Source organism: Marmota monax, unplaced genomic scaffold, assembly GCF_021218885.2.
Source record: "Marmota monax isolate L192 unplaced genomic scaffold, Marmota_monax_Labrador192_F-V1.1 WCK01_AAM20220418_F8-fsc00035, whole genome shotgun sequence".
In the NCBI taxonomy this organism is placed as follows: domain Eukaryota; kingdom Metazoa; phylum Chordata; class Mammalia; order Rodentia; family Sciuridae; genus Marmota; species Marmota monax.
The window spans coordinates 5,298,366-5,585,259 of NW_026691961.1; the positions used below are offsets into that span (position 1 = coordinate 5,298,366).

General features: G+C 45.3%; 3 protein-coding genes, 5 long non-coding RNA genes, 1 other non-coding gene and 1 pseudogene across 11 annotated transcripts; 4 read left to right on the forward strand and 6 right to left on the reverse strand.

Moving 5' to 3' along the window:
• Nucleotides 1-489: 489 nt before the first annotated feature.
• Nucleotides 490-5,651, forward strand: LOC131424028 (protein Tob2-like; annotated as a pseudogene).
• A 4,395-nt stretch (nucleotides 5,652-10,046) lies between these two features.
• LOC124090097 (group 10 secretory phospholipase A2) lies at nucleotides 10,047-25,891 on the forward strand. The gene is made up of 4 exons (XM_046440484.2): nucleotides 10,047-10,134; nucleotides 12,750-12,900; nucleotides 14,478-14,584; nucleotides 25,403-25,891. The coding sequence occupies exons 1-4, from the start codon at nucleotides 10,047-10,049 to the stop codon at nucleotides 25,543-25,545; spliced, it is 489 nt and encodes a 162-aa protein (XP_046296440.1). The 3' UTR covers nucleotides 25,546-25,891.
• A 1,695-nt stretch (nucleotides 25,892-27,586) lies between these two features.
• Bfar (bifunctional apoptosis regulator) lies at nucleotides 27,587-55,225 on the reverse strand. Its single transcript, XM_046440507.2, has 8 exons — nucleotides 55,039-55,225; nucleotides 42,070-42,403; nucleotides 39,971-40,175; nucleotides 39,140-39,309; nucleotides 36,418-36,562; nucleotides 33,026-33,199; nucleotides 31,130-31,332; nucleotides 27,587-28,918 (listed from the first exon to the last, which is right to left on the reverse strand). Exons 2-8 carry the CDS (start codon nucleotides 42,327-42,329, stop codon nucleotides 28,726-28,728), a joined length of 1,350 nt encoding a protein of 449 aa, XP_046296463.1. The 5' UTR covers nucleotides 42,330-42,403; nucleotides 55,039-55,225; the 3' UTR covers nucleotides 27,587-28,725.
• A 1,820-nt stretch (nucleotides 55,226-57,045) lies between these two features.
• On the forward strand, nucleotides 57,046-206,446 carry Parn (poly(A)-specific ribonuclease). Of its 2 annotated transcripts, XM_046440497.2 has the most exons (24): nucleotides 57,046-57,219; nucleotides 57,695-57,772; nucleotides 60,104-60,183; nucleotides 60,679-60,746; nucleotides 60,833-60,914; nucleotides 67,925-67,985; nucleotides 70,992-71,157; nucleotides 71,869-71,934; nucleotides 72,669-72,707; nucleotides 73,800-73,842; nucleotides 74,857-74,937; nucleotides 77,388-77,444; nucleotides 83,268-83,345; nucleotides 95,479-95,522; nucleotides 96,768-96,810; nucleotides 97,984-98,059; nucleotides 100,075-100,185; nucleotides 100,830-100,899; nucleotides 118,459-118,514; nucleotides 119,922-120,008; nucleotides 124,608-124,682; nucleotides 178,125-178,314; nucleotides 196,882-197,063; nucleotides 205,470-206,446. In XM_046440497.2, the coding sequence occupies exons 1-24, from the start codon at nucleotides 57,201-57,203 to the stop codon at nucleotides 205,520-205,522; spliced, it is 1,905 nt and encodes a 634-aa protein (XP_046296453.1). In that variant the 5' UTR covers nucleotides 57,046-57,200; the 3' UTR covers nucleotides 205,523-206,446. The 2 variants fall into 2 exon arrangements, with proteins under 2 accessions (XP_046296453.1, XP_058433935.1); XM_058577952.1 differs by lacking the exon at nucleotides 83,268-83,345.
• On the reverse strand, nucleotides 129,603-129,675 carry Trnaa-ugc (transfer RNA alanine (anticodon UGC)). Its single transcript has one exon. It is a non-coding gene; the product is annotated as a tRNA-Ala (tRNA).
• On the reverse strand, nucleotides 161,092-168,071 carry LOC131424039 (uncharacterized). The gene is made up of 3 exons (XR_009226421.1): nucleotides 167,876-168,071; nucleotides 167,698-167,790; nucleotides 161,092-163,656 (listed from the first exon to the last, which is right to left on the reverse strand). It is a non-coding gene; the product is annotated as an uncharacterized LOC131424039 (long non-coding RNA).
• A 44,848-nt stretch (nucleotides 206,447-251,294) lies between the features above and the next one.
• On the reverse strand, nucleotides 251,295-257,108 carry LOC124090139 (uncharacterized). Of its 2 annotated transcripts, XR_006850973.2 has the most exons (4): nucleotides 256,777-257,108; nucleotides 253,346-254,156; nucleotides 252,401-252,500; nucleotides 251,295-251,993 (listed from the first exon to the last, which is right to left on the reverse strand). It is a non-coding gene; the product is annotated as an uncharacterized LOC124090139 (long non-coding RNA). The 2 variants fall into 2 exon arrangements; XR_006850981.2 differs by lacking the exons at nucleotides 251,295-251,993; nucleotides 252,401-252,500 and having other exon boundaries at nucleotides 253,316-254,156.
• LOC124090132 (uncharacterized) lies at nucleotides 256,952-264,939 on the forward strand. Its single transcript, XR_006850968.2, has 2 exons — nucleotides 256,952-257,942; nucleotides 262,686-264,939. It is a non-coding gene; the product is annotated as an uncharacterized LOC124090132 (long non-coding RNA).
• Nucleotides 258,579-276,915, reverse strand: LOC124090149 (uncharacterized). The gene is made up of 2 exons (XR_009226425.1): nucleotides 264,492-276,915; nucleotides 258,579-263,481 (listed from the first exon to the last, which is right to left on the reverse strand). It is a non-coding gene; the product is annotated as an uncharacterized LOC124090149 (long non-coding RNA).
• A 4,081-nt stretch (nucleotides 276,916-280,996) lies between these two features.
• Nucleotides 280,997-282,614, reverse strand: LOC131423404 (uncharacterized). Its single transcript, XR_009224896.1, has 2 exons — nucleotides 282,466-282,614; nucleotides 280,997-282,260 (listed from the first exon to the last, which is right to left on the reverse strand). It is a non-coding gene; the product is annotated as an uncharacterized LOC131423404 (long non-coding RNA).
• Nucleotides 282,615-286,894: the final 4,280 nt, after the last annotated feature.

The window sequence follows — 286,894 nt, forward strand, 5'->3', positions numbered from 1 at the left end:
CCAGGCTTTCACTGAGAATCAGGTCTCCCTGCAGCAGTGACAGACAGTCACGATGCCTTGCTCACCCTCCTGGGTTGAGTTGGGATGTGTCGGTCAGCCTGATGCTGGCACATTGCAGTGAAATGGGTGTTCACCAGCTCAGGTGTCAAGTAGATGCTATTGTATATCAAATGACTTGTTTCCTGGTGAGCAGAAATACAGAGCTGAGAGGAAAGGCTTGAAGTGGCAGAGGACCTGCCAGCAACCTAGGGTGACTTGTGTTTCTCCCCCAATGGGAGGCTTCCTCTCCACTGATTGTGTCTGTGGGTCTGTGCATTTACAGGAAAGCTGGGAGGAGGGACCTTCCAGTTATGGCCTTAGAATTCATGCTTGGTGGGAAGGTAATACTTTTTTTTTTTTTTTTGGTACTGGGGATTGAACTCAGGAGCACTCAACCACTGAACCACATCCCCAGCCCTTTTTTGTATTTTATTTAGAATCAAGGTCTCACTGAATTGCTTAGGGACTCACTAAATTGCTGAGGCTCGCTTTCAACTCTTAATCCTCCTGCCTCAGCCTCCCAAACTGCTGGGATTACAGGTTCCAAGTTGCTTGGATTACAGGTGTGTGTCACCACGCCTGACCGGTAATACATTAATTTTCAGGGGCCGTTGGGTCATTTGTATTTGTTTCCATCCCAGGAAGCTGAAAATGAAGGAACATAAGTAGGTGGAATCCCCAAAGCAACTAACTCTCAGAGGCAGAGCAGAAACTGGGGTTGACTACTAAGGAAATAGGGAGCTATGAGTGAATTTCGAGACTGAACACCAGCCTCATGGGAAACCCCTGACACAGGTTTTCTGGTAAACCTTTGTGCAGTCTTTAGACCCAATTATGGAAGATATGGGAACAAAAGTTTGGAGGAAATATATACAGAGAGAGAATTCACACAAGACTAGACAACCTTCATTTATGTTTACAAATCTGAAAGTTACTGCACATTTCTTGATCATTGTGGTGGGCAGACTGGGAGGAGCCTCGGATCACAAACATTTCTGGGAACCGTGCAAACAGTGACCATGATTAGGAAAGCTGTTTAGTGGAAGATGAATCACATGCACAAAAAGGAGGATGCTGTTTTTATATTTTTTATGTTAAGATAACGTGTGTGTCAGTTGTGAGGATGAGGGGACCATGGGAAGATGCTTTAAAATGGTGTCAAGGATCCGTGTGCAGAGTTGCTAAGGGTGAAACTTTCCATTGACTTTGCTCACTTCTGGCCGGGGCGCGGGAGGGTGCGGGTCGTGGGCGGAGAAAAGCTAGCGGCTCGGGCGACGGGGGGCCAGGAGGGCCAGGTCATCAGTCCGCAGACTATAGCCAGTCGGTCCTCCGCCCCGCGACGTGAGCCGCCCTCTGGGCCGCCATCCTAGTGTTGTCGCCGCCGGCCGGCCTGCCCGCGGTCCATCCATCCCCTGCCGCAGAGTCCGACCTCCAAAAAAGCCGAAAGAATTATATTAGGAGTTACAGCCCGTAATCTCCTTCTTGCTCCCAGCCCTCAACGACGAAAAGGACACACTGGCGACTGGCAGCCCATCCCGCCACCGCGGAGACCCAAAACCATCTAGAGCCCAAGTCTGCCCATCTTACATCTGCAGCCACTTCCCTTGACCTGTGCACATGCCCTGCACTGATTCTCTGCCTAGGAAAGGACCATGCAGCTAGAGATTAAAGTGGCCCTGACTTCATCATCTCCTATGTATACAACAAGCTGCCTCCTCCCTGGGCAGACCTGTTTGGAGAGGAGATCTAGCGACTTTTGAAAAATCTGAAGGTCAGTGGGACCCTGATAAGCCACTCAAGGGCTCTGGCTTCCCCTGCGTCCACATTGGGGAGATGGTGGACCCTGGGGTAGAGCTGGCTGCTAAGCGGAGCCAGCTGGCAGTGGAGGATGTGCGGGCCAATGTGCCTGAGGAACTGAGTGTCTGGATTGACCCTTTCAGGGTGTCCTACCAGACTGGTGAGAAGGGGGCTGTGAAAGTGCTGTACCTGGATGACAGTGAGGACAGTGGTGACCCAGAGCTGGACAAGGAGACAAGAGCAGCTTCAACCCTGATGCTCAGGTATTTGTGCCCATTGGCAGCCAGGACAGCTCTCTGTCCAACTCCCCCTCCCTGACCTTCGGCCAGTCACCCAGCCCTACTTTCATCCCTCGTTGTGCCCAGCCCATCACTTTCACCATTGCCTCTTTTGCTGCCACCAAATTTGGCTCTACAAAGATGAAGAAGGGTGGAGGGGCATCTAGTGTTGGGGGCGTGGCCAGCAGTGGGGCAAGTGGCCAGCAGCCACCACAGCAACAGCCTCACATGGTCTCTCACCCACCAACAACCTGCTGAAGCACAAGAGCCTCTCTTTGGCAGTGTGTTCACTGAACTTCATCACAGCCACCTCGGCCCCTCAGTCCCAGCTCTCACCCAATGCCAAGGAGTTCATGTACAATGGTAGTGGCTCACCCAGCCTCTTCTTTGATGCGGCTGATGGCCAGCGCAGTGGCACCTCAGCACCCTTTGCGGGTGGCGGGGCCAGCACCTGTAACAGCAGCAGCTTCCATATGGCCCAGGTATTTGGAGGTGGCACCAACAGCCTTTTCCTGGAGAAGACACCCTTTGTGGAAGGCCTGAGCTACAACCTGAACACCATGCAACACCCCAGCCAGCCGTTCCAGCCTGTTGTGTTGGCCAACTGACCACTCCTCCACCCAGAGGGCCAAGAGCACCCACGACCACAGATAAGAAAAAGGAAAGGAGAGGAAGGACCAAAAAAAGAGGAAAAGAAAACTGTACAAAAATATTTCCAATCTTCTCACTCTCACTTCTAGAAAAAAGATCCAGCCCAGGCATGGAGTGGGAGGGGGCTCCTGAAGCACCGAATCCTGGTTAACTCAACCCCCCCACCCCTACCATTTTCCTGCCTGCCTCTGATTTATTTGGTTGGTTTGGGTTCTTTCTTTCTTTCTTTCTCTCTCTCTCTCTCTCTCTCTCTCTCTCTTTCTTTCTTATGTGGTTTTCTATATAACATCTTTAATTAGTGGCTTTCTGTGCTAAGAATGGTCCAGGTGTGAATTGCTGCTCCCTGTTCCCTCCTCCCTCCTTCACACTCCTTTATGATTGGTGTGTCCAAGCTCACAGGGAAGGAAGAGCTGCAGCTGGGGCCAAATCCTCCCAAGTAGGGAGACTGGCCCATTTCACTGCCTGTCCCCCAGCTATCCTCTCACTCAAAGCCACCCCAACCTCAGCAGGACTTCTTGGGCCCTGCCACCCAAATAGGTCTGACCCCAGCCCACACTCCCTCTCAGGCTGGGCCACAGGGAGTTTCTGGCTACCCACTTGACACCCTCCCCCAAGAGCTAATGTCTGTGACTACAGGGAGGTTTGCACTTTGTTTTGTTGAAATCCTTTCATCTCTGTGCTGTGGCCCCATCCACCCACCGACCCCAACAGGCCTAGGCGATTATCATGGCTCTGGACACCCAGCATCCTTCATAAGCATGGCCTCTTTCTCTAATGCAGCCCTTCTTCCCTGGGCCTGAGGCTGCGGGCTAGGAGGTGGGAATAAGTTGTGTGTGTGTGTGTGTGTGTGTACGCGTATACGTATGTGTACATGTACACCCCTGTGAGTGTATGGGGTTTGCTGTCCTGTTCTGAAGGATTCCGAGCCATGTGAAACTTCCCTCTGGATGTGATTCTGGGTTGCAGCAAGTGCTTATTTATGTATGAGGTTGGAGAATGGGTGGGGGTGGGTTGTCAGTTTTTTGTAAGGCAGTATGGAGGGGGTGACATTGGCTGAGCCTAAGGGACTCCCAGGGGAAAGCACTGCAGAAGGAACTGGTTTCCAGACTGCAGAGGGATCTGCACTTTTGTTTTTGATCAAAAAGGAAAAAAAAAAATGAAAGAAAAAAATTTATACACACACATACATACACATATATATAGGAAAAAAATATATGTATACACACACAATATACATATGTGTGTGTGTATATACACACACACACACACACACACATAAGCTCTGAAGGGTAGAAGGAATATCCAAGCCTCTGTTGTCTAAGAGAGTCCCTAAACTTTAGTGACCCTTTTGTGCCACCTTACCCAGGATGGGAGCTGCTTACCTGAGTTCCATTGGTGGGAGTTGGGGGTGGGGAGACAGGACCCGCATTTGGAGTCAGTCAGTGCCTATTGCGGGCAGTCCTGAGCCTTGCATTGTGACTTTTTCGTCTTCTGGTTGTGTTATTTCACTCCATCTGTGTCCCTACCTGATAGTTTCTCGGTACCTCTCTCTTGTCATCCCCCTCACTGCCCTTACCCTGCCTACCCTGGACCTTGATGCTATGAGGCATGGTCTCCTGGGTAGGCCAGGCTGGACAGGCATGTGGTCCTCCCAGCCATTGTACTTGTGATACAGAAGGATATTGGCTCCCCTTCCTCTGCAGAAGAAAGGGTTTTTTTCCCAATCCATGGCATAGCTTCTGAGCCACAGTGCTTTGGTAATGGGGCAATTGGCATCAGGGCTCCGTCACCAGAAAGCACCGAAGTCCTGGCATGCCACCCCACTCCATTCTTCCCGGGACCCCAAGTGGGTCCTGCTGTGGCAGTGAGTCTGGCCCAGACAGACACTGTCGGCCTCCCCTCCCTATAATGGGCACCAGCTCTACCTCCCCATCAGGGCAAGGCCCTGGCTTCTCAGACCAGCACCATCTGTTCCTCTAGACCTTTTGGGCCAGCCCAGTCTGGGTCACCCTGTCCCTCATCCTCAGCTCCCATGCAGGTGACAGGCCCAGGCAGACAGCTCCTCTCTGGGAAAGGTTAGATGCTGCCTTATCCTCCTTCTGGCCCCTCCTGTGCACACCCACACTGGTACCACCCGCACCCAGGCCAGCTCATTTTTCACCACAGGCAGGGAGGGGGGAGACCAATCCCTTCCTGTCTCTTGAAATACAAAGAATAATGTGTGTTCAGGAGCATGGCCCAGTGGCTTTTGGGCCTGGTTCAGTCTGTCTCGTCCAAAATCTAGGCATTTTTGCTTCAAATTTATTTTTTTTTTAAGAAAACAAACAAAAATCTGCACTAATTTACCTGGTTTTCGTAGGAATTTTTTATTTTTTACATTTTTTGGTGTCCGTTTGTATTGAATAATTTGCTACATTTGTAAAATGTAAGAGGTATGTATAATATAAGTATATTTTTAACATCAGAATTGTAATTTTATTTTCAAGGTTTTTTCTTAAAAAGAGGAGAGAAATTGATTTTTTTCAGGAAAAACAAACTTTAAAATAAAAAAGAGGAGAATAAACCTTTTTCTCCCCTTTCCCCATCCTCTCTCTATCTATCCCTCTTTCCCAGGAACAAATCAAAAGATGGATTATCTTGTGAAGAATGTAAACTGTCAATCCAGAATGATGTCTTTTTCTCAATGCAGGGAGCTATAGATTCTCAAATTACCTCCCTAAGAGTGGGAGGGGGCATTGGAGCAACTGGAGAGGAGCCAGGGGAGCAGGGTAATGACTTTTTTTTTCTTTAGTGAAGGAGGAATACAGTCAAATGTTTTGTATTCAGAATGTTGTGCCATATTTTGGAATGGGACATTGGTGTGTTAGAGATTTAGTTTAAAAACAAGATTGATCAACTCTGTACGGTTTATATTGTTCCAGATTTTTTAAAGTTTGTATTAAAAACATGATATATAATAAAAATAAATAAATAAATAAAATTGTGTCAAGTTGGTGCCTTGTCGGATGAAAGCAAGTCTAAATCATGGGGGGAAATGAAGAAATGGATAATCTGCAGAAGCAAGTCAAGTCCACCTGCAGATTCCAGGTAACCTTGGTTCTGCGGGACATGTGTAGCATCCTTCTTCAGTGCCTCACAGAGTGACATGATGGCCCCTAGATTTGCTAAACATATGGTTTTTGATGTATTGGCTTTTTCAGATCGCCATTTTTTTTTTCAAACTGGGGATTGAACCCAGGGACCATATCACATCCCCATCCCTTTTAAAAATTTTGTTTAGACACAGGTCTCAGCCAAGTTGCTTAGGGTGTCAATGAATTGCTGAGGTTGGGTCTGAACTTGTGATCCTCCTACCTCAGCTTTCTGAGCTGCTGGGGATTACAGGCATGTGCCACCATGGCCGGCTGAATTATTCTCATTTATGAACCTGGATGGTCAACTAGTTTTCCACAGGGCACCAAGAGGACACAATGGGGAATAGACAGTCTCTTAAATAAATGCCACTGAGAAACTGTATTTCCACAAGGAAGGAAGGAAAGTGAACCCTTGTCTTACACCATCCACAATAACCAAACCAAAAAGGACAAGAGCCTGAAGTGTAACATCTGAAGCATAAAATACCTACAAGAGAACATGGGAGAGACCTCCTTGACATTGACCTTCGTTATTGAGTTTTTGGTTTTCACACCAAAAATTCACACTATAAAAAGTAAATTTGTGAGGCTAGGATTGTAGCTCTATGGTAGAGCACTCGCCTAGCACATGTGAGGCACTGGGTTTGATCCTCAGCACAGGGTAAACAAGTAAATAAATAAATAAAGGTATTGTGTCCACCTATGACTAAAAAAATAAAAATAAACACACTAAATATCTAAATGTGATATCTTTACTGTGTGATTAATGTGCAAAAAGGCAAATCTCCCCCAGGATTCTCCAGGCTTGTCTTTTCCCAGCTCAGGAATGTGATGTGGCTCCTGTCAGGAGACTTTGTCTGCCTGAGTTTCTGACGCCCCAAGGAGACTCAGAGAGTGAGGTGGACTCCAGAGAGGGGTTGAGGCTGCAGGTGAGCTGCCCAGCTGGGCGCCTCCCGCACCTCCCAGCATTCTGTACTCACCAGCCACCTGCTCATGCTTCCCTTGGTCCCTGTAGCCCCAGCTCTGACAGCAAGTCCCTGTGGGGCCACCTCTGGGCCTCAGATCTGTTCTGTGTGAGGATATCATGAGGATGAAGAGACTGACAGATGCATGTCTGATACACACTGCGCACTCGCCCTTCTCACTCTAAAATGAAAATGTTTTCACACTGATCATCAAAAGATGTTCATTGAGCTGGGTGCAGTGGCACATGCCTATAATTCCAGTGGCTGGAGAGGCTGAGGCAGGAGGATTTCAAGTTCGAGGCCAGCCTCAGCAACTTAACGAGGCCTTAAGCAACTCAGGGAGACCCTGTCTGTAAATAAAAAATAAATAAAAAGGGCTGAGGATGTGGCTCAGTGGTTAAGCACCCCTGTACTCAATCTCCAGTACCCCCCAAAACAACAAAAAACAAAAAGCCTTGCAAAAACAACAAACAAACACAAGATGTTCATTGAAGTTGATTAAATTAAACTAAGATTATGCATAGCTTGGGCCAAAAGATTTGTGATCTTCATCTCAAAAGACTGTTCTAAAAAAAGAGGACTCTGTTCTATTAAAATCCAGCCTCCACCAGATACAGAAAGAAGATGGTTATGAAAAAGTGTCTGCTGTTTCATCATGTGTACACACACATATACACAGATGCAAGCACACACTGACGTTCATCAGGGTCCACAGAATGTCGTAGAAGACAAAATGTGCTCAGGAAAACATGAGATCTCACCAAAATAAATCTGTCATGGGAAGAGGACCCTCAAAGATAGTCAACAGGCTATGGTCCAAACGGGTGTCAGACCTGCTTTACGGTGTGAACTTTCTTCCTAACCAATCCTCCCCCTCTCACACTCTCCCTCTCCTTCCACTCCTACAAATATTCCTTCCATTCATTTCCTGGCTGATCTTGGTGCCCAGACTGTCCACCAGGTGGAGGCCTGCACCCTCTTCCCCTGCCTCCGCCCCTCCCCGCATTCGAGGAATCTCCACGTGCACCCAGCGGGGCAGGTTCCTCTCCCTATGGTGCTTTCTCTTATTTTCTCATAATTTTCCATCCCCTCTGGAAGGTTTTGCTCAGACATCTGGCTGGAGAGTTTTCTTTGACTCTAGTGCCACTGCTAACCCGGCTGGGAGAGGGGCCGGACAATGGCTCACCTCCACCTCACATCCTCTCCCCTCAGCTCAGATTCCAGGCAGGACTCTTGCAAACAGTCCGTGTGGTCTTTGACCAGATTCAGGAACCTCTGGCTTCCTGCCCCCACTCCCCCTGGGGGCTGCCCTCAACCAATAGGAGAAAGGAGTGGTGGTGGGGGGAGGGCAGGAAATGCTTCTCCCATTTATCCCTTTTGGCAGACAATTGAGATGCAACAGATGAACCCCTAAGAGATCCTTTTGAGACTAAACTTTAGTGACCCTTCTTGTGGTCACCTCTAGAACCCACCCATGTTCCAGCTTTTATCTCTTCACTTTTCCAAGTCCCTCTGCTCCATGGATACACTTTCCAAATAATCCACTGGTCCAGAATCCTGCTTTCAGGGGTATCAGGGGACACCCAGACTGAGACGAAGAGGCCCACAGCCCTGTGCTGCCCTCTATGGCTGCTTAGTCACATCTTCTGGTCCCTTGGTGTTTTCATAGGTGTGCCTTCAGCCCACAGAGATCTTCTGGATGTGGGAATTGGTCTGATCTCCCTGTGCTCCTTCACAGTATAGGGGTCAGTCCCTGCTGGGGACTAAGCGAATGAATGAATGAATGAATGAGGAAGTGAGGTAGGTTTCAGGATTACCTTTCTCTTCTTCATGTTAACTGATTTCTCATCCTGTCCCTCCACTTCAGTTTTAAGGCACTTAGTTGTCTGCAGGGGTCCACCCTGAGCAGGGGGGCTGAGTGCCAAAGTATAGGAATCTTGGCTCATTTCCTGATGATTGTAGCACACTGAGGTTTGTCACTCAAGTTCTCTCCAACCCCAAGTCCTGGGCCATCTGAAACCCATATTGTATATGGGAAAGCCTTTACTGAGCACCTACCATGAGCCAGGCAGAGAAGGGCTGAACACACAAGATGAAGGAAACCTGGATTTTGCCCAAAGAGCTCACACTCCAGTGGGGAAAGTGTTCCTCCAGGTGGCAGGCTAGGAATCAAAGCTTGGATTTTCATAGAAGGAGGCAGAGAGGTTTGGCACCATGTAAAAATGAGGTCGAGTCTGGGTTCCTGTACTTCACTTGGCTTCTCTGATCCTTAGTGCTTTCCGGTGAAAGGGGACTCAGGTTGTGTTAAGGTCACCCATCTGTGCTGCCGGTGTTGAAATAGCCAGAGAGTGGCAGTTTTACCTACTGCATCATTGTTCCTAGAGTCTGGCCATGGAGATAGAAGGTGGTATGCAGGGTTCCATTGGCAGTTTACTTATCAGGTAAAAGCAACAGAAATTGGTGACAAATTGGGTAGTGCTAGCTAGAGCATCAGAGTCAAAAAGCAACAGATACCGCACACAATAGTCGCTTCTTTTCTGTATCGGGCACCTATTGTGTACGCTTTTCTTGGCTCATGCGGCCTCTTGGAGGAAGCGGCATGACCCTTGGACAGAAGAGAAACGGGAGGCACGAGGGTGTGGGAAGATGTGGTTGTGGTCTTCCTGCCCTCCCCCATCTCAGTCCAGTCTTTTACCAGAAGGCACTGTGTGACCTTGGGCAAAACTTTGGTCACCTGTTCCTGCACTATGGTGGCAGCAGTAGCAGGGACACTGTAGAGTGTTGATTTTGAGAGGTAACAGGAGCGCAAAGGGTCCTGTATCTTAAAATGGTGAGATGAATTCAGTGCTATCCTCTCCCCCGAGCCTCTACTCCTTTTGGAAGCCCAGGTGAGCAGCGCAGAGGCGCTTCAGGTAATAATATCAACGAATGTTATTTAATTCTTGGTACTCGGGAGCAAGACTCTCCCTCCTGGCCCCAGGAACCTGATTGGCCTCCCAGCCCACTGGGGGACCTACACGCAGAGGTCCGGACGGAGGCTCCGCGCAGTCCCTGGTACCCGCCCCTGCCTGGCTCCGCCCAGACCGCGGGAAGGTGAGGCCGGGGGCGGGGCCAGAGGTGGGGGTCGGCCAGGCTTGAAGACTGCACTGCCCGCCAGACTGGCCCACACCTGTCACCCTCCCATGGGTCTGCTACCTCCGTGCCCCCCAATAATGCTGCTACTCTTGCTGCTGCTGCTGCTGCTGGGACCTGGCCTCGGACCCAGCTTGGGTAAGTGATGACCCGACCTCCTCCAGCCCTCCCTAGGGACTTAGGAGCTCCGCATCCCAACTCCTCCACAGGGACTCCAACTCACCAGCCTGCCCCAGGTCCCCAGGAGCTGCACAACCCCCAGCCCTCTCTTCTGATATCCACCCACTCATCCATCCTAGGGACGCAGTAACCCTGTCTCCTACTTCTGTCCAGGGCCTCCCACATAGCACACTCTACCTAAGGACTCAGAACCAGCCCTGACCTTCCCCAGAGGTTTAGAGTCCTCCCCTCAAATAGCCTCCAGAGCCACTCAAAGCCCCTACCCCTGCCGTCCTGATCCCCATTCTTGTGAGGCGACCATCACTCTGTCTGCGGGTCCGAGGTTGGATCTCAGACCTCATGGGGGTGGCGAGCAGGGGCAGAGGGGCTGGGCTTGCTGGTGGGTGAAGAACGTATAGTCTCCTTCTCATCTATCCCTGGGGTCACCCTCAGAGAGGTCCTCTTGGTGGCTGCCCATTTCTGGAGCCCACAGTTGAGCAGCACACTTAGGGAACATACAGGCACCCTAAGACAGCCACACAGGAACAGCACCCCCCTCACCTGGGCACTGGGGTGCACAACTCCTCAGACCCAGGCTGCAGATTCAGCAAAATGCTTGGAGAGGAGTAGCTGCATGCACAACCCAGCGACCCCTGAGACAGCCCCAGGGAAAACTCACATGAACCCTGGACACACTGCGAAGTACAGATGCATGGACCCGGGGCTCACAGGATACCCTGCCAGCCCAAGCACTCCCAAAGGAGGCTGCCCGCAGGCAGACAGAGCAAACAGACCCCAGCCTGACCTGCCCCACCTATGTTGGCACAAAGGGAGTGTTTTCTTCGGTTTCAAACCCGCCCCATGCCTGAGCCCTTCTTAGGTCTGTTCCTAGACCTCAGGATGCCAGAGAGTGGTCAGATGGTGGTGTCGGTGGTGGGAACTCTGCAGAAAGCTTCAAAATATGGTTCTGAGGCTGGGACCTTGTCTGGGGGTGCTTAGGGTGGATGTGTTCCAGGGAGCTTAGCGGATCCAGAGGTCAAGGGACCTTTTCTGGAAGCCTATCAAGTGCCAGGGCATTCAGAGCTGCCTGTCAGAGATTTGCTCTGTAATATCACCCAGGTTGGAGGGTCATCCTCTTAAGCAGACAGCAGCTCAGTCCAACAAGGGTCCCTGGGGCCACCTGGGGGGGTGAGTTAGTTGTGGAGGGAGGTGGTCTGTGAGCCTGGTGAGGTTGGTAAGAGCATTTGCAGCAGAGTGTGGATGTGCTGGGTATGACTGGAGAGAGCACAGGATTCCTGGTGCAGGAGAGGGGGCCCTGGAGGAGTGGGAGGACTTGACCCCCCACTGGGCCTTGGGGTGCAGTGGGGCCCCTGAGCTTTATCCAGAGCCCGTAGGAGCCATGGAAGGTTTGAGGCAGCTGTGTAGGTTGCTGGGAGTGAGGACAGGTAAACTTTTGAACTCTAAACTCATTTTTTGCCTTTTCCTCTTTTTTGACACAAAGGGAGCTCTGGCCCCCACCACCACTAATATGCTACTTTTTTCCCACTGTGAACAATACAGCGTCATTTGGATTTGGCCTGGACTCCTCCAAAGAGCCATTGTAGAGAGACAGGTCCTAATTAAGAGAAAGGTGATGTCTACATGCTAGGCTTTCACCTGCATTGACCTCAGGCCTGGTGTGTTGGGGAGCAGATGCCCAGGACACAAGCCCGGGCATGAGTTTCTGCTCCGCTGCTGCTGTCCCTCAGCCCTGTCACTGGCGTTTCTGGACCAGGAGGAAGGAACACTGGTTCATGGGTCAGAAGCTTGGGTCAGAGCCTCAGCTCAGGGGCTATGGACTGTGTGAGTGTGAGGGCCACCTTTCCCAGATGACCTCTTCTTTCTCAGTTGTCAACTGCAAGGGTTCCATCACAGCGAATGGGTACTGTTATGTGTCAGGACTGTGCCAGGATCCAGACAAATGGCCAGGCCCATGTCAGGGGAGCCTCCCAAACTAGGAGAACGCTGCTCCCAGGCAGTGAACATAAGGAGATCCAAAGGCCCTGAGCCAGAGTCTGGGTGAGAACTGTGGAGCCCAGGGACTGGTAAGCCCCCAGAGGAGTGCTCCTCGGTGACAGGAGCACTTGGTGACGCCATCTCTGATGCTCAGTGCCCCACACAAGCAGCTGAACTAGCATTTACCGCAGAAATTGCAAAGAGACTGTGTCTAGAGTTGACAGGGGCAGGGGGTCAGGAATCAGAGTGTTCCAGGAAGGGGGACCAGCCAGCACCAAGGCCCATGGCATCACCTTTTACTTGGTGTAGTCTGCGACTCATTTTCCTTTCATAGCTGCCTGGAGGGTGTTGACTGTAGGCGTTAGAGGCTGCACGCTTCGTCTCATTTTATTCTGCTAGGGGACCTTACGTTTTCCTCCATTTCCCAAATCAGGAAACCAAGGTACACAGCGGTACCTAATTTGTCCAAGGTCACACAGGTAGGAAACAGGATTTGAACCCAGACAGGCTGCAACATCCAGGCCCTTCGCAGTCTAATGTCCCTCCCTAGGGCCAGGGAAGTCCTGACCTGAAGCCTCTGACCTTTGTTTACGGCTCAGCATCTAAGAGGTCACATGTGCACCGGCGTGGGATCCTGGAACTGGCAGGGACTTTGAACTGTGTCGGCACCCGAACCCCCATGGCCTACATGAACTACGGCTGCTACTGTGGCCTGGGTGGCCACGGCCAGCCCCAGGATGCCATCGACTGGTGAGTGTACATTTGGGTCCAGGCTAGAAGTTGCTCCTGCCCCCTGAGGCCCACGAGGAAGTACCCAAAGCTGAAGTTGGGGGTTCGTGCAAGAAGATCCCAGCATGTGGTGCTGCCTCCTGGGTTATGTGGCCAGAGAGGACACATCTTGGTGACAGCTGCCTCTTACCCTGACCATGGGCTAACTGTGCTGCCTAGAAGGTAATATAACTAGAACCAGGCTTATAACACACCAGAACTGCTCTGAGCATCCCTTTGAATCCTCACATCAACCCCATTTCATGGACAAGGAGACCGAGGCGCTTAAAGGTTAAGTTACCTGTCTGGGCTGCATAGAGTAAGGCGTGGGACCTGGTATTTGAACTCGGGCAGTCTGACTGCATTCACGCCCCAACCCCTGCCCTCTGCAACCGTGTGAGAAGGGTCTGCTCCTGGAAGGCTGAGCTCTTCCTGTGACTTCCTCATTTACTCTCATGGCCCCGCTTGGAGACAGTCATGGTGCTTGTCCCCATTTTACAGATGAAGGCCCTGAGGCTCCAAGGGGTGCAACTACTAACCCTTCCCTTTCAGGAAGCTAGTAGGTACACTGTGCCAAGTTCAGCTGCCTCTTTCCTAGTTGGAGGTCCTGGTTGTCCCTGAGAGGTCTTGACTAACCCTTGAGCCACAGATGCTCCAGCCACCGGCAGTGACCTCCCCGACTCTGGCTGGCTGGTTCCTGCGTGTCCTTCAGAGGCAGCTCAGCCACAGTGTCTCCAGGGAACCTTCTCTGGAGCCTCCCTGGGTCTGCCATCTCCTCTGGACTCTCAGTGTCCCTCTGTTTAACGTGTTCCCCTTCCTGTGTCTGGTGGCTTATCTGTCTCCCTCCCTGGACTGGGGGCTTCCTAAGAGCAGAGCAGGGACTGGCTGACCTCCTGGGCCAGACCCTTGAGGGCTCAGACAAGTGCAGAGAATACCAGTGGATGAATGAGTGGGTAGGTGAATGAATGACAGGTCTGACGGCATTTGTGGGTGTTCCCGGGGTCACTGTTCAACAGTGAATGTTCATCGAGGCCGGGAGGGCCTGGGACAGAGGTGCCGTCCTCACAGAACTTTGGTCATCCCAGAAAGACGGATGTTAACGAGGTTTATAATGAGGGTTTCTTTACATACCTGCCCGGAAGGGAGGGATCCTGGGTTTTATGAAAGGGTGTGACAGGAGACAGTATGGCTTGGGGAGACAGGAGGAGGCCATGACATCCCAAGGGGAGGTGCCCAGGCAGAGGGTGCCACATGGACAGAGTGGGGATAAAAAGGGGCTTGGCTTGCTGGAGGGACAGAAAGGAGGCTGGGATGGCTGGAGCACAGAGGCTCAGAGCAAGGCAAGGAGGCTGCCTGGGGATGGCCAGGGATGGAGGCTGTGCAGGGCTCATGGAACCAGTGGGATTTTTCCCTAGCATTGAGCTTACCAGGGATAAAGCTTCCACCGGAAGGCACTGTCTCCGTAGGGGTCTGCACTCACCCGTAGCCCCAGCAAGGGAGGTTGCAAGAGAGTTCCCTGCAGGCACCCACCTGCTGGCCTGTCTGTGTGACACCTGCAGGTGCTGCTACCACCATGACTGCTGCTACACTCGCGCAGAGGAGGCTGGCTGCAGTCCCAAGTTGGAGCGCTACTCCTGGCAGTGTGACAACCAGCGCATCCTGTGTGGTGAGTCACAGCATGGTACACATCAGTGTCCCCAAGAGTCCCCTGGGCATCCTGGAAGAGCCAGGTGATTCCTGTGCTCTTCTTGTAATAACACAGGGTTGTTCTTAACTCTCCAGAGACCATCCCTTAGGTTTATGTACAAGAGATTTTTTACACTGCGTATATGAAACACACACACACACACACACACGCACACATACACAGAAACCTATTTATTTAGTGTCTGGACAAAAAGGAAAAATAGATAGTGGGGCTGTGGTTGTAGCTCAGTGATATAGTACTTGCCTAGCATGTGTGAGGCACTGGATTCAATCCTCAGCACCACATATAAATAAATAAATAAATGTATTTGTTTACCTATACCTAAAAATCTTTTTTTTTAATTTATTTTTTTAAGAGAGAGAGAGAGAGGGAGAGAGAGAGAGAGAGAGAGAACTTTTTAAAATATTTATTTATTAGTTATCGACGGACACAACATCTTTGTTTGTATGTGGTGCTGAGGATCGAACCCGGGCCGCACGCATGCCAGGCGAACACGCAACCGCTTGAGCCACATCCCTAGCCCCCCTAAAAATCTTTAAAAAGAAGAAAAAAGAAAAGGATAGAAATGACACCAGGTATAAACAACCATCAGAAGGATTCTGGGTTAAAAACCCACAGTGTTTCCACACTGTGGAATACTCTGCAACCAAAGACAGAATAAGATAGAAATATATGCTGACATAGAAAGATATTGACTGAAAAACCAACTGCAGAATGACTTTGAAGTACAGCCTTATTTGTGTTTGAAAAAAAAGAAAAAAGGATAAAAGAATCTTGCAGAATAGTACCATACTACCTTCCCCAGCTTGATGTAGGCATATAGAAAGCTCAGAAAAAGATGTGTAAGGATAGACTCCAAATTGAGGGTGGCCATGATTGACTCTAGGGTAGAGGGCAACTTCATATTCTCTGTATGCTTCCATGTTTTACAAAGAGAATGTCTTCATGAGTTAAAGTTAAGCTGAGGGGCCAGAGTTGTGGCTCAATGGTAGAGTGCTTGCCTCGCACTCATGAGGCAGTGGGTTCGATCCTTAGCACCACATAAAAATAAATAAAATAAAGATATTGTGTTTTCTACAACTAAAAAAATACATTAAAAAAAAAAAAGTGGAGTGCGGTGGCACAAGCCTGTAAGTCTAGCATCTCTGGAGGCTGAAGCAGGGGGATCGGAAGTTTAAAGCCATCTCAGCAATTTAGTGAGGCCCAAGGCAGTTTAGCAAGATGCTGCCTCAAAGTAAAAAATAAAAAGGGGGGCTGCGGACGTGGCTCAAGCGGTAGCGCGCTCGCCTGGCATGCGTGCGGCCCGAGTTCGATCCTCAGCACCACATACAAAAAAAAAAGATGTTGTGACTGCTGAAAACTAAAAAATAAATAAATAAATAAATAAAATGAAATAAAAGGGGCTGGGGATGTGGTTCAATGGTTAAGTAAGGGTTCCTGAGTTCAATCTCCAATACCAAAAAAAAAGAAAAGACAAATGTTGAAAGGGAAAGGAATACGTGGCCTGAAGTATTTTAGGTTAAAGTGCACAGATGTCAGCAATTTATTGGAAACGTGTCAAAACCAAACAAAGCTGGGCATGGTGGCACATGCCTGTCACGTAGGAATGACATCAGTCTGGTGATCGGCAGATGGTTTATGGTGGTCCTGGTCATTCTCAGGATCTTTAGGCTGACCTTGTCTCCATTATCTGATCAGTAGATAGTACTGTAAAGTTCCCTAAATGATAGGTTTCTTAAAATGTCCTATCTCTTTTTTACTTAACCTATTTATTGGTGGGCTAATTAACAGTGCACAGGTAGATTTATGGGTTTCCCAGAAATTTGGGAGGGACAGGCCTCAGAGAGACTGGCCTGGGGAAGCATGTGGAACTTCGTGGGGAGCCAGCCTGGATGAATGCGCCTTTAGGTCCTGATGCCCCGGGGTCCTGAACAATTATTGCATTCCGCAGTAACTTGGGCATTACCCCAGTGTGGCTCCAAGAGCAGGCACCCCTGGGGTTGAGTTACACTCACCTGTTCCTTTGTAATCCCACCCCTTCTGCCTTTTTCGGATAGAATGTCCTAAGAAACAGTGTCCTCCAAACAAAAGCCCACTTCCAAATGCTCTCCCTCTCTCTCATCAGCCTCTGGTGACCTTCTCTTGCCCCCCCCCCCCCATTTGGGGGAACTTGAGGCCGGGAGACTGGGAAGCTGTCCTGAAGCTTATAAAAGGTATTCTGTGTGTGGTATTTTGCGTCACCCCAAATTCACACAGGTGACTTTGGTTCAGCTGCCCGCGCTGGTCAGGGGCGCCACTAGTCCTTCCTTGACGTCTGTTTTCTACCTGTTTCTTCTGTCCTGTCTCAGGGGAATGGGTGGGTAATGGTGAAGCGAAATGTTAAAAGAAAAAAATTCCTGTGCCGGTTCATTTCCAGTTCATTTCACTGGCCAAGCCCTGGTCTCCCAGTGTCTGTTTCCTAGTCTGTACACTGCGGGTGGAATTGGAGCCTGTCTGGTATGAGGTTGAAGTGACAGGACACTGTGCCTCATGCATAGCAGGGGCCATGGAATAAGTGACCCAACAGAGAACCTGCCTTGAGAGTGACCCAGCGACACCCCACTGAGGGCAGGACTGGGCAAGTGCAGGGCAGCAGCTTTAGCTCACCCTGAGCCCCCCAAAGAGGAAGCTGTTTCTCCTTCAATTCTCTTTTAATTGTGTGGAGGGGAGGAGAAAGTCTCAGTTCATCGCTGCTTAACTTTCACATCTCTCTAATATTTGCTGATTCTTTTTTTTGTTTAGTTTGGCTTTTCTGGTTCCAGGAATGGAACCCCAGGGGTGCACTACCTAACTGAGCTACATCCCCAGCCCTCTTTTTACTTTTTGAGATAAGAGCTCACTAAGTTACCTAGGCTGGTCTCGAACTTGTGATCCTTCTGCCTCAGCTGCCTAAATTGCTGGGATTACAGTCTTGTTTACTTAGTTGTTTAATTGATTGATTGATTCTGAGGTATGGAGGGTTGAACCCAGGGACTTGCACATGCTAAGGCAACTGTACCACTGAGCTAGGCCACAAGCTTGATTCCTTCGTAAACAGAGAAAACCGCTCTGGCTGATAACTGTATCCAAGAGTTCTACACTGAACTCTGGTTTGGCTTTGTAACTGTCTATCTACTAATGGTTTATTAATTTTTTTTTTTGGTTTCCACACTGTATTAGTTTATCTTGAACCACAAGCAACATGAGAATGATTATTATCATACTGCATCCTAACATCTCAGTGTTCATTGTACCTGACTAATGTCTCCTAACATCAAGAGAAAAACTACAATTAAAAATGTTAGGTGTCTCCAAGGCAACCTTTCTTATTTTATTTGTTTGTTTGTTTATTCATTCATTCATTCTGGTACTGGAGATGGAACCTAGGACCTCACATACTAGGCAAATGCTTTAACAATGAGCCACACCTCAGCCCAACCTTACTGATTTTTAAACAAAACAATGAAAAAAAAATAGTGAGACATTTATTTTTAAGACTCAGTCACACATGGTGGTGTTCACCTATAATCCCCGTGACTCAGTAGGCTAAGGCAGGAGGATTGCAAGTTCAAGGACAGCTTGGGCAATTTAGGGAGAACCTGTCTCCAAATGAAAAGGGCTGGGAGTGAAGTTCAGTGGTGAGTGCCCCTGGGTTCAATCTCCAGAGAGAGAAAGGGAGCTGGGGGAGGAAGAGAGAGAGAGACAGACAGACTGACTCAGTGGTGCTTTCCACTTACAGTTTCCTTTCAATTAAATTTAAAATCAGAATTAATTTAAAGTTCAGTCAGTGAGACTCAGACTTATCTGAAGAGTTAGAAATGAACCAGAAAACTGCTTCTATCACTTTTTTGCTTTTAATTGAGAATAAACATAATGCAAAATTCATCATTTTAAAGCATACAACTCAGTTATAATATAGTCACAATGTCACCCAACCATCATCAAAATATTTTCAATGCCTCCCCTCAAAAAATATACCCAATAGGGACTGGGGATGTGGCTGTACAACAGAATGCTTGCCTAGCATGCATAAGGTCCTGGGTTCAATCCCCAGCACTGCAACACACACACACACACAAACAAGCAAAAAAAAAAAAAAAACTTATACCCACAGCCAGTCCCCAGTCTCCCACCCTCCCATTTCTCCTTATCACCAGCACCTGATGCAGAAAGAGATAGACTGGGTCTACCTAGAAAAGCAAATGCAGGAAAGCAAAGAAAGCTAGCCCAAGTCCTTAGCCTGTGCCCTTGCCCTAGCCCTTGGACCTAGCCCTTGACCCACACTCTTCCCTGCAAAAGATAATTGAGGGCAACTGGAAAACTTGGTGCAAAATTGTGTGACTCCACCCTGGCTCCACCTCTAGTCCAGCCCCCAACTGCCCCTCTATGAGTATTAACACCCCACACCCAGGGGCTGTTCACCCAGGGGCTGCTCTCTCCCTCTGAAGATGGCTGGCATTCTCCCTTTACTGTGTGTCTGTTCTCCGAAATAAATCTCTCTCTACCCTAACGGCCAGGCCGAGTGCTGACATTCTTTCCTGCACGTGTGGCAGAGACCCCACTTGTGCAGAGTTGAGGCCCCCCCCCATCTTGGGAACACCTTGGACCTCAAGGAGAAGCCTGTCAATGTGATTTCTACCTCTATGCACGTACCAGGATACTTGGTATCTTAGACTAGGTACGTGCATAGAGGCAGAAATGAGTGTGAGTGGTATGAGTGGAATTGCACGGTATGTGGATCTCCACCCCGGCTTCTTTCACTTGGTGCCCTATTTTGGAAGTTCACCCACATCGTAGGGTATTTTGGTGCTTCATTCCTTTTATGACCAAATTGTGTTCTACTGTATGGCTCTGCCACCTTTCATTCTGCGGTGGTTCCAAGGATGGCCATTTAAATTGTTTCTACCTTCTGGCTATTGTGAATAGTGCCGCTGTGAACATCCACAAAAAAGCATTTATTTTAGTACCTGTTTTTAGTTAAAGTATATACACACACACACACACACACACACACATACCCCACACAAACACATTACACACATATATAGACTGTGCTGGGTCATATGGTAATTCTGTGTTTTTTTTTGGTGGGGGGGCGTTGGGGAGTACCAGGAATTGAACTCAGTGGCACTCGACCACTGAGCCACATCCCCAGCCCTTTTTTGTATTTTATTTAGAGACCGGGTCTCACTGAGTTGCTCAGCGCCTCGATTTTGCTGAGTCTGGCTTCGACCTTGTGATCCTCCTGCCTCAGCCTCTGGAGCTTCTGAGGCTATAGGCATGCATCATTATGCCTGGCTCTTTTTCTTGATAATGTCCTCAATACACCAAAGTTTTTAATTTTGGTGAAATCCAGTTCACCTACTTTGTCTGTTGTGGCTCATATTTTTGATGTCTTAAGAATCCATTGCCAAATTCAAGGTCAGAAATGCTTACCTGTTTTCTCTTAACAGTTTTATTTTATTTTATTTTGTACTGGGGATTGAACCCAGGAATGCTTTACCACTGAGCCATATCCCAGCCCTTTTTATGTTTTACTTTGAGACAGGGTCTTACTACGTTGCTGAGGCTGGCCTCAAGTTTGTGATCCTGCCTGAGTTTCTAGAATTACAGGTGGGTGCCATCACACCCAGCCTAGTTTTTATAGTTTAAACTCTTAGATTTATTAATTTATTTTTGAGTTAATTTTTATACGTAGAGTGAGTGGAAAGGGCCCAATTAGTTTTTTGGCATGATGTTATCCAGTTTTTGGCATGATGTTATCCTGCATCCTTTATTGAAGGGACTTTTCTTTCTCTTTTGGATATTCTTGGCATTTCTGTGTTGAAAATGGCTTGTCCCTAGAGGGATGACGGTTCCATCACTTTGCTCAAGCCTCAGTTCGCCGACCTGCGAGTTACGTGTTGCAGGGTTTGTAACACGATAAGCAGATTGAATGGGAGTTCTTCTTCTCTCCCTCCCCTTCTCCTCCCCCTGTCTTCTCTCTGTGTGACTGTCCACTAAAACCCCAGCTTCGGGTGACAGGTCTGCTCTGCAGGCCAGAAGGTGATCATGATGGTTACTGGAGGGTGATTTTAGATATGCAGGGACTCTCAGCCATATCTCCATAGTATGAGTTGAAGAACTGGCATAAGAACAAAGCTGAATTCATATGGAGACACAGTAATCCTAGAAATTCAGGCAGGATCACAAATTTGAGGCCAGCCTCAGCAACGTAGTAAGACCCTGTCTCAAAATAAAACATAAAAAGGGCTTGGGATATGGCTCAGTGGTAGAGCATTCCTGGGTTCAATCCCCAGTACAAAACACACAGTAGGACTTGAGTATGACCCAGCACCATCTTATGCAATCTGTCATTTAAAGTTAGGAAAACTGAGGCCGGGGGCCGGGGGAGGCGACATGGCCCTAAACAGCCCTTTTGCAGCACAAGCAGGGAGCTGAAACATGGCTCAATGGTGAGATCTGCTGAAGATCTTTTCCTTTTCTCTTCAATTTGCATGTTCTGCTTGCTCCTACCCATGCGAAAAGGATGTTTATGAAATATTTATTGGTGTGTTCGCCGGTGGAATTCTGTACCCGTTTGCAGAACTGTCCTCCCTAAACCCAATGAAAAGAACCAAAGTATCTATTATGCATTTTTTGGATAAAAATATTCTCTTATTCTGTTTGGAGATATTCTGAACATAGTTGTTTATTTAATTATAGGTTTGGCTCATTTTCCATTTATGGGCTTGACAAATATATTAAAAAATTTAAGCCTGCAATAATATTTACTAGCAGGTTTTAATTATTTTAAGGTTTTAATTTTAAGCTTAACCAGTGGTAGCTATTTTTCTCTTATAGTTTTATTTTTCTTGAACAGCATGGTTCCTTTGGATTCCTGAAGCCATGAGGCTTTTTTTTTTTTTTTTTGTACCAGAGATTGAATCCAGGAGTGCTTAGCCATAGAGCCATATCCCCAGCCTGTTTTTTCTGTTTCTGTTTGTGAGATAGGGTCTCCCTAGTTGCTCAGGGCTTCACTGAATTGTTGAGGCTGGCCTGGAACTTGCAATCCTTCTGCCTCAGGCTTTCCAGTCACTAGGATTACAGGCACACACCACATGCCCCACAGTGCTGCAGGCTTACATCTTGTTTTTAAAAGAAACTTTTTTTTTTTGTTCAGGGAGAAGGTGGGAGGTACACCCTCCTGGTCCACCCCTTCCCAGCTCTGTGACCCTGGTTGAGTTTCCGACTCCTTCTGAGTCTCACTTTACTCCTCTGTAAAATGGGAATAATAAAACATAGTCGTCATCCTGTCGTGGTGGTGCATGCCTGTAATCCTAGCAGCTTGGAAGGCTGAAGCAGGAGGATGCCTGGGTGGTCCATCGGAGCTTGAGGATGGTGTAGGCTGGAGTATAGTGCCCAGGGTAAGAGTGGTAGTGATGGTATTGGAAAATGAGCGAGGACATTGAATGTTTTCTTTTTGGGGGAAGAACCAGAGAGGGTTTTTAAAAAATATTTTTATTAGTTATTGATGGACCTTTATTTACTTATTTGTTTATATGCGGTGCTGAGAATAGAACCCAGTGCCTCACACCTGCTAGGCAAGTGCTCTTCCACTGAGCCACAACCTCAGCTCCCAGGGAGGGTTTTTTATGTTTTTATTTTGCTGGGCTGATTATTGAACCCAAGGTTGCTGTACCCTAGAACTACATCCCTGGCCCTTTAAAAAATTTTGAGACAGGATCTCTTTGGCTATGAATTTACAATCCTCCAGCCTCAGCCTCCAGAGTAGCTGGGATTATAGGTGTGCTCCACCATACCTGGATGATGTTACTTCTCTAAAGCTAGATATAACTTGTGGCAGGGCTTTTCACCCTTGACACTATTGACATATTGGGCCACATAATTCTCTGTTGCCAGGGGCTGTCCTGTGCACTGTGAGATGTTTAGCAGCATCTTTAGTTCTACCCACTAGATGGTAGCACCCCCCTCCCCCATTGTGACAAACTAAAATGTCTGTAGATGTTGCCAGATGCCCCCCTGGAGGCTCAGCTGCCCATGGTTGAGAATGGCTGGTCCATGTCATCAATGTACTTTATTTTGACCATGTCCCCATCAACTGCTCCACAAGGTTGCAGAGACCAGGGGTGTTTGTAAATATTTGTGCCTTTATTTGAGGATTTTTGTGGGCAGCATCAAGTCTAGAATTGCTGGGTCCAATATTGTATTGGGGGCTCCTCTACAGCGTAGAAAGGGCTGGGGGGCAATCTAAAGAGACAGGCAGAGAGCTTGTCACGAGGTACATTTACATAGTAAGGACATTTAAAGAAGATTTAAATTGTGTTTATTTATATAGGCTAAGGGGGAGAGTATCAAAATATCACACTGTGCCTCATAAATATGTGCAGCTATTATATATCAATTATAGTAAAAAAAATATAAAAGTTGGGGAAGAGGAGGGTCACCAAAGCTCCCAGAAGCCTCTTCCTTTCTTTCTTTTTCTTTTTTTTTTTTTTTTTGGTACTGGGGATTGAACCAGGGGTGCTTAACCACTGAGCCCCATCCGCAGCCCTTTTCATTTTGAGACAGGGTCTTGCTAAGTTGCTCAGGGTCTCACTAAGTTGCTGAGATCTTCCTGCCTTAGCCTCCTGAGTTGCTAGGATTATAGGCGTGAGCCGCTGCACCTGGCTCCTAGCAACCACTTTCTTTGGGTGCAGCTGCTGAATGACAGGTAGACATTCTGATCTAACAGATACTGTACATTTGTGTTTGTGTGTGCGATGCTGGGGATGGAAACAGGGCCTTGAACATGCTAGGCAAACACTCTACCACTGAACTGCATCCCCCACTTTGTACATTAATCCATGAAATAGCTACTCTTCAAATCCTTTTAATAAAATGGATTTTCTTTCCATGATGAAAGCATCATATGGCCCAAAGTAGAAATGTTTGAAATGACAAGGTATAAAAGTGGAGGAAATTAAACTCCCAATGATGTTACCCCAGACAACTCCCCATTCTGGTGTTTTTCCTGTTTTCCTTTATGAAGATGTAATTAAAAAATATAATGGTGGGACTGGGGATGTGGCTCAAGCGGTAACGCGCTCGCCAGGCATGCGCGGGGCGCTGCGTCCAATCCTCAGCACCACATAAAAATAAAATAAAAATGTTGTGTCCACTGAAAACTGAAAAGTAAATATTAAATAATTATTTATTTAAAAAAATATATAGTATGTTTTGCACCCTTTATTTTTCTCTTACCTATAAGCTGTTTCTCATGCCAGTAAAACTCTTAAATAATCCTGTTATAACTTGGACTTTAAAGGTCCGAGTCAATACCCCATCCCGTCTCTGGAGTTGGATGCCGGAGGCTTGAGTTGGGCAGAGCTGGGTGGGGGTACTGGTCTCCCCATGCCTTCCTGGGTTTCTTCTCTGCAAAGTGGAGTGCTGATGACTCTGCCTTTGGAGACTGTTCAGGTCGGGGACCAGAGACTTGTTCTTCTGGGTGCCTTGCTCTACACAGAAGCTTAACAAATGAATTAGAGTGAGATTTTTCCCTTCCAATCTTCTATTTTCCAAGTAGACAAGAGGAAGTGTCTCTGTGTTAAGTGATAGTTTGACTACCAAATCTTGCTAATTTCTTTTTTATAAAACCCGCACACCCAGTTGAAGCCTCACAGCCTGCAGGCAGGCAGGCATCATCATCTAACTAGACTAATTCTAGAACTTTATCTCCATAGGTGTGTTTTTTTTTTTGAGTCGGGGGAGGGTACTAGAAATTGAACCCAGGGGCGCTTAACCAACTGAGCCACATCTCCAGCCCTTTTTGAGACAGGGCCTCACTTAGTTGCTTAAATTGGCCTTGAATTTGAGATTCTCTTGCCTTAGCCTCTGGAGTTGCTGGGATTACAGGCAAGTACCACGGCTCCTGGCCCAGGTTTGATTTTTCTAGTTTCTCATGCATGTGTTTAAAGGCACAGAGCTTCTAAAACCATGGCTGAGCTAGCCATTTTCCAAGCTCCCACTTCTTCACCACGCCTTTTGAAGGAGATTAGAAGAATTTGATAGTGAATGTTGTTCATTATGTCAAAAATTAAAAGTGCACACTAAAAGACAGTGGGTGTATCCATGGCTGTCAAAAGAGTGACATCATCTAGATTAATAACATATGACTTTTAGACTACAAAGTCTTCCCAAGCCAATTAATGAGTTAAGTGGAATTCCCCAGCTAGAGGGATTTATCTTTGCATGTCCTCAAAAGGTAAGCCCTGGAGGGAGGGGTGATAGGGATCATGTGATTGCTACCTACAGTCAGGGCGTTTCTTTTCTTGAGGGCTGGGGATGGACCTTGTGTATGGTAGGCCAGTGCTCTCTACCCCTGGGCTGCCTCTCCAGCACTGCTCCTGTTTTAAATGAAAGTTTAGGTAAGTCACATGGCCTGAAGGAGGGTCAAACCAGGCCTGGATGGCTGCCAGGCCCCTACTGTCTTATCTAAGCAGATCCCCAAGTGAAACAGTAATAATGTTGACACAGAAGAGAAGCCAGAATTGTGTGGACATCAGACTGTCTATCTGAAATTTTAAGTTCCTTTTCACAGGGGCTGACATGCCCTCCTTCCTGGAGGGGACAAGCTGATGGAGAGCACCTGGTGAGATGTCCCGTTCCACACACACACACATGCCACACCTGACCCGTTCTGCCCAGCTGTGCTGGTTTCCCTGGCATTGACCCTGGAGTTTCTGCAGGGTCTAACCCCAGTCTCTCCACTCCTTCCAGGATCCACGGATGATGAATGCCAGAAGCTCCTGTGTAAGTGTGACAAGGAGATTGCTTACTGCCTAGCCGGTACCAAGTACAACTTTAAGTACCTCTTCTATCCCCAGTCTTTATGTGAGAAGGACTCACCCAAGTGTGACTGACTCAGTGTTCGTTTGCAAAAGGAAATAAAGCTCCCTTTCATTAATGAACAACAGAATTCAGTTTCTGGAGGAGGCAACTGAGGCCAAGTGATAAAGCCACGTGAGCCTTGTGTTTGCCTTCCGGCCTGGAACTCAGATTGAGTGTTCGGCTTCCAGTTTGATGAAGGTCAAAAGTCCCATTCCTATTTTATAAAACCATGACTGTGTTGAGCTTGGTATCGTTTTCTGTGGTTAGTTCGACTTTTTTGAAAAGGTGGGTTTTGTCTTCTCACTTGCTGCTGATGGCTGGTGGTCAAATGAGCGCCGATACCTGCTAGGCACTTGGCCATGTTGTAGGCTTTGTGTCGGCAATAAACAAGACACACAGGGGACACTCCCCCTTGTGAAGTTCAAGTCTCATAGCTGTTTGCTTAACAGAGTATTCCCCATCCCACTCCACCCTGAACAGTTTCCTGGGGAGGACAAACCCCAGGAGTTTGAGGCCAGCCTGGGAAACATAGTGGGACCCCATCTCTAAAATAAAATAAACATTATTTCCTGGGCTGGGGATTTAGTTCAGTTATAGTAGAATGTTTGCCTAACAAGCATAAGGCCCTAGGTTTGGTCCCCAGCATCACACACACACATACATACATTTAAAAAAGTTGTTTACTGATTTCCAAGGTAGTACATGCTCATTTATTTGGGGCAGGGAAAGTAAAAGAAAAGAAAATACAGAACAACAGAAAAAAAAAAAAAAACCCAAATCACTCCAATCCCCACATGGGGAATACACTTTCAAGTATTTTAGTGTGCTGTTCACTGGTCTTTTCTATAGTTTTTAAAAAAGTAGTTGACACACTATGATTTTTTCATAAGGTTTGTGCCATGTCATTAAAACAAAAAGCCTTTTGGAAACCTCCTCTTGTATTAGACAAAATTTTCCCCCCAATACTGGGGATTGAACCCAGGACCTCCAGCATGCTAGGCAAGGGCTCTACCAGTGAGCCACACCCCAGTCCATTTTATTTTTCATTTTTTTTTTTAAAGAGAGAGTGAGAGAGAGTGTGAGAATTTATGTTTTTTAGTTCTCGGCAGACACAACATCTTAGTTTGTATGTGGTGCTGAGGATCGAACCTGGGCTTCACGCATGCCAGGCGAGCGCGCTACCGCTTGAGCCACATCCCCAGTCCCTTTATTTTTCATTTTGAGAGAGGATTTTGGGATGTTACTCAGGCTGGTCTGGAACTTCCAATCCTCCTGCCTCAGCCTCTTGGGTAGCCAGGATTACAACTGTGCACCATTATACCTGAACAGATGCCACTGTGTAGATTGCCAACTTTTGGATTTTGGAGTATTTCCTGTTTCAATCAATCCTTGTGATGGGATGCCAAAGAATAAATATTCCTCCCAACACTTCTTAATTTTTCTTTGGCTGGATTTGGAGAAATCCAATCACAAGGTCTAAATATTTCACATGGAAACCCATTATGATCCTCCTAAGCCACCTTGATTGACAGCAGGGAGGAGATGTGAGAGGAGCCCTGATCTTAGCATGTCTATCTCTGCTGGCACTAAGAAGCAAGTGCCCAGTCTACCTGTTTGTTTGGCCAAATCTTCTTTGTCCTCCCTCCCAGAGATCTGGTATTAACTCATCTTAGAAGGGGGTTTGGGCAGTGTGGGAGGCCAAGAGGTGGGGGTTGGGGGTACAGGTCTGGGATTCTGGCAACCTGTGGTCTAAACTGGGGCCAGCTGTACCCATGCCAAATAGCTCCCACTTTTTCACTGAGAAAGAATACCAGTAACCCCATAGGGCCAGGGATGTACACACTGTGGGTCCCCTAGTGTCTCTGGCATTCAGAGTGTGAAAAGGTAAAGTTAGGCAGTCCTGGAGCCTGATGAGCAAACAAGGAAGAACATTCTCCCTCTTTCTACAGAAGACGCCTTGGCTCAATGTGGGTCTGCATGAAGCCTGAGACTTTAGTAGGACCAACAGATTATATTGGGCAATGTGAATTTGTGTTTCCTAAACAACCAGTTTTTTTTCCCCCATACAGAGCATTTATCTGTATAAAAATCTTTATTTTTATTTCAAGTAATTTCTCCAAACTTTAAGATGAAAAGTTTGAGTGAAATCTTCACTTAAGTGTGGAAGGGGTTAATGAATGGTTCATGGAGCTCCCCCACACTGTGGATGCGGGTTTTCCTCTCCAGGCAGTCCATAGCTCACACTTCACACTTGCAGTTTTCACACTGAGGAAAACAAAGGCAGCCCTTCCTCCCACTCTGTGTGCACAATTACAGCACTTGGTATAATTATGCCAGCTGCTCACATACCACAAGAGGTCAATAAAGATTACACATTATACAGTGTGAGGTCAATTTATAAAATGTTTCCTTCAATGCATGAATGCAGAGTCTACCCTGGATATTACAGATTAAATTCTGAAAAACAAAACAAAACAAAACCCCAAAGCAATGCCTTTAAGCAGCCTGATGCAGCTTAGCCTGAGGGGAGCTCTGGGTGCTGCCTGACAGCCACTCAAGCCCCAGCTCAGAGAAAGGGAGCCCCACCCCAAACAGAAAACAAACAAACCAACAATAACAATGACAAAAAAACAGTGAGGAAAAGCCGACCATCATTCTAATCTCAAACTGAATCATTTTAGAGGTTTCCTCTGAAACCCAGCAACTACCCAACCAGACAGAATTGTTGATTGGATTCTGGGTCCCCCCCCCCCCGCCCCTTTTTTTTTAATGTGTAACTTTTTATGCCTATGACAAAAACCCTATCTCTGTCTTCCTAAACTTGACATACAGGACAGGCCTGGCCCAAACAAGCCTGGTCTTGGCTCTAGGAACCTGTCATTAACTGAGGCAGGGAGGGAGATGCCGATGTGGTGGCCTTCTGACGTCACCCACACTGTGTCCTCTGAGGACCCTGAGTCCTGCCAGTCAGGTCCCTGTGAGGCGATGGCTGTGTGGGCCACAGACAGTCCTCCATGTACTGGGGTGTTAGCTTGCTGCCATGGTGTGCCACAGGCAGAGAAGAGAGGACCTGGTTGAAGCCTTTGTCATACAAAGCAGCACCTTGTTTACCATGGGTAGAAACAGGAAGTCTCCTCTTCCCTCACCCTCCAAAGCATCAGCTCAGGCACTGGGGAGACTGGAGGACCCACTCAGAGCCCGGACAGTGCCAGTCACAACACTTGCGTTTCCAGTCTTCGAACTTCCTTGACCACGAGATCAATGTTAATGATTGGGTTGAAATACAGGGCCCAGTAAAACAAACAGTTGCACACAAACTGGGGGATGAGGGGCCAGAACATGGCCACAAAAAGCCCCTGTGTTGACACTTTCCAAAAATGGCTCCACATCCTCTGAGGAAGTGTCCTGAAAAGAGAAGAGAAATGGTTCAGGGCAGTTCAGGTGCTCAAGGGCTCAGATCTGGGTTGCGCTCTCCACGTCCCTGGCCCACAGAGACCTTGTCTTCTGTCCCCAGGGCCTGAGACACACCTTTGCACAACCAACTCCTTTTTGGCTCCCAGGAACAGACTATGGGTGCTTCCTCAGGGCACTGCTGCCTGGTCCTCGCACCACACACCTGGAACCTGAGCTGTTCCATCGCCATCCCACTTCTATGTGTTTCTTTCTTTTTATTTATTTATTTTTAGATTTTTTTTTAGTTGTAGATGGACACAATACCTTTATTTATTTAATTTATTTTTGTGTGGTGCTGAGGATCGAACCCAGCGCCTCACACATTTGAGGCAAGTGCTGTACCACTGAGCCCAACCCCAGCCCTTCTATGAGTTTCTTAACATACATACTTTCTTTGCGAGGCTGTAGGTTCTTAGTATAGACTGTTGTATTTTTACCAAAAGATATGCAGGGTCCCACAGAGAGCCAGGGGTATAGCAGGGTCATGAATATGCATACTCTCTGCATGAATAAATGAGTTTGCTGAATAAAAATCCACGAGGGATTCCTGGCAGATTCCCAGAGCCATTTATTTGGCTGCTTCTGACTGATGATGTTGAGAATCCTGCAAGTCATGGATGTCGGGATGAAAGGAAGTAGCAGATATATTACTTCTGTCTACTCAGTATTTGTCCCCTTCTGGGAAAATCTTCTGAGTTTTGCTTTGGGGATATCTCCCTCCCCTAGTCTTCCTATTCTGGGTGGGCAGGGGGTACTGGAGATTGCCTGAAGCATGCCACACACTCTGCCACACCTCAGCCCTCCTTCCTCTATTCTTTCCATGTGGAATGATGGGTCAGAGTGGAACCAGCTACTAGCTGTGGGGTAAACACATGTCTGAGCCTGAACAAGGAAAGTCCTACACATGGGATCCAGGCTGGGCCAACCAGAGCAAAGGCACATGGGCTCTGAGACTTGTTACAAGTGTCACAGGGAAAGAAGGGCTTCCATCCCACCAGGGGGAGGCTGGTAAGGTGGTCCAACCAAAGTCTGGAGCAGCAGAAGGCTCTCATGTGAGAAGAGCCAATGACAGGCTAAATTACGGGAAAGAATAGCACCAGGAGAGGGAGACAGTCAGCCTGAGGACAGCACCTGGGTCTCTGGGGCCAATCCCACCTGCTGCCCTGAATGGGCACTTCCTTTTTAGGAAAGCCAATTTGGACTAGTTTTTGTCACTTGCAACCAGAGACTGTCTTGTCTAATGCTCTCATTTCCTGAATCAATCTAGAAGCTATTCTTGTCCCAGTTGGTGGCAGAGCATGGTCAGATGCATGCCTACAGAATTCCCTAACAGGTCTATGTTCTAACATACTACTGTTTTCCACAAAGGACCCTCTTCTTCTCACTTGCTTATTCCTTAATTAGTAAAATCCTTCACATATACACACACCCCATGGGAATTGTTGTTTGGATCTGGAATAGAATTAGAGACTCACAGGTTGAAGGCTTGGTTTCAGTGCAGCAATATTCAGAGGTGAGGCTTTTGGGAAGTGATTGAATCATGAGCTCATCAACAGATTAATCCATTGATGGATTCAGAGCTATTGGAGGTGGCAGAAATTATAGGAGATGGGACATGGTTGAAGGGTGAGTCCTTGGTAGCATGCCCTTGGGGTCTACATCTTGGCCTGGGTCCCTCTTGTCCTTGCCTCTCTCACTCTGCTTCCTGGCTACCATATGTGAGCAGCTTTTCTCAGCCACACCCTTCTACCATGTTGTTTCTGCCTCACCATGGGCCTGAGAGCAATGAAGCCAGCTGACTATGGCCTGAAACCATGATCCAAAATAAATCTTTCTTCCTTTAAGTTGTTTTTCTCCCTTAGGTATTTTGTCATAGCCACAGAAAGTTAAATAACAACATGATTTGTTATTATGTGGGAATAAGATATATAGGAAAACACTTTAATAACAATGAACACAAAGAACCCCCACCTCCTAAACAGGTGATTTTCCTATTCACTGCACATGCAGTATTTCTCAAACCAGAGTCTAAAGAGTCTTGGTAGAAGAAGGAATTTTTTTCCCTTTTCAACTATGTGAAATGCTTTGAAGACCTTTCTCCTACTTGTTGTTTCTTTCCCAGCCCTGTTGCTTCATCCCTCTTCTACATAGAAACACACTTACTTCAGCTCACTTCTTGACCAGATCCTCCAAAAAGAAAATAACTCCAAAACCGAGAGTAGCATAGCGTTAACAATGAGAAACCGTGATGTCCAGTAGTGGACCTCCAGCCAGTCCCAGGCAAATTCAGCAATCAGCTGGTATGGGAGGAAGGAGTATTTGACGAGGAATTCCCTCCACTGTTTCCAAGTGGGCTCTCTCAGATCCTCAAAAAAGAACACACCCAGTCACAAAAATCATGTGGACTGATTTTGACACGAGATTAATCAAGGAGCGTCACGTTTGTTAAAACACACACATACATAAGAACCTAACAATCTAAAATAATAATTTCAGCCATCAAATTCTCTTATAATAATGAACCTTAAAGAAGTTAATTGTTACCAAAAAGGTTGATCTGGGGTGCTTGTTACATAACGTGGAAGCTCAGAAGTTATATCTAGACAGGCATGTGTTATGAGCAATAGAGTAGAAATGACTTTAAATTAACCAGCGTTTTACTCTTTTGTCACTGTGTGGACAACTCAAAACACTTCCTAAATTTGACATCTTAGCTGTGGTAGAATGATAACAGAGCAGGGAAATTAAAAACAGACATCCACATACCTTAAGAAAGTAATTTTTTGGATTTGTGTGTGTGTTTTGCAATACTGGGGATTAAACTTGGGAACGCCTTATCATAGAGCTGTATCCCAGCCCTTTTTATTTTGAGAGAGGGTTTGGTTAAGTTGCTGGAATTACAGGCGTGTGCCACTGCACCTGGCTAAGTTTTCAATTATAAACATTTGCAAATAAAAAAGATAGCTTGTTGGGCTGGGGTTGTAGCTCAGTGATAGAGCACTGGCCTACAACATGTGATGCACTGGGTTCAATTCTCAGCACCACATAAAAATAAATAAAGGTATTGTGTCTATCTACAACTAAAAATATTAATAAAAAAATAGCTTGCTGACCAAGTATGGATTGATACAAATTGTTAAAAGGGAAACATTTTACAATTTCTGTGCTCCAAGTTGAGAGATAACAGCTGGAAACTGAGTATAGAGGAAATACTGTGTAAATTCATTACTCAGGTTTTAAACTACATTTAAGGACTGGGGGGTAGCTCAGTGGTAGAGTGACTGTGTAGCATGTGCAAGACCCTGGGCTAAATCCCTAGCACTGTAAAAAAACCTTTTAAAAACAAAACCTAAAAATTGCCTTCAAGGCTGAAGTCACTTGGGTGAAGTTAGTGTTTAAAAAGGTTCTTTGGAGATTTTGAAATTGTTTCAATATTGGACAGGTATGGATTATACATAACAATTCCTATACCCATGACACTTTTTAATACAAACAGATCAGAAGGATTAGCCCTATGGGAAGCAAAGCAAAGGACTACTCTCAAATGACCAACTAAACAGGGAGAAATCACCCTAGTGGAAGGAGTTCTCCAACAACTCTGAAAAGTCCTGTGGGCAAAACAGAAGAAATGGTTGCCTACTGTGGGTAGCCATCCTCAGGAGAGCCCTGAGGCCAGCAGATGTGACTAAGGTCAGCTGATGTGAGGACTCCCACCAGCCCACTGGGTGATGGCTTACTGTTCTGAGGCCATCAGAACAGTAAGGCACATATGAATCCTGTCTTGTGCAAGGACGGGTAACCATCCTTTTGGGGTCCTGTCAGCAGACAAGAAATTGCTTTTTTTTTTTTTTAAAGGAATATTTTAAGTCCAGAGGGTTACCCCTCTGGCTATGCAATGGAAAAAACTAAATGGGTTTCTGGGTGTGGGGAAAGTCTTACTTTACTTTCTTTGGCAGGGGCTCTCCCTGCAAAATTCTCTGAAGGCTAGTTATCGGTTGCTCTTCCTTGACAGCCTACAGCCACAGCTCCGATTCCACTCCAGGCACTCTGCAGACCTACCAGAAGCTTGGTGACGATGTCCTCCCCGGAGCTGTCTTCCTGCAGAGGGCAGATGGTGTGGATGAAGGGCAGGAAGGTATCTGTGTAGTCAAACAGGTACAGGTACAGCAGACCAAGTCTCGGGGAGCTCTTGAGGGCATACAGCAGGAACAGGGACCTGCCTGGGTTCACGGCCTGCAGAGGACAAGGCAGGCACAGGGCCATTACAACCACAGTGGCCAGCTCCCCACCTGTGCTCCTTCAGTGGTCTTGTGTCCTTTGCCATCAGCCTTTCTGCATGGTGTGCACAAACAATGGGTGAATGAATGGCAGGAAGAGGCCAAGTAATCCATCTGTTGGGCTACTCGGTAGAAAAATCCAATCTCTATTTGGGGCTGTTGAGAAGCTTAGAACACCTTTTGGGAAAGCAGTTTGGCAAAATATATCAGTCTTAAATGTTTAAGTTAACCAATCTGTAAGTGGGCACCACTTAATGAAAATAATCTTTTAACTAGAGAAGGCTTCACATTTCATGTTGCACTGTGTGTTAACAGTGAAAACCACGGATATCTGAGCCCTAAGCAAAGCACATGAGATATTATGCATGGAATTCAAATGTTCATTAAAATGTGAGTATGAGCCATTCACGGTGGCACATGCCTGTAATCCTAGGGATTTGGGATTGGCAGGAGTATCCAAGTGCAAGGCCAGCCTCAGCAATTCAGCAATAAAAAATAAAAAGAGTATGAGATGCTTTAGATAATGCTAACAAAGTTAGGTGAAAAAAGACTCATGGATATGTAGCAAAATGATCTTGCTGGTGTTAGCACCAGGACAGCAGGGTCTTACTAAGGTCTGTAGTCCCTTGCTGAGGAGCACCTGGCTTTCAACACACAGTCAATACATGTTTGTTGCATGAATCAACAAACAAAAGGGCTTTTTAAACTAGTCAGACTAGGAGAAAAGAGAACAAACTGCAGTGCTAATTGTGTTTGATTATGGGCAATTTCTTCACTTCTGTAAATCTTTCAAAATTTTATTATAGTGAATAAACATTTATTTTTTCCTGATTAAAAAACTTTAGAAATGATTCAACTTATTTGACTCTTAGTAGCATCAAATAAAATGGAGACTTAAGGGTGGGAGTTGTGGCTCAGTGGTAGAGTGCTTGCCTAGCATGTGCAAGGCCCTGGGTTCGATCCTCAGCACCACATAAAAATAAATAAAATAAAGGTATTGTGTCCAACTACAATTAAAAAATAAATGTTTTTTAAAAAATGCGACACTTCACCAAAGAAGATATAAGTATGGCAAGTAAGAGGTGAAAGATGGTTAATGTCATTGGTTTAATGCGTATTAAAATGACAGTAGAGACAACTGTACACCTATTAGAATGGAGAGTAGTGGGAGGGAAGATTTTCAAAGGGTCAGGAGGAAACTTCTGGGAGTGACGGACATATTGTATCTTTTTTTCTAGTCTTTCACTTGCCAGATACAGTGGCAGATGCCTGTGCCAAAATAAATTTCCCATTTGTTCTGGTTAATATTAAGAGCAGGTGTACATATTTTAATTAGGTGGTCACTGTGTGTTCATATTTAGAGGGTCAGAAATGTCATGTCAGTATTAAAAGCCATGCTAGGACCAATATTGGCTACATAAAGTCTATGGTTTAACTATATTAGCTGAATTAATAGTTTATGATAAAAAAGAAGTAGGGTTTTTTAAATTAAAAATAAACAATACAAAACAAACTTTCTACTTCAGGAACTCCATACCTGTTCTTTAAAAAGTTTGAAATAAGTTTTTTAAAAAGGCAATAAATGCACACAGTAAAAGTATTTTTTTTTTTTTCCTCAAATGATGCAGAGCTGATTAGCTGACAGAATTTCCCCTCCCATCTGATTTTATTCTCCAGACAAAGCCACTTTCAATAGTTGGGGGCTGGGAATGTAGCTCAGTGGGAGATGGCTTGCTTGGCATGCATGAAGCCTTATGTTCCATTCTTAGCATCAAAAACAGAAAAACAAAGTTTGGATATCTTTCTAGATTTTTCTATTATGTGCAAACGTATGTGTAGATACACATGCAGATATTTTCTAATGTGCTTTTCTTTTAGTTAGCAATACAAGTTGAACATCCTCTTCCTTCTTCATTTTTGCATTGTGGGTAGAACCTAGGGCCTCATGCATGCTAGACTCTACTCCCAAGCCACACCCCAGTTCTCCTCCCTCATTAGCACAGTCACCTCCTCCTTTATGAATGGGAGCTTGAATATCTGTGACTCATTTATTTAACCTATCCCTAATGATAGGGACTTGGGCTATTTTCTAAGTGCTGCCAACCAATGATGCTGCAATGAACAATTGCTGAGGTCATTTTACTGAGGAAGAAAGAGGCACAAAGAGTTGTGCGGGTACTTGCTTGTGTTCCTGCAGTCAGTGTGTCCTTGGGGAGCCTATAAGCCTCAGCAAGTGGCCCCAGAGTCTTGCTACATTCCAAATTCAGAGAAATGAAATGACAGATCAAGACCAGGTGCAGTTTAAATTGTAATGTTAATGATAAAATCCCCCCAGAGAATTGCAACTGTTCATGATCAACAGAACTCAGAGTGCCTCTTTCTTCGTATGAAATGTTCTCAACCTTGATAATGGCATAAGGGAAAAAAAGCCCAAGTCTTCTGACTAGTTTGTACTCTGTTCAACTTTGAGTGAGCATTTCCCCTCTAAGTTCATTGGCTGTTAGATATTTTTCTCCAAGATGTCTTTTTTAGGGTATGAGCTGGTACATTCCAGATATACTGTACTATACTCCCTTTACAGTACAGTAGTCACTAAATCCTGTCTGTGAAGAACCAGTTGGTACAGTTATGTTGAAGATCTATTTCTCAATGTCTAATAAGGCTGAAGATGGGCATTACTTGTGACCTAATAATTCTGCTCCTCAACATATATCATAAACTCCTGTACATAAGCCTAAGAACTTCCTAGGAGTGTCAGAGCAGAACTGCTTCTAATAGCAAAAACGGAAATTCTTGCAGTGTCCACGCACAAATCACCACACGTGTCCAATGGAAGACTGAACAAAAGAGAAAAAGAGCGGGAACTAGAGTCACAGAGACGGAAGCTACTTGCAGAAGGGTCTGCTCAAAATTCATACCTCTTGCATTAAGGTTCAAGCATGTAAAACAATGCTCCTGCTGCTTGTGGACACCACCATAGTAGACAGAAAGAAAACAAGCTCTGGAAGGATCCATGGCACCCACTGCAAGAGCACAGTTGCTTCTAGAGAGGGTGGGGTGCTAGGGACTTCAACTGTGCCTTTGCCATTTTCTTTCTTAAGTTAAGCATTGGGTATATACATGATTGCTATGTTGTACTCTATACTTTTTCTATTAAAAGAATAAATAGTTTACCTTATATTCCCAGAGATTCTGGGGGGGCTTCACACCTAGTGCCTTGACACGCTCCAGCTCCATGAGGATGGCTCTTCTGTGGCTGCTGTTTTCTATAGTATATGGTGCCCTTGAAAATTCTTCCTCTGTCAAAGTTAAAAGCAATCTGTGGAGGGGTGAGGTAGATTTCTCTTGAGATCACATACTGGAAGCAAATTTTCCACACTGAGTCCCAGTTTATCAATGACAACACTTTAAGCTTACATAGATGTAGTAGCGTTAATAACAGCAAATAACTGAATGACTACTATTTGCCAGTTACTATATAAAAATATATTTAAAAATTTCATAAATCATTACTGATACAATTTTGGGGGATCTCTTTTTTTTTTTTTTTTTTTTTGGTGCTAGGTATGAACCCAGGGGCACTTAGCCACTGAGCCACCTCCCAAGCCCCTTTTTATAAGAGACAGAGTCTTGCTAAATTGCTTAGGGCTTCACCAAGTTGCGGAGGCTGGCTTTGAATCTGTGATCCTCCTGCCTCAGCCTCCCCAGCCACTGGGATTACAGGTGTGTGCCATCATGCCCAGTGGGAAAAGAATTCTTTTTTTTTTTTTAAATATCTTTATTTTATTTATTTATTTTTATGTGGTGCTGAGGATTGAACCCAAGGCCTTGCATGTGCATGCTCTACCACTGAGCCACAACCCCAGCCCCAAGGGAAACTAATTCTTTTTTTTTTAGTTGTAGATGGACACAATATCTTTATTTTATTTTTTAATTTATTTATACATGGTGCTGAGAATCGAACCCAGTTCCTCACATATGTGAGGCAAGTGGTTCACCACTGAGCCACAACCCCAGCCTAGGAAACAAATTCTTTCTTTTCTTTTTTTTTTTTTTTAATGTTTTCATTTTTAGTTGTAAATGGACATAATATCTTTACTTTATATTTATGGTGCTGAGGATCGAAGCCAGTACTCCATGCATGCAAAGCAAGCATTCTACCACTGAGTCACAACCCCATCCTGGGAAATGAATTCTTAAAAATCAAATTAAAATGACTCCAAAGAGAGTCAAGTGTTAAAAACTCAGTGATGGGGAATGACTAAGGTGGGAGGTGGAGCAACAGGGCAATCTGGCAGCCTGGCAGACGCCACTCCTGACAGTGGCTAGTACCATCAACACCTGGTATTTACATAACCCCATACAGACACATGTATGTAAATAAATGAATGCACAAACATAAACATAGGTCTATTTAGTACAATTGTATTTTTAGTTTATGTAAAAAATTATATATATAATGGACACAATACCTTTATTTTATTTTTTAAAAAGTATGCTAGTTTTATAATCAGATTTTTTTCAGTGTTTATATCTATATAAACACTGAAAAAAATCTGAGGGTGGGGTGGAGCTTGTGGCAGAGTACAATGCTTAGCATGTGCAAGGCTCTGGGTTCAATCCCTATCACCCCTCACCCTCCAAAAATATTTTGGTCAGATATCTAGCAATATAATAACAGTAGTTTTCTCTGAAGAACAGGATTAAAGGATATTTTATTTTCAATATCATATAATCCAGGCTGGGGTTATGGATCAGTGGTAGAGTGCTTGCCTAGCATGTGTGAGGCACTGGGTTCAATTCTCAGCATCGCATACAAATAAATAAAAACAAAGGTCCATTGACACCTGAAAAAATAATTAAAAAAATCATATAACCCTATATTATTTTTTTTAAATGTATGCTACTTTTATAATCAGGAAGCAACAAAAAAATTAAAATGTCACTGACATAAAATAATATAGCCTCTGTGAAAAATAGTTAAAAACAGAGTTAGTCTATGACCCAGACATTCCACTTAGGGTATGGAAAATATATGTCCCCACAAAAACTTGCACATGAATCATCATGGCAGCAGTATTCATGATAGCCCAAAACAGAGTCAACCCAAATGTGCATTGACTGAAGAACAGATGAAGAAAATTTGGTCTATCCATACAATAAAGCATTTATTAGTCATGAAAAGGAATAAAGCACTAATATGTGCTACATCAGGGTGATCCTTGAAAACATCATGCTAAGTGAAAAGCCAAACACAAAAGGCCACATATTCTATGACTTCATTTACATGAAAAGTTCAGAAAAGATAAATCCATTTTTGGAGACAGAACATTGAACAGTGTTTTCCAGGGGATTAGAGAGGGAGAAATAAGGAGTCACTAAAGGATAGGAGCTTTCTTTTTGGGGTCAGGAAAATGTTCTAAAACTATACTGTGGTGATAGTTAAACCTATCTATGAATACATGGAAAAACTACCAACTGTATTGTATTCATTATAAATGGGTAAATTTGAGCTGGGGATAGAGTGGTTGCCTTGCACGCATAAGGTCCTGGGTTCAATCCCAGCACCACCACCCCCCCAAAAAAAAGAGGGGTGAAATTTATGACATGTATATTCTATCTCAATGAGGCCTTTTCTTTTTCTTTTGGTACTGGGCATTGAACTCAGGGTCACTCAACCACTGAGCCACATCCCCAGCCCTATTTTATTTTATTTAAAAACAGGGTCTCACTGAGTTGTTCAGGGTCTTGCTGTTGCTGAGGCTGGCTTTGAACTGGCGATCCTCCTGCCTCAGCCTCCCAAGTTGCTGGGATTATAGGCAGATGCCACTGTACCTGACTTCAAAGAAGCTTTTGCCAAAAATATCCATGGCATGTCAGAAAATATGCTCCTCACCTTCCATTCACTCTTTCAGACAAAAACCTGTCTCTGTAGAGAGAGGCCCATGGGCCCAGCTGCTCCAGCCAGAGGACAACTTCTTCCGCCGTCCATTTGGCCACAGTCTTATGGACCAGGAGGTCATGCTCAGATTCCCTGCTGCTCCAGTGATACACAAGCAGGACCACCTAGGGAAAGAGACAGGGACTTTAGAACAGGAGAGGCCAGTTTCTGAGTGTAGGAGCCTAGGACAGGGCTGGCAGGTGAGCCTGAAGGAATGATGCCAGCTGTGTACAGGGAGGAGGGACAATGCCACCACCATGGAGAACCGGAGGGCAAAACTGTCCTTGGACTCATGTCTCTGCTCACTGTGGAGCAGTGAGGGAACAGGGGTCAGAAGAGAACTGAGTGCAGGGTGCTTAGAAGCAGATGCATCCTTGACTCACCAGCAAAACTGACTTGTGCCTTTTCTATAGGAAAAACATTTAGGTCTTTGCAACATGGAACTTAAAAATACCTAATGAAGTGGTGTGTTCTTACAACTGCTTCAGCCTGCCAGACGTGGTCTCAAACTCCAGTTCTGCCACCTTTTTGCCCTGTGCCCTCAGTTGTTGCAGAGGTCATGAGGAGTACTGGACAGCACAGAGCTAACATTTACTGGGCACTATTATGTGGCCTACTTGAGTAAGCCACATTCCTGAAGAAATCACATGGCCCAGCAGGTTTCAATGTACACAGTGTGTTACACACGGTCACGTACGTCATCAGTCATCAATGGTTTACGAGAAATCAGAACTGACTGCAGTGGAAATGGGGGTGGGGAGCACAGAGGAACAGAGACAGACTTACTGCCACTCCAGTTAAAGCTGTGAGCACTCCGGAAAAGAACCCCCCTCCTCTCTGCTGATTCACTCGGCCCGTGTTGGGAGTTAAAGGGATCTGATCATTCCCATATTTTTGAAAGGCTGCGAGACTTTGGACTATGTCATTGTTCTGTTGAATGTCTTCAAATCTCATCCTAATAGCATCAGGAAATAACTTTTCAATGGCATCCCTACGGAGAAGAGAGGAAAATCACAAGACAAGTGTTTGATGAAATTAAATATAATGATGAAATTAAATATAAGGCCAAAATAAAACCAATAGCCAATATTTAATAATGATCAGATGCCTAGGAGAAGGACAAAAATACCTGCTATAGATCTGATGGTAAAACACTAGAAACAATTGCTAAATGGCCAGATGAGGTGGCACATGCCTGTAATCCCAGGGACTCAGGAGGCTCAGGCAGGATGATCACCAAGTTCAAGGCCAGCCTGGGCAACTCAGTGAGACACTGGCTCAAAAAATTTAAAAAAGAAATGGAAATCTAGCTCAGTGGTAAAGCCCTCCTGGGTTCAATTACCAATACCCTCCAAAACACAAAGACAAACAAAGCAAAACAGTGCTTGCCTCACATGCCACAAGCCCTGGGTTCAGTCCCCAGCCCAATAACAACAACAAAAAAATACTTTTAAACACATATGTGCTAATAGAAAATACAAATGTTTTCTCACTTCAGTGGCATACTATCTGGGTGGTTCTTCAATATACTGTTTTTATTCAATGTTATGTATGTCTCAAATTTATCTACCTTACAACTGAGCTGTATCCCCATACCCAAAAGTATTTTTAAAAATATGAAAGAAACAACAACTAAGTCATAAATAAAATTACTCTGGGGAAAAAGAAGAAAAGGTCTAAAATGGGGGAGAAAAGGCCAAAGGGGTCTTTGGCTTGATCGATAATATTCCAGTATTTCTCTGCTTAAAAGAATGAAAATAATGAATGTACATATGCATTACTTATGTCATTAAAGATTAGTTTGTGAGGAGGGAAAAAAGCAAAGTTCAGTAGGAAGAGAAGGCCCACACCAGGTTTTACGGGAGAGCTGGCTCTTTTCATTTTCTTTTTTGGTACTGGGGATTGAACTCAGGGGCACGTGACCACTGAGCCACATCCACAGCCCTATTTTATATTTTATTTAGAGACAGGGTCTCACTGAGTTGCTTAGCACCTTGCTTTTGAACTAGAGATCCTCCCGTCTCAGCCTCTTGAGCCACTGGGATTACAGGCATGCACCATGGCGGTCTGCTTCTTTTCATTTTTAATCACACAAAATCAGAGACCCATCCTTCTATTTAAGATTAACCTTTAGGTAAAGCAAAGTTGACAGGAACAGAAAAAAAAAGAGGATGCGGGGTTAATGATTTCATGAAGCATTCTGTTACTCTGTTGATATCAAGACAGCTGGACACACTGTTAAGGCTTCAGAAGAGGGGAATCCTGAGGAAGCCAGACAGGCCTGGAATGCCTCCCAGGACTTTATCACTGTAGAGAAGGAGGAGAGAACCAGCTACCTGAAAGGTCCTCCAATTGGCCATGTGTGAGAAACTCAATGTGATGATGGGCACAGAGTTTATTTAAAGATTCTGAAAATCAATATCAGTTAATCATAACTGTATAGTGTCACCATTTTGTCTATTAGGGTGTTCTCGGTAATAAAAAAAAAATCAGTAAGTATTATATAACATAGGACTATAAAGCAATGGTGTGACAACCGAATTTATTTCGTTTCTTCATTCAGAATAAATATAAACCAAGCTAGGCAGTGACTCTGGAAGGCCAGCCTCGGCAATTTAGTAAAACCCTGTCTCAAAACTAAAGATAAATAAATAGATAGACAGACAGGAGGGCAGTTTGGAATGTGGAATAAAGGATAGACCAATGACAGTCAGCTGTGTGGAAGGGAACTTGGATTTTCAGGTCCTGAGCTCCCTGACTCTCAGTCTAGCAGATCCAGAATGACCACCATGGACAGCTCCAAGCCTGCGGGCTTTACAAACATGCCCACTGCCACTAAGAAGCCACACTGCAGCAGCTGCGCTACCCAGGCAATCCCGACATACCTGAGGAGAATGTTGACTTTGGGGAAACCTTCCCATTTTTCTCTGCATTCTGGACACTCTGTTTTCTTTGAAGACACCCACCATAAAGCGAGGCAGTGCCGGCAGAAGCTGTGCCCACAGTTCAAGGTGGTCGGGTTAACCAGGATATCATAACAGCAATGGCAGGAAAATTCACTAACAGAAATCTGAGGGCCCATGCTTTTGAGAGGGTCATCTTCCAGGCCCACTGTGGTGGCATCGTTTTTCTGAGGCTCTTCCATCTTTCAGCAAATTCTGGGACCCACAGACACAGAAAACTTCAGACTTCGGAGATGGCAGCAAGGCATTATCAAATCTAGGGGAAAAAAGCAGTAAAAACACAACAAACAGTAGTTGTTGGAGGTTACTGTCACTATATTAAAGCTCTAACTTCTGCTTTTATTTTACTTATGTTTTGCAGTGGTGGGGCTTCATTGAACCCTGGGCCTTGCTCATGATAGACAAATGATCTATCATTGACCTATACTCTAGCCCAAAGCTCCAAATTTTATATTTTTGGGGATGCTGGGAATTGAACACAGGGCCTTTCACATGTTAGGCAAGTACTCTACCAGGGAACTACATTTTCTGTTTTATTCATCATAAGTTTCAACGTGTGATGAAGTATAGTTGTGGGTAGACCACAGAACTCAGGATCTTTTACTAATGTCCTTTCAAAATGTAGGGTGTTTTTTTGCCTCAGCATTCTCAGCTCCTCCATCATCCCATCCAATACTCACTCTCTTTTTTGGGGAGGGTGCTGAGGATTGAATCCAGGGGAGCTTGACCGCTGAGCTACATCCCAGTTCTTTTTATTTGGAGACAGGGTCTCAAGAAGTTGCCCACATACAACCTGTATGCGCTAGGATTACCTCAGGATTCCAATTACATTTCGAAAGTCCTTTCTAGGGTATGATTTTCAGTAACTAGCTTCTTGGTCCAATAAAATGTCTGGAGCTGGGAACAACACATCTACATCAAGTAAATGAAATACTTTGTCTACAACAACTTGCCTTTTTATGAGGCAATTATTATTTCATAAATTACTTGATTCCAGGGGCTCTAATTAGAGCAATTCCAGGGAGTAAGGGAAGCCCTGTTTTCAGGTGCCCTAGCCAGGCCAACTTCCCATGATTTGATATCCCCTCTTTCCCCAAATTAACCAGAACATGTGTACTCTGCCCTCTGGATTTGTCAGTTTGGTGCCACAGAAACACTCTAATGTTGCAAAATACGCAAACGTCAATGGAGCATTCTCTTTTCATGCTCATCTGGAGATCCCACGCAGCACGAAAGCAAAGGCCTTGGAGTTAGAACCTCAACTCCCCAGTTCTGTCTCTGCACAAGTGACCAAGGTCTCTGAGCCGTTTTCTCAACTGTGGAACGTGGCTAACAGTTCATGGACCTTCAAGCCTTCTTATGAGGACTAGACAGTAAAGAAAAGAGGCTAGGATGGCATACGGTAGAAACTGAGGCTAAAGAAATGATTGTTCTTACTCTTTCTGGTGTTGTGGTAAGAGTTTCTCCCTCTCATTATTGTGGCTTAAATTATTATTTTTAATGATTTTTAGTTATAAAATGACTGTGGAATCCATTTTGATAAAATAACACATGCATAGATTATATCTTATTTTAATTCGAACCCCATTTTGTGGATGTATACAATAGTGGGATTCACTTATTTTCATATATACATAGGAAAATTATGTCAGATTCATTCCACTGACTTTCCTATTCCTATCTCCCTTGCCTTCCCTTCATTCCCCTTTGTTTAATCTATTCTGTTCAATCTCATTATTGTGAAGAATAGACATCACTCTCCACCATCCACACTGGCCACTCCAAGCTTTGGAGTTACAGTGGTTAAGAACACAGGCCTTAGCTGGGTACAATGGTGTACACCTGCAGTCCCAGGAGGCTGAGGCAGGAGGATCAAGAGTTCAAAGCCAGCCTCAGCAACTTAGTGAGGCCCTAAGCAACTCAGCCAGACTCCGTTTCTAAATAAAGAAAATCTAAAAAAGGCCTGGGGATGTTGCTCAGTGGTTAAGCACCTCTGGCTTCAATCCTCAGTACCAAAAAACAAACGAATGAACAAAAAAAACCTTTGCAATTCTCCTGCCTCAGCCTCCTAGGTTGCTGGGATTTTAGTGGCTGTACCACTGTGCCCAGCTACTGAACTATTTTAAATTATAATGTGTGACTTTCATAATAATCACAATAATATTATACAAAGCATGTTATATGGCTTTAGGTCAAACACTAATGGGAGATTTCAACTCAGAGAATAAAACAAATACATTTTAAACTCAGTATTAGAAATGGGATAGAAGTCTCTCATCCAGTACTAAAAAGGTAAGTACCTAAGGTACTTATAAATTTCATAAATAATAAATAAATTTACTCAGTAAATGACGATAGTAAAAAGGGGCCCAGCCTTCTGTACAGACTCATTAAAAACTGTTCTTTTTGGAAGAGAGTCTTAAAAAATAAACATTTTTAACAAATTCTAGACTTACACACACACACACACACACACATCAGGTAAACTGTTGCCATTTATGGCATACTTACCATATGCCGGACAATCATATTATCTCATTATTCATGTTTAGGAACATTTAAAATTTTTCTAAGTGCTTCCCTTTGGGCAGCCTCTTCAAACTGCTAAGGAAGTGGAAGATATCTCATAAAGGTTTTAAAAAAGAGAATTACTTTGATACAGTAGTTCCTTTATTGTGTTAATATTGGTGAAAGAACTACCACATGGAGAGCATTATCATAGGAGATAATAAAGAGAACACACTATTCCTTGGGCTGGGTCCTGGGCCAGTCCTTGAGATATATGTAGGGGCATGTGTGGATTTGTGTCAGAGGGATGGTAGAGACTTCTGTGCAAGGGCTGGGCCTGCTTAGGGCACCGACTGTGTCTTCACTGAAAGCACGAGAGACACAGCTGAGCTCCAGTGCTGCTGCAGGGTCTCCTGTGCCAGGTTAACTAGAGGTGGGCACATAGGAGAGCGATCAGTGAGGCTGCACTTCAGGAGGATAAATCTCATTGAAAAGGGAAGAGGGTCTGGAAACAAGAACAATAATTAGGGAAAGTTAGAAATGAGGTGTTACCGCTTCTGGGACAAGGCAGCAAAAAAGAAAGCCTGGGGGCTCGGGATGTAGCCCACGGGTAGAACATTTGTGCAGCATGTACAAGGCCCTGGGTTCTATCCCCAGTTCCAACAAAAGCCCAAACCCAAAGGAAAAGAAAGAAAAAAGAAAGAGATGAATCTATTCAAGAAAATAGTTTATGGGCTTTAGTGACTAGAGAAAGAATGATCAAAGATGGTGGCAAGGTTTCAGAATGAGGGAGGAAAAACTGTACTTCTGATAGAAATTCAGTTAATGTAAACAAATTGGTGTCAGTCTTGGAAATATAACTTGAATTTTAGAAAAGTTGAGAGTTTGAGGTAATTACAAGACCCCAGGTAGAAATGTCTAGTGAGTAGCTAGAGATAAAAAACTGCAACTGGGAATGAGAATGAGACTAAATCTATGGATGTCAGCTACTTGCAGGGAATTATAAACAATGTATATTGAAATTCATTTCTCATGAAGTACCCTTTTAAAAACTAGAATACACTAGCAGTTCCTCACCTACCAGATCCGAAAGTTTATTTTTCGTGGGGGAAAACAAATCCCACACTGACATCAAAGGTGTACTTCATAAATTTTATTTTGCAAAGCTGGGAGTGGCCATTAACTATTTTTTTAAGTGCAAATGAGAAGCTGCACCGACTTTGAGCTCTTCTGAGTTCTGCTAGTTTCATTTTACTAAAAACACAAAAACTAAAAGCTAACAGAGAAAGAGTACACATCCTTTGTCAAATTCAGTTGTTCTTTCCCACTCCTTCTGTTTGGATGTATTGGAGTCATTTCTACTAATGAAAGAAAGTAGTACTTTCAAGAGGAGGAGCAAGCAGGCCTCTTAGTGATAAAACCTAGCTTGGACACTAGAGTTACAAGCTATTGTGTTCTGACTTGGGTAAACACACCCTAGTTCCTTGGCAGTGCTTAACAGTCTCTTTGAGGAGAAGGTCCATTCATCCTGAGGATGTTTACAGCTGTTCTCTGCAAATGTGAGCAGCATGGCAGCAGCTCTTCCTGAGTTATTTCAGAAGAAGCATGTTTTAAAATGCTACTCTCTGCTGCTATTCTTCTCCCCTGTCTTCCCTTTGTCTCAAAGGCTTTGGAGAAGACTGGGGAGACTTTGGTAGGACTGGGAGAAAGAGAATCATTCCATTCCCACCCTGGTGCCCTGTTCACATGGATACACTGCTGTTTATGAAATCAGCAGCATTCACCACCTAGGGCAAAACTAATGTGTAGGATTCCTGAGTTTGGGAAAGTCTACAAAACAAGAAACTGAAGCAAGTTTCACATGCTAGGCTGAACACCACAGGACTGCAGCAAAAGCACAGTTGCTATGAGGCTGAGCCACTCAAAAGGTTTCTGATTTTATGGTGGGTCCTTATCTGCCCAAGAGCTCTTTAGGTTTGACTTCCATGCCCTGCCTAAATGCAAGGCATTTCCTTGGCTGGAAATCTGGAGATTTTACTAGATTCTTAGAAGGGACCATGACACAGATTAAGTTAAGAACTACTGACATTCCCTGTGATAAAAGGTTCCTAATGAACTACCCTCTCCTGCCTCCTGAAGTGGTTACAACGGACCAGGTGAGTCTTTCACAGTGATACAACACCTGCCAGGGGCACCCATCCTCTGGGTCCCGGACAGTCTCCCACCAGTAGCCACCACCAGCCTGGGACAGTGTTCAGCCTGTAAGCAGCCTTTGTTTATTGGGGTGTTCTCTCTTTCTTTCTTTTTTGAAGACTGGGTCTCATTATGGTGCCCAGGATGGCCTCCATGGGTTTAAGTGATTCTCCCACCTCAACCTCCTAAGTACTGGAACTACAGGTGTGTGCCACCACATCTGGCTTCTTATTTTTTAATTGATTTTGGTACTAACATTAAAAAAAAAAAAAAGCCTGGGTTCATATGTCAGAAGATTGACAATGCTGGGGTCTAGTTCTGCATGATGGAATCAGTCAGAGCGGAGAAACTCTGGTCCCTCTATCAGGGCACGCCAGATGCAGTGGCTCCACTCCTCTCCTCTCTACCTCGGCTCTGTCACTTCCCTGACCTTCCCTCGAAGGGACCATGACACAGATTAAGTTAATGTGAAATTCACACAGTGTGCTGCCTTCAGAGTCGATGGATGGTACACGACTGTTTCTGGGCTATCTGGCTTTAGGCCAGTCAGCTTTTGGAGTTGTCAGTTCATAGATTTTCCTGTCTTCATCTGTTGCCTGCTTGTGATTTATGTCTGAGACAATGGCTGCCAATGACGTCTTTCATGCCTTTTTCTAAATTACCACTTTGATTCCATTTTGGAGCCAGAGGCCAGAAAAACCTGCTCTGTAGTAGATGGTGTGTGAAAGGCGCTGAATGAAGCCCCAGAGAACAGTCTCTAATGACTTGGGCCCTTCCAAGCTGTCTATCAACATGACCTTTTCTATGTTTTCCCAAAGACATACCTGACAAGGTACAACTACCTGAACATCTGTGAAAGAAAAGGCTAGGACACACACGGTCTCCCAGTAATGCTATGTCACCAGGGAACTGGGACCAAGTTGGCTGTTCCCTCCTTGGAAGGAAAGTTGTTTTCCTGGCTTGCTCGAATGCTCATCCACAGGTTTATCTGGAAGGCTCCTATCCCAAAGGAGGTGGTGGCACTGCTGTTACCTATTTGCTTCTTTAGTCACCCATTAAGGAAAGTCATTACCATTTTGGAAAATCAATTAGCAGAATAATTTTTATTGTACTTATCAAAAAAGAATGCATCTGAGTTTAAGTCAAGAATTTTTTTATACCTAAATTTATAAAGATTGCATTAAGTAACAAATGTTAATTCTTTAGAAATTATAATCTTCACACCACTTGGTTTGGCAGATTATAGTTCTACCCTTTCATTCGACATACATTTATTGTGACTATAGTACACGACTAATATTTAGGAATAACCCTTTTTTAAAAATAATTTTTTATCTTTATTTTATTTATTTTTATGTGGTGCTGAGGATCGAACCTAGGGCGTCGCACGAGTTAGGCAAGTGCTCTACCACTGAGCCACAACCTCAACCCTAGGAATAATCCTTTTAAGAGCTAACTTTTAGGATTCTGGTCTGAACAATATAATCTCAAACATTTTTTTACAAAGATGTTTAGTGCATAAATAAAAAGATCTTGTTCTGGGGATGTGGCTCAGCAGCAGAGCATGCTCAGAGTCCTGGGTTCAATCTCCAGCACCACACATAAAACAAAACAGAAAAAAAAAATTGGCTTCTGTGGGCTTCTAGTTACATATTACCTAACAACCAGAGAATAATGTCAATTGTTAATATTATTAAGCCCCATAACTTGAAAGGCATAATCCTACAGGATAAGTACCACTACCATTTCCATTTTTCAGAGACAACTGAAGCCTAATTAGTAATGGGGCAAAGTCAGCTTTAGATCATGGTCTGACTTAAATCCTTCATTAGCCAATGAAGTATTATTAATACTTATGTGTTCAAGGGACTCATTTATTCCTTTTTCATCTAGGCCCTATCAGAGAGCTGCTACTACACAGTTGAGAAAAACAAACTAGAGAAAACAAACTAGGATTTGACAAAATTGTGGCTGTTCGGGTTAGCAGGCTGTTGTATGCAGAAACATTTACAATAGGAACAGGAGGAGGATGGGTGGGGGAACTACTATTTCTGGCACTCTAGGTCCATTTCTGGGGACACCACTATAAACAGGGGTGGAATACGTCAGACATTATTAACTGTCCAAAGAGTGCTAACCCTTTGCTAGTGACTATGAAATAAAAAGTAAAATAATCGTGCCCAAATGTAAGTAAGGTAAGGGTCAGCAATGGCAATAAGAAGGCCGGATGTGGGGGCGCACACTTGTAATCCCAGGACTGGGAAGGCTAAGGCAGGATAACCAAAAGTTCAAGGTCAGCCTCAGAAACTTAGTGAGACCCTGTATTAAAACAGAAACAAAAGGTCTAGAGATGTGGCTCAGGGGTTAAGCACCCTTTGATTCAATCCCCAGTACCAAGGAGAAAAATGAAAGGGAAAAAAAAGAAGGGAAGAAAGAAATGAAGGAGTGGCAATACGAAGAGAATATTACTATGTGTATTTCCTGCAGCCAGCAAAATTGGTTCTTCCACTAATTCAAGAGTTGCATGAAATCTTGTATATTTTTAATTCCAAAAAGATTTTCTTTCTGGACGGGGTCAGAAATCACTAGGCCAAAGGGAGCTAGCTCCTTTGGATGTTGACTTGCTGCCTGAACTTTGAAGCCCTGTGATTTATTACCTTGAATGGGGTTGGGCAAGATGAGGGCAGACTGAGAAGGGAATCTTGGCTCTCTCTGTGCCTGTCTTCTTGAGTTTGTTAGGTGGCATATAATCAAGGAACTCTCCAGTAACAAAATCCTGTGGATGGTCAACAACTCCGAAAGGTATGAAAACTACTGTGGCTACCAAGTAACACATACCTTAACTCTAGGTTTAAAAATATTCTGTTACAACTAACATAAACACGCAACCTTTAAAAAACAATATGTAACCTTTTCACATTCAGCTCACTGCTACACTGTTTTTAGGATCCCATCTTGTGGTTGTATACAATGTAGAGTTTCACCAGTACTGCTACAATTTTTGCATAGTACTATTTTAGCCCTGTTTTTGCCTCCTCATCCAAACCCTGGCTCCTTGAGGTCAGGAACAAAACCACAGAATTCTATCAATACACCTGACAGCAGGTGGCACAAAGCTGGACTCTAGTTATTTGCAGCTGAAAATCAAATCAACAAATATTTGGCGGTTGAGGGTGTAGCTCATGGTTAGATTGCTTGCCTAGCACGCACCAGGTCATGGGTTCGATTTTCAGCATTCCAACACATAAAGAAACTAAAGAGAAGGCCTAGCTCACAGTGGTGCCAATAAATATATATATATATAAAAAAATCTACTCCTTATAATGGTAGCTCTTAAAATCCCATCAGAATCACTTGGGAATTTTGGTGAACTAAAACTAGAGTAACTTAGGAGCAAGGCAGAAGAAAGGGGAGCAAGGCAAAGGAATTCATAATTATCCTTTGCTGTCCTAGGAGACTGGATCTGTGGACACTCAAGTCCCTTTTATAAAATGGCATCGTATTTGCAAATAACCGATGCACATCCTGCTGTATTCCTTAAATCATCTCTAGAGTACTTGGAAAACCTATTACAATGTAAATGCTATGCAGATAGTTATTATACTGTATTTTTTTTGGTACTGGGGATTGAACCCAGGGCTCTTTAAACACTGAACAGCATCTCCAGCCCTATTTTATATTTTATTTAGAGATAGGGTCTTGCTAAGTTGCTTAGGGCCTCGCTAAGTTGCTAAGGTTGTCTCTCAACTCTTGATCCACCTGCCTCAGCCTCCCAAACTGCTCGGATTACAAGTATGTGCCACTGTGCCTGGGTGTTATGCTGTATTTTTTTTTTAAAGTTATACATGGACACAATATCTTTATTTTGTTTATTTATTTTTATGTGGTGCTGAGGTTCGAACCTAGTGCCTCACATATGCTAGGTAAGTGCTCTGCCACTGAGCCACAACCCCAGGGCTATACTGTATTCTTTAGGGAAAAACAAACGTATATACATGCTGAGTACAGATATAACCACCATAAGCCTAACTACACTGATGCATGAACAATATAAGAGACAGACAATGCTTCCAAGGGGCACTGGAAAGAAATTACAGATCTGTGAAATGCAAGGGGCTACGGCAGGGTCTGCCTGCACATCACTTCATTCACAGGGATTCAGCACAGTGCTTGGCATATGGCAAATTCAAGTTTTACTTTTTGGAACTTTCTGAAATTTTATTTTTCTGATTTTTTTTTTTTTTTTTTTTTAACTAGGAATTGAACTCAGGGGCACTTGACCACTGAGCTACATCCCCAACCCTAATTTTTTTTTTCCTCAAAATTTTTTGATCTATGGTTGGCTGAATCCGTGGAGGTAGAATCCATGGTTATGGAGGGTTGATCATTTCATTTCACTGTATTGGGGATTGAACACAGGGACTTGTTCACCACTGGGCTACATCACAAACCCCCCACCTCTTTTTAAAAATTTTTTTCTTTTTTTTTTTTTTGAAGTTGTAGATGGACAGCATGCCTTTATTTTATTTATTTTTAAGTGGTGCTTAGGATCGAACCCAGTGCCTCGCACGTGCAAGGCAAGCGCTCTGCCACTGAGTTACAGCCCCAGCCCCCCAAGCACTTTTTGAACTTTATTTTGAGATAGGATCTTTCTCAGTTGTCCAAGTGGGTCTTCAGCTTGCAACACTCCTGCCTCACCTGACCAAGCAGCTGGGATTACAGGCATGCGCCACTTTGCCTGATTATACATTTTAAACAAGTCCTTCTGGAGATTATTATAGGCATTAAAGTTTGGAAATTAGAGAGCTGTTTCAAAGAACCACTTATATGCTTACATATGTTTCTGACAAGATATGAACAAAATAAAGTTTGAATAACACTTCCAATGTCTCTCCTTGCTAACTACTCCTCTCTCTTCTTCCTGGAGCAAACTCCCAAAACAACATTCCCAGGAAGCCCTTACTGTGTGCAAAATCTTCCCTACTACAGGAAATAAAAACTCATAGTTGTAAGCTGGTTATTGAAGAATCTTTATGGTCAGCTAGCAATCAACATAAGTTTTCAAATTTTGGTTCTGAGGATTGAACCAAGGACCTTGAGCATGTGAAGCACGTACTCTATACCTGCAGCTCCAATCAATATAACTCTTCAACTGAACAGCCCAAACTCTGGAGCCAAAAAGCTGAGTTAAAAATGCCAGCTCAAAGAGCCCACAGGATGGGAGAAATCTTTGCTAGCTACTCTTCTGATAGGGTATTAACATCTAGAATATATAAAGAGCTCACCCCCCAATCAAATAATCTAATTAATAAATGTGGAAATGAATTAAACAGACACTTCTTAAAGAAAAGAGATACAAATGGCTAACAAATATATAAAAAAAAATGTTCAACATCATTTGCAATTAGGAAAGGGCAAATCAAAACTACGCTGAGGGGCTGGGGTTGTAGTTCAGTGGTAGAGTGTTCACCTCACATGTGGAGGGCACTGGGTTCCATCCTTAGCACCACATAAAAAATAAAATAAAGGCATTGTGTACATCTACAACTGAAAAAATATTTAATAAAACTACACTGAGATTTTATCTGAACCAGTCAGAATGGCAGTCATCAAGAATACAAATAATAAAAAATGCTGGAAAGGATGTGGACAAAAAGGAACACTTTTACAGTGTTGGTAGACTGTAAATTAGTACAATTGCAATGGAAATCAGTATGGAGGCTCCTTAAAAGACTAGGCCTGAAACCACCACATGACCCAGTTACGCCACTTCTCAGTATTGACCCCAAAGAATTAAAGTCATCTTACTACTGTGATACATGCACACCCATGTTTATAGCAGCACAATTTACAATAGCCAAACTATGGAACCAACCCAGGGGTCCATCAATGGATGAATAAAATAAAGAAAATGTGGAATATAAGCTGGCGTAGTGCCACAGGCTTGTAATCCTAGCAGCTTAGGAGGCTGAGGTAGGAGGATTACAAATTCAAAGCCAGTCTCAGCAACTTAGTGAGACTCTGTCTCTTAAAACAAACAAACAAACAAACAAACAACAGCAAAAAAAACTGGGGATGTGGCTCAGTGGTTAAGCAATCCTGGGTTCAATGCCTAGTACCACCCCCAATTCCTGCCCCCAAATGTGGTATATACACACAGTGGAGTTTTATTCAGCCATTTAAAAAAAATGAAATGGCATTTACAGGAAAATGGATGGAAATAGAGACCATCACATTATAGGAACCAAGTCAAACCAGAAGATTAAGGGTCCTATGTTTTCTCTCATATGCAGAAGCTAGAGAGGAAAAAGGAAAACAAAGGTGGGGGTAGATCTCCTAAAAATCAAAGAGAGATTAGTAAGAGAAAGGGACCTAGGGGTGGAAGATGGGGAGGGAGAAGGAAATGCTGGAAAGTGATATTGGCCAAATTATATTGCTATTATGTGCCTGTACGAATAAGTAACAAGTCCCATGAATATGTACAACTATAATGCACCAATAAAAATTGTGAGAAAAAAGTCCTGGCTTAACCAATTATTAGATGCATGACTGGAAGCAAATAACTTCACCTCTTCTATCTCATATGCCTCATCTATAAAATGGGGATATTAATGGTACCTGCATGAAGGGGCTGTAAAAAGGATTAAAATGATCAATATATGCACAGCACTCAGAATAGTGCCTGGCATATAGAAGTGTCATGTAAGTGTTAGTTATTACTATTACTGTAATTATCCTTTACTACTTCCCTGTTCACACATTGCACTGTGGGCTCACCTATTAATTCCTGCTTCTTGGGCATTTTTCTATACTTTCATGTTCTTCCCAGAATCTGTAACACAGCTCCACACCATGTCTGGGGTCAAAGGTATCCGATAACAAAACCTAAATGAAGTCTTTAATGACTAACTCCTCCAATATCCAAATTAATCTTTCCTGCCTCTGAGCATTAGTGAAAATGTGTGTGTGTGTGTGTGTGTGTGTGTGTGTGTGTGAGAGAGAGAGAGAGAGAGAGAGAGAGAGACTTCTCTCATCTCTTGGACTATAATTTCCCTAGAAGGGTGGTAAAATCTAAACAGTGTGCTTTCAGGAGTGAGATCTATCTGGATTCCAAATCTGGTCACCATTTATTCTCCCCGAGCCTCATCTCCCATTTATCAGTTCAGGATAACATCAATTTTGAAAGGTCGTTGGTAAGATTAGATGTCAAGTTGTACCCAAGATATTTAAAAGGGCACAAGCATCCTGGATAAGTAGTTTTTCTAAACAAGTTTACTAACATGCCAAGAGAAACAAAGCACAGCAGTCAGGACACATGCAGGCTGGCTATTTACAAAACAGCAGTGACAAGAAGAAAAATCTCATTGGCACGTGCAGTCTGCACATGCTCTGGATTGTGCCTGAGGATGAGAGCAAATCTTCTTCGTATTGGCCTTACAGGGAGTGACGTTAGGGCCACCCAAAGGACCGACCAATGGGCTTTGGCGGGCAGGACCCAACGGCGACAGTTGAGGGCATGATAGCTTTTGGCTCTCACTTTCTCTTTTCCACCAAAGTTGGGGGCTGTTTCTTAACCCGCCAAAGATCCCCAATTAGACAACAACCGGACTCATTTGTGCCTTCTTTCTCCCCTCTACCGTTTAAAAAATTTTTTAGAGGAAACTGCCTTTTGCACAAGTTCATATTTCTGAGTCGTGAGGCTGGGGAATCAGGAGCTAGCCCAGGTCCGGTATGATTCTGGGGTTTCATTTTCTCCTTTCTGGCACTTAGGTTACTCAATTTTAAAAGAGGGAAACACCTCTCCGTGTCGGGGCAGTAAAGTGCCTGGCAACCAGACCCGTCTAGCGGGCGGTCGCAGGCTGTGGCTCGCGCTGTTGGCGGCCAGGCGTGCAGAGGAGTGGAGGCGACGCCCCCGTCCTCTTACCCGCGGAGCCCGAGGGGACGCGGGCGAGGCCCAGCGACCCGCGTGCCCACGGACGAGATGAGAAAGTCGGCCAAGCGGGGGTCTGCCGCCCGGTAGCCCGGACACAGGCTGCCGGGGGGCCCGGCCTGGGTGAGGAAAGGCCCGCGTGCCTCTTCCGACCCACCAGGGCAGCTCGGCCGACGAGGTCCCGGTCCATCCTCCACACCACGCCCCGAAGACCAGCACCGGGCCGCCCCCTCGCTGTTCCCAGCGCTGCGGCAGCTTACCATTCTATTCGCCCCGGGACCGATCCGGCCATCGCCCCCCGCACCGACCCCCGCAGAAAAGGAGGAGGAGCTGGACGCTTCACTTCCGGAAGCCACCGAGGACCGACTGCGGAGGGTACCCCTGGCCCGCGACCATAGAGGAGAGGCCGCACTCATTTCCCAGCCCCCTCAACCCCGCGACCTCCCCGCTGCCTAGAGCGGCCACTCCCGGGTGAGGACGTGGACGCATGCGTACTCCTGCCAACCCCGCCCCTTCCTCTTCACTGACTGACCTCGGGCCAGGGCAGAGTTACAACCCGAGTGGGAAGGAGGGTGTGTCCCTGTGACTAACTTCTCCTTTAGGGCTGCTGTTTCTGTGTAGTGAGGAAACAAACTTGCTCAGAAATTAGAGTAGTATTAGAAGACCGCTATATGCTTTTCCCAATAATTTTTGCCTTCACATTTTATGCAGAAAAACCACAGGACGTATTTGACTCATTATGTATGTATGTATGTATTTATTTTTTTGGTACTGGGGATCCAACGGAGGGGCGCTTTACCACTGAGCCCTTTTCATTTCTTAATTTTGAGACGGATTCTCACTAAGTTGCTAAGACTGGCCTGGAACTTTCCATCCTCCCGTTCTCAGCCTCCTGAGCTGCCTGAACTATAGGCGCGCACCACCACGTCTGGCAATTTTGAGAATATTTGGAATTAAAATGGCCTGGGTTGGGGATGTGTCTCAGTGAGAACTCATGCTGATTATCTGTTTTAAAACACGTAGAGATTATTAAGTTGCTGTTTTGAGATGACATCCCCCCCCCCCATGAAATTGGCAAAGAGTTAAAGGATCAGTAATGTTATGTGCTAGTGCAAGGAAGGTGTGAACTGAGTTTCTGGAGGATAATCTGGGAATAGGTACGCAGTAAACAATTTATACAGTACTTCACTATTAACAGCCTTTATCACTAATTAATTATCACTAGTTAATTATCACTAACTGTATTGAGGAATACAGTGTCCCCGGGAAATTGAGGTTTTAGGAATGGGTGAATGCTTTCTAGACCTAATAAAGATGCCTTGATAACATTTGAAAACAGGTGTAACCAACTTCATAGAAGGTTTTATGAAACCTAGGAGAATTCATTCACTCAAACCATGTTTATTGGATGCAATGACTAGGCTTTGGGGGATCAACAGCAACCTCAAACAAAGAAACAGGGTAAGCTCACTTCTCTATGGCTAGTATAACAAATAAAGGTCTTTGCTTTCTCTGAGACCTCTGTGTAAACCACACTACCCAGTCGCGGTTATTCTCTATTGCAGTACCCTGCATTTTCTTCATAGTGATTATCTTAGGTTTATCAAATGACAAGTTTTTTTTTTTAAATTTAATTTAGTATTTTGTTTTAGTTGTAGTTGGACACAATACCTTCATTTATTTTTTAATTTTTACGTGGTGCTGAGAATCGAACCCAGGCTAGCGCTCTACCGCTGAGCCATAACCTTAGCCCCACAAATGACAAGTTCGATTTCTGCTTTACTTTTTCCTTCGAACCCCGAGTTTAATGGGGGCAAGGACCATACTTTCATGTTCATCATCATATTCCCCATGCCCTTCAGGATGGCATATAATAGGAACCCAATAAATATATGTATATATATTATCATTATTATTATGATTATTTTGGTACCCGAGATTGAACTCAGGGACACTCCGACCACTGAGCCACATCCCCAGCCCTATTTTGTATTTTATTTAGAGATAGAGTCTCACTGAGTTGCTCAGCACCTTCCTTTACTACGGCTGGCTTTGAACTTGCGGTCCTCCTGCCTTAGCCTCCCGAGCCGCAGGGATTGCAGGAGTGCTCCACTGTGCCTGGCCGGTAAATATTGGTTGATCAACTAGAATTTAAGACCTGACTCTCGCAAAGCCGAGGCCTCCACGGAGGAGGCCACGCCCCCACTCTTTCCCCAGAGGATCTCCCCTGGCCACGCCCCCGCAGTGACGCAGACGCTGACGCAAGCGCAGCAGGCGCGCGCTGTTTCCGGAAGTCGCCGCCACGGTGTGTTCTGTTGCTGCTGCCGCTGCCTCGGCTACCGCCGCCGTCTCTGTGGAACTCGGCGAGTAGAACGGCTGAGCCGCGGCCCGGGCGGGGCCAGGGTTCCGGCCACTCTACAGAATGGAGATAATCAGGAGCAGTGCGTGTCCGCCGTGCACTACCCGCGTGCCCACCCTCACCCTCACCCAGCCTGCTAGGCCCTGCTGCGGCCAGCCTGTTTGGCTGGGCTCGGGGCTGAGTCAGTCAACCCCTCAGGCTCTGCCCCCGTTAAGCCTGTGCGCTTCTTGGGGCCTTATCCGTGTGCGGAACATGCATTCCTGTGTCCCTTGCCTTGCTCTGCTCGGCCACCCGCTGGGGCCCTGTCTTTTTCCGCCTCCTGCACCCTTCGAGACTTTTCTCCCTCAGGCCCAACTACCCCTCGGGGAGTTTACCTCGCGTGGCCCATGCACCCCTGGGGGACTAGATGATCTCCTGTCCTAGCGCACCTCTGGGACTTGTCCCCATCCAGCTCGCAGCCTCGTACATACCAGGGCACTTCTTCCTTTTCCACTTAGGGGTCTGTGGGCAGGAAGCCAGGCCATCGGGTTCTGAGCCTTTTCTCGGTTTCTCCGCAGATTTTAAGAGTAATCTTCAGAAAGTGTACCAGGCCATAGAGGAGGCGGACTTCTTTGCCATCGATGGGGAGTTTTCAGGTATCCCTCCCTTGAAAACTTGGGGCTCAGGGTCCTTCAGCCGTTCCCACCAGCCTGGGGCTCCCTAATTTCTCATGCCTGCTTGCTAGCTGCGCCTGGCTCTTGGTAGCTTTGGGCGGGTTGCAGAAGTCTCAGTGTTGCACCTTGAACGTTTCAAAGGCATTGAACAGTTGTAGTGGTTTTGTGATGGTAGGCTGTGAGGGTTGCAGACTGAACAGAGATTATGGTGTCGGTGCTACTTAAAACACTTTGGTGCATACATAGTAGAAAGCTTGAAGATTAGGGTCAGGCTTTTTGAGTGTGGTAAATATACACAAAATAAAATTTACCATTTTAACTTTTTTAAGTGTTTTACTGTTAAGTGACATTGAGTACATTCTCATTTCTCTGCAGCTATCACCATTCACCTCTGGAATATTTTCATCTTCCCAAACTTATACTCTGTACACATCGAAATCTCCTTTTCTCATTTTCCCTGCCATTTGACAACCACCATTTACTTCTATAAATCTGACTAATTTAGACACAATCATACAATATTGTCCTTTAGTGACTGTCCAGGGCCAGGCTTTTGCAGATAAAAGGATATTCCTTTATATATTCGTAGAAGTGTTCATTGCCTATATATAAAGGTATGTTTGTGTAATACTTCACCAACCCTTTAAAAAATTTTTTTTGTAGTTGTAGATGGACAGAATGCCTTTATTTGTTTATTTTTATGTGGTGCTAAGGCTTGAACCCAATGCCTCACGCAAACTAGGCAAGCGCTTTGCCACTGAGCTATAGCCCCATCTCTTCACCAAAACTTTTTATAGTTGCCGTGTTGTATTATTTTGGGGGTGATACTTATTTTTAAGTTGTTTATGTCAGTCCAAAGAGTTTTATCCTTTTGGTATAAATACCCATTTTTGCTGCTTAGTTTACATGTTTAAAAACCTATAGCTCTTTCTAAAGGAATCCATGAAGAGGTAACCATGATCCTTAGTGTGAATTTTTTAGTTGGAGTCAATATGCTCAAAGTTTCCACCAGAAATAACTTTATCTTGACCCTGAAAATGCCTTTGTTGTATAGATGTTACTCCAAACTCTGTTGACCAGTACTGGTCCTCTGAAATCTTCTAGTCCTGAATGCTTAAGATTTGTTGTTGATGTCTGATATGTGTTAATCCTTTACAAAGCAGCAGCAAAACTTATTCAAACATAGAGTGGTTTTTTTTTATGCTTACTGTATTTTGAAATCCATTTTAGAACTGCCTATTCACAAATTGAAACTTACATCTCAATTTTTTTTTTTTTTTTTTATAATATTGGGTATTGAACCCAGGGCCTTCTGCATGCTTGGCAAGTGCTCCAGCACTGAGCTGCATCCCTAGTCTGAAACATTTATGTTTCTTAAGTTTATTGTTACAGAATTTGGCTTGGTGGACAAATAAATGCTTTCTTTCTTTCTTTCTATTGGTGCTAAGAATCAAACCCAGGGCCTTGTGCATGCTAAATAAGAGGTCTTATCACTGAGTTACACCAGTAGCCCCAAATTAAAGTTAATTTTGAAAAAGTAAGGTAGGAGCACTTCTAATTAATCTTGGTTCATTAGAATATGAAAGTACAGGGCTGGGGCCTTTTGTGAGGCACTGGGTTCAATCCTTAGCACTGCATAAAAATAAATAAAATAAATGCATACTGTCCACAACTACAGAAAAAAATATGAAGTTACAGAGGCATTGAATTGTTGACTTTTTATTTTGGGCACTGGGAATCTAACCCAGGGTGCTAGGGTGCTTTATCCCTATGCAATATCCCCAATTTTCTTTTATTTATTTATTTATTTTCTGTTTCATTTCATTTCATTTTATTTTTTTTATTTATTTATGGTTGTCAATAAACATTTTATTTATCTATATGCGGTGCTGAGAATCGAACTTAGCCTCACACATGCTAAGCAAGTACTCCAACAATGAGCTACAACCCCAGCCCCTCTCTTTTATTTTTTATTTTGAGACGGGGACTTGATAAGTTGCTGAGGGGGTCACTAACTAACTAAGTTTGAGGCTGAACTCAAACTTGTGATCCTCCTCCCTTTGCCTTTCTAGTTGCTGGGATTACAGGTATGTACCCCTGCCCCTGACTTCACTAATTTTAAAAAAAGTTTTAGTTGTAGATGGATGTAATACCTTTATTTTATTTATTTGTCTTTATGTGGTGCTGAGGATCAAACCCACTGCCTCACACATGCTAGGCAAGTGCTCTACCACTGAACCACAACCCCAGCCCCTTCACTGATACTTTTATACTAGCATTTATTAAAATAAAAACTTATTTCTTAAAATCTAGGAATCAGCGATGGACCTTCAGTCACTGCATTAACAAATGGTTTTGATACTCCAGAAGAGAGGTATCAGAAGCTTAAAAAGGCAAGTAGATAGGCTGGAGAATCTATCTCTTTCTCGTGTGGATCCTCCATCTGTTGAATTATAAAGGACTATAATCATTAAATCTACATATCAAAGTTTTCTAAATGTAGCACTTTTTCTCAGCTCCAGTCACATATTGATATTTTAAGGATGTTTAAAGCAACAGCAAAAATAATTGTTTGCTGGAAAACATTTTGGGGAAAGATTAGTGTTTGCCAATTTGATTTATAGGAACTATGATGTGGTTATTCTAATAATCGGGAAATAGGCCTAATGTTACTCTGGATGAAGGATGATAAGTGCTTAATTGGGGAAAAATTAAAGTGTATATAAACTTAAAATGCTTCTCATACATAGTTTGTATAATCTGTTCTAATTGGAAGTATTTTGCCAAAGTCTAATTGTTTGATTCAGAAAGCCATGTGATTGAGAGTATTATTGCTCATGTCAAATATGTAGCCCTAATGTGACAGATGTTTTATTTCCCTTTTCCAGCATTCCATGGACTTTTTGCTGTTTCAGTTTGGCCTTTGCACTTTTAAGTATGACTACACAGACTCAAAGTAGGTTGTTTTAACAAGTAGTGGGAATTCTTTTGTGTGGCATAAGGTCACCCCCTAAGCCTTGTTTTGTTTTTTTCCCCCCCCAGGTATGTGACGAAGTCATTTAACTTCTATGTTTTCCCAAAACCCTTCAGTAGATCCTCACCAGATGTAAAATTTGTTTGTCAGGTTAGTAGCTTAAGATTTTTTCCTTTTATGAATTGCTTATGTGGTGTTGTGGAAAAGTAGAATCAGAATTCTATTTAAAATTTGATTCTGTTAACTTTGGTCTTTCACAAAATATTTCCCCTCTCTGACCCTCAGTTTTAGGTTTGTAAATTAACAGCACCATTATTTCCCCTCTTTGCTTCAGAATGAATTAAGGAATAAGATGCAAAGACAGGCAGATGAAAATCAGAATGTGAACTTTGTTATTAATAAAGCTGAATTTGAGATCATAGCTTTGTACTGTGACTCCATTTGGGATTTTTTACTGTTTTCTCCTTGAATTGAAAGTACATATGAGGTCTTACTTGCTTTTCCCTGTCTCACTCTCTGTATCTTTTTATTTTTATTTTTTTTTTATTTTTAACTTTTTTTTAAAGAGAGAGAGGGAGAGGGAGAGAATTTTAATATTTATTTTTTAGTTTTCGGCAGATACAACATCTTTCTTTGTATATGGTGCTGAGGATCGAACCCGGGCCTTACGCATGCCAGGCGAGTGCGCTACCGCTTGAGCCACATCCCCAGACCTCTCTCTCTCTGTATCTTTTTAGAAGTTAGAGCTTTATTTTCTGGAAGATCAATATGTGTATGGCCTATCTAAAACCAGAAGCCCAGAGGAGACTAAGCTACTTGTGCTCAGGCTCTCTTCCCAAGCTCACCAGTTTAGGAAAAAGAAGGTAGAAAAAGACTACTGTTTCTCTTGAGGAGGAGAGGACTTATTTTTATGGGTCAAGGTAAGGATGTAAGGAGGCTCCACCTTGGAGTAGTCCCTTGAGGATCAGGGTAGCTAACCTGGAAGACACTTTGTGATTAACAGTCGCCCCCTTCTGCCTTCTTGATTATCTGTTGTCATGGATAAGGGAAGTGTGTGGTTGAGAGAAATGCAATTCTTCCTTTTTATCATGCCTCTTGAATTCTCTTCCCATAGCAACATTAGTTCATTTGAGTCTTGCCATCTTCCCCTTCATTGGCATGGAGTGGTAAAGCAATTGTGAAGGTCTGGAGGGTAGGCTTCTGAGCATCTTCTTCCTGAAATAAACTAATGAAATCAAGAGTTGATTGCTGGGGGCAAAAGAGAAAAAGTTAAGGTAACTTAGATCTTGTAGCCAGTTTCCTAAAATTGTGAAGTAAACCGTATTTCCTTTTTCCTGCAGTCAGTTAACAGCTGTTTATTAATCTCCTTGGTATAGAATATTTAATTAAACAGTGTAGATGTTTACTGAGAGAAAATAGGCTCCGTTGGAAAGGTGTGTGGATATAGTTTTCTATCATTACCACAGTAGAGAATTACTTAAAATTCTGTGAGTTCCATGGCTTTGGCCAGGGGCCAATGAAATAAAAGCAGAGGGTGGTAGTGAGACACCTTAGGGATGGTGCTTTATACTAACAGAGCAACACAAGTACAGTTATTCTGGGAAATGTTTTGGACACAGAACAGTGGAGCTCCACCCTCTGCACAAGCCACGGGGCGGCAACATCTGGTGTGCTTAACAGTTCTTGTTTCCAGTTACTCCTTAAAAAGAAAGATAATATTCTTGAAGATAGTCCAGAGGTTGATGTTGAAAATGGACAAAGGAGTTAGAAGTGCTGGAATTCTCTAGTCTGCAAGAGTAAAGGAACAGTCTCAGGAAAGTTTTAGACATTGTGATAGATGCCTCTAATTGTCCTGCAGTAGCTATGCCTGTCTTGAGTCTTGCATAAACTTGTGAATTCTATCTGTAAGATAAATGTGTTTTTGGATTTCCGTTTGTCCCTGATTTAAAGTGGTTTTTCTTTTCTTTTTTCCCCCACATTTAAAAAATTGGTGCATTATAATTGTACATAATGATTTTTATTTTGTATAAAATTCTGTGATTGCAGCAGAGTTGTATGTTATCGGGAGTTAGGCTCTGAAGTTGGTGAGCAGATAAAGATTATGTCAGAATCACTCAAAGAGCTCTTCACACCCTTAAAGCATAGAGGATTTGAGGGTAAAACAACTTACTGTATTCTTTGAAAAATAAGTATCTGTACACATACAGTGACATGCTCATGAGACTGGCAGAATGTGAAAGAAGGGGACCCACAGCCACACACACCCAGGGGAGTTCAAATGTGGGGTGGAGTGGCAGACGGAATGGCATGGTATTTATGTGGCTTCTGTCTCCTCCTCCATTTTCTTCTCTTCCTTTTTTTCTGGCCGAACATACATAGTTGAATTTGTACAAGATAATACATGCATGGTTGTGAAAAATTGCAATAAAACCACTGTATATAGAGTATGTCCTTTTCTAAGTCCTTTTTTCAACATCTCTTCCATTTTACTCCTCGTTTTCTAGCTTTTATGCACATATATACGTATACCAACATCTACACACACACACCCCCAATATAATAAAATACTAATATTTGCATTTTATATAACTTGCATTTCCCTTCAACAGAATGTCTTTATGTTTCATGGTATGGATATGTGTAATTTAATCATTTCCTTTATCAGAATTTAGAGAATATCTATTGTTTATAAATAATACCATATTCAGCATATGTGTGTAGCATATTTTTTGTATATGTAGGAATTTTTCTATAGAATAGATTTCCTCGCCAAATGCCCTTTCTGTTCCCCAAGGTACAGGTACATTCGTAGTAAGGGAACTTCAAACAGGGAGAGAAAAAGTCTATCCTGCAAAACTAAGAGTGAGAAGATCAGGAATGTAGATCATGGTCCAGAAATGGAGTTTCTTAGTGGAAAGTAGAAGCTTTATTAAGGACAGCAGAAAAGACTTCTTCCTGGAGGAAGAAAGGGACCCAAGAGGTGGAATCCCTTAAGACTGCTTTTGATAGCTTAAATATTTTTGTATTTTTATCCATTGGGTTACATTTTACTACTGTTCATTTTCACTTGAACAGATGTAGTCTTCTATTATCCTGATCCATTCTTTTAAACTACCACCCTGTTTAAAATCTGTGGCGGGCTGGGGATGTGGCTCAAGCGCTAGCGCGCTCGCCTGGCATGCGTGCGGCCCAGGTTCGATCCTCAGCACCACATACAAAGATGCCGTGTCCACCGAGAACTAAAAAAAAGATATATATATATATATATATATATATATATATAAATTCTCTCTCTCACTCTTTCTTTAAAAAAATAAAATAAAATCTGTGGCATTCAGTAAAAAAAAAAAAAAAAAAAGAATAGATTTCCTAAGATTTGTGAAGTCATAGGACATTTGCATTTAAAATTTTGATAGATGCCTCACATTGTCCACTAAATAGCTACACTCATCTCTTAAATTTTGAAAAAGGTACATTTAATATAAATCTAAGGTAGGGGATGGTAAGTCACAAATAGTTTTTTTAGAAAAAGTTGTAAAATATAGTGACAAAATTTACCATATTCTCTTTTTTGTCACTGTTGTTTTTTCCAACTCATGTAAGGGATGTGATTGGTAAAGTACAATTTTATTGTAAAACATTAATGCATTTAGGGTAGTTCTCCTTAAGAGACATTTATTCTCTCAGGAAAGGATGGGGTAGGCATCCTGATTGCTTCTCTAACCATGCACCCCTCCCACTATGAGTGGCAGCTACTTGAAGTTGAATTGGTGGAATTCAGTGGTTCACAAACCTGGCTACACACTATGATCACTTGGGAACTTTTTTGTTGTTGTTGTTACAAGGGGTGAACCCAGGAGAGTTTAACTACTAAATCACATCCCCAGCCCGTTTTTTGTTTGTTTTTTATTTTGAGACAGGGTCCTGCTGAGTTGCTTAGGGCCTTGCTATGTTGCTGAGGTTGGCACTGAACTTGTGATCTTCCTGCTTCAGCTTCCTGAGTCTTTGGGATTACAGGTGTGTGCAACTATGTCTGCCACACCTGGGAACTTTAAAACCCACAGGGCTGGGGTTGTAGCTCAGTGGTTGAGTGCTTGCCTCACATGTGTGAGGCACTGGGTTCGATCCTCAACACCACATTAAAAAATAAAAGATATTGCTTCTTTCTAACCGCCCCACCCCACAAACCCCACCCCAACAAACCAAACTCTTCTGTCCAGATACTACTATATCTACTGAATCAGAATCTCTGGAGTGAGAGGTGATGCTAGTGGCAGGGTGGAGAACTAATTGACCATTCATGAGAGGACTCCCACCCACGTGACACAATGATTGGCTCAAAGATGGACCTAGTCTGAGGCCTGAGCTAGTCAACATATTGGTGAAATGGCAGGGAGGCCACATTGGAAAACAAAAAAGAAGCAAAAACACAGAAGTGTGAAAGGCACCGTGTGTTGAAATAGTAAGATGTTTCAAGAGCCAGAGACAGAGGTATGTTACAGAAGGTGGCAGATGAGCAGACTGGAAGACAGGCTTAAGAGTTTATAATTAAGAATCCTAACTGGCACAGCATATGACTCATCTTTTAGGGGGAAATTAAAGCAAGAGTAATTTGAAACCTAAAACTGACTTAAGATTTGATTTTTTTGGAAGGTAATTTTGGTATGCTACTGTAGAGAATGGATCTAAATGGGGAGAGATGAGGGCCAGAAACTGATTAGGGCTTGAATGCGTTGTGTTTAGGGGCCAAATTTTGTAGCACTGGGCAGTTACAGGAAATTTCAGAAACTTAAGGGGCTGCCATGACAATTAGACAAATGTGGTCTTGGATAAATTCTTCTTACTTTAGCTTGTTCATAGAAGCTGGTAAGATTGATTTCAGAGGTCTTAGACCATAGATAGCTGATTCTATGGCTCTGGGCCCAAGGTAAGGCAGGACCTCCTGGTGGAAGGGTATGGCAGAGGAGGAAAGCAGCTCAAAATGTGACAGCTAGAAAGTCCATTCTAACTATTTTCAAGTGTCTATTTCATTGGTATTAAGTACATCTATATGATTGTGCAATTGTGTATGGGTTTTGTTTTTGTACTTTAGTTTTTGTTTTGCAACAGGGTCCTGTTAAATTGCTTAGGGTTTTGCTGAGTTGCCCAGGATGGCCTCAAACTTGAGATCCTCCTGCTTCAGATTCTCTAGTTGCTGTGATTATAGGCATGTGCCTTTGTGTCTGGCTCCAAAATGTGTTGTTTTGATTGGAAAATAAATAGCTTAGAAAAAGAAATAGGTGAATCTTCAACTCTGGATTTAAGGAACTAAAGGAAAACAGGACAGTGTGGAGTCTAGTACTGTCAGGACGGAAATGCCTTTCCATAGTCATCATTTGGTACCTCTTTCGTAGATGGCATTTTTAGGTGGACAGAATTATGAGAATACTCAGGCATGGCAAACAGAAAGGAGGTTAGTGGGCCAAGGCAAAGACTTCATGTCTTGGTTCATTCAGAGTAAGAAATAAGTGGGGGTGGAGAGAATGTCGCTGTTGTATCCTCAGTGGATGGAAAATGATTGCATGTGAGCCCACGTGTTATGTGTGTTCCTCTGTGATAAGATTGTCCTTTTAGATCCTGCCATGTTTTTAAAAGGATTTGTGTTGATGTATGAAATATACATTTGGTATTTATGTTTTAACATAAGATTTTCTAAAAAATAAATGAAAAATTGGAAGAAAAAAATGGATTACTAGGAAATAATTAGAATGTAGATTCTGTGCCAAGAGAGACTGTTGTGTTTCCTAATGGCTGAGAAAAGAAGGAAGCACATACTTCATTTCGGTGGTCCATAGGAGCAAAACAGTTCAGGACTTGGAGAATTAAAGCTTTTCCCAGCAAATCTACCCTTGAATCATAAAGAAATGATTAATGTTGAAAACCTTGCCACTTCTCTAAAGTGAGTACTGTGATGAGCTCAGTGGGCTGTTTGGTACAATGCCCTTCAATCCATCTAGACAGAGGGTGTAATAGCCAAGTCTGGTTCAGTAAAGGTAATTCTACGGGGGACTAGATTAAAATGATTCAGGTTTACAGCCTGCCAATGTTCTGACTTCACATGAGAATAAAAATTGAGTCACTACAATGTTGTTTTCTTCTATTCAGTCAATTTGAGTAAGAACTTGATGATTTTGCTGCATTTGTGTATCATCTGTAGTATTATTAATTTTTTAATTTAAATTTACTCGCATATTTCCACTCGATCTTAGATTTCTTTTTTTAAGAAAGCCATTTCTTTTTTAAAAAATATTTATTTCTTTAGTTTTAGGTAGACACAGTATCTTTATTTCACATTTATGTCGTGCTGAGAATCGAACCCAGTGCCTCACGCATGCCAGGTGAGCGCGCTACCACTTGAGCCACATCCCCAGCCCTCGATCTTAGATTTAAAATGTATTTTCTTAGTTCGGTGTGGTGGTGTACATCTATAATCCCAGTGGCTTGGGAGGCTGAGACAGGAGGATGGAGAGTTCAAAGCCAGCCTCAGCAAAAAAGTGAGGTGCTAAGCAACTCAGTGAGACCCTGTCTCTGAATAAAATAGAAAATAGGGCTGGGGATGTGGCTTGGTGGTTGAGTGCCCCGAGTTCAATACCTGGTACCAAAAAAAAAAAAAAAAAAAAAAGTGTTCACTTGGTAAGGCTGTTTGCCAGGAACTTCTCTGTCTTTGATCTTGAACTTTAAGACATCCAGTTAAGATTTGACGTTTTCAATATCTGATTTGGAGTGGGTGTTGGTGTTTTGTAACCTGCACATATGAGCTTCCTTAGACTTCTATCTAGGGTAAGGTTGTATAAATGCATTTTATTTCTATTTATAGTCTTCTAAGTGCAGCAGTCAAGAGGTCAGGAGCTTTCTGCCCACCGGGAGAATATCTGTTCATTCAGTGTATTTAAAAAAAAAAAATCTATAAATAAAAGGGTGTTTATTTTATAAGTTATCAAGAAGAACCCAAATATTTGAAGTAAATGAAAATGGATCACTTGGCTGCTGTGGATGAGAAATCCACTGTCATTTGATCTTTAACATGCCACTTCCTTGCCTGCCTGTCTGCTGAGCTGTTGCTCTGCTTTCGTTGCATATGTACTCCTAACATCACCAAAATGTGTGTTTTTATGTTTCAGAGCTCCAGCATTGACTTTCTGGCAAGCCAAGGATTTGATTTTAATAAAGTCTTTCGGAATGGTAAGATTGTGACTTATCTTTAGAGTTTATAAATGTCCATGGAAAGTAAATCTGGATTTGCTTGGGAATTACCATTTTGTACTTTCTGTGTGCAACAAAAATTTCAAGAGTCCAGTTCACCATATATAATGTTAGAAATTTTTTCAATTTTCTTGTTATGATTTTATTTTTAAACCTAGTTAACCGTGAACTGAGCAGGAGAATAGATGCTACTTTGTGGAGTTCTAGTGAGACCTCTCAAGCTTTGATTTTATTGAGAGTCATTTATTCCACCACTATGTGACTTAATGGCCTAACTGACCACCTGTGGGGAATGTGTCCTTATTTTCTTGTTGTGTGACAAGTGGTATAGTACTTGAAAAAGCAGCTGTATTGCTGGCTATAGTGGTGCCCATCTATAATTTCAGTGACTTGGGAGGCTGAGGCAGGAGGATGGCAAGTTTGAGGCCAGTCTTAGCCATTTAATGAGACTCTGTCTCAAAATAAAAATCAAAAAGGTAGAATTTGGTAGAATTTGACCCTGTTGATTGCTCTCTCTTGCCCCCAGCACTGTCCTCCCGGCCTCAGACCCTTCGTTCTTCTGGCTTGGTTCCTGCTCACTCTTGGCTCCTCACTCTTGGTATTAGCTTTTTCTTGCTCACCGACTTCTGAATATACTTTCCCTAGTTGTTTGTAGGTTCCTTGGCCTCGTGGCTTCATTTTTAAAACTGATGCATTTTACGTTCATAGGAGTGTGTGGCGGTGGGGATCAGATCCAGAGCCTGGCACATGCTAGGCTAGAGCTCTCCCACTGAGTCACACCCCAACTTTCTAGTCTTTTTTTAAATTTTTTTTATTTTTTCCAGTACTGGGAGTTGAACCCAGGGCTCTCTACCAATGAGTTACATCCCCAGCCCTTTTTATTTTATTTTGTTTCAAGACAGGGTCTTGCTAAATTGCCCAGGCTGGCCTTGAACTTGGGATCCTTTCTCCTCAGCCTCCTGAGTCACTGGGATTAAGGCACGCGCTACAGTACCTGGTGGGTTCTCTCTACTCTTAAAATCCAGAACCACCTCTCAGTTTGGTTTTGTCTTGTCGTACCTTTAGAATTTTTAATATTGGTGGTTACTTATTTTGTATAATGTCCATCTCTTTGGACTTGTCTGAGTTTTCTTATATCTATCCAAATGCATTAATTCATTTTTGGTAGGAGTACATCGTATGTGTCCTCAGTGCCCTGTTATCAGGTGGCTCCTGATGACAATTGGTCTCAGTCTTGGTGAGGTTAACTTGGATCACCTTTCTTGCCAGTTAGTTTTACCATCCGTCAGTGATTCTTGCTTCAGGCAATTATTATTTTTGGTAAATGGTGTTTTTCTAATTCCATCATTCTTTCTACAAAGTTTGTTAGTATCCCATATCTTTTTTTCTTCCTCCCCTACTTGGAGTTTAACCCAGGCCCTAGCACACGCTAGGCAAGTGCTCTATCAGTGAGCTGCACACCTCCCCACCCAGCCCTTTTTATTTTTATTTTGAGATAGGGTCTTTCTGGCCTTGAAGTTGTGATCCTCCTGCCTTATCTCTAGGTAGCTGGGATTATAGGTGTGGGCTACTGTACCTAGCAGTACTACTTATATCCTGTTGGTAACTAAATTTATGTCACAACACCTTTTTCTTGAGCTTTTATATCTGCAACTCTTAATTTATATACCTTCAGATAATTTTTTTAAAATTTTATTTATTTATTGGTATGTGATGCTGAGAATCGAACCCAGTGCCTCACACATGCTAGGCAAGTGCTCTACCACTGAGCCACAATCCCAGCCCACCTCAGATGATTTTTTTATGCCCAGAAGGTAGCTTTTGATTTCTACCTCTTGGACTCCAAAACTCCAGTTTCCCCTGCTTCTTTCCAACAGCTTCACCAGATAGCTAGGTGTCAGTCTCAGTTTTGCCTTTCACTTTACCCTTCACCTATGAGCGTATCAGCAAGTTCTTTTTTTACCATCTCAAAAAAGCACTGTCTCCATCTACTATGCTGTCTCCATGGTCTAAGCCAGGTCACAGATGACCTGTAAATAACATCTTAGTGGAACATAGTATGCTCTCAGATGTGCATGTTGTGTTGGCTGCTTCTGTGCTGCAATGGTAGGATTGAGTATGCGACAGAGATGCTCCCTAAGGCTTACAAGCCTGAAATATGTAATGTGTGTCCCTTTAAGATGAAGTTTGCTGATCTCAGCTCTGAGCTGTCATTTCTTGCCTGGACAGTTGCTCCTAACCAGTTTCCCTGATTCCACACTCATAGTAATTCACATGATCTTTTAAACATGAAGCAGACAATGTCCTTATTTTGCTTACATTTTCTGTTGATGTCTCTTTCTTCTTAGAATAAAAATTTCTTACCAAGCTCTATAAGGAACTATATAATCTTGCTCTATCCCATCTCCATCCCCTTTTGCTCACCATGTCCTGGCCGTACTCACTTTCTTTGAGTTTCTAGAAAAATTCAAACCATTTCCATCCTCTGGACATTTAGGCTCATTTCCTCTGCCTGAAATACTCTTCCCCTGGCTCTTTGCATATCTGACTCATTCTCATCCTTTGGGTTTTCTCTCTCAGTGGCCTTTTTTGATAATCTGGTCAGAAATAGTTCCCTTACTACAGAGCAGGATGTATCTGCTTGTTAGTTCCTCAGCGCCTGTTACAATGCTTGACATAGCATGAGTGCCAGATAAATATTTGTTAAGAATGAAGGGGCTGGGGATATAGCTCTGTTGGTAGGGTGCCCTGGGTTCAATCCCCAGCACCACAAAATAAACAAACAAATAAATAAATAAAATAAAAAAATAAAAAGAATGAATAAATGAATGAAAGGATGAACAAACATTTCAAAATCACTTGTGTTTACTGTTAGATGTAGTTAAATATGTCTTTCCTGAGTAGTATAAGCTCTTTTAGTTTGTTAAAAAATTTTATGTGAAACAATTACTTCTGCTAATGCATTCTTTTAAAAATTATGTTTAGGAATTCCATATTTAAATCAGGAAGAAGAAAGACAGTTGAGAGAGCAGTATGATGAAAAACGCTCTCAGGCCAATGGTGCCGGATCTCTGGCATATGTATCTCCTAATGCCTCAAAATGTCCAGTGACGATTCCTGAGGATCAGAAGAAGTTTATTGACCAAGTGGTGTAAGTTCCCAAACTGAAACCATGTGTGCATCAAGGCCATCTGTGTCACACTTTTGTTGTACACAGAGTACACATGTGGGTGTATGTAGTGTTGTGAGTGGCATGATCTAATTGTGGCATATCTGAATTTGTGCAACAGGAGAAAATTGCAAATAGAGTCCTGTGTATCATACTTACACTGGCTCCATGTTAGTTGGCAAGACACCTCAGCAAGTGAGCAGACCTATATTGATCAAGGCCTGACAGGCCATGTCCAGTTTTCCTGAAGGCAAAGGAGTGGATCAGGCCCATCCATGCTGCAGCACATTTGTGGTTTTCCTGTGGCAGTGAGGTTTCTGATGAACAGTTGTGCCACTGGAGAAGAATCTGGTCTTGCTTAGTTTAGATAACGGTATAACTGCTTTACTAGAAAAGTCAAAAATTAAATCACTGGTATTGATGAATTGTTGAGAAGTTGTCACTAATTCATCAGTGACAATAAATCTGCCCAAAGCATATGCCAAAATAAAACATTTTCTTTACCTTTTGAACTAAAAAGTCACTACATAATTTGATAAAATTACTCTGTTCTGCATGTACAAATGTAAGAACTATATGCATAAGAAATATATGTTCTTATGTTTAGACTGCTTTTGAGTATGATTATTCTTTTGGTTGATAAGTTCATTTCTTCAAGGTTCTGATGTTCTTGGTCTTATTCTAACTCCTCAGAGAGAAAATAGAAGATTTATTACAAAGTGAAGAAAACAAGAACTTGGATTTAGAGCCATGTACTGGGTTAGTTGTCCTTCATAGTTTCACATGTTCTTTTTATGGAAAAGTAGATGATTTCTGACATTTGGTGCATTTGGTCTTCTTAAAACTTCTTTATAAATACCCTTCTTATTATAGGTATGTTTCCAAGGTTTAAGTACAAGTTTTAGCATTTACATAGTGGGACAGTTGTCTGTGGAGACACTGAATGAGGACTTTGTCCTGACACTGGAGGGGAGAAAACTGTTGTGCAGGTTGACTTTAACTATGCTCACAAGTGGCGTGATGGCTTTGGCCTGGAGGAGTGCTTAGCACTTGAAGGCTGCAGCAGAGAATTCCTCTCAGGCTGCTTCTCTCCTTCTAACTTCTCTCTGCGGTGGGAAACGTGTACATTTCAAAGACAGTAGCTTAAACATCTTCTTTCCCTTTTACTTTAAGACAAGCTTTACCAAAGTGTTTTAATGTAGCTGGTTACTTTAAATTCTCCTTATGGAGCTGCAGGAAGTAATATTTTGATTAGATAAGAACTTTACCTCTTTGCTAAAAGTAGTATAATAATATTAAATAAAATGTCAATTAAGACAAGTGAGGAGGAATCTTCCCACCTCAAAGCTCTTGCCTTTGTTTGTTTGCATATCACCTGTCTATTCTGATGAAGACTCATTTCAGAATTAAATCTTTCCCAATCAACGCCTGCTCAGTTAGGGTTTACTTTTGGTGGACCTCAGCCAATACTGTTTTTTTTTTTCTTTTTATAGGTTTCAGAGAAAACTAATTTATCAGACTTTGAGCTGGAAGTAAGTGTTTGTATTGTATATGAGAGCTTTGTGAAGGACCCTGAATTTAAAAACTAAATATAATCCTGTTACTCTTATTTCATTTTTTAATTCTGCAGTTTCTGATGTTTTAACCATGCAGAATTCCCCATTCTTTCTGAAGTGAATACCCACTTAGTTAATTTTCTGTGTTATTACTCTGGATGCTTTAAGACCTTTTTCTTTTTGGTTTTATCCATTAAGCTTTGGAGATATATCTACAATATATTTTTGTTGTTTTTTGTTTTGAAGGTATGTGATAAAGATTTGATTCTTAAACCTAGGAAATACTCAAATGAGTCCTTTTTCTAAAGCAGGGCTTTCTGACTTGGGGTTACATTTTGAGTGGGCTTTAGAGGTCTATAAATCTGAAATCACAGCCAACATTTTGTGCATGTGTTTTTCTGAGGATGTTTCCCTTGGTTTCTCTAACTCAAAAACTGAGCAATGATACTAAAAACTGAGCAATGGTACTAGACAGATGAGCATTTGCATTTGATTTTGGAGTCCTTGATCTTCTGTTAGACTCTGCCACTGAGATTATACTGGGAATATACTTTGAACAAAATGGGAGCGATTTCCTGTCGAGTTATTGTTGCATCTTACTCATTGTGTGTTCCAGATCCCTCTCCTTGGCTGATGCAAACTGCCATGCCAAACTACGGCAGATCGGGCCATCTCAAACCTTCCCTTTGTTGCTGTGCAATCTAAAGAGACCTTCACATTTTCAGTTAGGAAATAGGCATAATTATATTTGGAGGCAAGATTTGACTGTGTGGTAGTTGACTGTATTAAGATGCAAGAAATTTAGAAAATACATGTTCCCCCAAATTAATTTGAAATTGATACCTTCCTTTGCCAATGTTTTAAGAGCAGGGACAGGGAAATATTATGCAGCTGAGATGTTATGGATAGATTTATTATAAAGTCTTCATTGTAAGGATAATTATTCCATCTTAACCAAACTTGTTTTATTTACTTTAAGCTATGTAGTGGCTTTTAAAATACTTTGGGTTTCAGCTGTCATTGATTCATCTACTGATATCCTGTTTTCCTTTTTTTTTGTTCTTTTAGGTATCCCAAAGGCATTCATGTTGAGACTTTAGAAACTGAAAAGGTAACCCCAGGATTATTCAGGGCTAACATTAGACATACTTGGTGATTCTTGGGTGTGTTGAAAGTCAGGAGTTATGCTTGGGCTCTTCCCACTTCTGAGCGGGCAACCTGGGCGAGTTGTTGTGCCTTTCTGAGCCTCATTTTCCTCATTTGTATATTTGGCTGAGCATGACAGTGAGGATACCTATACCTGTCTCGGGATGTTTGTGGTGATCCAGTGGATAAATGGATGTGAACATGCCTTGTAAACTTGATGGTATATAAATGTTATTTCATGTTCTTACTGTGGCAGAAAGCTGTGGTACATGTGAACAGAACAACTTTGTGTTATGTTGACAGGTAAAATTAAATTTTAGAACCTGAGTCGTAAGCATAGCACTGATAGAACTGTGATGGGTGCTAGTGATAGTTTTTTTTGTTTTGTTTTGTTTTTTTGAAAAATTTTAGGACTTTTGAATTTGCTTGTTGTTTTAAGTCAAATATCAAATTATGGATTACATACGTAAAAGACAGTCTTTGTTAGAAGATAAACCTCAAACTCTGACATGGAAGATTTGGTGGTATGATTAATGGACACAAAATGCAGTATATGAGAAGGAAGGAACTAGTTTTCTGGCTTATAACCAGAAAATCCAGGTTGTTTCCTCATGTTCATAAAATATAATGAATAACTTTCACGTTAAAACTAATTGTTTAGGAATTCATATTCAAAGGCCATGTAACTTTTTAGTGTTCAATTATGGAAAATGTTTTCTTCTTGTAGTCTGTTGATATTTTAAACTGATGTCTGTCTTTTTTAACTAATAAACCATGGTAAAATGTCATGGAAAGATAGGAAATTTTTGTTTTTTAGTGCATTATTTCAATTTTTGGTGGCATGTTGAGGCACTTTTTGTTCTTTTTGGCCCATGAAAGTTGGCACAGTGATAAAAATGGTAACTTCTAATGGTAGCAGAGTTCGGACTTTTTGGGTCAAGTTACATCCAGAAAATTATATATCTGCTTTGTCTTTTAGAAGGAGCGATATATAGTTATCAGCAAAGTAGATGAAGAAGAGCGGAAAAAAAGAGAACAGCAAAAACACGCTAAAGAACAGGTAATAGGACTGTATTTCCTTTGGGTGGGAAGTAGCAACGTACATACCAACTATTCCCTTTTGTGTATAGCAAAATTTAATGAACAGTGTTCTACCACAGAAGAATTGTGAGTTTGTGATTGGATGTGGCTGGTGAAAGAGGAAGGTAGAAGGAAGATGCTCTAGCTCTAAATTTGAGTGACCAGATGGGTTGTAGTCCATTCACTTAGATGGTGTGGGCTGGAGTGGTGTTGGTCGGGGGTGCAGGTAGAGGAGACCAGAAGTGATTTTGGGTGTGGCAGATGTCAGGTATGTGCACGTTTAGAACATGTTAAGACACGAGTAAAAACAGAGTGATCCACTTTCACAATTACATTATACCTGCAAGAGAAATAAAGGTTAGCCAAATGTGCCTCCTGTCTGTTCTGTGGTCCTTGACCTCCACAGCAAAAAGAACAGCACCAAAACCAAAGGGGTCAGATGACTATGGTGTGGGCTGTGGAACTCTCCTTTGCTGAGAAACTGGTTCTAGACTGTAGTGCAGTGCTTTTGTTTTCTGTTGCTCTGTTCTGAGGGGCTGGGCAGAAAGGCCCATACCTGCTGTGTGGCAAGGAACAAGTCCCAGCTCCTTGGGAGGCTGAGGCAGAAGTATTGTGAATTCCAGGCCAGCGTGGGCAACATAGTGAGGCCCCATTCGAACAAATCAGCAATCAAAAAAGACCTCGCCAGACATGGTGGTGCACGCCTGTAATCCCAGGGGCTTGAGAGGCTGAGGCAGGAGGATCATAAGTTCACAGCCAGCCTCAGCAACTTAGCCAGGCCCTAAGCAACTTAGCAATAAAATAAAAAATAAAGGTCTGGGGTTATGGCTTGGTGGAAGAGTGCTTGCCTTGAATGTGTGAGGCCCTGGATTTGATCCTCAGCACCACATAAAAATAAAATAAATAAAATAAAGGTATACATCCATTTATAACTAGAAATATTTAAAAGAAAATTTAAGAGGGCTAAGAATGTGGCTTGGGCACTGCACCACTGAGCTCTGTCCCCAGCCCCTGTTTTTGATATATTTTTAAAATTATTTATTCATCATCATTATTATTATTTGATACTAGAGATTGAACCTGGGGCCTTGCACATGCTAGACAAGTTCTATGTCTCCAACCCCCAATTATTTTATTTTTAATTTTGTTAAAAATACAACACAGAATTTCCCATCTTAACTGTTTTCAAATGTACAGTTCAGTGGCAGTAAGTATATCCACATTATTGTGCAGCCATCACCATCAGCCATCTCCAGATCTATTTTCGTGATGCAAAACTGAAATTCTGTACCTATTAAACAAAATTCTCCATGCCCTTCCTCCGCCTGCCCTGGCAACCATCATCTACTTTCTGTTTCTGTGAATTTGACCATTCTAAGTACCTCACGTAATTGCAGTCTTATAGTATCTGTCCTTTTGTGACAGGCTTACTCTCTTGGCATAATGGCCTCAAGGAAGGCTTCATCCATGTTACAGCATGGTCTGAATTTCCTTCCTTTTTAAGACTGAGATTCTATTTTATAGATATACCACATTTTCTGTATCTATTCATTTGGATACTTGGGTTGCTTGCTTTTGGCTCTTGTATACGATGCTGCTTTGAACATGAGTATGCAAATATTTGTATGCTTTTTTTTTTTTTTTTTTTTTAAAGAAATTCAACACTTTTTTTCCATAGCAATGGTGCTATTTTATGTTCCCACCAACAGTGCACAAGGGTTCCATTTTCTCTACATCCTTGAAAACACTTGTTAGCCTTGGGACTCATTTTAAGTTGATGAGCAATTTCAGTGAGATTGAAGCCAGAGAGCAGAGGGTTGGGAGCACCTAGAAGTTAGCTGGAACTGAGTGGAGAGGTTAATTAAGCAAGTTAGCTGTGATGAGACAAAAAGGGCAGTTAAGGGCTGAGGTCAAGGTAGGAGAGACACGGAGCCTCTGTAAACACTGTTGGGAAGAAAATTGGAGAGGAGAAAGTGAGGGTGGGAACAGGTCCAAAGTTGTGCTCTAAAAGTTTGTAAAACTGCTGTTTGTCAAGAAAAAAATCAGGAATTCTGGATCAGTTTGCTGGATGGGTTTCCTCAGAAAGTGATGTATTATTGAGTTTAACCAGCAGGTGGCCACTTTAAAAAAGATTTTTTTTTTCTTCAAGACACTTGATTGCCTTGGAAATTTCAACAAATTATGTGAAGTGTTGAGAAAATTCTAGGCACTTTTATTTAAGTAACTAGTGAATAATTTGGCACTTGCTTTTTCTGACTTCTAAAACAGAAGAAAGATATATACATAAATCATTTTAGATATTTTAGATATAGTTATTTGAAATGATGATGCTATATGAAGTTTTTTTTTCCCCTTTTTTGGCTAGGGTTTTTAGGTCATTCAAATAAGAAATATAGTGCACATCAATAATTTTGTTTGTTTTTTAATTAGGAGGAACTGAATGATGCTGTGGGATTTTCAAGAGTCATTCATGCCATTGCTAATTCGGTAAGCAAACCAGGCTTCTTTTCTTTCTGGCTAGACTGCTGAATATAATATTAGGTGGCCTGCCAAATTACCATTGCAAAGTAGTCAGTTTGGTCATTTAGAATGTTTACCTGGTGTGGAGGAAGGAGTTAGAATGACAAGGATAGACTGTTACGTGATGTGCCTGGTGAGATCATAACTGCTGATTCACATACAAAGCATTTTTCAGAAAGTCTTTCTTGTAAGGATGCATGGGATTGTACAATGATGATGTTTTATGGCTATACGAAACTAAGGTTTTTATTCTCAAAATCATAAGAAGTAGAATAAGAAAGCAAGGAATAAAGGAAGAAACATTCAGATATTTGATTGATTAATTCCCTAAGTGGAAGACTCTAGAGGATAAAAATAATGGTGTCTATGTCAGGGTCTCCTGCTTAACTGTAATTGATTCTTATATCCAGTAGCCTTAACAGTATTTGATACATTTAAAAAATGCTTTGGTTGTTGGTGTAAATTTGCTAGAGGGGTCTGTGGTAGATATTTTTCCTTACTTCCTTTTTGAAAAGAAACATTGCTATTTTGCAAAGATAAACAAGGTTGTTGTGCTGGTTGTTCTAGTTAATCTGCTTTCTTGGATGCTAAATTGTCTGGAATCTAAGGCTTCTTTTCCTTTAGCAGTTGGCTGTTGAGAAAGAATCACCTTGTCTCTTAGATGCTGAGGTTTGTATCAGGGAAGCATGCAAAGCACAAAGGTCATTGAAACCCTCTCAGTTCTACAGCTGTCTCACTACCAGGTGCAGGCCTGTAAACACAGGGACACTGGGGGGGGTGGGGGGGTGGGGAAGCACACCATTGTCCTTATTTGAGGATAAACACAAGTACAGGACCTTGTAAAAGAAGAGGGTTGGCCTACTAGGAGCTCTCTTCCTAAATAAGTGAGGTAATCTGAACAGAACAGAAAGTTGTATGAGTCTGGAGAGAAGCAGAGTGTGAATCTCTTTGTAGTAGCTGAGGTCATAGGTGTCCAGAGAAGCAGCGGTGAGACCACATTTGCTCTTATCATACACTCAACCAGCTCCCTTCAGATTTGTGGTTGGTTTGATTGTGGCTGGGCTCTAAGATACAGAGCTTAGGACATCAGTTGATTTTGAGCTCTTGTGTAGTTCTCATGATATTTAGTTAACTTTTCCAAAATTGAGTCATTTGTTCACCTTGTACATGTTCAAATACCTTAGGTTGCTCTATCTGTGTTTGCTCTTCTCTGATATCTTTCTTGTATGGAATAATTCATAACACATTGCTAATAGTTGGTAGCATCAAAGTTTGCAAAGCGAAGAAGCCCTATTTACTGGTGATTTAATGTTTTAAAGTTTATAAGCAACACACTTTAAAAATATTAACATAATTAAGTTCTATAAACCCAGTAGACATCAAACATATATTTATATCACCAAATTGTTTTCTAGTCACTATTAGTAAATCTCTTTTTTCTACAGTTTTCAAAAAGTTTTAATTTTGCAAGATAAGTTCCAAAAATAGTGCAGAAATTCTGTACCCCTTTGCACAGTTTTCCCCAGTGCTAACATCTGCCATTGCTACTGTGCAGTTATCTGAACTAGGATAGTAACATCAGCACAATAACATGAGCTAAACTAAAGCCTTTATTAGAATGTCATCAGTTTGTTTATTAAGTCCATTTTCTCTTCAGAATTCTGTCCAGAATCCTGCATTGTGTTTACTTGTTATTTCTCCTTGGTTTTCTGCAGATTTCAGTAGTCTTTCTCTGCCTTTCATAACCTTGATGCTTTTGATGAGTATTGGCCATTTTGTCCAGGGTTCGTCGTTTGTGATTTGTTTTCTTTGGTCTGAGGGTATTCAGTGTTGATAAGAACACCTCAGAAACAGTATTCATGATGTTGACCTTGGTCACCAGGTTAAGGTAGTGTCTGCTGGACTTTGTTCTGTGAAGTTACTGTTTTTCCTCTGAGGTTAACATGTTGGGGGAGATATCTTGGGACTATGAAAATCCTCAAACCTTTGCCCACTAATGTTAGCGTTTGTCAGTGGGTCTTATCTGCAACATTTATTGCTGTGGAGATCTAAGGCAAGTTTATATTTCCCTCTTTCTTTCTACATTTGTTTTTAAAATTATTCTATAAGGAAAAGCTGTTCATTCCATGTTATTTAATCATTTTTATGTATGTGAGTAGGGACTCGGATATTTATTTTATTCAACTAGAATATAGCCTAATTTTCTGTTGTTTACTTTGTTGCTCACAGTGTACTGCCTTTGGCCATGGTGATCTTTCAGCTTGACTCCTATGTACTTCCTTTTGAGCACTTCCTTACTTTTGGATGTCCCAGGAGGTTCCAGCCTCATCTTGTTTTCTTCCCCTGGCCTAGCTCAGGGATCCATGACTTCTCCCATGAGCCGTGGTTCCTTTGACTGAGAGTGGTGTTTTGGAAGCACAATCTGGTCCTGTGTTACAGCTGTGTTAGTGGTTCTAGGCCCTGCCTACGGACAGAGCTAAGAACAGTATGTCTGCATATCCATGCATATGTACACTTCTGGTTCTTCGTGTATCTGTAGGTGTATGTGTGTATGGTTGGCTTTCCATATCCTTGAGTTCTACACCCTCAGATTCAACCGACTACAGATTAAAAATATTCAAGAAACAAATTGTGTCTTTATTGAACGTGAACAGATTTTTTTTTTTGCCATTATTCCCTAAACAGTATAATACAACAACTATTTACATGGCATTTGCATTGCATGAGGTATTATAGGTAATCTAGAGATGATTTAAAGTATGGGAGGATGTGCATAGGTTATATGCAAGTAATATGCCATTTTATGTAAGGGACCTAAGCATTTTGGTGTCCATGGGAGATCCTGGAACCTATCTGCAATAGTCACTTTGTATTTTGTGTGTGCACAGTTACGTTTTGGTCAGTGATGGACTTCATATACTAGGGTGGTCCTCTGCCGGGTTTCTGTTCTCACGACTAAAAGGCTCAGGGGTCACTCTAGTTAAACTGGGCTAACTGGGCTGCACGAAATAACCACACAAGAGACACAAATACCTTTTTCTTTGGGGTTGCTGTGACGGCTCCTCTGACTTTAAGGGTCCGCAGAAAGAGAGAGAGAGAGAGAGCACCCGCGCTGACCCCTTTTATTGAGGAGAAGCTATTCAAATGAGGCAAGGGGTCAGGTTTCAGGGGGCTGAGTCTATCTTCATGATGTCCACTGTCAGCAGGTTGACTGACACCTGGGTAGGCCACACCCAAGGGCACAGTAAGAGGAGGGGACACACACAAGGCACTTCCATGGAAGATTCTACCCTAAACAGGGCAAGGGGTTATATTACAAAGGAACAGGTGAGCATAGCTTCACCCATGGGGCTGTAGCAAGACACACCCATTTCTGTGACTGAGCGCCTCAGCACCCAGCTGGGGAGTGTAACTCAGTCACCCATAAGGTTGGCCTCCCACAGTCCTCTAAGATTATAATGGAGCTAAAAAATTTATGTCACTTAGTGTTTTCACTGTACCTTTTCTATATTTAGGCACACAAATACCACTGTCTTAAATTTGCCTACAGTATGTAGCACAGTAACATGCCTTATTGGCTTATAGCCTGGAATAGGAGCAGTCGGCTAGACCGTATAGTCTAAGTGTATAGTAGGCCATGCGATCCAGGTTTGTGTAAGTATATTCTGTCATTTCACCCAATAGTGAGATTGCCTGATGAATTTTTCAGGACATGTCCCTGTTACATTATGCATGAGGTGATTGTGTGTGTACAGAGGTGCTTACACATACATACACATCCACAAGTGTGGATCTCCCTACCCATTCCTTTATACTGATACCTCAGATTCCAGTCCAATACCACAGGGCTTGTTTTTGGCCTACTCTCTTTTCTCTTGCAACTTCTTTCTCTGACAGTGAGAAATCCAGTTCTTAACTTGCATTACATATATTTGCTTCAACTTGGGGCACACATAAAGTAGTACCAGACTGCTAACTCATACCTGTGAGAAGTTCAATATTTATGTGCAGTTCTTCCTGTCTTTGGCCTCATGGTATCTTCTGATCAAGATATTGTTTTCCATTTCTCAACCTCCTGATTTATCAGTATTTATGTTGCATTTGAGAGTTTCCTACATAACCACTTCTATCCTGGAATCAATCCTTTGTATTTTAGCATTGTATAGGGACTCTGAATGTGCCCAAATATTGAGCCAAAAGCTTAGCTTGTTAGATTTGGGAGATTTTATGTAGGATATTTACTTTGAAAAAAATATGTTTAGCCCTATGAATCCATCAGTGTTATATGGAAGGCCCATTGGGACTTATTATGGAGCTCCACTGTAGTGACCGATGCTTTTGTTAAAAACGGTGTCACCAGCTGCGTGCAGTGGTGCACGCCTGTAATCCCAGCTGCTCAGGAGGCTGAGACAGGAGGATTGCAAGTTCAAAGCCAGCCTCAGCAAAAGTGAGATGTTCAGTAACTCAGTGAGACCCTGTCTCTAAATAAAATTGGGCTGGGGATGTTGTTCAGTGGTCAAGCGCTCCTGAGTTCATTCCCTGGTGCCAACCCCGACAAAAAAGAATATGGTATCACCAGGCCAACTAAATCTAAGTTGACATTCCATTTTGTGGTTTATTTTTTACACAAATGGAGTAATTTAATTTACCTACAGTTATTTCAGTTGATTGAAAAAACAGTGAAATGTTATTGGAATGGAATTCACAGAACATGTTCTGAATTTTGAAGCAGTTAATCTAGGAAAAAATTTATTGTGTTAATTATAATAAGAATCTAGTTATTTTAACCTTTTAACATTGTTATGAACTTATCTTTTAAAATAATTGGGTTCTTTTAAGAAGTATATATATATATATTTTTTTTCTTTTTTTAACATAATACCTATTTATATATTAAATCATTCATTCGGTATTTTTTTAATATTTATTTATTTTTTTAGTTGTAGGTGGCGGACACATATCTTTATTTCATTTTTATGTGGTGCTGAGGATTGAACCCAGTGCCTCACAAGTGCTAGGCGAGCACTCTATCACTGAGCCACAAGCCCAGCCCCAAGAAGTATATATATTTTTTAACTATTTATTTTGTAGTTGTAGTTGGACACAATACCTTCATTTTAATGTGGTGCTGAGAATTGAACCCAGGGCCTCACACGTGCCAGGCGAGCACTCCACCACTGAGCACAACCTCAGCCCCAAGAAGAAGTATAATTTTTAAAATATTTGTATAGACAAAAGCATATACATATGTTTTTGGAGTTTTGTTCACAAATTATTTGACATTCAAGGGACTCAGGGTTTTCATATTTTACCTTTAAAAAGCTCTTCAATTAAAATTTTACAATTTCCTGCTGGTGTGCCAGTTCACTTCTGTAGTCCCAGCTACTTGGGAGGCTGAGGCAGGGAGGTCACTTTAGCCCAGGAGTTCAAGGCCATCCTGGGTAACATAGAGCCTTGGAAAAAAAAGAAAAGAAAAGGAAAAAAAGAAAAGTTTTTTTTTTTTTTTTTTTTTTTACTACTTCTGATTCTTAAGGGTGACAAGATTGATAAAAATCAGAGAAAAAGATCAGTGAAGTAAAAAATTATTTGAAACTTTTACTTTGCCTTGTGGATTTAATACTCCCAAATTGCAGAGAAATAAAAATGGCTTATATTGTTATGTATTTACATATACTCATAACTTTTTAATGTGGAAAAAGTAAGTTCAGTAAAAAGTCCTCATGGAATCTGAAGCATACATTTTATTCTCAAACCCTAGTTAATTTTTTTCTTAACCTTGATTTTCTTTAGGGGAAACTTGTCATTGGACACAATATGCTCTTGGATGTCATGCACACAGTTCATCAGTTCTACAGCCCTCTGCCTGCGGTAAGTGACTTGTCTGCCTGCCTTCACCAAGCACTATGCAGTGTTCTCTGCTTTTCTGCATGCAGCATGTTCCCAGAGACAATCTTATGCATGCACTTGGTTGTATATTTTTGATGAGATGTACATATAAGCTATTTTAAGGGGTTTTCTGTCATCTGCCATTGTCAGAGCAGGGTTCCATATTTGTTTCATTGTCTTGGTCCTTGTGGTTTGGCTATTGTGAATTGTGTTGCTATAAACATGGGTATGTATGTGTTGCTATAGTTTTTTTAAAAATATTTTTTAGTTGTTGATGGACCATTATTTTATTTATTCATTTACATATGGTGCTGTGAACCCAGTGCCTCATGTGTGCTAGGCAAGCATTCTACCACTGAGCCACAACCCCAGCCCACTTTAATTCTTTAATAAATACTGAGGATTGGTGTAGCTAGGTCATATATGTTGGTTCTATTCCTATCTTTTGAAGGACTACCATACTGATTTCCATAGTGATTGTACTAATTTACAATCCCACCAATAGTGCTAAAGTGTTCTTTTTTCTCTACATCCTCTCCAGTGTTTATTATTATTTGTGTTCTTGATATGGCTGCAATTCTAACTGGAGTGAGATGAAATCTCCATGTAGTTTTGATTTTTATTTCCTTAATTGCTAACAGTGTTGAACACCTTATCATATATTTGTTAACCATTTGTATTTCTTCTTTTGAAAAGTGTCTATTTAGTTCACTTGTCCATTTATTAATTGGGTTGTTTATTGTTTGAATTCTTTATATATTCTGGATATTAATCCTGTGTCAGAAGAGTAGCTAGCAAAAAATTTCTCCCATTCTGTAGATTCTCTCTTCACATTTGTAATTATTTGCTTTGCTGTATAGAAGCTTTTAAATTTGATACCATCCTATTTATTAACTCTTGAGATTATTTCCTGAGTGTCAGGGATCCTTTTGACAAAGTTGTTTGAGCCTACATGTTGGAGTTTAACTCTATGTTTTTCTCTAGGTGTTGCCTAGTTTCTGGTCTAATTACTGGGTCTTTGACTTATTTTGAGTTGACTTTTTTTTTTTTAAATATTTTTTTAGTTGTTGATGGACCTTTATTTTATCTATTTATTTATATGCAGTTCTGAGAATTAAACCCAGTGCCTCACACATGTGAGGCAAGCGCTGTACCACTGAGCCACAACCCCATCCCCTTGAGCTGACTTTTGTGCAAGGTGAGAGATAAGGATTTAGTCTCATTATTCTACATAGGGATAGCCAGTTTTCCCACAACCATTTGTTAAAAAGGCTGTCTTTTAGTCAGTGTTTGCTTTTGGCATCTTTGTCGAAGATAAGATGATTACATCGGTGTAGGTTTCTGTTCTGTGTCTTCATTGGCCTGAATGTCTGTTTTTATGCCCGTACCATGCATTTGTTACTCTAGCTCTGTAGTGTAATTTGAAGTCAGGTATTGTGATGCCTCCAGTATGACATTTTTGGCTAAAAATTGCTTCGGCTATTCTGGGTCTTTTATTCTTCAAAGGCATTTTTAAAACTGTGTTTTTGTTTTTTTTTTCTTGTTCTGTGATGACTGTCATTGGTATTTTGATGGGGATTGCACTGAATCTGTATATAGCTTTTAGTATTATGTTCATTTTTAATAGCATTACTTCTGCTCATTCATGAATATGGGAAATCTTTCATCTTCTTATATCTTCAGTTTTTTTCTTAAGTGTTCTATAGTTTGCATTGTAGAGGTATTTCACTTCCTTATTTAGATTTATTTGTAGGGTTTTTTTTGTGTGTGTTTTGTTTTTTTGTACCAGGGATTGAACCCAGGGGTGCTTAACCACCCAGCCTCCTCCCCAGCCTTTTTTTTTTTTTTTAATATATATATTTTATTAGAGGCAGGGTCTTGCTGAGTTGCTCAGGGCCTTGCTAAGTTGCTGAGGCTGGGTTTAAACTTACGATCCTCCTGCCTCAACCTCCTGAGTCGCCGGGATTACAGGTGTGCACCACCATGCCTGGCTTATTCATAGGTATTTTATTTATCTATATTTTTGTGGACTTTGAGAATGGGATTGTTTTTCTGATTTCTTTCTCAGCACATCATTATTGATGTATAGGAAAGCTATTAATTTTTGTATGTTGATTTTGTGACTGGCTACTTTGCTGAATTTGTTATTGGTTCTATATTCTTTCTGGAACTTTTTGGATCTTCTAAGTGTAGGATGTTACCATCTGCAAACAGTTATAGTTTGACTTCTTCCGTTTGTATTTTTACCCCTTTTATTTCTTTCTTCTGCCTAATTGCTCTGCCTGGAATTTTTAGTCTATAACGAATAGGAGTGGTATAATGAATATCCTTCTCTTTTTCCAGATTTTGAAGAAAACACTTTCAGTTTCCATATTTTAGCTAAGGGCTTATCAATCTTGTTTAACTTTTCAAAAAACTAACTCTTTATATTATTGATCCTCTGTTTTATTTTTTAATTTCATTTTCAATATTATTCATTTCAGGTCTGATCTGTTATTTCTTCTGTCAGTTTTAGAATTGGTTTGCTCTTGTTTTTCAAGGGCCCTGAGATACATCATTAGGTTGTTTGTTGGAATCTTCCTGATTTTCTTAGGTAGGCACTCATGGCTTTCAGTGTTCCTCTTAGAGCTTCCTTCATAGTGTCCTAGAGGTTTTGTATGTTGTGTCCTTACTCTTGTTAGCATCTAAGAATCTTTAAATTTCTCCCTTATTTCTTCTGTCATGCATTCATCATTCAAAGGTGTATTATTTAATCTCCATGTGTTTATATAGTTTCTATAGAGTTTTTGCCAATTTCATTCCATTTTGATAAGAGAAGGTGGAAGGGATTATATCAGTTTTTTTGATGTCAAGAATCAAATTTGTGGACTTAATAACCAATTCAATTTTGTGGACTAAAATGTGGTCTGTTTTGGAGAAGGTTCCCTGATTTACTGAGAAGAAAGCATATTCTTTTTTTTTTGATACTGGGGATTGAACCCAGAGGTGCTCAACCACTGAGCTATATCCCCAACCCCCCTTTAAAAAAAAAAAAAAAAAAAAAAAAATATATATATATATATATATATATATATATATTTAGTTATACACAGACACAATATCTTTATTTTGTTTATTTATTTTTATGTGGTGCTGAGGATTGAACCCAGGGTCTCACACATGCAAGGTGAATGCTGTACCGCTGAGCCACAACCCCAGTTCCTATCCCCAACCCCTTTTTATATTTTATTTTGAGACAGGATCTTGCCAAGTTGCTGAGGTTGACTTTGAGTTTGCAATTCTCCTGCCTCAGCCTCCTGAGCTGCTGGGATTACAGTTGTGCTCCACCACATCTGGCAGAAGAAAGCATATTCTGATTTTGTTGGATGAAATATCTGTAGATGTCTGTTAATTCCATTTGATATATAATATTTTTTAGGCTTGAAGAGTCTTTGCTGAGTTTATGTGTAAATGACCTATCTATTGATAAGGTGTATTGAAATCATACAGTATTATTTTATTGGGGTCTGAGTTTTTAATTCAAATAGTGTCTGTCTTATGTAATTAGCTGCATCAATGTTTGGGACATAAATATTTACTATTGTTACTTCTTCTTGTTGAATTGTTCCCTTTACCAGTATAAAATGACCTTTGGTCTCTTCTTATTAATTTTGGATTGAAGTCTGTTTCCTCGGATATGAGAGTAGATTCTCCTGCTTTTGTGTGAGGGTTGTAGGCTCCTTTTATATGGAATGTCAATTTCCATCTTTTCACTCTCAGCCTGTGGCTGTCTTTGCCTGTTAGGTGAGTCTCTTCTGCCAGCCTATGTCATTTAATTGGGGAGTTGAGACCATTTACATTCCATGTTATTATAGAGAGATGTTTATTAATTCTTTTCATTTTCATTTATTTCTAATGTTTAGTTTAGTTCTGTTTCTTGTTTGCTTAGCTACCCTTCAAATGAGATGTGTCCATTTGTGAGCTTGGGTTGGTTTTGGTTTCTTCTGTGTGAAGTATTTCTTTAACTATTTTCTGTAGTGCAGACTTAGTGGTCATGAATTCTACTAGTTTCTATTTATCTTGGAAGGCTTTTATCTATGCAATTCTGAGGTATAGCTTTGCTGGATATGGCAGTCTTTGTTGACAGTTATTTTTTTCAGGACTTGGAATACATCATTCTAAGCCCCCCTGGATTTAGAGTCCATGCTGAGAAATTGGAAGTGATTCTGATTGACTTGCCTCTAAATGTGACCTGATGTTTTTCTCTTGAGGCTTTTAAATTTCTGTCCTTGTTCTGTATGTTAGGCATTTTAAAATGGAGAGGTGCTTTTTTGATCTTGTCTACTGGAGTTCTGAATGCATCCTGTATCTGGATATTTATCTCATTTTCAAGATTTGAAATTTTTTCTGTTTTATCCCTGCAGAGATTCTCCATGCCATTAGCCTGTCTTTCACAACCCTTCATGATTCCAGTGATTCTTTTTTTAATAGACTATTGACTTTTTTTTTAAGGTAGTAACTTTTTTCTTTTAGTTTTATTCATTTATTTTTATGTGGTGCTGAGGATTGAACGCTGTTCCTCACACATGCTAGGCAAGCCTTGCTTTACCACTGAGCTACAATTGCAGCCCCTCCAGTGATTCTCAAATTTGGTCTCTTAAAGTTGTTCCAGAGTTCTTGTATATTCTGGTCATGGATACTTATTTTCTTTATTTTAACAGTATCTGAATGTTCAAGAATGGCTACTTATTCTGTATGTTAGGCATTTTAAAAATAATGTATCATGTCTTCCAGCTCTGAGATTTAGTCTTCAACATGGTGTATTCTAGAGAGACTTCCACTGAACATTTTATTTGATTATATCTTTCATTTCTAAAACTTCTGTTGGTTCTTTTTCTTTTCTTTTCTTTTTTTTTTTTTGGTACCAGGGATTGAACTCAGGGGCACTTGACCACTGAGCTACACCCCCAGCCCTGTTTTATATTTTATTTAGAGACACTGGTCTCACTGACTTGCACCTTGCTTTTGCTGAGGCTGGCTTTGAACTCTTGATCCTCTGGTCTCAGCCTCCTCAGCTGCTGGGATGACAGGCATGCACCACTGTGCCTGGCTGTTAGTTCTTTTTCAGTACCTCATCTACTCACTGAATTTCTCATTCATTTCCTGACTGACTCCCTTTACTCATTCAATTGTTTTTCTGTGTTCTCTTGAAATTCATTGATCATTTTTATAATCATTTTTTTGAGTTCTTTATCTGGTATTTCATCCACTTTAATATTTTTGGAGTCAGTTTCTGTTGAATTATGAACTTTAAGAGTCTTTGTGTGACCTTGTTTTTTCATATTTCTTTTCTTTTTTTTTTTTTTTAAAGAGAGAGAGAATTTTTTAATATTTATTTTTTAGTTTTGGGCGGACACAACATCTTTGTTTGTATGTGGTGCTGAGGATCGAACCCGGGCCGCACGCGAGCGCGCTACCGCTTGAGCGACATCCCCAGCACGTTTTTTCATATTTCTTGTGTTGGTTTTTGTCTAGATGTTGTTGTGCTGCTCACTTCCACTCTTAGGAGTAGGCCTTTTCCAGTCACAGCCTTCTCTTGCCAGTGTGCCTTGAGTGGCCTAGGAGAGACCCCCTGTATGTGTGGTGTCTGCAACCTTTGTGTTAATTCTTTATGATTTTGCTGTAGGAGTGGATGTCCATGAGTGGGACCTGAGGGCCATCCCCCAGCCATTCCTGCTTGGAATCTGGTCATTAATTTGGGGTTGTATTAAAGTATCCGTGAGGTTTGAGGATGGTTAATGTGTGTGTGGAGCACGTGTGCTGCCTCTTGGCTGGGTTTAGTTCAATAGCCAAGTCTTTCTCCTGTGAACTTGTAGTATCCTTATAGATTCCCAGTGCCTCACAGAAAAGGGGGAAGCAAATAATAGCAACAGCTGAAGCTAACCTTAGAGCAGTATAATGGATCCTGATGCCTATGACATCTGCAACACCAGTTACCACAAAAACAGGATTGGTGGGCCAGCCCTTGCCAACAGCAAAAGCAGTGAATAGCTGTGAACTAGATATGGCATTAAAGTAAACAGAGGGTGTCAACTGTGCCATCCATGACACTAATAACTGCAGCAACATGAATGGTGGGGGCAGGAATTGTGTAAACCAAATAGTTCTAAAAAAATGGTAAAAATAGAGTTCATTAAGAGAAAAGAAAATGTGGTGGGAGGATAAAAGAAAGTTTAGAAAGTTCAAAATGTAAACAGGCTGAAGAAGGGTAGTAAGTGATGACTACAAAGGAGGAGAAGGGAAAAATGGGAAAAAAAAGTAAAGGGAGAGAAAGAGAATAAAAAAAATTGTTGGAGAAGAAAGGAGAGAAAGAGAAACGAGTAAAAATAAAGCAAAACCAAAGAAACAAAAAGCCCTAACTCTCAAAAGACAAGACAAGGAAATAACCATCGTAAAAATATGCTAAAATGAGAAAAAAAGAAAGTTGTCTGTGTGTGTGTCCACAAACCAGTCTGCGCAGCAAGAGCACACGCATGCACACACACACGGAAAAAGACTTGAAATGAAACAGAAACAGTGAAGAATTGTCCCCACTGAGGTAGCCAGCAGTGCTGATGAGGATGGATGGTCACTGCCTGTGCATGACTGTCCTGCTTGTCATTTCTTCCTGGACTATGTTTTGAGTTGGGGAGGGTCGGGGTCGGGGCTGGAGAGAGAGAGGACTGGGGGTTGTTAACATCTTCTTCTTTTTGTGTTGCTCACCCAGCTGCCAGCTGGAGTGACCTAAAACTGACGCTGTTTGAAATCATCGTCAGCTTCCCCTAACCAGTGGGATGTAGGATGGAGTGGGAAATACTGTCAGTTTCTGTCTGGACAGTCCTGCTTGACAGACCAGGATAGGACTGCTGCACAGTTCTGAGAGGGCACTTCTGGGAGGCCAGGGCTTAAGTCTGATCAGCCTTAGGGATTTTGCTTGGTGACATCTGCTCTGGAGAGATTTGGTTAGCACACTCTGTGGGCCAGGCAGATGCCATTTTTGGCTGTGAGTCTGGATCTCAGGAGCCTCCCAGGAACTCTCCTGTGTGGCAGGAGAATCAGCCCTCCCCACGTCCCACATACTCAGCTGCCGGTCTTGTCCTTGAGTGCATTCACGCCTGCATATGCAGTTTCTCCATCCTTATCAGCTGTCCCATGAGCCACCAGGCTCAAAGAGAAAGCAAGTCACACTCCCTTCTGTATTTCTGATTGAATCTCCTTGGGTACAATCTTTTCTGTGTCTTTTTCAGTCACTTTCTGCTAGGTACACCCTAGGCCACCGGGTAGGCGCTTGCCAGGACAGTATGCAGTGTTCGCTGTGGTCTCCTGGGCTTCTGGCAGCAGCGAGCTGCAATGTGGCCTCCTCAGCATGGCTCCTGGCCTTAGTTCTTTGCCAGTTGAAAAATACAGAGCACTTATTAGATAGCAGTTTGCTGTGCAGCCTCTGGATAGCTAAATTCAGGCTGCTTTTTTTCATCTACAGGTTTTTTTGTGCCAAATTTGTCCATTGTGTTTCTGTGTGTTTATCCCTCCCCTCCCTGGGGAACCACACTGCTGCCGCCGCTGCTGCTATCTGGCTCCGGTGTACTCTCTCTTCTTCTTTTTTTGATGCACTCAAATTTCTGAGACCTTAAGAGATGCTGACTGTCTGATATGGAGTTTCAGTGTACTCCCTCCCTCACCCACCTCACTGAGAAGCAGTAGTCCTGGTGCTTGAATCCCAAACCACAGAGCAACTGGAAGTGTAGCGTTCATCAAATTCATCACCTTTAATCTCTGGTTTTATGAAATTCTTGGTTGCCTCCTGCTCAGGGCTTCCCTCATCTCCTCTACTGCCCTGACTTTGAGCCAGGTAAGCTCACCAGGCATGAACTCCTCTGGCTCCCTGTCAGGCTCTTGCACTCCTGCTCCTAACTGCATGACATCTCCCTTGCCCCCACCTTCACACAAGGAGTCCTTCATACTCCTTTCTCTCCATGTTCCCTGTCCTTTAGTGATATTGCCTACTTTTTTTGTTCTTTCTAGATATACATGACAGTAAAGTGTATTTTAACATATTATAATACATGTAGTATAACTTATTCTAAATAGGATCCCATTCTTGTGGTTGTACATGATGTGGAGTTTCACTGTGGTGTATTCATCTATGAACATAAGAAAGTTCTGATTCATTCCACTGTCTTTCTTATTCCCGTCCCCCTCCCTTCCCTTCATTCTTCTTTGTCTAGTCCACTGAATTTCTGCCCCCCTTATTGTGTGTTAGAATCTTCATATCAAAGAGAACCTTTTGTTTTTTGGAATTGGCTTATTTCATTTAGCATGATAATCTCCAGATCCATCCATTTACTGGCAAAAGTCATAAAATTATCCTTTTTCTATGGCTGAGTAATATTCCATTGTGTAGATATATCACATTTTCTTTATTCACTTATCTGTTGAAGGGCACCTAGGTTGGTAACATTTCTTAGCTGTTGTGAATTGAGCTTCTGTAAACATTGATGTGGTTATGTCACTCTAGTATGCTAATTTTAAGTCCTTTGGGTATATATGGAGATGTAGTATAACCAGGTCAATGGTGGTTCCATTCCAAGTTTTTTGAGCAATCTCCATATTGCTTTCCAGGGTGGTTGCACCAATTTGCAGTCCCAGATATTGGCCATTTTTGTAACTCAACTGTAGACACCAACATTTATCTCTAGCCATGCTCTCTCCCAGATTTGTGTGTGCATTTCATGCTGGACTCTGGGATTCTCCTGCTGGCTTGCTCTCAGATGGGTTGTTCATGTGTCTACATGAGATATTTAATTTTCACTACCTTTCTTTCCTTATACTGTCTCCCAACCATTTTTCTCTTGATTCCATTAGTATAGGTGATTCTGAGTATCCAATCCTTTTTTTTTAAATTTTTAAAAAAATATTTATTTTTAGTTTTCGGCGGACACAACATCTTTGTTTGTATGTGGTGCTGAGGATTGAACCCGGGCCGCACGCATGCCAGGCTAGCGCGCTACCGCTTGAGCCCCAGCCCTCCAATCCTGTTTTTGATATCAGTTTTGACTCTTCCTCTGTCCCCAGATCTGTTCCATTACAAAATATTAATGATCCTATCCCCATGCTGTTTCTCATGACTGGGGTCTTTCCGTTTTTGCCGCAGATAGCCTCATTTCTTACCTGCAGTTCAGCAAACTCCAGGCTGAATTTTTTTTTTTTTTCTTTCGGTATTCAGCCCATTCTTGAAATCAGAGGTTGGCAGTCTTTTTCTGTAAAGGTCCAGATAGTGAAATATTTTGGGCTTTCCAGCCTGTATGGTCTCTCTGGCAGCTCTCTGTTATTTTGTAGCTCCCAAATTATCATGAATGTATAAATAAATGGGTGTGGCTGTGTTGCAATAAAATTTTATTTAAAAAAATAAATGATAAGCCAGATTTGGCCTGAAGACTATGGTTTGCCAATTCTTGCTTTAAAATGCCATCAGATGAGGTTAGTCTTTTGTTAGTTCTGCATTGGAAGACCCTGGGGAGTTTAGTCTTGTTTACTGCCCATTTCTTAGGTCATGTTTCCCCATTAGCAAACAGAACACTCTTCAGAAGAGTGCAGCCCAGCCCGCTGGGTGTTGTGGATCTGTTGCTCCCCTTGTCCTAGTTCTTAGCCTTCAGGTTGCCACCACTCTTCACGATGACTTTATCACCCTTTGGAATACAAAAGCTCCATAGCTGTAACTCTCAAAACAAGTATGATGGGAATAGATTTTCATTTTACCTTTAAAGACCCAACATTTGTTTTAGATCAGCCACTTCTTACTGGCCAAATAGACCAAAGTAGCAGTTCTTCTCCTGATTTGTTGACCTTTAAAGCAATGAAGTTATCAGTAAGGAAAGAGGGGAGTATATATAATATTGTGCCAGGTGTTTTGAATACCAAACAGAGCTTGTCACGTAGGAGGCAGTAATATTGATTTAACAAAAGAGAATATTTTGACTGTGCTAGTGTTTTCAATCTTCTGATGTATGACTCTGTCCATATCATTGACTCTGATTAAAATTTTCAAACACTCTCACCTTGTTTTTCTATATAGTTGACTCTTTAGCCAGGCGTGTCAGACCATCTCTGATTGAGCCCAACTTTCCTGTAGTCTGAGCACTTGTCGTTGTTCTCCTTCTTTCCAGCCACATGGGCTCATTTCTCCTCTAAGAAGTGCTTTGGGTCATTCCGTATCTGTGATCTTGGTATGATTTCCACCAACTTGAATTTTCCCTAGCTTTCCTCAGTGTTTGTAGTCCATGATTTCACCTTTTTTTCCCCCAAGGCCCAGCTCATGCCTCCTGCATGAACATTCCCCTGCTTGTTGCCTTCATGCCCATGAAGGGATTGTTTCCTTCTCAGAGGAAGAGGTGCAGAACTTGGCACCTCTCTGGTCCGTAAATTCTGTCTTGTGTTGTACAGCGTAACCCCTTCTTCTTGGTGGTTATCTCCATGGGCAAGGAGTAACCTTGTCATTGTCCAAGTGTCTGGCAGAGTACTTTGTATGTGAGAATTAACAAGTGTTAACTTGAATCAAGTTCTAGTAGAATGAAGGTGATTTGGTGTGCCACAGGAGGTGGGATAGGATAAGCAGTTCTAGCCCTTGCTTTATTACTATGGCAGTTTTTTTAAAAAATATTTTTTTTAGTTGTCGATGTACCTTTATTTTTTCTTTCTTTCTTTCTTTCTTTCTTTCTTTCTTTCTTTCTTTCTTTCTTTCTTTCTTTCTTTCTTTCTTTCTTTCTATCAATCATCTATCTACCTATTTATTTATATGCTGCTCTGAGAATTGAACCCAAGGCCTCACACATGCTAGGCAAGATTGCCATAGGGACTGGGGTTGTAGCTCAGTGGTATCTTGGTAATTTGCTTATTTGTGTTCTGTCATTGTCAAGGGGAGAAAATGTTTTTTCTCTATTTACCTTTGGAAGAAATCACGATAATAAATGAGGATGGTAGGACTCTTGGACTAACACCAAAGTTTGCATTTAAAGTGTACTAAAGAATTCATATTTTGGAGCTTTTAGGTCAGGAGAGTTTCTTCTTAGGAGACTTCTTGGTACCTCAGAGTGATCTTTTAGCAAGTGTCAGTTTAGAATTCTGCTGTATGTTATTCCTGAATTTTACTTTTCTCTGGCTTGTAAAACTTTGCAGTGGTATTGAGAGTTGACAGTGACGGACATTTTTGTTTGCCTTAGCATTGAAACCACTTGTTCATGTATTGTCCATTAATTTAACAATAGCCATTGAAAGGCTGGTAAATATTTCAAGCTAGCTAAATACAGTCTGTACTTACAGGCTTGAAAAGCTAATTGGAAATGGCAGTTTCCTATGAAGCATGAATAACTTTGAAGAGAAGTGTTGTTTATAAAGGGTCAGCAGTGTGACTATCCAGTCTAGCATGGCAATTATGTATGTAAATGAGTTAATTCAAAATTGGAGCACTCTCCTGTCTGCCGCAGACTTCCTGATCAAAATAAACTTGGGAAATTAATTTTCTGACTTAGACACTTGGTATTAGTGACACTTTAGCAATTTTCTTGTACTTAAAGAAGGAGTCATACATAATGAAAAGTCTGTATTTTAATTGTGATTTTAACTAACAAAGATTGTCTCAGTGTAGGTGTAAGCTAGTTTACAATATATCCATTTTCTGTATAAACCACTTAATGTAAATGACAGTGCTAGTCTACTATTATGATAAATTTGTGTAATGGAATACAGCCTGTTGGCTATTACTGGAACTTCCCAAGCAGTTTCACAGGCCTCTCAGATCTACAGCTTTCTACATATAGTAGAACCCTCCTCTTTTCTTTCAGTCATATAATCCTTATATTTGACTGTTTTGTTACGCCAAGGTTAGTCCCCAGATCATGTGATTCCCAATCAATGAGGAAACTGGAAGGTTTTTAAGATGTAATTATTACCTGGAGATGGGTTTTACCGTTTAGCTTAAAGCCTCTAGGAGGTATAATGGTTTGTTTGAGAGGAAAGCTATGCACCTGAGATGCTTAAGTCTATTTTTAATACCATGGGTGTATTTGGAAAATGGTAACAAGTCATTCTCTGTATTTTTTAGGACTTAAATGAGTTTAAGGAGCTGACAACATGTGTTTTCCCCAGGTAGGCTTTCTTTAAGTCTCATCGTTCATTCAAAATAGTCACTGTTGGTTGGGTGTTGGGGGGTTTGTGAACTGAAATCAAATTCCATGTATGTATGAGTTTGTGAAATGAACCCAACTGCTGTTTTCAATAAAAAATAAATAAAACAGTCATTGTGACATACATAATACAAACAGATACATGCTAATTTATGAAAATCAATGGACCCTGATTAGAATCCAGTTCATAAAAGCTGGGAAATGATTTAGTCTCTCTAACTTTGGAGGAGTTGACTTTTTAAATTTATGATTGGTTTTGTTGTCCCATTAAATCAGAGTCTGAGCTAGGTGGGAAGGCAGCCTATGACTCCTCTTCTGTTATCTCACACCTTTCCCTCTGAAGGGCTGGTGAGGCTTTCCTAAAGTGGCTGTGGTCCCTCACATCCCTGGCACACACCTTGTCTGTTGAAGTACCCTGTTGGGCGTCTGCTCTGTCCATTCAGACTAGGGAGAAATTTTTTCTCCACTTTAAGTCGGTGCCTTTGCTGCTGGTGTTCTCCACAGTTGGTAATTGCATCCTAGTTCTGATGTGTCACATGTCTGATAGATCACATGCCCACCCATTTGAATAGGGATTATTTCTGTCTTACTATTTAGTGTTCACCTTTGTGTGAAAAGAAATAGAGAAATATAGCTTTCATATTGGTCAGAGAGTCTCTTTCTCTGTTTAGTATTTTTGATTTTTGAAACAGAATAGTAAGAAATAACAACAGCATGAAATTACTGAATGTAGAGTTGGGCTCCCTAAGAACTTATTTCATACCAATCTGGGTAAGTAGCAGTAGATAGTAATGATTTAGGAAGGTTAGACCTACACCAGTATTTGAACCATGCGGAAACAGGGGGATGTTTGACTTGCCTTTAAGGTTGATAGAGACCACACACAGGGTGCAGACGAACCTGGAACTGATTCTCTTAGTGTGTCAGAGCAGGGACTGACCTGCAGCTGTCTGATGAAGTCACTGGTGATAGGACTTGACCCCAGGTTAATGTAGCAGTGATTTCACTGGTAGCCTCAACGGCTACTGTGCTTGGTTCTTCTCTCCATGTTAAGTGTATTATATGTTAAGTATTTCATGTATTAGGTGTATGTTAAGCATGTTAAATATGTACTGTATGTATGAAATTATTTTAAATATTTGAGTAAAATACATTTTGAACATTGATACAAATTATGTTTACCTTATTAAAAATATTTTGTTTTCAGACTCTTGGATACTAAATTGATGGCCAGCACACAACCTTTTAAGGTAGTGTTTAAATTTGAACTATCACTAATGAGCTATACTTTGAAATTTTTTGAATTGCTATTATTATCTTTGGAATTCTGGTCTATCTAAATGCTATTCCAAATATATAGAAGAAAAAAGAAGAAGAAATAAAGGAATAAAGAGAAAATGGAAAAAACCCCACCCAAATATGTAAAAATGTGAACAGGGGTTGACTTTGGCTAGTGGGATTATGTGAGTTTTTTTCTTTTTTCTTCAAATATAATTTTTAATATTAAATATATTATTTACTTTTGAGTATGTTGCACATGTGCACAGTTTTTTTTTCTTCATTTCCTTTTTTGTACATATTTGGGATAAATTTTCTAATCAAGGAAATTTAGATCATGGCATAATCTTTTGCTACTTTATGAAGAACTATTTTATATAATTGATATGAACACCAGAACAGCATAGCTTTCTGATGAAAGGTCTGTAGATGTTTAATGCATCTGTAAAAACCTTCCATTTGGTTTGCTTTTTTTTTTTTTTTTCCTGGTAGTGGGGATTGAACCTTGGGCCTTGCATATATGAGGCAAATGCTGTACCTCTGAGCCACGTCTCCAGACCTTTTTATTTCATTTTGTTGCAGAGTCTTACCAGATTGCCCAGGCTGGCCTCTAACTTGAGATGCCCTTGCTTCAACCTCCTAAGTTGCTGGGATTATAGGCATGAACCACTGTAACCTGATGGTTGTACTTTTCATAGAGTGAAATTAAACTTGCTTCTCTTTTGCATTTAGTGAAAGATGACTTGTTCTTTAAAGAACACCAGGGGGCAGCACCAGATGCCATTTGTATGCATGTCCCAAAAGTGGATTTTTTTTTAATCTTTTTCTTTTTAGTTATAGATGGACACAATACCTTTATTTTATCTATCTATTTTTATGTGTGCTGAAGGTTGAACCCAGTGTCTCACACGAGCCAGGCAAGTGCTCTACCACTGAGTTACAACCTCAACCCAGAAACACTTTGTGTGTGTGTGTGTGTGTGTGTGTGTGTGTGTGTGTGTGTGGTGCTAGGGATTGAACCCAAGGCCTTGTGCATGCAGGGCAAGCACTGTACCAACTGAGCTATATCCCCAGCCCTAGATCTCTTTACTGTATGTTGCCTGTTGATGATGAAGTGCTGTGCCTCTCTACTTCCTCATTTGCAGGATATCATTAACAACACATCCCTTGCAGAACTGGAAAAGCGGGTAAAAGAAACACCTTTTAACCCTCCTAAAGTTGGTAAGAATACGAAACAAACCTGAAAACCATCCAACTCTTTGTGATAGTTATGATGCATACTGTAGAAGAAAGGTGAATGGCGCTAGAACTATACTGCATGTTTAGATTTTGGCCAAGTTAGCCCACTCGTGCCCTGTGTTGAATTACTGTTTTCTGAAGAAGAATGGTCTTTAATTTTACATGTGTCTTATGTTAAAAGAGTTGGGTAGGCATTCATTGAGAAATTTGGCAACTAAAGCTTCAAGGCTTTTATTTCCTAATGCTTGGAGTTCTCCCAGAACTTGATGTGACCTTTTATATGGTACATTGTTTAAGCAGAGGCAGAGTTGGTGTTTAATTGCCAGGAGTAGAATGAAAATATATTTTCTGTCTCAGAAAAACCCAAGAACTGAGTTTACTGATGAGATTAAAGGAGAGCTCTTGTCCCTGTTTCCTTTTAAGCCAAATTAGGAAGTGGAAATAGCATCGAGGGAAATCAAAAGTCAGGGGGAATGTTCCTTGTGGGATGGAGGTGTTTAGCCATGTCCAATACCACCAAGGTATTTGGTGATTCTTCTGGGTGCTACTTACGTGTTCCTTTTAGCCTAATTATGTATGCTGCAGACACTGTAGTTCTCTTTCCTTTAGCTGTGGCCCGAAAACTTCTCAATACATAATAGGACTAATGGTTCAAAACTGATAATGGCAGGTATTAAAGCAGCCAAGATTACAGATATTTGCTTTCCCTTCTGGGTTAGAGTCCAAGAAAGAAATTAAGAAAAGGGGTGGGGAGGGGGAAATAAAACCTAGACCTTGTCTGTAATAATATAGTAATTGATCCGGAAAATAATGTGTTTCAGCTTGTGGTAGTATTGGAAAATATTAGGTGGCTACTATGTTAAAGGCTTTAAAAAAAAACTTTTTAAGCCTCATATTTAATACGTGGTTAAAGAATTCTTCTTAAGGAGCATCATATTGACATGAAAACAGTTGCATTCTTTTCATTGTTCATTCATGTTTTTATTCTGTCTCTTTCACTCTCATTTCTGAATGATTCTAGGAAATAATATAAATTTATGAGTGATAGTTTTATCCTGTTATTTCCATATATAATTCTGGTATTGGGAAGAGAATTTAGTCTAAAGCAGGTGGCTCTTCCCAGACTTTATCTTCTCAGCTTCTGTGTATGTCAGTGTGACAAAAGAATCATGTTATAAAATGGTCTTTGCTATGAAGCGGCCCCATGATCTAAGGGCCATGTTACAGCAAATTCTGATCTATTTTTGGAGTTGTTGTGCTATTGTCTTTAGATCTCCAAGCTTGGACACATAGTGGAGGACATTGTTGACTTTGAGTTACCAATACTGAACTGGAGTCTTTCATTTTGGGGGAAGAGTGTTAACAGGCTACTTATAGAGAGTATTTACTATGCATTTACCACACCCTAGGTAAGATCTTTCCTTGCATTGTGTTGAGGAGGTTTGGTTGTCATCTCCATTTTACAAATCTGGAGCCAGGGGTGAAGTGACTTGCCTAGGGTCACACAGCAAATTGTGGAGCAGAGATTCAAGCTGAGACAATGTGACTCCTGAGTCCTGCTGTTACTCTTTGCTGTGTCCTGATGTTATGATCTTATATAGGGAAGAAATTCCTTTTCTTGACCTTAGAAAGCAATCAGAAGAGGAATAATTGTCATTGGGTGAGTTATGCATGATTGTGAGCAGCTCCCACCAGTGTGGGATAAGGAGGCCTCTAGTGGGGTCTTTGGAAATGTATTGAGGCATTTCTGTTGTCTGCACCAAAACCCTCATTTTCAGTCACTCAATAGTCTCTCTCTGTGTGTGTGTGTGTGTGTGTGTGTGTGTTAAGGTCTTGTATACAGAGAGTTAAAACATAGAAATTTTTCTCCTGCTTATTGAGGGTATTTTGCAGCACATGTTAATGAAGTCAGGATTTGGCTGGGCATTATGTCTAAACTAGTCTTTGTGTTTCATGATGACCTGGGGAAAATGATTTTTTTCCTTTTTTCTCTTCAGAAAGTGCAGAAGGTTTTCCAAGTTATGACACAGCTTCTGAACAGCTCCACGAGGCAGGCTATGATGCTTATATCACAGGACTGTGCTTCATCTCCATGGCAAATTACCTAGGTACTTGTTAAAAAGGGTTCTGTCATATGCGTTTCTGTCAGATACACAGTGGGCTCGAGTGGATCAGCGCAAGCTGCTGGGGCAGACTACCATAGACTGGGGGTTTAAGCAACACGTTTGTTTCTTGGGTTCTGAGGCTGGGAAGCCCAAGATCAAGGTGCCAGCTGAGCATATTTTGCTGGTCTGGTGAGAGCCCACTCCTGGTTTATAAATGGCTGTCTGCTCAGACCCAGACACCCTGTGGTAGAGAGCTGGGGGAAGAAACTCTGTGTCTCTTCTGATCAAGTCACCAGTCCCCCTAACTACCTCCAAATACTGTCTCACTTCCAAATACCGTCATGCTGTGGAAAAAGCTTCCACATGTGAATTTGAGGTGAACACAGACATTCAGTCTGTAACTCTGCCATTTTCCAAGGATCCACTTGCCCAGTTAGAAGTGGGAGGGTCTGAGGTAGGAGTTGGAGGAGATGGGAGGGAGTAGGCAGGGAGGAGCCACTGACATGCACCTATTGTCAGGTGCCTGGTCAGTGAGAGTACCTTTTACCCTTGTAGAACCATACTGTTGATTTACATGTGTTTTTGTCTGAACTTTCAGACTTTGTCCATATGACTGTGTATAAAACCCTGCTTCTTTTCTTCATTAGGTTCTTTTCTCAGTCCTCCAAAAATTCATGTATCTGCCAGATCAAAACTCATTGAACCTTTTTTTAACAAGTAAGTAATTAGAGGGACTCAATCCCCTAGTTCTCTCACCGCTCTTGGAATGACTGGGAACAGTAGTGTATTTTTAGATCAAATATTTCTCATCTCAAGTAACATATGTTTCTAGAAAACAGAAGTTGACCTTTTGGGAAACAATTAGTTAAATATATTGGCTAAAACAAAAAGAGAAAAGGAAAAAATATTGGAAACCTTGCCAAAGGTAGTATGTCTCTTTCAAGAAAAAGAACATGTGGATTTTGGCATTTAAATTTTCTATCAGGGACACATGTATACAGTTGGTCCTAACCCTTAGCAAATTTTGCATGTGGGATTATTATTTATGCTTGCATTATTATCCACTCATATAATATTCTTTCTAAGATGATATTAGTTAGGCAAATGACTTTAGGGGTAATTAGTGAAGTTTTGATTGTCACTGCATCCTGATTCCTCATCTGAGTGGGCCCAGAGAAGTAAAGGCTTGCTCATACATCTTCATTGTTGTAAGAAGTTATTGTGGGACTGGGGTTGTGGCGCAGTGGTAGAGTGTTTGCCTAGCACACGCAAGGCCCTGGTTTGATTCTCAGCACCACATAAAACAAAATAAATAAATAAATAAAATAAAGGTATTGTATCCAACTACAACTGAAGAGTAAAAATATAAAACAAAAAAGAAGTCATTGTGATTTAGGGAGAAGTCTTATATTTGGAGCATTTAGAAAAATCTCAAGGTTATTACTTGAAGGTGTAGTTTGTGCTCGATTGGCAAAGCTGAGACTGAAGTTACAGATGTGCTCCTCAGGCAGGCTGCAGCTTGGCTCTGTGTCAGACCCCTGAACTTTGTCTTTGCCTCAGCTCTCTAACAGGGCTGGTATTAGATTCTGTGTGAGCCAGGCAGAGCAGGCAGCCCACTCCATCACCACTGGAAGAAATAACTATTTCCATGTTGGGTTGGTTACATCCTTTTCTTACACTGTATGTAGTAGTTATAGCCCTGTCATTGCTTTACTGACTAGCAATACCAGTTCCTTAAGATATCTGTAAGAATGCTAGTACTATAGTGCTGGGCTTCGGTGGCACACTGCAGAGACAGATGTTAACTCCAAACACCTGGATTCCACAGACTCTGAGTTAGTGAATTTCATCATACTGTAGCTGCTGCTGCTCTTTTTTTGGGGATGGGACGGTTTGAGATGAGGTACCCAAACTGACTTTGAACTCCCAATTCTCCTGCCTCAGCCCTCTAAATAGCTGGGATTTCAGACATGCACTACCAAACCTGGCTTATGATTATGATTATGATTTTTGTAGATGGACAGAATACTTTTATTTATTTATTTTATGTGGTGCTGAGGGTCAAACCCAGTGCTTCACACATGCTAGGCAAGTGCTCTGCCACTGAGCTACAGCCTCAGCTCCATGATTATTATTTTAAAAATCTTTGTTATTCTTTTCTATAGACATAGAGAGATAATGTGTATGATTGTCAACATCTTTCAAAGCAGATTGGGTAACAATGTGGTTTCACCTCTATCTACTTCCAAGTGGGGATTGGGCTTCCACATATGAATTTTGGTATGGGTACCAACATTTAGTCTGTAACACTATCCTTTCCATAGGATCCACTCATCCACTAAAACTGGGAGTGTTCTAAGGTGGGAGTTAGAGGATATAGTCGGGGAGCAGGCAGGGAGGAGCGTCTGACACCTGTTGTTAGGTGCCTCTTGTATATGGGAAGTTGATTGTGCTAACCACTGAGTCCTTGCTCTCTGTCCATTTCCTTAAAGGATTTTTTAAAAAGCTTTCTTAGAGCTCTTAGGGGCAGTATTTGTCTTTGTAAACTTCTGGAAGTGTAGCTTATGCTGTAGACTGTGGAAGCCACAGGTGACATCAAATGTGATTCAGGTCATGGCCATTCCTTACATGTTAGGTACGTGATGTTAAATTTATTGTTCTACAGTGTTTTTCAAATGGAAAATGTTTTCTCACTTGTAAATATTTGAAACAACAAGGGTGCTGTTCCATTAAATTCAAGTCCTTATAAGTCAGGTGATGGATATAAACTGGGTGAGATACAGGCTAACATCTGATTTGTCAGTTATGTGACCATTGTGCAGATTGAATGTTGATAAGAAGCTTTGTTATGACTTTATATGTTGATTGATCAATCTAATTGCTAATACTGTACAGTGCTATTTTTCAGAAGAGTTGGACACTAAATATATTTTTTTATTTCACTTTTCAGATACTTTTATCTTTTTTGGGGTGGTTGGGCTGAACCCAGCACTTCTTAAATATTAAGCAAGCACTGTACCACTGAGTTACACCTTCTGCCATATATATATATATATATATATATATATAACTTCATTTTAAAGTGGGACAACTCTATTCAGTTTTTTTTTTTTTTTTTTTAAGATACATATCCAAAATCATTGAATACAGGATAAGATTCAGGAGTCCTCCTGTGATTTTGCACTAAAAGTTCCTGCCAAACTTGATTATTTTTAAAGTTTTATTTTTCTTATCTATAAAAAAAGAATACTTTCTTTATCTTTGAAGGGAAAAAATTCCAGCAGGATTTGAAATGAAAAACAATTTTACTATTTTGTCTTGGAATAACTTAGTAAAGTGCCATGATCCATTCTTAATACACTTAGAAAGTGGAGAAAGCTGTTGCTTCTTTTGATATCTCTAGTTACTTAGTGCTGACCTCATTTTATTTACTTGCAGGTACAGCTTATGACATTAAATATGGATTTTTACCATTTGTCAAGATTACCTCTTTATAAAAACATTCAGCATTGGTCCCCAGCATATCTCAAGCTGATAATTTTAGGGAAAAAAATGCAAATTTTTTTCCCAGAAGGTTAATCTGTTTCAACACCAGGCCTTTCTAAATATAAAATTAGAAAAAATACCAAAACATGCATAATCCTAACATAAATTTAGATGACTATTAAATGCCTGTGTATGTATTTTGTTTTGTTCTGATCAGATTTATGTGTTAAAAGTAAACCATGAGGGGAAATAAACTCTAGCTATTTTTTTTTTTTTTAAGCTGGGGGGAGGGTGTGCTGGGACTTAAACCTAGGGCTTGCATATGCTGAGCGTGTGCTCTCTATTAAGCTACACTCCCAGCCTGTATGGTGTTATCCCCCGCCCCCCATGAAGTCTCACTGTGTTGCCCAGACTGGCCTCAAACTCAAGTGATTCTCCTGCCTCAGCCTCCCAGGTATGTGGGACTGCAGGAACGTTCCATTCTGCCTGCCTCTACATTATTCCAAAATTAGCACTTAGGGCATCAGTTATGCCTTTTGGGGAAGCTGAATTGAGTCAACTATTGAGAAAATCCCAAGACAGCTGTATGCAGTATGCGAACATCAAATGTAACATAAGGCGGTGTTTTGTTTTGTACTGAGAATGGTACCCAGGCTTTTTGTGCTGTTGGTAAGCCCCAGTCCAATATAAGCGTTTTCCTTTTAATATTTTTGATGTTGATGGACCTTTTATTTTATTCATTTATTTATATGTGGTGCTGAGGATTGAACCCAGTACCTCACACATGTGAGGCAAGCACTGTACCACTGAGCCACTACCCCAGCCCAATATAAGTGTTTTCTAAGGCACACTTGCTAGAATAATGTCCCACAAGGAATTTTGCATGGTGCCATTGTGTCCTTTCTTGGCCTAGGTACCTCTCATGTGTCTCCTTGCTTTGTTGGCATCAGGGTGAGAATTGGAGGATGGCTGTGTCCTCCCCACTGCTAATGACCAGCTCATGGAGTGCCTTATTTGTTTATATTGCAGACTCTCTGATGGATACATGATTTTATAACCTTCTTTTATAACCTTGGTCAGTTTCAATTGAAGCATGGAAAACCAGCTTTGGAGAAGATCCTTTGGTCAAATCCTTTTAGGCTGAAAAGTTAAAAATATTCTCTGCTTTTACTTTTTGTTGTACCACAAAAAGCACAAAGTCCGACTTTAGCCTTATGTTTTATTAACAGTCATCTGTACAAGACACTTTGAACTCCCTTGTAGATAATCTTTTATGAAGGTTTTTGGGAAGGCTGCTTTCCATCTACCTCAGTTTTTATAAAGAAGAAGGAAATGAGCACATCTTTTTATTTTGGCTATTTGCTGTGAGAGAGGGAATTTTAAAGAAAAAGGTGCATGCCTGCAGTTTCTTCTAGAGGGTTTCACCTGTTCTGGAAGCAGGAGTCCACGTGGGGTCTCGGTCTCTCTGGGATGACACTGTTTTATCTTCTTTCTTGCTGTGGAGGAGACATAGCCAGAAGCAGCATTCTCTTAGATAAATTGCTTCTTCCTTTGTAAAAGAAAGATAAAACTATTCACCTTCCATGGAGGCTGCAGGATTGCATGAGACATGAAAGGACTTGATATTCTAGAACTCAGTTGATGTCCAGTGTTTTCTTTTCTGAAAATATGGGGGGTGAGGAGAGGGCAAGGAGGACTGGGAAGATAAGATGTTGGTCAAAGGATATAGAATTTCATCAAGTAAGTCAAGAGTTCTGTTGTTCATCACTGTGACTGTAATTAATAGCCATGTATTGTCAACTTGAAAATTGCTGAAAGAGTAGATTTTAAGGGTTCTCACCACAAGAAAAATGTATGTGAAATAATGCATGTGTAATTAGCTTGCTCTAGCTCTTCCACAGTGTAAACATATTTCAGAACATCATGTTGTACATCATAAATGTATGCGATTTTTATGTGTTAGTTAAAAAATAATTATAAATAGAAGAGGATCTAACATTCTAGGGGATTGAAAAAAGTAGTTGTACTCAGGGCTGGAGTGTAGCACAGTAGTAGGGCACTTGCCTAGCATGTGTGAGGCCCTGGCTGGATTGTTAGCACTGAAAAAACTGTGTGACATGGGCATGTGTTTTTAGTTTAATGATATAGAAGAAAAGGTTGTAACCAGTATGGTCATAAACTTGGAGCTCAGCAGCAACAAATAACAACATTTATTTAAACTGTCTAATTTTGCTTGTTCTTGCTCTTGAATGTTTGCTTATGAAATTCAGATGAAGATTGGTTCAGATTAATGTATAATGAAAGCAGGAGTGCTTTGATGTGGAGCATTCAGAAAAGTTCTGTTATTCCAATGACTCCAATGCAGAAGTTTGTGGGAGGTTGTGGATGTGCATACAGAGCACTTGCTGGAGAGGGAGAGGAACCCCATGATACCTGAAGTAACGCCTGCTGGAAAGCAGTCAAATTTGGCAGCAAATTGGGATTTTCTTTTCTTTTCTTCTTCTTTTTTTTTTTTTTTTTTTTGATACAGAGAGTTGAACTCAAGGGCACTTAATCATTGATCCACATCCCCAGCCCTTTTTATATATTTTTTGAGACAGTCTTGTTGAATTGCTCAGGACCTCATTAAGTTGCTGAGGCAGATTTTGAACTCATAATCCTCCTGCCTCAGACACCCAAGCCACTGGGATTACAGGTATGTACCACCATGCCCAGCAGAGGAAAGCATATTCTGATTTTGTTGGATTAAATATTCTCTAGATATCTGTTAAGTCCATGGTGAACTTCAGGAAAATGCTGTGAATCTAGTCTTTCCTTATATTATGGGCAGTGTGGGAAACCAGGTGGGTGGTATGTACTTAGTGGAGTACCGTCAGAGGGCAGTCCCTCCACGTGGACAGGAGCAAGTGGTGCCAGTATATGATGCCAATAAAATGCCTTTTATAAGGAATGGCAGCTTAGAAGTTCTCTTAAAATATTTCATAATTGTCTTTTTATCTTGCTTTTTTGTTGTTATTTATTTTTTTTGGTGCAGGGGGTTGCACCCAGGGCCTCACTCACGCTAAGCACACACTCTACCGCCGAGCTATATCTTGAGCTCCCTAATTTATTTTAATTTAAAAGAATTTGTTGCAGAATTGGGCTGTGAATGAGAAGACACCTGCCCTGTGTGCCAGGCGCACTCACAAGGTTAAGCCTGTTGTTGGTGAGGCCCTGTGAGTTGGGGGGCTGTACAGGGAAGTAGGTGGCTGTTTGCAGCCCTTCCAGGAACCCCTGGTGATGCCAGACCCCTGCTGGGCAGGCAGGATGGGCCGATTAACAGAAGTGGGGCCCTTCTGCCTACTGGCAGCTCTCCCAAGAGCTTGGAAGTCATTACTCTTCAATTTTATATTGACGATGCTTGAATAAAGGGGGTAACACTTTTTTCTTCTTTTTGAGATAAAGGAAAAAGAAGGTTTATTACTTTGCTAGCAAAGGAGAAACAGAGGAGACTCCTGTCCCAAAGGCTGTGATTCTGCTCATCAAGGGCAATAGGGGGCTTTTAAAGAGGTGACTCAAAGGCTACATTCCATGTGTTCTTACTTGTTAATTTTGGTAGATAGTGATTTCTGAGATCTTCTGGTGCCATCTCCAAAGTCTGGATTACTTCGTTCCTGTGGTGGGTGTGTGCTCAGGGACAGATAAATTTGCCTAGGATGGGGAAGAAAGGGAGTCTTATTTCCCCTGAGATTAGGGAAGGAGCAGGGAGAGAGGAAGAGAAAGAAACACGTTCATTTAAAAATCAGTTGTAGTGGCCAAACAGCAAGGGTTAATAATACTCAAAGCATAAAATGGACACTGTTGCATTTCCCCACTGTCCATTTCTACATTCCATTTCTGTGGAAAAATGGGTGATGACATCTCCAAACTGCTTCCTGCTGAAAGGGGGCAAAGTTGTGGGAAGTGACCCAAAGTCTTTGTTCTCTGTCAGGTGGAGCATGACAGCTCAGGACATTCAGCATCAAAGCAGTCCAGAGGTCCACAGTGGCAGACGGCAGGTGACTGGACAAGGCACACAAAGGGCAGGGATCATACAGATAACTAAAGTTATCATGACTTTCCTGAGTTCAGTTTCCTTTTTCTCAAGGTGGACCATGATAGAGCAACCGTACTATTTGGGGAGAGAAGGCGGGAGTTCCCAGAAGCAAAAGGGAGTTTCAGCAGCTGCTGGGATGGTCCCTCAGTCCCTCCCTTTACTCACAGGAACAGCTCCTTTGGTTCAACCTGAGGCAAACTCACCCGCCTCCTAACTCTCCTGCAGTTGACTCTCAACAATTTCGCTACCACCATAAATCCTCAGCATGGAAGTGGGGTTCCTTGGAAAACCAGGCCTGCCCAAGAAAGCTGGAGTGGGCGCTGCTCTTGGGTCCCATCTGGGGTGCCAAATTTGTTGCCAAAAGTTTGGTACTTGTCCTGATACCAACCCAACAACAAGGACACAGTTTTGAGAAAAAGGAAAAAGGAGGTTTATTGCTTTGCTAGCACAGGAGGAACACAGGGGACTCCTGTCCTAGCCTTTTAAAATCTGATGACCTCCGCCCCCAGCTTTCATCTCAAGTGGATCTGGAACCTGCCGGAGGGAGCATGGCTAACTGTGAGCTACTGGACATAGGCCTGGGGCCGCTGAGGTACTTTTTCATCATAAGGAGCTTGGGACTTTTTAATAAAAATGAAGGCTGTTTTGAGCCTTTCCAGATTGTGCAAATTTTGGAGTTAGGTGGCACAGCACAGATGCTGACAGTAGCCCTAGGTCCAGAAGGCCTGAAGCCAGTTTCTCTCTAGTTCACCAAATGCATTTTCCTCTAGTACACAGGTGTGTTTTATCCTTGCGTACCTGAACCAAAGCCTTGCCTTTTGCCTCAGTCATGTTCATGTCACTTCCCATTCCCCAGTCTACTCAGATAAAAAGAATATTTAAGAATAGACTTGATTTGGTTGCCGTGGAAGTTGTTAGTACTCTGATTTTCATAAAGGGAAAAACTCAGGGAATGTTGGGACAGTGAATTCTTGTGCCTTAGATCAGGTTTTCAAGACTGGACTCTGGTACTTGTTCTGGGACTTTTTAGGGAAGGGATTGCTTACCTCAGGTCTACAACCCCATATCTCATTTCTGCCTTGTAGTCTTTTGTGTGTGTGTGGTGCTAGGATCGACTGCAGGGCCTCACACATGCCAAGCGAGTACTTTACCCCTGTGCTGTGCACCCTGGCCCCTCTCTTGCACTATCTTGACTGCTGAAAGATTTACCAGGTAAGCACCTTCTGTGACTTCATCGAAAGACTGCTTTCCTAAGAAACCTTCGGGGCACCCCCAGCATCCTCCATTTGATAAGCTAGTCCTGCGGGCACTCTGGGGCTGTCCTTTTCTGGAGCTCTTATAGTCCAATATTTGTTCTGTCTACTTTAAAATGAATTTCCCTCTGGCTTACCTTGTTTATCATTATACTAAAAAAGTCATTTGTTGAGATGGCAAGAAATTAGTCTACCCCTGAATGTATTTAAGCAGCTTGCCTTTTCCATAGTAGGGTGTTATGTAGTGTCCTGTGGCCAGTGTAACAAATTACTGCAAACTCAGTGGCTTAAAACAGAATAGGTTTATTCTCTCACAATCTGGAGACCAGAGCTCCAAATTAAGCTATCAGCAGAGCTGCTCTCCCCACCCCCAAGGCCCCCTCTCACTTCTGGTGGATGCTGGCTTTCCTCGGTGCTCCTCTACTTGGGGTTGCACTGCCACCTTCTCCTGTGTGTGTCCTGTCTTCTTTTGTTTCTCTTAAAAGGACACTTGTGATGGTATTTAATGTTCATTTAATTTAATAACATCTACTAAGACTCCTCTTCCAAATAAGACTATGTTCATAGGTTCAGAGGATTGGAACATGGGTGTGTGTTTTTGGAGGCCACCTTTCAGCCCACTGTAGGCATATTAATGGTGAGGTTGGCATTCTTAGGCATTCCTAGCCTTGCATTGGTCCTGACCAGGAGAAGTTGGGCCATGGTTATTTTCAAGGTTCTTTAGCTTTTAATTTGTAACAGTCAAGCATTAGTGATGTACTCTTAAGAAATTTAGTAGCTTAGCCATTGCTCACCTTCCACTACGCAGAATCTGTCACCTGCACTGACTGTAATTTCTGACACAGCCTTCACAAGGAGGGGATGCTGCCTGCATTTCAAAGCAGAGACATCTTCCTAGGGCCCCACGAGTGGCAGAGTCAGGGATAACCCAGGTCTGTCCTTGCTGAGACTGTGTTCTTCTGCCACATCACACAGGCTCTGGAAGAGGCAGTGTTACCATTGGTTATGTCCTTTCTTATAAGACAGTATTAATCTTTCTGGAAGATTTCCTTTTCTTCTGTCTTTGGTTTCATTGGCAATTCTAAAAGGTGTTGAATTTGACCATCGGGTTGTGTGGGGCTGGTCTCCTCTATCTGATATTTAACAGTTTGTGGTTTACAGGCCCTGTAGATGCTACCTTTATATACTGCTTCATTTAACATTTTTATTTGATGTAATTTGATATGGCTCATTTGATGGAGACGGTTCCAGTGAGCTATTTGTTAGTTTTCTTTCTTTTCTTTTTTTTCCTACCCTTATCCTAGTGCTGATTCTGTTTAAGAAAGGATGCAGGCTGGCTTCTGGACAAATGTTGGGTAACGCTCTGTTTGTCAAAACAGCAAGTGGCTGGGTTGAAAATTGTATCCCCTCCACCTGAGTGAAATTAAAATAAGTGATGCTACAGTGATTCTCTTCTGGCCAGTGGTTACCCTTACTCTGCACAGGAGTTCCAGTGAGCAAAATAAATGAGCTTATTTTATAAGAGGTGTTTGCATGCTTCCTACCCTGAAGGTAAAATTAGTTTTTTATAGCACATAAATATGTATAATGATGAGCCCTCGCATACGAGTTTCTTATGAAGTACTTTTACTGCTGTGTCCTGGAAGAAACACCAAGACTGTTTGCAAGTATAGTAGAGCCAGTAGCCAGGCAAGGTTTCTATTCTCTATTGGAAGGTTTGGGATTAGGGTGAGCAGCATATTGATTCATTGCTCAAATTGTGTTGGGATTAGAGTGCCTTCAGCATTTCTATATACCAGTCTTCAGTGGTATGAGAGGGCACAGTTTTACTTGGAGATCTCTTTATTTTTAAGATAAAACAGGAGTATAGTCTTGATAGAAGTAGAAAGTGGATGAATAAAATCAAGAAAAACCTTTTTTTCCTGTCACTCAGAATTGAATCCAGGGCCTCGTGCATTCTAGGCAGGTGCTTTGCCACTGAGCTATTTACCAGTCCTTTTTACTTTTTTCTTTTTATATAAAGATTTTGAGATAGGGTCTTGCTAAGTTGCCCAAGCTGGGCTCAAATTTGTGAACCTCCTGCCTCAGACTCCCACAGAGCTGGGATCACAGGCATGCATCACTATACCTGATGACAAAAGCAAGTTTTTACTTGGGGAGTGAAATACTGTTTTTACGAGGAAGAAAAAAGAAATTGGGAACTTCAGGGTCTTGCCTTTGGTATGGAGAAAGACCAGAAGAAGTACTGTGCTTTATTAAGACATGTCATGACATTAGAAGTGTTTCTGAATTATTCAGACCTGTGATCATGTGATCATGATACATAAAATAAGACTGTGTCGAGAGACCCCCTGAGTCTCTCTCACCCCTTAGCTGCACTGATTCCCTAGTTTTCCCGATGGTGACCCTGGTGTGGGGGCAGTTGTGATGGAGAAGCCCAGTGCCCAGCCAGCACCTCTTTTGCACTGCAGATAGGACAAGGTTGTCCTTTAATATGTGACCACGTGGCTCTCTGCACAACCTGTTGTTCCCATTGCCTTGAAAATTCACTCTACCCACATCCCTTTCCCAGACTGCAGCCTCCTCTCTTCCGTCTGGGCTCTGTGCCATCACATGAAGCTGTAATTTAATGAGTCCTTAGAACATTAAAAAAAGAATGTTTCTGAGATCTTCGCTTTTGTCCTGAGCTCTTGCTTCATTTGTACACCCTAGGAGTGTGGGTGGTTATTCAGATGAGCATTCTTGTCCCTGCCACTCCTGCTAGACTCGGGGCTCATCATTTTACCTGGAGGCTTTGGAAAACAGTTCAGATTAAAAGCTAGAGGTATGGGGAGTTCCTAGTAAAGAGAAGGGAGAAGGCAGCACCCACTTGCATAGGGCTAGGGTGGGAGCTGGGGTCTGCATCCTATTCCATCCCCCTTGTCCCCCATCCTGGTGGCCAAGGGCAGGCCACTGAACATGGAAAAACCTGCCACTGTATTCCTCGTGTAAAGGGACCCCTGCTTCCCTGCCTGTCCTCCAGACCTCAGAGGGTCACATAAGGCAGAACAGGCAGTGGTAAGTATTATCATTTTAGTCATGAAGTTGGTACTTAAAAAAATTATTTTCCACATTAAAACACAAAATGTCCACTCAATTCCTCAGCCAAAAAGAAAAAAAATGTTGTCATTTTAGTGTATATCCTACTATTCTCGGTGTCTATTTCATTTGAGATCAGTGTTCCTCATTTGCCTTATATTTCATTTATTTTGAGATTGTTTTTGCTGTGTTGCCTGGGCTGGTCTCAAATGCATAATCTCAAGTGATCCTCCTGCCTCAGCCTCCTGAGTAGCTGGGACTACAGCCATTTACCACCAAGCCCAGCTAGTGTTCCTCATTTACCAATTAAGATTATACTAGTTATGTAAATTTGTAATTTAAAAATATATAATGAGGGCTGGGGTTGTGGCTCAGTGGTAGAGCACTTGCCTAGTATGTGTGAGGCACTGGGTTTGATTCTCAGCACTGTATCCAAATAAGTAAAATAAAGGTGCATCGACAACTAAAAAAAAATATTTTAAAAGTATATGTATGTATATATACATATATAAAATGAGGAGTTCAAAGGACATTAAAACTAGTGGTCAGTATCATTCAGACAGCTGTCCCTGCCCTGTCAGGTGGATCTGCATGGTTTCCTCACACTTGTCCCTGGGCAGTTGGGCCTCTTGTCAGTTTGCCCTTCCACGCGTGGCATTCTCTCCAGTGCTTGGCAGGACTCGTTTTTGTTTTTGAAGAGATAGAGCCTTGCTGTGTTGCCCTGGCTGGCCTTGAACGCCTGGGCTCAAGCAGATCCTCCTGCCTCAACCTCCCACGTAGCTGGGACCACATACAGGTGCTTGTCGCTGTGCCCAGCTTGTGAACTACTTTTTAATGTGGCCATCAGCACACCTCTTTCATTCATAGTCTTCCTCTGCCTTCAGTTACTGTACTGGAAAGTCTGCTGCTTCAAGAGGACATTAAATATTTTCCTTCATTTCTGAATAGAATCAGTGATTTAGAGTGTAGATTTGGTAATGCAGCATTTTGAACAACCTATAGTGCTCTTCAGCTCCCAGAGATTTAATTCTGCATGCAGAGTGTTTGTGAGTGACCTTCAGGACTTCTTGCATGCATTTCTGAATATCACATTCATGGTTTTGTTTTTTTTTTTGAGCATGGCTGCATAAAATGGGTTAATTCTGATATTATTTTGCAATCTTTTTTGTATTCACTGGACAACTAGGGAATGGTTCAGATAAGCCATAGTCCAAGGCAAGCTCTTGTGTCATCAGAGAATAACTTTTGATCTGAGTATACTCCTTAGAGCAGTCTAGTGTGTTGTGCGGTTTCCGTGTGTTGAAGCTTGTTGGGAAGGTTGGAGAATTATGTCAAGGGTCACAAGTATTTGATTCTTTGTATTACATGTGTTGGTTTGCCACTTTTCATTGCTGCTGCATTGGTGGCTAAATCTTAATTCGTAGCCAATTCACAGAAGGAAGTTCTAATTTTGCTAATGAGATGTTAGGAGTCATTTGAGTTTTATTTATTTATTTATTTATTTATTTATTTTGCTTCTTCAAAACGAGAATGACAGCTGTCAGCAATAATTTCCCCCAGATTATCTCTTGCAGAGAATCTAATTGCTTGTCACCGTGTGACATCCTGGTTTCAGGGAGTGGTAGAGCCTTGTGTTACTGCTTCCTGGATTTTGAGGTTGTCCTTGTTATTTGTTTTAATTGTTTTTTTTTTTTGCTTTTCTAAGACAAAATCATTTAATATAAACAAACTATTAAGGCAAATTTTTTGGAGAAGTCAGTACAAGTCATTATGCAGCTGTCTGCAGAATCCAATCGTAATTAACAGCACAGCATTGAACATAGTTTTCATGTTAAATAGTAGTTCTCAGACCAGAGTTTGAGTCAGTAACTCTTGAATAAGTGTCCAGGTGATGCTGTTGCGGAACCACATTTTAATAATGGTTCAAGCTTATCCTGAGAAGTTCTATATCTGAATTGAAAATTTTCAGTGCCTAGTGAGCATTCTTAGATAGTCTGAGACACAGTGTCATACTGCTCTGGTTGCAAAAGAGTTTGGAGGGTCACTTTCTGTGAGTGCCATGTAGCATATCGGTAACAGAGATGAGGTGATTCTTTGGAAGTAATGGTATTGTGTAACCTACTAAGAGACAGAGCTGAAGTTATCCAGCATGCTAAGCAAGAGCCCCTGAAGTATGCGATGCTTTACCCTTGAATCTTTTTAGACTCATCTGCAAACCATAATATCTAGTATTGCCAGTAGTACACTCTTAGAATGTTTTTTAAAAATGACAAATTTGAGTCAGACCATGGTGCATGCCTGTAATCTCAGTGATTTGGGAGGCTGAGGCAGGACGAACACAAGTTTGAGGCTAACCTGGACAATTCAGCAAGATCATGTCAAAAAATAAAAAGGGCTGGGGTGTAGCTTAGTGGTAGAGTGCCTTCCTAGCATGCCCAAGGTCAGGAGTTTAATCCGCAGTACTGCAGAGAAAACCTGACAGATTCCACAGTGTTTGCTTTCTGGCATCTAGAATGTAAGCTTTGTTGCATGGTGTCTGAGGATAGAATTCTGATGTAAAATTGGCCTCTATATCAAATGGGAATTTTAATTTTAGTCTTCAGTGGAGTCAAATAACCTTTAGAGGTTAGGCAGGAAAATGGTATTTCATCAGCAAGCTTTCAGGAATGTAGCAGTACTCCCTCACACTCTTGATTGAGTGTCATGACTGTATTATAGCCATCTTGAATCTGCAGGAAAATAGAAATAGTGTTTCCTGCACATGTTGGTGTGAGGATCTTTTTGATGTCTGCACATGAACGGCCTTCCAGGAAAGTGTTCTCGGTATGGTTCACTGTGAAGGAGCACCCTACTGTGTGTTTTCAGCCTTTCTGCTTGCCCAGTGCATCTCCTCTTACATTAAGATGAAAACTGTTGAGTTCCCATTCCATGTTTGATAAAATACTTGTATCAAATCATTCCAGAGTCAGTGCAGGCTCTTTGGCAGCAGTTTGGATGAGGGATGCTTGCTTGAAAGGTTTTAATGTTCCTTCCAAAGGGCAGTGATGGCACCACAGCGATGCTTGCTTGCAGCATGGCAGGAGGAGGTGGGAGGGTGCTGGGGAAGTTTACTTTGGTTGAGTTCCGCAGACGCCCAGCTACAGTTTTAGAGTCAGTTTCACAATTGCATGGCTCTTTCCAGAGCTGCAGTCTGCCAAGTCACACTAAGAGTTGGTTTCTGTGTTATTCCAGGGGCTGGGGCTGTGCAAAATTCTCCCCGAAGCCCAGACATGAAGTTGGAGTCACGGGGGAGACTGAGAAGTGCTATTAATAATTCACTGGAAAGGGGTTTCTGTCTAAAGTATCGAGAAAATAAACACCACAGGGTAGGATTAACTAAACTTTTTGAAAAGATATTTTGGTTATGTTACCTGAGAGTGAATTTTTATTTAAATCAGAGGTCCTATTTAACATTTATATGAACTATTACAGGACAAATAGCCTACATGTATATTGCTTGACAAAAGATATCACTCAGAAAAATTTTTTAAGCATTTTCACGGTGAGAGAAACTAGAGAAGCCCCCTTTCAAGGGTAGTCCGTAGTTGTATTTGTAGGAAAGTAGGTTTTTAGAACTCATTATTGAGGTCTCATGAACTTTAGAAGTAAAATAAACAAAAAGCAAGGCATGGTGATGCATTCCTGTGACCCCCAGTGACTTGGGAGTCTGAGGCAAGAGGATCTCAAGATTGAGGCCAGCCTCAGTAATTTAGCAAGACCTTGTCTCAAAAAGAAAAATAAAAAGGACTGGGGATGTAGCTCAGTGGTAAAGAACCCCTGGTTGCAGTTGCCAGTACAAAAAAAAATATATATGTATAATTGCAGACTCAAGCTTGTGGTTTAACTTTGTATTATTCTCTCTTAAAACCAGGTGAGATAGTGCACAGGATACACAGGATTAATTCAAATGGCATTTTCAGTACGCTTTTTCTGAGAACATCTGTAGTAACTTCCTCAGTTCTGGTAGCCTTAATTTTCTTTAAAAAATCAATAGTAGCAAATGAGTTGGGAAGTGGTGCACTCATGTAATCCCCACTACCCAGGAGGCTGGGGCAGTAGGGTTTTAAGTTCAAGGCCAGCCTGGTCAACTTAGCAAGACCCTGTCTCAAAAAAACAAAAAATGCTGGGGATGTAGTTCAGTGGTGGAGCACCCCTGGATTCAATCCCTATAAAGAAAAAAGAACAAAAAGTAGTAAATGAAATTTGTGTGTGTGTGTGTGTGTGTGTGTTGTTTTCTTTTTCTTCCTTTTAGTTTTGTGCTTTAAAATTATTTTTGAAATGTTGATGAACTTTTATTCATTTGTATGTGGTGCTGAGAAGTGAACCCAGTGCCTCACACATGCCAGGCAAGTGCTCTACCACTGAGACATAACCCAGCCCCTAGTTTTGTGCTTTTTAAAAACTTTAAATTGTACCCTGAGTTATTTGTGTGTTGTTGAGGTTTTCATAGTTGTTTTCCTTTTTTCATAGTTTTTTGATTATTTATTATGTTGAAAATTTAAACTGCACCTTACCGACCTTTTATATTATGGAAGTTGATTTTGATTATTTGTGTATTGAATAGCGTAACAATGAATACCTTGTTGGTTAAACATTTATTCTTCTCTTGAAATCAGGGTAAATTTAAAAAATTATTTTTAGGTGCTAGATAAGTTTCATTAACTTTGTGTGTATGTGGTGCTGGGGACCAGACCAGGGCCTCACACATGCTGTGGAAGTGCCCTACCACTGAGCCTTCATTATATGATGTTTAAAATAAATTTTTTAAATTTATTTTTTCTTTGTTTTTAGTTTTAGAATTTGGGAACTATCTCTAAATTTGCTAATTGAAGAATTGGAAATTATATGAAGCATAAAATTATTGAGCCTCCTAACTTAGGCATAACTTCCCAGGTCCTGGTGGGCTGTAATAATGACAGCTGCATATCTCATTGAGAACCTTCTCTGTTAGGTACTTTATGAATCTTATTGTTTTCTGACATTGTAAATAGTGTTGATTAAATTGGACAAAACAGCTTACAAAAGCAGAATAGTACACTTTAGCTTAAATTAGTGAACTAAAAATAAATTTGGTTTCTTGGCCATGGGATTTGGTTTATTAAATTATAGGCCATAGAAGCTCTCAAACCACGAACTACTATGACAGTTTTTTTTTCTGATATCAACAGAAGAGTGTTGTTCATGCTGATGGTTCCATTTGTAAACTAGATCATACCCTGCTTGGCTTTTGAATGCCTGGTATAATGTGCCTTAATTGCAGCGCAGTGAAGCCAGACTAATTGCTGTTGGGCACTTGGGTTGCCTTTTTAATTTGCTGTATAATGTAGTCTCTACCAGAAACACACAATGTATGGTTATTCAAGTAAAACTTGTGAAAATCATCTCACATACAACCAAATGTCCATAATCTTGCAAATAGAGAAATTGAATGATATTATAGAAAGTTGTAATTAACAAGTATTCTTTTTAAAGTGCCTTTGTATCCATTTTGGAAGATATACATAAACAGACTGCTATGGTTTGTATTACTATGATAGTTTTCTTTACAAGAATTGTTTTGCTTTGAACTTTTATTATGTTTTAAATGATAATAATGATGTGGGCTTTTGAGACGTTCACTTACTTCAGACTCTGCGGTTTACCCAGAGAAGATTAATATGTATCCAATGACTTTTGCATTTCATTAAAAGAGAAAAAGAAAAGAAATTGATGCTATCATTCTGTTCTCAGCTCACAAACACCATTTATGAATGTTGCCTTTATAATTTGTAGGAACAGGTATTCATGAGTTGGTAAGATGTTTTATATTTGTTTTCTTGCTGTTTCTCTGAACTAACAAGGCAGCTCTGTACAGAGCTTTCTTTTAGCCTTTTGTTGACTAATTTCACTCATTTAAACTGATACTTACTGAGCAACAACAGAGGGCCAGAAACTGTTGTAGGTTTGGGATACTGCAGTTCATTGGTGTTTTTCCTACTTATTTATTTTTAGCACTGGGAATTGAACCTAGGGGTGCCTTACCGCTGAGCTGCATGCCAAGCCCTTTTTATTTTTTACTTTAGACAGGGTCTCGCTAAGTTGCTGAGGCTGCCCTGCAACTTGAGATCTCTCTGCCTCAGCCTCTCGGGTCAGTGGGATTACAGGCATGCCCCACTGCACCTGGCTTGTTTGTCCTATTTATGATAAATGGTAAGAGAGCATCTCTGAATTGAATTTTAAGGTTCTAAAAATTATTTTAGAAATAGAACAATATATTCAAGGGCTTCTACTAAGACATTTAATAGATGCCTCTATGCTTTTTCTTAAGAAATTAGTTCATTATCTATTTTTATCTTCTCTTTATAGATTGTTTCTTATGAGGGTCATGGATATCCCCTATCTAAACCTGGAAGGACCAGACTGTGAGTTAATTTTAATTTTCTCATTGTTTCTGTGCACTTACGTGTGTGGTCTGAAGGAGGAACAGGAAATATATTACTGAAGGAAGAGCTTTTTTTGCTTAAACATGGGCAGTGATTTTGTGGTTGATATGAATAGTATGCTTAAGTTAATGGGACCCTGGGGGTCATCTCTTATTTACATTTTCTAGTTTATGCATGAGTTGATTTTTTTTAAAAAAAATCTTTGCTTCATTATTTCATTTTCCCTTAGAATTCTAGTTTTGTCATTTCTTATAAATATTTATAATAGATTTTAAGTTATGCTATCTGTGTCAGTAACTTTTAAAATTTCTGTTTTCCAATTACTTGAGTAGGTATATGTTTAAATGTAGTGGGTTAATGGGGTAGGTGGCCTATTAAAAGCTGTTATAAAGACTTGAGGGTGTAGCTTAGTGTGTGTGACACCCTGGGTTCCATCCCCTGCACCAGGAAAAAAAAAAAAAAAGAAATTAAAAAAAAACACCTCAAAAATCCAATCTGGTTGAAGGGGTAATTGCTGCTACTTTTCTTCTGCTTTTCTCTTTTATTCTATTTGCCCTTTTTTTTTTTTTTTTGAACCTAAGAGCATTTTACCACCAACCTACATCTCCAGTCCTTTTTTTTTTTTTTTTTTTTTAATTTTCAATTTTGAGACAGGACCCTCTAAGTTGCTGAGTGTCTCACTAAGTTGCTGAAGCTGGCTTTGAACTTTAGATTCTTCTGCGTCAAAATCATTGGGGTTATAGGTGCATGCCACTGTACCAGCCCATTGCTTTTTTTCCTAGTCTTTATTTGCTTCAATTCATGGATGAATGTACTTGGTGCTAATATTGTTGTGATGATATTTCATCACTCTGCCATTGTGCTGACCTCCACGTTAGCCTGCTAGTCTCACAGCAGTTCTGTAAGCTAAATTTCATCACCCTGGTTCATAGCCAGGAGTGGCCAGAGTGCACAGGTGAAGTGATGGGTCTGGGATGAGAACAGAGTGTCCTGTCTCAACACTGCCTCTGCTTAAAAGTGATCAGTTCATTTAGTTGGGACAGTACATTATTATTTTTAAAAAACTAAATGAACATGTGGACAGCTAGATTAAAAGGAGGAAGTTAAAAGTATGGGGAAACTTCTAGAACAGAGTTGCCTTTCCTCCCCTTTCCAATATCTCCACAAGAACTTCTTGAAAAAAGGAGATAGTTCTGCATAGAGTTGGTCATCAAATTGTAGTGGGCTGTATTGGTCTAGCTTGTGACAGCAGAGTCCTGCCAAAGCTAAGCATACTTTAGGAGTTATTTGGAAATCATGAGGCATCATGATTTCTTCATCAGAGAATCCCTGGTTTACTTGATCACTTTTCAACTATCAATCTTTAATCATGTATTTGTCTTGTAGTACAACCTAAACGCGATCATGTTCTCCATGTGACGTTCCCCAAAGAATGGAAAACCAGTGACCTTTACCAGCTTTTCAGTGCCTTTGGTAAGTGAAACACAGTGCAGATGCACGTCTTAGGATCTTGCTATTCTTTCGGTGTAGGTGGTCAGAGGTAGATAGATAGTTTTGTCTTGGGCATGAAAGAATGTAAATTCACAAGGTTTTAATTTCACTCATGGAAATTTTTTTGGGCTAATATGATCTGAGGAGCTAATATGTTGTGCTGATATTAATCTGATATGATATGAGAGATTAATATGTGCAGATATGATTGTGGATTAATAGGATTCACTTTCCAGTAGGATCCAGTAGGATCTACAAGACACCATTTTTATGACTGCCAGTACTACTGACCAGCGAACACAAATATAGGTAGAGAGTAAATAATTCTGAAGATTAAATTCAGAGAGAATGTTTGTTTCATAAGGTCAGGCAGTCTCTGTTTGAAATTATAATTAAAGCAACCAAATCAGAAAGATGCCTTTCACATATTTTTCAAAAATAAGGTATGTAGAGTTTTAAGGTTTTCTTATTTGTTTTTACTTATAAGAGGTAATATATGCTTGCTTTAGAAAGTACAGAAAAACATAGAAGGAAAAATAAAGCATTCAGTGATGATCACATGGTGGTATCAAGATTTCCATACATAGTTTTTTAAAAATAGTGTCAGCTGTACAGGAATTCTAATTTGGTTGCCTGAGCTGACCAAGATATGGGTTATCTATGAAGGAGGGCAGGTCTTTCCTTTTTACCAGGTCATGTGATTAAGTTAATTCGAGTAGTCTTCTGGTTAGAGTTTGTAAAGACTGTTCTGATTGTAAGCCATGCCTCTTTATCTTAAGAAGTTAAGTTATTTAAGCTATCATCCTCTATGGAAATCGTAGATAAGGGCTGGGGTTGTGGCTCAGTGGTAGAGTGCTCGCCTACCATGCACAAGGCACTGGGTTCAATCCTCAGCCACATAAATGTAAAATAAAGATATGGTGTCCACCTAAAACTAAAAAAATAAATAAATATTTAGAAAAAAAATCTTAGATAAAATGAGAGCTGCAAAAAGCTAAAGTAAGTAAGACTGGTAACTGTTGATGCATTTCCTCCAGGATAGTATGCAGACATTTAAAAAATATTTTTCAAATATTAAAGACGGTAAGTTGTTTACATTTTAATCCTTAGAGTAAAAAGCTATACAAAATAGAATTCCTGTATAGCTGACACTATTTTTAAAAAAAACTGTGTATAGAAATCTTTTTTTTTTTTTAAAGAGAGAGAGTGAGAGACAGAGAGAGAGAGAGAGAGAGTGTAAAGAGAGAATTTTTAAAATATTTATTTATTTATTTTTTTAGTTATCAGCGGGCACAACATCTTTGTTTGTATGTGGTGCTGAGGATCGAACCCGGGCCGCACGCATGCCAGGCGAGCGCGCCACCGCTTGAGCCACATCCCCAGCCCTAGAAATCTTGATAACACCATGTGATCACCACTGAACACTTTATTTTTCCTTCTATGCTTTTCTGTATTTTCTAAAGCAAGCATATATTACCTCTCTCTCTCTCTCTTTTTTTTTTTTTTTTTTTTAGTTGTAGTTGCACACAATACCTTTATTTGTATGTAGTGCTGAGGATTGAACCCAGGGCCTTGCACATGTTAGGTGAGCGCTCTACCACTGAGCCACAATCCCAGCCCCATATTACCTCTCATAAGTAAAAACAAATAAGAAAACTTTAAAACTTTACATACTTTATTTTTTGAAAAATATGTGAAAGCATCTTTTCTGGAAAATTATCCTGCTCTTTGAAGGTAGTCTAGATATTCTCTGAAATCCTAGTTGCCTTTTAATTTAAATACAGATTAAAAGTGCAGTTGAATTTCAAGGCTCATTTATTTTGGAAGCTTTTGTTGATTCACATCTCAAGTTCTTATTTCTATGTTGTGAAACTTTAATTGACTAAATTAAGTAAAATGCTCCAAGTAGGATTTTTTTCAGTTTAATTAAAAAAAAAAAATTTGCTGTGTGACTTTGGACAAGTACTCTTTGTTTTCTCATTGGAGATGATGATGATGATGAAATAATAATAATAATAATAATAATAATAATAATAATAGGGGCTGGGGTTGTGGCTCAGTGGTAGAGAGCTCGCCTCACACGTGAGAGACCCTGGGTTCGATCCTCAGCACCACATAAAAATAAATAAAACAAAATAAAGATAAAAAAATTGTTTAAAAAAATAATAATAATGCCTTTTTCATTGGCATGTCACTGGGATCAAATGAGCTAATCATTAGAAGGCATTTACAACAGGTGTGGCATATAGTAACTACTGTGTTAGTCAGCCTTGCATCACTGTGACCAAAATACCCAACAAAGAACAACTGAGAAATAGAAAAGTTTACTTGGGGTTCATGGATTCAGAGATCTCAGTCCATAGTTGGCTGACTCCATGGTTCTGTGCCCAGGGTGAGGCAGCAGATCATGGAGGAAGTACAGGAAAGCTGCTCAGCTCATGTGGGATCAGGAAACAGAGAGAGGAGGAGGCAGGGGCTCAGGGAAGAATAACCCTTCCAGGGCACCCCACCAGCGACCCACCTCCTCTGGCCATGTCCAGCCTGCAGTCCATTCAGACTAGGATGGACTCATTAAGTTGCAGCTGTCACAATCCAGTCACTTTACCTCCGGACATTCCTTCATTAACACAGAGGAGCTTTGGGGCAACACCTCACATCCAAACCATGTGACTTCACTCAATAGCAGTTCACTATTGTTACCAGTGTAAAGATAACACACACACACACGGTAGAGAGTAACCAAATAACAACACCTGTTTCTTTCTTTTTTTTTTTTTTCTTCTAATTGCTCAAGTCAGTGTTGTGCCTTACTCTTTGGCTAAAAGTGAGGTTTTGGGGTTTTTTGTTTTCTTTCTTTTGGTGGTTAAAACAAAACACTTTTTAAGAGTTCCTAGCTGTCAGAAAAAAAAATTTTTGCCTTAATTTAATTTATTTATTTGTTTCTGGTGCTGAAGATCGATCCGATCCCAGTGCCTCACATATGCTAGGCAAGTGCTCTGCCACTGAGCTATAACCTCAGCCCCTATCAGAAATTTTAGTAGGAATGAAAACATGTTTCCATTGCTAGAGTTTGGTGACTTCACCCATTTTGTAAAGTCCAGTCCTCTGCATTTTTTTCAAGAGCACTGTATGGAGCCGTCAGGTCTCTGCCTTTTCCTTCTATTTTCTCCAGCCGCCTGGACCCTGCTCTTCTGCTCCCCTCTCCTCCATTCTGTCCTGTTGTGTGTGGCCTTTTTTATTTGCCTCTCAGCCTGTATGTAGCTCTTTGCTTCTGCTTTTCCCTCTGTTGGTCTGACTTAGCTTTTTCTCTTAGGCTCCTTATTTATTTTGGCCTCCATTCTGTCTCTTATTCTTTTCAATATTGATTTTTTTCTTATTACTGTGATGTGTTTTGACTCATTTTTATGTTTCCTGTTCTTCAGTTTCAAAGTTTATGTCTACATTAGTCTGTTTTCTGTTTGCCAGTAACACAGTAGACAGGTGAGTTTTAAATAAAGAAGGTTTGTTTTGGTCAGGGTGTTGGAGTTACAAGGTCAAGGGCCCACATCTGGTGATGGCCTTCTTACTGACAGAATTCTGAAGCATTGTAGGGCGTCACAGGCAAGGGACAGGTGAGTATGTGTGTGTGTGTCTTCCTCTGATCATGAAGCCACTGAATTCCTTCATGGGGGCTTCATCCTTAATGGCTGCATCTAATTCTAATCACTTCTCAAAGTCCCCATCTAAACACCAAAGTCAGATTATGTTTCAACCCCTCTCTTTTCTCTCTCTTTTTTTTTTTTTTTTTTTTTTTTTGTGGTGCTGGGGCTATAACCCCGGACCTCACGCATGCTAGGCAAGCAATCTACTAATGTACTAATGAACTATAGCGCCCCCTCCCCCATTTTTTTTTTTTTTTAATTTTAGACTATTTCACAGAATTGCTCAGACTGGCCTCAAATTGTGATCCTCCTGTTTCAGCTTCCCAAATCACTGGGATTACAAATTTCCACCCTCTTAATAGTGGGGATTAAACTTGAGCATGAGTTTAGCGAGGAGGACACCCACAGTGTTCAAACCATAGCAATCTCGAGAAAGAAACAGATGTGGTTTTGAACATGGATTATCTATGAGTTCTGTTAGTGATCTTGAGAGGGAAAAAGGCTTCCAACCCTGGACTAAATGATGACGTGTCCTAGGAGTCAATCCAGACGGATCTTTCTTTTCCTTTTAAAAGAAATTTCTAAAAGCTGCTTATTTCTCTTAAAATTTTAACAGAAAACTACTGTAGTGGATTGATGTTTTAAGCAGGCTAACTCTGTAGTGCTGAGATTTTTAAAAACAATCTTTTTAAAATTTATTTTTATTCATTTATTTTTATGTGGGGCTGAGGATCAAACCCAGGTGAACCCAGGGCCTCACACGTGTGAGGCAGGTGCTCTACCACTGAGCTACAACCCCAGCCCCCTGGAATTTTTGATGAAAGTTTTTTTTAAATCTAGTTTTAACAACATCTCTCTATAAACATCAGATCTACAAAGTATATCTGAGAGTTCTCTAAATGGTGAAGTTCTCACTTTACTTTCAATTTAATGTTAACAGGTAGCATTCAGATCTCCTGGATTGATGACACATCAGCTTTCGTCTCTCTCAGTCAGCCTGAACAGGTGCCCATTGGTGAGTGTTTGGGCATCTGTTTTGTGTACGAAGTAAAGTGTGAGTGCACCCTCAATTGAAAAGCTATTGAGTAAGATGTTGAAAAAATATTTGTCATTCAGCTACGTGGTCAAATAGATTTCAAGCTTCGTAATTTAAAAGGTGTGAAAATTTTAAGTGATATTTCTTTATTTAACAAAGTGTTTAATAATCTAAAAGGTGAGTACGTTTTTAAGTGAGATGCCTGTTTCTTTTCTTTAACAAAGAGCCATACATTAAGATTATATAATTTTGATAATGTAGCTCTTGAGTAGTTATGTATGAACACTTCTATGAACATACAAATTTGGATGAGAATATTTTTGTTTGACTATTGACCATCTCATGAGCACAGCCTGTGTTGTAGAGGTGAGAAGCATATGCTCTGGAATCACACTGCTTCACCACCTCTAATTGTGTGACCTTGGGCATGTTACTTAACCTTGATAAACTTGTGCTTATTTCTGTGAACTGAGGTCAATAGTATAGTCTTGTTAGAGTCATTATGAGGATTACATGAGATTATTTGTATAAAGCTTGGCACAGTTTTGAGGCTTTATTATAGTTTTTTATTTTTATTTATTTATTTTTTATTATTATAGTTTTTAAGTAGCAGATTTCATGGTGAGATTTATTTCAGGAACACATGGCACCTGAAGATAGTGTTGGATGCAGGGTGTGAATAGTGTTACTTGTTAAATGTTTTGATTTTTTGCTTAGATGTGTTTCTGTGATTTGTGCCGCCACTGTCTTTAGAAAGATGGTTTAGAGAGAACCCAGTGCAAAGGGATCAACTTATTAGAAAGCTAAAGATGCCTTCAAATGATGGGCAGATACCCCAAGACAAGGGTTGTAGTGAGCTTCAGGGTGGTTGAAAGAGAACTGAGCTTGGACTCCTGGACCTGAAGCCTGTTCCCACCTCCTTTGCTCAGTGTCTGTGCTCCAGCTCCCTTGCTGGTCACACTCCGGTGACACTGAAGCCATGCAGTAGGGAGGGAAGGAGATGTGTAGACTTTGGGATCTGACCTGGGGACCAGTTGCTTGTCTGTATGTAATCTGGTGGAAGTTACGGAAATCCCTAAGCCTTAGATTCTGTACCTGTAAGTGCTGCGGGGGGCGGGGGGGCGGGCGGAGTAGTTCCTTTGCAGGATAGGTGTGAGGGTGAAATGAGATCATGATGTTAAGTTCCTGGCAAAGAGCCTGGTATTCCACCTTAGTGCCTGACAAATGGTGGGTGATTATTAGAATATCTGCTTGGCTTTCCTTCTGTGAACAGTAAAGATGAGACTGCAAAAATACTTTGGAATCTGTATTTATTTGAAAATCTAAGCATGATTCCTTATTTAGGTGTTAGAATGTCAGGGTTCCTTTTCATTTTCCTGTTATACCATATTTACTGAATAATGGTGGCTCCCTTACTTATTATTGGAAAAGTCTTCGAACAGTAGTTTTTAAGCTAAGTATTTTATTCAGTGATAACTTATGTCAGGGAGCTACACATCAGAATCATGCAAGCCACCGGAGCACTCTGTTGTATTTGACTGTTTGCTTGGTTGTGTGTTGCCTCTCTGCAGACAGCATAGCGTCCTTCTTGTTCAAGCTGTGGCACAAGTAATAAACGTGTTTAAATGTGCAGTGTCGAGAATGGGCCCAGATGAAATTGGGACCTTTTACCTCTTTTATTACTAGATTAAGAAGTGGATGACTGTTATCTTTTGCTATATTCAGATTGCTATCGAAGTTTAATTTTCTACTACGTCTCTTTTCCTGCACAAAAGACAACTCTTAACAGAGTGCCTGGCAATTTGCACATGCTGTGCCGTAGACCATAGTTTGCTTTGACAGAGACATCTTTTACTCAGTCCTGGCTTCCTACAGCACAGGACTGTGCCCTGTTTCCTGCACTTGTCTCAAGTTAAATATCATTTCTTCTGGATGTTTTCTCTGTGCCTTTGTAGGGGTCAGACCCCATTCCATCTGCTTGCATAGCATTCTTTCTACCTTATTTCATCATTTTTAACAGATGGAGCAGGGACCATATCTCTTAGATTATCTCACCATTGTGTTTGCAGTGCTTAAAGCAATTATATCTCGCATTAGTAAGTAAATATGCAATATTTATTGATACAAATAAGTGATATTTGTGGAATTATGACTTAGAAATGCTTTTTTGCACTCGAGGGATAAATCTAATGTCCCTGGTGTTTTGCTATGATTTTTGAAACTATGCAGATATTTTATTGAAAGTGTGAAATTTGTTTTTCATAGTGATAATTCTGATGATGAGAGGGACCCAGGGTACCTAATATGCTGCAAATCCTATTAATGTTATCTTAAACAAATTACTTACTCATTTCAATGGAAACCGAGGACTGTTAGATCAATAATGGAACATTGAAAAAAATCATTAAGTGCCTATTTATAAAGCAGTTCATAATGGCTTCTTTGGCTCTGATACAAACTATTTTTTATTTGTATTCAAGGAGTTCCTTTGTAACTGACACCTGTCTTTTTTTCTTGGCATTACTAATTCTAATCAAGACTTCTAACGCCATTTTCCAACTTCTTGAATATGAAAGGTCTCTTCTTATAGGAAACCTTACTATTGAACTATTTAAAACCCTTCTGTTGAACACCGTTTGGTTTGATTCCTGTTGCTTTTTTGTTTGCTGCAGCTGGGAGATAAAGATTCCTGGCTTTGGGGTGTTCAGATAAATGATGCCCCACACACAAGCCTTGTGCTGAGCTTTCTTTCCCTTTGGCTGATCAGATGGTGCTGCAGTGTGTGGCCAGTGTGGGACTCAGTACACGGAGAAGATCTCTGATCCTCACCATTTGAGAATTGCTCTCAAAGTCATCAAGAAATCACCCATAATGGCTGAAAGCTTGTTCATATAGGATTTTTATATTTCTAATGTAATTTGTTCAGTGAGAGAAGAGCCCAGTGGTATTTCAAATATCATACCTTCTTATCTTACTCAGTATTTGGACATAGTTTTGAGTGCCCTTTAGAGGACATTACCTCTCCCTATAATTTTTATAGGAATGGCTTGAGAAAAATAAGGCTTTTGGTTCATTTTGAGATTAGAGCACACTGTGAATACTACGTGAAATTTTTTTAAAAACAGAAATAGATAAAGGCACTTTAGAAGAGGTAGGAATTCAACAGTTATTTTGTAAAGCATGCCCAAATTGAGATAGCTGTGTAAATTCCCAATGTGCTGACTTAGGAGTGCATTGAGGTTGATTTGCTGTGGTAGGGGAAGATCTCAGCTTCACATCAGTTCTAAGTATGAGTGCGCTTATATTAAATCAGACTTTCAAAAGCATAGCTTTTGATTGTGCCAAATAGATAACTATCAGAGTTGTGGATACAACTCTTTCAAGGTGATCATTCAGCACTGAATTTGTGAAAAGGCTGCTTATAACCTTAAACTTTACCTGTGCATTTACTTATTCTTGTAATGTTTGCAAAATCTGCAGTCATAAATGCTTTTCATTTGTGATATTGGTAATTTGTGTTTCGTTTTTCCTGGATTATTCTAGCTAGGGACCAATTTCGTTGATCTTTTCAAAGAGCCAGTTTTGGCTCAGTTTGCTTTGGGCAATTTTGTTGGTTTCTGCTCTTTTGAAGATTTCCTTCTTTTTCTTCCTTTGGGTTTACTTGGCTTTCTTTTTCCAATTTCTTGAGTTAGAGCCGTATGTGACTGTTTTCTTTCTTTCTTTCTTTCTTTTTTTTTTGTTGTTGTTCTTTTTCCTGAATTCTTCTGACATATTTTAAGCCTGACTTCCTACAGGTTATCCTTAAGTCAGAAAAGTTTAGTGGTTAGCTAATAGTTTCTCAGGAGTTACACTTAAACACTGAGACAGTAAGGCTTTCACCATCTGCTAGGTGGGTGAGGAAACATGAAATGTGCAAGCAGTTCACAGATCAGCCCCAGTTTTTCCTTTTGGCCCTGTCTTCTCTGGGTGCATAGAGCCTCACACTCAGACAGTAGTGTGCACATAGCTGAGACTCTTTGTCATTGACTTGACCTTTTTTTTTCCATAATGAAAATATTTAAAGCTATAAATTGTCTTCTGAGTGCTGCTTTGGCTGTATCCCACAAATTATATTTGTCTTTTCATTATCATTAGGTTAAAAAAAGTTTTCTAATTTTCATTTGACCTTTGATAAGTAATCAAATATATGGTTTAATTTCCAAATGATTAGGATGTCCTTGATTTCTTATTGCTACTAATGTATAATTTAATTCTGTTTTGATTAGAAATTGCAGTGATTTCAGCCTTCTTGAGTTTTATAGCCAAGTGTAGCCAAGTATAAGGTATAACTTGCTGAAAATACTTCGGTGTACCAGGAAAGAATGAATTCTCTAGTATGTGGTTTGATCCCTACACCTCAATTAGTGTTGTTTCTATATTCTATGTCCTTACTAATTTTATACTTAACTATTCTATCAAGTTTTGAGATGGAGTGTTAAAATCTCCTGTGATTATAGAATTCTCTATTTTCCTTTTAATTTTTTTCAGTTTTCATACAGTATATTTTGAAGCTGTTACCAAGTGCATGCATCCTGTTGTTTTATCTTGGTGATGAATTGACCCTTTTATCGTTATGAAACGTCCCTTTGTCTTTGGTAATACTACTAATTTTAAGTGGTCCTTATCAGATATTAATATAATCATTCCATATTTTAAATACTTTTTGTGTTTGCCTAATATAGCCTTTCTTCACATACTGTCTGACCTCTGTGTGTGTTTTCATTATAAAGTGTATAGTTTAGTCTTCCTTTTTTATCCTTTCTGATAATTCTGATTTGTAATTGTTGTGTTTAGTCTAATTTAATGTCATTATTGATCTAGTTAAACCTGTTTTTTTGTTGTTGTTGTTGTTGTTTTTCTTGGTGATGCTGGGGATTGAACCCAGGGCCTTGTGCATGCAAGGCAAGCACTCTACCAACTGAGCTATATCCCCAGCCCTAGACCTATTATTTTTAAATCTGTTTTTTGGTTTATTTCCACTTTGTTTTGTTCCTTTGTTTATCCCTTTTCTGTTTCTTTTGTGTTACTTGAATTTTTAAAAAAGAATTCGTTTTTAGTTTTCCATTGACTTTTTGGTTTTATCCCTTTGCATTGATTTAGTGGTGATGCTTTAAAAATTTCAGTATCTGTGGCTTTTCACTGTTCATTTATAGTTTATATTGAACCATTTCTCATAGACTCCACCTAGAGCCTGGAATATGCTCAGCATACTCCACCCTTGGCTTATCCTCTGAGTCCTGTTGGGATTGTCAGAGATTTTATCAGATATGGAAGTTTTTAGACATTTAGAATTTTTTTTCTGTTCTATATTCTCTTGCCTCTCCTTCAGGGATTCCAACTACCCATATGTAAGAGACCCTTTGTTGTTATTCTAATAGTTCCTGATGCTCTGTTCATTTTTTTTCCTAGCTTCTTTTTGTTGTTTGAATTAGATAATTTCTGTCTCTGAATTCACATACATTTTACTCTCTCATCCTTATTCTGTTTGCTATTAAGCCTACATAGTAAATTTTTTTGGTAATATTTATTTTTATAATATTTATTTATTTAATGTGGTGCTGAGACTTGAACCCAATATCTCACACATGCTAGGCAAGTGCTCTACCACTGAGCCACACCCCAGCCTCCATATTTTTTTTTTATCATATACAAATCCTCCTTGACTTAAAGTGAGATTTAATCCCGATAAGCACATTGTAAATTGAAAATATCACCAAGTTGAAGCTGAAGTGCTAAATATCTCATAAAATTTATTGAATACTAAAAGTGAAAAACAGAATGTTATAAGGGTGTGCTTTTATACCCAGAGAGTAAAAAAAAAAAAAAAAAAAAACTGTCAAGTTGAACTATTGAATCAGAGACCCGTCCATGTTGAGTTTCTCAGTTCCTTATTTCCATTCAGTTTATTTTTATTCTTTCTCTTTCTTTCTTTTGTTCTGAACCCTATGTTCCTTAACCTCCTTAAGCATAGTTAGAATAGGTTATTTAAAGTCCTTGTCTGGTAATTCCATCATCTGTATCACCTGGGTGTTGGTACTAGTTTGAAAACACTTTCCCTGAAAATAGGTTGTGTTTTCCTGAGCTTCATATGTTAGGGCATTTGGTATTGTTTCCTGGACATGGTAAATATTCTCTTGTCGACTCTGGATTTGGTTATATGTCTCAGAAGGGTATTGACACTTTTCTTTTAGTTTTACTTATTTAGTCTCAAACTATGAGCTCGTTCACACCTGTGTGTGTGTGTGTGGCAGCGGGTGGGGGTAGCTCAGACCTTGGCTCAGACTGCTTTCAATTTGTCACATCCAAGATTAAGAGTCAGCCAGAGACTACTCTGAGGCTATACACCAAATCTGGGTTCCCCTTCCCTGGTTTCCCTTTTTCTAGAATTCCCTTTTTATCCTCTATTGCCTCTGGATACCCTAAGCCTCTTCTTTGTACCAGAAAGAGGGGACTTTAGTCTTAGGTGGCCTCGTGCCCCTTTAGCCAGAGTTACCCTCTGGGGCAATCACACATACAACCCAGAAAATCCACTCTGAGACAGTTTGCTTCCTCCAACTTTTTGATTCCCCTCCAAAACCTTTCAGTTTTTGTTCATGTTCCTGAGTACCCAGATGACATGATGGCATTTTTCTGGAGCTTATAGTTGTTAACTTATGGGACTTGTTAACTTATGGCACTCCCTTACCTGTGCTTTTAGGTACTGTTGCCCTTCCAGCATCTGCTCTTTGCTTCACATCTTCCTGCTGTACATCTATACTATGCTTACACGACTTTTTAAATAATACTTTAAGAAAATCTTAAAACATAAACAAAATGGAATTTATCTCCTTTGACTAACTTAAAGTGACTTAGTTCATTTGATTTCACACATACATCAATACACAGTGTTAGAATAATTGATGTCTTTGCTTCTATTTGTGGTGTTTTAGTTGGCTAGCATGTCATTGTATTTTTTCTGTCAAAGAGAAAATACACAGAATATTCAAGAAAGAACCAAATAGTGATGTTTTTCCTTGCACATTCATTTTCCCAGTCCTAAGATGCATCTGGAATTGGCTTACAACAGGCACCTTGAATTATTAATGTAGCAAATGGAAAAATGAGTATAAGTAGGACTTGGCATTTTAGAGTAAAATTTCTATTCAATAAGCTTATTTTAGAGGGAGGGGGCTGATAATTTACTTTGTGGATTTTAATGACATAGGATTTTCCCCTCTAAGCACTGGGTCCTGGAAACAAATATGTTTTTTTCTGTGCAGGCAAGATTTTTACTGGTGGTTTATAAAATAGCTAAAGGAAAAGTATTAGGAAGATAAGAGTGAATGTATGCTTTGTGCAGCTGCCTTCTACACTTTTTTGGGGGAGGGGGCATTAAACCCAGGGATACCCCCAGCCCATTTTATTTTTTATTTTGAGACAGGGTCTCATGAAGTTGCGGAGGCTGGCCTCAAATTTATGATCCTCCTGCCTCAGCCTCCTGAATTGCTGGGATTACAGATACCACCACACCTGTTTGTGAGTGGTATTCTCTGATTTGAAAACTTGGAATAACAACTGACTGGATTTTTTCTCTCTAAATTACTAAATCACTTAATTCATCAAAACCACCATGGAAAATTTTCATAACATTTATTAAGATCCTTTTTGTTTTCCTATTCCCCTAGTGTGTTTAATCTTGAGAATTTGCAGTCTTTGCTGTGAAATCTGCATCGGGCAGAGTTAAGAGTGTAACAATAACTTGGATTCTGACTAACTAGCATTTTTTAGGGCATTAACTGGTATGAGAATAGAGCTGGAAACTTCCTCACTGCCAGAAAAGGATCCCTAAGTCCTTGACACAATTACCAGTGTTAGGGTGGGCGCAGTGTTGCTCACCTGAAATCCCACTACTTGGGAAGCTGAGGCAGGAAGATTGTGAATTTTATGTTTAGCCTAGGCAATGTAGCAAAACCTCATATCAGGAAAAAAAAACAACAATCACCAGCATTCAAGTGGCAGTGAGCTCAGTGTGTCAGGGACATGATAAGTAGGTGGAGTTGTGCTGGAGAGGCCCTGGATTTCCATGTTCTGTCACATTGTTTCTTATCCAAACCACTGGCCTATGATGTTTGTTTTAGGGCCTGTTATCTGGATCTAAGAATGTTTACTTTTTGATACACTATCAGAGTATTTGGTAAATCTGTCAAGTTGCACTGTCACTTGTCTAAAAAAAAAGCTTGTTTTGCCCTTCTGGTTCCAATTTTAGAAGTAAATCAAATTCATTGTTGACAATGTGAAAAATATTTTAAAGTAGAAGGGAGAAAACAATTCAGCCGTGGTCTCACAACCTAGATATGAATGCTAGTAGTATTTTGATTAGTTTTTCCTTTTAGATGTTTGACTTTTTAGGTCAGTATTTACATCACACTGTCAGTGGTTGCATTCTCTTTCATTGTACAGAGAGGCATAACTTATTTACCTGGATCTCTTTTTTGGATGTCCCAGTTATATCCAGATTTTTACTTTAAATTAAAACTTAATGAACTTCAGTCCTTATCTATATCTGATTATTTTCTTAAATTCTGAAAAAGTGAAATCACTAGGTCTATGATAATAATCTTTTATTTTTATTTTTATTTTTTTAGTTGTTGATAGACCTTTCTTTATTTATACGTGGTGCTGAGAATCTAATCCAGTGCCTCACACATGCCAGGCAAATGTGTTACTGCTGAACCACAGTCCCAGCCCCTATGATAATAATCTTAAACAACTAAAAGCAACTAATTTTTCCACAATAATGATTGTTTTGTGGTGCTGGGGATGGAACCGAGGGCCTTTCACATGCTGAGCATGTTCTGTACCACTGAGAAGCACTCCCACATCCCCCTTTTTTATTAATAAGCAAATGATAATTTATTTTTACTCATAGAAAAAGGAACACAGCAAAGGGAAACATCTTGCTTTTATAACTCTTGGTATAGCTAACAGTCCTTTCTTGTGATTGACTGTAGTTATTTTAGGGCATCATTTTTCAAATCCTGAAATTTGTGTGATTAGTTTCTCTGAATTTTCCTCCAATCTATACTCTGAAAAGGTAAATATTGAACATTTTTTATTTGTGATGATCACTGATATTTCACTGTTGAGCGTGTTTGCAACGTGTCTTTTCTTAGGAAAGATGTACTTGTTTATCTTGGAAAGAAGACATCACGTAGGTAGAGGGTGAATGTCACTTCCTTATGTGTGACAGAAATGCCAACAAATGCTAGATTAGTGTCATATGGTCACTGATGGCGGTGGCAATCTGAGCTCTCAAGCCAGAGTTTCACCTGAACTTCTGTACCCTATATTAGTGTCTCTGGTTTCAATGAGTGTTGTTCAGGTGGTCTGATTGTAAAAACCAAACATGACCTAGAAAACTGTTGAGCAATAAAGGTTTATATTGCATCATCCAGCTGGCAGGGATGTCCCTTACCCTTTCTGCATGTGAGTTGTAGTGATATGTATGGGAGCTTCATAGAGCCTCTTTTGCAGATTGTATCAGAGGTCAGGGAGGCAGACACTTCAGTAGTCGGAAAAAGGATGGAGAAAACACACTGATACCTTAATATAAAACTTTGAATTTCCCCACTATAAATTCCTTATTGTTATTATGTTGTTAGTTTAGAGAGAAAGAAAACAGATTTTCATAGCATATTGTGTCATTTTAAAAAGGAGCTAGTTGGGCCAGGCGTGGTGATGCACGCCTGTGATCCCAGCAGCCTAGGAGGCTGAGGCAAGAGGATGGAGAGTTCAAAGCCAGACTCAGGAACCACGAAATGCTAAGCAACTCAGTGAGACCCTGTCTCTAAATAAAATACAAAGTAGGCTGGGGATGTGGCTCAGAGGTCAAGTGTCCCTGAGTTCAATCCTCAGTACACTCCCCACCAAATGATCTAGTTGTAGGATATCACTAATTTTAATTATCTATTGACCTCCAAAATAAGTTTTTATCACTTTATATTGTGAGCAGGGTCATATTTAGGCATGCATTTTTTTTTAAATTAAATTAATTATTTATTTTAGTTATATATGATGGCAGAATACAATTCAATTCATATTACACATATAGAACACAATTTTTCATGTCTCTGGTTTTACACAAAGTAAATTCATACCGTTCATGTCTTTATATGTGTACTTAGCGTGATGGTGACCATCTCATTCCTCCGTCTTAAGCATGCCTTTTTTTGTAATTATATTTTCACATGGAGTGTAAACCTGTTTTTTTTCTTATACCTTATGGTTTTCATGTTTACTATTCTTTACAGTGACAACAGAGAAGAGATTAATTAAGAAGGTACTTTTAAAGGTTTTTGAAGGATGGGTTTCACTTGAACCTCCAGGGTTACTCTTTGCATAAATCGTTGCCTCCTCTTGAAGGACTGAGGATTTGAATTTAGCTGGGGAAAGGAGATGCAGGAGTCTTCTTCAGATACCAGACAGAGGACTAGCGTATCCCCAGGCGCCCAGTGCGGTGATGGAGAGCAAAATGGCCGGCACAGGCTGCATGGAAGTGCAGAGGAGGGGAGCAGGGAAAGCTTCCTGGAGTCAGTGAAGCCTGTGCTCAGGAATGAGCTGGAGGTGTCCTTGGTGAGGGGTTGGCCCATGTGCCCTTTGGTGTGGCCTGAGCAGAGGATGGGTATGGGGGAGTGATAGGAGGGAGAGTTAGAAGATGGAAACATAGATTTTGTGTGTTAAAAATAGAAGTGAGCTGGGCTTGTGGTGCATACCTGTAATTCTAGCTCCAGAGGAGGCTGAGGCAGGAGGATTTCAAGTTTAAGGCCAAACTCAGCAACTTTGAAGACCCTGTCTCAAAATAAAAATAACAAATGGACTAGGGTATAGCTCAATGGTAGAGCAGTTGCCTACCATGAAAGAAGCCCTGGGTTCAGTCCTCAGAGCTACATGAAAAGAAAAAAGGAAAAAACAAAACAAAAACAAAAAACTCCAAGAAGGGTTTGTGGGTATGAAGTACCAAATTGATCAAACAGGGAGCTGCCCTCACAGAGCTCAGTCACTGTCAGAGGAGGCATCCTGATGGCACTTTTTTCCATGTGTGTAGGTTGCACTTTAACAGTGAAAAATAGCTGCACTAGGTGGACATATTCAAGCTGATCCTGTTTATTTTTAAATGTCTGAAAGGTTGGTCTTTGTGTTTACTCTGGTTCATAGCCTTCTCTAAGAGACTGAGGCCAAATAGAATTTATCTGGGAACCTGCCACATCTATAAATGCTACATAGAGTAATAAATGGGCCATGGCTTCCAAGAATTGGTGACAGTGCACTTCAGTTCCTAATTTAGAGAGTACATGAAAACTATGCCTTGACAAACAAGATTGCAAAAAAAGAAACCCTGCTAGATGGAGTCATCTTTGACACAGTTAAATGCTGTTTATGCAGACAGTGCTGGAGCAAGTTAAAGGCAGGGGGTGAATGACCCAAAGAATAAGTAGAAGAGTACAGAGAGCGATGCTCCTGGATTCAGAGGAGGGGATGCCCGAGCTAAAGCACGACATGTTAACATGTCCCACCAGAGTCTAACATGTCCCACCAGAGCCATTGCCACTTGAAATGGGGACCATGCCTCAAACTTTATTTGCATCCTTCGTCTGTGGGACAGTGCTGGGCAGGGAGTTGTGGAAGGCTTTGAGGAGAAGCCTTGATTTGCTGCTGGTAAAAGGGTCAGCTCTGGATTAGCAGCGAGAAAAGAGAAGGGGACACCACCATGGCAGAGGGGGGCATGACAGTGGATGTTTATGATCATGTTTTTCAAACTGTGTGTCATACTTCCTCAGTGGGTCATGAGAAATCATCTAAGAGAGTGATGACCAGCATTTAAAAAGGAAGAAGTTAGAAAATGTCAGTCTTCCCAGTAACCAAGGTAGATTTGGTGTTTTTAATTTTTTTTTTAGTTGTGGATGGACACAGTACCTCTATTCTATTTGTTGATTTGAATGTGGAGCTGAAGATCGATCCCAGTGCCTCATGCATGCTAGGCAAGTGCTCTACTACTGAGCCTCAACCCCAACCCCAAAGAGTTGTTTTTTTAATGTGACATTTTTTCAGTGTTCAGTCTACACATACAGATTACATGTGGGTTGTAATAAAAACGTATCTGGTTGTGGGTCATGGTCAAAAATGTTTGAACTCAGGTGGTTTAGGAGACAAGTGAAGACTTCATTTAATGAAGAACTTTTTCATGTGTGTGAGACATAGTGACAGTTGTTAGTGGTCAGGAGAGGAAGCAAAAGTCACTGGTAAAGCGCTTACTCCTTGGTGCTTCTTAGCTCCAGACTAGTCAGGATTCATGCAGACACAGCTGGGGGAATTGCTCATTCCTTCATCCTTACGTCCCCATGTGCAGGAGATGTCGGTGCTTCTTACCGAGAGGAACATTGCCATGGAAGTATCTGGCCCCTCTCCATTCCTCCTTGCCTGGTGTTCCCCAAAGGAGGAGGATGTGGAGCTCAACTGATGAGCACAGTCAGGGAGTCTCACACCCAAGGGCCTTTTGATCAGTGGGTGGGGCTACTACTGCCTTGAAGAGAAAAGACCTGGAAACCAGTTGTTGGGGTCTTCTGTGAGCTCCCACTGATGGGTCTCATGGGGTGGGTTCTTGTAGTGGGTGGCAGAAGATATAGGAGGAAGCCCCACTGGGACTTTAGGCTGGAGTATTTCATCACCAAGATCTACCATGGAGTTTTGTACTTTGGAGGGATATAAAAGGCACTGCTGAGCGCTCAGGAGTTGGTCCCATCTGTTCCTTAGCTTGCTAGAGCCATAAGAAAGGAGGATATATATGTTCAGGTGTGTGGGCCCAACTACAATATCATCTTCCCTTATGGCTCTAGCAACTCCTAGCAACTTGAGGGGCTAAAGCAGGATTGCAAGTTCAAAGCCAGCCTCAGCAACTTAGAGCCTATCTAAAAAAATTTAAAAAAAAATAGTGGTAGTGGGGGCTGGAACTGTGGCTCAGTGGTAAAGTGACCCTGGGTTCAATTTCCGGTACTAAAAGTAATAAAATAATTAAAAGTAAAATTTCATATACATTAAAGAGAGCACACAAGCACAAGTGAGCATGATGCTCCTGGATGCTGATCAGTCTCGGGGGGATTGAGTTGAAAGGGCAGGATTCCAGTTCTGGGTTGCTACCTGCCCTAAATTTGAACTCTGTATGTGAGCAGCAAAGAACCTTTTTGCATGCCCAGGGCATGGCTTCAATGACATGGTAAGGACTTCTCTTCACAGGATGAAGAGCACAGGATGGCTGAGAGGTGGGGAGTGGCCATTGTGGAGTGGACGACTAGTCCACTGTGCTACATCCCCAGCCCTTTTTATTTTGTGACAGGGTCTCACTAAGTTGCTGAGGCTGGCTTTAAACTTGTGATCCTCCTGCCTCAGCCTCCTGAGTTGCTGGGATTACAGGTATGTGCCACTGTGCTTGTCTGAAACTACTTTTTTTAGTTTGCCTCCCTCTGGGTTCCAAAACCTGAAACGCTTTTTAACTCCAGATGTGACTTTAGACACCCTAATTGCATTTCACCAACCAGAAGATGGTGCTGTTGTTCTGACAACCAATCTACTTTTCCAAGTTCAAGGAAAACTTGTCCCTTAAATGCTTAATCATGCTCAGTAATGTGGACTGATTAGCAACAGCTTCAACAGCACAGCCCTCCTCTGCATGGCTGCAGACAGGCAGCATGGCACATAGGATGGAACCTTTGGAGCCTGGAGCCAGAGAAGCCTGGTCTGGGGGCCTTGGTTTAGTTTTCTCCCAGGACCACCTTTGCACTGGGGTAAAGTGACACTTTGGTACCTTTTGACCAAAATTAAAAAACTGCTTGCCAAAATGATTTTTAGATGTCTTTTCTATGGCTTCCTACAGCTGGATTACCGCTTTAATTAATCTTTTATCAATGCAGTAAGGAGTCTGTCTTGGAGCCTCTCAGGTCCCAGTTCCTTGGGGAATCTAGCAGCTTTCTGTTGTAGAGGTTCTCTTTGGAGTGAGTTCAGAAGTAATACAAGATGCATGCCACAGACAGGAATGTTTGCTGGAAGCCGAGGCTGGACAGGGGTTTATTCTGAGGCTCCGTCAGGGAAACTAGTTGGGGCCTGGTGTGAAGAGCGCAGCCAGCCCTCATTATTCACATATTCTGTCCTCGTGGATTCACTGTCTTGCTAAGCTTTCTTTGTAACTTCAAACACAGTGCTCAGAGTGCTTTCATGGTCCCTCTCAGACAGGCAGAGCGGGAGACTTGAGCTGCCCAAGGCACTCCTTCCCAGCTGAAGCCAAACCAGGCCCTGAGCTGCCTGTGAGTTTCAGCTCTCAGACTGTGAGCAAGTGTCCTTTCCCTATCTAATTAGTGCCATGCTTTTTGAATTTTTATGCTTCTTCTTGGTGATTTTGCTATTTAAGATGGTCCCAAAATATAGCGTTTAAATGCGAGAAGGCTGTGACCTGCCTCACAGAGAAAATGCGTTAGATGAGCTCCGCTCCAGTGGGAGTTAGTGCTGTTGGCCTCGAGTGCAGGGTTAGTAAGCCAACATTAGATAGTAAATGGGGTGTCTTTAGACAGGGACAACATGAAACAAGGTTACATATTGAGCAGTTGATAGAAATGTGACCAGGGGCTCATAGGAACGTCACTCACTCTGTTTTTCCCCAGGAACAGTGGTTCCATGAGCACAGTGCAGCATTCAGGGAGACAAGGAACGTGACTCTGAGAGACTGGTCTATGAGTTGTTTTCCACCTTCATTTCTCCTCCAGGATATGCGGCAGCCTAAAGTGCTTAGGGCAAAGGAATTCTGGGCTGCCTGCTTCCTATCTGTTTTTAAAGAAACACCTCTGGCAGGACTGCAGGAGTCATTCTTGTTTTTGACCCATAGGATCAATGCTGCAAAAATGGACTTCCTGCAGCCTCTCCTGGCCCAGCAGGTAGCTTAGCCCAGCATAGACTGTAACTCCAAGTGCAGGTTCATGAGGCAAATGGAGGCTCAGGGTGCAACTGTTGAGTTTGACTTTAATTGAAAATGGTACTATTTCTTTTCTTTCTAATAGTGCCAGGGATCTAACCCAGGGCCTCAGGCTTGCCAGGCAAGTATTCTACTCTGAGCCATACCCCAGCCCTATTTCTTCTTTTCCTTGGTACCTTGTTCTGCAATTGCATCCTCTTCTTGAGTGTTTCTGCCTTCACTTTTGTTTTGGGTAATGAGCTTTGAGAAAATCTGGATGTGTAGTTTACTTATCAGTCTGTTCATTTCAGCTGCTTTCTTTGTACCTTGGCCCCTTAAGATGGGAGAATTAGTGAAAAGCAGTGGACGATTCATTTAATTCTTTTGACAGCACTAGGAAAAAGTAACATGTAGCAAATTTGGTTCAAATCAAAATGAGAACGCTCATTGTCCTTATGTAGTCTTCCTTTTCACCTCTGTACCTGTGACAAACAGGACCATCTTTTCCTGGTGGAGCCTATAATTAAACAAAGTGTTGCTTTGAGGTCTGTTGAGCTGATCCGAGCCTTGGATTCACTGAGTGGCTCTGCCCTGTCATCAGCAGGCAGGTGGGTGATCTGAAGAAAGGGTGACATGAACATGATGGACAGCCGAGTGGGACCTTCCCGTGCCCCAGCAGAGAGCACAGTTGCATGCCACTGCCTTCCCTCATCGGTCTGGCAACTGCTTCTGCAGTCACCGCTGGTTTGCTGCACTGGCTTTTATTTGAGTGGAATTTGTACACCTTACCTCTATCTGAAAACCAGTGGTGCCCCACCTTCCAGTCTCAGGGGATTTGCCCCTTTTTTGATTGTCTCATCAAGTGGAACCTTATTAGCATTTAGTGTTGGAAACTGACAAGTCTTGAACAGCTTCAGATCTGGCCTGAGTCTTCCAGACATCTTTATCTTTCAGGCAGATGGGGCACCTTTCTTCTCATGGTGAACAGCCTTTATCCACACTTCCTTGTCTGTAGAGGTTACATTTAGTGAGACTGGCTCAAGACGCCGTCTGGATGTTTTTCTCAGAGATCTTCACATAGAAATTCTGTCGTGAGATGATCTGTAAGTATTCTGGATAACTTCAGATGAGCAGTAACAAATGCTTCACTGAACACCCGCCTTCGCGTTCTGATTAACAGCAGTAATTTCTATCATAGACTTAAAATTGGTCAATGTTTAAATCCGTCTCCTTTCTCATGAAACTAGATTCCCCTTTTTCCCTTTTCATGTGCCATGTTGAGCTATGGTGCTTAAAGGAGAGCTGCATTTTGATATGCAGATGAAGAAAGAGTCTGGTTTATGTGTGGGCTAGTGTTATGATGTCTGGAAATAGAAAAATTGGATGAGGAAAGATACACATAAGACCCAGAACAGGATCTAAGTGGTACCTGGGGCTGTGTTTTGTTGTTAACCCCTTGGGAGAAATTTTTAAGAGCAGTTACATAACTTAGTTTTAATATTGCTTCAGAGCCGTTTAACAAATACTGTTTGGGAAATTTTATATCTATCTATCTATATCTATCTATCTGTATATATATATATATATAGAGAGAGAGAGAGAGGGAGGGAGAGAGAGAGGTGTGTATAAAAATTTAGTCAGTACAGTTTTTAATTGCATTTAAAGAGTTTTCCCCTAAAATTTCTTTGGATTCCCAATTTTAGTTAAGGGAATTTTCCCCCTTGTCCTTCCTCTGTTAAGTGCTTGCAAGCATTTTGAAAAGTGACTACAATGAGCTTGATCTCCATGTTCTTATCTTGATTTATCTTGATAAATCAAATAATTGTAATGTTGCAGTTTAGCAGCAGCAGTGAACAGCTGCCCCTAGGAGTGAAGATCTTTTTCATAATTCATGTTTGCACAAGAAAGTGTACCTGGTAATGAATCTTGATTATCTGAACTGCCAGTGATGGACCAAGGGTGTGATAACTCAGCTGGTTCGGCCTCAGGCCTCTGCTCTTTGAAGGTATACTGATAAGGAAGAGCAAAAGGATTCATAACTAGATGTTAGCTCTGGAAAAGCAAGAGTTTGTATAATGTTTTAAATATGCTTAGGCTAAGAAAAATGAGAATTCTAATTCTACTTACCACTTCTAATCAATGACATGTTGTTCCAGGACCTCTCTGCACCCCCAGTGACTGCGTCTTTTGTCTCCCTAATCTCTTGAGTCTCTCCTGAGCAGTGCACAGGGACAAGCAGATTGTTTTCCTCATGCCTGTGCAGTCTTTGCTTTCAAAACGTGCTCTCCTTCCATGTTCTGTATAAATGTGTAGCGTTTCCTGCATCAGATCTCTCTCTCCATACGTGCAGTATTAATTTTAGGTCAGTGGGAGGATGGGCTTCTTTGACTGTGCAGAGAAATGGGGCAGAAAGTGAAGATTGTTCTGATTCGTACACAGTCCCTACCCTCGGTTCTGATGCTTGTTGCACTATGTTAGAGAATGTGGTTAAGATAGTTGGTGGTATTTGTTGAGTCTTGCTTTATGACTTAGTTTTTGTAAAAATTCCAAGAGTGCTTGAAAGTGTTATTTTCTAATTGTAAAGATAGAGTTCTATACTTCCAACAGATCAGACTTACTCATGCGGTTCCAGTTTTCTATATATTTACTAATTATTTTTGTTTGATCTATAAGTTTGTAATCTGGGTATATATTTTTAACTCTTACTATAGTTGAGAAATCATTGATTTTTTTTCCTTGTAATTCTGACTATGTTTGTTTTGCATAGTTTAATGCTATTGTTCTATTTAGTGGTTTGTTTTACACACACACACACACACACACACACTTTATTTTTGTCTCATCTGACTTAATCATATCAGCACTGTCCTGTTTTGGTTAGTGCCTGTCCTTTACCTCCCTTCTTCTGAGTTGCTCTGCATGTGTCTTTTGTGAATAGCAAATGGGTGCAAATTTGCTTTTCTTAAATCTGAATGAGAAAATCTTTAAAATAGTGCATTTGATCAGTTTCTCTTTGCTATTTACCTTTTCCTTGATTTGTTTCTTCTTCTTAACACCCACATGTACAACAGGTTTGAGATGGGATTTTTCTTACAGACCTTAGTAGGACAGTCCTAGCCCACTGCTGCTCTTCAGCCCTGGCTTTAAGCTCTTCCTTATTTTGAACACCTGAGATCTGGCATATAGATATTTCTGGAGGGTGGAACCTCTGCACCCCTCTCCACCTCCACCAAGGTTCTGTTTGGTTCCCAGTGTGGTGCACATCAGATCTGCAGCTGAAGATCTTCCTGTAGTAGTTGGCATTTGGGCTTTTCTTGTTTTTACTTGCTGGGCTATTTTTATCTTATACTTAGCTCTTTTGTAATATTTAACAGATATTCCAGCTGGAAAGCAGAAACGTTTCTCTGTTGGCGTGAACTGGTGTTTACCAATCCTGTGTGTTTATTTACCCATGCGTGACTGTATACAGGTCTTACTGTGTGTCACATATTTGCTAGATTGGAGGACTGGATGACACGAGGCCCTGTTTTGCTTCACAGAACAGCTGCAAGAGCTTGAGTTTGGAGATGCTTTTGCTCTGCTGTTGCTTGAACCCCTGATCCCTTGAGTGTGGAAGTTCCTCTGGAGCCAAATTCTGGACACCATGTCTTAGCTAAGGGTTAGGCCCTGTTCCAAGAGTCCCAGGTCAGAACCTGGCTTTTGGGAGCTGCAGCAAACCAGGTCTTGCCACTTGCTCCAAAGACCAAATAGAAAAAAGCTGTGGTGAGATAGGAAAGGAATTTATTTAATATGGTCATACTGGGAAGGAACCAGAGGACCAGGGTACTGACAAGAACTGTGGGGTTACATAGGGAAGGAACAGAGGCAAAGGTCAGGGACTTGTGTAGGTGGTGATCTTGGTTAGTCGTGGCCTGGTTGACGATTATCTCAGGATTGGTCATGTGGATCCTGTCAGCGATTAGAAGTTGTTGCTGCTTGGAGTTAGTTTTGACTCTTGTCACAAGGTGTTTATTGATCAGTTCTATTGCTCCTAGAATCCAAAGTGACTTCATGAGAGATTGACTCAGAGAAAAAATAAGTCAGAAAGGCAAAATGAAGCTAGTTAGGTCAATAGTGGACCTTCCTTCCAGTTTAGGCATGGCTCTGATGATCGGGAACTGGATGTTGTAAAAACTGACAGTTGACAATCTGTTGATTATGATGTCCCTGAAAAATCTTGAAAATAACCTACTCTTATCTTGGTGTCTTTAGCCTTGAAGGGGGAGGGTTACCAGACACTCCTTAAATGATTAACATGTCTGCTTGGCTAGTCAAGCAGGAATCTGACCGAAAGTTTAAGGTAGCACAAGGAGACAGATGCAGTTTGAAAGCAGAGATGCCAAGCTTTTATCCCGCTTTTAGTTACCCATCAGGCATCTGCAAGCCCATGAAGAGTCAGTGCTTTTAGCAAAAGCAGCCTCTGAGTCCCTCTTCTAGCCTTGTCTTAATTAATCTTGAGAGGAGGGAGAGGGACTTAATCTATTGTCTGTCAAGCATTCTGTTTTACTTAGTTTTTCGTATGAAAAAGAAAAGGAAATGTTTAGGTTTGCCAGAGTGTACATTACAGCAGCTCTTGATCGAGCTGAAAGCAGCGAAAGTGGAGTGATGCTCTGACCCAGCCTTTGCTTCAGTGAAGCTGCCTGGAGAACCCCACTGGAACATCAAAGGACAGAGTATTGTGTGTCACCAGAGGGAGGACCATGGCGATGGCCAGTCTCCTAGTGTGAGGAGGATATGGGTAGGGGCAGAGGAGGGCTGCTGCCGTAAGGTTGATGGTTTGGTTGAATTTTTTATTGCGGGGAAAAAAATAAAAAGCTATAGTAAAAAAGAAAAAAATATAACTCTATGTATTCCCCTTTCCCCTCCAGCCACTATGGGGGATGATCCTGTGTCACCTCTCTAAACACCCCCCTCCCTTTTGTTTAAAGCCTATTCTAGAGCCATATCATATTCACTGGTAAACATTCAGTGCTCATCTCTAAAAACCATTTCTTTTTTTTAATATTTATTTTTTAGTTGGACACTATATCTACATTTAGTGCTCATCTCTAAAAACCATTTCTTTTTTTAATATTTATTTTTTAGTTGGACACTATATCTACATTTATTTATTTACTTATTTTTATGTAGTCTGAGGATCAAACCCAGGGCCTCACACTTGCTAGGTGCTCTACCACTGAGCCACAACCCTAGCCCTAAAAACCATTTCTTTTTAAAACATAGGTATGATAGTGTTATTGCTTCTAAAATTACATCTTTACTATCTCAATGTCATAGAATAGCTAGGACTTAAAATGTTTAGTTCCCTCATTGATGTCATGAATTGGTCCTGCTCCTCTCATGGGCCTTCTGCATTCTCATGTTTTTTTAATAATTACCCTGTACCTACATCAACAGAGCAGACAGTCATTGTGTGCTGTGTGCTGTCTATAGCCACTGTGGATCAGCCTTGCAGGTAAATAGCCTCAAATTATATACTACACACACACACACACACACACACACACTTTCTCTCTCTCTCTCTCTCTCTCTCTCTCTCTCTCTCTCTCTCTCTCACACACACACACACACACACATTTGAGGGGGGCAGTACAGGGGATTCCAGGGGCACTTTACCACTAAGTCACACCCCAGCAGAGTTGCAGATTTTTCTTTTAGTGAATTACCTAAAAAAGTAGCACTGGTTCATAGCCACCTAGATAACATGTTGAGTCATGATTCAGCAATCATGGTATATCCTAGTATATATAATAAATACAGGATTGTACAGAACACCCAGCCTGGGACCATAACAACAATGGTGGCGGAATCCACTGGAGATAGCCTCAGTGGTTCCCTCATGTAGGTGTGACAGGTCAAGCCTAGCCCAGGTAAAAGGAAATTTATCTGGTAAAGTTTGAATTACATTATATATAACATATATAATAGTATATTTTATATTATAATTTAGCAGTTATGGCACTACAGTGTTTTCTCATTTTAATAATATACTGTATTTGCTGAAGTTTTAAAAGTATTTTTGTCAGGTTAAAGAACAAAACCCTTAAAAACCTACAAGATGCGTGCTTTGTGTATGTGTATGTGCGCGTGCCGGCACACATTCATGCTAGAAATGGAACCCAGTGCCTTACCATTCTAGCAAACACTCTTCCCCTGAGCTACATATACTCCATTCCAAGATGAGTTTTAGTGCTGGTTCACCTGGAAGGTCAAGTTCGTAGAAGAGTGTGGATAAGCAGTAAGGCCAAGTGGGCAGAGCAGGCATCTTTGGGGTCCCATGGGTTTCCCTGTGAGTCCTGAGCTGAGGTTTCTTCTGGTGTAAGAGAAAGCTGAGGTTGTGTTTTGCATGTGCAGAGGTGGCAGTCCCCTCTCAGACTCCCCCTCACGCTGGCACTCAGAGCACTCATGTTCTTATCTCCATTGGAAGAGAAGTTCCTTGTCGTACTGATTTTTGCATGCAATTAAGGGCATTTTCACTTATGCTGTCCAGAAAAAAAGAAAAATCACTTATTTTTAGATCCTAAAGACTTTTCAGAATTATTTAGAGTTTTTAACTGAATTTAACCTTTTAAGTACACGGATCTCTACTTGAATCTGCTAAGCCTCATAATTCAGTAGGCAGTAGAGAGCCAAAGATATTTTAGGCTCATATTTTTGGCTTTTTTTATCTCATATTTTTGTCATGACTTCAGCTCGTTGACTCAAGCTTACATTATGTGTGATGTGTTGTTTATTAGCTGTCCTCTCCGATTATTATAGGAATGTTTGAATGTGTGCTGCCTGAACACTTCCCAAATATTCTTTCTTGTTTTTGTAGTGCTGGGGCTCAAACCTAGGGCCTCATGCATGCTAGGCAAGTGCTCTTCTATTGATCCACATTCCAGTTTTTTAAAAACATACCATCACGTAGGATGTGCCTTGGGGTTTCTCAGAAATGGGAACAGGTTTGCGTTGATCTGACACTCCTCTTTCCCCTGTTCTTTTTGGATAGCAGCATTCATTTCTGAGCAAATTATTAAGGTGCAGAGTATAAACTGCCCATTAAGCAGACCAGGCTCTCTCATCCTTGACCTTTAAAAGACAGTGGGACCTTGAACTTATCGCTCTATGTCACCCCTCAGAGATAAAGCAACCAAGTGCATTAGAAATTCACAGTGAATTTTTAATTTGATTTTTTTAAATAAAGGAAGACTAACATACAACTTAAAGGAAATACATAGATTGAAGATAATGTAAGAATGGGAACTTATGATCTGATTTTTGGTGTTCATGGGATTCTTTAAAAGAGTGGGCTGTGGCTGTGGCTCAGCGGTAGAGTGCTCGCCTCGCACATTCGAGACCCTGGATCCTTCGCACCACATAAAAATAAATAAGTGAAATAAAGCTATTATGTCCAACTACAACTAAAAAATAATTGTTTAAAAAAATAAATAAATAAAAGAGGGAACCATCAATAAAGTAAATACCTTTATTGAGCAGTCCTCATGGTTGGGTGGTATTCAGTACTTTTGACATGGGTAAATCCCCCCATGGCTTAGTTCTTTAATGAAAAGAAAATATGGCACAGAAACATTTTTTGCTTTTTTTTTTTTTTTCATTTTTCTTTCCTTTTTTGGGGGTAGCACAACAGAAGAGTAAGGTTGGTCCCATGACAGACATTGTCTATATGGCAGTGTCACAGAGGTGGTGGTGGCTGGCCAGCTTGCTGCTCTGTGTTCCTTCCATTGGCTTTGCTGGGGTCTGGATCTGGCTTTTAAGCACAGTACTCTGGGTGGGCTTTGGAGAAGCAGAGTGATGGGTTAAGAAACTAAAGGTTTGGTTTTCCTTATTTGTCATTTGACTAATTAATTGTTCTCTTTCTTTTATGGTCTGTGATTTTTTTTTTTCTTTCTAAAAATCATAAAGAATCTTGCAGGGGAGTCGCTGGGATTGAGGCCAGGGCCTTGTACATGTCAAGCCTGTGCTCTGGCACTGAACTCTACCCCGACCCAGGATAGTCTCTCTTCTTCATTTGTGGCTTAAAAATATAAGTTTGTATATAGCTCTGTATAATTGGTGGTTCTGTATAGGCACTTAAATTAGCCCTAAGTAGATAGCTTCCTCAGCCTTCATCTTTAAAATGATAGGAAAATACAGTTTTGTTTAGTTATATGTGGTTGATTGAAAGCCACCCTGAATAGCAGTTTACAGTGTAAGAAATTATTCAGTTCTACTTCATTTTTCTGTGGGTTTTTTTGCAGTTTGTTTGTGATCCGACCTTTTTGTTTTCTTCACATGAAAGGTCCCCAGCCGACTGCTGTTTGTTCTGTGGTTGGAGAGGAGTTGGGCTGCAGAGAACCTTGAAATGCCCTGGCAGCAGGTTCATTCAGTCAATGTGGGGTGTGCTGCGAATTTTCTAAATGGGAACATTTTTACCAATTGTTTTTGCCATGGTTTTTCTGGGATGTTTTTATTTGTTTGCTTGCTTTGGTTGAGGATTTAGAACGCTCCCCTGAAAGAAAAATCATTATTATGTGAGCATAAGTGGAGCCTTCAACCTCAATACCCAGTTTATTCCTTCCAGAATAGAAAAACATAGCAAACCTCCCCACAGGTTGAGGCATACACTTATTTATATGAAGCAGTTTTTTACACAAACAGTAGCTTCTCTAGGACTTTTTCCTTTTTGCTTCTGCTACAAAAGTCTCTGTAATTTGTTTTAATATATTTTGCCCTAATACTTGTATCTTACAGCTGAAATTACAGATAAAAATGTTTTTCAGGTGCTCTTAAATATTGGCATATTTGGCCAAATGTTAGAATATTATTAGTTTTTTTTTTTTTTTTAGAGACAGGGTCTCTCTGAGTTGCTCAGGGCTTCAGCCTCCCAAGCTGCTAGGTTTACGGGCGTGTGCCACTGGGCCTGGCCATATTAGAATTTTTATTTTTATTTTTGTTGTTGTTGTTGGCTTGCTTGTTTGCTTTTAAGGATCTTGTGTGTTGCCCAGGCTGCCTGCACCTCCTGGGCTTAAGCAAGCCTTCTGCTTTAGCCTACCCACTGACCAGGACTGTAGTCACATGCCACCTTGCCTGGCTCTTTGTGGGTTTTAAATAATAATTATAATGATGTTGAGTTATCTTCTTAATTTATAATTCATTTGATACCTGTCTTAGGTAAACCATAAATGGGTATAAAATTCACACACCCCCAGTTACCTTTCACATGAAAATGGAGTGGTGATTAGATTGTTTACCATTTGCAACATTTTATTTTATTTTAAATATTTATTTTTTAGTTGTAGTTGGATACAATACCTTTATTTCACTTATTTATTTTTATGTGGTGCTGAGGATTGAACCCAGTGCCTCACATGTGCCAGGCAAATACTCTACCATTGAGCCACAACCCCAGCTGGTACATTCTTAAATTCACTGTTTTTCTGTGATCAGCAAATGTAATGATGCTCCCAGATGCAGACTGAAAGTCACACTGTCTATTCATTGACAGTGTTGTGATGCCACACGGAGGGCTGATCAGAAAGGCCTTAAAATGGATATGTTTATATCTTTTCTTTAGACCCTCTCACACAAACTGTTTACTTTGAGCCAAAAGCATGTTTTACTGTAGCCTGTGGGAGAGATTCTTTTCTCATTGGACAGGGGTGTGTTTCTTGCAGTGTGTGAGTGTGTGGGGTCAGTCTTAATTGGTCAAAGTCCCCAGAGTTGTTTATTTTATTTCTCAGAGTAATTTTTCTTAATTATTTCTGAGTAATTTTATTTATTTATAATTTTGCTTCTTTGAAATTTCACTTCGATTTTTTTTAACCTTCTGGTGTCTGTCACTTGTTAAAACTTGTCAGTTTAAGATTTTGGCTTATATACATCAAGAAGTGATATGGGGATTTTGTTTCCATTTGTGATAACTGTTTCCCTTTTGCCTGTGGTCATACATGAATGAACTGTGGAATTTGGCTTCAGCCTAGACTAGGATTTTTGAGGTTGAGCTGTAGTTAAACATCAAATTAATTAGATAAAATATTGAGACTGTTTGTGTCAGTTTTTCATCACTATAACAAATACCTGAGAAAAATAACCTAAGAAAAGATTTGTTTTGGCTTGTGGTTTCCGAAGTTTCAGTTCATGGTTGGCTAATTCTGTTGTTTTGTGTGTGAGTAAGGTAGGACATTGTAGTGGAAGGGTGTGGTGGAGGAGAGCTGCTTCTTTTGTGGCAACCCGGGAGCAGAGAGGGAGGGAGGGAGGGAGGAGGGGCCGAAGGACAGAGGGAGGAAGGAAGGAAATAGTCCCTTAGTAGGCATACCCTTAGTGACTTACTTCCTCTGACCATGTCCCACTTGCTTACAGATTCCACTACCTTTCAGTAGTCCATTCAGAGTATCAATCCATCAAGTGGATTAATCCACTTGATGTCAGAGCCCTCATGATACAGTCACTTCCTAAAAGTTCCACCTGTAAACATTGCTGCCTTAGGCACTAAGCCTTCAATACCTGAGACTTTGGGAACATTCCAGATCTAAGCCATAACACTTATTTCTTTCCAAATAAAATTTATTGAATTGACCACATGGGGTGTACCATATTATTAATAATATGTGAAAGGCATTCATAATTCATAACCTTTCCCTATAATTTTCAAAAACTTTACCAGGATCAGTTTTTTAACTTTTTTTTTTTTTTTTGGCTTTTTATTGATTCTTTTATGTAGTACATAACATTAGAATTCATTTGGACATAATCATAAAAACATAGAATATAATTTGCTCTAATTTAGTCCCCAGCACTCCCCCTTCCTCTCTCCCCTTTTCACTCCCCCTGTTCCCTTCCTTTACTCTACTGATCTTTCTGCCATTTACTTATAGTTTTCTTTTCCTAGTGTCTTGTGGATATGCACGATGATGAGGTTCATATGTGTACATAGGAAAGTTCAGTCAGATTCTTCCCGTTGTTCTTCCTTATCCCATCCCTTTTCCCTCTCCCTCAATTCCCTTCATCTGGTCCACTTCTATTTTGATAGAATCACCTTATTTTGAACTAGCTTTCACATATTAGGGAAAGCATCTGACTGCTGACTTTTTGAGACTTAGCATGATAGTCTCCAGTTCTATCCACGTACCGCAAATGCCATAATTTCATTCTTTATGGCCAAGTAATACTTCATTGTGTATATATGCCACCTTTTTTTTTATTATCCATTCATAGGATCAGTTTCTATAGTTGTTTTTTAAAATAGGGCTCTCAAGGAGAAGAGTATAGCTTAGTTGTAAAGCTCATACCTAGCATTTGAGAGACCCTTGGTTCAATCCACAGCACCATAATCAAATCAATATAAAAATTATATTGAATTAAAAATAGCACTGTCTCCTAGTTATTACCAAGTACTTTATATAGGAATGTGAACCTCTGTTCTCCACACTCAGCTTGCACATCATCTAACCAGGTAACACTAGTAACATTTTTTTTTTTTTACTGTATTTTGAGACCAGGAATGAAAATTTGTCTTTTATTGAAAAAATTTTTAAATTAAACATCTTAATTTAAAAATAAATAAGACCAGGGGTATGTAACTCAGTGGTAGAGTATTTGTAAGGTTCTGAGTTCCCCAACACCAAAAAAAAAATTTTTCTTTAAATAAAACAAATGCACAAAACACATGCACACAACAAGAAATTTCAGAAACACATACACATACTCTAAAGAAACATAATAACCTAGAAATAATTATCACAACATTCTGGTATTTTTTTCTTTTAGTTTCTTGCCTCATCAGTTTACATAAGTGTGATCATCTGTAGATAAAACTTTGAATTTTGCTTTTTTCAATAGTAATTAAGAGAAATTTTCTCAAGTTGTTCAAACTCATGAAAACATTTTGAGTGAGTGTGTTAGATAAGTCATCAAGTTTATTATATACGAGAATTTACTCGACAATATCTTTATTATAGGATTTTTTAAGTTATTTTTTATCTTATAAATAATACCTTCAAAACTCTTTGGTACCAAAAAGTTCTGTGAAAGAAGGAGCTCCAAATGGGAGATTACACGTCTCTAGAATTTCATGCGGCCTTTGTTTATAATATAATGGTCATAAATTAATTTTTTGAAAAAAGATTGAAAGCCAGAATTTCTGCCAGATAAAAAATGTCTCATTGTCACATCCTTAAAGAGGTCAGATGCGTGACAGTCACCCAGCATTAGGTATGTGGCTTTTTCAACCCATTGTTTGAAATCTTTGATTTTTCACTGAGAATATATTTTCTTTGCTTTTTTTCTTGATAGTTAAACTTTATATATTTCATTTTTTATTACTCTTCTGTTTTATTTTGAAAAATTTCAAACCTGTAGTTAAAATTTTCAAACCCGGAGATAAGAGCAATATTCTGTATCATTTGTGCATGCTTGCACGCGCGCGCGCGCTCTCTCTCTCCCCCCTCCCCCCTCTCTCCCCCTCCCCCCTCTCTCCCCCCTCCCCCCTCTCTCCCCCCTCCCCCTCTCTCCCCCCTCTCCCCCCTCCTTCTCCTCCTCTCTCCCTCCCCCCTACCCTCCCTGCACACACATGCAAGCACACCCATCACACCCCTACACCTATAAGATACATATATGAGGGGCTGGGGTTTTGGCTCAGAGATAGAGCACTCACCTAGCATGCGTGAGGCACTGGGTTCAATCCTCAGCACCACATTAAAAAAATAAAGATTGTGTCTACATATGACTAAAAAAAATACTAAAAAAAGAAAGATATGAACATGTATGCATGTTTTTTTAATTGCTGAACCATTTGAGAATCAGTTATAGCTGTAACAGTTCATTTGTAAATAATCTCAGTGTACTTCTCTCTAAAATAAGAGCATTCTTTTTTTATGACCCTAATATTTTTTTACACTCAGAAAATTTAATTGCTCTCATCTAACATTCAGACTGTAGTCAAGTTTCCCCAATATCATCTCTTAAAATTTTTTTTAATTTTAGTTTTTCATCCAAGAGCCTATCAAAGTCATGCATTGCATTTAGTTATCATAGCTCTTTAGTCTCCTTTAATCTAGAATGGCTCCCTATTCTACATTGTAGAGGAAACATTGGATTAAAGGATATGATCCCTAAGCCCATTGTCATTTAGCCAGAACATTCACTGACAGTGAGTAGGCCTCTCTGCTGAAGAAGATGCATGGAAAGATAGATGACTGCACTATGACCTCTGCTCACTGCTTCTGGAAGCTTCTGAGCAGCTGATTGGCCAGGACTTAGCCTCCTCCTTGGCATCTCTTTGCAGCGTGGTATCATAGAATCATCTTGGGTTTGTATTCCAGTGCTCATACCAGCTCATATGGCGAGTCACTGGATTGACCACCAGTTTTTTCCTCTATCAAGAAGTGAGGTTAGTGGTGTACAGTAGCATGGAGAGCCTGCTATGTTTGATGTCGTCTCAGGAAATGAGAGCTGCAGCCCTTTGGCGGCTCCTGCTCAAATTTGCCCAGACCATTTTGGGAGATGAGCTCACTGAGGCAAGAGAACTTCTTGAGAAAAATACTCTTTAAGTGTATGAGGGATAGGATGTGAGTTTACCAGACAGGATTCCACCTACCTCTTGTGCCTACAGGTACTCAGGGAAAGGAGTGGTGTCATAATCCATTTCAGACAGGAGGCGTATGGAAGGAAGAGGGATGTCTGCCCTTGTCTTTCTTTGTTACACGGTATACAGCTACTTTGGTCTCCTCTGCTGAGGATGATACCTCAATACGCAGTTCTCATGCCAGTTTGCGCTTTCCAGGATTGCTTTTAGATACAGAGAACTCCTCACAGCTCCCTGAGTGTCCCTCCTGAACCTGGAGGACAGGCCAACTTGTGCAGGCTTCTCCAGACATTCCCTGCTCCACTTTGCTGCCAGGAAGGGAAGAAGGAGGTCTCTTCTTCTTAAATTCCACTCCACCAGAAAGGAGAATTGGTCATCCATTCAGCTAACATTTACTGAGTTGATCTGTGGCAGGATGTCATTCTCAAACTGCTACTAAGTACCCCTAACACCACAGAAGAGCAGAGAGGACCAGTGAGGGGTGCAGAGGTAGAGGAGGAGGGAGCAGAATTAGAAGTTCTCTGCAGTCTCTTGTTTTATTTAAATCATTCTCATAAATTTTAAAAATTCTGCTTTACAGTGTATCCCTTTTACTTTAATGCTAAAATGTTCTAAATTACCTAATTAATTATTTAACTATTCCTCCCAGATTTCCAGTAAAATCCCTACCTCAGGAAGGTAAGGCTTAGTATTCAGTAGCTTGTAATAATTGCCAGCACAGAACCATGCAGAAGTAGAGATACTGTCCTGGTAATATAGAATGACAGACTTGTTTCTTATGATCAGAGGACCATCTTGAGTATGTGTGTTCAGAGGACAGGCACAAAGACATGGGTAGTGTGTTCACTAGGTGCCAAATAGAGTTGCATCATAAAATTCATAAGTTTGTGTGAATTAAAATTTACTTGCTTTTGGATGATTGTCTCTGAGATGGTGAGAATGGTCTTGTCGCTTCACTCAGCTGAAAGCGTGTGTTTTAGTGAGCTGGAGATGAGATGGGAAAGGTGGATCTGCCGTTTCCCAGAGGAACATCAATTCTTACACTCCTTGCCACATGTATCTTGCTAATGCTAAACTGTATGTGCACACATGTGTGCATGTGTGTTTAATAACATGGTGCTCAGTTGCAAGCCATCTTCTCCCTCAGTGTGGGAGGGAACAGGGAGTCCAGCTCTGTTGGACAGAGAAATGCCTGCTATTCTCCAGTGAAGTCTCCGTAAAGAATTGTCAGTGATGCCGGGTGCAGTGGTGGACACCTGTAATCCCTGCAGCTTAGGAGGTTGAGGCAGGATGATCTCAACTTCAAAGCCAACCTCAGCAAAAGCGAGGTGCTAAGCAACTCAGTGAGACCCTGTCTCTAAATAAAATACAAAATAGGGCTAGAGATGTGGCTCCATTGTTGAGTGCCCCTGAGTTCATTCCCTGGTACCAAAAAAAACAAATTGTGATAATTTTGTCCAAAGTCTGTTTTCAACTTGAGTGTCCCAACTCCTCTCTTACAGATGTGTTCACCACAGCACCAGAACTGACTATGGAAGTGCCTTGGTTCAGAGATAAGGGAGTAGTTGCCTGGAGAGGGAGGAGAGATTCTGCTTAGAGGATGTGTTAAAGTCTTTTAAATCCTGAGACAGAACTTTTTTTTTTTTTTTGGTTGTGCTGGGGATTGAACCTAGAGCCTTGTGAACTTTTTTTTTTAATAATCCAAATAGCATATAGTTAAATCTTCTGAGAGCTGAGCACAGAGTCTGCCTGTGTTCTTTTTGGAAGCAGCAGTGAATCGCAGCTGCCTTCTGGCTTGAATTGGTGACAGCACAGGCCCAGCCAGTAACTCTATGCCTTTTGGACTTTCAGGATGCATTTAGGTAGCAGCATCCTAATACGTGCTTCCCCTGAGAGTGCTGGAGAGATTGCATGGAGGAGGCAGCTGTGAGCTCAGGAGGGATGACAGCAGAGTCCAGCAAGCTGCCCATGCAGGAGTCTCACCAGGATTGCTCTGCCCAAATGATGGGACATAGCCTGACAATCAGAGGTGGCAGGTTTTCTGCCCCTTTTTTCAAAAGCCCTCTATCAGCTGTTGGCTGGACACACTACGGTGGAGTGGGACATAAACTGGCTTTGCAAGCTTTCTTTTTTTTTATGCACCTGTCTGCACTTGGACATTTGCTATTTCTTCTGTTTTCATTTATGTATTATTTAGAGATGGAAGCTAGGCAGTTGACTTTCATTATCAGATCCATTAGTCAAAATTATTTTATTTGTAATTCAGATCTGTGTACCATTCCATTGAGTATATTTTAGCTGACGGATACTAGCCATATACCTTCTCGTTTCTGGTTTGGTTTGGCTCTAAATGTAGCCTTAGAAGCAAGTCAAGAATATTCTTTTCCTATTGATGAAGTCCCCTGCTAGAGATCACTGGAAATAGTTTGTGGAACTTTATACCTGGGCCCTGTAGAAGTTGCTATAACATAGCTTTTATATTTTTATTAAAATCACAACATAATACCATGCAAAGACAGTGCAAATAAATTCATCTTTAAGCATGGTTCAAGGTGAGACTTTTATATTAGAGGGATTAGCTGTGGAGCTTTAGAATGAGAATTTAAAGAATCTCACTTTTTTTTTTTCACAATAGAAAAAGAAGAGAGTACTTTTTTTAAGATCCGCAAGTACTCCATTATCAATCAGAAAACATTCTGGCCAGCTCTTGTGGTGCACACCTGTAATACAAGCTGCTCAGGAGGCTTGGCAGGAGAATTGCAAGTTCAAAGCCAGCCCCAGCAAAAGCAAGGCCCTGAGCAACTCAGTGAATCCCTGTCTCTAAATAAAATACAAAATATGGCTGTGGATATGGCTCAGTGGTAGTGTATGCGCCCCTGAGTTCAATCCCCAGTACCAAAAAAAAAAAAACAAAAAAATGGCATTCTGTGTTCTACTTTGCATATACATGACTTTTAGAAATTGTTTTTCAATTTCCTAATTTGTGTTAAGTATTTTGACATTGTAGGAAGTCCTTGGGTCATTGAGAATTTTAAGATACAATGTTAAAATTTTTTCAAAGATATTTTTAAGTATTGGTATCACATTTATTAATTTTTTACATGTAAATATTAGGCTCAGAGCTTGTGATGTAGTTCAGTGGCAAAGTGCTTGCCTAGCATGTGTGAGGCCCTGAGTTCAACTCCCAGTACTACAAAAATAAATAAATAAATGTTAGAGTTGACTCTTTTTTATTCAGTCAGTTGATTTTGCATTGGGTGTCCAAATAGACAAAAAGATCTGCATTAATTTTTCCACAGGATGTAGAAAACAAAATGAATATTTAGAACAGTTTAGAGATACTAACAGCTCCAGGCAGGAAAGCTGTATGGTGACAGTAGCACAGTGTGTGGGGCTGGGCATGGAACCCTGGGCTCTTGCCAGCTAAGCACATGCTCTACCACTAAGCAGTACTCCAGCCCCCAGTGCCACTTTAAAAAAAAAAAAAAAAATCTTCTTCTCCTGTTGGCAGAGAATTTCAGAGATCCTTTTAATGTGTAGGAGTGGTGAAAAACGGGTTACTTCTCTGGATTTGGGGAGCTGCTCCCTTTTCGCAGCACTCATCCAAGGGAAAGCTGCCCCTTCCTCTCTGTCCCTCCCTCCCTCCCTCCTCTCTCTTCCTTTTCTTCCTTCTCCTGCTCTCTGTGTCGATATGTGTTTGACTCAAGAGAAATGTCACTCTGTATGGTTCTTGTCATTATGGCAGCTTAACATGCCCCAGTCCAGACCTGAGAGCTGCCTGTGGATCTGATGGGGTAGCAACAACAACCGTAGCTGGAACATTCTTAAGGAAGAAGAAAACTAAGAGGTAGATTTCTCTTCCTAAAATCAGAAAGCACTGGAGGAAGTGATTTGGCAGTTGAAAAGGAAAAAAATATATATGAGTATAGAACCATTGTGTTAAGTGCCGAGACAGATGGGGACCATAACACCGAAATAATTCTTACTCTGTTTCATTCCAACTTTGGGGGACATTTGGTAATCCTTAGGGTTTTAGTGTGTAATGTACGGACAGAACCCTCCAGTGAAGCAGAATAGATTTCGGGCTTATTATCTCATTAAAGGGCAATGAATAAAATTAATGCAGAAAGTAAAACCACTTTCCTCAGTCTTATTTATCTTTTGCAGCTGTATGATTGTAGACTTTCTGAAATCAGATAGTGCCATTTATATTAAGCCTATGTCACTGTCCTGGGGCAACCTGCCATCTGAAGAAAGATGTCATTCCCCCTTGTACCAGACTATTTTGCATCTGCAGCTGGATTGCAGGGGGGGGGTGGAGGGCAGGGAGAAGAGGAGAGGAAGGCCTAAGGAGAGGGCTCTTGTTCTTAGAAGGACTGGAGCCAGCCAGGGAACACTGAGTGGAGAGGAGGAACCTTAGAGTTGTCCCATTTTCAGTTTCTATGGAATTTCTAGGACTCCTTCCTTAATAGGTGGGGAGCTCTACTTTTGGTGGCTGCTACCTTTCTTCCTGGGACAGTTACTCACCTTACAGGTGAGCTTGCTCAGCCCTACTTGGTGGATAAGGACCTGTCATTCTCGTTCTCTCTCCAGTTCCGGCTCTTCCTCCTGAATTGATGACTAAGCTGAGCCATAAGGTAGAGGTAAATTCTTCTAGCAAATGATACCCACTTTAAAACACTCACAGAGAGGTATTTAATATGTCTCTGTTAGCTTATAAACAGACAGGATTCTAGCTTTTCAGCTATTGAAAAACCTTTAAACTGTAAACGTGTGCTCAGTCAGGCCTTTTGCACACATGATTATGGGAAGTGGAAAAAGATGGTTCTCTTATGCTTTATCATCATATCACTAATACTGTGGTGGGTGAAATGCTTCATAAGTAGCTCAACAAGTGACGAGGGTTAAGTGGTCCAGGAGTGCAGTCTGATTGCACGTGGGGGGTTCTTTTACTTGGTGTCTGCTTCTATCTGACATCTGAAACAGAAGCACTGTTGGCAAGAACTATCTGACCAAAGGACCCTATCAAATTCAACTGTGGCCCCAGTCATGGCCAACAGCCAGCAGTTCAGCTACACACAGGTGCTGAATAGGTTGTGTCCTAAAATTTCTTTTGTTGATTAACCTTTTAGAACACAAAGTGCATTGTGGCATAGAATGATGTCAGTGAGCTGTGCATGGCATGTTTCAGATGGTCAGGGCCCATTAGTGGGTCAGGGCACCAGTGCTGGTACTACCAGCATTGAAAAGAGGAGGGAGGAGCTGCAGAATTGAAACCTTGTCAGGTAGATTCCTGTGGGAGGGATTGTTTGGTGATACTGTTGCAGTTTAAAATCCATCCCGTGCTCTACTCAGATGAAGCAAAAAAAGACTGTGTCGGCCTTGGGTTAAATGCCAGCCATTTACCATACTGTTGCACTGTGGCATCAGGCAAGTTGCTTAACCTGTCTGAGGCTCTGTTCTGTCATATTCAAAATAGGGCTGTTTTGTTGAGGTAGGATTAGAGATGAAAGAGAATATATTAAAATCAATATAACAGGTGATTATAGGATGATGCATTAGAATTAGAGCTTTTGTGCACCTGGTACAGAGTGACCTCCCTATAAACCATGATCATTGCCTGTTTTTACTCCTAGATGGTATGTATATAAGCAGTCCTTAAACTTATTGCTATAAAACAGTATAACTAAAACATGAACTAGTTAGTCTTCCCAGGAGTGGAATTTATTCAGAGTAGAATTTATTCAGTGTTCTTGACGTTTAGAATGTGCCATTTCACATGATCTAGGAGATCTTTGATTTTACCCTAAATTATTCCTGTGCAGTTGAGACATCAATCTTAATTTTCCCCCATGAAGTGTGAAGAGCGTTGTAAATTGCTGAGGTCTCTCAGCTGTCTGTTACGTCCCTCAAGACTGTTAAGTGTGGAATTGCTTCCCAACTTCTATTTCAAGTTGTGTGTTTTATCTAAAAAAACAAAGGTTTTTTTCTTTTCTTTTTTTTTTTTTAAGTAGTAGTAATTTTTTTTAAGTAGTAGTAGTTAAGACTTTTTCCTGAACTTCATCGTCTCTACATGATTCCATATTAAGCTTCCTTCTTACCACCTCTGTGCTGCTGTCCCCCTTGCGAGGAGCTGCGCCAGCAGTGAGACTCCTTTTGCTTGACTGCATTTTAGAGCGGCTGCTGCATTCACTGCCTTGAGGATCCATTAAAGTTGTCATCAAAAGCAGGGTCAAAACTCAAACCCCAGCCCTGCCGAGAGCTGTTGAGGCTTTTGGCAGGTTATTCAGCCTCTCTTCTCGTCTGTGGAAATACACTTGTGACCTTGTGGTGACTGTTTTGAGGAGAAGCAGCATCAGGCAGGTTGCTTGCCACGAAGGCTCCACGGCCTTTTCTGCCCCTCTTGTCCTCCCAGGCTTCAGCCCTGTGCTCTTGGGAAGACCTAGCCCCTCCACCCAGGGGGCAGCCAGCTTCAGTGCAGCCTGCAGTCCTGTCCCAGCAGCCACACCTGGGTGCTCCTTTCTGCTCCCTCCCTCCTGTGAGCTGGGCCACCTCCTCCAGAGGCCTGCGCTGGCCCTCCCCCGCACAGGCTTTGGCTTCTTCCAGCAGCCTGACAACCTGCGACACTTCCCTCCTTCAGAAGACCTCCCACATCCCAGCTTGCCTCCTCTCCTGAGGCTTCTTGGTAGTCACCACCCCCTCTCTGGCTGCACACTGGGTCCTAGCTGTGGTGTCCCCACGTCCCTGAGCTGGTTCCTCCCCAGGCCTCCAGTGGCCCCCTGCACATAGCCTTCCCGTCTCACCCGCTTGCTTGCTCCACTGACCTTCCTGAAGCAGTGTTTTCTGGGCTTCCGTGACACCTGCTTCCTAGTTTTGTGTCCCATCTTTCAGCCATACTTCCCAGGCCCCCACGCATGCTCCTCCCATCAACGTGATGGTTCGATGTTGGTGACTCCGGGGTTCAGTCTGAAGAATTCTTGTTCTGTGCATTCTTCATTCGCAATTCTGCCTTTTCTCAGGGCTCAACCCCCTTCACACATCAGTGATTTCCAAAGATCCTCTCTATCCACCCCACATTTCTTCTGGATGTTTCCTAGTACCTCAGAGCCACCATCCACCTTCCCCATTCCTAAGTGTGCCCCACTCTCATGTCTCCAGGCCCTAAAGGGTATAACCCAGGCTGGGACTCCAAGGACTGTCCTCCCTTCTGACTTTTTCTCGACCTCCCCACCTCTTTCATCTGACAGGAGCCACCAGCTTTCTCAGCTTATTTATTGCACTGACTTCCTGCTATCTCCCCAGATCGTAGTCAGGAGGGCATCTGATCATGAATGCCTCCTGACGAATCCTTGGGAGACGGGTACTGCACTTGGCCTAGTGCCCTCGGCCCGTCTCTCCCCCATACCTCAGGCTTTTCTGCTTCCTCTCTGGGGTTGGCCATCATGGTCATTTGGTTCTTGGGTCCTGACTGTGTGGCCTACCTCAGGCTTCTCACTTCATATTCCTTGGGCCTGGAACACAACTCTTCACCTTCAGTGTTTTCTATAGTGCTGTTCTCCCAACTCCCAAGTCCTAACAAAAACCTTAGCGTCTTTCCTTAGGGAAGCTGTCCTTGTGTCTGGGCTTGATCAGTTCCCCAGGAGACACTCCAGCGCAGCTGCTTCCCCCTCAGCTCCTGCTGCTGGTCTGCGCACCTTCCCTCCTTCCCTGCCTCCCTCCCGGGGAGCACAGGACTGAGCCCCATTGTGTAGATCCAGAAGATGGTCTGTTTGTTCACGAGTGAGTAGATAGATGGATAAGTGAACAAGTGAGAATTGAACATATTTATTTGTAATGCAGTTAGGATAGTTCTTAACATATAGTAAGTACTTAATATTGGGAGCTTTATTTATTTTTAATTGACTTTTTAGCTTGTAACCATGCCATGAAACGAAAAAGGAAAACACCAGTCTGGTTAATGGCAACCATGCTCCTTAATGATGTCATTCCTTAAATGCTGAGGCAGTGGCCTGGGCCAGCTCCCTGTCAGCCCTTCACTATTTATTGGTACTCTCCTCCTGCCCTGCCCATGTCAGGACCACACTTCTCGCCCTGACTCTTGCCCACGGTGCTCCCCACAGCCTTGCCTTTTCCCCTCACCTCCTCCATAGCCATAGTGGGCTTCTTAAAGGCAGGGAATAGCTCTTCTCTTCTGCCACACCCAGGACCCAGCACAGAACCCAGAGCCAGGGTTTGTTGAATGAATGAGATGAATGTTTCAAAAGCAGACGGTGGTGGTGTCAGGAGGGGAGGTGTCAGGAGAGGTGGTGTCAGGAGAGGTGGTGTCAGGAGAGGTGGTACAAATCAATTGGCTATTTTAGTCTGAGTAAAAATTTTAAAAATTATACTTCATTTTTCATTTTATACTTGTCCAGACTTCTAGATTACATTCAAATCCTAAATAATAGGGGTATTTCCATGAGTGAGGCAGGCCCAAGGTCTGCCAGGCACCTCACTTCTGTCATGTGGCAGTGTATGGAATCAGCACGTCTGTGGCTGTCTGGCTTTGCTGGACATGTGTACTCATGGTTTAAGAGCAGTCACATCATTGGTTAAGCATCTCCTTTGTCCCAAGCTCTGTATTAAAAACTTTGCATGATACTCTGTGCCCTTCCCAACAACTTGGTAAAGTAGGTAGAGATGCCCATTTAGTGGATTAAGAAACAGAGGGCCAGGCAGACATGTCACACAAACTAAGATGGGGCAGGGTTGGCACCCTGGCCAGGGCGGCCTCAGCACCCGTGGATTCCCATTTGATTTTGTGACCTCCCTTTGGTAGGATTTAAGTAATTACGCTTCTCCGTTATCCTCATGCCAGCCTGTGTCCACTATGAAGGACTATTTTCTCTGCCATGTCCTTGGCCTTCATTAGAGACTTGTAAGGTGAGGTAAGACATGGGAATAGTGGCCTGTTGTTACTTAGTTGAGAGGGGTGACGTGGAGAGAGCAGAGGCAAGGCAAGGCAAGGCGTGACTTGTCGTAAGTGGCAGAACCAGGTCACACCTTTGCCTGGCTCTTTCGACTGCCAGTGTGATTTCTCTCAGCTCTTCCCTGAAGTGGCCGTGGCAATTGTGGGGCCCCATGAGTGGGGTGTGTGCATGGCCGAGGCTGTGAACGCTGTTCACTGCTCTTGTTCTGATTGCCAAGCCTGTTGCCTGCCTCTCACTTCTTTCCTTCAGGGGCCTCCTGTCTGTTGAGCTCCTGTGGCACCTTAGAGTAAAGGAGTGAACCTGGTCCCTTCCTGCCTGCCTTCATGTCCCTCCAGGGAGCTTGGATTGCTTTCATTGCCTTAGTTTTCACTCTTTCAGCCTCAGTATTTAAAAAAAAAAAAAAGAAGAGTTCTTTGTTGGAGAAACACCCACAATGTGAAAAATATGAAAGGAAGAATCAGGAACGAGGAATCACAAGCCCTCAGTCCAAACCATGTGGCTGAGGCCAGTGCAGCCTCACGGAACTGTGCTGCCTGTGAGCGGCAGTGGTCTGTCTCTTCTCCATGTTGCTTCGCAGCTCAGGTGTGGCGATGCACTCCAATGGTTACTGCCCGAGGGAAGCCCCTGTTTAGAACCAGTGCCTCTTGTTCCAGTCCAGTCTCTGTTCACACACCAGGTTCCAGCATGGAGTTTCTAGATGAAATCCTAGCAGATACTTGTTCTGGTTTCTCAACAGACATAACAACTGTGCTTCTTCCCTCCACTCCTCCCATCCCCATATACTGAGTTCCTGCCAAAACGGCAGGGTAGATCCCATGTGCTGCAGCAGGAGCAAGCCTGGCCCTTCCCTCACAGAACAGCTGGCTCTGCTGGGGAGACAGACAAACTGACCTGGGAAGACAGAAGGGAGGTACGCAAGATCGTCGAAGGCCCTGTGCATTGGGCCAGGACTAGCACTTCACCTGGAACACTCTTGCAGATGTCACTGAGGAGGATGCCTCCTGGCAGCAGAGGGTTGGATGGAAGGCTGCCCCTTTCTGGGTGATCTGTCCTCCTTGACCTGTTTGAGTACCTTGGAAATGTCTGTACCATGTGTCTGGAAGATCTGATTTTTGCAGGCACTGAGTGTCTGCCTAGTACTTGGATGGGTTGATGGGGAATAACATCCCTCTCAAGTCAGGAAAATATCCATCGTGACCAACAGGATTGGGTGTTTTTGCATTGCTTTGTTTTTAACTCCTTTCTTTAAAAGTTTTAAAGTTGGGCTGGGGATGTGGCTCAAGTGGTAGTGCGCTCGCCTGGCATGCATGCGGCCCGGGTTCCATCCTCAGCACCACATACAAACAAAGATGTTGTGTCTGCCAAAAACTAAAAAATAAATATTTTTTTTAATATACCAACTTCTTATTCAGGTTTAATGCAACCATATGTCTGTTGTTACAGAGATGAAGGTAGATTTTATTTTGAAAACTCTTCCAGTTGCTGTCGTTAAAACAAACACAAATAATTGGACAGAGGAGCTTCTGTGGAAGTGTGGGAAGAGCCTGTTTAAATAATTTGAACATTCATCGTTAATCACCTAATAAAAAATAAATATTAAAAAATTCTCTCTCGCTCTCTCTTAAAAAAAAAAAAGATTTAAAGTCAATTCAAGCAGTGTCCTCTGGGAAGTCTTTCCTGACTCGATTTAAAAAAAAAAAAGTTTTAAAGTTGTAAAAAATCAACAGAATTTGTGGTAAAGCCCTCTATTCTCTTGCATGGTAAAGTTGAAGAAGCACCTAACCTGTTGTAAACCCTAACCCAATCAGAATTGTATGGGATATGAGAAAACTTTTGTGTTTGATATATTTAAGTAAGCAAACACACACACACACACACACACACACACACAATACTGGGTTTCTCTCAGGGATGAGGTACAAACCAGAACGACAGCCAGATGTGGTGTGGCCCAGGCAGGTAGCTTAGGAGAGTGAGAGATCGAGGTGCAGGCATCAGAAGCTGGCCCTGTCCACCTTGACAGACTCTGGCAAAGGGTAGTTGGGCTTGGTTCTGCACGTGTCACCCTGGGGGTGGTCAGCACACACCCCTGCTGGTGTTTACACATAACTCGTGTGGAGAGATGGACAGACTTTCTGATGCTCCCGCAGACAGATGTATGTTTGTGTCACCTCCAGTGCTGCCATCAGAGATTCTGCCAGGCTGTGTGGTGTCTTGAAGAGGTTGTAGGATTTGGCCTGGATCCCAGCCTAAACACTTGTAATCTTTTTTGGGGAGAGGGAGGCAGGTACTGGGGATTGAATCCAGGGGCCCTCTACCTCTGAGCTATATCCTCAGCCCTTCTTATTTTATTTTTGGGACAGAGTGTCCCTAACTTGCCAGGGCTGATCTTGAACTTGTGATCTACCTGCCTCACCCTTCCAAGTTGTTGGGATTATAGGCATGCACCACTGCACCTGACTGAACACTTATAATCGTCGGGACCTTGGCATAGGCACTTCTTGACTCAGTTTCCTTATCTGTAAAGTCAAGGTAATGCTTCTTGGATTTTCTGTGGTTGGCAGAGTATCTAATAAATACCTCTCTTTCTGGAAACCACTGTATTAATAAGAATAGAGGCTGTTCCCTCGGGCAGAACTTGATATTGGCTGAATTTAACCATTGCAACAAAATCCAGGACTAATGGTGAGTAACTGCCTCTGTGGTTCCTAGTGTCTCCCCACCTACCCCAGTGATGCACTGACTCCAGCAGTCTGAGAATGAGACTGCAGCACTGCCCTTAGCAGCCGAGGAGGACCAAGAAGTGGCATGTTCACAACTGCACCTGCTTACACCCATGTGGCATTCAGGGGCTCTGCTTGTGGAACCTTAGAGTCATTGAAACAGGAGTAACTTGGCTGGTCTTAACGAGACCTTCTAGCTTAGTCTGAATTGGAAATGGTCCTTAGTAGCTGGACCTGGTAGACGATGGCAAACCTAGACATGCTGTTTGCTTAAAACTTAATGGAGGGCTAGAGTTGTGGCTCAGTAGTTGAGTGCTCACCTAGCATGCATGAGGTACTGGGTTCGATCCTCAGTGCCACATAAAATACAATAAAGATTAAAAAAAAAAAAACGTAATGGACATCTGTGAAACCACCCCTCCCCCAAAAAACAAAAGCATGGCTTATCCCTATGCCATTCTGCTGCCGCCAGGGGCAGCCCCTTGTCTAAAATTTGTGCCCATCATTCATATTTGCTATCCCTCCCTCACTTCCCCCAATATGTAGTATGTCCATATTTGTATTTGTTTTTGAACTTGATTTTTTTAAAAAAGGGACTCCTAGAATTTGCACTTCTCACCCATCATCACATCACTGAGTTCCATGCATTTTATTGTACACAGTTGTCACTCATTTTTATTTTCTCCTGTATGGCGCTCCATTGTGTGAACTATCTACAGCTTATCTGTGCCCCTGTTGAGGAGGACCTGGATTGCTTCCTCCCTCTGTCTCTTCCTCACTTTTGGCTGTGATAATCAGTACTATTTTGAAAACTCCTGTATTTATCTCATTACACTCATATGTTGGGGTGATCTAGATGTGTGGACCTGCTGAGTCATGGGTGGAGTGTGTAATGCTCAACTTCAAGTGAGAACACTAGATTGTTTTCCACATCCCAATGGATGGTATTTATCAGTCTTCTAAATTTTTGCCAGTGCAATAGGAATAAAATGTTAGTTTGTTGTGCTCCTAATTTGTTAGTACCTGAGGTTGAGCATCTTGCCATATTTCTTAGCTTTTCATGCTTCCTTTGCGAAGATGCATGATTTGCATGTTTTTTACCTATTTTCCTGTTGTTTCCTTACTTATTTGTAGAAAATGTATTCTGCTGCTGATCTTTGTCAGATGAATGTCGTGCTAATATCTTCTCCCAGTTTGTAAATTCACTCTCTTTAAAATGTCTTCTGATGGATGGGAGTTTTAATATTAATATAGCCAAGCTTCCTGATCTTTTCTGTTATGCTTAACCTTTTTGTATCTTTATAAATTCTTCCCAACTTCAAATTCGGAAAGATATTCACTTACATTTTCTTTTTAAGTTTCAAAGTTTGCTTTTGACATTTAAGTTCTTCATCCATCTGGAGTGGATTTTTGGCCTGGTATGACTAAGAATCCAATTTCATTTTTTTTCCTATGAATAAACAATTTTTCCAGCTCTTCATTTTTCTAGGCTGTTCTGTCAAAAATCAAAGTTTCACAGATGTATAATTCAATTTCTAGGCTCTTACTTCAATGCTGTTGGCCAGTTTGCTTATCTCTGTCCCCTTACTGCACTGTCTTAATTACTGCAGCTTCACAGTGAGCTGTCTGATTTGGTAAGAAAGGTCCCTTCCTATTCTCCAGAAATTTCTTGGCTATTTTTGACCCCTTTGTTCTTCCATTTAAATTTTAGAATCCATCTTTCAGGTTCCTCAGAATAGTTGAGTTATAATTTGCATGTAATAAAATAACTGTATTTGTAAAGCTCACTGTTTTAGCAAATACGCGCAGCAATGTAACCACCACCACAATCAAGATGTAAACTCTTTCATCACCTCCCCAAATTCCCTCATAGTGTTTGAGGTTGGCATCCTTCCCCTGTCCTAATTGTAGTTCCTCACAACTGTGGCTCTTTCCTGTTGAGATTTTTTATCTTAATTTTTATTTTTCATTTCCACAAAAATGTTGTCATATTTTGCCAGAGTTGTACTAAATCTGTAGAACCATTGCAGACTATGTTAAGTCTTTCTGTCCATTAACATGATGCATCTGTCAACCTAGCTGGAAAGACTTTATAAAACAGTTCTTGATTTATAAAAACAACAACAAAAAAAAACCTAAACACTTAAAGTAATTCTTTAAAATTCTGAATACAGGCGCTGGGGTTGCAGCTCAGTGGTTGAGTGCTTGCCTCACATGCATGAGGAACTGGGTTCAATCCTCAGCACCACCAAAAAAAATAAATAAATAAAACAAAGATGTCGCGTCCATCTACAACTAAAAAAAAAATGTTTTAAAAAAAACAAAAAATAAATAAAATTCCTAATAGAGGAAGCATTTTTTTTAGAGAGAGAGAGAGAGAGAATGAGAATGAATCTCTTAATATTTATTCTTCAGTCTTTGGTGGACACAACATCTTTGTTTGTATGTGGTGCTGAGGATCAAACCCGGGCCGCTCGCATGCCAGGAGAGTGCTCTACTGCTTGAGCCACATCCCCAGACCAGGAAGCATTTTATATGACAGTCATGAACCTCAATAAACAAAATACTGTTAAATACCCAGCAGACAGATACTTGGCAGTATTTTGATGTTTTTCAAAATATCCATGTCTATATCTACATCTACATATTTCTCACGTGTTGGCACTAAACCAGCTTCACTGCTTACCTACAAGGCCTCGGCCAGCTGTTTAGCTTCTCTGGTGCTCAGTCTCTTTCTTGTGTGACCACTGGAGCATTCCTCCCTTGGGGTTGGGCTTTCCTGAAGATTGAATGCCATGCTATGTTCAGATTGTCAAGAGACAGTGGCCCAGGCAAGTGGAGCTGGGAGTGGGCAGGGTCCTTACGTGAAAGGAGCTGCCTTGCTCGTCCACAAGGAAACAGGGTGGACTCCCAGTGTGTTTGGTTCCCCAGTGGCTTTGACAAAGTGGCAAGATCCACAGGAGGCCTTGAATCATTTCCCTGACGAATTTGGAGAAGGTTAGAGTTACAGAGCAGCCTGCTTCATGCTGCTTCTAACAGGCAAGCTGGACCTGCTGGAGGACACAGTTGACGGCCAATTCATTTTGCTGATTCATCCATTACAGGCGTGGCTTTGAGCCAGAGCTTGGCTTCTAGATTAAAGGCTGTGAGCTGCAAAGCTGCTGGGACTTGAAGGAATGCTGGTAAATTATTGCCATGTGAAGGCCAGCAGTGAAAAGTGGATTGTTATTTGTTTCCCCTTTTAAGTGATCCTTTTTCCAAATGTTCTCAGATAAATTCCCTCACCACGTTGGTGAGTTGTTTGTGGCGTTTGTCCCTGGGGCTGGGAGCAGAGTGATTAGAAACAGTCAGATACCATGGAGGGGATCATCATGGCTCCTTTCCGACCTGTCATCACCTTTGCTGTCCTGGGAATGTTGACCCAAGCCCCTCTTTTACTTGGTAATCCAAATGAAACTTGAGGTTTTTATAAGGATCGTTACAAGTGCCATCCTTTGGGGGTATGCTTCAGGATAGTCCTCTCAGATCCGAGAAGGAGATTTAAGAGGAAGATGCAGGAGACTCCTTTGACAGCAGTTGGTGCAAACTGTCAGAGTGATGGTGGGACTTGAGGGGACCCCAAGGTCTCACTGTGTCAGTGAGTTGCTCACTTCTAGATCTGGCTGCCTTCACCATTTCGCCCCCTGTGTGGAAGGGCATGTTATTCCAAGCACAAGCTCAGGCTCTCTGCTATGGGAGACTCTGCATAGCGTGAGCTCTCCCTAGTACCTCGAGGAGTCTTTCTTGTTTCATCTTTAACTGTAGCTCTGTTTCTGGCCAGCACTAATATTGGTCAGGGAGAAGGCAGGCTGCTCTGCACCTTGCTTCACAGATCTCAGAGTCTAATTGGTAGGAAAATAGGTTTTATTCAAAGCCAGGTTTGAAGGAAGATAGAAGAAAATTTTTTGTTTAAAAAATTTCCATGTTTGGGAAGCTCTGGAGAAAGGAAGACTTAAAATAAAGGAGAAGAGATGTAAAGTGAGACAGAAGGCAAGAAGATTTGGTTAGTCTGTGCTGGACAGGCCTGGGCAGGGGGACAGCCTCCGTCTCAGCTGCTCTGGCACCAGCGGGCCAGGGGTTGCAACCTTGTTAGACTTTACTCTAAGCACAAGGAAGTTGCTCTCAATTTTAGTTGAGGAGTCCTTCGTTTTAGTCTGTTCAGAGTAAATATTTGAAAAGTACAGCAGACTGAGTGAAAATTTGTTTTAAAGAAGTAGGACACACACACACACACACACACACACCCATCTTTGTTTAGATGGCTAAATATTTGGGGCATGGCAGTTCGCAAACCACCATGGTGCTCGGAAGTTTTAGTCATATCTGGTCCAGTGGAAGATGAAAAAGTATCAGGTGTTGGACAGGTTCCAATATCTGTCCTTCCCTTGGATTTAAGGTCCCCAGCACACTGGAGTCTCTTGTCCACTTCTGATATGCTCAGAGTCTGCCTGCTACCTACATTCATTCAGGTAACATTTATTGAGACCCACTGTGCACCAAGAGCTTTGTAGGTGCTGGTGTGCAGATTCCCAGGTACCAAGACTGCCACCATCAGCATGACCAGGCCCTTAGCATCTCACTAAGCCTGGGGAATAAAGTGATAGTGGCCAGGAGAGACGTGCCCAAAACGCATGAGCCAGAGCCAGTACCAGCACACAGACACAGGTGCCTGTCCACCCATGGGCCTGCCACCAGTTCTCACTCCAACACTACCAATGTGTTCTGTCCACCAGCCTCAGAGGAGGGGTCAGCATGGGATTAGAACACACTGGACCTGGCCTGGGCTGGGGGTGTGACCCAGTAGTAGAACACTTGCCTAGCTTGCGCAAAGCTTGGGTTCCTTCTGCAACACTGCGAAAACAATAAATGTCTGAAGCATTTACATTCAGAGGGGCATCAGCTCTGGCTTGCAAGTTCTCCTGCTAGCCAGAGGCACAGTGCAGAGAGGGGGTGGACTTTAAGAGCAAATGGGGAAAGAGGCATGTCTCAAGTACTGTGGAGGCATCTGGAATTTGCAGAGTCCAAAGTGAGATGCAGAGCAGCAAGAAGGGCCCCTAGCAACAGGAGTGGAGAAACTTGGTTTTGTGTCCTGGCAGTGCCATTTCCCCAGGCTGTGGCCTGCAGCAGACCTCTGACCTTTATGACCCTACTTTCTAATCAGTAAGAATGATTCCTTCCTGACAAGAATCCACAAGATATGCAAATCACAGGGCACATATTTGACCATATTTGACACAGTGGTCTGCCGCAGTCTGGCTGGGCACAATCAGGAGCCACTTGTCAAAAGAAACTAACTTTATTTTTAGAACCACACACGCCAAATAAAACAGCCTCTCAGGAAAAACCCTCAGAGCCTCAACTGCCACCACCGGCTTTCCACAAGCCTCTCTCTCCCACACAAGCTTCTCCCGACCTCCCACAATCCTCCTGCTCTTGAGGCCGATTGGCTGGGTCACGTGGGCGGAGCCAAAAAAGTCCCCCAATGAGCAGCTCCGTGGTCTGAAAGGGCAGGGAAACAGCCCAATGAGCATCACCGCAGAGGAGCCAATCAGCTAGATGTTGCTGGGGCCGAGGAGCCAATCAGCTAGATGTTGCTGGGGCCGCTGTGAGCCAATCATCAGCCGGCAGCTGGAAGTTTGCTGGCAGCTGGAAGTTTGCTGGGGCCCCTTCGGCTGTGGCTCTCAACATCTCCCCCTCTCTGTTTAAACAACAAGCATGTGGCTTAGGGACCGTGCCTGCCTTAGGTTGTCCAATAGTACATATGGTCCTTAGGTTGGTACCATTGCAATTGGATCTTACCCGTCACTGACTACCGGTCCAGTATACAGCCACACCTGTGGAGAGGTCTTTGTACCAGCGGGGGGGTGAGGTTCTTTGCCTCACCTCTGTTGGCCCCCAAATTTTAGCTGGACGATCATGACAAGCAGAAGGGAGGAAGATACACCAAGCCAGTTGACGGCTCCTTTTGGAAAAATTGTACCACCAATGACATCATCAGCAAAAATACCCCAACACTACCACAAGTCGCTGCACCAACAGATAGTTCACAATGCATACAGGTGAGCTCACAATGTGTCCAGGCAAGTTCTGCAAGCAGTTCAGTGATGGCTATTGTAGAAGCTGTAGATTGGTTTTATCTTTGACTTCACCAGCACTGGGATGAAGATAGGAATTCTGGCAATAATGGCTAAAGAAAAAATTATGTAACATTACAGAAGGCACTAAAAGAAAACAATTTTCTTAACAATTTACATTATCTTTAAGAGAATTATTAAATATAATGAAAAGGAAAGGTGAAAGTAAACAAACAGATCTGTTAACCTTCTTTTTTGTTTACATATTAAAACAATCCTCAACAGTTGTTTACCCAATTTAAATTAAACCATATAAATCACGTGAAAAAAAAAATATTTGGATCCATTTTATCATGAGCGCTCATCATATATGATATATGGACATACATACATTCAAACATATAACACAAAACACAAGTGTGCACACATAATAGAATACATACAACACATAACATTATAGTAAAGGCCTTATAACTTTCTACAGGTGAAATCTCCATTGCAATGTTTAAAAACTCTATAGTCAAAAAATAGAACTGATCAGCAAAACATTAACCTAGGTCTGTATGAGCTCAAAAAACAAAATAGAACTTCATGATATGGCAAAGGGCAATAATAAAATAGATATTGAAAAAAGCATCCTGGTTCTGTTGCAGATGTAAGAATAGCCAAACTGGAGTTTTGGATATCAGTTGTTATGGATTTGAGCCAAATCATCTTCTTTTTGGTCTGTAGAAATCGCTTTAGTTAATCTTTGTGGAATCCAAATCGGCTGCTGTTCTCCCTGTGGAAACACACAAACAGACCCCCGACTCCAGACAATTACTGGGTCAGGACCTTTCCATTGTCCTGTTAGAATATCCTTCCAAAGTACCTTGGGCTTATGTACATTTTTTGGACACATATGCCTTTCCGCAGCACTAAGTCCTGATGAATCCAAATTTAAAAAGTTTAGAGTAAAAAGGGTTATTTTAAGTTTATCTTTGGGGAATATATACCCCTTCCCAATTCCTTCTTTTTGCTTTAATAAGTACATTTTAATAGTTTGATGAGCTCTTTCAACTATGCCTTGTCCCTGTGGATTGTATGGGATTCCTGTTATATGAGTAATGCCAAATGTTGAGCAAAATTGTTTAAAAGAGGTAGAAGTATAACCAGGGGCATTATCTGTTTTTAACTGTTTTGGAACACCCACAGTGGCAAAATTTTGTAAGCAATGAGCTATAACATCTTTAGTTTTTTCTCCGGCATGAAGGGAGCCCATCAAAAATCCAGAAGAAGTATCAACTGTAACATGCAAATATTTTAATTTTCCAAATTCTGGCAAGTGTGTGACGTCCATCTGCCAAATATGGTTAGGTATCAATCCTCTAGGATTGACTCCAAGATTAACTTGTGGTAAAAAGGTCACACAATTTTGACATTGTTTTATTATTTGTCTAGCTTGTTCCTTAGTTATTTTAAAACGCTTTTGTAAAGTATTAGCATTGACATGGAACTTTTTATGAAAATTTATAGCTTCTTCTAGTGTAGAGAAAATATGTATGTCATGTGTAGTTTTATCTGCTAAATCATTGCCCAAACTAAGGGCTCCAGGCAATCCTGTATGTGCCCTGATATGTCCTATAAAGAATGGATCTTTTCTGTCCCAGATTAGACTTTGTATAGTGGAAAGCAAAGAGAAAACAGTAGAAGAAGGGGAAATCCTACCAGCATCTTCAAGAGATACTATAGCATTAACTACATACTGACTATCAGAAAATAAATTAAATACAGAATCTTTAAACATCACAAAAGCTTGTAAAACTGCATTAAGCTCTACCTTTTGAGCTGATTGTTTGGGTACTAAAAATGTAAAAGTTTGATCAGGGGTAACTACTGCTGCTGTACCATTATTTGACCCATCAGTGAATATATTTGGAGCATTCATGATAGGTGTTTTTCTTGTCATTTTTGGAAAAATTACAGGATGCAATGACCAAAAAGACAATAAAGGATTAGATGGTAAATGGTTATCAAATGAAACATTAGATTTGCACGTGATTATTGCCCAAGTATTTAACTCATTAGCTAACTCATCAATTTGATTCATAGTATATGGAGTAATAATTTTATTGGGAGAAATCCCAAACACTCCCTTTGCTGCTTTTATTCCTTTGAGTATTAATTGTCCTACAGCCTCAGGATACCTAGTAAGAATAGTGTTAGGAGAATAAGATAAATGTATCCATAATAATGGACCTTCTTGCCAAAATACACCTGTAGGAATATTTTTTGTTGGTAGTACAATAAATAATAAAGGCAAACTTATATCAATTCTATCCAAATGCATATTTTCCATATATGTTTCAATGATTTTTAATGCCTTTCTTGCTTCAGGCGTTAACATTCGGGGTGAATTTGGATCTGATGGACCTTTTAGGATATCAAATAAAGGTCCCAACTCTCCTGTTGGTATACCTAAATAAGGCCTTATCCAATTTATGTCTCCTAATAACTTTTGAAAGTCATTAAGTGATTTGAGTTGATCTACTCGTATTTGAATTTTTGGTGGACGGACCATGGTTGAGGATAATAAAACCCCTAAATAATTAATTGGAAGATTTAATTGTACTTTATCTATTGCTATCTCTAGATTATAATTTTTTAATAAATTTGTAAGTGTGGCATAACATTCTAGCAATGTGTTTTTATCTTTGTGTGCTAATAATACATCATCCATATAGTGAAATATTTGTAGTTCAGGATTTTGATTTCTAAGTGGCTGGATTACTTTGTTAACATAAATTTGACACATAGTTGGGCTGTTAGCCATCCCTTGAGGGAGTACTTTCCATTCATATCTCTGATCAGGACCTTCATGATTCCGTGCAGGGATAGTAAATGCAAAACGTGGACTATCCTCAGGATGAATTGGAATTGAAAAAAAACAATCTTTAATATCTATAACTAAAACATACCAGGTTTTTGGCAAAGCAGACAACTGAGGAATCCCTGATTGAGCAGGTCCCATAATAACCATCTCATTATTAATGGCTCTTAAATCTTGCAATAATCTCCATTTACCAGATTTCTTTTTGATGACAAAAATGGGAGTATTATGGGGAGATACAGAAGGTTGTATATGTCCTTCCGCTAATTGTTGTTTGACCAGGTCATGGGCTGCTTGTATCTTTTCTTTAGTCAGGGGCCACTGAGGAACCCATACTGGTCTTTCTGATTTCCAAGTAATTTTTATTGTCTCAGTGGCCCTTTCTGAAAATCCAACCCATGTCTTTCTGTTCCTTGATCTATTTGTATTGATGCTGCTATACCTTGTTCTTGTTTTTCTAATCTTTTTCCTTTCCTAAAACCTTGTCTAGTCATAATAGTGGGTGCATTTTGGTTGATGTTATTTGTTAATGTCAAACCTAATTGATCTAGGACATCTCGTCCCCATAAATTTACGGGAAGATGATCCAATACATATGGCTGTATAGTTCCTTCACATCCTTCAGGATCCTTCCAATCTAATACCATTGCACTTCTATGGGGATTAGTCGCCACTCCTAGGCCTCGAAGCATTTGAGTGGCTTGTTGTAATGGCCAATGTTTTGGCCATTCTTGACGAGAGATGATGCTAAGGTCTGCACCTGTATCCAGTAGCCCATTAAATTCATGTCCTTGAATATTTAGTTTTAGCATGGGGCGAGAATCTAAATTTAAAGAAAGCATAGCCCAATCTACACCTGTGGAGCCTAATCCCTTGGAACCTCTTTCTACAGTACAACTGGAAAATTTATCATGTAGGCTGGGTATTATTAGTAACTGTGCTATTCTATCTCCTGGTGAAATTACTGATATACCCTTTGGAGAACTGGCTATAATTTTTATTTCACCTTCATAATCGGGATCAATTACCCCAGGACTTATCATAAGTCCTTTTAGAGTAGAAGAGCTGCGTCCCAATAATAAGCCTACTGTTCCTTTGGGAAGAGGTCCTTTCACCCCTGTGGGAATGATTTGAACTCCCATCTCTGGAGTTAGTACTGCTCTGGCGGAGGCGCAGATGTCCAACCCTGCGCTCCCTCTGGTTTGTCTGATGAGGGATCTGATGGACAATGTGTCCTGGGCACTACCTTGATGGGGTTGCTAGGTTCCTCCAGTGCTCCGTATATTTGTGGTTTTGGGCCCCGGAGCATTGGGCCCCCCTGTCCATTTTTTGGCAATGGAGCCCGATGCCTTTCTCCACGATATCGTGGATAAACACCTGGTCCTTGTTCGTTTTTTGATAATGGAGTACCCTCTATGGTGGTTTGAGAACGGCATTCATTAGCCCAATGTCTCCCTCTATGGCATCGTGGGCAAATACCTGGTATTCTACTCCTTTGATACCTAGTTTTGTTAAACCCTCCTCCAATGGGGCAATTCCTTTTAAAATGTGCTGTTTGTTCACAATTGTAGCATGTTCTTGGCCTGGCATCTAAAGCCTGTTTTACTGCAGCTGCCACAATTTGCCCTTGTTCATTAATGTCTCTGGCATCTAAAGCCTGTTTTACTGCAACTGCCACGACTTGCTCTTGTTCATTAATGTCTCTACATAATTTAATATATGTGTTTAAATCTTCATGTTTCCATGGTCTAATGATATCTCTGCACCAACGATTCGCTTGCTCATAAGCCAGGTGTTTTAGTAATGGCATTGCTTGTTCTGTATTCCCAAAAACTCTGGTAGCTGTTTGAATAAGCCTATCTACAAATTCAGCATAAGGTTCATTAGCTCCTTGTATTACCTTAGATAATTGACCTTGTAAACCTCCATGTCCTTGTAAAGTCTTCCATGCCTTAATTGCATCTACAACAATTTGTGCATATACACCAGGATCATATGCAATTTGTTGCTGCTGATCCTCATAAGGTCCCTTTCCTAACAACATATCTAGATTTCTCTGAGGATAACCAGCTGCTGCATTTCGCCTAGCCGTCTCCTTGCAGAATTCCTCATTGGCAACCTTCCATAACAGGTATTGTCCTCCATTTAGCACAGCTTTACACATATTAGCCCAATCTGCTGGCGTCATGTTCAAGTTGTTAATGGATTCGACCATGCTTACAGTGAAGGGTGCTTGAGGACCATAGGTTGTTACAGCCTCTTTTAGCTGCTTCACTGTTTTGAAATTTAAAACTTGGTAAAATCGCTGCCCTCCTGCCTCAAATACAGGGCATGTTAATATTTGAGATCTTGTCTCAGGATCCCAACTATCAACTGCAGGGGTTGGGGACCTCCCAGCATATGGAGGTGGCCTTGTTAGTTGGACACTTACGTCCTCTGGTGATAGAAAGGTGTTAGTAGCAGTCTCCTGTAGAGGTGGTGCTGTTGGTTGGACACTTACACCCTCTGGTGATAGAAAGGTGTTATTAGCAGTCTCCTGTTGTAACTTTCCCCCTGATGGCTTTTTCTGTTTTACACTTTCTTTCTCTGTCTGACTAGCTCGAGAGGCCTTCTCTTTTACTTGAATCTTTTCCTCTGTCTGACTAACTTGAGAGACCTTCTCTTTTACTTGAATCATTATGTCTTCTTCTTCCTCTACCATTGTCTGAACTGAAGGCTTTGGACTAAGCAAACAAGATATGAACGTCCACAATGGCAATGTGCCAACTGGCAGAGTCCCTGGGCTTTTCTTTTCTATTCTTTTTAAATCTTCACCATGATGGTTCCATTGTGATATATTTAACAACTCCTCCTTAAAAAGCCATGGGCTACATTTTTGTGTTGTATCAACGTATGCCCTGATTGTTCTTGATTTTACTGAGATGCCTCCTTCCTCTAATAATTTACTTAACACTCTTTCAGTTTGTTTTTTACTAATTTCTGATCCCGTATTTCTACTATAATACAACCCAACAAGATAACGCCTAACAAAACTGAAACAGAGTGAAACAAAATTGGAACAACACAAAATCATTATAATAGCCTCCTGAAATGTCCATCCGTCCTTTCTCCCTATCTGTTCCTCAGATGTGAGCGGTTTTTCTTCCATCTTACACATCTCCAGGGACAGGCAACTTAAAACAAAAGTGAAACAAAATAACAAAAGAAGAATCTTAAAATGGCTACCCATCCTCTCGCCCTGCCCTCAGGGGCGAGCAGTTTCACTTACCCTCAGTCACTCCCCATGCGAGCCACCAAATGCCGCAGTCTGGCTGGGCACAATCAGGAGCCACTTGTCAAAAGAAACTAACTTTATTTTTAGAACCACACACGCCAAACAAAACAGCCTCTCAGGAAAAACCCTCAGAGCCTCAACTGCCACCACCGGCTTTCCACAAGCTTCTCTCTCCCACACAAGCTTCTCCCGACCTCCCACAATCCTCCTGCTCTTGAGGCCGATTGGCTGGGTCACGTGGGCGGAGCCAAAAAAGTCCCCCAATGAGCAGCTCCGTGGTCTGAAAGGGCAGGGAAACAGCCCAATGAGCATCACCGCAGAGGAGCCAATCAGCTAGATGTTGCTGGGGCCGCTGTGAGCCAATCATCAGCCGGCAGCTGGGAGTTTGCTGGCAGCTGGAAGTTTGCTGGGGCCCCTTCGGCTGTGGCCCTCAACAGTGGTCACCACTGTAGTCTTTGTAGCTTTTTTCTTCGTGTCTGTTTTTAACAAAATAGTGAGGACTTACAGTTTTTATCTAGTGGTTTTGTTTATTTTTATTTTCTTAACTCTGAATATGAATAATTTCCAGGGGGTCATGCTAGCTGCAAATATTTGGAAAGTTAGTGTTCTGTTTATGTCATTCCAGGTCTTTGCATTGTGTGAATCACCTTCATACTGTGAGGGAGGTTGGGAAACAAGGACTCTCCCTTTTCTCCAGACAAGGAAGCTCAGATTAGAAGGGTTTTCAAGACATACCCAAAGTCACATGTCTTCTAAGTGAGCAAGGACAGAGTTCAGACATGAGCTCAAGGCTCCTTTGGTCACCTCAGGCCACATTTCCTATGTGACAACCTCATAAAGATTTCCTTTTCTTGTAGCTGTCAATACCAGCAAATATGCAGAAAGCTATCGGATCCAGACCTATGCTGACTATGTGGGGAAAAAACAGGACGAGAAGCAGAACAAGAGAAAGTGGACAGAGGATGGTTGGAAGGAGGTGGAGAGAAAGCGGCTGAGCACTCAGGGTTTGTCCCACCCGCTGCAGAGCCACTATTACCACCCCAACAGGTGAGTGTGCCTGCTTGGGCTGTTTGGGCTGAATCATCCAGCAGTATCTCTTCTTGTGCTTCCTTTAGGGTTATAAATAAGAAATCTGACTTTGAGAGTGGTCCCCCGCCCCCTCTTATCACGTAGTGTCAGAAGTGACTACTACTTTAATTCCTTAGATTTGAGAGAACAACTTGTAGGCCATGGCTATTATGGCTGACCCTCACAAAGCAGGCAGTATGTATCTTTTTCACATTTTAGGGGTAAGGAAAATGTGGCTTTGTGACTTCCCTACCAATAAAGTGAGAGACCAGAATTAGAGCTGAGCTCTTCTCATCCAGTTTCTGCCTCCTCCCAGGGCGCCATGTTGCCTCTGCCTGTGCTTCTGAGGTCTTTCCAGATCCCACCTGAGTGTGTGACACACACTCCTTAATCACCATGATCCTACCCTCAGAGGAAAAACGCTGGCAACATTTGCTGTCTTTGTGAAAGTGTGAAAAATAGGAAGCAGGAAGAATATTCATATTCATTGTGGCAAGTCATAAGTTGTAAGCCATAGTCCCGACACCCAGAAGCAATCACTGTTAATATTTTAGATTGCCCTCCATACTTTTCAAGTGATTTTTTTAAAGGAATTTACAAAATCCAGATATAATGAAGATATAATAAAACACATAGGTCTTAAATGTTCAGAGTTTGTTAGCTGTATACACCCATGTAACTACCACCAAAACAAGACAGAAGTTTCCATCTCCTTCAGAAGTTTATTTATGCCCCTTTTCACACAATTCCAAATCACCACTACCCTAAGTAACCATTTTTTAATTCATACCACTGTAGATTAATTTTACTTATTCCTGAATTAAAGAAAAAAAAAGAATCATGATATTGTTAGGCTTTTAAAATTTGTTTTCAAATTCATCCTTGCTCTTGCATATATTGATAGTTTGTTATTTTTTTTAAATTGGTGAATAGTATTCTGTTGTATGAATAGACAGCATTTATTTTCTGTGTTCTCTTCTGGACATTTAGATGGTTTCTAGTTTGGGGCTGTTATAAATAAGGCTACTGAACACTTTTGTAAAAAAAATATGTGTGTGTATGTGTGTGTGTGTGTGTGTGTGATTTATTTATTTATTTATTTATTTATTTATTTATTGGTCAGTATATGTTTTCATTTCTCCCAAGTAAATAGCTGGGAGTAGAATTGTTGATTTTATAGGATGTTTCATATTTAGCTGCTCCTTAAATTCATAAGAACAAAGTGTGTTTTATTGTCCCCCAGTGTTGTTAGAGTTCCAGTTACTCTGTATCCTTGTCAGCATTTAGTGCTGTCAGCCTTTTTGTTTGAGCCATTTTAGAGGAAATGAGATGGAAGTCCATTATGGTTTTAGTTTGCATTTCTCTCTTGACCATCTTTTTTTAAAATATTTTTTTAGTTGTTGATGGACCTTTATTTAATTTATTTATATGTGGTGTTGAGAACGAACCCAGTGCCTCACACATGCTAGGCAAGTGCTCTGCTACAATGCCAGCCTGACCATCTATTTTTTATGGTGCTGGGAATCCAACCCAGCTGTTGGAGCTGGCAGGTCTCTCAGGGGAAGAGGGCTTGCCCATCCTATACAAGACCCTGGGTTTGGTCCCCAGCACTGCCAAGAAAAAAATAAAAAATTTATGTTTTAATGTCACTTGTTTGTGGTCAGACTACAAACTCAGTAAGTGTTTAGGTCTGTTTTATTTTTACTTTCAGGGATTACACTTTAGAATTTAAATTTGCTTTGTAATTATGTAAAACAATTATTTAGTTCCAGAGACAGGTCTACTGAGCAAGGCATATGTAGGAATGCCCACCTCTTACTTTGCCCTCTCTGTCTTGATTTCTGCGTCCCCTATAGGAACCAATTTTCCTTGTTTTTAGTGATGACATGTTCACCCTCACATTGGCTGGATACCTAAGAACACCCCACACATGCTGTTCTCTGTCGTGACCCTGGGAAATCTCTGTCTCTGCTTCTAGGAAACTGATTCTCTCTACTTGGAGGGGCTTTAACATTCCTTAGCCTCTTCAGTAAAACATACTCAGCAGCTATGTCTGGCTGTTTGAATTCTTTGCACTATTAACCCAATAACAAGTCAGATGCTTTGTGAAAAAATCACTTATGACTAGTGCTATAGTTCAGCCGAATCATAATCTTTCACCTTTCTCATCTTTTTTATTTATTTCATTTCACGCAGTATGTTCTCGTATGGACATAGCAGAGTTTGGTAGATTTCTTATCTCATGTCCTGTCAGTGTGAAGCTCACTGATAGACACCATGCTTTCCAGAATATCCAGAGTCTGTCGTGAAAAGCAAGGGAATACTCATGTTTATTTGGCCGATTCTTCTTTCCACGCTGTGTGCTAGATGCTTTTCACCATTTTATCTTATCTGCATAACAGCTTAGCAAAACCCATGCTGATATAATACTCCTCATTCATATGAGAAAGTGGAGTCCCAGTGAAGCTAAGAACTTAGCTCCAGCTACCTAGGATTCTAACTCAGAGGTATTTTGGATCCATGACACTGTGTATTCAGATACTCTTAGATTCTGGCATGTTCACACCCAAGTCTGCAGGCTTGAGAGAGCTCTCATTTTAATAAATTATGTACTGTTTTATAAAAATTCAAACCAACAAACAAAAAATTATGGTAAAGAAAGCCTCCAAATTTCAGTCTTTGGGAGAGGACTTAGATGTCCAGTAACGCAGACCCCCTATGTAAAGTTGTTTGGTTTGAAACTCTTGAAAAGGGAGAAAGGAGCCTGGGATGCACAGGCTGGCACCAGCCATTCTGAACTGCTATCCTTCTGCACGCGCAGCACTGGCGTCCTTGGTGGGACCCAGTCTTGGTCCTTGGTGGGTGGGCTGATTGGTTTTCAGTGGCGGAACCGTTCAGAGAACAGTGTGGTAGGGCAAGGAGGGGTGTTGAGGCTGGGCATCCTGCAAGGGCAGTGGCAGAGGACTGGAGGGAGGTGCAGTAGGAGCCACCATTGGGTTACAGAGAAGCCACCATGGGAAGTGGAGAGGCTCTGTCTCCTGTGTCTGTAAGGTTCACTGAGTCAGAAAGTACAGTGCTGAACCCTGAGGGGGCTCAGGAGCATCCTCAGCCCTCTTCAGCCGACCAGGAAATGTGGAAGCTTGCTCCAGCCATGGGCCAGGTGCCTTGGACGCAGCTCTTCCTGCCCCCTTTTGCTCTTCCTCACGGACGTGGGCTAGGTCTGATGATCTTTCAAAGGGCTGAGGTGGCTTCAGACTGGAGGAGGGGAGAACCTTCCATGCCTGTTAGAAGGACTTCTTGTTTATGTAAGTAGGGAAGAGGGCCTCCACTCAACCTGTCTCATTCAGCTGCTTCCCTCCTTACCAGCTGAATAATGAGCAAAAGGATCAGTCAGATCTGAAGAGAGTATGTTAAGAAATTCAAATAATAGCATAAAACTAGAGTCTGGTTAATACAAAATGAAAAATTTTAACGCAAGCAGTTACTAATTAAATTGAATGATTAAACAGGAAAATTGACCTTACTATGGAATGTCCCCAACACATAAAACCCAATTTTCAGTCAAGATATAGTACAACTAATAAGTACCATTCTGCCCCATATTCCTGGCTGGGTGTGGAGAAAGGATGAACTCATATTGGCTTTTCTTTTTCTTTTTTTTTTTTAATATTTATTTTTTTAGTTGTAGTTGGACACAATACCTTTATTCCATTCTTTTTTTTTTTTTTTTTTAATGTGGTGCTGAGGATCGAACCCAGGGCCCCGCGCATGCTAGGTGAGCGCTCTACCGCTAAGCCACAATCCCAGCACCCATATTGGCTTTTCTTTACTTTTCCTGAATTAGCAGATCAGGACACCATTGCTGCCTTTCAGAGGGGATATTTGAACTTGATTCCTGAGAATAACCTAACACACTAGAGATGCAGACAACCTGGATAACCAAAACCAAAACGTGGTATATACACAGTGGAATATTACGCACTCTTAAAATGAAGCAAATTCTGACGGACTACAACATGGGTATACCTTGAAGGCATTATGCCAAGTGAAATGAGCCAGTCTACAAAGACAAGTAGTGTGTGGTTCACTTAAATGAGATGATTAACTGAGTAAGGTTCACCGAGACAGAAAGTATAGTGCTGGCTGCCCTGAGCTGGGAAGAGGAGTGTATGGGGAGTTGTTTAACGTGCTGTATCTTGCAGGATGAAAAGAGTTCTTGAGATTGTATGACAGGGTGAATGTGCCTGGCCTAGTGGTACTCACCTGTAATTTCAGCAACTCGGGAAGCTGAAGCAGGAGGATAACAAGTCAGAGGCCAGCCACAACAATTTAGTGAGGTCTTAAGTAACTTAGTGGGACCCTGTCTCAAAATAAAAAATAAAAAATGGTGGGGAGGTGGCTCCAGGGTAGCCCCCTCAAAAAAAATTAGGGGGGATGCAGGCAAGTTGGAATATGATGTTTTTATAGTAGTTTGACTCGTATCCTTTCTCATGATGGTGAGACTGAAAAGAATGTTGATGAAAGTCCTAAAATAAGAATTTCAACAGAATTATGAATTATTACCCAGAAAAGTTATTGATTAATTCATAATTTTCAGTTATTCCTTATGTAGTTTATGTTTCATTTAATAAAATGCCTTTTTTCCCCCTGTAGTGCTGAGGATGCAACCCAGGGCCTTGCACATGCCACTGAGCTACATCCCAAGCGCTTAAAATGCTTTTAGATCTGTTCTTTCTCTTCTCATCTGTGGTGTGGCCTGTTTACATCTGGCAACCAGAGAAATTGATTTTTAGATGAAGGCCTACTGTAATCCATCTGGATTACACAGTGTCAACTATACAGATGTTGATGGAGCACAGCTGTGAAAGCACAACGATTGTATTTATTAAAAATCATGTGAATTTTTAGGATCTGTTTATTCACATACTTATTTTTTTGTGATGCTGAAGGTGGAGCCCAGGGCCTTGCACCTGTTGGGCGAGCAAGCATTCTTACCACTGAGCTTCACACCCTGTCCTGTGTGTTTTTAGAGTTCAATTTCTACAGTTTAATTGGTTGGTTTTTTAAAAATCTGTAGTTATTTCACTAAAATTTAGGAGATTTTAGCAATGATCTAGCTTTTTTAAATTTGAAAAAAAAAATTTTTTGCACTCTCCAGTATAAGTCAGCATTTCCATTTAAAAGCTCCTAGAGCAGAAACTTGCAGTTTGGCACTGAGAACTTGCTCTTGCCTTGCACTTGAACGCCATGTGTCACTCAGGGTTTTATTTAAATAACATGAAGCTAAGTTTAGCATCTTCTTACACTTACATGACTTTTGATGTGTTGGAATGCTTTCATGGTTTATAATGGCTGTAATACTTGGAAATTAATGTTTTCTTTCTGAGCTTCATGTTGTTTACTTGATTAACCATAATTAAAAGTCATTGTCATCTGTGTTTCTAACAACGTGTTACATTGCTCTGTACTTCATGCAAAAGTGTAATTTTTTTATAATGGTCTAATGGTGCTAGCAGTTGACACAAATTGCCCTCAGCATGCAAAGATGATAGGCAAGGGAAATTCAGTTCTTTCCGTATCTGGTAACTAATCGCAAAACAAACTTCCAGCTTGAGTTGCCCAAATTACATGCGTTTAGGCTGATTTCTGTATTTTTTGTAATAGTGTTATGAAATGTGTAAATCCTGTATTTTAATTGCCAGATGTAGGAATCCTTAACATTTTTCTGGCAGCTCTTTTTTTTTGTTTTGTTTTTTGACACTTTATGCTTAGTAGAAATTCCGCTAGTATGTTTTCAGCCAGCAGGAACTACAGTGTGCTTGTGCCTATTTGGGGGAGGTCAGATGTGAAGGTGAAGAGTTCCTGCTGTGCCCAACCCCAATTTGTGTGCCTGTTAGTGGTTCCACATCTAGGTGTTGTCTGTAGATTCGAGGCCCCACTCTGCCCATTCAGGAGTCCCTGAAACAACGTTTTCATTTCCTTCATTGCATACTGGTACTACAGAAGCCAAATGTTTGCCAGATGGGAATATTCTAGATACTCCCATTTGTGTCTCCTGTTCCCAAATGTGAAAGATCTAAAATCTGTGGTGGATAAGTGGATGTTCATTGTACGGGTTTTTAAACTGTTCTGTACACTTGAAGTTTTCAGATTAAAGTGTTAGGGAAAAGTGAAACAGTGCCTTTTAGAACCCTCACATTCATTTCTAGTGGAGGGGGCAGTTTGGTTGGTTCTTGGTGATTTGTGGGTTCTGGACACTGAGCTCTCAGATGGCCATCCAGCAGATGGGTCACCCCACCAGGAGCCTGGACTCTCCTTTCTCACCACTTGGCTGTTAAACCCTCCTGGGCAAACTCTTCTCACTGCTTGCCCTGCCCTCTTCTCTTCCTTCATTCCTTTTCCTTGTGCTTTTCAAAGATTTGGACCCCTGTCTTTAGGGACCCTGACCAGCCTCATCTCTAGAGACAGAGACCGCCCACCTTTCTTACCTAGAACAAGGGGGAGCAGAGCAGGCAGTGGTGTTCCTCAGGAGTCTGCCACGTGCCAGGCACCGTAGCACGCACTGTCCTGTTTCATTATCTTATTTAGTCCCTGTAACAATCTGTTTTCTAATTGAGAAACTTGCTCAGAATCATACAGCCAGTAAAAGAACTCATATTTGAGCCCTCCTCTCTCATCTCCTAGATCCCTTTACGCACTTTTCAAAATTCTGTTCCCTCCACACATAATCACTCATCATCCTTCCTGGCCACTGAGATGCCTTCTGAGAACCTCCAGGCCACCTGGAGTCTTCGGGGGCTTTTTCCCTGGGGGTCTCTATGGGATGTAAAAAGAGAAAAGTTGGACATTGTTGTGTATTGATAGTAACTTCCCAGCACCCAACACATGATGTATGTGTCATTCAGAAAAACATTTAAATGAATGAACAGGAGAACCTGTAAGGCTAGGAATACATCTTCCCACCCTTTGGAAGGCCTTGAGGACTGCCTTTTTTCTTTTGAACATCTAAAGTCACGCTAAGAGGGTTTTCACTTGCTTTGCTAAAGATGAGATGGAGAGGAATAACTCCTTTCTATAATTAAACCAGTGCCTGCCTCTTGTTATTGCCTTACCTGGACTGAAAGAGCCATCTGAAGGTGGGAGTGGACCATCTGTGGAGCCTTGGAATATCTCATGTTGAAGACCATTCATGAGTGCCTTGTCACATTTTTTAAGGAAAAAGGATTTTAAAGGAAATCAGTCCCATGTGACACTGCAGATGCCAGTATTCAGACCACAGCTTTTTAAACATTGTATCAAGTGTCCTGTTTGATATACAGAATTGGGGAAATATTGTGGATGGCCATGGAGTACATTAGTTTATCATCTTAAATTAATGATTCTAAAATTTTGGGAAGGGATTGGTTTCTAGTGTATTCTGGTTAAGATTTAGCCCCAGAAGAGTCTTCACAAAGATAAAAGAAGCACGTGGTTTCTTGGTGTCAGATTTTCTCTGGGTGGGTCGTCTCTGTTCTGAGAGAGCTGAAATGACATTCTGTGTGTTCTAAGGAGACTGTCAGGTGGCACCTTGTTCTCTTGTTCTTTTGGAGGAGCCATCACATCCTGTTGATTCTTCACATCAAATTCATAGCACTAACAATGCCTGAGTGCAAGAGTGTTCATTTTGAATGGCTAAGTTGATCTTTAATGAAACCTTTAGGATTAGTTCATAGTCCTAGACTTTTCATTTTGATTGTTTTTGTGGTACTGGGGATTGAACCTAGGGGTACTCTACCACTGAGCTACGTTCCCAGCCCATTTTTATTTTTTTTATTTTGAAACAAGGTCTAAAATTGATAAAGCTAGTCTTGAACTTGTGATCCTTCTGTGTTACGTCCCATCTAGCTGGAGTTACAAGTATGCACCAGCTGGTAGTCTTCTTTTTATCCTTTGCTTCCATCCCAAGTTTCTATTATCCCTGACCATTTGGCTGCAGAGGGCATCAGATAAGGTAAATGCACTGGCAGAGAGGAACGGTTGGAGCCTTCTGGGAACCCATTTCCTTCCTTTGTCACCACTTGTGAAGTACTAGTTCACCTCCAGACTTGACCCTGCCCAGTGGACGTCATGGGATTTTCTTTCCTTCTCAAGTTGGAATTAGTGGGTTATAAGAGAAGCAGAAGGAAAATGACATTTTCCAAAGCAGTGCAATGTCTTCAGAAATTTTACACAGGATTAGGATACTGATGCTATGAGTTTTGTGGTTCTTTGGGCTTTGAGATTTTTCTTACATGTTATTTCTGATTGTAAGAGTTAACTGTGAAATTCTCTAATACCACAATACTCCAGGTGAATGAAGGTGGATTGTAGGACATTTTTGAAGAAATGTGGATGCACTCTTTTCAGGAATGGGGAGCATCTGTGCCTGTGTGAACCAGAGTGAAACCTGATGAAGTCTTGTACTTGTGGAGCTGCAGGGGACTTGGCTTTGACCTTGTCCATCCTCTGTCACTTTATAAAAGAGAACGGAGGCTCAGAGAAGCTGTCTTACACAAGGTCACCAAGCTGATGTGCAACAGAACTGTGTGGCCATATTTAAAGACATACTGATTGACTGTTGGTATAGTGGTTTTTCATATATTTAGTGAATCTTCAAATTAGTCCTTGACATTATTTCCTTTTAAAATATTTTCAGTGAAATATAGGAACATTGTTTTTGAAAGCCAAATGATTTTCTTAAATTTTATAATAAAAACAGCAGTCCCCTGCTAGTCCTGTCTTGTTCCCCAGATGCAACCACTTTCAGTTATGTCTTTTGCATATTTAACTTATTTTTCCAAATAACATACTTACTGCTGCTTCTTGATTTTTCTGTTTATCTGGTGGCTTGCAAATATGGTAGACAAGATTTGGTTCTATCGCACCCACCCACCCCGGGCCACCTTCACCAGCTTCCTGCTGTTTGTCTTTTCTGCCCCCACTCCAGCCCCCAGAATTGTTCTGGCTCTTCTAGATCCTTGCATTTCCCTGTGACCTTGTACTCAGCTTGCCAGTTTATACAAGAGAGCTTGGCAGGATTTGGATTGGAATTGATTAAGGGTGTGTAGTGTGTACCTTTAACCTGTGTAGTGTTCCTCAAGTGGGGTTACACCCCTTCCTAGGAGAGTTAAGAACTTTACACTAAAACTTTACAGTGTTTTTCATCCCTGGCCCTTTTGCTGTCACGTCATGTGTAGAGGCGGGTCCTACTGATGGTCTTTCTATACAGAGTGATGAGATGAGGAGCTGGCTTTGAAATGACATATTTTCTCTGCAGATTATTCTGTTGACCATGTACCTTGGACCTCTCTAAACCCACTTATTATTTCTAATGTATTTTTGTAAATTACTTTATATAAGGCCCCAGCCCTTATCACCTCCTACTTTCAGGAACCTGGGGCCTGTCATTTGCAGGGCTCTATCAGGTGAGTTGGCCATCAGTAGGACACTTAGGTTTCTGTTTCCTCCTCTATCCACGATTCTTTGGCACTTCTCCCTGCTTTTCCTGTCCAAAGAAGAGTCTGGATAAGCTGACACCCCTCCTGATGCTCCCTCTCCTGTTCTCTGCCCCAGCAGGTGTGATCCTCTCTCCGCAGATAGAGGTTGTGCTCAGTTGGTCATGTCTAAAATAGTGGATTGTTTTGTTCGTTTTTTGTGGCACTGTGCCCAGCAAGTGCTCTATCACTGAGCTACAGCGCCAGCCCAATGTTTTAAAAACGGAGTTTATTTTCTGAAATGTTTCACTTCTGTTATTGGGAAAAGGGACTTGTTTTATTGTTCTTCCTATAGCTTTGATTACATTACTGATTTGATTACTAAGTCCTTTCATTGAAGTCAAAGGTAAATTTTAGTGGAAAAGTAAATTTCATTCTTCTCTCTGAAAATTTCAGGTGTTCCAAATTCAGCTCCAAATAACTGTATATTAAGAGTATGTTTTTAATTTAGAAATTAGTATCAAAGTAATATCTTTCATGTTCACTATCAATTAATTTTCAAAGCTAGTTAATGAGAAGATTGTTTAAAATATTCAAACCAGGTACTTATGAAAAGTATTTCTAATTGAATGCCATCAGTTTTTGTAGCACTGAACCAGTTCTTCTCTTGCTTAAGCCAAACTCATGTTCACAATATGCTTTATGTGTAGGACAGGGCATGTATTCACCTAACGAGTTCTTGTGTTCGTCCTCCTTCCCTTCCTCCCTCTCTCTCTTTCTCTCTCTTTCTCTGTCTCAGATGTGTACTTCCATTCCACAGATGTCATTTGTTACTGGCAATTATCTCAAAGACATACCTAAGATAACATTGCTTTTCAAACTAAATTCTTTTTTAAATATTTTTTTAGTTGTAGTTGGACACAATACCTTTATTTTATTTTATTTATATGTTTTTATGTGGTGCTGAGGATCGAACCCAGTGCCTTATACGTGCTGGGTGAGCACTCTACTGCTGAGCCACAACCCCAGCCCCTGAAATTCTTTATTAGAAATAAAAATCATAGGGGCTGGGATTGTGGCTCAGTGGTAGAGCACTCGCCTAGCATGTGCGAGGCCCTGGGTTCGATCCTCAGCACCACATAAAAATAAATAAATAAAATAAAGATATTGTGTCCAACTACAACTAAAAATAAATAAGAAATAAAGAAATAAAAATCATAGTTTATTGGCAATCTCTTGAGGGGTTGGTATCTGGATCAAGTCTTAACTGTCCAGCCTCCGCCTCCTTCTACCCAGATCATGCCCTAAAACACAGACACAGTCATGCTCGTGGCATTTGAACTCAGTGTGTGAGTGTGTGAACACAATAGGAAGGCATGGTCTAGTTCCCACCTACCCACATTTTTCCAGTTCCTTTTGCTGGGTGAGGTGGTTTGACAGTGTGGCATTCCTGCATTCCCTCAGCTACATCTAGTAGAGATTGTATTTTTATCCAGCCCAGCTGAGAAGTGCATTGCCTTTATGATGGAATGAAAATCAGGTTAATATATATTATTCAGGACAAATGAAGCAATTTGGCATTTGTCACTTGCCTTATTGTTTTTTGGGAAGAACATGTACTTATTTCATTTACTTCATCCACCCAACAAACCTTGGCAGAGGACTGACTATCTGCCAGGCTCTGTGCCAGGTGCTGAGAATGCCAGGGATGTAAGATCCTGCTCTTGTGGAACTTATATTCTAGAGGTGGAGAGAGGGAATAAGCAAGTGAGAAAATAAACAAGCAGCACAGACACAGGAGTGCAGAAGAAAGGCAGGTGGTGTGGAACGTGAGTGCTGTAGGCGGGGGCTGCAGGCTCCACCAGGGGTCCCTATTCAGTTGAGACCTGCACTGCCCTGGCAGGATGGCCAGTGAGGAGGCTGTAAATCAGCTCCAGGAGCCCTGGACTTGGACTGCTATCTCAGAGCTGCCTGCAACTTCACAACCTGGGAGAAGTCACCTCTTCTATGGTGAGGTCTCTTGTCTGCAAAGGCAATGCAAATGCTTGTTCAGCTTAAAATGGTCACATGCAAGTAGAAATGAGAGAATTCTATAAACTGAGGGGTCCCAAAAGTGAAATGTGACTGTTACTTTATCCAGCAGCATGAACCTCCCAGCCAGTGAAAGGACTCCCTCTGCCTGTCTTTGAGACTCATTGTAAAGCTGCAGTGATAAAGACAGCCCAGTGCTGGCCTAAGGAAAGACAGACTGACAGCGACACAGAGGGTCAGGAAGTACAGCCACACGCTGTGATCATCTGGTTTCCAGTGGTGTTTCCAGGCAGGAATTCCCGCCTGGCCTTTCTAAGGGTCATTTGTTTGTTATTCCGAATCATGAGAAAAGTCAGTCAAGAAATCAGGAAAAGGATTTGGAATTAAAAAACAGAAAGAAAGAAATCAGGAAATTTCCAAGAATTAAAGTTTTGACAGTCAGTATGGGCATTCCTCGTTCAGAGGAATTCACTGGCAACAAGTCAAAAGCAAGAGCACAGCCAATGACACATGAAGTCACAGGTGAGCTTCTCCAGACCGGAACAGGAACAGGTGGGATGCAAGGGGTCATGGTCCAAGCAGCCGGTCTTGCTCATCACTGGGTCTTGCTCATCACTGGCGCCATGGGTAAGTTGTGCTCATCACCCTGACTGCGGCTCACAGTGAGACATTCTTACCAATAAAAATACATTTATGCATACACACTGGAACAACTTGTAAAAATCCTGAGAACTTTGTTTCAAGAAGTAACAAATTTTGGAAGCAACCCTTAAGTTGGCAGTTTTGAAACATGATTCTGTGGAGTGCCATTAACCTTGCTAGTACATCCAAATGTTATATCATAGAATCCAATAATGTTCACTGGTGGTTTCCAGCATTTGAATATTTGATGTAGGCTACAGTCCTTTGTATTTAAGAGTTTTACAGAAAAATGTAAAGAGAAAATACATGAGTATCATTGTTTAATGAAATCAGATGATATAAAATCTAGGTGTTTATCCTGGAGAGATAAAAACATATATTTACAGAAAAGCTTTCATATAACTATTCATAGCAGCATTATTTTTAATAAAACATTGAAAGCAGCCCAAGTATCCATCAGTTGATAAAAAAATAAACAAATCATGATACAGCCAGACCATGAAACACTACTCAGCAATAAAAGTGATGCAGTCCCAGTACCTGGAGCAGTGTGGCTGCTCTCAGAGTACTAAGCCCAGTGGAAAGAGTCAGAAAAGATGGAGTCCTGGGTGACTGTTCACATGAACTTCGAGAATAGGCAAAACCACAGGACTGCAAGCTACTGTGGTTCTTAGGGTTAATGTTTGCAGTGTATGGATTAAGTGCTGAGCAGCACAAGGAATCTTTTTAGGGAAATCTGATTGTCACAGTAGTTACATGGTTATATACAATTTCCAAAGATGTCTAAACTGTTGAGTGAATTTCAGTACATGTACATGAGACCAAAATTTCATGTGGCAGCCAGATATTTTTGATGTTTTATGGACAAAGAGATTTGTAGGAGTGTGTGGATATGATCTGTCTATAATCAAACTTTTTTTTTTCCTTACTAAAAGAATCTGGTTAGTGGAGATGATCACCCTTGCAAAACTGGGTTGGTGGTTGTCAGTCACTTAACTTAGCAAAAATACAAAGCAAAGATTCAATATTTAATTTTGATATACCAAGTTTTCTGTAGCATTTTATCTTTTAATCATTTACTACTTTTTACAGTGGATTTAAAAATACACTTCATGTTCACTATAAACTAACTCTCTCTGCATTATAATTTGCATGTAGAACGAGCTCGAACTTATGGGAGGTTCTTTTGCTTTTCTCTGATTTTAACTTGGCATTTAAAATCCGTCTATACAACATAGCAGTACCTTAAATATGCATAAAGAATCACATTTGTAAAGGTAGTATTATGTATATGCCTAGTTTCCAATGTATAATAAAAACTTTTTATTAAAAAGTACTTAAGTTTTATGACATGCAGTCATAGCTTTTATTAGAGAATGGTAGTTGAGCAAATTTTGTTGGTATGGAGCATTATAAACATATACAAACACGTGAAATGCACTAATGATACACACATCTGAGGGCTTTCTTAGGCAGGATACCTGATAGCCAGTAGCCTTTCCCAAGAAGCAAAGGATTCTTATTTGATTAGGAACTAAGATTAGGAACTAAGAAATACGTTGTAAATTAACTGAAAAAGTGTTACAATAAATGCTATGTGAACTTAAAAGTTATATAAAAACAGTAATGTCCCAAAGGCACATTAGCATAGTGCCAAGTAGACATTCAGTTTGTGGAGAGGAACATTACAGGTGCTTGGGCCTTACCAGCCCAAATACCACAGTAACCTGTGGTGGTTAGAGTGTGCTCTAGTAAGTGCCTACAAAATCATCATTTGCAATTAATGCTGAAATTCAAGCCACCAGTCTGCACGTCTATAAGATACCTACCTAATTTATTTTGGTTTGGCTTGGTTCGGGGAGGGGGAGAGGTTGGTGGTCCTGGGAATTGAACTCAAGGCCTCATGCCTTCTAGACAAGTGCTCTGCCACTGGGCCACACTCACTTCCAGCCCTCCATCTAATGTCGAGGGGTGGATTTGATCAAAAGCACACTCTTATAATGATACAGAGCGTTCACATCATTCCAGAAAGTTCTGTCATGTTCCACCAGTCCAAACCTGCCTACCCTCCCACCCCCACCATTCTTCTGAAATTTTTTTCTCCATAGATGAGTTTAGTTTTTCTGGAATTTCAAATAAATGGAATTGTGCAATACCCACTCTTTTCTGTGAAGGCTTCATTCACTTAGCAGAATATTTTGGCAATTCATCCGTATGGTTGGATGTATCAGTAATTCCTTATTTTTTAATTGCTGAATTGTATTTCTCTGTATGAATATGCTCCAGTTTGTTTATCCATTCTCCTTTTGATGGACATTTGTGCTGTTCCCAGTTTCTATTATAAACAAAAAGGATGAGTGACTTGAAGTCCCTTAGGACAAATAAGCAAAGCATTATGGGAAACATGAAAGGAAAGAAATATTAGACAGGGACTGGTAACGTTCTTGGAGGATGTGGTGTTTGAGCAGGCTGGCAGAGAGTAGGGTCCTAGCAGAAACAGTAACAGTGTAACCAGAAGTGTGGGTGCATTGGGCCTGATAACCCACAGTGGAATTCACTTGGGTTAGCCTGTATTGGTGCCCAGTAGAAGGGAAGGTGAGGAAAGCAGATTGGGACCCAGCTGATGAGGATCCTGGCTGCTGTGCCAAGCAGTGTGAATTTAGGTTTGTAGCAGAGAGCTGTAGAAGCTTTAGAATTGGGAATATCTTAATCCAACCTCTGCTTTGGAAGAACTTCAGCAATATTTGAAAAAGTGAATTAGAAGGGAAAGGGAGACTGGCTACTTGGGACCCTATTGCAAGTGTCCGGAGGGGGAGATAGTGTGGGCCCCCAGGGTCAGTGGGTGAGGAAAGCTGGATCTGTGACAGGTAGGCATGGAAGGAATAGGAAGGAGTTCAGGGTATCTGGAGGTGCTCACCGTGTTGGTGGAGTATTGGTTGAGTGAGAGGGCAGACCACTGGAGGAGCAAGGGCTCAGGCTTTGAGGAATGAAGAAGGCTGCATCCACCTCCAGGGCTGAGGGCCTGGGCAGCTGGAGACAGAGTTTTATCGAACAAGACATTTTTGTTAATGGCAGGACATCTTCTGCCTTGTTTTGATAGTCTGATAGTGTATCATTAGTCATGTGGGGGTACACACACCAGCACTCTCTCCACCTCCTTTTCCTCCCTTCCCCTCACCATTCTTTCTTCCCCTTCCTCTCTCTCTCCTTCCCTCTGTCCCTTCATCCCTCCCTCTCGCCTTTCCTCCCTCCCTTCCTTCCATATGTATTGATGTAGATACAAGGTTCCCATTCTTTTCCCAGTAGTTCAGAATTTTTTATTGCCCTTTAATTGTTTTGGTGCTCACACTGTCCTAGATTTGGCCAGTGGGGGCCCTTTCATTCTAGTTCCATGGACTCCGGGGATATGCCCCATCATTTCTTGAAGTGTCTTTTTGGTATTATGAGATATTTCAAATTCATTTTACAGCATCTCAACCCTGGAATGAACCACTTCTTTAAGAACCCTGGTCCCATTTTAGTGGGATGGTAGTAGAAACTAAGATCGAACACTTGGTACACTGCTTGCTACTGGGTTCTCACTCCTCTTGGGGGACAGAGCTGTAAGCTATGTGTATGGATATATACCTGTAGATACATGTGTGAACAGTCATGTATGTGTACATGTACAAATATGAACATATAAACACATACTTACAGAAATCGCAAGCCCAAACCTGTGTCTCCAGTTCCATCCATCCCACAGGGTTCTCCTTGCCCTCCCGCATTCCAGCTACATCAGCACATTCACTGATTTGCTCAGTACCATATGATGCTCTTTTGTACTTTGGTTTTCCAATTTTTTTTATTGGAAATCACTTCATCCTCATTCTCACTTCCTTAAGGTCTTCATTCTTTTTTGTAACTGTTGGCACATAATTGATTGTACATACCATAATATATACACCCAGTCTCCTATGCTTAGACATTTAGTCACTTTGCAATATTTTGCAGTTACAAGTTATGCTGTAAAAAATAACATGTACATATGTACTTGCATTTTGTGTTTCTGCATTATTGGAGGTGGATCTTTTCAATTCCTAGAAGCAGGACTACTAAACATATGCAGATGTGGTTTTATTAAGTATTGCCACATTTCCCCAGTCTCTCTCACAGTATATCAGCAAGACTGGATATTTTTGCTAATCTAGTGGGTGAGAAACCATATTATGCATCATGAATGGAAGTGAACATCTTTTCACATATTTAAGAAGTGTCTGAGCTTGTGTGCATGTACATGTAAGAGTGGAGTGAGTTGTTTGTTCATAGCTTTCTCATTTTACTATGGAGTATTCAGTCTCTTCAGTTTTGAGTTACATATATGTTAGAGACATCAACCCTTTGTCTGTGACATATGTTGCCATTATTTTCTCCTGCTTTGTCATTTGTCTTTTTTACTTTGCTCATTACTGCCATGAAAAAGATTTTTACATTTATGAAGTCAAATTTATGAATTATGAGTCACAGTATTAAAAATTTTTTTTCTAGGGCTGAGAGATTAGCTCAGTGGTAGAGCACTTGCCTAGCATGCATGAGGCCCTGGGCTTGATTAAAAAAAAAAAAAAAAAAAAAAAAAAGAAAAAAAAAGCAAGAAAAGAAAAAAAAATCCTCTCCTAAACTTGACTAGAGGAATTAACCCAAGTTTTAGAACTTGTATAGTTAAGTTTCTCATGTCAGCTCTCATGTCTAGATAGCTGACCCCTTGTGCACTTACCCTTCTGCATGGTGTGAAGCATTGGCCTAATCTTTCCCACTTATCCTACCATCAATGGTAAAGAAGTTCATCTTTGCCCCAGTAATTCAAGATACCACCTTTATCATGCATAGATTTCTGCATGCATTTGGGGCTATTTCTAGACTTTGTATTTCATTAAATATTTTTAATGCCAATGTTTCTGAGTTTTCATTAAATATATATGTCTCAGCAGGCCAGGCCCGATGGCGCACATCTGTAATCCCAGCAACTTGGCAGGCTGAAGCAGAAACCACAAGTTCAAGACTAGCATCAGCAACTTACTGAGGCCCCAAGCAACTTAATAAGATCCTGTCTCACAATAAAAAATAAAGGACTAGGGATATGGTTCAGTGGTTATGTGCTCCTGGGTTGAATCCCCAGTACCAAAAATAAATAAATATATGTCCCAGCAGCCACTAGGTTCCAGAATTTACAATCCAGAGGAATTTTTATGCCTCTTCCCCTTTGAAGAAGAAGAGTGAGTCCATGTTGTTTTCTTACTTACCCCTTCTGAGCTTTCTACATTTTCTAAAATCAGCTAAACTTTGATCTGTAGAACACCTTTTTGAAGGCATTATCAGGTTTTCAGCAGTAAACTTTAGCATGAATTTTTAACAGTCCCTCCATTCCCCACAGATATTGCCATTTTCTTCATAGCCCCTCAAGAAAATGGCTATAAAGCAGGGACACATAAAGCCTGGCCAGTCTACAGAGGGCCGTGCGCCTCAGCCTCTCTTCTGCTTCCTGTAGCTTAGAAGAAGAACCAGGGAAGTAATTTTCTCCTCTTCTTCACAGAAGTGCACTGTCAAGTTCAGAGAAGATGCCAGTATGGGAGTAACCTGGAGCAACTGGATGGTGGCGTTGTCGTGGGGAATGCTTTTAAGGACTCACTTCCTAGGGAAGCTGATAGGAGTGTGTTCATCTTCTCCCTTTCTCTCATCCTGTGCCCCTCTCTCTGGTCAAATGGAGTAATTTGCACTTAAACAAACAAAACAAATCGATTTTCTTAATAAAAAAAATCTATTTACAGGACCCATTTAGAAGAGACAGGACTCCCTGCCCGTTTGGACTATTTTATCAAGTTATATTTCAGGAAACATATTTTCTTAAAGAAAATCAGAATATATAATCTGATTTAATTTACTGTGTCAAATCCTGTAAAGCTTAAAAAATGATGCCAGGTTTAATTATACGTTTAACAAGCCAACCTTTTGGGAGAGAATAGAATTGCTTGAAGGTGAGGTGTTTTGTGACTGTTCCGGTTTCCAGCGGGGTGAGAGCAGGTGGACAGGAAAATTCTTCAGTCCTGCTCTGTGTCTTCCCACTTGTCCTGAAGATAAACCTGCTGCCTTCTGGTTTCAGGAAATCAAAACTGTTCTGTTAGGCAGCTCTCCTCTCCTGTTCTACTCTTCTGCTACAGTAGCTTTGCCATTAAGAACAGCTTAGATCTGTGTGTACCTGTGTACAGCGTAGCAGCGCAGAGCTTGCTCCTGACTGACCTTTACCGAGTTCCTGGGATTTTCCCACGCAGGCAGCAGTTGCCGATTGCTGGTTTGTTGTTCAAGGATTCAGTGCTGAGGTATGTTCACGGCTGGTCTTCCTGCTCCTCTTAACACCTTTCGTGTTGTCCCACTTTTTGCATTTCAGCTTTTCAGCTACCAGCAGAGTTGGAAAGAGAAATCTGAGTCCTGGTCCAGGAGAAGACAGAGTATCGGGGGAGATTTCGGACTCTGAGCTTGAGCAGACAGATTCCTGTGTAGAGTCCCTCTCAGAGGGAAGAAAAAAGGCCAAGAAATTAAAAAGAATGAAGAAGGAGCTTTCTCCAGCAGGTGTGTGTGGGATCTTGCTGAAACCCCAGGGTTGTGTGCTCCTTAACTGCTCTAGAAACCTGTGATTGGGGGGAAAGGATAGTAAAACTTCACTTGATGCAAAGCCATGTCGTCTTCCACTGGATCAGGAATTTTTAGGGGCAATGTATTCTAATATGAGGAACCCTAAAAAGCTCTGGTGAGGTCTCATTAAAGTCCGTTTTGATAACCTCACTTCCCGTGGTTTAGAGATTTTGCTGATGTGTTTAGCGTAGCCTCAGTGTTTAAAATGTGACTTGAATTTGCATAGAGCCTACTCCCACGTGTGTTCTTCAGCAGCAGAGTTTACACTCTCCCCAGCAGAGCCGCAGGCAACCTGGATTTCTCTCATAAGCAGAATTATATAAGAAGCCAGGAAATAGGAAATCGGCACGTGTCGAGAGCCCACTCCACGCCCAGACACTGTAATAGCCGCCTTCTCTCCTCACTTGATTTTCACCACACAGAGGTGAGGAATCATCGTCCCGGGGTTAGTGATACAGATGTCTGCCTGGCTCCAGGTGGTAAGAAGCTCTCAGAAACTGCAGCTGCAAGAAGCAGAGCCCAGGAGAACCAGCCTGCCAGAGCCTCACCCCAGATCCTCTCCACCCCAGACCCGCCAGGGCCACATCCTAACACACTCTGGGGCACACAGGCTAAAGGAAGGGCCTGGAGCAGCTTCTTGTCAGCCATTCCCTGCTGCTGAGGGACATGGTCAGGCAGCAGTGACAGGAGCCGCAGACACTACTTCCCCATGGCCTGCCTGATACTCTTCCTTTGAAATCTGTGAGGTACTCATTGTCCGTGTTACAATTAAGAAAACAGAGACCCAAAGGGTATGTGACTTGTCCAAGGTCATGGAGCCCTTGACCTGTCTTGCGGGGACCATGTTGTGTACTCAGGGTAAGAGAGATGTGGCCTAGACACAATTATCATTCTCCTTTGTCTCATGATGACAGTTGCCCTGGTTAGCAGCTCTAACAGTCAAATCAAAGGAAGGCAGAGTCAGGCGCTGGAACTTGACGCATACCCACACTAAGAATTCCCTTTGTTTTAATTAATTCCTTTTTTGCACATGGCCTGATCTGACTGCAGTGAGCTTTCTGAGCCTCATTGATATTAATGAAGTCACAGAAGCAGCAGAAGTATTGCATATTTTTTATACATTAGGCTGAAGCTTAGTTTTAACAGAAAAACTCTTGGTTGAGGCCTCGACTATATATTTTAGCAGTTCCCTTGAACCTGGGCCTCACCCTTTACTTGCCTCCCCTCCTTTCCCTCAAATGAGTTTTGAGAAGCTTTTAATCTATAGCTCTGTGATCTTCAGATTTGGTACCTCGTTACCACTGCCGTGCTGTATCAAAAAAGTCATGCATTAAATGGTAGCCTGGCCTTTAGAGACCACCCTGAGCAAGTCTTGCCCTTGTTCCAGTCCTTGGTAGCTCCATTCCTCATGCATTGTTCAGTTTCTCTTTTCTTAGTCACAGCCTTTTGTTTTTTCTTTTTTTTTTTTTTTAATTTTTTTTTAGTTGTAGATGGACAAATACCTTTATTTTGTTTATTAATTTTTTTATGTGATGATTAGGATCAAACCCAGAACCCCAAACTTGCTAGGCAAGGCTCTACCGCTGAGCCACACCCCAGCTCTAAGCCTTTTGTTTTTCTATAGCACCATAATTTTAAAAATATTAAAATACTCAATAATAGAATGAATTAATAGATTAGTCTCTTTTATAGTTTTTATCATTTTAAGTAAAAACTTTCTATAAGTTATTTAGGGTTTTGAACTTATAATACTGTAATAAAATAGGGTTTTTCCCCCTTCCCATTGACAGTAAAGCTGTCACTCACAAAAGATTTGAGCTTAAAAAAAAATTATAGATTTTGTACATCTTCGTCAGTACTGCTGAAAGGGAAAGAGCAAGGGAGATTGGGCAAGAGAGCTTGGGATGACTGGGTTTTCTTCTGGAGCACCATCCACCCAGAGTGGCCTTTGGACGGTGCAAGTGGACGTTGAGTGGCCCCTCCCTGATTTGTTTTAAGCATCTCTGCAGGACGCAGAGGACAGACCTGTGACTCAACCAGGCTTGCTCGCTCAGTTCCTTGACTGGAAGGCCTGTGAGTGGGCACACACTTGTCCCCGGTGAGGTCTTTTTTATTTTTATGTGGTGCTGAGGGTTGAACACAGTGCCTCACACTCTCTAGGCAGTTACGGTACCACTAAGCTATGACCCCAGTCTCCAGTGAGGTCCATGTTACACCTGTAGAGGTATTTGGAGTGTACCAGGGATGGGAGGCCATGCTCAGGAGCTGCACAGAGTGTCTAATGAAAGTGGCCTGAGCCTTGGCTATGAGCTTCAGTACTCAGGGAGCAAGCTGAGGGTCTCAGGTGGCTCACCAGGGTGTTAGGTGTGGAGGACACGAGAGGGAAAGTGGACAGGACCCACCTGTGGGGATTTCTGATTTTCCAAGGAATAAGCAAAGGCAAGGACCATGGAATGTGGTGTGCTGTAGCAATCCTGAGGCAATTCAGCTCAGGAAATGTCACACAAAAGTGTCATATTCTTAGACATTCTGATGTGTAAGCTGCACAGAGTTAGTGACTAGACCCCTTTGCAGATAACAAAATGACGTAAGTAGAGAAATGACCATTTATTGGGTTTATATTATGTGCTAGATAATGTGGTAGAAGCATCCTTTATTATCTTGGGTATCCTTATAAACACACAACAAGGCCTAGAGGTCATTATTGCCCAGGTACAGAGAGGAAAGTGCGGCTCAGAGTATTGCAACTTGCAGAGTCAAACCACCAAGCTCAAACTTGCAGGGCTGTCTGGCTCCAGAGCTCACACCCTGCGTGGCTCTGTGGGGGGTCAGATTTATCCAGATGTAGAGGAGACCAAATCTCTAAATAGGTGAGTACTCCTTGCAGCTCTTCTGCATCACAGACCAGCTAGCCTGGACTTCCACATGATAAAGTTGCCCCGTAAAAGCCCAGATGACCAGTTCCTTTTGGGGACTTCTATTAAATATCTATTATATATTTATTATATGCTCAGCAAATACTTTTCTCTCAAATGTGGTTGTTTCAATTGTGTTCTCAAAAAGCAAATGTCAGTGCAGGTCTCCCCCTTGTGTCTATCGTGATGAGTGGTGATTGGTAGTGCCAGCCGCTGCCCCTCTGAGCAGTGTTAGATATGTTCTCTATTGGTATGTAAAGGTGAGGACTGCATGCCATTTATGCTGGAATGAACTGTCTGGGAAATGTGGTCGCTTTCCCAGGTCAAGTTAAATGATGGGTTTCTATAACATGCTTGTTCTGCTATGTTTGGTGTTGCCAGGGCCCAGAGAAACCTCAGCCTCAGTTCTCCCTTTCCTCTCCAGGAAGTCAAAGCCACCATGGTGGGCAGATGCTGCCTGAGCTGACTATTCTCAAAACATGTACGGCAGTCCACTAGCTGGAGGCTCCAGCAGCACCTAGTTAGAGTGTCTACAGAGGTGGCCCATAGGAGCACCCACTGACATCCATGGTCATTCCCTGTCTTGCACAGAGACACTGAGCCAGGTCTTTCCTGCACCCCATGCCCCCCCACCCCCGACTTTGAAACACAGCACATCAGACCTTTACATGTTTGCCAAGAACCATGAGTTCTGTTGGAGTCTTGACTAATCCTGTTAACTTTTCAAGCTTAAACCCTTAGGGTTACAGTATAAAAATTGGGAATCTACTTAGAGTAGCAGTCTTCTCATGCTATTACAGGTCTCATTAAAGTAAAAAATGACATCTACAGTTGTAGCTGACAAGTCATCTGAGAGGCCAGGCTGCAGACATCCAGCTACCTCCAAGGAACCTTTTAATATAGCTATGTTAAAATGTAGTTTCATCCAGGGGCCGTGATGCACACCTGTAATCCCAGGTACTGGGAAGCTAAGGCAGGAGGATCACAAGTTCAAGGACAGCCTGGGCAACTAGCAAGACTGTATCTCAAAAATGAAACACTAAAAGGGCTGGGGTGGGGGGTGGGGAGTGACTCAGTGGTAAAGCACTTGCCTAGCATGTGTGAAGCCCTGGGTTCCATTGCTAGTACCACAAAAAAAAAGTTTTCAGCTTACACATGGCACAGGAGGTGGGTGCTGGGCTTGCAAGACAGCCTGCTGTGTGCAGGTCTGAGTCCTCTGGTCCCCCTGGCAACTTATGAAAGCTTCCCTTCACCGCCTGCCTTCTCAGCATGGAAAGCCTACCCGTTTCTCCCTCTTGAGCATCTCCTTGTTGAAAACGTGTGTGGCTCCCCAGAGGATCTTCCATAACAAGTGGTTGGACTCACCTGTGGTTTTGCTGAGTGTCCCATTCTACAGTATGTACCCCGTTTTTTCCCTGTTAGAAAATCTTGGTCAAATAATCTTAATTTTAATATAACATTTCATATTAAGACACTTGATTTTTTTGTTTGTTTTTTTGAGATGGGATCTTGCTACATTGCTCAGGCTGGTCTCTACCTTCGAGGGCTCTAGTGCTTCCCAAGTAGCCTCCCCCAAATCCCTGCTGGCTCCTCTTAAACATCATTCCTAACAGGGTCTGTTTATTAAGATATTTTGTATCTAATAAGAGTCACGGCTTTTAAGGACTGGGGATTGTGGCTCAGTGGGAAACACTTGCCTACCATGCGTGGGGCCCAGGAGTCATCTCCTGCACTGCTGTCAAGTCATCCCTTGCAGGGATGCAGTTGGATGAGTTTGCACGATGTGTATATCATGTGACTGCTGCTGTGCTTGAGATCCAGAGCAGGTCTGTCATTCCAGGAATTCCCCAGTCCCCTGTAGCCAGCCCTTACCTAGACCCCAAGACCTGGCAACACTGGTTGGCGGGCTGCCACGTGGTGCTGCCTCCCGAGGAGTCACACAGGAGGCAGCCTTTTCTTCTCTTCCTTCAGCTTCTTTGATTTAGCAGGCGCATCTGAGATCCGTGCTGTAGTGTGCATCGTTACTCCATTCCTGAGTCTGACTCCATCTTAAGGATGCGTTGCTGTTTGCTACCCTTCCCCGGTGGAAAGACATGCAGTTCCTTGCCAGTTTTTTGGCAACTAAGAATTAAGTGCCTCTACTCATCTGCCCACAGGTTTTTGTATGAACTAAGCTTTCATTTCCTTTGGCTAAATACCTAAATACCCAAAAGTGGAATTGCTGGATCACATGGTAACTGTATATTAACTTTGTAAGAAGCTGACACACAGTTTTCCAAGTGGCTGCACCATTTTGCCTTTCCACCATCCGGGTACCGGGGTTCAGCCACCAGTCCTCAGCACTGCCCTTTTTTGGTTGCTTTTTAGGCATTCTGATGGGCATGTGATGGCCCCGTGTGCGGCTTTGGTTTGTACTTCCCTAACGACTGACTTAGCATCTTCTTCCATGATGGCCATCCACGTCTCGCGTCTTTGGTGAAATGTCTGTTCAGATCTTTGACCCGTCTTTTCCATTGGGTTGTTTGCTTTCTTCTAACTTTTAAATGTTCTTTATAGATTCTGGATACCAGTTTTCTTGAATGTTTTCCAGATGTTTTCTTCCAGGCTTTTCATTCTTTAACAGTGTCTTTTAAAAAGTAGAATTTAAGTTTCATGTAGTACAGTGTATCAGGGTTTTTCTTAGATTATCCTTTCTGGTGCCAGATCTTTATTGTCCTGGGTAGTCCGTATGGACACACAGTAAGACATTATAACGTGCAGAGGTCATTATTCCCCATTCACAGGGAGGGAACTGAGAGGCTCATGGGGTTACGAAGTCCAACCATGAAGCACGCATGTGCAGGGCTGTCTGGCTCCAAAGTTCATTAAATCTGTGCACAACTCTCAGTTACAAAGATGTTTCCAATGTTTTCTCACAGTAGTTTTCTAGTTTCAGGCTTTATATTTAAATATATGGCCTGTGTTAATCTTGTATATAATGCGCGGTGTGGAGTAAGGTCCACTAATAGTGGGAGGCAGATGCCCTTCAGTATCTGCTAAAAGAAAAACGATTTCTAAATGATTCTTTGCACTCTAAATAAAACAGGGCTATGAAAATGTGATTTCTAGAAAACTGACTGTCGCACCTCACGCACTAGCTCTGAGATAGATCCCTTGTTAATCTGTGGCTCTCCTTTTCTGGAAGGTTCTGGAAAGAGCACACAGTGACCTTCAGCTCTTTGGTCTGGGTCTCCTTTAGGCAAAGAAAACTAGCCTGTTTTTGACTGCTGGCTGTCAGTTTCCTGGGACACAGCCATGTTAAATGTTGGACCACTTTCTCCACAAGGGGAAGGGACCTAATGTTCATTGAAAACCTACCTTTGGGCTGTGGTATGGCTCAGCGGCAATGCGCTTGCCTCACATGTGTGAGGCAATGGGTTTGATCCTCAGCACCACATATAATAAATGAAATAAAGGTCCATTGACAACTAAAAAATATTTTTTTAAAAAAAGCCTACCTTTAGCTGGGCATGGTGGCACACACCTGTAATCCCAGCAGCTTAGGAGGCTGAGGCAGGAGGACTGCAAGCTCAAAGCCAGCCTTAGCAAAAACGAGGCGCTAAGCAACTCAGCAAGACCCTGTCTCTAAATGAAATACAAAATAAGGCTGGGGGTGTGGCTCGGTGGTCGAGTGTCCTTGGGTTCAATCCCCAGTACCAAAAAGAAAACCCCTTCCTTTGCTGTGTAGCAGCCTTGAGTGACAGGCACGCCGGTCCCTGATGCAGGTGAGGCAGTGAGACTTGTTCAGAGCAGCCCAGCTGGAGCGTGGTTGGGCCCTGGCCTCACTCCAGAACTTTTGCTCCTTCCGTCCTTTCTGACTCGGTCCTCACAGAGTGCCCCCACGGGAGCCATGGCTTGCAGCCATACTCACACACGCCACAACTAACAGCAGGTGCAAATTGTGAGGATTACACTACAGTTGCTTTTAGCAGTTTGTCTTCTTTTTCCTTCTCAGCTGGTTTTAATTTACTTGGGTTCCCCACTTTTGGCTCTGTAGCGCTTACCTCTGAATGGCTACTCAGCTACTGCATTGTTTCTTTGATATGTGAATCTTTAAGATGTGCTTATTGATGTGTCCTCTGGTACCTATGGTGTGTTTAATTGTTCTGACGAGAGGGCGCTTTTTAAAAAATCATCTTTTTCCTTTGCTAACTGGCTTGTGAGTCTTCACATGGATCATCTCTCTGCTCATCTCCGCTTCTCAGGAGAAGTCCTGTTGGCTGCATCAGGGGTCCCAGGACACGCACGTTCACACAGCCGAGAGACCCAAGCCGGGGCACTGCTGGGTGTCCTTCCTGCTCTCCTCATCCGGACTCTCTGGGTCCTGCTGCAGTAGTGATGGGGAGAGGGTTCTCGTGGAAGGATTCTCTTCCTGTCATTGCATGCGCTTCGACCTCCTCGTTCTCAGGCCTCTCCATGGTGGACTGCAGCCCCCTCCTGCTTCTTGGGACACTCTGTGTTCAATAGTCTCTCTGCATTTAAGGCACTATCAAAGACGACTCTCCCTTAGGGGAGCATTAACAGCTGGGAGAGAGGCTCTGCTGGTGTTCTCTGCCGCCCTGTTGAATGGTTCAGCCACACGTGGCAGCCCCTGTACAGGGGCCGGGCTTCAGAGCCTGCATGGCCCTGGCCCAGCCCACCTGTTCTGTGCCCTCCTCTGCCCCCACTGCTGATGCAGAAAATGGCATGATGGGAAAGAAAGGCTCTGACTCAGGGTGAGACTTGGTAACTGAAGAGATCTCTTCAACCCCAGAGGAGGACCTTAGCCAACTCTGTTGACCTTGGAAAGGCTATAGTTGCTCCTGCCGTCTTCGAATCTCTGGACCCCACTGACAGGCTTTCCTCCACCCTGTCCTGCCCCTGAGGTTTCTCCCCCAAGTACCAGCTGCACCACCAAACTGAGAAGCTCAGGCTCCTGGGGCAGCGGCAGGGACCTTGATGCTGAGGAAGGGTGCACACCTCCTCTCAGCCACTTCTCAGCTGTGCGAGAGCGGTCATGTCCCTGCCCCTGAGTGTGTTCTTGCCTTTGTAACAAGCGGATATCAAACAGTAGCACCGTGGTGGGCTTTTGTGAAGATAACATGAAGAAAGTGCCCAGCATGGTGCTAGTAAAGAATGCAGTGTGCGTGCACAAGGGAGAGGTGCTTTGCGCATCCGCCCACTGTAAATCTTCTGTAAGACCAGTAAACAGGCGGCCATGCTGGGAGAGCAGAGGGTTCACTGCCCTCCTGTGACTGTGACGTTTCTGTGGCTTTGCCTGTACTTGCTGGGCACTGGGCTCCACAGTCAGGACCCATCTATGCACTTCGCAGCCGTGTGCACTGTACAGTGGCCCCACCTGCTGCCTCGGTGCTCGCCCCCACTTACACTCTTTTCTCTTTCCTACCAGGGACCACTGAAGACAGCCCCGCCAAGCTCTTTGAAGTTCCTGACACGTGGTAACCAAGACCCGAGGGGCACACTGCTGGTGCTGTCCTGAGGAAGAGCGGCGGCTCCTCGAAGCCATGCTGTACTTACCTTAATAAAGCGTGTGTGGGAGGGTGGAAGCCCCGTGTCTCCTGAAAGACCAGCTTTTATCTTTGTGGCCATGTTTCTCCTTTTCCTTTTTTAATCTAAACAAACTGTTGACAACATCACGGTTGTAGGCTGTCACGGATGTGTGCATCGTTAACCAGCTAATCATCTAGTACTCACATGCCACCTTTCCTGGCACAAACTCCACCAGGTGTCCAGGACTCACCTGAGGGAGGTGGCTGTGAGAGAGCTGACCTGCGGGTCCTCTGGTCATGGCCTGGGTTCAGCACTCCTGCTTGGAGAGGTGCTCCTCGGTCCTCTGCTGCCCAGGTGGCAGGGCATTGCAGGTCATGGTCAGCGTCCTGCTGCAGCGAGCGGTTGTGGGCCCCTGCTTCCCCATAGCTGCCTGAAACCAGGAAGCGCTTGGGCCTCTCTTTCTGGCAGAAAGATGCCCGACAGCATTGACCCATGAAGGAGCGTGGGGACTGCCCAACTGCTGTTTTTCCGAAGATCTGAGCCTCTGTTAAGGGGTGTCCAAGTAAAAGGTCATTTCTGTTCTTACATAGTGCTGTGTGCGCTTTGCGGTGTCTTCGCCTGTCTTTCCTGCTTGTATGTCTGTGTTTGGGGTGCGGTGGCCTGTGTGCGGACGTGTGTGAGTGAAATTCATGGCAAATCAACCACATGTAGCAGCCTGTTATGTGAACAGATCGCAGCAGCAGCAAAACACCCTGGATCTCTCTCAGTAGATCTGCTTTCAGTAGATCATTGTTAGATATTTAACATTTTTGTATTGTGGAAATAAAGATAAAGAATGTATTTCCAAAAGATAAAATTAAAGAAATTTTCATAAAACCCTGGTAATTTCTGTTTTCCTTGTAGTAGTGAACGCCATATTCTCTCTGTGCATAGATAGATGTGTTCCTTACCTTTGAAGAGATCTGGCCACTGACCCAGGTGTTTAGGATCTTCTTTTTCTTTTTTTATCTCTAACCCCTGCACCTGCTTCTGTGGGTCAGACCGCCCCTGTTGGACCTGAGCCCTGGCGGTCACTGGCCATGGCCTAGGAGGGTGGGAGGAATCCGAGTCTTCCCAACACACGTGGAAGTCCATAGTGTTATGCAGCTTCAGGGGTATAAGATTTGTCCCTGGTGGAAAGCCTCAAACTTCCTTCCTGGCTCGCTCCCTTCCCCTGGAGTTTTGTAGCTACAGAGTTATAAACCAGACCTGGCCACCCCTTTGTCCACCCCTTCCACAGCTGCTGCTCACAGGTCAGTGGGGAAGACGGTGAGTTGAGGAATCTGGGAGAGGCTTATGGAGCAACTGTGTCCTTTAAACTTACAGGTAGGAACAGGTAATGCCCCATGCTTCTCTTTAAAAAGAAAAAGAAGGGCAACTGTCCAAAGACTATGGGTGGCATTTGTATGGAGAGGAGCGTGCCCATTTGGTGCCCTTGTGCTCGGTAGGTCTCACGTGGGAGGGGGCAGAAAGCCCTTGCCCTAAGGTAAGGAAAGTGAGTCACACCCTGAAGCCCACTGAGAGCAGGCACCATGCTCCCTGCTCAGGCTAACCCCTGCCACTCATCTGGAGAGGAGCTTGGCAGTTGGGGGAGTGCTTTCTAGAGAGGCCAGCATTGTTCCTTCTGTCTCTTCCCAGTCAATCCCTCCCACCCCTAGGAGCAACCAACCACAGATGTGCATTTTTTCCCCCACAGATTAACCTTTGCTAGAACTTCATGGAAACAGAACCAGAGAGTCCATACTCACGATGGTAGAAACAGGGGCTGGGGGTGTAGTTTAGTGGGAGTGCCCAGCTTGTCTAGCATGCCCTGGGTTTGAGCCCTAGTGCCCATGCACACCAATAACCCGAGGTGCAGGCCTTTCTCAGCACGCTGTGAGACTCACCATGTGTGCAAGATTCTAGTTCCTCTTCATTTTTGCTTATCCATATGCCACAATTTTATGGGTTTGATGGCACATGCTTGTAATCCCAGTGACTCTGGAGGCTGAGGCAGGAGGATCTCAAATTCAAGGTCTGCCTGGGCAATTTAGTGATATCCTATCTCAATAAATTCAAAAGGCTGGGGATGTAGCTCAGTAGTAGAGAATCTCTGGGTTCGGCTCCCAGTACTATACTAAAAAAAGCTGTTATTAATGCTGAACAGCAAGAGGGGCCTCCTCAATCCTGTGGGTGCAGTTCCCACGTGGACAGTTTGAAAACTCTCTGACACTTGGTTGCTGCCAAAGCCGAGCCACCCTCTCCTGGCTCATGAAACCAGTGAGTATTAAAAATAGTTCAATTTTTTGGGGAGAGCTTTGTATTTAATCTCATGACTTAAGTTTCATTACTTCACCTGAAGTCCTTTCCTGCATGGTCCATGGAGTAAACAGTACATCTGATGTTGTCGAGGAGGGGAACAGAATCCCTGAAGGCCAGTTCGTGTCTCTGCCGGTGGTCAGCCACCCTCTGCTGCAGGTTATCTGGTCCCTGTAACAGCGGTTCAGTTTGTCTTCAGCCACTTGTCTGTTTCTGTCTCAGATTCTTGCTTTTTCTAGTCATGACGTTGAACTTGAATTTGAGAAAGCTCTTCATGCCAACTGGGCCTGCAGAAAAAGGCTACAGGTTCACCAGCTGAAAGGGTCATTTTAAATGCACGTGTTTTAGATAAGATAACTCTTGTCCAAAAAGAGAGGACGGCAAAAAAAGAGCTCTTTGTTACTTTTATTGGGGGGGGGGCGGGGCACTGATTCACAAGATGAGGAGATCCTCATGCTGATCTTTTTAGAAGTGAGAACATAGGGGAATATCAGACCGGAGAGCGTGAGACCAGGAGCCCTGCCTGGCTGCAAGCGTGGACTTGTGCAGAGGCTGCGAGGAGGGAGTCTGCTTCCATGCCAGGCCCATGCCACTTTTCCCTGGAAACATCTTGCCATGGTTCCAATACCAGCCAGAGAACAGCTGCCAGCCTCTGGGCACTTGCCTCTTCCTGCAGAAGAGGGGCAGGGGACACGGCTCTCCCACCCAGTTGCCCCTGCAGGTGCTCTCAGCCAGCAGTGGGCTCTGTCACTGGCAGGGCTTCATCGGGCAGTGGCCAGCCTGCCCACAACACCCGGACTAGTGCGGCCCCTGCCTGTTTGCGTGGGTAAGGAGGGGAGGCGGGTCTCTACCCAGCTCCCCTGTGTGCTGCGGGCTTCCTTGATCCATGGTGACATCTGGCAAGGGCAGGGTAGAAGCTGTGCTGGGTGCTTCTGCCTCTTCACAAGCCTCCATTTCAAGGTTCCCCGTTGATCTTATCTCACCTGGGTGGGTGGGTGGTCCCCAAGCCCTCGGGTCCCGATTGGCCGGTGGCACAGGAGCCCCGCATTACAGAGCCTCAGAGACTCGTTCTCTCCTTTTCTATCTGCTCATTCCCTCTGGGGCTCCGTGGCCAGGAGAGTCCTGAAGGAGTTTCCATGCAGGGGCAGCGCCGGCCTCTGGACTCCACGGCTGCGCAGATCTGAGCTGGGGCCTGCCCGCTGTGTGCGCCTCAGGACTCTGCCTGGCCCCAGTCTCCCCATCTGTCACGGACCAGGCCGGCCCCACCCCAGGAGAGGGCAGGAAGCCCCCACAGGACGCCAGCGCCTGGATCCCACCTGGGCCTCTTCAGTGGGAGCACCAAGTGATACCTCCTCCTTGAAAACCAGGCCCCTTCTCTCCAGAACTTTCCCTGTTAAAACAAACTCACCCTCTAAGACATAAACCTTGCTTCTGAGAGTCAACATTCCTCTCCACTCCACTGTGGTTTTTCTGAAGTAGGAAACTCAAACGGGGGTTTATTCTATTCTAAGCACTTGACACTGTTTTCAAGCACAGGGACCATGATTCCCATTCAAAGATACAACTGAAGCTTGTGCGGGCTCAGTAACTTGCCCTGGAGGTCACGGTCAGTGGCAGAGCTGGAATTCAAACCTCAGGATGTGCAACAACAAGGCCAGGTGCCTAACGACGATTGGACACTGCCATCCATGGGCAGACGTCACAGGGCAGAGGGACAGTGACATGCGGGAGGGAGAAGTGCTGAGCCTGTCCTGTGTGCCTCAGGAGTCAGGGCTCTGGGTTGACACCAGACTCCCCTCTTCTCATTCCCTCCCCTCAGCCCTGGGAACTGAGAGTCACACACACACCTGCAGCCTCCCTCCTCTCCGTGGGCTCAGTCCTGTCCTCAGAGGCTTCCTGGAACCATTTGGGGACAGCGTCATTCTGAAGGCTCCTCATCTGTATTGCCTGATTGCTCTCTAATCCAGACACCTGCCAGAGGGGCTCCAGACCCCGAGATCACTCTCCAAATGCCCACCTCGAAAGCCAACTAATGATTTCAACCGCAGAGAAGTCCCAGTGTTGGTTCACAGAACAGCAGGGTAACTGTAGTTCACCTCAGTTTATTATGTGTCACGTCGGGAACTACGTCCAAAGCTCCCAACAGGAAGGAATGATGAATGTTCATGGACATGGAAATGATAATCACCCTGATCTGATCATCGTATTCATTTATCAAATTATCGCACTGTTCCTCATAAACAGGAATTAAAATCCATTAAAAATTTTTGAAAACAATCATAAGGAAAGCAGTGAAGGCCCCGAACCGTGCAATGACAGACCCCTGCACCTCCACCCTAGGAAGAGGCAGACACAGGGTCTGCGCCCGCATCGCAAAATGCCGCCCTGGGCCAGCGGAATCCGCGCCACTTGAGCACTAGCTGCAATGCACATCCCTGGGTCCCTCTCTGGGGCTGCTGAGCCAGAAACTCCAGGGCTGGGGCCCAGCTGTCTGGGAGTGGCCTCCGGGGGATCCTGGTGCCGCCCTGTTTGGGAGCTGCTGGTCTGGGGAAAGCTACATGAACTGAGTGGGGAAATGTACTGCGCTTGTTATGGTCAGATCTGTGAGGGCTGGGAGCCAATCCAAGGGAAATGTCACTTCCACCTCTCTTCTCATTAAGGGTCGCCTCCTCTGAAATCAATAAGTGATTTGGAACAAGGGAAATGTCACTCTTTCATGTGAAGGGTCCAGCTCTTGCAAATTCTTGTTATCCATACTGAGAGGTTTATTATGTGCCGCGCACATCATTCTCCCTTTTGTTCCCTGAAGAGAGGAAACAAAAGCTTAGAACAGTCTGGAAACATCCTGGGGCCTGAACTGTGCACCCAGCCTGGGCAGAGCCCGGGCACCTCACAGCCACGCTGCTGAGAGGACTGCTGAGAGGCACCTGCACCAGGTGGAAGCTCTGCAAATGTGCCTCCAGAAATGACTTTCCCCTGCATCTCCTGACCTTGCACCTGACAAACCAAAGCCAGTCTTGGCCACGGGAGGCTCTGGCCCGATGGACAGTCTCTAGCAGACTGCTGAAGTGCTCTTTTGTTTTTCCTTCCTCTGTTTTAATTCAGGAATTTTTTTCTAGACCGTTCTGACTCCAGGCATCCCCTGAAGTGTCTCACTTGTGTGTTGCTTGCCCATGACACAGTGTGATGAACTCTCCAAACCCTGTCTCGAGTGACGGGTGGGGGCCTGAGGCACTTGGATGGGCTGAGGACCCTCGTGGGGGTTCTAGGCTTGTTCCTTTTGCTGTTTCACTTGGAGATGACACTTCAGTTTGGGGTCCACCCTGGCAGTCCGGCTCAGCTTCCCGGGAGCCATAGAGAGGAGTGCCAGGGGCCAGGGCCCAGGGCCGAGGCAAGGCTGCCGCTACTCAGAAGGGATCCCCCAGGGAGCGTCAAGAGGTGCCGGCAACAGCAGCGAAACAGAAGAGACTCCAAATATTTCCTTTTGGGGATTGGGAAGGGGAGCCAAATGAAATGTGAAGAGGTGTCTGAAAGCCCAGAGGAAACCAGCAGGCCCTTCCAGAAGTTCTATTTGCGGTAAGAAACCTTGGCATGGGGCAGCCAGCTCTCCTGCAAAAATAGACCCATGTGCAGAGAAACAGCTCAATTCTGGAAGCGAATGTCCCTCTGTGGGGGATGAGAGCTTCGGTTGAGACTCCAGAAGGTTCTGTCCCTCTCCTCTGCTTCCCTCTGGACCTAGCACCAAAAAGAAGGAGAAAAACAGATAAACATTTTAAGAAAGAACTGTCCAGCTGACCACTGACCACCTGACCACGCTGACTTCCCTGTCAAGGGAGGCAGCGAGGACACGGGGCAAGAGGAAGAGTCTCACATAGGGGCCTGGACACCAGTGACCCACAGTCCAGCCCTGCGCCTGCCAGGAGGTGACGCACAGTATTGAGGAGCAGCTCCCTTCCCTGTGTCCCTCCTTTGCCTCCGTGTGGGTGAGGGACTAAGAAAACAGGGCACAATGTGCAGCAGAAAGGGAGGCTGACGGGAGAGAAGTGGCCTCGCTTCAGCCATCTCAGGACCCCACTGAAGGTGTCTGTTGACAGGCTGCTGTGCAAGGAAATGACGGTGGACTCCTGGGGCCATGCTGATTCTGCAACAGGATGCTGTTGCCTCTGGGTGTTGAGGACGTGGCTCTTCTCTTGGGCACAGGCTTGTCCTCCTTCTGGAGCAGGACCTGATCCTCCGCAGCAGCGAGAACAGCAGTCAGTAGCTGTAGGCACTGGTCAGCTTCAGAGCATCCTGGTGGCACCAAGCCTGGGAGTTCTCTGGCTGGTCATTGGGTCACCCCAGTACGACTTCCTGGCCTGGCCTCCTGGCCTCCTGAAGGTCATTGTGGGCAGACACAATGCCATCTCGTTGCCAGTGTGGCTGAGTTCTTTGAGGAAAGGCACTTGACTGTGTGTCCCAAAAAGTTGGGGGGGGAATCATAAGAAAGAAATAGAAGATGGTTAACAGGGAAGCAGTTAGATGGAGGAATCACTTCTGATGCTTTATAGCACCATAGAGTAACTATGGTTAGCAACTAATTATGTGTTTCCAAACAGCTAGTAGGGAGGATTTTGAAAGTTCCCAACACAAGGAAGTGATACATGTTTGAGGTGATGGATATGCCAGTTATCTGATCTGATGATTACGCATTGCTCATTTATATTACAATATCACCCTGAGCCCCATAAATATGTGCAATTGCCTATCCATTAAAAATAGAATATATTTTAAAAACCGTAAGGAGCTTGAGCCAGGTGCAGGCCTGTAATCCCCGTAGCTTGGGAGGCTGAAGCAGGAGGATCACAAGTTCAAGGCCAGCCTCAGCAACTTAGTGAGACACCGTCTCAAAGTAAAAATTTTAAAAATTAAAGGATTGGGGATGTATTTCAGTGGTAGCTACGCCCCTAAGTTCAATTCCCAATACAAAAAAAAAAAAAAGAGAGAGAGAGAGAAATTTCAAGGGGCTAGAGTGTGGCTCAGTGGTAGAGTGGTTGCCTGGCATGCATGAGCCCTGGGTTCTAGCCCTGCTGTCCGCCCCCTGCCCATCCACAGAGTTACGAGGAACTTATACCCCATGCCTCTCATCTAGAGCTGGGAGATGCCCAGCAGGCTGTGTCCACCTGCCCCTTCCAGCCACTGAAGATGAATGGGGTCTGCACTCCCCCCTCTCTTTTTCTCTTGGCAGCCAAGAACTGTCCACGTCCAGCTGTGATTTCACACTCAGCTACCACTTGGCCTGCCCGGGTTGAAAGGCCAAATGTCATCTGGAATTAGCAGCCTGGCTCACCAGTAGCTCTTCTGTCTTCAGAATGTGGCAGGGCAGCTGTCAGAGGACTTAGGCAGTAGCCATGCTTTGGGATCCATCTGGAACTTGGATTCCTCGGGTCCTTGGTTTTGCAAACATGCACCAAAAAACCTTTATCCACATACACGCAATGTTGGACTGAAGTGGAAATGGATGCTTTTTTTGGAAGCTCATGTGAAAATGGTTGCTTTTTTCATTGAGCTGAACTTTTACAGGACTGTGATTCTGCTAAGGCCTGCTATTCACACCTTCCTACCTTCCTCCTAGCCACAGGAGGTGGGCACATGTCCCGGGTCCAGCCAATCACAGTGCCCCTTGCCCAGGATGGACGAGTGACCCTAACAGGTCAGTCTCTCCCTGGGACAGGTGAAGGCTGCAGGGAAGGACCCCTGCCTGTTCAGGACTGTACCGGAAGTGAGACAGGCTCTGGAGTTTGGAGTTTCTAGTCCACACTAAGAACCCACGTACAGTGGGTGGGAAGGCCGCCAGGTTTGAGCAAGCATATGGAGGGACAGCAGCCCTACTGGATCCAGGTGTGCCCAGTGCTAGGTCCACTCAGCCTTTCCAGTGACATAAATCAATGCATCTTCTGCCTTTTACCTGTCTTAGTTTGAGTTATATTTCTTGCTCTCAAGCTGGGTGGGTGTGTGAACCGGGTTAACCTTTGGCGAAGGTCAACAAGAGTGAACAGAAGCAGAGGTGCACACAGAGGTTGAGCTGATGGGCATCACTCTCCCGTGACAGAGGGCCGGGTCATCTGGTAGGTCCTGGGTTTGAATTGGAGTCCCCTGGTGAGGGGATGCCCTGTCTCAGCCAGAGCCTCTGTCCTGTTCCAGCGGGGATCTGGTCAGGGTCTTCTCCAGGAGAGGGCCTCCTGCCAGGGAGCTTTCTGGCTGTGTGTCCCTCCTCTGAGAGGGCAGCCTGTCCCTAGCCCGCGGCAGCACGGCCTGCCTTCCAGCCCAGCCGGCTCTCCCCCTGACCATCTGGTACTCAGACTTTTGCTCTTTCACTGAGGCCTTCCCTCTCGTTTGTTCTGAAATTGGCAACGTTTCCCACACCAATGGTTTCCCACTGCACAGTGTTCCTTGCTGAGCGTCCCAGAGAGGAAGGAGCGTGGTGAGGAAAACCAGCCATCACTGCTTCCTGCTCTCCTAACAGGACCGCTGCACTTGGCCAGTCTGAGGTCGGTCACAGAGCGCGGGAGCTCCAGGCGACCCCTCCAGGCCCCCACCCCAGACCTCTCTCCACAAGCGTTGGAAGAAAGATGCTTTGTCAAGAAACAAACCGGAAACAAGCCCAGCCTCCATCTCTTGGTTGTTTTTGACCTTGGGTAAGTTCTATGTACCTGGGCACCTCAGTTTTCTATTCCTCAGTTTTCTCTGTACAATGAAATAATAATACCACAGTTTGTACCATGGGGTCAAGTTTATGGGACATAAGGCACTTCTTTCTTTCTTTATTTTTTTGGGGGGTTGTCAGTGGACCTTTATTTTACTTATATGTGGTGCTGAGAATCTAACCCAGTGCCTCACACATGCTAGGCAAGCGCTCTGCCACTGAGCCCCAGCCCCAGCCCCTTAAGGTACTTCTTAAGTGAACAAATGCCACATTCTGGTTTTTTGGAGGCCCCTCCTCTTATCTCTCTGCCTTAACACTGTGAAAAGTCCCTGTAGTCATCTCCTGGGACCCTGTCCCTCATGGAGGAACAGGGAGTAAAGTCCAGAGAGTGTGCCCCTGGGTCCCCCAATAATGTGTGCACCTAACTCAGGTCAGGATTGAGTCCTTTCCCCCCCAGGATGCAGGATTTACATCAGCCTGGGAGAATGTGGGCTTTCTAATCATTTCACATACGATGAAACCCCGGTATTTGAGAATAGCTTGAAACCAAGAGCTTACGGAGACAGTAAATGTTCTGGGGAGTTCAAAAGAATTGACAAATCTCGAGATTATTTTCCCCTTTAATCTCTTTTTTAAAAAATATTTTGTTTTTAGTTGTAGTTGGACACAGTACCTTTATTTTATTTTTATGTGGTGCTGAGGATCGAACCCAGCACCCCAAACGTGCCAGGTGAGTGCTCTACCGCTGAGCCCCAGCCCCAGCCCCTAATCTCTTTTAATAATGTTAGAAATGGCTGGGGTACAGCTCAGTGGTAATGTGTGAGCTTAGCGTGCGCCAGGGCCAGGGTTCAATCCCCAGCACCAAATTATACACACACACACACACACACACACATACACACACGATGTGCTGATGTTTCTGCTCCCTATTTATATTGGGGAACTTAATAAAATATTCAGAGAAGGCTCCGCTGCATTATTAAAAGTCTTTGCTAGTCTTTTGAATTCAGCAATTTCACTGAAAATCAGAGATTGGGGGGAAATGGATATATATGCTGGGTTTATCTCTTATTGAATGCTGTGTTAACATTTTTTTGGAGGCTTTAAAGATTGACATTACTAAGTGCTCAGCATGAAGCTGCAGAGGCTCATTAGGGTCCTGCTTGTAAAACACACGGAGCCCTAGCCACGTGGAAGCTGCAGGAGCCCCTGGTGGCTACCGTCCCTGGGAGCACTGGACTTAAAAAGTCCTCTGTGAACTGGAGGGATATGCAGAGACCAGCACTGATTCAGAAGATGGTTGCAAGGAAACGCTGCGCGGAGTTTGCACACCTCTCCTGGGACAACAGACTGAGCAGAAACCGCTGTGTGTGTGGTTGTGCACATGAGTGTCTGCGAATGCGTCCATGTACGTGCGTGTGCAGAGTGAGGCTTTGGGTGGACGAAGAGGGAAAGGAGGCAATGGATTCTTCTGATGAAGAGCAGCCGGGAGCCGGGGGTGTGTGTCCAGCTTGTCTTCACATTGAGTGTTTAAGGACCCTCCAGCTTAGCGACAGAGTTGGGGAACTGGTCCTTGGTGATTATTTTCCTAACACTGAGTTCTGCCATCGTGTTCCCTGGTGGGAATCTGAGATGCTGGAACGATATCATGGGTTGGCTGTTTGCTCACAACTCTTACAGGTAGCGTCTGCCACAGGAAGTATCACCACTGGGTTTTTGTGACCCTGGCATGGCGTTCACCTGGTGGCAAACATCCCCCAGCCCTCTCCTTCTCAGACCTCACACGGTGGCCTTGTAACCCCAGAGCTGAAGCTGTGTGCACAGAGGTGACCGGTCCAGGTGTGCTGGCGTGGGGACCCCATGGGGACCCTGTGTGCTCCAGCAGTCAGTCCCCGTGGCTTCCTCCCTCAGCCCCGCCCTGTCCCACACTGTGTCTGGCTCTCAGTCCTGCGGGTGATCACTGTTGCGATGAGCCACGAGTGTTCTCCTTTTAATACAAAGTCAGTCTCAACCAGAAGGTGACTGGGGGGATACACCTGTCTCACCTGGGACAAGGTGGACTGAACCTCATTTGTGGGGTGGGTCACAGGAAGCTGCGGAGCTGTAGAGAGACCCTGGACCTCCGAAGAGATTCCCTAAGAGAAGGCCCCAGCTTCAGGACCGCAGAAGCAAATGAGTGACCGTTGATGTGGCCAATGGGTGGCCATGTCTCTCAAGCCTGGAAGAAGTGACTCGTGGCAAGAGCAGCCTGGATGTGAAGTCAGTGGCCCGGGGAGAGAGGTTAGCCCTGTGGCTAATCCACGTGGACACCTCACCTGAAACTGGGGCAGCGGAGGATAGAGAGCTGCAGGGGCCTCCAGAGGCTGCTCCGCTCCCGAAGCACGCATCAGGTGGACGAGTTCCACCCCACAGACGGGGCGGTTTCCAGGGTCATCATCCACCATTTCTCTAAATCAAGTGGAATGTGTGGTGAGCCTCCATCTGTTCTGGATGGGGGGGCCAGACCTCCCGCCCCAGAGTTGGGACAGTGTCTCAGGAGCAGACAGGGTGGGATACGTGTGGGAAGGCCCCCCCCCCTCCAATCCCCCCCCCGGCCTGCTCTGTGCTCCAAATCCAGGCTCCAAGGGCCTCAAAGGTGGGAGCTCAGGACCAAGCTTGAGACCTTCACCAGCGGCCGATGCCGAGAGCCCTGTTCTTAGTCCTGAGTGCTCTCACTCTCCCTGGGCCCGTGGCAGGGGACACTGCCAAGCCCCAGGCCTCTTCCCAGTCTCGGGGACTGGTCCCAAGCCTCCTCAGCCATCTGTACCATCTCTCCATCCCAACCCACGCCCCTTCCCTTTGCTATCTAGACAGCCAGTCTTGCCCAAGGGAACACCCAGAAACTGAAATGCTCAAAATGGGGGTGCCCCTTTACGCTTCCTTGTGTCCCTTAACCAGGGAGCGCGTTTTCCTAGCCCAGTGCCCGCTACAAAGTCAGAATGGCGACCTTGGGGGAAATGGCCCACGCACAGCAGACCTCGGTGTCCATCTTGGTCTCCCTGGATCCCTGTGCCCTTCCACACCACACGTCAGCTCCCTTCCTGTTGTCCCCGACAGAAAACCATCTCAAACTCGCTTAAGCAAAAAGGGTCCCTATTGGCTTATGCCACAGAGGTGGCTGCAGAAATCCTGGAACCGGGTGCTCGAACGTGGCTCCCGGATCCCCCTGGCTCTTGTCTCTCCTCTTCCCTGAGGTGGTTTCCCTGAAGCACAGGTCCCCTCCCCACAGCGGCAAGATGGCTGCATGTGACGCCAGGCTTATGTTCAAGCCCTCAGCTTCCCAAGGATAAGTTCCTCTAGAAGCCCCAGCTGTGTCGCGTTGGTGCTGACTCGTCATCTGTCCACCGTGTCATGTTGTTGGATTGTCCAGGCTCGAGAGACATGGCCATCCCTGGAGCTAGGAATGATGTCATCTCCACCCAAACCATGAGCACTGAGAGAGGAGGAGGGGCAAGTGTTCAAGGGAAAACCCGCACTGGAAGAGGAGGAAGAGGTCAGGTCGGGCAGACTTCTGCCCCTGGCCATCAGCTCCTGCCCTGGCCAGTGGCAGCTGATCAGTTCTTCCTGTCCTTCCGTGGTCAACCAATATTCACCGACTGTCTTGGATGTCTGAGTGTGTGTGTGTCGGGTCCCAGGGAGACTGGGGTGGAAGAAAGTCGACACAGTCTTTGTCCACGTGGAGTTTACAGTCCGGCAGGGTGGCAGTGGGCTGAATCGTGGTCCTAAAAGAGGTGTGTCCAAGCCCCAACCTCGGGCGGCTGTGAATGTGACATTATTTGGAAAAAGAGTCTTTGCAGATGTCATTCAGGATCTTAGCATGAGATCATCCTGGATGTAGAGCAGGCCCTAAACCCAATAACAGAGTGTCCTTACAAGAGAAAGAGGAGGAAGGTCTGAGGCACTCAGACACAGAGGGGACACACAGGACAGGCCATGTGACAGAGGAGAGAAGGCCGTGATCTACCAGCTGGGAAACCCCAAGGACTGCCTGCAGCCACAGTAAACTAGGAGAGATGGACCGTCTCCCCCACGTGGAGCCTCCAGGGGTCAACCCTGCCAACACCTTGAGTCTGGACTTCTACCCTCCAGAACTGGGAGACATCCTTCCTAGTGTCTTAAGGGACAGAATTTATGGTAATTTGTTGGGTGCCCCTAGGAAACCAATACAGGAGCAAACAGACTGATCAGTCAAGCAAACTGTGAAATTGCACGGTGGCAGGGAGGTGCAGGGTGCAATGAATTTCCTGAAACTTGAAGTCAAAGGAGTTAATTAATGGTGTGGGGTGACGGGCATTCCAGGCAACGGAGCACAGGCAAAGGTCCTGGGGTGGGCAGCTCCCTCTGTAAAATCAGCAAGTCTTCGGGCCACGTGGGTTTCTTGCAGGAGTTGGCCTGGCTGCAGGCGGCTTTAAAAAGCCGTGAAACTGGACAGGTGTCCCTGCTCATGGTAGGAGCAGCAATTTGGCGCCTGTGGTTTCAACTCCACCCGTTTCAGATGTTGACGTTACCAGACTGGCCCCTGAAGGGAATCTGCTTGCCAGGCCCTGACCTGCCGGGCGCTCGACGGCCTTCGCCAGCATCTTCTGACCTCCTCCCTGTCTGGCAGAGCAAGTGCCTGTTTGCCCAGGCTGGCTGGGTGGGGGGCCGCGGGGTGTTCGCTGTTTCCAGCAAACAAAAGCAGAGTTTACTGCTGCTTTCATCGCCCATCGCCCTGAGAGAGCTCCGTGAGGCCTGGCTGGAGGTGTGGCTGGCACGAAGGGTCCCAGACCTGCTGTTTGGAGGAGCACTCTCCCTGCAGGAGCCTGGGACGGGGCCAGTTCCGTGGCTTCTGGTCCTGGGCCCTGGCCCAGTTTGGGGCGGGGCCTCCCCTTGCCTAGGGGCGGGGCCTCCCCTTGCCTAGGGGCGGAGCCTCCCTTGCCTAGGGGCGGGGCCTCCCCTTGCCTAGGGGCGGGGCCTCCCCGGTCTAGGGGCGGGGCCTCCTTTGCCTAGGGCCGGGACTTCGAGTACTTGAAAGAGGGAAGCCGCCTTTGCTTGGGGGTGGGGCTACAGGAGGCCCTGGATGGGCAATGTGCTGGGGCGGGGTCTCAGGCCATTTGGGAGGTAGGAATGATTTTGCTTCCTCCAGAAGGCTAGCTGCAGGGCCTGGGGTGTGCCAGCTCCCTGCTTGTTTTCCCATCAGTAAATCCAGAGCAGTTCCTCTCATCAGCTCCTCTCCATGGAACAGTGTCTAAAACTACACCCCCTTGGTAAGCAGTTGTGAGAATTAGGTGAGGGGACTTGCTTTCCTTCAACAAGTATTTCTGGAGCAGCTACCAGGTGCTAGGCCCTGTTCTAGTTGCAAGGAACATTATAGCAAACAAAATCAGACAGCCTTAAATGCTCCTGTGGAACTGGTGTTCTAGAACGGGGTCTGCAAACTGGGGCTAGTGGGCCAGATCTGGTTGGCTGTCTGATTTTGCATGGACTGTGAAACAGGAATAGTTTCTTTCTTTCTTTTCTTTTTGTTTTTCAATTTTATGCATTTATTTATTCATTGATTTATTGCAGTACTGGGGATTGAAGACAGGGGTGCTCTACCGCTGAGTGACATCCTCAGCTTTTTTGTGTATTCATTTAAATTTTGAGGCAGGGTCTCACTAAGTTGCCCACGCTGGCCTCAAACTTGCAATCCTCTTGCCTCGGCCTCCCAAGTACCTGGGATTACAGGCGAGTACCACTGCACTCAGCTTTATATTGTTTTGAAGAAATGTTTCAGTTTATGCTTCGGAGAGATCACCAAACACCCCCCAAACCTGCCCTAATTTTTTTGCATGGTGCTGAAGCCTGTACCCAGGGCCTCATGCATTCTAGGCAAGTGCTCTATACTAAGCTGCTCTGCAGTCCTTTTCTGTATTTTTAAATAGTTAAAAATAGTCAAGGATAACAGGATTTCTCCGACATAGGCAAACTCTAGGAAATTCAAATTTCAGTGTCATAAATTTTAAATAAGCTTTTTTAAAAATGTTTTTTTAGATGTCGATGGACCTTTATTTTATTCATCTGATTTATATGTGGTGCTGAGAATCAAACCCAGTGTCTCACACATGCTAAGCAAGCGCTCTACCACTGAGCCTCAACCCCAGCCCCATAAATAAGCTTTTATGGTAACATAACCATGCCTATCAGGTACTAGCTGACTGCTTTTCTTTTTACTTTTCTTTTTTTTTGTACTAGGGATTGAACCCAGGAGCCCTTAACCACTGAGCCACGTCCTCAGCCCTTTTTTATATTTTACTTTGAGACAGGGTCCCACAGAGTTGCTCAGGATCTCACTAAGTTGCTGAGACTGGCTTTGAACCTGTGATTCTCCTGCCTCAGCCTCCTGAACAGGAATTACCGGAGTGTGCCACCACGCCTGGCTAGCTGTTTTTTTTTTTGAGGGGGTGTGTACCAGAGATTGAACCCAAGGTTACTTAACCACTGAGACATATCCCCAGCCCTTTTTATATTTATGAGACAGGGTCTTGTAAGTTGCTGAGGCTGGCTTTGAACTCATGATGCCCCGGCCTCAGCCTCTCCAGCCACTGGGATTACAGGCAGGCGCCAGCACGCCAGCTTAGCTGAGTGCTTCTGAACCTCGGCAGAGTTGAGTGGTAGAAACAGAGACCACGTGTAAGGACCACAAGGCTGAAAATATTTGCTGTCAAGCCCTTTGCAGAAGAAGTTTGTCGACCTCAGTTCTAGATTCTTGCAGTTCCAAGTGTGGCCTTTGGATCAGCAGTCTGGGTGTCACCTGGGCACATGTTAGAAAGCCAGACCTCGTGAGCCTGAGTCTGGGGCTTAACAAGATGCCCAGGTGATGTGAGTGCAGCCCTGAGATGACGGGCAAAGCTCGTGCCGGCACTCGGCGCTCCGTGACCACTAGCAATTGTGGGAGGTGGAGTGAAGGACCCGGGAGAGGGCCCAGCCTTAATCCTTGGAACCTGTGAATATGTCCATTTATGTGGGGAAAGGGACTTTGCAAGTATGATTAGGTATTTGAGGTAAGGAGAGTCACCTGGATAGCCCAGGTGGGCACAATAATGTAATCACAAAGGCCCTTACAGGAGAACATGCGGCACGAGAAGAGGAGGCCAGAGGCTGGAAGCTGAGTCTCGGGTTGTGTACCTGTGAGATGGAGGCCGGGCCACCGGCCCAGCCAGGTGGGCATCTGGGGTCTGCAAGAGCCAGGAAAGGAATCCTTCCTTGGAGTTCCCAGGAGAAACGCAGCCCTGCCGACACCTTGACTTTGGACCTTAGAGCTATAATATAACTATCTTGTTTAAGCTACTGCGTTTTGGGTAACTTGCACAGTGGCAATAGGGACTGGGACTGGGTGGTTGGTGTCTGCTAAGTGCACAGTTCTGATTCTGAACCACGGTCTCCTGCTGTGTAAGAGGGAGATGTACCTTCTCCTTCCCTCGTCATGGCAAGGCTGACGGGAGACTGTGTGTGTAAGTGGCTTTGCAGAACATCAGCTGTCTTGATTTTGTTATTCCCATTGCCTTCACGGGGCAGTGGCCAAGGGCCAGCTCTGTGTAACCTTGGGCAAGTTATTGGACCCCTCTGAATCTGAGCTTCCCCACCTACAAAAGGCGGATCTGACGGTGCCTCCCTCCCAAGGCTGCCTTGAGGCTGAAACAGACCCTGAGCCTAACTGCTGGCCCAGGCTGTGCCCAGGGGAACGCGGTGTCTCACGGCCCGACACAGAATGGGCTCGCTGACCCGGGCGGCCCTTCCTAGCTGCTCTGAGTCAGGCCTCAGTCAGCCGGGCTCACAGGGGCTCAGATGATCCCTGTTCCTTTGTGCCCTTGCCAGAGACTGCTGCAGACCCTCCGTGGGGTCTCTGCGCTCAGAGGGCCAGGGGCACAGGCCAGCTGGCCGAGGAGGGGAAGGGGCTGCTGAGCCACGGGGCATCTGTGCTCAAGGGCCAGTCCTGTGCTGAGCGAGCAGGGAGTGGCCCTCGGAGGCCTGGCCAGGGAGCCCGCTTTCCATCGGGCTGGGCTTTGCTGGCTTTGCGGCTGCGGGTCCTGGGCTGGGCTCCCTCAGTGTCTGTTCCACTGGCTAGAACCAGCTGTCCCCAGGGGCTGCTCCTTAAAGGCAGATTTAGTGCCACGGTCCCCCCGTGCCCAGCACAGGGCCTGGCACATGGGAAATACTCGCTGGACCCCTGAATGAATGACCAACGGCTCTGAAAGTCCCCAGCACAATCGCGTGGGGAGTTGGTGTTAGGGAGCCTCTCCAAGGCCCCCGGAAGCATTGACCAGGAGCTGGGTGTCATGGAAGTGGCTTAAACTCTGAAGACGGGAGGTGGCATCTGCCCAGGGCCTGCTGTGTGCCAGGGGTGAGGCCGGAGCTAAGCCCAGCGCTCATCTCGGCCTCTCCCCTCTTTTCCCGGTGAGGGCCTCTCTCTTTTCTATTCCAGAGACCTGGGGCTCAGAGAGGGTGAACAACATGCCCAGGGCTGTACAGCGGGAAGTGAGTTCGGGCTGAGGCCGGGGTTGGTGGGGTGGATGCTCCCTTAAGGGCCTGGGCAGCGTCCTGCAGGAAAAGTGGAGTCGCTGAAGACCTTGGGCTCTCTCTTCTTTCTTGGGTTGTGCTTTTCCCCAGCAGGATTGAGCATCCTTAGGGAATTTGCTCTGGGACTAATGGCGTTCCAGAAGCAGACACTCGGAGAGGGGAGATAATCTGGGAATCGGGACCTTCTGGACACTCACACCTCACCATTCAGTCACCTAGGATGACAAACGGTCCCAGTTTGCCCAGAATAGTCTTATTCTAGCACGGAAATCCCCACATCCCAGAAAATCCGTCGGTCCCCGTCATGCATTGATGGCAGGTCACCCAGTGACTTCAAGCTGGCCCTGAATCAAGACTGCAGGTTAAGGGAAGAGCATTGGCCCCCCGTGGGAGCCAGGGGACCCCCTTTTTGCTACAGGAGGACAAGGAGGGCTCAGGTGTGTCTGCCCACTGCTGACTCCTCTGGGGAGAGGTTCCCACCCAGGGTCTGCTCATCCCCTGCCTGTGTACCCTAACTGTCACCACCCACCTGCCCTCTGCCTGGCCAGCTAGTGGGCTGTGGGGAGGTGGGCAGCTTGGCTCCATTCTGCACCTCCTCATCTCCTGCGTGTCGGCCTCCGTCGGGGAGCACGGTGGGTGGGTGATGCTGGAGGGTCCTTCTTTGGCCTGTCCTTCCTTTGTCCAGGGGAAGTCTGCTGCCACTTCTGAGACCCAGGGGCACCTGAAGATAAAGCAGGAGACCTGGGGGCCGGGGGTTGTTGGGGGAATTGTCAGCTGGGGTTGGCAGGCCTGGGTGGCCCAGCAGGTGGTGAGCCAGGGACAGGTGGGAGGCGGGGATGGGCAGCTGGAGGCTCAGGGGCTGCAGGTGAATGTCCCTGTCCCCGGGCAGCTCTAGGACCAGGGTGTCTCACCCCTCACCTCTGCCCCTCCTGCTCATCGCGGGGCATGGCATGTGTGGGTCTGTCGATCCTTTTCAGATGGGTGGGTGTAAGTATGGGGCCCCCCTGGGCGAGCCACTCTTCCCCCTGTGTCAACTCTTCCCGCTGCAGGAGGGGCACACCCCTGCAGAAGGTCCGAGGTGTCTCCAGGCCCCCATCCGGAGCCGACCTCTCCACCCAGCTCCTTTTCATCGTGGCTGCTGGACACCCCCAGTGGCTGGTGCCCCATCACCCCCACGAGTCCCCTGCAGTCCCTGCCCCCCCCCCCAGTTCTCCTGGGTGCCACCCCAGCTCTCCTGCCTCTGGGCCTCAGCACTGTGGCCCCTGTCCCAGCTCACGCCCAGACCTCTGCCCACACAGGCGTCTGAGCCCCTTCCCCGACCTCCCCGTCCCGAGAGGACACCCCAGTTACCCCCTGCCAGGCACCTGCTCTTCTCCTTTGTAGGACTGTCCTGATTATTCATTACGTGTTCATTTTCTTTGGGGGCAGGGCCAGTCTGTCTGCTCCCCAACTCTACCGTCTGTCTGGTAGGCAGCGGATGATCCCCCAATACTTGTTGAAGGAGTACATGGCTGAGGGGGACGTTACTGGCCTCTGCTCCCTGGCTGCTGCCCACCCCCCATGTCACGTCTCCACAATTCTGATGACAGGGGGCATCTTGGGTGCCAGGCACTGTGCTAAACCTTCTAGGGAGCAGCATTTTGAGGGAAGTACTGCCACTTCCTGCATTTCACAGATGGGTCAGCTAAGACACAGAGAGGTGACGCAACAGGCCTCAGGTCACACAGCACCCTGTGGGGAAGCCAGGATCCTATTGAAGTTGCTTCAACTTGAAACCCATTTATGAGTCTCCACATAGGCCTCCTGAGGTCCCAAGTGGCTCCCGCAACCTGGCCCCTGCCCTTTGCAGAAGCAGGCTTCCTCAGAGGCCCCACCTGGTCAGTGGCCTGGCTCGGGCTGACGTGCCTCCCAGGCCCCAGGTGGGCTCCACTCTGCTCACGTGCACCCCGGGCCCGGGGTTTCCACTGGGAACAGGCCTGCTGGGCCCACGGCTCAGCATCCTGTTCTGATTTCCCCCTGGCAACCGCCTTGCTGGGTGGTCATCTCCACTTCACAGCTGAGGAGCCTAGAGCTCGGAGAGGTTGGTTGATCTTCCCAGAGCCACACAGAAAATAAGGGACAGGGCAGAATCTGCACCTGAGGCTGCTGGTCATGACACTGACCTCTTCCTCCCAGGTTCTTTCCAGCTCTGGGCACAGGCAGGACCTGGCCCAGGGGGCCCAGAGAAGCGAAAACCCAGAGGTTGCCCACAGAGAGCTCCAAGACACCCAGAGACCAGATCGAGTGCCCCTGGGGATCAAAGCAGCGCCCGCCCACATGAGACGATCTATATTTTTAGACGGAGGGTGAGTCAGTCCTGGATGACTCACAGGCCTGGCGAGGCTTGCAGGGCAGCCCCAGGCCACGAAGGGCAGGGCGGGCGGTCAGCCACACAGGGCACAGGAAGACCCGGAGGGCTGGCCAGCCGGGCCGCCTTTCCATTTTCCGACGTTCTGTCCAGGGCTGGAGCAGGGCCCCCACAGGCTTTCCTCACGTGTTAGGAAGATGCACTCTGAATGACTCTGGCGGAGAGATCATGTTCACAGAAATAGAACCTGACAAACATCCACTGGGGCCCGGGTGCCGCTGGAGCGGTGGTCGGCAGAGAACCCACCGTCGGAGCCCAACCCTGTGCGGCCAGTTTTCTAGAACAGATATCGGTGTGCTCTCTCCATAGAGGGCCAGAGAGTGATCGGTGCAAGCTGTGCGGTCCCCCAGGCCTCCACGGCCACGGGGCCACGGGGAAGCAGTGAGTGAGTCAGCAGCACAGCTGTGTTCTGATAAAGCTTTATTTGCAAAATCAGAGGGCCGGGCCGGGCCTGTGGGTGATGGGCACCAGCCCCTGTTCCAAAAGGCGCCTTCACCCGCCTCCTGGCTTCTCTCGTTTGCTCTCCACTGTGCGTCCTTGATGGACCAAGTGGTGAGTAGGGTTCACTGCTTCTACGCTCGGGCTTCAACGAGGCCCCCTTCCCGGAGGGTTTCATTGAGAGGGACCTTTTGGGGGCAGTAGCATCCCTGCGTCCTTCTGGTGTCCAGCTCAGTGTTTGGGCCACTGTAGGGGATGGACAGATACTTGCAGAACGAACGTCCCAGCCCTGCCCAGCCCTGCCTGTCTGCACTGTATTTGAAACTGACCAAAAAAAGGGACTCGGCCTGGCTTCTCGTGGGCAGGGAAGCTGAGCGGCAGCTCCCTCCTGCGCGAGGGCGGCTGAGGCCCACGTCCCCCGTGGAGGCTTCAAGGAGGCGGCAGCGAGTCCTGAGCCAGCTCAGCCGCTGACAGTCAAGGAGAGCTGTCAGGTGGCCCTTCCGAGGGGTGGAGCTGGCATCACGTCTACAGAGGCGTAACAGGGGCTGGGGCGTGGAGGGACTTGCTTAAACCACCACTAGTAAGAGCAGGGTGGCTGTCGGAACCTGCCTCCCTGGTCTCCTTGACCCTGGGCCACCACCGTGAGTTAGCGGCCTGGTGACGGGCCACCATGTTTTCCCATCAGGCAGGCAGACTTCTCTCTCATGCCTCCCTGTCCCCACCGAGCAGCCAGGGATGGCTCCTCACCAGCGGGGCCCTGGGGAGCGGGTGGGCAGCAGGGTGGAACCCTCCAGTGGCCCTATCTGCAGGCGCCTGAGGCCTGGTGTCCGGGGGGGTGGCCGCAGGGCTGGCGTCCACAGGCCAGGGTTAAGGTCCCTGCAGGATGGCTAACCCTGACCTTGGGGAGGGGCGGCCTCCTCCTGCCTCTGGTCTGCGTCATGGCCATGGGAGTGATGCTCGCGGGTCCCTGGAGCTGGTGGGGTCTCTGTGAACAGTAAAATGGCAAACCCTGAACTGTCGCTCAGGGGAATGAATGGACGGTCCCCGACTTAGGGCCTGGGGATTTTTCCACTTTACCATGGTGCAAAACCACAGGCACCCGTGGAAACTGCTGGGAACTCAGAAGCTGGGTCTCCTCTGGCCCTCAGCCTGTGCGCAGCGTCCTCTTCCGCGAGGCTGGGCAGCGGCAGCTCGTCCCCAGTCAGCATGATCGGGACCGTGGGGTGGTGCGTGTGCTGCGGGGCTGTGGCATCCAGCAGGCCTGGTGTAGCGATCCACCCCAGCCACTGACGACGGCTGCTCAGGGTACACCCCCGACTCTTAGCTCTTAGCCACAGGAGGTGGGGGGCTGCCGGGTGGGCCATTGACCAGGGTGCAGAGCGGGAGAGCCTCTGACTCCTGGTCCAGAAGGAACCTGATCTGTCCACGGTTCCCAAAGCCTGGGCCCTGAGACAGCTGGGTGCTGCTTCTGACCCTCACGTGTGTCCACCGCGTCTTGTGTGTGACCGTTGCTACCGCTGAGAGGAACCCCCCACTTGGGCAGATGTCACCTTATGCTGGGTTCCCAGCCGACCTCTGCCACCGTGCCCTCCCCCTGGATACCGCGTGCTCTCCTTCCAGCTCCCCCATCTGTTACACCTGCAGTAAACTGGAGCTGTCATCTCCACCAGCAGTGAAAAAAAAACTGTCAGTAAAACGAGGCCATTGTTCCATTTTCTCCTCTCAAGTGGGATTCCCATATTGCTTCACAGGGTATAGCACGTGCAAATGCCCGAGGCAGTGTACAGATATAGTAAGTGCTCAATAAAAGCTTGTCATTGTTGCTGTTAGTCTTGGATAAAAATGAATCCACGTAGATACGTTTTCTAGCGGTCCCTAAGAAATCGCCATCTCACCATTCTCAAGGTACAAGTATAGTTTACTATAGACGTGTGGACACGGGAAGTCTATGGTACATATCTACGTATCTCAACCTGGACAAAGTCAGAGATGATCAACCTGAAAAAGCAATAGTGTGTGGATCACGGGAAACAGTCTTGCCCTCACTGGGCTGGGCTCTGCCCTATGGGGGGGCCCCCCGAAGTGAGGAGGGTGGCTGAGAGTACGTTGTGGGCCCCAGGATTGGACTGCAAAGGGTCAGTGCTGTGGCTTGGCCTCCTCCTGGCCTTGGGACAGGGGATGGCTGCTCAGTTACCCTGTAAAGGAGGGTGACGACTGACTGATGTTACAAGTGCTCCACCCCCTGCCTGGTGGACGAGGGACATTCAACAGTGGCTGTTTTGCTTCTCCTCTTCCTTCTTTCTGTGATCAGAACCTGTTTTGCTGTTACGTGATGTCCTGGTTGAGAAAAGTCCTCTGCCAAGCACAGCTGGGTTCCCGGATGGCTGGGCCCTGCTCAGGTGGGGCAGACACACGCCCCTGGCTCCCTCCCGGCACTGCCTGCTCCTCCCCTCTCCCAGCCGCCTCCCCAGGCCTGCTCTCTGTGCCCGTGTCCTCCGAGCTGACCTCCTGCCGTCCTGCCCATGTGGCTCTGTCCTTCCTGTTTCCTTGGGTCCCTCGACCTTCCCTCTCGTCACAGAGTCCTTCAGTCATCTGTTCACTCAGTGCCCTTGATGGGTCCCCTGGTCCCTGCCAGGCCCAGGCTCTGGGCCACAGAGATGAGCCAGGAGGACCCTGGTCCCCTGAGGACACAGTGCAGCCAGGGAAAGAGGCTGCTAGGCCTGAGTCCTCGCTCTGCCCACCGCCTGCCGTGGGTCCCCAGTTCACCGAGGTCTGACCTCCTGCCGACTTGGGGCGGTTGGATTCCACAGAGCCTCTCTCTGCTGCCTCCAGAAAGATCCAGGCTCAATGCCAAAGATGGCCCACTTCCTTAGCGCTCTGGCTTCTTCTCATCCTTGGCCATGACCTTGACACGCGCCCTGACGCTGGGATGTGCCAGGGCTGGGTAACTCCAGCTCCCAGGCACCTGGGAGTGTAAGAGGGGACTGTCCCACCTAAGGTGTTCCTTGGTGCTACCCCGTGACTCAGCCTCAGGACCCTCCCAGGAGGAGGGTGAGTGCAGAGGGAAGACTGTCCCCAGGCACCTGAGGAGTGTCTCTAAGGGGGTTGTCACAGAGGCTGGCTGCCAGAAAGGGGCTGGACCTGGGGAGCAGGGGCCCCCATACCATGGGTTGTTGGAACCACAGAGGGCCTGGGTTTCAGTGGGGAGGGATTCCCTGGCCCTGTGACTCCCTGTCCTGTGCCCAACTGTCCCTCAACATGCAGAGCAGTGCAGGAGCCCCCGCTCCCACCCTAGGGGCTCATGAAGCCCTTTCTGAGTCCGCGCTCCTCATGACCTGGTCATCTGGGCCATGTCCCCCAGCCCTGCGGCCGGCCTGGTCGGGTGAGTCCCTTTCCTCTGCAAGGCGAGAGGATTCCGTGAGTGCCTGGTAAGCAGTCCCCCTCCGTACACAGTCTCAGATGTCCCCACCCTTCCCTTCTGCCCCTTGGTATGGCAGAGATGAAGGACGCTGGGCTTCTTGGAGGGATGGGGTGAGGGCCAGGGCGCCTCCTCAGCTGTCCTCGGCTCTGCACGAGGTCGACTCATCTCGCAGTCACCTACACCTGTCCGTTGAGCTGCCAGGCGGTGGGAGCGAACCCAGGTGCACCTGTTCCCTCCCGGCTTAGCTTCCCGTCTCCAGGGACGGAACTGGACCCATCGGCTGTGCAGGTCCGATTTCTAGGATTTTTTTCCTCCTATAAGTGGAATCACCCAGCGCGCGTCCTTTCGTGTCTGGCCCCCTCCACCCGTCCTCGTTGCAGCAAGAATCGGGACTTGATTCCTTTGGTGGCCGAGGAACCCTCCGTTGTCTGGCTAGACCCTAGTTTGTTTGTACCATCTGTGGACATATAGGGCGTTTCCATTTTTGACCATTTTGAATAATGTTGCTTTCATTTGTTTGTGTACAAATTTTCGGGTGGACATATGTTTGAAATCCTCTCGGGCACATGCCGGGGAGTGGTCTTGGTGGGTCTCGGGGTAACTCTTCTTTGCATTCCTATTTATTCTGTGGCCTGGGACCCAGGGCCTTGCCATGCTAGACAAGCCTTTCCCACTGAGCCCCACCCCAGCCCTCCACACTCGAATACCAGAGGGGCTGCCCACTGCCTTTCGCTGAGGCCGCCCACCTGACTTGAGGGGCCCGTTTGCATTCTCTAGACTCTCTTCCCTCTTAGGGTTCCTAGAGTTTAAAAATAAAAAAGCAGCAAAAAATGACCCTCTGTTTTTCCAGACAGCCTCAGGGATCCTTCAGGCCTGCCTGTGCCTTCCCGCCCTCCAATTCCACCTTCTGGGCTCTGCAGTGGGCCAGCGCCTTCATCAGAAGATCTGTGAGTTGATGAGATTTCCAGAACATTCTACGCCTATTATTTTAATCCTTGCTGTCGGCTCCCAGGTGGGCACTATTACCATGGTGGCCTTTTTTTGGATAAGAACTTTGGCTCAGAGAGGTTACAGGTCTTGTTGGTTGTTGAACAGCCACAGAGAGGCCCAGCTGGGATTCGAACCCAAAAACCTGACTCCCAAGTCCATGCTCATACCGCCAGCCCTCCTTGCCAGTGTCCTTGTCCCCGAGCAGGCGGGAGCTGAGGTGAGAGAGGCAGGCCCTCTCTGTCCTCTGGCACATCGTGGGTGGAGGGACCCTGATCTGTTTGGACAACCTGAGGGTGGAGGGTCACTGCTGATGGCAAGAGGCCTCCTGCCCTGACCCCAGGGGAGAAAAGTTGGGGGAGGAGTGTGCTCCTCTCTGGTGCCCTCGCCTCAGCTGGCACCGATGTCCCTGCATCCTGTCCAGGCCAGCTGGCTGATGAGCCACGGCTGCCCCCAGGAGGCTCTTGCAGCATCTGAATGAGCTGATTACCCACAAACCCTTGCAGCTCCCCTGCCCGCTGCCCCTGGGCTGTGTCCTGAGCTCGAGGCCCTGGCAGAGGGAGGGCAGCTGGGCTCAGCCCACTGGTGGCTACCCCCAGAGGGAGGTGCCCTCATCTTGCCCAGGACTAGGAAGGCCACCTGGCTGGGTCACCAGGTCACACAGGGTCAGCCTGGGGTCTGAAGCCACCTCTCTGGGCCCTGGGAAGCAGACTTCTTTTAAAGAGCTTTGTTGATATATTTTACTGCTGTGGTTTAGATATGAGGTGTCCCCCAAAAGCTCATGGGTGAGACAAAGCAAGAAAGTTTAGAAGTAAAATAATCGGCTTGAGACCCTTGGCCTAGTCGGTGGATTGATCCACTGATGTGGATTAACTGTGGCAACTGTGGGCAACTAGGGTGTGGCTACAGGAGGGGTCACTGGGAGCTTGTCTTTGGGGTTTAAACTTGGTCCCTGGTGAGCACAGCTTTCTCTGCTTCCTGATTGTCACGTCCTGAACTGCTTTCCCCGTCACACCCTTCTTCCCTAATGCTCTGGCCCACTCGGGGCCCAAAGCGATGGAGTCCGCTGTCTGTGGACTGAGACCTCTAAACCACGAGCCCCAGAAAAACTTTTCCTCCTCTAAAATCGTTCTTGCCAGGTCTTTTAATCACAGCAGCGAAAAGCAGACTAAAACATTTACCTACCGTAAAACTCACTCATTGAAAGTGCATAATTCTATGAATTTTAGTAAACCTGTCGAGTTGTACAACCATCACCGCTGTCTAGTTTTACAGTTGTTCCCTCTCCATCCATGTTGGCTATGTCCCCAGACCCTCAGTAGATGCCTGAAACTCAAATAGTGCCAAACCCTGTCTAGATATGCTGTGTCTTCCTGTATGTACGTACCTATGGTAAAGTTTAATTTATAAATTAGGCATAATAAGAGGCTAAACATAATTAATAATAAAATAGAAATTATAACCAATATACTTTAATAGAAGTTATGGGGATGTGGGCTCAATCCCTCACCCCTTCATTTCTTTTTCAAAATATCTCATTGTGCTTTTACCTTCTCACCTACAGGAAGCACTTGGCTGCTTCTCCTTGGCATACCCAAAATTGTTAGCATTGCTACTCTTGCACTTTGAGACCATTATTAAGTAAAATAAGGATTTCTTAAAAACAAGCCCTTCAGTACTGAACTGAAATGGTTACTAAATGACTAACGGACAGGTAGCATATATAGTGTGGATACTCTGGACAGAGATGACTCATATCCCAGGCATGAGAGAGCGGGACAGCACAAGATTCCATCATCCTACCCAGAACAGTGAGAAATTTAAAATGTATAAATTGTTTATTTCTGGAATTTTCCATTTACTATTTTTGGGACCCAGGGTTTAGCTACAGGTCATGGAGACCTCAGAAAGGAAAACTGGGGGTGATGCAGGGATTCCTGTATAACATTTCCATTACTCTAAAAACAGAACAGTTGTCCATTGGCAGTCATTTCCATTCCGACCCCTAGTTCCAGGCAGGTCATGAGTGTCCTTTCTGTCTCCCTATAGATTGTCTTTCCTTTTCTGGACCTTTTATATAAATGGGATCATATAATACATGGTCTTTTGTGACTGGCTTCCCTTAGCATGTTTTCAAGATTCATCCCTGTGGTAACACGTGACCCCACTTCTTTCCTTTTTATGCATAATAATAGTCCATTGTGTGGATAGACCACAACTTGTTTATCCACTCATCTCTCAATGGACATTTGGGGTATTGAACTGAGTCTTGAACCCAAGAAGTGCACTTTATCAAAGAGTCACCCAGTCCTTTTTACTTTGAGACAGAAACTCACTAAGTTGCTGAGACTGGCTTTGAACTTGTGATCCTCCTGCCTCAGCCTCACAAGGCAGTGGAATTACAGACATGCAATATTCCCCTTTGGGACTATTACAAATAATGCTGCTGTCAACATTTAGGTACAGGTCACTGTGTGGGCATATGTTTTCATTTCTCTTAGGTCTAGAGGTGGGAACAGAATTGCTGGGTCTTAGGATCGGTCACTACAGGTTTCATTTTCTGGAGAACTGTCACACTGTTTTCCTGGGTGGCTGCTCTGTTTTACCCAAGGGTTCCAGTTCCTCCCACATCCTTACCACCATTTTTGATGTCTGTGTTTTGACTTACAGCCTTCCTGGTGGGTGCAAATGGCATCTCACTGTGGTTTGCTTTGTATTGCTTGGTGGCTAATAATGTTGAGAATCCTGTGCTTGTTGGCCATGTGCTTCTCTTTTGGACAAATGTGTCTTTATACATTTTGGTCATTTCCTATTGGGGTATTAATTGTCATCTTATTGTAAGAGCTTCTGTGTATTCTGGAGGTGGCTCAGGCCCAGGCTCGAGGGTAATGAGACCTCACAGAGTGCCTCTACCTGGGCCCCTGAGCCAGCACCTGCCAGGATCAGAGGCCAGGGCCAGCTTGGCTGTGGAGGCCTTGGATGAGCACCTCAAGGGCTCTCGGGCGCCTCCTTGGGATTGCAGTCAGAGTGGTGGTGGGTAGAGAGACAGCTAAGGCTAGGTGTATGCTTCTGATACCTGCTGGGGATGAGGGTCCTCCCCTGGCCCTGAGTGCTCCATTTTAGCAAGTGCATTCTAACTCTGTGCCTTTCTCTCTCAGAGCCTCCAAGCCCCACCCTGACCCTGGCTCTCCCCAGATGATGTCCAAATGGCCTTTGGGGTCATGTCCCCTCCAGAGCCCCAGACAGGAGCCATCAGCTCTAGGGTGTCCTTCCCTCAATGGCCCCCCCTCTGCCTGATACCAAGCACCAAGAGCTGCTGGAATAAAGTGCTCAGTGTGCGCCCAGAGGCAGCCAGTCCCTCTGCGTTCACCAGCACAGACTTGGGGGAGGGCTAGTCTATGGCTGTGTTCCACCCTTTGTCTGGATCCTAGGTGCTGAGACATGTGACCTTCTGTGGCAAAAATTCCACAGCAAAAGAGGGTCTTCTAGCCAGGCACATGGTGCCCACCTGTCATCCCAGCAGCTGGGGAGGCTGAGGTAGGAGGATCACAAGTTCAAAGCCAGCTTCAGCAACTTAGTGAGGCCCTAAGTAACTTAGCAAGACCCTGTATCAAAACTTTTAAAAATGGATGGGGATGTGGCTCAATGGCTAAGCACCCTTGGGTCAATCTCTGGTACCAAGAAAAAAAAAAAAAAGGGTTTTCTACTATCTAAGCTGGAAGCTGGATTGGCTAGTATCCAAGCTGACATTGGCTCCGATGTCTGCTGTGGAGTGGCCACAAAGGTACCTCTGAACAAAAGACATGGTCCCACCCCAAAGTGCTTCCCAGTATAAATGAGTTGGAGGCCCTGGGTTCAAGTCCCCTCCACCCTCGCTGCTTGGTAGGTGGCAGGGTTACCTCCCCTCAGTTTCCTGTCCCATCAGATGGGATATGAGACAGCTCACCAAGGTCTTGTCAGTGGTCAGAGAATTAAGGGGTCTGGCTAGTTAAGTGTCACCTGAGAAGGTGGCTCTGGGGTGTCACTACCTGTTCTCGCTGCCCCCAGGTAGGGCAAGGGCCTGCTCCTCTGGACGTCTGCAGCCCTGTGCATGATGCAGGTCCCTGTGCTGGTCACACTGGAGAGTCCTTGTCTGTGTCTCCCCTGTCTGATCTGGGAGTTCTTGGGGCCAGGACGAGCCATCCCCTCTGTGTCCCCAGATCCTCTCAGGCCGGTCCCAGCAGGTGGCCGGGACTGAATGTCTGAGCCAACAATCCCTCCTCCCACGGTGGTCCCTGGGTTCAGCCTTCAGAAGGCTGGGCTCGGGGTCCCAGGATGGGTGGGCTTGGGCTTCATCCTTGTCCCAGTGGCTGGGGACAGTGCCAGGCCAGGCTTGGGGATGGCGAGGGAGAGCAGGAGCCCCTCAGTTAACGGGCAGGACAGCCCTCTGTACCCGGCCCTGCTGTCCCTGTTGGGGGTGAGCTTGGAAGGGGTGCTCTGGTTTAGTCAGTCTTTTTACCATTGTGACAAAAGACCTGACAAGAACAATTCTAGAGGACGAAAAGTTTGCGGTCTCAGAGGTCTCAGTCCCCAGATGGCTGACCCCGTTGCTCTGGGCCCGAGGGGAGGCAGATCATCATGGAGGAAGGGTGTGGAGGAGGAGAGCAGCTCAGGACAGGGCACCAGGAAGCTCACCAGGCACCACATGGAACCCGCAAGGTACGCTGCTGTGACCCACCTCCTCCAGCCACACCCTGCCTGAGACTACCACCCAGTTAATCCATATCTGTGGATTAATCTACTGATTAGGTCAAAGCTCTCATAACCCAATCAGTTCTCCTCTGAAATGCTTGCATTATGTCACACGTGAGCCTCTGGGGGACACCTCGTAGCTTATGTCTGGAGGGGATGCTGGGAGACCACCTGGGCCACAGTGAAGAAGGTGCCAGTTATTATGAGTCCTGAAGGCCACCTGAGTCTCAGGAGCCTCAGTCCCTTCTTGTCCCTATTAGACAGGGGTCTCGCCCTCCTCACAGATGGAGGGGCTGAGGCAGGGAGCCTGGGGAGGGAGCGCACCGTGGTCCCCTGTCTGACGTCGAGGGGCCCCTGAGGAGCTCACCCTGGAGCGCTCTGTGTTTGCCTCCGTCACTCTGTCAGTGCCTGAGAGTTTACAGGGCTGGGCTGGCGCGGCCCGTGCCTGCCAACTGGGAGGGCCGGGCACTTGGGTCCCTTTCACCTGGGGATGGGAAGGGGGTTGCTAGGCACTGCCATCCTTTGCAAGGGCCCACGGGGGGCTGGCAGCTAAATTCCAGTAGCGGGGGGGGGATTATTCCTGCTCACAAGGGTGGCCCAACCTGGGGAAATGACAGCTCAGGGTGGAGTGGTGACTTGGTTTCAAGGCTGGGGCTCCCACCTAGGTCTCCCGGCTCCTTTCCAATCCAGGTCGGGTTCCGCCTCCTCAGCAGCCCGCTGCCAGCTGAAGGTGGGTTTCAAGGTCTCCTCTGAGGGCAGAGGGGGTTCAGCTCTGTAACCTCACAGTGGGTGTCTGCTGCATGAGGACAAAGGAATGTGCTGGAAAGGGGAGCCTCTGGGGGCTGGGGGCTGAGGAGGGAGGGATGGAGATGCCATGGGCACTTGTACTCCTGGTCAAACCATGGTGGTGGCTTTAGGTGGGCCGGGGTGGGCTGTATTTTCACTGTGTTGCTGGTCACTCACCATAAAGCCGTGGGGGACAAAAGCATAAGTTGCCCTTCCAACAGTGACCTCTCCAGGTGGCCATGGCTCGTTTCCAGTTCTGATGAGCACTGGCCATTTCTGTTGAGGTGGCCTTGGGGTAAGTGATGGTGAATGCTACATGGGGACAGGCCAAACCTCAAGGGACCGGGAGCTGGGGATGAAGTCTGGGAAAATGTTCTCTGTGGAAGCATCTGGAAGCCGTGGCCTAGAGTCCCCGCCACCCTGGGCTTCCTGGCCATGGCTGCAGCCAAGCTCTGCTCATGGGGTTGGAAAGAGTGACTCCCTGCTGGCCTGCCTTGGAGGTCAGGGTGACTGTGAGCCGGGCTCCATGCCACCACTCAGCCACTGCATACCCAGCCTGGCCAGCAGCTCCTGTGGCCCCAGGGCCCTTCCCCATGACCTGCACTGGTCAGGTGCCTCTGGGCCAGGGCCCCACCGCGCAGACTCCCTCTGCTGATGTCTGGGGACCTCCAGGCCGGTTCCATGTTCCCTGGGTGAACCCTTCCCCCACCATCCTCCGGCAGCGAGGGAGGGCAAGCTCGTGCCCATTCCACAGAGGCCCCCTGGTAACTGGGTGCCTCAAGCCACCAGGGCCGGGGTCCCAGCTCCACCACCCGCTCAGAGTCTCCTGAGGCCTTGTGTGTGTGGCTGGTGCTGTGCAGGTGTGTGTCGCCAGCATCACTGTTGTCCAGCTCCTGGCCTCCAGCCACCGCGCTTCCTTGTGTGTGGTCACAGCATCTCTGGTGTCAGACCCCAGAGGTGTGGCGGGGGCCAGGCGCTTCTCCAGATGGTGGTGGGGTTCTGCCCCTCCCCCAGCTCCTTCCTTGCTTTGGTTGGCACCAAGCCAGCTGGATGGGGTGGGGCACTGGGGGCGGGGAGGAGCAAGCAGAGACCTTCAGGTCAAGCCTGGAGTCGCATCCCACCCTGGGGCACCTGCTTGCTCCAGACCCTCCATCCTGGACGTCCCCTCTGCCAAGGTTCCTGGGGGACTCACCACCTGGGTGGGCACTTCTGCAGAGACCAAAGCTGCCCGGTCCTCCTGGGGGAGGCTGCAGGGCCGGGGGCAGTGCACAGCCCAGCGTCTCCCTGACCGCACGGCCAGCTGGGCACAGGGGAGGCGCAGCAGCTGGTGTGAGTCTGACCCTGAGCACAGCGTCCTGTCCCACGAGCCTGGGGACGTCCCTCCGGGTGCTTCTCATGCTCACCCTCATACTCGGCCCTCTTGTGCTTACAGGGTGTGACCTCTGTCCTTCTTTGTGAGGAAGAAGTGCTCCAGGAAGCCCCATTGTGCAGGGGGAACTGAGGCTGGGTCACAGCAATGAGCCAGGGGCATGGCTTCGGGTTGGCAGCCAGGAGTTGGGCGCTGTGGCAGCTGGGCTGGGGACTCCAGACCGGCCCATGTGGCTCCCTCCCTGCTCCCCCAGCCCAGCCTAGCTTTGTGGCCCTTTCTTGTGCAAGGGGTTGTCCTTGGTCTGGGCCTGCAGGGCCCTCCAGTTCCCTTTTTTTTTTTAAAAAAAAAAAAAAAAGCTCTTTTAGTTGTAGAGGGGCACAACACCTCCATTTTATTATTTTTTCGCGGTGCTGAGGCTCAAACCCAGTGCCTCACTCTTGCCAGGCAAGCGCTCTGCCCTGAGCCACAGCCACAGCCCCTGGACCCATTTATTTATTTATTTTAAGTTGAAGAAACTAAAGCCCGGTCAGGCACATGACTTCTCCCCAGATCAAGCCTCATTTTAAAATTCCGACATAATGACATCAAGGGGATCAACAAGGTGCACTGGCACAGCCCACCCCCCTCTCCCACCAGGCACACAGGGGGCTGTTCTGCCATCCCTACAGTGACGTCTGCAGCCCCCAAAACTCCGGGGCCAGGGACTTCCCAGACCCTTCCCATTAGGAGCCATCTCGGTCCCATCCCACCCACCCAGCTTCAGGGAGTTCAAAACCACCCTGGACCCCTCTTGCCCCACCTGCAGGGGGCACAGCTGGAGTCCACGCTGGTGCTTAAGCGTTATTTGTTCCTTGACTGCACACGTGCGTGCAAGGCCGCCTGCAAGCATTCCTGGTCTCGGAGCAGTGAGTCAGCGCCCTGGGCACCGGCTTGCTGCACAGTGTGCGGGGCCTCTGGGTGTAGTGAACCCACTCACGCATGCGCATGCGGGCTTCGTAAGCTTCACGTCTTTATTATGGGAAAATTTGAAAAATGCACGGGAGTGAGGACCTGCCAGGTGACTCCATCATCCCCACCCTTCTGCAGCAGCCACACTATTTTAGGCAGATTGCCAGCTCCATCCCTTGCATATCAGTTCTTGGAACTCTTAATTTTGGAATCATTATAGATCCACGGGGAATCGGGAAGAATGGTCAAGTGATCCTGACAGTCAAAGTCCCCTACCGGTTACAGCTCACATCATCTACAATATCACATCTCATTAGCCACTGAATCGACACTTGGAAATGGACTGTGGTAGAATGTGTGTGTGTAGTTCTGTGCATGTTGTCACCGTGACCATCACGGGGGAGACCAGAGCGGTTCTGTCTCCACCAAGATCCCTTACAATCAAACCAAACCCCCTGCCCCCTGGCAACCACCAGTCTGGTCCCAGTTCTGTGTTTTTGTCGTTTGAGAGGTGGACTTGTCACCGCTCAGTGGTGTGGACTTACTGCAGTTCGCTGAACACTGGCCTGCTGAGGGGCATCAGGACTCTCGCCAGCCTGGGGCTACCAGGAGTGAGCCTGCTGCTGCAAGGTCAGTTTTCATTTCTCTGGGATAAGTGCCCAGGAGTGGATTATATAAACGTCTAAGTTTATATTCAGCTTTTAAGAAACAGACAAGCTCTTTTTTCCAGAGCGACTGTATAGACACATCACTGTAAGGAGAGGCATCTGTTACTAAGCGGCCCCCCGGGGTGGAGGGGGGGCTGGCCCAGGGATCCTGAACAGCTGCACTAGGCTCACACCTATGAAGCACTGGGGACCAGGCGCCGGGCCAGGCTCCTCATCCTCAGGGGATGTTTAGTGCCCACCTCACAGAAGAGGAAACTCCTGCTGGGTGGCAGGAATCGGTGCCAATGCTGGGGGCCGGGGGGAGGGAGCAGACAGGAGGAGGGCGGGGCCTGTGGAGGCTGGCTCCTCCCTTCTCCTGGCCTGGCTGCCCTTGGTCCCCGCCCCTCCCCTCTCATCACACCCAGGGCTGATGCTCTACTGGCAGCTGGGTCCTCTTAGCCTGCAGGAGTGGCCCTGACCTCCCTGGACCTCCAGCCTGCAGGAAGGACACCCACCGGTCCTGTCCCCATCAGCTTGAGAAGCTGTGGGGGGTGCCAACTGTCCTTTGCTGTTATCCTTCCCTGCAGAAAGCCCTGAGCCCCCACCTCTGCGAGGCTCCGAGTGGCCGCAGGGTGGGAACATCTCCCAGCACTGGGCTCTGTGCTGGCGCCTGCGTATGTGGGCCCAGGTGCTCAGATGACCACTCTGCAGCGGGCATCACTTCCCCGCCTTTGGAGGGCACCAGGGAGGCCCAGCAGGTGAGACTCGCCCAGGGCACAAGTGGCGGAACTGACACCAAAACCTGGGTGCTTCCCTGCCAGGCCAGTCGGGATGTCCTGTTGCCAGTCCCACTGAAGAAGGCTTGTTTTCATGCCCAGGACAGGGCCATCTGGACTCAGATCTAGGCTCTAGAGCAGTTGCCTGCCACCCAGCTGAAGGGTCCTCAGGGGTCCCAGTGCCCCCCAAGGGGACTCCTGCTCAGAGTCACAGGAGGTGCCCAGCAGAAACCCCATGGTCCTGCTTCATCCATTGCTTAGGAGTGAAGTCCCCGCCCAGGGCTGAGGTCCCCCGGGCCTGCCTTCTCTCACCCATTACCTCCCTAAATTGTGTAAGTGGCTTGAAGTCACCGGAGCAGGTGACTTGGGCTCCGAGCCTCCTTTCTGTTCCCTGTGGGGAATCAGCTTTTCCCCTCCCTGTGCCCTACTCCTGGCCTGGCCCTGGTCCCTACTCGCAGCGCGCCCTGAGCCAGCTGCTCTCGCTCTGGACCTCTGTTTCCTCTCAGCCAAAATGGCTGTGACGGTAGGATTTGCTGAGCTGACTCATGAAACCGCTCTTTGTGAACTCCGAGGCACTACACAAATATGGAGTTCTTCCAGTCTACCAAACCATAAGCCTGCGGCTCTGCATTTGTTAATTTCTGAGCTTGCTTCTCTTCTGTGGATTCAGTTTTGTGGTTTTTTTTTAAAGTTCTGTTGGGCACACGTATTTCTGACCAAGTCACAGTGTCTGCACAGCTGCAGGAGTCGGGATGGGACTGGTTCCTCTGTGTGCCTGGTTTGATTTGGCAGCAGTGCAGGGGGTAGAAAGGGCGTCTGCCCTCAAGGGACCCATTGGGCAGTCTGTGGCAATGTGGGGCCAGATGCACAGCAGTGGAAGGACGTTGCAAGAGAGACCCCAACAGCCCAGTTAGGTGAAGGAAGGGGAGAGGAGGGGCTTCCTTGAGATGCAGAAGCTCAGGATGAGCCATAGGTGACGGAGTGGGACTTGGACAGGCAGAAGAGTGGAGAGGGATGTTCTAGGCTGAAGGAAAAGCCTTCAGGTGCCAAGACGCACCCCTCCCCACCCCGCAGTTCAGGAGTGTGAGCTGTCTATCCACTTGCCCTCCCCAGGGGTCTTCTGCTAGGTGCTGAGTTTTGCCTTAAGCCTGGGCTGCTTCTAGCTCTCCCGGCTGGCACCTGGGGACCATAAGATGTCCTTCCCTATGTTTACAGTTTTCCAACACGGTCCATCCATCAATATGTTCTTCTGTCCATCCATCATCTGCTCACCCATCTATTTACTTATTTATATGTCCTTCTATTGCCCATTTATTCGTCTATCCATCAGTCTGTCCATCATCTTTCTACTTACCTGTAAATACAAACATCCATTCACCCATCCATTTATTCATCCATCTAGCCAATACAGCCACCTATTTGTCTACCCACACAGCCATTTGTGCGTCTGTCTGTTGGTTGATCCATCCATCCAACAAACACTTATAGAGTGGGGATGATGTGCCACCCCTCCTGGGCTGCACCCGCCCCGGGGAGGTGCAGGGCAAGTGATGAGCAGCTGTGGGCTGGGCTTAGCCTCCCCTGCCCCCCCCCCCCCGCGGCCCTGCCCAAGATGGGCACAGACTTGCTCCTGGAGGTCCTCCCACTCCCAGGCTGCCTGGTCTTGTCAGGAGGTAGGCGGCCCTTACTTCCCAGCTTGGGAAAATGTCCCTCATCACTTTCTGCACTGAAGAGCATAACCTCCCCAGACAGAGGATGAGGAAATCAACCCAGACTTCAGACAGTGGCTCTCTCTCCAGGACCCGGCCCTCCTGCCTGGAGCTGCCGAAACACCACCCCTTGCTGCCTTTCTAGGGATGGATGTGACTCTGGGCAAATTTAGTCGCTGCCGATTGTCTGTTGCGCCTTTCTGCCCCACCCATCCCAGGCATCTGGGCTTCCAAAGCACCCATATCTGTGCTGTCCATTGAGCGTCTGGATAATGGCTTCCCAGCGGGGCCCAGAGTCTCAGAGTGGCCTTTTTAGTGGTGTCTTAAAGCAAGTCCCCACCAGTGGTTCTTGGGCAACCAAAGTCATAACTAACCTGTCAATCTCTTCTGTTGTCCCTGAACCTAGAAGTCCCTGACCCATGGATTCTCAGGCTCATGGGGTGGAGGCCAGGGGTTTCAGGGTGCAGACGGGGCTGAGTGGGGATGCACTCTTGCAACAATGAGGTACCAGGAAAGGTGGGCAAAGGGGGGCCCGGTTGGCTGTGATGGAGAGGGGAGAGGCTGGGGCAGAGGTCAGAGGTAGGATCTGGGCCAGCCTTCCAGGGTCAGGAGGAGCCATGGCCCACACATGGCCCACTCCTGTCATCAGGGTCCGTGTTTCCCCTGCCAGGGGGTCCTTCTCCCTCACTGCTGGGGGCATGGTGTGATGGAGCCGTCATCCCTCATCTGAGGCATTCCCAGTGGTCCTGGGGTTAGAAGAAGAGACATTCCTAGATCAACCCAGAGCTTGCACAGGTGTCCAGGTGAGAGGTGAACCTGGACGTCTTTCATAACCAGAAAAGGCATTGAATTACGTGCATCACATGTACCAGTCTCCTGGGCCATGACCAGCCACAGACCAGACTCCTAGGGCCATGACCAGCTGGTGTAAAACAGCAGAAATTGCTTCTCTCAGCTCTCTGGGGGCCAGAAGTCCAAAATCAAGGTGTGAGCAGGGCCATTGGGTACATGGGCAGGTGCCTGGGATTCGAATGTCAAAGTACCTTTTGGGGGGACACAGCACTATGGGATCCTGCTTTTGTTTTAAAAAAAATGTACGCATAGTGGTATTTCTCCATCTGAATGCTCTGAAAATCCATCAAGCTATATGTTTATGATCCATTTACTTTTCTGGACATCTGTTCTGTTTCAATTAGCGTATTATAAAACACAGAGACACTCTGCAGACGGACAGGCAACCAACACACCATGACTGAGGCCTTCCCGAGGGGCGGGTTTATAGATTAATTCCATTTTCTCCCCCATATGTTCCAAGTTTTCTAGAATAAACCTCCATTAACTTGGTCAAATAATAAATATAGGCACATAATGAAAGGCGAGCTTCCAGATCCTTCCCTGTCCCCAAGGCTATTTTTAATAGGAGGTGGGAATCTGAATGGGAATTTGGCTGTCCCTAGAATTCTTTCCAAGTTAAATATTTTTAGCACCATTACCCATCCTGTTCGAATGCCCTGCTAATGATTTGTGCCCTATCTGAACTGCCTTTCTGCAGTCGTGTGGCTCGGGCAGTTAGCTCACCCAGGTCCTCTTCCGGAGGAGGAGGGTAATAATAGCACTGAGCTCAGAGGTGGCTGTTGGCTCGGCTGGGATAATGCACACGGAACCGTGCGCCGGGCTTTGGCACGGGGCGCAGGCGGCCACGAATACCCTCCCGATGAGAACATCCCGCGGTGTGGGGCAGGCAGGGCGGTGTCCTTGTGCGCAGAGGGTCCAGGGAATGATGGCCACCCCTGTTCCACGTGGTCATCCCGGCCCTGGGGAGCCTTCCCATTTTGCCTTCTTGGTGCAAACCTTGGTGCTTTTCCTGCCTCCCTCCTGGCTTTGCACCTTTTCTCCTTGTGTGTTTGTGCCCTGGTCATGGTTCAGAAGATTCAGGAGGAAGCTAGGGGCGGGGAGATGGTGGCAGAACAGGAAGAGATAGGGAAGGCATCTTTCTGCTTCCACTTGGGCTCATCCAGGTCCCGCCCTCTAGCCCCTCCCTCCATGGACACGCCCCCTCAGGGGCGGGGCTTTGGCTCTGTCTCCCTGGCCCACCCCAGCTGCCCCAGGGCCTTGGGATCTGGACTGTGCTGTGCTCCAAACCAGGTCTCTTTGGGCTATATCTGCCCAGAGGAGGAATGCAGAAACTATGTTCCAGCTGGGCTGCTGCCCGGCAGTAATCCCATAGATACACTGGAGCTTGTGAGACCTTATTTATGTACAAGGTTATTGTTTGCAACATGGTTTGTAAGAGCAAAAAACAACCGAAACCCCCATCAGTAGGGCGCTGGTTAAGTAAATATCACGCTCCACATAATGGAATTTGTACTGTAGAACCGTGGGGAACCACGTCTGAGGTTTATCAGGTGAGACAGGGAAGATTCCAATCAGCAGGCCGTCTATACCCCTTTTTGCAAAAAAGGGGGAGGGTGTGAGAATATTTGCGTTAGCTTGTATTTTGCAAAGAAGCTATGGCCATGCACTGACTGACTAATAGGCTCTTGTGGTGAGGACCATCCCTGTTCCCTCCAGTACCCCCCCCATCCTCCTCACCATATCCCTCTCCACATCCTCCCCCTCCCTCTACCCCTTGCTCCCTGTTGCTGCCAGCACTTTCCTGGCCAAATTGGGATGCCTCACCCCAATTCCCTGAAGCCCTAAGGGCTAGGGCAAGGTTGGCAGACTTTCTGCACAGTGCCAGGTAGTAAACATCTTAAGCTTTGTTGGCTACACCATCTCCAGGTAGGTCAGAAGCCGCCATAGACATAACAGATGGGTGTGTCCCAATAAAACTTTATTTACAAAAACAGCCCCACGAAGAAAATCATCCACAGAATGAAAAGTACCACCTCCAGAATGGGAGAAGATGTTTGCAAGTCGTATGTCTAATAAAGGGTCAGTGTCCAAAATCTACAAGGAATGCCTGCAACTCGATAGTAAAATAAATCACCCTCCGCCCCCCCCCCCAAAAAAAAGGTGAAGGACCTGAATTGACGTTTGTCCAAGGAAAACATACAAATAACTAACAGGTATGCGAAAAGGTATTCCACATAACTAACCATTGAGCAAATGCAGATTAAAACCACAACGAGAGAGCATGTTTATCTGTCAACTACTATTAAAAGGAAGGTGTTAGTGTGGTTGCAGAGAAAAGGGGGATTTTGTGCACTGTTGGTGGAAATGTGAGGATGTAGCCGTGATGGAAAATATGGACTTTTCCCCTACCTGGTCCAGCAACCTCAGATCTGGGAATAAACCCCCTAAACCTGAAATCAGAAAAGATATCCAAGCTTCCACACTTTTCATTGCAGCATTATTTACAAGAGCCAAGATACGGAATCTCCCCAAATGTCCATTAGCAGACAAACGAATAAGGGTGGTCTTCCCACGGTGGAGTACCAGGCGGCCTTGAAGGAGGAATCCTGTCACGGGCGTCAGCAGGCTTGAACTTGGAGGAAACAAGGCTAAGTGGGATAAGCCAGGCACAGAAGGGCAAATACGCAGGATGCTGCTTCTCAGAGGTTTCTCAAATAGCCAAACTCGTGAAAACGGACGGTAGAGGGTGGTTGCCAAGGCTTGGGGGGAGGGGAAATGGGGAGTCATTCTTCAATGGGTCAAGATTCAGTTGTGCAAGATGGGAGAGTTCTAGAAATCTGTGTAACAAGTGCTGGTAGTTGACAACGCTGTGCAGAACACCTGGGATTCTGTGGAGAGAGGGTATCCTGTTAGTGATTCTCACTAGCATTGGGAAAAAGGGCAGTGGCCTGAGTTTGGCTCTGGGGCTCTCCTTGCTCAGAGCTTTAGAATAGCCGGCCCTGAAGGCAGTGAGCAAGAGCAGACTCTCAGCTCAGAAAGAGCCAGAGGACTAAAGAAAATCCGATTTCCATCTTCAAGGAGAGCTCATTGGGTGAATTCTTTTGTAAGTCAAATGTCATTCCCTGATTTACCTGTTGAGGGAAGACTCATTTTCCTATGTAGATTTGCTCAAAGCCACCTCTGCTAGGGGCTCCTGGGGTCACCAGACTCCCCAGAGCTGCTTCCTGAGCATTCTGAATTGTCTGCCTCCAGGTGGGTCACAGGGTCCAGATGGCCTGGGTCAGCGTCAAGTTCCCACCACTTCCTGCCTGTGTGACCTTAGGTGAGCTACCTCACCTCTCTGAACGTCAGTTATAAACCAGAGAAAACTCACACCACGTGTGCAGAGGGTGTGTCACAGGCTCCAAGGAGACACAGTCAGATGCTCTCTGGGGCCTGGTGGGGGTGGGTTTTCAGTGAGTGTGAATGGACCACCCAGCACCAAGCTCCAGTGATCTGGAGGAGAGACTGGAGAGTTAGAGAGAGAGTTAGGAGGTAGCAGGGGCAGGGGTCGGCAGGGAGCTGTTCAGATGCCACCGACGTCTGGTGTGCCCCTGGGCAGGCACTGTAAGCTTCTCTGAGCCTCTGTTTCCTCATCTGTGACACGGGCATAATAAGCTGGACCAATTTTGTGAGGGCTTCGGTGACAAGGTGTGCAATTCCTGGTAGACAGTAGGTGCCTAGTGAATGGGGAGCTGTTACCTTGGAGGCCTTTATGTGACTTCCCCAGCTGGCCTCAGAACCCCCCTTCCCTGGTCAACTGTAGCCCTCCACCTCTGTCCCTTAGAAAGTTTTTAAATAAGCTTTTTATTGGGGAATAAATTTAGATTTTCAGAAGAGTCACAAATACAGTCCAGAGTGGTGTTCCCAGGTCCCTCCATCAGCCTCCCCAAAGGCCGGCCCTTCCTAGCTCTGCCTCCCCTGGGGAGCGGACACCGGTCCTTCTATGAGCCACCCTCTGCACTTCATCCTGACCCCCCCATTTTCCTGCTAACGCACTTCACCTCTGCGGACGGCCCATCTAGGCTCCCCACCAGCCAACCCCTGGGGACAGGGAGCGGGGATATGGCCTCACTCAAGGGCCTCTGGCTCCTCCGGGCATCCCCCAGAGCATCTCCTGGAGCCGAGGGCCTGGCTCCCCCTTCCTGGGTCTGCGGTTCCCCTCTGCGTGCGGCCGAGGTGCAGGGTTGCCAGCTGGATGCTTTTTGATGAACAACTACAACAACAAAAGTTTGTTTATGGAAAAATATGAAGCAAAGAAAGCCCGGGGGGGGGGCGGGGGGGTCCTGACCCCGTGGGAAGCTCGGGGGGTCGGATGCTGAAGGGTGTCCTGGGAGACAGCAGGGAGTGCCGTCGGGGCCTCCGGGACAAGGAGAGATAGGAGCCGGGTATTTTGAAGTGGTGCTGGATCACCCTTTGGTCTCTTGACATCTCTGGGCCTCAGCTGCTCTACAGAACAGGGCAGGGGGTGGTGGGAGAATCCAGAGAGCTGATCAGCAAGGGGTGTGGTTGGCACAGGTCTGACGCCTTGCGACACCCCACCCCACCCACCCTGGACTAACTTATAGGTGGGAGGAGAGCTCGGTGGAACTTGGCCTGGCGGAACATGGCCTGCGGATCGGGTCGTGGAACAGGAAAATGGGGGGGTCGGGAAGAAGTGCAGAGGGTGGCTCATAGAAGGACCGGTGTCCGCTCCCCAGGGGAGGCAGAGCTAGGAAGGGCCGGCCTTTGGGGAGGCTCATGAAGGGACCTGGGAACACTCTGGACTGTATTTGTGACTCTTCTGTAAATCTAAACTCATTCTCCAATAAAAAGCTTATTTTAAAACTTTCTAAGGAGGGCTCTGCTGTCTCCAGGAGAGGGGACGCAGGGCCAGGCCCTTCCCCACGACTTCCTGTTCACCTGGCACTTCACCCCAACCACACTGGGTTCCACCGATCGCCACACACTTTCTGGGCCCCCTCTGCTCTCACTGCCTTCCCCGATTCCACCTTGTAATCACCTTGTCCTTGGTGGGGTCTGGGAATGGCTTGGTGGGTGTGCAACCTGTGCAGCTGTACGTGGCTGTGTTCAGAGAGGCCTGCACTTGGCAGAAGGGCTGTTGCTGTTTCTAAATTCTTAATATTTGAACAAGAGAGCCTGCATTTTCATTGGTACTGGGCTCCCCAGTAAGAGTTTTTTATTTTTTTCTCTCTCTGATAGGTGGATGCTGATCCAAAACAGGGAAGGGGGGGGAGGCGTGGGAAAAATGGAGACTCTTTGGGCAAAAGGGAGGGAGGGTGGGGAGGGGGCATGGGGGCAGGAAAGATGGTGGGATGAGAAGGACGTCGTTACCCCAGGTACAGGTAAGACGCATTATAGGGTGCGACATACATTGTGTGCAGCCAGAGAAATGCAAAGTTGTGCCGCAGCTGTGGACAATCCATCCAAATAATCTCTATTTATGTATCTGCTTTAATTAGGTCGTATATACCTAATTAAAAGAAATGCATAAATAGAATTATTATGTTTTTAAAATTTATTTTGATTTCTTAAATTTGTCCCAGTAAGTTCCGTAGCTGATCCCGGCACGATTTGAGGGTCCGGCTAGAAACTGGCGCACATTTGCAGTAAGTTCCTAGTTTAACGCAACGCGCTCGACGGACGGACTTATCATCTCACGGTTCTGGGGGTCAGAAACCTAAAATAGGCCGGCTGCCTCCTCCCGCGGGCTCCGGGCGGGCCTCTTCCTCACGTCCCTGGCCTCTCAGGCCGCCTGCCGCCTTGGTTCTTGGCCCCTGGTTCCACTTGCAAAACCAGCAGCAACTGTCCACTCTGCCTCTGCCTCTGTCCTCCTCTTTCCTCGCTCTGACCCTCCGCCCTCCCCCCTCCCTCCCAGGACCCTTGTGATGACACGGGACCCTCTTAGATGCTCAGTGCAATCTTATCCCCAAATCCCTGACTTCCTCACGTTCTGCCACGGTGGGGTAAGGGGCGGTGTTCACAGGTTCCTGGGGTTAGGATGAGGGCATTCTTGGGGTGCCGTAAGAACTGGGAGGGCAGGGCCTCATCGGCTGCCCCCACAGCCCCCTGACCTGGCACAGCGCTGGCATATAGTAGGTTCTCAATTAGTAAATGGTTGAATGAAGGACTTTCATGAGGCGTCATGTCCGGCTGGTGTATCTCAACAGGGGACCAGGGGACTGGCTCCAAGGGGCTTGCACGGTCTCTTTTTGGGGGCTGGAGCTCTACCTGTGGGTGGTGGGCCAAAGTCATCTCCCAGAAGTGACAGAATCCAGGAGAAGGTGGCTGTTCCCTGGGGCCGGCCCTGTGGCTCCTCGTCTCTCCTGGCCCGTAGCTGGACTGGGGTGGCCTTGGCTGCCTGATGGAAGCCCATGTGACGCCCCCCCCCCCCACCAAGCTGCTGCCTCCTCTTCCCCAGGGTCATGGCTCTGCCTCTGGGGGAGGCAGGAGCAGGAGCCTCCCGGAGGTTCAAGGCCCCCGGCTGAGATGTGCGCAAAGGGAGTTATGTCACCGCGTGGAGACGCAGGACCTGGTGACCTGGAGGTCACACCCTAGCCGCTGGCCTTGTCCTCAAGGTGACCTCGGGGTGTTTTTCCCTTCTGGTCTTGGTAAATCCTGAGCACCAACTGCATACCAGACATGTGCCAAGGTAGGGACAGAGCAGGGACAAGGCACTCTGGAAGCTGAGTCTCCTGGCGGGGTGGGGAGGGGGCACTCAGCCTGAGGACCGCAGAGAGGGCAGAGCGCTGAGAGGAAACTGTAGGTGACACTGATGGGAGAGGTCGTCCCTGGGAGAGAAGCAGCCTGTTGGTGGAGCCCCCTGGGAGCTCAGGAGATGGGGCTGGGGCAGAGGGGGACGGGGGACCCTGAGCCTGTGCAGCCTGGAGGAGCCGGGCTCTGGGGAGGGGGCGGGGGGGCCATCTTTTTGAGGGATGGCACTGGTGGCCAGGAGTGGTGGCTTTAAGTGGCCTGAGAGGCGGGGAGGGGTGTGGGGCCATGAAGCTGGGAGAAGCAGGCTGGTGTGGACGATGCTCTGGGGTCAGCCCATCCGGGTGCTTGAAATGAGAGCCCCTCCCCAGGAAATTCCCCGCGGGGGTCCCCCAGCAGGCCCCATGCAGGCTCCACCCCAGGAGGAAGGGTCAGCTGCTCCTCGGCAGGGCGTCTCCCCAGCCAGGGCCGAGGGTCGGCCTCCTTCCCACACCATCTGCCTGGAGATGAGGCCATCAGGGATGTCAGTAGCCGTGGGCTCTAGGCAAGGCCCTCTCACCTCACCGTGGGTGACCTCCCTCCAGGGTCCCCTCCAAGCCCCTAAGAGGCAGCTGGAGACTCTCAGGGTCCCCTCAGGAGGGCCTCATGTCCCAGAGCTCGGCTGTTCCTGCTCTTCACCCAGGGCAGGCACCGCTGACCCCGACACGGTGCCAGGGGGCAGCTCAGAGACAGTCCCAAGCCCTGACTAGGGAGGACACCCTGGCCTAGGAGCCGGAGCGGGCAGGCCTGGGTGTCCACCGGACCCAGCTCACCCGCCATGCAGCCCCTGCCCCAGCTGGCCCCTGTTCTGGCTGTGTCTTGCCGTGTCCTTCCCACGTGCCAACAGCTACAGCCCGGGACCTGCCTGGGCGCCCTGCCGTTCCAGACCCTCTGGCACATCCCAGGACGCCTGTGACCCAAAGAGCTGAGGCTCCGCACGGCCAGGGGTCCCTGGACCACAGTGAGCCTTGCTTTGACTGGTGTCTGGCCTGTCGAGGTCACATGCTTCCATATCACCTGGAGCCTGTCCCCCGCTGATTGACTCTGAGGCCTGGGTCCTCCACGGCTGGCCCCCGGTCCCTGCTTCTCCCTGTGCTACCCAGGGTGGACTCGCCCCCCAGCGTCTCCTGGGTTTGAACTAACCAGGGGATGGAGTAGGGGAGCCCTAGGCGAGGTCCTTACGGATGTGGCCTGGATGCTCCAGGAAGCCCTCGCAGACCTGCCCCTTCCTGATGGGCTCGCCCCTCCTCCGGATCCCACAGGAACACGCGCCTTGTGGGATGAGGGTGTCATGGTTTATCAGTAGCAGCAACCACAACTCTGTTCACTTGTTCACCATCCAGCGCGTATTTGTTGTGGGTCTGCTCTGTGATGGCCACGGGTTTGGTGGCCAAGGACCTGGCAGCGGGTACTGAGGGCTAGAAGGCTGGGGTGTGGCCATTGGCCAGGACGGGCTTGGAATGGGGGCCGGATGGAGTCATGGGCGGCAGGAAGAGGCATGACCCGGGGGGTGGGTTGCTAAGATGGGGTGGAGGACGGCAGGGAGCCCAAGGGCCCACCCTGATGGCCAACAGGAAGATGGCAGGGGCCAGGAGAGCCGCGGGGCAGGGGCTCTTGGTACCCGTCGCGCGGAGCTCCGTGGCCACCTCCTCTTCTTCAGCTTCATCCTCAGAGCGAATCTTAGCAGGGGACATTCCTACTATCCTCACTCTGCAGACGTGGACACTGAGATGCAGAGAGGGCCCGACCTCACCCAGGTAGCCGGCCCCTGTGTTTCTCACCTCAAAAATGAGGGCTGAGGTCCGACTCATGGCCGCGCGCCAGGGCACCCACGGGGCTCCGCCTACCCCAGCCCTCAGCTGGGACCACAGCTCAACGACTCCCTTGACCTCCCGGAGGTAGCCCCACATGCGATCTCCTGGTATCACCTGTGCTGCTGGAACCACCCCTGTCCCTTTGGGGCATTGGCAAGGGACAAGGGTGACATGTGTCTTTGTTAGTGTGCCCAGCTCTGGAGCCGACCATGGGACCAGCCTGGTGTCAGGAAGTGAGTGCCCCGTGGACACCCAGATCCAGGGCCAGCTCCGGGCCCCCCAGTGCTGTTGGGTTGTCGTCTTCTCTGGACGCTCCTCTCCCTCCCAGCGGGTGAAATGTGCTCCTTTCATTCCGTCCTGTGTCCCGCCTGCCGTGGAGGCCATCGGGAGACTGACAGAGGTGGCAGGAAATCCTGGGCCTCCCGGGATCATCCAGTCACTCAACACACACTCACCTGGCAGCACATGGTTATTAAAAATACAAAGTGGAACTGTCCCTCTGACCCAGAACCACGCTGTGGGACTCTCCTGGAGGACGGGGCAGACGGGTCAGGGCGGCGCTGCTGGTTAGAGAAGGGCTGGGAACAGCCCACCGACCGTCAGCTGGGGGTGCGTTGAGGTTCATGGCCAAGGGGCAATGTGGACCTCTCTGTGCTGTAGCCCCCGGGAGGCTGCACGTGGAATTAGCCGGTTTCTGTACAATGTGAGCCACGCGCTCGCAGAGGGATGGCTGCAGAGAGAGTGCGTGGAGGGAAGCCTGGCACTGCCACCTCCTGGGGGGGGGGAGCTGGGGACAGGGAAGGGCCAGGGAGCCCGTGAGGTCCCAGGAGGGGAGGGGGCTGCGTTTTCTCCGCTCGTCTCCCTGCTGATCTGCTTGTTGGAGGGATATAGATATTGCTTCTGGGGCTCAAAAGGAAAAATCCAATAAAACATATTTTTAGAAACGTCCCGAGCTGGGCTCTGGGCTAACGGCGGGAGAGGCCGCCTGTGTCGGAGCGTCCTTTGTGCCTGGAGCCGCTGGGCTCCCGCAAGCCGCTGTGAGTACCAGGCGGGGCCTCTGCTTTATCACCTGAGGTGACCAGGGCTCAGAGAGGTCGAGTGACTTGCTGGGGTGGGAGGGGGCACAGCTTGCCAGCATCACAGCGGGCATCTGGGGACAGAGAGGGAGGCGAGATGGAATCTTATGTCACATGAGTCAGTGGCCCTGCAGTGGGTGGGGGTGGGGTGCCACACATTGGGCCCCGTAGGGAGGAGCCTTGGCTGTCTCCCGGGGGCACCCACCCCTGCAGTGCTGGCTGAGCCAGGCTGCCCCTGGTCCCCAGAGCGAAGGGAAGGGCCACTGCTCATGTCTGGCCGAGGTTTACGTTTCCCCGACTCAGCGCTCAGCTGGACCCGAGGAGAAAGGCAAAGCCCCCACCCGATCCCCGCCTCTCCCCCAGAGGGGAGCTTCCAGATGTGGGTCTGGGTCAGAAACGGAGATCCGGAGGACAGCGCTTCCCTCTCCCCACTCCCAGAGCCACCTCAGGGTCCCAGAGCCCAGGACGTGGCCAAGGAGACCTGTGCCAACTGGAGGCAGCTCTGGGAGGGGCAGGGACGTGGCTCGGCTCTGGTGACAGTTGCCAGGTTCCGTTTCTCTCCAGACTCTCAGCAAATGGTCCTGATGTTTACGGCACAAAGCAGGCTGGGGGGCTCGCTGGGGTGTGCAGAGAACCGACCCGCTCACCCCCAAATGCAGCCATGGTACAGGGCAAACGTGGAGAGAGGCTGGAAATATACTACCCAAGGCTCCGAGTCACGTGGGGGAATATGGCATTTGTTACCACTGCCATGGTCCACTCAACAAACGCTCTGTGAGTGCTTGCGGCACCTTGGGCACGTTGTACACCCTGCCTTTAGTGTGTGGTGGTGAGGGGGGGAGCCCCAACCTCATGGAGTGTGTATTTGGGGGAGAGGGAGCAAAAACCATCATGTGAACCAAGGAAGGAAGAAATTGGCATTTGAGTTGAGCCATAAATGATGAGAGGAGTTAACCTCGCAAGCTCTGGGGGAAACCATGCTCCAGACGAAAGGAACAGTGCATGCAAAGGCCCTGGGGCAGGAAAGAGCTGAATGAGTGTGAGGAACAGACTATGAGGGAGCAGAAATGAGCTACAGGGAGGGGCTGGGGCTGGCTGGGGCTCAGTGATAGAGTGCTTACCTAGTATATGTGAGGCACTGGGTTTAGTCCTTAGCCCCATGTTTAAAAAAAATAAATGAAATAAAAATATTGTGTTCAATTACAACTAAAAATACATATATATTTAAAAAAAAAAAGAAATGAGCTATAGGGAATTGATTGTCAGGGGTTGGGGTTGGAAAAAGCAGAATGATGTGGCCTCATTTTCCATAAAAGATCACTTTGGCTTCTGGACCAAGGAGGCTATCTGAGTCTGTTTTCTGTTGCTATAACAGAATACCTGAGACCGGGAGATGTATAATAGAAAAGAGTTTCTTTTGACTCACAGTCCTAAGGGCAGGGAGGTCTGAGTGCATGGTCCTGGACAAGGCCTCTTACTTCTTTAACTCATGGCAGAAGGTAGGAGCACAAACAGGCACATGTAAAAGGAGGAAAGAAGGAGGAGTGGTCTTGCGTATCAACCTGCTCTCAAGGTAACCGCCCCAGTCCAAAAAGAGTGAGGTCCTGGGGAACTTCACCCCGACAAGGAAGGCATTCGCCCCTGTTAGCCACCCAAGCAGGCCACCCTCCCAACGCCCAAGGGCCGTTGAACCTCAACACAGGTTTGGCCAGGACAAGCCACATCCAAGCCACATCCAAGCCAGAGCCGAGTGGGGGCGGAGTCGGGGCGGAGTCGGGGTGGGGATTTCAGGTGGTTGTCCGGGTGAGAGGTGGGGGGTGACTGGAGGAGAGAGACTTGGTTGAATTCAGAACATTTTAGAGGATGAACCAAGAAAGGACTCTCACGGCAGTCCCCCGGGAGTTTGGTCTGAGGAGTCGGGTGGACAGTGGAGCCAGTGACCGGAGAGAAGCAGGTTTCGGGGGGTGGGTGTTGGGAATAAAGCTGGGTAGCGTCAGGGCTCTCATGGAGGAGGAGAGTCACTGGAGGGGGAAGATGAAGAAGCCACATGTCACATGTTGGGGACCCCATGAACCTAGAACTGCTGCTGCTCAGAGCAGGAATCCGCGGCTCGTTGCTCACGGTGGGAGGTTCTGGTTGTGACCTCGAGGCCTCCCATCCACCTGTCCTGCTTCAAGTGTCCTGGACCTGGCTTCTTTGCCTCCAGATGTTCCCTGGTTCCTGGAGCCCGGCCAGCCCTATCGGGTGGAAAGTGAGAGTCCTGAGAGGCGAACTGTCTGGGAGCAGCCTTCATGGCTGATGGGGAGATCTGGTGTATAGACACCCCAGCTCCCGCGCCCCTCAGCTGGGAGCTCTCTGGTCTCCTGAAGTTCCCCAGTGGGACTGAGCACCAGCTGCCCTCAGAGGTGACCTGCTCTGGACCAGTCCCCTCCTGGATTCCTGTCTTGGCTCACTTCCCCCCGGCTTCCTGGGATCCTGTACAACCCAGGTGATGCTCACCACCCAATCCTTCTGGAGGAGATCAAACTACTACCCGACGATCCTTCACACACGCCTCAATCCATTCTCTAAGTTCTGTCAACTCTCCCTCCATCTTTTTTTGGTCGTGGTGGGGGGTACCGGGGATTGAACTCTGGGACACTCAACCTCTGAGCCACGTCCCCAGCCCTATTTTGCATTTTATTTAGAGACAGGGCCTCACTGAGTTGCTTAGCACCTTACTTTTGCTGAGGCTAGCTTTGAACTCGCGATCCTCCTGCCTCAGCCTCCCGAGCCACTGGGATGACAGGTGTGCACCACTGTCTGAGTAGTTGGATGGACAGTTACTGCACCCAGCAACTCTTACTCCAAAACATACCAAGTCCGTGTAGTTCTCAACCCTCCCCTGCCCTGGTCCATGCCACTGGCATCTCTGCCCCAACTGCAGTGACCTCTTCATGAATGTCCCTCCTTCCTTTCTTACCTCCTTTATAATCTGTTCTCCACCCAACAGAGGAATCTGTTAAAATTTAAATAAAGTCATGTTCCTCTTCTGGCCAACACTTCCCACCACTTTTCCAGAACACCAGGAGAGAATGTCCAATGACCCCTGTGGCCTCCAAGTGCAGCACCGAGTGCCTAGTCCAGCCTGTCCTCCATCCGTGTCTGAAGCCACCTCCTCCTCCATCTCTCAGCTCCGGTTCTGCTGAGAAATCCATCTTTGAGCTTCCCCAGGGCCTTTCCCGACGTGGTTCCTTTCATTTGGGTTATTTCTTTTTGCAACTCTGTCTCTTTCTTGTGGACCCAGCTTAAACCTTGCCCTCTTGGAGAAATCTGTCGTCCCCATCACGGGGTCGACAGTGACCCCACCCCACTCTTCCCTCAGTCCTCCTGGTTTCTCTCAGGTGCTCCTCACCATTTTGGACATTGCCTGCTTGTGGCTTCCTTTGGTCCATCTGCTAAATTTCAGGCTTCATGAGATCAGAGACCACGCCTGTCGCTCACTGCCAACACCTGGTACAGTGACTGTCACATGGTAGGTGGGCAGCAGTGGTCCCTCTAAATAGAAACACGTAGATCCGTGTCCCGGGAGCCCAGCTTGAGACACACCTCTCGGCACTTGGTGACCCAGCGGGTACTTGGTATTCGTGGGTATCTCTTTCCCTGGAGAGGAAAGGGGCTGTGTCCTCTTCAGCTCGGTGGCTACAGTCTCTGCCTCGGAGAGGCCCAGATTCTAGAAATGGATGACCCGGGTTAGAATCCCAGCCTGGCCTCTTGATGTATCTGTTAGCCTTTGCTGCATAACGAGCAATCACCAAAATGTAGTAACTTAAAATAATGGAATATGATTTTTCATGATTCTCAGGGTGAGCTGGATGGCGCCATTGCTGTCTGTATCTGGCCTCGCTCACAGCTCATGGCCGGCTGGAGGACCAGCAGAGCTGGAGGGGCCACAATGGCTTTCTTCCCCCATTTTGGTGTGACCACTGGCTGCAGTTATTGGCTGGGTGGCTTCAGTTCTCATCTTTCAGTATGGTACGTAGGGCCAGCTTCTTCTTACCAAGCAGAACTGGGGAGTATTCCAAGTCACCAACATAGAAGCTTCTAGAGCATTACTGTAGTCAAAGTAAGTCAGAAGGACAGCTGGGTGTCGGGGAGCAGAGACTCCACCTCCACGTGGGCAGAGCAAAGGGAATTCCTGGCCATATTTGATCTCCCGTGGTAGCCTGAGAAGTCTTCACCTTTCTGTGCCTTGCTTGCCCCCGTGAACTGGGTCTCAGGGCATCTATTTCCTAGAACCCTGTGGAAATTAAACCGACCGCCCATCCAGAGTGCTCGGCATGTCCCTGTCCCTTAGAAAATACCCTGTGAGCAGGAACCACGGTGACTATCACAGGAATTATGGTGGGAACTTGGTCATCCTCAGGCGGATGGCGAGTGGATGGCTTTTGATGTTCAAACAACATATTGTCCCCCTGATTGATCCGGTAAGTTATTTCATTTCCTGGGATTTAGAATAAACAGCAGCTTGTTTTCTGTTGAGTTCAAACACCTTGATTTCCAAAGAGACCTGACCTGTTGCTCAATTTACTTTTTCATTATCTGTATTTGTCTGGGAAGAGGGCGGGAGGGCGAGGGCCACGCAGTTCTGCAGACTTTGTGTGTGAGAAGTTACACAAGTAAGTGTGCGCTCGCTCTCGCTCTCTCTCTCACATACACACGCACACATGCACAGCTGCCCCTCTGCACCCTTGATTTAAAGGAGCCAAATGTGACAACCACAGCCCAGCCCTCCCTGGAGAGGTGAGCAGCAGACGCGCTCGTGGTTGGAGCCCGAGGGAGGGGCTCCCCTGCCGGCCCCTCCAAGGCAGAGCCTACCTCTTCCCAGGTCCTGCTTCATACCCCCTGGAGTGAGAGCTGTCCCCAGGCCACCATGGTGGGGCTGAGAGCTGTCCCCAGGCCACCATGGTAGGAGTGGAGGTCATCTTCCAGGCAAGGATGGCTTTGGAGGGCACTGTGCTCAGGGTTGGCCAGGTGAGCTGTGAGGAGGTGGGGTGTTGCCACTGGCTAGTGACATGTTTTCCTGCACCAGCCCAACTCTGGGCGTGGAGAGGGGACAAAGAGGAGAGGTGTGCTAGGTTCCGAGTTGTGCTGTAACAAGCTACCACAAACCCGGGCGTGGACAACAACAGGAACATATCCCCTGTCACTCTTCTCGGGGCTGGAAGCTCAGGGGTGGGCGGGGCTTGCTGCCCACGCCGTCCCCTGGCCTCCCATGGTGGAGAAGCCAGATCTTGGTGTCCTCTGGCTGGTGGCTGCGACATTCCCACCTTTGCCCGTGTCACTGTACGGTCACTTTCTTTGTGTACGTCTCTGTGGGACCTCTCCTCTTCTTCAAAGGACACTAGTCATCAGATGTAGAGCCCACCCGAGTCCAGTGTGACCTCATCTGAACTTGGTTACATGCGCAAAGACCTTTTGGGCGGGGTCGCCTGCATATGTGCCCAACACCAAAGTGGGAGAGAAGGGTAGGAAGGAAGAGGCTGTTCTGTGGAACTCCAGGGGGCCTGGGGGAGTCCCACTGAGACGTGGCCTTCCGTGTTATGTGAAGGTGTTTGTCAAAGAGGGAGCACAGTGTGTCGCTTTTAAGCACATAATCACATGTGCGTAAGCCTCATTTGCATCCTGGGTTTGCACATGTTAGCAGATCTGAATCAGGTTGGAAGCATCTGGAATTCTCAGGACTCACAAGTCCAGGATGCCTTGAATTATCCTGCTCTCTGAATTATGGGGTGTGTGTGTGTGTGTGTGTGTGTTGTTGATCTCCCTCTCTAGAAATATAAGCTTTTATGAGAATACAGGCCTTTTTCTCTTTGTCTTTGTGATGGGTTAATAAGCACCTCTGCTTTCTAGGGCCGCTGATGGCATGGGGTGCCAGGCACAAGGCATGGCTCCCCAAGCCTTGCACACCGTTGAGCCTTCCTGCCTGCCAAGACCTCAAGCCAGGTAGGACCAAGGTCATCTCGTCCTCATGACCTCTCCAGGTAGGAATGTGTGTCCCGACGTCCTGAGACCCAAATGCTCCCAGCAAGGCAGTGTGACCAGATGGGTTTGTGAGACCCGTCCCCTCTGGATGCTGAGGAAGCTGGGGGTGGGGGGCAGGTGTAGGCTCAGGAGAGCCAGCAGGGAGGCGAGTCTAGAAGGCCAAGGAGAAATAGGGTGGTGTGGACGGAGAGAGAAGTGAGCTGCTTCCAGGGCTGCTGAGGAGCCCTGTGGGGCTTGGTGAGGCTGGATGTGGAGAGAGGGACAGGGATGGCACCTGGCTTCTAGTTGGCACCACTGGACGGACAGCTGGGGACCCCAGAGGGAAACCAGGTGGTGGGGGAGAAGCCTGAATTCAGTTTTGGACGAGCTGAATTTGAGGGGCCACCAAGGCGGCTCAGGTTTGAACCTCTTGAGCATACGCGGTGACAGTTTTACCAGGACGAGTCTCCCTTATCCCCTCCCGAGCCTCAGCTTCCCCATCTGTAAAAGGGAACACCCCCCCAGGTGATTCTGAGAACCCTGAGTGTGGATATATGCAGACTGCCCACCCCAGAGCCAGGCACCCCTGTGGGGGAAGGATGTGTCCCTGTTTCTCAGCATTCCTCAGAAGCAACAAACACACTTGACCAACTGACTTAAGCAGAAAAATAATTTACTGTTTCTGTCACTCACAATCCAGGGAGTATACCTGGCTTCCCTCCAGCTGCAGCTGGGGCTCAAGCATTACCCCAGGGGTTCCATGTCTTTGAGGGCTTCACAGGCACCTTCTCCATGTCCCAGTGGCCATCAGCTGGGCACAGACAACCATCTGGGGTCTTTTTCTATAGTTGGGGCAGAAAAGTCTCAAGGAAAATTCCCATTGGCCCACCTGGGTCATGTGCTCATCCAAGAGCCAATCAGTGTGGCCAGGTCTGGTTCCTGTGACTTCCTTCTTCCTGAAAGATGGCAGCCGCGCTGCATCATGGTCCCCATCTGTCCCATGGGGATCCAGGATGGGAAGTGCTGAGAATACTCCTACTGGCACACAGTAGGGATTCAGTTTATGGTGGTGGTTTCTCATTGAAATTCTGGAGGTGACACACCTGAATTGTCCTCCATCTACATTTTAAAGTCCTTTAGAGCCTGTAGTCCCAGCTATTTAGGAGGACAATGGCAAGAGCCCAGGACCTTCAGGGTCCTTTTTAAATGTAGCCTTCACCCCAGCGATTCCAAGTTCAGTGGTGTGAAGTTTTCCTTCACCTCAGACTGGCCAGCTTGGGAAGTGGACATGGCAGGTCAGTCCTGAGGAGATTGAGGCATCCCTCCTGGCCCCCGTAGGAGGTCCCAACCGTCATCCACAAACAGGTCCCGATCACCCCTGTTAAGACCTGGAGACTCCCCATTCCCAGGGGAATTTCAGGACCTGTGGCATCTCTCCTCAGCCGGCTCAAGAAAACAGGTTCTGCAGAGTTAGACAAAGACTTGTGTGGTTCATGACATCACCCAGAACATTCTGAAACCCCCCAGGGGAAGCAGGGATGTGGACACTCCTTCCTACAGCCTGGTTCTGATTGGAGCTGCCCAGGAACTCTCGGCCAATTAGCAGCCACACTGCAGAGCCTGGAACTTTATAGCTTAGCAACGAGAAATCTGGAAGAACTCTGGAATTAATTTAAGGAAAGGGGAAGAAAAACATCAAGATGGGAATTAGCAGCCAAGTAATCAGGCTGTGCATTTATATTATTACCTTTGTGGCCAAGACAAGGAATGAATGTTTTTCAATGTTAATTACCAGCAGAGCAGGAACCGGCGAGCCATCTTGACTTGAACTTGGGCTCCTATTTTCTGCCTGGATTTTTTTTCCTAAGCTAGTGCCAGGTTAGGGATGTGAACAGAGCTAAGGAGTGGGCAGAAGAGGGACACTAATTAACAACAAAAAATACCCCTGATCCAGGCTGCCACTGGTCATTTGGGGGGATGATCTTCCATCCTGTGACATCATGAAGATCTTCCTGAAGTTGAGAACAGGGGGTCCTAGTGGCTTCTGTGATTTCAGGTGGAGGTCGGGCCAGAAGGGGAGACTTGATATTAATAGTTGATTAGATAAATCAACCTGTGATTACAGTTATACTGGTATCTTGGAAGAAAAGTGGTGGGGGTGGGTGGGGGGAGTCCTGGGGAGAGGGACTGTCGGGAGGGAGGGTGTAGTTAATGCGTCTTAGGTGATCCTGACCCTGCTTGGAATCTTGTAAGGGTGAGGTTGGTTCCAGAGGGAGGTTCGGACAGGTGGTCAGGGACAAGCCCACCCAGGGGTTCCTGTGCCTGCAAAGCTTCCAAAGCAATAGAAAAATCTCAATGGGGAGCCACCAAGGTTTGTAAACTGAGGCTGAGGGTCATCCGATTGCAATGTAGAAAGGACACTCTGGCTACTGGGGGCAGGACAGATGGGAGGGGACCTAAGAAAGGTGCTGAAGCCTCTCATGATGTGGGTGGTCGGCTCGCAGGGTACCAGCAGCATGGAGCCCCTAACCCTCTGTGAGGTCTCCCTGGCTCTCCTTAGCTGGCTGCATCCCAGATCCTTGTTTCCGGACATGCCTGCTTTTAGATGCCTCCCCTCTGTGGAAGGGAGTGTGAGTGAGGCCGTTGCATCCCACAGGTGGGGCGATGGCCAGGACCTTCCTGATTTAGCCTGGAAAGTCCCCAGTCCCACGCTCATCAGTCCCAGGCAAACTGGCACAGCTGGTCACCCTACTCTGGGGCAGAAAGAGTTGGCTTCCCCCACTCTTCAGGGCTTCCCTGCACTTGTCCCCAAGGAGCCTGGACATGGGCTTAGCTGCTCATTCACTGTGTGGCCTCAGACATATGACTTGGCCTCTCTGGGCCACTTTGTTCCTTTGCAAAATGAAGCCGGGTCTGGGGAGACTTTTGGCTTCCTAGTAGCACTGATTTTCTGCTGTTACTGAACTTCAAAGCGTAATCAGGACACAGACCCCAGAGCATAAGAGACAGGGGCCGTGTACCAACAGAGTGGCCTGTGTGGGTGACCTCTCTTCTCCAAGCCCACTGCTCCCTCCAGAGATGGGGACTATGGTCGCTGCCCCATGGAAATGGAAGCACCAAGCAAAGTTCTTCCAGTGTTTGCCGTAGCGAGGTGATTAGTAGCTGGAGGGTGGTGACTTCGGCTCATGGAAGGTGGGCTCGGGAGTTAGGCTCTCTAAGGGGTGACTGCCAGTTTGATTCAAAATCTGGGATCTGACCTTCGATAGGGTTACCCCTGCCTCTCAATTTGATCCTAACTTTTATGTGGTAATGAGGTCACCCTTCACTCTGGGGGATCTGCTGGATTCCACCAGGTAGAGCTAGATCCTCCTCCCCTCCCTTTGCCATGGATCTCCCTTTGCAAAGATCTGCTGAGTTAGTTGAGGGACCGTTATACCCACTTTACAGATGAGGAACCCGAGACTCGAGGAGGTTAAAGGTCAGCATTTGAACCTGGATCTGATTCAGGGTCTCTTCTTCCCACTAACTGTCCTCTCTTCCTTCAGGGGCTGCACAGAGGCAGCAAGAGTTAGGGGGACAGGGTGCTGAGAGGCCGCTCTGGTCGGGGCGTCCTCTGTGAAGACCCATCTAGGGGACTCTCCAAAGGGAGCAGCCGCATGTGTCCTGCGTGACCCTGGCAGCCTGGCCTGACCCTCTTGGGGGTGGGAGGCTTCTGGATGCTGGTTGCCATGGAGACGGGGTGGGCTGCTTAAAGTTGTATATACTGAGCTTTGCTGCCCAGGCTGGCCCCAGAGATGCAGGCCCCGGGTGGCCGATCAACCTGATCCCTCTGAGAGAAGGGCAGGAAAAGGCTAGTTTTCCTTATTTTTTTTTCTTTTTATTTTGAAAGGCTTCTTGCACACCCAGGGAGGGACAGAGTGTGTGGTCAGGAGCCCAGCTACGGCAATCGCCAGCCCTCAGCCGTGGACACCTCCTTCCCCTCCTCCCCTTCTCTCCTCCCAGACTATTTTGAAACAAATTCCTGACATTGGTTATTTCTTTTGCAAATATTTCTGTATATGACTCCCAAGGAAAAATTTCTTCTTACCTCCTCCACGCCTATAAACAGTGACTTTTTACTGACCTGTGTCCCCAGTCCAACAGTGATTTTTTTTTTCTTTTTTTGGTACTGGGGATTGAACCCAGGGGCACTTAATCCCTGAGCCGCCACATCCCCAGCCCTTTTTTATATTTTATTTTGAGATAGGGTCTGGCTAAGTTGCTCAGGGACTTAGCTAAGTTGCTGAGGCTGGCTTTGAACTCATGATCCTCCTGCCTCGGCCTCCGAGCTGCTGGGATTACAGGCATGCGCCACGGTGCCCACGTGACAGTGATGTTTTTAATATCAGCAAATATCTGATCAGGATTCCAATTTCTGTAGTTGTCTTGTCGATGTTTTCTATATAGTTGGGTCCAATCGGGATCCAAATGGAGCTCATAGATTTGGAGGATATTGAGAAACAAAGTCTTCATGGAAACTGTCCCCATTGGCTGGTGTGTGTCCTTCGTCTCTCTTAATCTTTAGGTTCTTCCCCTTTCTATGTCTTCTCTTGTAATTTATTTGTTGAAGCAACAGGGTTTTGTGGAGCTTCTGGGGGTCTGGATTTTGCTTGGTGCGCCCCCTGAAGGATCTTAAAAACGTTCTTCTCTGTCCTGTGCTTCTTATAAGTTGGTAGAGCTGGAAGCTCACTTAGACCCCTGTTTGATTTCTCTCTGTTTCCTAGTCGTTATTTGGGATTCCATTCATTCAGAGCCCGAGCTCTGGTTAGCTTTCTCCATGACGTCAGCCCCCAGCACCACTGTGCGGTGACTACACTTGTTGATGTTCAAGCTGTCCCTTTCGGCCAAGCCTCTTCGTGTGGTCTCCTGTATCCTCGTGGATTTGACCCCAGTAGTCGTCGACAGCTGCCTTGCTTCCCGATGACAAGATGTTCCCAGTTCACCTGCAACATCTCTTGCCGCAGATCTGGGAACTGGCTGCTTCTCCACGGAGCCCTGAATTCTAATGGACAGTGGTGTTTAGAGACCATAACCCCAGGTGACAGGGTGCTCACTGCACACACAATGAGTCGCTCTGTCTCACTTCTCCATGGAAGGAGCCAGCAAACACGTGTTCCTGTCTATAAGGCTCATGAGAGCTTCAGTTCAAGCCACAGGTCTTCACCTCATCTCTGTGATCTCTCAGGTGCCTCTGCTTTCTTCCATGACATGTGATCAAGTCTGGTGTCTAAAAGCAAAGCCCCCCCACTGTGTCTCCCATCAAGCTGGGAGCGTGTGAGGAAGCCCTTAAGTCTCCCGTGGGCGTGAGCCTCGGTTCTCCCACGAGGCTGCTCTGGGAAAAGCCCACTTCCTGGTCCCCAAGAGACCACGCAGCCCCTTCCAACATCCTCAGTGCGGATCCTCCCATCCAGCCGGTTTCCTTCCTGGCTGCACACTGGAGTCTCATGCGGAATTATAAAACCTTCCGATGCCTGTCCCTGTCCACATAAATCACAGGACAGAATCTCCGGGGCTGGAACCCTATAATAAAAAAGTATATATATTTAAAAAAAAATTTTTAGTTGTAGATGGACATAATATTTTATAATTTATTTTATTTATTTATTTATATGTGGTGCTGAGGATCGAACCCAGTGCCTCACACATGCTAGGCAAGCGCTCTACTCGCTGAGCCACAACCCCAGCCCCCCAAGATATATATTTTTAAATGAAGTCCAGGTAATCGTAACGTGCAGCTGGGCTGAGGGTCACTGTGGTAGTCCTTGCTTCTCAGCAAAGTGGATAGTAGACCAGCTCTGCCGTGGAAGCCCATTAGCTTCAGTTTGAATTCTGGGGCTGCCTATTTCAGGCTATGAGATCCCTGGACCAACTGAGCAACAGAAGTTTCTACAATCACCCAAATGATCTAAATATGCACTGTTTGGTGTGGTGGCCACTGACCACACAGGACTACCGGGCACTTGAACTTGTTGCTAGTATCCCCTGTCCAGTGAATTTTTAAATATATTTAATCTTATCTAATTTATGCCAGTGGCTAGCAGCTTCTGTCTTGGACCAGGTCGCTCTCGAAAATCATCTCCGTCCCCCAGCTTCCTACGGTAACACAGGGAATAATGAAGGGTTATTTCACCGGGAAATTGTGGGGATTAGAGATAATGTATATAAAGTGCCTGGTGCACACAAGGCAGTCCATAAAACACTGCTTATTTTCTTTATTAACATCAGCCTGCCACTCTTACAAAAAAAAAATAAAGCATGCCTGGATAAATTAGGGCTCAGAAGCACCCCACCACAGAGGCTAAAGATCCCAAGCTGTTCCAGAAAAACTCTTGGAAAACAGCCCTGAGTTGCAGAAGTCCGATTGCAGCAGGAGGTGATCGGTTACAAGGGCTCCGTTTCATTGCAGCCCTCGCCGCAGCTCAATAAATTAAGCAATCTCTCCAAATAACATGTTGCTTTAATCCCCTCCCTTGGCACCGGTTCAAGTTGTTTGGGGTTTACATCAGCCCAAGCCCTGAGAGGCCACTCACGGTGTCCTTGTGCCTCTCTCTCCCCTGATTCATCAGCCGGCTCTGGAAACAGCGTTGCAGCCTCCTGATTGGCAGGAGAGCGGATGCCAAGCCAAGCAGGTCTCCTTTTATCAGAACTGGAGTCTCTTCTGTCCTCTGGCCTTGACACGTCGCACGGTTCATCGGCTGAGATTTCTGGCAGGTCCATCTGCAACCGAGACAGAGACACCTCTCAGCGGCCGGCCGGGTTCTGGGCGTGGACAGCCAACGCGCCCTGGCTTTTCCATTCCCATCCCTCTCTCTCTAGTGGTTTATAATCTCACAGCAGAATTTCGTTTCCCCTAGAAACTTGGCATCGGAGGTGTCAGCCTGGGAACATATTTGTTTGTGTAAATTAAAAAGAAGAATATGTTTTGACCATATTTAACTTCTAACCGTGCTGGAGAAATAAATACTGGCTCTCACAGTGCTTCTTGCTGCACAGTTCTGGCTCACCTCCCCAAACCCTGTCTTTGTTTCTAAAACCCAAAACTACCGAACGCTCTGAATGGCTCTTCTCCTAGGAAAGCTACAGGATCAACCTCGGAGGCCACGTCCACCCCCAACCTCAGCCCGCAGTAGAAAGTTCAACTTACCTCTTTGGGAATTTTTGGCTTCCCGCCACACGGCATCCTTGCTGGGGTAGGAGAGGGTGTCAGAAACAGGTCCCCCCACGTGACTTGTTCAGGGGCTCGAGAATGCTACTGTGTTTTTAAAAGGCACTGTGCAATAGTGTAGATTTCAAATGCACATATTCTCAGAGTGAGAAATTGCACTTCTAGGAATTTATCCTATGTGAGTAAAGCAAAATCCTGGAGCGAACACAAATGTTAGCCAGTAGGGGACAGGTCAAGTGTGGTGGGATGCTGGACCCGGTTAGAAGGATGAGGTGGGGCTGAATGCTGTGTGGTCTGCAGATTATTTTGAAATACCCTTGATCTTTTTTTTTTTTTTTTTTTGGTACCAGGAATTAAACCCAGGGGTCCTTAACCACTAAGCAACACCCCCAGCTCTTTTAAAAATGGTTTTATTTTGAGATAAGTTCTCCCTGAGTTGCTTAAGGTCTTGCTAAGTTGCTGAGGCTGGCCTCTAACTTTTGATCCTCCTGCCTCAGCCTTCCCAGCCGCTGGGATTACAGGCATGAGCCCACCGCACCCTGCTGGATCTTCTTCACATTATGAGCAAAAAAAAAATGGCACCATGCTTACAAAACGCATGGAGATTGTACAAACTGCTCACAGTGGCTACTTCTCAATGAGGTTGGAGTTAAGAGAAAAATTGCATATTTTTATTTATTTCCTACGTTATTCTCTTTTGTACTATTTCCCTTAACCATAGGGCGGTGTAACTTTTAAATTTGGGGATAATTAAAAAAACATAAAGTGGTGCCTAAAAAAATCACTTCTACACTCTGAGTCGGACCAGTATAATTCAATGATACTTCTTTTTATTACACACCTGTCAGGAGAATGGGGTGGGGGGACGGGCAGGGACGGTGTCTGGCTTGTAGATGACGAAAGGGCTCACGGGGTCCACCTGGAGCTCAACAGGTGGATGAGACCCTGCAGAGACCGGAGGAGCTGCGAGGCTTCCTCTTCTCGCCTCATTGAGTTCCGTCTCCCTCCCTCCTGGCGCCCTTCCCAGGTGAGCCGTACACCCCTTCCCGCCAAGGTTTCCGGTGTGATGCACCCTGGGGGGTCATCCCAATACTTGGGGGCTCTGAATCTCTGGGTGAAGGACATTGTGAATCCTGGGGCTGAGGTCCAGGTGGGCACAGGAGGTGAGGCTCACTGGGTTGGTGGAGGCTGTCCTCCGAGGAGTATAACGGGCTCTGTCTCAGGCTGGCCAGATCAGCTGTCACGATGGGCTGCCGGCATCTGTCATGGCCACCTGATTCTGTTGGGCATCCCTGGTCCCCTGTGGACCGCCTGCTGCTCAGCGGGTCTCTATTTTTCATACTGCAGCCCTGTCATCCGCTGGGGTCTCAGAGGACACTCAGAATCCAGGACAAAATGGTGTGGCCAAATAAAACAACCGTGAGCTCTTAGGGGAGAAGGCTTAGGACAAACGGTTATTTATTTATATATTTTTTAAGTGCTTAGAACCCACATGTCACCCGGGGTCATCTTATTTTTGGAGATTCAAATGAAATGGCCTTAAATTTTGTCCCACATGCCATAGGGGACCCAGCAGTCCTTGGAAGCTTTCCTGGGATTAGAGGTGAGAGGTGTTTCTGTCTCCCAGGCACCGAGGGCCTAAATTCCTGCATCTGCTGAATCAGGGCTGCTCCACCTGTGGCTGGCCTCGGGGCAGGGCTGGCTTGGTGGTCGTGGAACCCATGCAGTCACAGGGTCGAGCCTGGCTTAACGCTCCACTACGGCCACCTTGAACTTCTTAATGTTTGAACCAGAACTCTGCATATTCATTTCACCCTGGGTTCCCCCAAATTACATACCTGGTCCTGCCTCATTCAGGGTGATTCTTGTTCCATCCACAAGTGACCCGCTCGAGGCAAAAGGATGACCATCGCCCACCCCGGACGATGGGAACCTGATGGTTTGGACAACATTTTCTCTACTTTTAGATATGGTGGGAAATTTCCATAATACAGTTGAAAAGACCTGGTCCCAAAGTTCCTCAACATGTCAAACACAGGGTTGCCCTATGACCCAGCAAGTCCACTCCCTAGCTCCATGCCCCAGAGAAATGAAGATTGTGCCCACACAACACACAAATGTCCAGAGTTATATTATTTATAATCACCCAACGTGGAAACAACCTTTATGTCTATGAATCGACAAATGGAGAGACAAGTATGTCCATACAACAGAATATTATTCAGCCACAAAAAAGAATGAAGTTCTGATATGTGCTACAACATGGCTGAACTTTTGAGACCCGTCATGCCATGAGAAGAGAGCCTGACCCAAAGGAGCACATATTATATGATTCCACTTATATGAAATGTCCAGAAAAGGCAAATCTATAGAAATGAAAGTAGATTAGTGACTGCCCAGGGTCAAGGGTGCTGGGGGATGTGGGGGATGGGGGTGGACTGCTATAGGGCTCAGATTTCTTTGTGAGATGATGATAATGTTCTAAAATTCACTGTAATAGGGCTTGCGTGATCGAGCATGCCCAAAGCCATCGAACTGTATATCTAAAACGTGAATGGATGTTACGGGAATTACATCTCAATAAAGCTATCAACAAGGGACACCCTGTTCCCTGACTCTCCTGACAGTCATCCTCCAGCCCCAGGACCCTCCTTCTCCCTGCATGCACGTGCCCTTGACGTCCCCTGCCTGGAGACCTCTCTGTACCTGAAAACATTTTCATTCTCAATTCAAAGGGCTTTCCACAGTCAAAGTGCCCTCTGTGGTATTATTCTAAACTACGACACTTACTTTTCTCTTTAAAAATTACTGCGGGAACTGGAGTAAGTCCCCCAGGGTGTTCTAGGAGAGCAGTTAGTCACTAGTAAGTCCTAATAGGTGTGACTTCTAAGAGCTTAGAACTTCCCCGAGGGAGCTAGAGTCAACTCAATCTCCCCAGAGACAGGGGCCATCTGCTCAGAAATGTGACTCTGAGTCACCTCACAGGTGAGGAGAGAACATTGCAGGGGCCAAGTCACATTGGTCTTACTGAAAGGCAGGCTGTCAGTGTGGAACGGAGATGGGCCACCTTCGGGCCACTCCTTGTTTTTATAAATAAAGTTTTATTGGAACACCGGGCCACTGCCATTCATTTCTGTACTGTCTGTGGCTCTGCTTGAGTTACTGTGGCAGAGTTGAGCGGCTGCAGCAGTCTGCAAAGCCTCCAACAGTTACGAGACGGACATTTTCAGAAAATGTCATGGACACTTGAGATGGGAGATTTGGACTGGAGCCCCAGGCTGTCCATGCCAGGTGTGAACTTGGACAAGTCTGGTCATCTCTTCAAGCCCATTCTCTTATCGGTAGGCAGAGGCCAGTGTTAGTACCTCCCATCCCTGTTAAACTACAATGACTTCACACACGTAAAGTGCTTGGTGCATGCAAAGCACACAACTCACGTTGATGGTGATGACGTTATTTAGGAAACGAAGAGTGACACTTACTTCATAAGTTGTCATCTGAAGTGACGGATCACGCCTGTGAGAACGTTTGTTATTATTATAACTATCCAAAAGATTTTTGAGATGGTTCTTTGCTTCTTGGTGATATTTATACTTTGGAGTTTTGAGAGTGTGGGTGAATTTTAATTTCAGAGGGAAAAGGATCCTTACCTTAAACCCTCTCATTTGACAGACAGTCCAGGAAACTGACCCCTGACCTCCAGCTGGGTCTTGAACCTGCTCAGAATGAAGACTTGAGGATCGTCTGCTGGGCACCCAGCCTCTTCCCCAGTAACGAGTCCCTGGGACTCTGGCCTGTGTGCCCTTAAGTACTTGTGTTGCCTTCAAGCTCCCACCAGCACCTGTGGGACAGTCACCCACTGCAAGGTGCTGGACAGGCCCCGGGCAGGGAAGACCTTAACAGACGGGAGCCTCGGCACTCCCAGGGCTGTCTGGGAGCCAGCGGGGGTGGCCAGAACTGAGACGGCAACAGCAACCTGCTTCCCAAGAAGGCGTCGATGAAGGAGGGTGGTTTGGGAGTAGCCTCCCCTTCACCGGCTTTGGCTCACAGCTCTTAACTGAGCACCTGATACATGCTAGGACCCAGAGACAGAGCCATGAGGGAGACACGGGCTCCACCCTCTGCGGCCTTCTCATGGGAGCAAGAGAAAATGGGCAGCACAATCTGTAACAGGCCTTCAGTTCTCCTGGGGATTCCAACTGTCCTGCAGACGCTGTGGACGGACCCCGCTGTGTGACATACCGACAGCTTGGGAAACAGGCTTGGCAACCTTCCTGATGTCCCCAGCCTCTGTGGTGACCACAGTTCATTTTATAATAATAGTTCACCTTGATTATCAGGGGACAGCTAAGACCCAGCACGAGAGTCGCTGCAGGTGCCTTCTTAGTTCTTTATAGAGATGTGGGTTCATTTCCTCCTCACTGCGGCCCTCTGGGTGCCTCATTATTCTAGACAGAGAGACCGAGGCACAGAGACATGTCCCTCACCAGAGGCCACACAGCCGGTCAGCAGCAACGCTCAGATTCAGACACGGGACGGCTGGCTCCCGGGGGCTACGTTCTTGACCGGCCCTGCGTCCCGGGAGCTGACACCTTACCGAGGTGCACACACGCCTGACACGGAGTGACATCTTCCCCGTGACGTGGGACTGTCCATTACTTGGCCTGCTCTCGTGCCACCTCCCCTGGTTTCAGGGAGAGCCCTGGGAGGGCAGGGGCTATGTCACACCCCTGCCCCACCTCCAGCACCTGGCCCAGAGCCCACACGCAGCAGCAGGCCCTTTAACAGATCTGCCCCGTGCAGGAGGCAGCAGCCAAGGATCCGACTCAGAACCGACAGCCACAGTCCTCGCGTTTCAAGCCTGCCCTGGCCTAAAGACAGGTTTGGGGAGTCCCCACCCGCTCAAGGGACCACCTGCCTGGTCCTGGCTTTTCTCAACTGGGGTGCTCTCCAGCATGTGGGCAGAAAGGCAGTTAAGGGGCTGCGATGGCCCAGCCCCCACCCTGAGGCTGCAAGGCAGGGGTAGGGGGTGTGTGCCAGCAGCTGGGCCAGCAGCTGTCCATGGGCCTCTGTACCGGCCCCAGCTGGCCAGCTGGGCCCCTCTGCCACCCCCCACCCCATGACGCAGCAGAAAGTGAAACCGCACTGGCCCTGCTGGCTGGGACTCAGTGTCCCCCGGCTGCTTCCCCGCAAAACCAGGGTCCTGGGGGGTTGGTGGCCCTGCACTGTCTGGCCCGCTGGACGAGCCTCCCTGTGGCCTAGGGTGCCGTGGCACCCCCACCCACCGCAAGGCTCCCTGCTTCTGTGTGAGGTCTCCTTAACTGGTTGGTCCCCCGCGGACCTGCCAGAGGCCTCCTCTCCTCACTTCCCCCTGAGGAAACCCGGGTGCAGAGAGGTGCCCGGCCAGAAAGGAGGGTGCTGGGTCACGTGACCCCAGGATGGACACAAACCAGAGCTATGGGTGGGTGTGGGGCAAGAGGGGCCTCTAGTGCTGGTGAGCAGGGATGGGTGGGTCCACCCCACTGCCGGGCCTCCCCCTCCCCCTCCCCCTCCCCCACCAGCTACAAGGTGCAGGGAATCCCCAGGAGAGAGAACAATTCCTTAAAAAGTGGATGTGAGACTCTACAAACTCCCATCTAGACTCCTGCCCCACCTGTATTATATTTGCTTCTTATTTTTCTTTTGAGAAACCCACTCTTTTTTGTTTACATAAATTGATGTGAAAAAGTTCTATGCTCCTACCCTAACTGGAAACCTAGCTGATTGCCACAAATGGAAATTAGCTGTACGAAGAAGTACCTATTAGAATAACATCTCTAGGGGCTGAGGCTGTAGCTCGTTGGCACGGTGCTGGCTCACCCTGTGTGAGACACGGGGTTCCATCCTTAGCACCGCATAAAAATAACCAAATAAAATAAAGGCATGCTGACCATCTACAACTACAAAAAAAAATAAAAAATAAAAAATAACACCTTGACCCAGTTACCACTCAAAATCATTGGGTATGCTCAAGAGACTTGAGAAACTTGTGAACCAACCTGTGGGTTTCATGCATGAAGAACTAGAGGCCCAGAGAGGTTGAGTCACTTCCCTGGGGTGACACAGTAAGACAATCACAGAGCTTGGGCTGGAATGCAGGTGTGGCTGCTTCCATAAACCTGTGCTCACTGCTAGGATGTTTCCCCCTCCCGTCTGAGTCGACTCCGTGTGTTAGGAAACGTTAGTATCCATCCTATCCAGGTTTCATGCATTAACTTCCCCATTTTCAAAATTTTCAAACCTTCAGAGCTCGTGTGTCACTTGAGCTCATGATAACACTGGCTGCGTCCAAAAACTTTTTGAGGATAGAGCAGAGGTGTGCCTCCCCGCCCAACTTGGCGGATGGGGAAACTGAGGCAGCGAGTGGGAAAGCGCCCTGTCTTAGGGAGCTGGCAGGAGGGCAGGACTGCCAGGGGCCCCCTGCCAAGGTGAAGATCCTGGAGGCCCAGCTGGAAGACCAGCCTCGTCAAACAGGTAGCGCTTGTTTTTATTTCTCCCCTGCACTCCCCCCCCCCAGCAGAGGAGGACTCCAGCCACAGCACCTTTTTTCCCAGGCCCCATCTCAGGCTGTGCGCCTGGAGGGTAAAAAAGTGTGTTTAGCAACCAGTGTGTGTGTGGATGGCGTCTTTTTGTGTCTCGTGGTACCAGTCTGAGCCCAGTGAGGGCAGAGCTCCCAGGGAGCCCGAGGAGCCATGGCAGAGTCTGGGGAAGACCTCTGTCTCTTTGAGCTGCTGGAGGAACTCAGATCGGCACATCTTCCAGGCCCAGGGACCCCCGAGGAATACTGCAAGAGCAATAAGGATTTTTAGGGGCATTATGATAGTGGAATGGAAACACATCTGCCCCCAAAAGTCCCTCATTTTCCCTGCGGTAACCAACCAGCCGGCAGGAAACGCTGGTTCTTAGAGCACCAAGAGCCAAGACTAAAAAGGAGAAAACGGACAAGGTTAGAGTGAGCTTCTACAGTGGGCCCTTCTGGGGAATGCGGGGGAAGGAAGCGTGTCAGGGTGGCAATCGTGGGCTACACGCGACTCCACGACGCAGCTTCAGTACAGAGGCGCCCCCTTCCATATCCTGAGGACCCCACAGCAGGTTCTGGAAACGGTCACACGGATTATTCCCTAAACTTGGGCCATCTGCAATGTTGCTCCCAGATGCCAAACGATCATTCCAAACCCTCATTCCAAACCCTCACTGATGATCCACGCCAACAACCAACCACATCCATCAAGATGCCCCCTCTGCACCGTGGGAAGGCGCTCAGCTTGGGGACCCAGGTGAAACTATCTGGAAGGTGAGCAGCTAGTTCCAAGGCCAGACGGCTCAGGTAGGGAAGCCTGATGGTTATCGCCGAGAGGGCAAAGTCACTGCCAAGGTCGCGGTGCTCCTCTTGTGCTGGCCACTAAGTTCTGAGGATTTAGGGATTTGGGGGACAAATGATCTCAGAGGTCTTTGCAGAGAAGTGTCCCTGAGGCCAGCCAGCGGCCCGAGGGCCCTGAAAGGGTTAACCCCTCCCAGCAGCTGACACCCGAGAGGAGGAGAGGAGGAGACTGTTCGCTGGCATATCACACTGGGCCATCTCAGAGAAGAGAGGGGCTCAAACAGCCTCTGTCAGTTCTGTGAATGGATGTGGCCTTATCGCCGTCAGAAGGAAAACGGGGTGAAAAGCCATCCCAGCACATTCCCGGGGTGCTCGCTGGCTCCCTGGCACCCGCCGCGTGGCCCTGAAGCTCTGGCAGAGACTCCAGGCATCTGGGCCAGGCCTGAGAGGGAGTGATCCTATCCCTGCCATGTGACGGCCCGCAACCCAGCCCAGATCTCCCCTTTCAGGCAGCACCTAAAATATTCCCTGGGTGAACCTGAGACTAAATATGGCATGTCCCACAAGCGCCGGGTGGGGACCTTTTAATGCCATCTTAAGATACAGTCAGGAACCCACGAGGCCTTTTGGTGGCCTGGAGTCCAGTTACCGGGGCCAAATGGGAGTCCCAGGGCTTTGGCTGACTCAGGGCTGAGCCCCAGCTTCCCGGAGCGGGCACGTTCAATGCCAAGGCACGGCGGGCTGTAAACCTTTTCCCTGTAGATTTTAGCCCAGAAGGCCCACTCTGGCCTCGCCCTCAGCCGACCCCCAAGGTGGCTCAGATGTGAGCCCCTTCTCTGTCCATCTGGCCCTCCTTCTGGGTCCTCCCAGGGCCCTCCAGGGCCTTCTCTGCATTTCCAGGCTCAAGTCCTGGCCCTGCTGGCCTGGATCTGCCTGCCAGTCTGATGACAGGAGTCGGCCCAGGTCCCAGGGTGGGTGGGAGGCTCCTGGGGCTGAAGAAAGATGGCAAACAACTGCATGGCCACTTAGATGTGCTCCAGGAGGCTGCGCCATGCTGCCCACCCCAGAGAGAAGGATCGCAGCCCTAGACAGAGGCTGCCAAGGCCCAGTCCACAGGGGAAGCCCTGTGTGCTCACAGTGGATCTGCTCCCGGCCTGTGGGGCGACCCCATCTGTTTCTGAGCATTTGGAAATCCGCAATGAGCAAAGTGGGGTTCTGCACACTGACCGCCAGATCACCAGGTTACTGCAGTCTCTGGGGAGGCTGCCCTGGGGAGCCAAGCAGCCCACCTCATGGCTGAACCAGAGGCCATCTTGGTCCTAGGAGGAGGGAGCTTTAGGCACCTGTCTGGGTTGTGTGTGGGCTTTTGGGCTCTAGTAATGGCGACAAGGCCATGTCTGGGCCTGGGCTGGCAGCGGTCCAGGCTGTCTTGGGCACAGATGCCAACAGGCCCTAGCACTGAGCTCAAGTAGGAGTCTAGCATCGAGCCCAGTTCGCTGCATGCATCTGAGGAAACTTCCACAGCCCGCTGAGCTGCTAACCAGGCCCGCACTGGCCACTGACTCTTCTCCCTGCCTAGGCCAAGTCCTCCAGAAAAGCCTAAACATGCCATGGCTCCCATCTCCCAAAGCATTTTAAAAGTGGCCTTCGGTGACACCTTGGCATCTTCCAGGGTTCCCTCATGCAGCGGTACACCCAGTCGGGGCCACTCGCCGAGGGCAATAGTTTACTTTGTGGTTCCAAAAACTCAAGATGTTTTATATAAGAAAGAGGATATAAAATCAGAACCTTTGTTTTCAAACGTTGTAAATATTTTCTGCATCCCATACGACTGGGGATATTGAGAAGGCAGCATCTGAACACGGACTGCTTTGAAAAGAGAACCTGAGGCCGGGAGGGGGGCTGGGTCTGGCAGGTGGGTGAGAGAGGGACCCCAAAGTCAACTCCCCGGAAGCTCCACTCTCTCCCTGGAAAGCCTGAAGTTGTTTACGTCACACCCTGGGTATCCGTGTTGTTGCTTGTAATTTATTTTCACCTCAATCCAAATCGAACAAGCAAAAAGAATTTTACATTTTCCTGTGTTCGGTGGGCAAGACAGAAAATTCCAGCATAAAGGAACTCTGATCAACCATGTTTTGTTTGGGCATACACACATTTTCTGGCAAATGACTCCAAATACAGAGTTTGTCTTAACTTTTCACTAAACTAATTTTTATCCCCAGGCCTAAAATAACTGTATTTTAAGCCACAGTCCAAATTAAGGGAGGGTGATCTACCCACCTCGGAAGCTCTAAGTTGATCAGCTCAGAATTTCTTGTTCTGAATGTTAGAGTTGGTTTGTGCCATCAATGCATGCTTTATTTTGAAGGAAGTATCTTTTTTTTTTTTTATTAGAGCCTAGTCTCTATTTTACCCCAAACCATACTTTTTCCCCCCTTCTATCAAAATATTTTTCCTGTATGCCTGGTGTATTGCTAAGAACTAAATTCAAAGTTGCTATTTTTGTTCTCTATCTCAGCACTTCTTTGGGGGTGGGGAAATAGCAACTACTTAATGAAATTTCACACACACAGAGGCAAAAGGAGAAAAGTTCAAATGTACTTAGCATATTCAACAGTTGCATGTTGGATATTTTTAAAATTATTATTGGGGGAGGGTGGCAGTAAAAATATAAAAATCAGGGAGGGTCCTTTGCTGAATTAATGAGGAGTCCTCCTTGCAAAATATTAATTTATGATCTCTTCTCTACACTCCTTTTCCTGTTTGAAAACTCAGGGGGTGGGGGAAGTTTGCTAAATGTATTATTCATAATTACATGCACGGTTTCAGAGGGCTGGATTTAGGCAATGCCTGTGCTTTGGGAACGCTCACCATTAAAGCAGAAATCGTTTCACATTTAGCACTAAATTCCGTCTGATTTTCCACACTTAACAATTCAGTAATTTTAACATTCGGCTTCATCGCCTCAATTATAGCTCAGTATCTTGGCGCAACGTTCAGTGTTCCGGCCTCGTTAATTCACGTAAAACACCCTATTTGTAGACGTATCATTAAAGGCTAATTTGGTGAGATATCCTTATTTAGCAAAGCAAATAGGATTTGACAGTCAGCTCGGGGTGGCGATTCAGCAAAGCACAAACACAATTCACAATGTGACAATTTCCCATGGACGGGCCACGCTGGAATTGTGGACTCCTGAAAATTGTGCTGTTTCATCGTGTCCCATAATAAAGAGAAAGAACTCTGCAAGTGAAGAACTTTTTGCTAGGACAGCACAAACCTCCCCTGTGTGTCCATGTGCCACGTCTATCAAATCGACACATCATCCACCCGGGGACTCTGCTGTTCAAAAGTTGTTCAGGGACAGCTCCATTTTCTATTCCCTGCTGTGAGCACTTCATTAAAAATAATTTAGGCTTCAGGGATGCCTATATAGGTTGCAAGTGGAGATCAGATTCAGTGAGAAGCACTACAACTTCATAATGTTCAGGTCCTGGGGTGGAGGGGGAGCATTCCTACTCCCCACTAACCTTGCCTTAGAGACTCCCCCTGAACACGTGATGCACACTTTATAAAATGCCTTCAACAAAGAGTCAGCAAAGAATTGTAAGGAAAACTGCGATTCCAGGTGGAAGCCAGAAGCAGCCTGCTCCCTTGAAATCTAATGTCATTTCGATTTATGAGCTCATGGGATTTTATTGAGGGGGTTTCAGACACTTGAATACAGCCAGCCCACGTGTCGCTCATCCCCCGCGGGTCCTGTCCACTACAACATCTCAGCAAGCCACCGTGCGGGTGGGTTCAGGGGGAGACCTTGTGCTTTCCACCTTCTGGTATCTCTTTGGCCTCCCGGGGAAGGAGAGGCCCTCGAAATCACAGCGGGCTCAGCAAACCGAGAAGACACTTGCAGATCAGCACGCCCCCGCCCACCGGCCTTTTACTTTTGGGAGAATGGGGAGCCTCCTGCTCTCCAGCCGCTCCACGCGCGCAGCCCCGGGGGTGTCGCTCTCGGCCCCCACCCTCCAGTGGCAGCCGGGGCCTGAACCGCTCGCTGCAGAGCATGACCCCAAAAGCGGGACTTTGTGGGCCAGTTGGATAAAACATAAACACATCTCGCCCTCAAAACCCCGATTCTGGGCCCACCGCCTCGGAACCTTCCTCCCGAAGTGAGTCCCCTTCACAGCTCACCGCGCGGGGCAGGCTGCCGACAGGCAGGATTTGGGAGAATCCTGGATAATTAAAGGAATCATGGCTGGCTGCCCCCTCAGGAAAACCAGGGAGTCGCTGTGGGAGGGAGGGGCGTATTTGTCCACTCCCTGGAGTGTCCTTCACCTCCGGGGGACAGCCAAACCCTCAGGCCTGAAAGCGTCCCCCAAATACCAGGGGCTCCCCCAAAGTCCCTTAGCAACGCATAAATCCAGTGTCTGAGGTGCTGCTTAAGCCCCACCCCCCACCCCCAGCTAAATAAAGTTTAGATATTTATGCCCTTAATTGTCACTCATTAAAGTCAAATTTGCTGCTCGTCCAGATTGGGAGAAATTATTTCCACCTTAATAGCTCGATTAGCCTTCAGGTTCCGGAAAGGCCACCCTCCCGAGCACACCTTTCCCCCCTACTTAACCCCCCTCCCTTTTTCACAACTTCTCCTAAAAATAAATTATAAATATGGATGTGTCCTCAGAGGATCCGAGCGGCACATTCCAACGCTCCCCTCGGTGGGGACTGGAAGCAGGAGAAACCAGAAACGCCACCCCCCTCCCAAATCAAAATGCCTTTTTTTTCCCCCTCTAACTTTTTTCTTTTGAATTCTAACTTGGCGTCGTCTCGGGTCCAGACATCCCGATCGGCACCCCGGAACCGAGTTCTTCTTTATTTTACTCCTGTCCAGAGAGGCTGAGGCCAACGTGCTATGGCCGCCTGCTCCCAGAGGGAGGGGGCGCCTAACTTTATTCTATGGGGGGGGGGGGCGGGGTAAGATGGTAACTCTCTGGGGACTGTCCTCCCGGCATTCCGGAGTCCCCGGGGCCGGTCCCCCGAGGCGCGCGCGGCCCCCGCCGCCCGTGCCACTCCGGCCCCGGGCGCACGTGGAGTGGGGCGCGGCGGGCGGGCGGGCGGGCGGCCTGCTCTCGGCACCGCATTGATATCGGGGTCACGCAGCGAGTCATTTTCCCAAACGGGCTTTCCGGGGTGGGGGCGGGGTGCTGGCTTTCTACCGCCTCGCTCATTTCCAAGCCCCGGCATTATTAGGGGGCTGGGGGGCCGCCTCGCCCCTGTCCCACCTCCTGGCCTAACACGCCCCTCTGGGGACAGGGCTGGGGTGGGGGAGCCCGGCCCCGCCGCCGGGGGTGGTGGCAGCGACCGCGATCGCAGCCCAGACAAGCGTCTCGCGCCGGGTCCCGGGAGAGCCGCGCGCTATCCCCGCCGCCACCTTCCTGCTCCGGTTCCCACCTCCCCCCACCCCCAGGCGTCCACCCCGCACCCTGCCGCGACCCGTGCCGGGGCTCGGGGAAGGGTGCCACGCGGGAGAAACCGGGAAGACTCACCGCCGCCGCCTCCTCCCGGGTGCGGGGAGCCCCCGGGGCTGCGCCTGCCAGGGCTCGGGGCAGGCGTGCGTGGGGCGGGGTGCGCCCCGCGGGCCCCGCAGCCTCCGCGGCGATCGGAGCCCAGCCTCGTATCCCTCGCCGCGGCGGGGCAGGGGGCACTTCCAAGGAAAAGCCGCCCCTCCCCAGACAAGATCCAAGTGATGGGCAGGGGGCGCAGAGAATCCTTTTCTGCAGAGAGCGCGGAGCCGACGGGGCTGCACCGGGCCTCCGCGGTCCGCGGCCGCCACAAAGCCGCGCCCCCGCCCCTCCGGCCCCCGCCCCTGCTCCCCGCCCCCCCAGCGCCCTATGGTCGGCCCGGGGCGGGGGCTGGGCCGGCCGGGTTGGCCGCGCTGGGGAGGCGGCGGCGGCGGCCCAGGCGGCGGGGCGGCTCCTCCCCGGCCCGGAGAGGGCGAGAGCCTGGAAGCCAGCGCGCCCGGGGGGCGGGGGAGGTGGGGGCGGGGACGGGGGGCCTTCCTAGAAACCCTCGCCAAATATAGTCTGCGGATAGGGGCATTCCTAGAAATGCGGCGGCGACGTCAGCCTCGACCCGTGGGGGCAGAGCCTGGGGTTCTCCAAATTGGGGGGACAGAGGAAAAGGGAGACTCCCCACTTCCAATGCCCCCATTGCTGGGAGAGGGAGCCGAGGCTAGGCTTCCCTCCTGGGGGGTGGGGGGGGCAAGATTCCTCCCAACGCACTGGAGGGATCCCTGAGCCGGGGTCGCGGGGGTGCCCGAAATGGGGACGCAACCACTTAAGATTCAGACCCGCCCCCAGATCTGCCCCCTTCTTTCGGGAACACCCACTGACGGCACCAGCAGGCGCTTTTAGCCCTTCCCCCAATTTCAGCACCCCCAACCCCCATGTACAAACAGAGGCAGGAGCAGCATCAAGCCAGGCGGGCCCCCACCTCTTCCACCCACTCCTCGGCATTCCCTAACCTCCCGGGATTCTGCAGCCCTCTGGAAACCCCAGGTCCGTCCGAAATCGCAGAACTCCCCCAAATTCCAAACCACCTTAAGACCAGAAAATAAAGTTGTGTTTCCTTCTCCCCAATCCAGTGTCACTTTGTTAGTGCTTCCACAGCCCCTGGCTTTGAGGGGTGGGCTGGGAATGGGTCGGGGATGGGGCCTGAAGGTCCACTTTCCACCTGACAGAGATCTGACCTCTGGCGCTTACAACCCCACGCCCATAAGGTACGTTTGGCTTCAGCAGTGAGGGGAATGCCACTCCAGCTCAGCCCCCGCCTGAAATCTGCCCCACCCACACCCCTTCCCAGGGATCCCCAGATCCATTGCAGAAGCCGCTGCTTATCCAAAGAGGATCCAAATAACTGAGACATGACTTGTCCCTTTCCACCGCCCAGCCTCTCTGCGCGAAAACGTGACTGGACTGAGCCTCCCAGGATCATAAAAAATGTATTTGCTGTCCTCTGTTGGCCAACGGGTGTCACACTCAGAAAACACATCACCCAACCCAGCTGGTGTTCTAAGGACTGTGGGGGAGGTTCCAGAGACCCCCTCCAGAAGGAGTGAGCCAGACCGCCCCTCCTCTCCCTCTGCCAGGCTGCACCACTGCCTGCTCTGCTACTTTGGGGTTCCTGTCATTGCAGTCCCTGCACAGGACTTTGATCCACAGGCCCTGTGGCTCCTGTCCCCTGCCCCCCAGGAGCTGTTCATCCAATAGCAACCTGGAGAAGGAATCTGGCAAAAGAGGGATAAGATCAGACCCTCTAAGGCAAAGGGCAGATCACCGATAACCACCCCCATCTCCTCCTGAAGACCTACTATGTGCCACGCATATCAACTGTTCTGAGAAGACCAAGCCTTAGAGAATCAGTTGTTCATTGGACAATTTGTCCTCTCTGCTAGGCACAGCTGACTCTGGGACCATGGTGAAAGCAAGACACGACCCTGACACAGGAATCTGTCATCTTAGGGGAGAGACCTGAGTCAACAGTATTTGTCATTGTGGTCCAGGATACTCACTCTGGAGCCTGCTTGTCTTGGGTCAGGGCACCATGAGAAATGGGGGCTGGGCGGGGACGTCCCCACTGTGGGCAGTCTTCATGGACTCACCAACCCCTCTTGGGGGGTCTGTTGCTATGTCCCCTCTGCTGTCTCTCACCTTGGGAGACCCTGGGCACTTGGTTTCCTCATTGGCAGTAGAAGTATGAGGCCTGGTTTAGAGGACTCAGGGGATGGAATGAGATGACGCCCTGGAAGAGTCATTGTAACAATGTTTGCTCACATTGGGCTCAAAACGGGGAAAACAGGAACCAAGCAAAGGAAAATACTGGGCCAGTGGGGGGTGGAGTCCGGGCAACAGGTACGGCAAGTGCAGAGGCCCCTTGGGCAGCTGAAGTAGCTCCTTCTTGCTGTGGTCGTGCTAGGTCAGGGTCCTGCATGGTGCTGGCCTCCTAGCACTCCCACATCTATACGCTGAGCCACAGGATTCTGGAATTTCATCATCCCCAGTCCAGCCCAGACCCTGGGGTTGGTTGGATGCTGCTGGAGGGAAAATCAGATTGCAGTCCACGCAGGGCCCTATGGGTCAGGCCCGGCTGAAGGCTGACCCTGGCCAGGCCTGCCTTGGTGGCCCATGACTCAGGCTGACGACTGGCCTGCAATTGTTAGGCGCTAGAAGTACCATAGACTCCTCAAAACAAAAGCTCTTTGGCTTGAAGCCCCAGAGGCCCATGCTGCCTTCTCCCAGAAAGAAGCCCCACTTGTACCCAGGTTCCTGGCCGGAGGGTGATGCTAAGGCCCCAGCCAGAATGGTGGAGAGGCCACACCAGGGAGCAGGAGCCCCAGAGAACTTGGCCTGAGCCTCGGGAAAGCCCTGGACTCCGGCTCTTGGCCTACAGAAAGACTCATGCCACCTCTCTGTGGCTTGGGGGAGGGGTCAGGAAAGAGCCCAGTATTCCAAGACTCCCACAATACAAAAGCAAATTTTAAAACGTCCAAAGCAAGCATACAAAAATCACATTTACATTGAACAAATGTAAACCTGTAAAAAACAGGCAGAGAGTGGTTTGTAATGCAGGTACATGAGATTCAGGATGGACAAGATGCATAGAAAACGGACCCTTATGTACCTCCATTGGGATCTTGGGACAGAGTTTGTGCAGGCTTGATGGCCCCCTGCCTCCCTTGACCCCTTCAGGAGGCTGTAACCATCTTGTGATCTCTTTGGGAGATAATGTGAAGACTCTAATCTAAAAAATCCTTCTGTACACAAGGTCTTAGGCAAGTGGCTTTCACTTGACCAGGTCTGAAGTGCTCTGAGAGCCAGGGGTGCCCCGCCCTGCCCCAGCCTCGGGCCCTCTGCAGGAGCAATGGAGGGCCTTTCCCTGTGCCTTGCCCACCTGCTCCGTGATGCTTGTGTCCCCCCCACCCCCGCCACTACATACAAGGGCGACAGAAATCCAGGTCAAGGGCAGCAAAGGAAAAAGACTCTGTCTCAGGTCCTCAGAGTCTGTGATGACAGGTGGGCAGAGACTTCAGTCTTGCATTTCTTTGTGAGGTTAAAAAAAAAAAAATCAGAGCAGGCCAGGCACAGTGGCACAGGCCTGTAATCCCTGCAAGGTGGGAGGCAGAGGCAGGAGGATCACAAGTTCAAAGTCAGCCTCAGCACCTTAGGAGGCCCTAGGTAGCTTAGCAAGACCCTGTCTCCAAATAAAAATAAAAAGGACTGGGGATGTAGCTCACTGGGAAAGCGCCCTTGGGTTCAATCCCTGGTATAAAAAAAAACAAAAAAACAAAAACACTCAGGGCAGGTTGGGGCCGTGGATGCCTCTGCCCTACTTGGTTGGCATCCGGGACAGACCCTATGATACAAATGATCTCTGATGGAGCCTGCGGTGTGCTCGTCCTCCCACACCCTTAAGAACCCTCCATCATCAGATCAACCCCATGAAGCAGGAACTGTTCTCTATGCCCCGTTGACAGATGAGGAAACTGACATCCTGGTGGTGAAGTCACTTGCCCTAGGTCCTCTGACAGGAAGTTGCTAGGAAGGCTGGGGGGGTCCTGTGAATGCTGCTGGCTCCCTGGCTCCCGGGTCTCAGCCCAGTGTGCAGCGCTTCCAGGGGGGCCTCTGGCCCAAGGCTGTCCACTCTTGCATTCCTTGCGGGACACTCGGTGGTGTATCATGGCAGCTTCCAGAGGTGGAGAGGCAGGTGGGGTTGCTCCCCCTTGGCAGAGAGAGGAAGTGACTTGGGCAAAGCCCGCTCTGGGCTTCCACATCTCTGATGAGACTCCCCCACGCCTCTGATGCTCAGATCCTCCTGGGAAACCTCTGTCCACCTCCCCCACCCCCCCACCCCCACCCCCGGACAGCTCTTCCTCACCCTCCAAACTCAGCCACGGGCTTTGCTTGGGCGAGTCCTCTCTGCTCACCTGGTGCTTCTGTCCCTTTCCGTGTGTATTTAGTAACCCTTTGCCATTTGTCTGTGAGCCCCCGGGGGCGTGGTGGCCATGGGTTCTCTCTCGCCGTCTGTACCCTGTGAAGCCCCCAGCAGGGCTCAGGGCAGACTGTCGGAAAAGGAGCAAAGTGGCAGGAGGCCCTGGGAGAGAGACTGGGCTCTGGGTCATGGTGACTTCCCCTTTGTGGGTCCCAAGGTTCCCAGGAGAACTCCAGGCCCGGAGTGACAGAAAGACGCGCTACTGTTTGGTGAGACTCGAGGGCCCCGGGTTCCTGGTGGGCTGGGACAGAAGTCCTTACCTGCTAAGGGGTAAGGACCCAGGCATAGAAGTCGCCGGTAAAGAGCCTGGCTTTGCCGGGGGGGGGGGGGGGGGGGGGGGGGAGGGGGGGGATCCCTCCATGAGTGGGACAAATCCAACGGCCCTCCTGAGTTTCAGTTCCCTTAGTGACAACCAGGGGGAAGTTAAAAGGATGACTCTGCGTGAGACCCAAGGAGTGCTTGTAAAGGTCTGGCGCATACTAAGTGTACTAAATTGTAGTACACAATTTACATACTAAATTGTGGCAATTGTCATCAGCAATTATATTCGATGATGATCATTTTATGCTATGGATAGTTTTACAATTGCAAAGACTTCTCCCTCCTCTCTTTAAAATGTGGTGGCTGATCCCTGGCATCCACTTCATCCCGCCCCCTAGTCCAGGGGAGTCAAAGTGGATGAGGCACTCGAGTGGCCTGACTGGCCTGTCCCTGGTCACCCAGAGACTCAGAATGGACTTCTCAAGAGTTTCAGCAGAGTGGTCGAAGTGTGTGGAGAAACCAGAATACCAGGAAGTCTGGCCTAAGTGGAAGCGAAAAAAAGTCAACTTCCCTATGGGCGTGGATGGCTTCCCTGGAACCCACGGGACGGTGACCACACCTCTGACTCTCAGACCAATGCCAGCGTCAAAATAAACGCTGGTGGATTTGGAGCGTTTTGCCCAGAGGTTGCAATGGGCAGAGCACAGGGCCAAATTGAGCCCACAGATGTGTTTAATTTGGCCTGCAGAGCATTTAAAATAATAATAATAATAAATTTGATTCAGTGGCCAATATTTTTAAATCAGGAAATTCCATATATATATATATATTTTTTTTAAATCCAAACTTCTGGCTTAAAAAAAAACATTAGATGATCTAAAGATTTGGCAGCAGAGGGCCAGCTTCCTAGAGGACAATGGTCAGGTGGAGCAGAACAGTGGCTGCTGCTGTAACAGCTAGCCCCCCATCTTTCGTTGGCTTAACACAGTGCAAGTTTATTTCTTGCTCATATCACAGTCCAAGGAAAGCGGGTTGGGGCATGATTCCCAGAAGGCCAGAGGCAAAAGGGAACATGGAATCATGGGAAGGGTCTCTTGTGCCCCAGTTTGGCAATTTGCTCAGCAAAACAGAAGCTGCTTCCAGAGGCCTGCCACAGTATTTTCTTTTAAGTGCTACTCGTGCCTGAAATATGGTTCTGGTTTTGAAATGTGGTTCTCAGCTCATGAACGTATACAAACCACTTGCTCCCTTAATAAGCATCCCATTTTTTTTTTTATTCTTTAATGTAGTTTTTTAAGCACATGATGTTACACCAGATGGGGGGGTGGCTGCCAAGGTAGTGTGGACTGGAGGCCTCTTCTTGCAGAGGGTCACTATGGAGCAAGATCGAGCTTTGTCACTGGGGACTTGGCATAGTCTCCATGCAAGCAACTTCTCTGAGTGAACAACCCTGCTCTCCAGAGGTCTCACAACTGTTGATTCTTTACATTTCTTCTTCTCCCCTCACCCTGCTCCTGTGGTTAACTTTATAAATTTGTACTGCAAAGGTTGTAAATAATAATTTAAAAAAAATCACAGTGCTTCTCTTGGCCATGATACTAGGAAAAAAGTAGTGATTTTCCCCTGCGATTCTTTCTTCCTCTCGTCACATGTAGGTCTTCATTATCGATAGCCTGCTGCATGGGGCTTCCTTGGCATGGAACTGGAATTTCTTTAGAGCCTAAGAACTCAAAACCAATGCAGGCACATACAGGTATATCTCTTGATAGATGTGGTTTTGTTTTTTGTTTTGCGGTACTAGGGTGGATCGAGGGCCTCACGCATGCTAGTCAAGCACTCAACTCCTGAACTACATCCCCAGCCAAAACGGGACCTCAAGTCACAGTTCCCTAAGAGCAATATATTCTGAAATCTGTTACCAACATAGTGCCTAAGAATCCATGCATGATAGTGTACAGTTAAAAATTCATTAAGAGAAATTATTTCATGTTAAGTACTTTCATCACACCAAAATAAATGAATAAATATGTTCACAGGGACTCAGGGAAACTCTCGGAGGTGATGGATATGTTCATTACCTTGTTTGTGGTGATGGTATCAAGGGAGTATGCACATGTCCAAGGTCACCCAATTGTGTACATTAAATATGTGCACTTTTAATGCATATCATCATATTTTATTCCTTTTGGGGGGTGCTGGGGAGGAACCCAGAGCCACTTGAATACTAGGCAAGCGCTCTACCACTGAACTATACATCTCAGCCCCTTAATGCATCTTTATTTATTTGTTTTAGTATTGGGGACTGAACCCTGGGTGCTTTACCACTGAATTACATCCACAGCTCTTTTGATTTTTTATTTTGAGACAGAGTCTTGCTGAGTGCTTAGGGTCACGCTCAATTGCTAAGGCTGACCTCAAACTAGCAACCCTCCTGCCTTGGTCTCCTAAGTCACTGGGATTACAGGCGAGCACCACTGTACCTGACTTCCTTAATTCATCTTTAAAAGGCAAGATCCAAAATATCAATTTCTCTTACTCATCTGCATTCATGGTTACCCCTTCAGGTCAATGAATCAGTCACTCTTTCCAAGTCTACCCGCAGGGCCATGAATGGCTCTTTACCAAACCATCCTGGCTGGTGGATAGAAACGTAGGATTGTCATTAGAAGTCCACGACAGAGAAAGCCAGTGAGTGTGTGTCATTCTGATTTTACAGTGGGAGAAATTAAGGTACAAAGAGATTAGGTGGCCAGTAGGAGATTCTTTTTTCTTTTCTTTTCTTTTTTTTTTTTAAGATGACATTCCATGCCATGGAACATGACACGTGGCCTCTCTTTTTTAAAAAATTTATTTTGTAGTTGTAGATGGACAGAATGCCTTTATTTTATTTGTTTATTTTTATGTGGTGCTAAGCATCAAACCCAGTGCCTCATACATGCTAGCAAGTGCTCTGCCACTGAGCCACAACCCCAGCCCAGTAGAGATTGCTCCAAGAGGTGTGGCCCCACTGAAGCCGTCTGGCTCTGCTCTTGCTTCATGCTGCCACTAGGTGTCGCTGTTGAAGTGGCTGTAGCATAGCCTCTGCTGGCAAAGTGGTGCTTCCTTGCTGACTCTGGGGTGCTAGTGGGAACCTAGGCTTCCTCGGCCTCAGACACCAAAGGAATTGTTTCTCAGGCCGCAGCCTGGTGATCTGTCTCAGCAAAACTCAAGTTGATGCCTGCCAATGATTGACCTTGGATAACAGGGAGGGAGGTCGGAAGCACTTCTCTCCCAGTTAGCCACAGGCTCTAATGCACATCTACCTTCTCACCATGGCTGGTTCTCTTCAGGTTCTGTCTCTCCTGCCTCTCTTCCCTGCCCCACCCCAGCACCAGAGGCCTTCTTACCTTCCCCTTACCTATCTAAAAGAGATCTGGGGTGGGGGGAGCTGGGGGTGCTGCTCACTGGCACGTGGGAGGCACTGGGTTCAATCCTTAGCATCACATAAAAACAAAAGGTATTGTGTCCATCTACAACTAACTAACTAAACAAATAATAAATAAATAAGAGACCTGGGAAGTGATTCTTCAAAGAACAAAGGCAGCTGACTCCAAAGTGACCTTCAGACATGAGATTCATACAAAAGTTATAGAAATCCAAACATGACTTTATATATTCATGAGCACAAGTGGTTTAAATAAACACAACACATCTTGCCTATTCCATCACATGATCAGCTTTATTCATCGAAGTGTAAACGGAACTTGAATTCAGGATTTTGCTCGCGAGTGTCTGATTCTATGGCGCCTGCCAAACTGGTTTTACAGCTCCATGGCATCCCCAGATGTCCACCAGAGGTGACAGCTTTGGGATTTGTGCATTACTTCCAGGTTTAAAAATGAAAAACAAACAAAACAGCAAGCACTTCTCCATATGTGAATTTATGCCCTTAGTTACTTCATGTAATTTTTGTCTTTGCATGTGTGGTGTCCAGGGTACATGATAAAAATTGCCTTTTGCTAAAAAACATTCTTCACCCAAGACAGAGAAGCAGGGGTGTGAGAAGGGAGGGGTGCAGTGGAAATCAGGGCAACAGCACCATGCTTTGTAGATACTGGCCCACC

What these genes read in the sequence shown, in the direction of transcription:
- LOC124090097 (XM_046440484.2), top strand. Translation starts at nt 10,047, where the DNA reads ATGGGTCTGCTACCTCCGTGCCCCCCAATAATGCTGCTACTCTTGCTG. An exon ending in TGGCCTCGGACCCAGCTTGG is followed by an intron (nt 10,135 to 12,749) that starts GTAAGTGATGAC and finishes TTTACGGCTCAG; the next exon opens with CATCTAAGAGGTCACATGTG. An exon ending in CAACCAGCGCATCCTGTGTG is followed by an intron (nt 14,585 to 25,402) that starts GTGAGTCACAGC and finishes CACTCCTTCCAG; the next exon opens with GATCCACGGATGATGAATGC.
- Bfar (XM_046440507.2), bottom strand. Translation starts at nt 42,329, where the DNA reads ATGGAAGAGCCTCAGAAAAACGATGCCACCACAGTGGGCCTGGAAGAT. An exon ending in ACATCGTCACCAAGCTTCTG is followed by an intron (nt 31,333 to 33,025) that starts GTAGGTCTGCAG and finishes TTCTTTTTTGAG; the next exon opens with GATCTGAGAGAGCCCACTTG. An exon ending in TGGTCAAGAAGTGAGCTGAA is followed by an intron (nt 28,919 to 31,129) that starts GTAAGTGTGTTT and finishes TTCTCTTTTCAG; the next exon opens with GACACTTCCTCAGAGGATGT.
- Parn (XM_046440497.2), top strand. An exon ending in AAGTTTATTGACCAAGTGGT is followed by an intron (nt 71,158 to 71,868) that starts GTAAGTTCCCAA and finishes CTAACTCCTCAG; the next exon opens with AGAGAAAATAGAAGATTTAT. An exon ending in ATTGAACCTTTTTTTAACAA is followed by an intron (nt 100,900 to 118,458) that starts GTAAGTAATTAG and finishes TTCTCTTTATAG; the next exon opens with ATTGTTTCTTATGAGGGTCA.